Source organism: Callospermophilus lateralis, unplaced genomic scaffold (genome assembly GCF_048772815.1).
Source record: "Callospermophilus lateralis isolate mCalLat2 unplaced genomic scaffold, mCalLat2.hap1 Scaffold_64, whole genome shotgun sequence".
NCBI classification, from domain to species: domain Eukaryota; kingdom Metazoa; phylum Chordata; class Mammalia; order Rodentia; family Sciuridae; genus Callospermophilus; species Callospermophilus lateralis.
This window is the reverse complement of record NW_027514767.1, coordinates 1144490-1395919: the sequence shown is the minus strand read 5'-3', so window position 1 is coordinate 1395919 and position 251430 is coordinate 1144490. Positions and strand designations below refer to the sequence as shown.

At 43.7% G+C, this 251430-nt stretch overlaps 2 protein-coding genes and 1 pseudogene across 3 annotated transcripts; 2 read left to right on the top strand and 1 right to left on the bottom strand.

The window, feature by feature from the left end:
• The first annotated feature begins 7916 nt into the window (after window positions 1-7916).
• Window positions 7917-159302, top strand: LOC143388570 (pyridoxal kinase-like). Its single transcript, XM_076842251.1, has 11 exons — window positions 7917-8277; window positions 142779-142901; window positions 149041-149145; window positions 149648-149731; window positions 151370-151416; window positions 153461-153546; window positions 154275-154320; window positions 155853-155964; window positions 156687-156823; window positions 158853-158919; window positions 159181-159302. The coding sequence occupies exons 1-11, from the start codon at window positions 7917-7919 to the stop codon at window positions 159291-159293; spliced, it is 1281 nt and encodes a 426-aa protein (XP_076698366.1). The 3' UTR covers window positions 159294-159302.
• An 11959-nt stretch (window positions 159303-171261) lies between these two features.
• Window positions 171262-174817, bottom strand: LOC143388571 (cystatin-B-like). Its single transcript, XM_076842252.1, has 3 exons — window positions 174752-174817; window positions 171644-171745; window positions 171262-171413 (listed from the first exon to the last, which is right to left on the bottom strand). Exons 1-3 carry the CDS (start codon window positions 174815-174817, stop codon window positions 171285-171287), a joined length of 297 nt encoding a protein of 98 aa, XP_076698367.1. The 3' UTR covers window positions 171262-171284.
• Window positions 174818-186023: 11206 nt separating this feature from the next.
• LOC143388563 (ribosomal RNA processing protein 1 homolog A-like) lies at window positions 186024-199189 on the top strand (annotated as a pseudogene). Its single transcript, XR_013090024.1, has 13 exons — window positions 186024-186188; window positions 187097-187175; window positions 187967-188024; window positions 189560-189645; window positions 191160-191221; window positions 194146-194274; window positions 194355-194419; window positions 194614-194759; window positions 195939-196015; window positions 196657-196754; window positions 197016-197035; window positions 197825-197950; window positions 198879-199189. The product of XR_013090024.1 is annotated as a ribosomal RNA processing protein 1 homolog A-like (transcript).
• The last annotated feature ends 52241 nt before the right edge of the window (window positions 199190-251430 follow it).

The window sequence follows — 251430 nt, the reverse complement described above, 5'->3', positions numbered from 1 at the left end:
ATGTGTTAAATGTCATGGGAGGATAAACAATAGTCTGTTTGACCCAGAAAAGGTACCCATTTAGAACACTTAAACAAGGTGAAGAGAAAATGGGTTTATCACAAGAATGTGGTCTGTTTGAAATTGGTAATAAATAAATAAATAAATGGAAACAACTTGACTGATCCTGAATAGGGGAACTGGTAAATAAAATTTCATGTATTTAGATAATGACTAATTAAGATGAATAAATTAGATGTCTATACATGAACATGAAAGATCCAAAGAAATGTTAAATTAAAAATAGATAATACATAATTTTCTCACAAACAAGTCGGTATATTGTCTATGGATAAAAATTTAAATAAAAGTATGTAAAAGGGACTGGAACAAAAACATGTGCAAAGAAACGTATCAGTCTCATGGTTCTAGATGTCAGCAGGTCTAAAAGTGTCAGCAGGGTACATTACTTCTGTAGTCCTTAGAGAAAAATCCTTTCCTTGCCTTTTCCAGCTTCTAGAAGCTACCAACATTCCTTGACTCATGGCCTCACATCCCTTCACCTTCTGCTACCCTTGGTATATTTCCTTCTCTTCACTCTCTCTAAAAAAGACCCTTCTGATGACCTTGAAGTCACCTAGATGATCCAGGATAATTTCCCCATCCCCAAATCTTTCATCACATCTGAAAGAAAGTCTCTTTTTTTATTTAAGGTAACAAATTGACAAGTTTTCAGAATTAGAACCCAGACACCTTTGGAGGTCATTGTTTGGCTTACCTCATTGTCCCAGCACCTAGTGCATACCAGAAGTACAGTGACTCATTCATGAAAGAGTCTATGCTCCAAATGGTCTTAAACCCTTGAGAAGTAGGACTTTCTTGGCTGGTTTAGGAGAGACTCAAAGCTTGGACCCCATGTTTCAGTCAGAATCTCTCAAAGGGGGCCCTGAAAGTCATGTCTACAATCAAGGGCTCTGGATTTCTTCAGTTAACTTGGAAACAGCCTTCATCTTCACTTTCATACTGTTGCTCCAGGTAAATACCTACCAGTTGATTCTCTGAACTCTGACAGTACAGACAGATGACTCAGTTAAAAAATCATCCAGTAATTGCCCTTTAGAGAGATTGATAGGCACAGTCTACATCTTCCCTAGAGCTCTAAATCCACATGGTATCATTACAGTGTGAACAGAAGCCAAATGGCAGCAGGATAAGGGTTCTATCACTTAACAGCATGAGTCAGATTTGATAAATATCACACATTCTTTGAAATTCTATCAAAATCAAGCCTTAAATTAGCAGACTATGGTGGCAACCTAGCAACTCAGCCACATTCATTTCCACTTGAGCCTGATACCTGAAGAAGATGTCACATCCCAATAGGAGCCAGACCCCAGAGGTGGGAGGCATGCTGGGTCCCCAACTCATGAACCTTATGGTATACAACAGGTGTCTCTAAGGGGCAATGGAGGAAACCAAGTTGGGACCCAAACTCTGACTTGCCAATATCTTTTGGGGTTTAATTGACCTTTCGGAGCTTTCCCAATATATGCACAATGAGCCCACTGACACTGACTCACAGGCCAGATGCCTAGCAAGTAGTATAGTTCCTTTCTTCCTGCCCCTGAAATGAGAAAGCTGGCTGGGCAAGTAAAAGCTTTTATGGAGAGTGCAAATTGTTATAAATGCCCTGTTTGTGTTAAATACACATCACCCACACACTGTTTCCAAAATTTCTGCCACATCCCTGTCTAACCTGTACTTCTGCTTTTTTCTTTAAACAGACCATACAGATTCTAGCCACATCCTAAGCAATAACAGCTCCTGAATAAGTAATAGTCTAGCTGTATTTTATTTCAAAGACACATGAAAAAGCCCACTAATGTACAAAACTATTAAACTAAAAAACATTCTCCTCTGTATAATGTCATATCATTTCACACCTCAGGAAACTGGTGCTGACTCAACTCAAAACTATTCTCTATGCCTAGGTCACTTCCCTTCTGAAACTTAGTTTCCCTCAATAAGAAAATAAAGACAAAGGTCCAAACAAAACTTTTCATTCTCTTCCAGTTCCAATATTCTGAGACTATCAATCCCCCCGCCCCAAAAAAAGAATCCAAGCAGGAAAGTTTTTTTTTTTTTTAAATGTCAATAAATACCACTCAGTACAGTGTAGTTGTCTCTCAGTATCTTTGGTGACTTAGTTCCAGGACTCCCTCAAGTTTCAAAATCTATAGATGATCATGTCCCTTATATGAAATGACATTAGTGTTTGCATATAACATATGGACAGGCTCCATCTCCACATTACTTAAAATGCCTAATACAATGTAAATGCTCTGTAAATAGCTGTTATACTGTATTGTTTAGGGAATAATGACAAGGGAAAAAAAGTCTATACATGTTCAGTACAGATGAAACTTCCCCCCAAAATATTTTATATGTGTAGTTGGTAGAATCCATGGATGTGAAACCCATGGCTACAGAAGGTCAACTGTAATTAGATTTAATACCAGAGACAGGAAAAAGGATAAGAGAGAATGACAGAGAAGAGTGCCATATCTTCATTTTAAAAGACTGACTGTGCTTCCCTTTCCTGGGATGTTATATCTGCAGCTTTTCATAAGAGATGGCACTTGGTTTTGTAATAAGACAAGCTAGATTTGAACCTCAGCTTGGGTGGTTGTTAGTTTTATTCCCTTATCCGAGACTTTTTAAAATTCTTTTAAGATGTTGATAGACCTTTATTTTATTCATTTATTTATATGTGGTGCTGAGAATCAAACACAGTGCCTCACACATGCTAGGCAAGTGCTCTTCCACTGAGCCACAACCCCAGCCCTAGGCAAGATATTTAAACTTTTAGTTTCCACAGTTTTAAAATGGGCAATACCTCCTTCACAAGGTTGACTAGGAATTAAGTGTGAGTAATTTATATGAAGCCATTTGGGAACAGAGCTAGATACAGTAGATGTTTCCCATCACTATGAATGCCTACACTAATTAGTTGAATGCACTCTGAAAACAGGAAAGTCTTGCCCATCGTTCTCTCACAGTGCTTAGTATGGTACTTCACACAAAATAAAGAATTTGATCTGAATCTGCTGGGAAACAAATCTTACAGAACAAGTATCTGCTCCGAGGCACGAAACTAGATATGCCCCAAGTTGTACAGATAACAAGCAAATCTCCCCTGGCAAAAACAAATGTCCCCACTTCCTTGAAATTTAAATTAAAAAAAATCAGAAATCCACGCAAATGCAAACAATGGAACAATGGTTGTCTTTGGGGCTTGATCCACAATTCTCCCCTTCTATATTCCTTTTCTGATATTTAAAAATCTCAACAACGTATATCTAATAGGAAAAATTGTTAGAACTATTACAAGAATAAACAAGACTGCCTGAGTCTGAGTCAGAAAGTCAGAGATCTGGTGTCCAGTCTCTGCCATTAGTATCTGGCTACCTGACCTAAGGCAAGTCACTTTACTTTCTCATAAACTGACAGAAACTATAACCTCTCTGATGACATCATCAGGTGTCTGTGGGAGCAGGGGACCCAGGACCATGCTGTAGAAACTCTTTCTGTTATAAGCAGAGTTCTGGAATCTCATGAGCATGCCTGGAGCCCTACCAGTTGCTTTTACTTTTTATTCCAAACCAGACATTTATTTCTTTGTGTCACACCTTCATAAATGTTGCTCTCGTCATTAATAGAGGGATAACCCACAAGGCTGCAGCCTTTTTTTTTTCATCTTAAAAGCATGCCATAAAAGTAATGAGAATGAATTTGGGGCTGCAATCATAACTCTTACATAATGAGCACCACCCAGGTTCGAAACACCACCAGCTGTGAGCCCTTTTCCTCATAGGGCATTTCATTTCCTTTTTCCTTTAATTTTTTTCCCCCTAACACATGGGAAACTTCAGACCTCAGCACACACAAGAAGATCACTTGGAGCAGTGGGAAGGAGGCAACACAGCTAAGCAGAGTATCAGAGAGAAAGATGGGACCTTGAAAACTCTGAGCATAATGGTCTGATTGCTCTAGACAAAACATCTCCCCTGCCAAATGTCAAATCAAACTAGCAACCACGTTCTCAAAAGCAACCACTAGGGAGGGTGAGCATAGGCCCCACAGGGCCTATGGATGAGTGGGGCACAGAGGGACACCAAAGAACAAGCTGACCAATAAAGACCTCTATTACCCATCTTACAAAATCATATCCAAATTTAGCCTGGGGCATCAGAATAGGTCAACAGGAAAAAAAAATGGGAGGGTGAATAGGTCACACTCCCAATGGAAGAAAAGGAGGTTTCTATTTGTAGAAACTTCAGTTCATTTATACTACAGGAGACAAAGGCCTTCAGATGCATGATTTCCAACAGAGGGTCAGCTACCCAAAAACAACAATGATAATTCCTAACAGCTCAACTTCCTTATCAATAAACTGTGGATAGTAATTACTTGTATCATAAGTTGTTGTGAGAATTCAATGAGATAACACAAAAAGGCACTTAGAACAGTGTCTGGTACATGGTAAGCTATCAATAATACATAATGCCACATTCAGTTTTGCATGTATTATCCCATTTGACCAAAGGAATATCTGTGTGAAGCGGGTTTTATGATTCTCACAGGACATTAGCTCAAAGAGATAAAAAGACTTATCCAGAGTCACACAACTAAAAAGCAGTGTGTACCCAGTTACTTTTAGGACTGACACTGCACAATACTGGTATACCAGGAGTTTGGATATGCCACCTTTCCTAGGAGCCTGGCTGTAGTCTCTAGTGTCAACACAAAATGACATTTCTGACATTCTTATTTTCTATATAACAAGCCAATTCCCTCAATTGATGAGCCAGTGATTGTCTAGCTACCATCATTAAAACAAAACAAAACCAGCTGTGAATTCAGCAAGCATTGAGTTGAAACCTTTACAAACATTTCATATGACCCTCATGATTACACTGGGAGGAAGAGTCCTTATCCCATTGAACAGGCAAAGAAACTGACTGAGGGATGGTCACAGACACAAAGCTTATAAGCAGCACAGACTGTGTTTGAACTCAAGTCCTCAGAAAAAAATGCCATATATTGTTGCCTCAATTAACTCCTCATTCTCTCTCTACCCTCATCCCTACATATCCATAGGACAGAGGCCTGGAAAAATAATCTCTCTTTCCCTTCACAAGAAAGTACAAATCCCAGGAAGGAACTTTTTGGTTTTGCAAACCAAGGCAGCAAAGGCTGCCAGAGTCTTTATTCTATTTCTCCTCCCCATCTTGTCTGACTCAGAATAAACTTTCAGAGCACTCTTCTCTTACCCTAGAAAAAGGCTTCCCGCCACAGCTGCTGCTAAAGGAACACACTAAGCACCACCATCAACCCAGTACCTCCTTAAAGAGGAAGAGAAAAGGATACGCTGAGGAGTGGTACAAACAGGCTGTCCCTTTCCCCAGATCTGGGCCCCAGAACAGAGGCCTCAGCTGATGCCGAATTCAACCCAGCTTGCTCCCTGTGGGGTAGGCATTAGAAGCAAGGCGCGTGGGGGAAATCTCCAATCGTCCTTATTGCTGACCCCAAAACCTCTAGTGACCCCAACCCTCTCACCCCACAACCTCTCTAACTGACTCACACTTTCCTCACAACTCCACAATTCACAGGTGCCTGTTCAACTCACAGTGTACAAGAGACACTACTATTCACCTACTCCTTACAAAATCACCTTCAGTAGCTTCCTCAGGCAGTGGCTGAGCCATAATCAATGCATATTCAGCCATGACCAACAGGCCAAAAGGTAAGCAGACATCAGATGGCAGACTTCCCCTAATGGAAATAAAACTTATTCCACCTCCAAACCCATACAAGTTGCCAGCAGATCAAGCCTTTGTGGGAGAAGGCAGCACTCTAAGAAATCAGAGCCCTGTGTGCTGAGGGAAGGTGCCCTAAGTGTATATAACACAAACCCAGGTGGAGTAGCAGGTGGCATGATTTCCCCCAATTGTCCAGGTATCCAGGTCAACAGCCTCTCTGAAGGCAAGCCCTTCCTCTCTCATTTCCTCTCTAGAAGGCTGGGGTGAGATGGGAGACTCTGTGTTTTTGGAAAGCAATCAGAGCAGCCCAGCCCATGGACACCACAGCAGGGAGGCAGATGAACACACAAGTCAAGTCACAAGTGGGCAAAAAAAAAAAAAAAAAAAAAAAACTGGAGAGAGGGCAGTGGGAGAGCAGAGCAGTCTCTCAGATCACTGCCCAGTTATATGCCCAGTCTCCCTCAGGGTACTCCACCTCCCATAAGCCCACCACTCCCCACACTCCATCCTCCTTCCTTCATATAAGTCCAGCCTCCTCCTTTTTCCTTCCCAAGAGCACCAGCTTCCAAGATGCTCTTTCTTCTCATCACACTTACTCTACAAATCCTTGAGCCCTTCAGTTAACAGAACTGAGTACTCTATCCTAAACTGAGAAGAATTTAATAGCTTCCCAGGTCTCCAAGACAAAATGCTGTGAGGAAGGCTGAGTTTGGCAACTTTCCTCAGGCCTGCCTCCCACCAGCCAAGCCCAACCTCATTCATATCCTCCATTTAAGACCTGGGCCCTTCCACTTCCATTCCTTTGGTCCTACCCAGAAAATCCCCCAGCACAACAGCTCACTTTAAGTTTCAAGGTAAATTCACCCTCTCCCTGCCAAGAAGGGGAGGGAAACTGAAACTGCCTGAGGGAGGAGCTTCCCTCTGCCCTCGCAATTCCGAACCTGGATTTCTACTTCCTTTCCACTGAGGGCCCTGGGAAAGTCAGGTCAGGTGACCACCTGCCAGAGCTTTGCCTGGGCCCTTATTAGTGCTACAGATCTGGGGCCTGAAAATACTCCCCAGGCACTTGTGGAGTGTGTGCGGATGTGTTCAGGCTCTGGGGCCAGGACAGGGTAGCAGTTTTCAGAATGCTTCAAACTACCTGCACAGAGGACTTAGGTCTTACACATCTGGACTGGAAGTTCACTGGGAAGCTCAGGCAAGGGATGGGAGTGAGGATGGTTTCTGTAGGCAAAGGAGAACGGGTACAGACTGTTCCAAAGAAGATAAAAACTGAGGGATGCTTCCTTTCTGCCTTTCATGGAGAACCGGGGCCATCCCTTCACTGAGCGCGGGTTGGGGGCAATGCCCACTTCCTACTCAGGAAACAAACTGCTTAAACCTTAAACCCAAAAAGAGAAAGGGGGGGGGTACCTGCAGCCCACCAATCTCATTTTCAGATTCCCTCTCCCCAGCCTAGACACATTAATAATTAACTTGCCTACCCAGGAGCTCCCGGCATTGCCATAAAAGATGAGTAATGGAACCAGAGCTCCGGCCCCATGCCCGCGGGCTTCAAGGCTCAGGGCTGGTACTAGCTCCTGGAACAAAGCCTCTGCATTCCTCCAGAAAGGTGTGTCTGAAACAGAGCTGTCACTAGCTAGCTGACCCCTTACCTCCTCTTTAGCCGGCTCCTCGTAAGTGTGAGTGGAGAGGCTCCGGGAGAAGAAGAGGTGGGGCAGGCACCCAGTGCGCCTTGCAGAATGCGTGGAGAGGTGGCCTCTGCCCACCTCCCGACCCCCACCCCCACTCCACTGCTGGCCAGCCGCTGTCCCCGCAGCCGCACACCTCCGGGGCGTGGGGCCCCCAACCATAGCGGATTTCGGAAAGCCGCGCTGTCTGCTGAAAGATAATCCTGTTACCAGGAACGCAGGCTGTACTTGGAGACCTGATTCTTAAAACAACAAGGCATCTCCCTCGGCGCCCTTCCCGATTAGTAACCCAAAGCCGGCTCAACGAATTCTCTCACTGTAACTCCAGGGACGAGCTGGTTCCCATGCAGATGGCCGGCGGGGAACGAACCTGCTCCGGGTACGCCGCGCCCAGAGAGACACAAAGCACTGCAGAACGCAGCCCATGAATGCTGCTTGCTGCCGACCCTCCAGCCCGCAGACCACCGAAAGTTATGACGCGTGCATACACCTGCAGCCCCCCCTTGATGGATCCCGCCAGCCCCCCAGGGCGGCAAGGCACGTGTCCCGGGGCGGGCAGTGCCGCGGCTCCATGCGCCCCACTCTGGGAGCCCAGGCGGGCTACGGGTCAGCAGCGCTGGGCGACCAAGCGCTTTGGGGCCTCAACGCGCTGGCGGCGCATCCCGCGCCCTACTCGTCCTCGCCGGAGCCTTCCCGAAGAACCCACACCCACTTGATATCAGCACCAACCAAAGCAGTGGCGCAGTGCCAGATGGCGGACCCTGGCAATCCAGAGAATGCCCCAGGTGCTGCCGCTTGGCCAGGACGGCGCGTCCCAGCACGGCACATTCCTTTCCTTTGCAGAGGATGCTGCAAAAGCGAGGCAGTTGGGAGATGGAGGAGGGGGAGTGAAACCCGCGGAGGGGGCAGGACCTGCGGCCTCACAGCGGCGCCGCTCTGGCGCCCAGCCAACCACTGGCAGAACTGACAGCCCTTGCAGCAAGTACCCATCAACTGTGAAGACAAGGATGTAAATGACCCGGTGTGCTTTCCTGGTCCCGCTAAGGAGCCCTCCAAGAGCCCTGACCTTGAATTTTCTTCTTCAGAATGATTCAAGGAGCCCCCTGTTTAATAGTTCCTACTAAATTGAGGAGGCTGACTTTAATAAGACAGAAAAGAATGCCGGGTTGGATGTGGTTGCAGACTCCAGAGGACAGGAGGCTACTATCAAGCACCCAGAGAAGCAGACCATACCCTCTGCCTTGTCTCCACACTAACAACTTCAAATGTCTCCTTTCTTCTCTCAGTGCCCTTGGCAATAGGGACCGCTCTCTGGGTTCTGCAGACAATCAGAAACAGCAACGCCTGGCAACCCTTACACTACTAATTCATTCATTAGCATCCATCCAAATATTCAAATGTTGAAACATAAATAAAGCTCAGTATGTGCCAGGAGCAACAGAAGATAAAGTACCTGCATCCACACCCCTTACAATCAAGTCAGAGAGAGAAATACTAAATACTAAATACAAAGTAATCAAAATGATCATAAGGGTATTAAAGGTAAGAGGTGCTACAAGAATGCACAAGGGAATCAGGAAAGTATTCCCTGATACTTTTTCACTACTGAGGCATAAAGATGAAGAAAGTTCTGGCAAAGACACTGGCCATTAAGGTATAAGTGTCCATTCATTCACAGGGGGAGATGAAGCAAACTGCCCTGCAAAAGACAACTGAACTTTTGTCCAGGAGGGGCAGCTCATAAGCTCTCGAAGATAGCCTGGCTATCCATTCGGAGACCTTTATGTGTTTTATCATTGTCCCCCACCCACCCACCCTACACACACACACCATGGCTATCTCACTTTGAGGAAAGAGCACTAAACAGGAATCAGTAACCTTCACGTATGGCTCCAACTCCATCATCAATTTGCTGCGTGGCCTAAAAAAATTCCTCTGCTCTCTGGTTTCAGTGTTCTAAAATGAGGGATTGGATTAGGCAGTGCTTCTCCATACAATTTTCTCCATACAAATGTCATTACCATCCTGTAGCTTCTATGATGACAAGGTGCCAAATTATCTTCCAAATCAAAAGTTATAATGAATATGTTTTTAAAAACTGCATATACCCTTTAAGTATTAAGCAGTATGTCATCCTTCAAGGTCTGCTGAAGATAGCTTACAAGCAGAAGAAATGGCCTCCACGTTCACCCTTCTGTTATCTATCTCACTCTCCCACATGAATCAATCAGCAGCACTTATCATCTCTAGCCTTGTTTCTTTTTTTTTTCTTTCCAGGATAAATTGGACAGGCAATGAACAACAGTACTGGGTCATCCCCCCCCAGAAAAAAAAACCAAAAAAACGGCATGTTGTGGAGACTCTTTTGAGTGATAATTTCCAGTAACAGTGGGAAATAAATACTCTGAAGGAAGTATACAATGTTTCTGGGGACAATTTGGCAATATGAATTAAAAACCTTAATTCTTATATCCTATGAACCAGCAATACCACATCTAAGTATTATCCACAGACATAATTATGGATGGGCAAAGAGATTTATCCATAAGGATGCTCATTTCATCAAATTAACAGCAAATAATTGCAAATGACCTAAATATATAATAGGAGATTGGTCATTAAATTGTGGCATATCCTTACAATGGAACACATGCAACTTTAAAAATGGTATATATAACATATTTACCATAAAATAAAAGATTACAAAACAAAACAAATGATCCCAGTTGAGTGTGTGTTTGCTTTGCTTGGGGGGTGGGGGAAAGTTGTGGGGAGTAGTAAGGACTTTCTGGAGTTACACTGTGTCCATATTTTCTTACTATCTTAGAACCTATGCCCCCAAGCAAAACATGTTACCACTATGGCTTGTCATCCTCACAAGTAAATCTGTTAGCCTACATTAAAGCTACAAAACCCCAATATTAAAACAGAATGAAATAAACCTTACAGGCAAGAGGAACTCAGTTCAATTCTTCCCCACCATCCACTCACCATTAGGGATTTGACAGTAATCTTAAAGGGCAAATGGTTTTGCCCCTAGACTTTTCATTTCATATAGATTTTTCATTTGTTCTTTCCTTGTGTCTAGCTTAAAGGTTTTCAAACTTTAATGTGCATTAGGCATTAGAATTACTGTCCATGGTGGTTTAGGGTACATTTGACTTTATAAGATTTTTTTTTTTTACTGTATGCTGATTCCAGAATCTAATTACTGTAAGAAAGTTTGGTAAAACAGATAAATAGAAGGATATTTACCAATATGTTAACAATGGTGGAATTACAGCTGATTTTTAATTTTCTTCCTTGGGATTGTCTGTTTTTGCCAAATTACCTAACAATAAACATATATTACTTTGGTGATCGGAACATAAAATGTTGCTCAAATATAACTGGGTTAAAAACTCCCCAAAAGATAAACTAAAAATAAACTATGGCTTGAGTTTAAAAAGGGTGACTGATCATGCCCTTCATATCCCTTCACTCTGCAAGCTCTGACACTGCCCCAGTTGGTGCCCCAACACCCAAGGACAGGCAGTCCACCGTCGCTAGGATACCATGCAGGAAAAACTGGCAAGAAAATTATTTTTACATTTACCTCCTAGGCTGTGCTTGTAATAATGCTCAGAAGCTTAGAGTAAAGGTTCCAAAATGAAGCAGTCCTGACTCTCAGCTAACGGATCTGTTCCCTACTCCCAAAACTCTCTATCAAATATTCTGAGTTCTTAATAAGCTGAGAGCACATAATACACATATACTCTTAGTCCAAAAGATCAAAAACTGTTCAGCCTGTTTTCCTCAGACCTGGTAGGGTCACCAAGCACACAGGAAAGGATCAGCTGAATGAGAACAAGCCACAAATTAGACTGGGCTCTACCAACAGCTGGTTGGATGATCTATGTCTCAGTTTCCCCTTGGTAAATAGCCTAACAAGAAGAGGGTAGACAAAGCGAACAGTGCTGCTGCAGTGTTGGATATTATTATTTAATAAAAGCATATGCGAGCACTTGTGGAGGGAGAAAGGAGCAAGCTAGTTGTAAGTTCTTCAGAATGAGACTGTTAAACTATAATTTGCCTCACATTTTGAGCTCTCTAAGAACCTAGAGGATGCAGAGACCAGAGAAAGGAGCAGAGGCAGGAAAGATAACTGCTGACTTTCTCTTGCAGCATAACTCAGGAAGTCAAGGACAGAAAGAAGGTGGCTTAAGCTCCAAGCTGGAGGCCCAGATTTCTGAAATCACAATTGGCAAAAAAACATCAGGATAGAATCTATAGATGAGGGATGCTTGTATTATTTAGTCACTTTAATTCAATAATCATTTAATCCCCTACCAGGCACTGCAAATACATTCTGTGCTAAAAATAAAATGCATGACTTCCAATCCAGACAGGGCTGCCATTAGGTTACATTTTAAATCCACCTAGAGTCTAATTAAGCTAATTTTACTGTTATTGTGTCTATTAAAACATGGAGCTTTTGTTTAGAGTGTGAACAGAGGGGAGGAAAACACAGATATTAAGGGCTAGGGATTTTGATTATTCAAGAATTGTTTCTGGGAATGAAGTAGCAAAAAGAAATCTGATTTTTAAAAGTAACTTTAGTATGACCAAATGTATCAGAAGATATGACCCCTTTAGAGCTATCTCTGGGATCTAAATGAGGCCCCCTTGCCTCATCTATGCTGGAAACATTGAACACAATGACCAAGAAGCCAACATTGGCCTGGGACATGGGGCCTAAGGGCCATTACCATGGGAAAAAAGTACACTTGACCCATGATCAGAGATCAAAACCTACCCAAATTGAGTTTTGATAAAATGATTAATAATATAGCTCTACAGATTTTTTTTAATCAAAGAAAAAAATATCTAGTTAGAACACAGGTATAACCAATGATCTTCATCTTTTAATTGGAATAACATGATGTTAAATACTGCAAATTTGGGAGGCCCACCAGAGCATCTAATGCCAACAGTCTAGAATAAGCCTGGTGCAGTGGCACATGCCTATAATCCTAGTAATTTGAGAAGATGAGCAGGAGGATCCCAAGTTCAAGGTCAGCCTGGGCAACCTAGTGAGACTGTATATAAAAATAAAAAAGGCTAAGGATATAGCTTAATGGTAAAGCACCCCTGGGTTCAATCCCCAGTACCAAAAAAAAAAAAAAGTCTAGAGTGAATCCAGGAATCTTCACTTTATCAAGTACCTCAGATCAGAAGCTCAAATGATTTAGCTGCTTGTGGTCTTAGTCCACACTGAAAAATTTTAGTTTAAAGGCCAGAAAAGTCTAGAACACTGTTTATTCTAACTTTCTAGCAGACATCTCCCCAGTAGATTTGAACCAATTCATAATCGAAGCTAAATAGAATCCAACCAATGCTTCCTGTGAAATCTCTCCAAAATTACAACAAAACTAGAACATGATGAACAACACCCACCCTCAAAATGAAAATCCAAGTAAAAGCAGCACATAGCATACAGAAAGTTCTCTAAAACCATTAATTTTCAAAACGATGTCAATGGGGTACTTTTGACACTGAAGTCTCATTTTCTATTCATAAGTCCATTTCTATTCTGGCAGCCTTTTACCAGTGTTTATCACCTATAAAGTCCATGGACTTAAACAGACCCAAGTTAAAGTCTAGTCTCACCCACTTACCAGGTGGGTGGCCTTCAATAATTTTTCTTCCCAGAGTCACTATTGCTTCAATTCTAAAATGAGATTTAAACTATCTAATCCTGCAGTATTGTTACAAGGATTAAAGGGCAGATTTCTGTAAGCGCAGAGGACATAGTAAATACTAAATAAATAGTGGCCATGGCAGTCATTATTCTATTGCTTAATAAACATTTCTCAGGGCCTTCTCCAAGGCTGGCACTGAAGCCACAGGAGATATGGTGATGGTGAAGGACAGAGGGACAGAAATATAAATAATAAACAAGTAAACAAGTAATTTCAGACATTGGTGTGTGATATGAAGAACACAAGACAGTGATATGTGGGGGTCAGGACATGCACCAGGAAAGGCCTAACATGTAGTATTTAAATGAAAAGCATCCCAGGCATGAGAACAGGTGAGGATAAATGAAGCATGCTTCAGGGAAGGAAGAAGGGTCATGAGGCTAGAACTCTAGACCAATGGGAACAGCAGTAAAAGATCAAACTTGGAGATAGGTTAATGGAGGTTTTATCTAGAGTCTCATAACACCTCATAGAAATTCGGGTTCTCTTCCAAAGGCAATAGGAAGCCATGGATGACTCTGAAAGACAAAAGAGGCATGATATGGTTTGCTTCTTTAAAATATTTCAGTATCTGTCACATGGAGAATGGCCTGGGGATTGGGGAAAATAAATAAAAAGCTAATATTAATTCAGTGCTTAACAGTGTGCTCTGAACTACCCTAACACCTTAATATGTATGATCTCCTTTAATCCTCATGAAAACTTTCTGATATGAATACTATTTTTGTCCTCATTTTGCAGATGGCAAAATCCAGGCATAGCACAATCAGGTGACTTGCCATCTCAGTCAGTGAGTGGAGGGTCCAGTGTGTAAAGCCAGTCTGACTGCAGTGCCACTAACAATGCCTTTGAAAATAAGTGGGGAAAAGTAGGGAGACTGGGTAAAGAGACCCCTGTGGCAGTACAGGCAGGACAGGATGGGGCTGGCCAACAAGGCAGTGGTAAAAATGCTGAAAGGGATTCAGCTTGGCAAAATATCCCAGTGGTGGAGCCAACAGGACTTAATGATGTGATTTATAGTTGGAGTAAAGAAAAGAGAAAAACAAAGATGACTTCCAGGTTTTTTCTTTGAGCAACTGAATGGATGCCAGTGCTATTTCCTGAGATGATTAAGCCTGGGGAAGAAAAAAGTAAAATAAAATGGGAAGGTAGGAATTAAAATTAATCAAGATTTGTGTTTTGAACATATTAGCTAGACATGTCTATCAGACGGCTAAGTAGGGAAGTCACGAGGGGAATGAGCTGCAGGAGACTCCACTCAGCGAAGTGGTTGGGAGATGCAACCAGTGGTATCTCACTGTCTTGAGGCTCCTCCTTAATGGGTGCATGGGGAGGTAGGGTGGCTCTTCCATCTGTGGACCTCTGGGTGGCTGTATCAAGAAAGGACAGAGTGACATCTCAGCATAAAATTGTAACTCACTCTGAGACCAACAGCACCCTGCCCAGCCTGCTCTCTGGTTCCAGGAAAGCCTGCATCCCAGTGCCACACTCTGACACAGCTTCCTGGAAGCCTATTTCGGCAGCATTCTTTCAGGATGCTCCAGGCCAGGCCTCCAGAAGACAAGGCAAAACACTCTGGTCCTGGAGGAGAGGTTGGAACAAGAGGAGAGCTGTAGAAGGAAGACTATCGAGCATCCTGCCATCTTGTGAAAAGAGGACTTCTACACCCACCTGCCACTTCAACACTTCTTTTTTTGGTCCTCCTATCATTACAGCCCATCCGGGTGTGAGGCCCTGGAGCCACTTGCAAGAGTCTGAGTGTCATGATAATAAAAAGATTTCCAAAATAAGCTTTCCACAGTCTTCCCAAATGCCCAGCTGCCACCCAGGTTACAGCATTTCCAGAAAAATACCAACCTCGCTTGATAAAATACTTTCATATTGACATCTCCTTGGCTCAGAGGAAGTGGGAGTGTGCTGGAGGTCAGGTTAGAGGTTGAAAGGAAGGAAAAAAGGCAATTTTTTGAAGTTCAGCTGAAATGTCGGGAACATGAAGCAGCCCATGTTTACACAGAGCTTTTGAAAACTGAGAGTGGCTTCCAAATAGCTTTTTAAAAAATGGCTGCGTCAATTTGTCCAATGAACTGGTTTTTTAATTTAATAGAAATAGTACCAGGCTGTTCTCATTCTCCAAATCTCCTTAGGCTTAATCTCATAATATAATTTATACTTTTGCTGAACCTGAATGTTTTATTTTTTTAATTCATATTTTATCCCTTTCCCATAAGGTGCCTAGAATCCCCTATGGAACAGAACAGAGTGGTAAATGAATAAACAAATAATGCACAGTCTTGACATTGCTGGATATTAAACTTTCAGGGCTGTGTAATCAATAAAGGTTGTTTATATGGAGAATAACTGAAGGTTAAAGGGAGGAAATATCAGGCTGGGGTTGTGGCTCAATGGTAGAGTGCTTGCCTAGCATGCATGAGGCACTGGGTTCTAGGCTCAGCACCACACATAAATAAAAATTAAATAAAGGTTTTGTGTCCATCTACAACTAAAAATATTTTCTTAACCAAGGAGGTTTATCCTAAATATGTAAAATACCTTGAAAATCTGATCTCTTTATGCATACAAATTAATCTTAAAATAAGAATGATTTTCCAAACCCCTTGTATTCAACTAGTTCATACTTCTAGTGCACTATAGCACTTGATTCATGTTTTATACCATTTATCATATTATTTCCCAATATGTTAATTTACATGTTTTTGTTCAGACTCAAATGAAATGTTGAAATAAAAGAAAGTGAGTCTTGTTTATTTTCCATGGGACCAAAAACAGGGTCAGGTAAGCAGTGAGATTAAAACATGATGGTTTTAATTGTAAAATATCTTATTTATTTATTTTTATTTTTTTTTCCTTTTTTTATTGGTTGTTCAAAACATTACAAAGCTCTTGACATATCATATTTCATACATTAGATTCAAGTGGGTTATGAACTCCCATTTTTACTCCAAATACAGAGTTACTAATATGACATTATGTAAAAATGTGGATGTGTAACCGATGTGATTCTGCAATCTGTAAAATATCTTTTTTATTATGCCTTTTTCTAATTCAAACTTTCAACTCTCCTCATTGCTAATAGATAAAATTCAATGTTTAGCATACCATTAACATTATTCAAACACTTCAGGTGGACATCAAAAACCACTCCATCTGACCTAAGCAATCTGCAAAAATAACATAAAATAAAAATGCAATACTGAAATAACAGAAGTCATCCATCTCCAATTTTTAGTATAATAAACAGCACTTAATCAGAATATGAGTTTCTTGAACTGACTTTGCTTTGCTGCATCTACACTTTTGTAATTTTTGAATTGGAGAAAGATTGTTTGCATTAAAGGAGATTAAACAATGGCTGATTAAAGGAGAAGATGTAACCTTAGGAATAGAGTGTTGTCTGTGGCCATAACATAAGGCAGAATGTAGTTGTGGTTGAAATGATCAGATGTTTTGCGTTCAAGATCAAAGTCCATGCTCTGTGGCTTTGAGTTTAGCCATGATCCACAGCATAGCTTGAGATGTATTTTTTCCCTCTGAAATTGTCAAGTATTAATAGAGTAGAAGATAAAATGCTGGAAAATTTGTTACATTGAAAAGTCAAGTCCTTTATTTTAAAGGTGTTATAGAAAATGCAGACAACCTGAAATTTCTTGGGCAGATTGGTTAACAGGCAGCAAACAAAATTATATAAAGAGTTTGTATGCTATATTTTACTCTCAAAATGAGAAATTTAAACAAGGTAACTTCTAGAAATAGTTTACTATAGGGAAAATTACAATGAGAACAGAGTAGCAAACATAGTTCTCTTCTTTCAAAACATTAAGTTTCACAATGTTTCCATAAATTTTCTTAAAAATATATTAAAGTTTATAATCTAAACATCATTTCCTTCTCCTACTAAAAGTGCTTATAGGGTTAGGGTTGTGACCCAGTGGTAGAGCGCTTGCCTCATTACATGTGAGACACTGGGTTCGATTCTCAGCACCACATACAAATAAATGAATAAAAATGTCCATCAACAATTAAAAATAATACTTACAAAAGCGCTTACAGATTGGTACAGTGGAACAAGCAGATCAGAAGAGGGAAAGAGAAGGTGCTGGAAATGAGATGGATTATGTTCACAATGTTCTCATTGTGGTTTTTATGCATGTACAAATATGGAATAATGAATGCCACTAACAAGTATAATTATAGTGCACCAATAAAAAAGTGACTTTGATACCGCAGGTTACCAGTGAGGAGTCCTGCTTCCCCACGTGTTGAAGTTTGAACATTAGAGAAGCAAGCCAAGGCAAGAATATAAAGCAGAGTTTATTTAAAAAGGGATAACATAAATTTTTCCCTCAAGGGAGAAGGGGGTCATAGCTGGTATTCTGGTATACCCGTAAGCAAGGTGTTCTGCCCTTTTTACATGTCCTAGGCTTCCTTTGTTCTCCTGCCCTCTTCCCCTTATCTTTCTCTTTTCTGCATGCATGACTAGGCCCAGAACTGCTTGGTGGGATGGTCAAAACGTGGGAAACAGGTGGGCTGAAGGGGAAAGTGGAGGGTGGTGCAGCCCAGGACACATTAATTAGCAACTTTATAGCTACTTGTAGCAAAGGGCAATTCCTGGACAGATTACCTTAACAACAGGTTGGAGCAGGAGCAGGTTTTTGATAAGGGTGGAGGAAGGGCTCCAAACAAATTCACATTTCAATCCCTCAGGGGACAGTCTCCAGCTTCCCAGACTCACTCAAAATTGGTCTCCTTGATCCAACCTGATTTGATTAACCTATATGTACTGACTGTCTAATTCTGGCTTCAACTTTTCAGAAAAAAAAGTGATTATAATATTTCTATCGAGTTTATACAGAGTGAATACAAGAATTTAAAAGATGCTGACATTTGTATCATGAGAAACAAAATTCTATGTGATTTTGCTCACTTTGATTTATTTAAATATATCTTAGAATACTCGACACAGTTCAAATCAGTTGAATATCATTCCTTATTGATTGAAAAATTGCTGTACTCTTGGAAGGTTTAGACTCTTGGCAAAAATGGACTGAATATATGACAATTTTTTATTGGAAAATCTGGGTAAACTCATATTTTTTATTTAAATGACTCTATTTGTTTCCTAAGAATTTTTAAACCTAAAACAGGAAAAGCGTGTTCATATAGATCTCTTTACCATTATAAGTTTTTTCTATGACCAAATATGCTTACTTGTCATTCTTTAAACTTATATGTCTCTTATAAATGAAAAATAATAAAACAACATTACTAGGTAAACTTTTTTGAGGGTTACTAATTGCAGGTCCTATGTATACTACCTCAATGTCTATATCTTATTTAATATTTACATTTATAATGGGATAGATGCTATATTTGTGTTCATATTGAATAAAGAATAAAATGCCATGGTTATATTGTTAAGAAAAGGAGAGAGAGATGGGGGAGAAAAGCAAAGAGAAAGAAGAGAGGGAAGGAGGAAGGGAGGGAAGAAAGGGAAAAGAAAGACAAAAAGCACATAAAAACATTGTTGAACACTGGTTGCTCAACTGCTTAGCTTTTGGAATGTCTAAATGCCCTTTAGACATCTGTTCATTTTCTATCTTCAAGAGGGAGCATTTCCTGCCCATATCAGACCATGTTTCCTCATGTGCTTTCAAAATGTTTGCTTAGAAAAAGAATAACATCACCTATTTTAAAGTAATTCATTCCTGGCAGTTTTCTTTGCTGAAGATAAAATAAATATTCTGAATATATTGCACAACATAATGTGAAGGTAAAAACATGTTGTGTTTTATTCAAATAAAAAAGCCTTCCAGTTATTTAAATAAAATGTATTTAAGATCAAATGATGGGGCTGGGGTTTGGCTCAGCAGTAGAGCACTCGCCTTGCACGTGCAAGAACTTGGGTTCAATCCTCAGCACCACATTAAAACAAATAAGTGAAATAAAGGTGTTGTGTCCAACTACAACAAAAAAATAAAATATTTTTAAAAAGATCAAATGATAACTCAAAACAGAAAAATGAGATGTACGACTTGCTTCAATTTAAGTATTAGGTGGATAATAACAACTATTCATCTATTTTGTGTATCAATAATTGGATATCAAATTGAAAGTTATTATTTCTAATACTGTATTGAATAGAATCACTTTTGTAAACAAACCAATTTTCTGTATGTCCTCTGAAACACATACTGATTAACAGCTGCAAGACACCGAAACCTTAGGGCTAGCTGATTATCCTTAATATGCTTAAAAACTCATCTCGTTTGTTCACCAGTACCTCATAAATAAAATGTTTCCCCCTTTCAATCTTCAATGTTGTTTTTTCAATCTTTTTCTTGCAGTGACATTGGTTAAATATTCTAGATGTAGAGATTCAATACTTTTATATTAAAATATAAATTTTATTTAAATAAATATATAAATAAGAGTGCATAATTTATAAGTGTACAGCTTAATACATTTTATCAGCAACAACACTCCATATAGGCAGAAAACATACCAAAAAAAAGAATATTGCCAACACCCCGAAGATCCCCACAACTAAAATTCCTTGAGAATAGATAATTACTATCTACTATAGCTATGACTTATAACATCATATGTTAGGATTGCCTTTTTTAATATAATTTTTTTTCACTGGGATCATAGTACATTAAATTCATGGGAAACTTCTTTCTGTTGGTATTGTATTTATCATATTCATTCATACTATAACAGACAGTGGTCATTCATTTATTCATTCTCTTTTTTGTAGAGTATTAGGTCCTATGAATATGCCATATCCATTGAACTGTTGAAAGGTATTTTATTGATAATTTGCATAATGCTGTTATGAAAATGCACGTGTTTTGAGAAATATGCCTATGCCTTTTTGTTGGATATGTACCTAAAAGTAGAATTGCTGTGCTCTTCTCTGAAGTGTAAACTCAGTTTCAGTAGATGCTGCCATATAGTTCAACAAAGATCTTGTACTAATTTAAATTCCTGCAATCAATCTGGGAGAGGACAAATTGTTTTACATCATTGATAGTTCTTGGTGTTTTGTTTCTTTCTGGAGACAGTAAAGTAGCAAAATATTTTGATTTCTTTTGCATTTTTTGATGATCAGTGAGATGACACATTCAAATAATTTTTCATGCAATGTCATTTTGGATACTATTATCAGAATTATGTATGTACCTATTTTTCCTCATGAATAATTTCATTACTTCATATTTATTGATGGGGATTGGAAATTACTTCATTTGCTTTGTTTACTTACTAATTCAATCCATTCATGTATATGAAAAGCAAAAATACCCCAAAACAAAACACAAAAAAGCACACATCAAGGAACTTTACTGGTGTTTTTCTAAAATACCTACCTAGGTGGTCTTTTTCCTTGGCTTCTCAGAATCTAATCATTGATTCTTCATATTTCACATCTAGGGAAATTATTGTTTTTGTGGGAAGAAAAGAATAAAATAGTTATGTTTTATGCTTTAAGTGTAAATATTTGGCACATTTTTGTTAGATTTATTGATAGGTAAATGTCATCTCCAGGTCATAGTTTTTAATTTCTGGGTGTTCTGTACCTCACACTGCTCTCAAATTAATTAGTTCTGTGATTTAGCCACGTGATCCTGATATTTTTTGGCATGAATTCTGGTTTATCATCCTTTTTGATGCAAGTTTCAAATATACAAACACATACACACATATATATTATAATACTGATAAAATATTTCCTCATAATAAAAAATTTAAAAATCCTAAATATCATAGTAAGATGTGTTAAAATGAATACTGCTAAGGAGAACATCTAAATAAAATGCCAATATCACATTTCAATTGGTCATAATCTATTTAATTTTATCTCAGTGTGCAATTCTACAAAATGAATGCAACAATAAGATATATAAGCACTCATAATTATTGAGTGTGAAGTGAAAATAATTTGCATAAATATATGTATTTTCTGAATACAGACATAAAGTATGTTAACACATTTCCATTTTGATAGAATTCAAGAAGTTAATCTAACAGTTTATCTTCATGATAATGTAGGAAATATTTTAAATTAGTATGAAAATAGAAAGCTTGAAAATAGCCTCAGAAGTATGAACAATTTTAAAGTAAAAAATGATAACTCGGCACAAAAGGATTTGGTGTTACAAACCTTTATTATCTACTCAAATAAATCTTCTCTGTAGCATGAATTGTGCAGAATATATATTTTTGTAATTTGTACATGTAAATACCTAGAGAAAATAATTCAAAAATTATTTCAGAAGTGACCTTCATTTTGGGAAAATATTGTTGTTTTAAAGCAAGAGGCAGGACAGTTAATATTTTATGAGTTTTAGAAATATTTTCAAATAAATGGTGGAATGTAATATTTAGCATTTGAATATGAAGACTTTATGTGTGAAGCTGCAGTCCTTTTTCCTCATGGTAGGTGTGTACTTCTTTTCTTACTGAAGAAAAACAGTGGTTGGCTTTTTGTCTAAATGGTTGTTTTTTGTCTAAACAAGTAAGTACATATCTTGACAACTTAAGAAAATGTTATTTAGGAGATAGTCATATTTAAATAGGAAGAAGTACTATATACCATTTGTCCTCATCTCAGATGGGAAGTAGATTCAAGGTTTTCTTTACCACTCTGCAGATAGAACAACTACAGAGATGGTGCCGTTCTTCTCCCTGGCCAAGGGACATGACTGCAGTTGCTATAGAAAATGTTATGATTTTCTTTTGAGGAAAACAGGTTAAATGATGATAGGATGAATGAAGGGCAAATATAGCAGTAGTCTGTGATGTAATGGCTAAAATAAGGACATTTCAGTCAGACATAACAATATTTTTAGCTCTGGCAATGTGTAATTCTTGTGACTTTGGTGAATATGTCATATAGTCAGTCACATTCTTCAGTTCTATATTTTCATGTGTATTAAATGAAGATAAGTTCATACCATCCAGTAAGTTAGTAAAATCACATATGTGAACTGGCATCACAGTCTGATTCTCAGTGACAATTTGCTATCATACTTTCTATTATTACTTAAATTTCTTAGAATTGAAATCTAAAGAATAGGCAACAAAAGCAAAAATAAATAAATGAATTTGCACCAAACTAAAATGCATACAGAGAATAAAGAAATCAAGAAAAAGAAACAGCAAACTATAGAATGAGAGATTTGTAAATCATATACCTGTTAAGGTATAGAGATATATACAAACACATTTCAAAATATTTAAGATCTATATGGCTCAATAACAAAAGGAAAAACAAAAGGTGAAAAGAGACAAAGAACCTGAGTACAAATTTTTTCCAAAAAAAAAAAAAAAATCAAGAGGTATTTGAAATGATGCTCAGGGTTAATAATCATCAGAAAATTGTAAATCAAAACCATGATGAGATATTATCTCACAATGTTGACTGCTATCCAAAAAGTCAATGATAAGTGATGGTGATGAGCAGAAAAGGAAACCCTTGTGCACTGTTGGTGGAAATCTAAATAAGTGTAGCATAGCAAAACAGAATGGAATTCCCTTAAAATTTAAAAATAAGCGAGACATGGTGGCACATGCTTGTATTCCCAGCTATCTAGTAGGCTGAGGCAAGAAGATTACCTGAGACCTCACAAAACCTCACTGAACAGCATAGTGAGGACCTCCCCCAAAATGAAAAAAGATTAAAAATAGAATTTACATTAAATCACCCAGTAATGTCATCGCTGGGTAAATACACAAAGGAAATGAAATTTGTATGTTAATTGACATGAATGAGTAAAAATATGATATATATATATATAAAGCATAGACACAGTATCTGTATTTCCATATATATTGTGTGCACATGTATACGTCCATCACTCTGTTATTCTATGAGGACTGTCATAACAAAACACCATAGACAAGGAGAGTTACACAAAATAAATTAATTTTCTTATACTTCCATAGGCTGCAAGGTCAAGATGAGGGTGATACAGATAGGCACCTTTTATTTGTGTCTTCATAAGAATTTCTTCTCTGTGTGTGCAACCTGATGTCTCTGTTTTTACAAGGATTGTCATGTATAACTAATTAAAACAGTCCTATTGTATTAGGATCCCACCATTACAAAATCAATTAACTGTACCTTATTCTTGGCCCTATTACCAAATACAATTCATACTGGTATGGAAACATGAATGAATGAATTGGAGAGGAATACTATTCAGCCCACAGTTGTTCCTAAGAAATAGTACTTTCCATTCACTATTCTTCCATTCAAAGATAAATTTGTTTGCTCAGTATGTGTCAGACACTGGTCAGTGGTTATGCTGCTAATGATGAAAAGGAAGAAAGGCATTTTTCATAGTCTCAAATTGATTAATCAAAAATTCATCCTGAAAAACTAAAATTTATGAATCTAATATGTAATAAAGAGCAGAGCTTCAGAGTATGTAATTGATGAATTTTTGGTTTACTGAAATTAAGAAATTCCAACAGGGGCTGGGGATGTGGCTCAAGCGGTAGCGCGCTCTCCTGGCAGGCGTGCGGCCCAGGTTCGATCCTCAGCACCACATACAAACAAAGATGTTGTGTCCACTGAAAACTAAAATAAATAAATAAATATTTAAAAAAAAAAAAAAGAAATTCCAACACCCAGAGAATATGGATCATGCGGTTAAATTATAACTCTTCAAGGTTTATCTACAATTGCACTTCTCTTTTGAAGTTGTTTGCCAAAAGAATCATGGTGGGGAAAAGTTACCTTTTCTCCACATGCTCCTCAGTAGCACTTGCATTAAACTTGTTTTTGTTTGTTTGTTCATTTTTTATATTGGAGATGGAACTTAGGGCCTTGTGCATGCTAGGCAAGGCCTTTACCAGTGACTTACAACCACATCCTTTTTGACTTTTTGGTAATAGCCATTCTTACTGGAGTGATGCTACATTTCTTTGTGCTTTTTAATTCGTTTTAATTAGTTACACATGACAGTAGAATGCAATTTGATATATCATACAACTTCTCAGTCTTCTAGTTGTACAGGATGTAGAATCACACAGTTCTTGTAATCATATATGCACATAGGGTAATAATGTCTGATTCATTCTACTATCTTTGCTAACCACATGTTCCTTGCCCTCTCTTCATTCCCCTCTGTCCAACCCCAAATTCCTCTATTCTTCCCTAGCCTTCACTCCCTTATTGTGAACTACCCTCTGCATATAAGAGAAAACACTCAGACTTTGGTTTTGGGAGATTGGCTTATTTCACTGCTCCATTCATGTACCTGCAAATGTCATTTACCTGCAAAAGGCTGAGTAATATTCTATTGTGCATTTATACCACATTTTCTTTATCCGTTCATCTGTTGAAGGGCATTTTTGTGGTTTTAATTTGTATCACCCTGATGATTAGTAATGTTGAGGATATTATTTTTCATATTCTAGTTTATTATTGTGTGTCTTCTTTTGAGAAATATCTATTTATATCTACTTCCCACCTTCTGATCAGGTATTTCTTTCTTCCTTTTATTTCCTGTATATGCTAGATATTAAGCCTTTGTTTGTAAATGATAAGATTTTCTATGAGGGAAAGGCTAAGAATGTCTCTATAAGATAATTATAATTGGAGGATGAATTCAGTGAAGTTGCAGGATAAAAAATCAACATAGAAATATCAATGACATTCTTATAAATCAATAACAACATAACAGAAATAAATCATGAGAGGAATTTCATTTAAAACAGTTATCAAAAACAAAATAATAACACTAAAAACCCTAGTAATAAATTTAACCAAGAAAGTGAAAATTAAAATGAAAATTAGAAACCTATGATGTCAGGAACTGAAAAGGACACATACACAACACACACACACACACACACACAGAAACTCTCATGTTCTAGGATTGAAAAAGTTATTATTGTTAACATGTTCAGATATTGAAAAACAATTCAATGCAATCTCTGAAATCTCCATCAAAATACCAATGAAATTTTTCTTCAAAATAGAAACTTCCTAAAATTTATATGGAAGCAGAAACAAAATGCAATGGCCAGCTTCAACAAAAAGAGCAAAGCAAGAATATTTACACTACCAACTGTAAAACATGTGAAAAGCTGTTACAGTCACAATAGCATGGTATTGGTGTAAAAACAGACACACAAACCAGTGTAACAGAATAGAGAGCTTGAAATTAAACCCAAGCATCTCCAGCTAACTGATTTTCAGCAAAGGTGCCAAGAACAGGCATTGAAGAAAGATGTCTTCAACAAATGATGCTGGAAGAAATGTATATCCACATTGAAAAGAATCAAACTAGACTCCTCTCTTTCACCACCTACAAACATTAACTTCAAATGGATTAAAAATGCAGGTAGACCTGAAATAAACCAACCAACAAATTTTTAAAAAAGCTATAAAGTAAACCTTAGGGCAAATGCTTGGAGACATTAGAATGGGGAAGGAATTGCGGGGGGCGGGGGGGGGGCAAGAAAAGCACAGGAAACAAAAGAAAAATAGACAAAGATATTAAACTAAAAATTGTCAGCACAACAAAGGAAATAATCATTAGTGTGAAATGACAACCTACCAAATGAGAGAGAGTATTTTAAAACTGTGGATCTTTTCCTTCTTGTACTGCTTTGAGATTATTTGATTTTAATCATTGCTGATTAATTCATGAGCCATTATTTCTTTACACATTCTTTTCTTAGGGGACATTTTAATGTTCTAATTTGGGTTTTTTTTTTTTTAATCCACAAGAAAAGGACAGCCAACTTTATTTTTTTTTTCAACAAACAAAAGACTTAATAGACTCTTTACTTCCTGGTACCATGTCCTGAGCTTCTTTCTTCTGCCCATATTCTTCTACCAAAATGTCTTGCCTCACCTCAGACTCAGAGCAGTAAGTTCTGCCATCTATGGACAGAGACCTCTGGACCGCCTGCTTCCTTCTTCGTTCCTTCTGTCTTCCTACAGGAGAATTCTGTGTTGACAGTGACCATGGTGGGGGCAGGAGGCCAAGGATGATTTCTTTTTCCATAAGGACTGCTTTGCAATTGCCCAGTGCCAGCAATACATATGCAGCTCTGCTTTTTCTTGGCTCCCTTTTGTTGTCCCTCCAGGATTAGGGTGACCTGGCTCTTTGTAGGTCAGATATGTCCTCAGTACTCATTTGCAAGGTCATATTAGCCCCTAATTGTGCTTGCAGCTGTGGCTATAGGCTCCAGAAGGTCCCCTGTTCAGGAAAGCATCCCCGTCTGTCGCTGCCATCCGTATGTTTCCCATTTCCTGGACCCGCCTGAGCAGCTGTCTCCAATGAGCATGAGCAATGGCTATCCCTTCTCATCTCTGCCTCTTTAAGCACCTGCTGGATGATGGATTCCTCAACGTGCACCAAGGGGGTGGCGTGTGAAACAGCAGGCCTCTTGGGCTACCTTTAATGGGCTGCAGAGAAATGGGAGAATATAGAAGCCAAACCCTGGAGGGCCTCTGGCCCACACAGAGTTCCAGAGGAGTGTGCCAGCTTCCCAGCATTGGGCTCTGGAGTTAAATCCATAACACTCACAACCAGGTTGTAAATTTCAGGCCATAGTTCATTAACTAATTTGGTTTTTTTTTAAAAAAAAGACGGCTAGAAATATTTCTGTGTAACTTTTGGGGGCACTTTTCTTTCCCACTTTGACAACAATTAAATTGGACTTGCATAATCATAAGTTAGGTAGCTGATTGATTTGAAAAGAAATTTTAAATTTCCAAAGCAGTTTATACGTATCCAAAATCACTACATGAAAGTTCTAGTAGATCGGAGATGTTTGTCAATCAATATGTGATTTTGTCAGATTTTTAAACTTATGCCATTCTAGTGTAAATGAAACATCATCTCATAAGGGTTTCATTAGCATTTCTTACATCTGTCACTTCTGTCCTGGGGATTGAATCTTGGGACACTCTACTACTGAGCTAATTCCCCAGCACTTTTTATTTCTTTTTAATTTTTTATTTTGAGACAGGTCCTTTTTAAGTTGCCAGGACTGGCTTAGAACTTATGATCCTCCTGCCTCAGCCTCCCAAGTTGCTGGGAATACAGACATGTGCCAACGTGTCTGGCCACATAGAAACTTATAAACTCATTCTTAACAGAATTCAAACTGCTGCATTTATCATTCTAGAGATAAGTACTTTTGTATCCCAAGTAGAAACTGAGGCACATGTTCATTTGTTTGTCTTTAAACAGTTCAAATTTTCTTTAAGTAGATAAGTTTCAATAGAATCCATATAAAATGTTCCTGTTTCTGGATTTCTCATGTGCATTAAACTTAATGAGTAAATCTAAGAAAAATTCAATGAATAATTCACAGAATTTTATATTGTATAATTATTTTAATTAAATAAAGCCATATAAATCTTTAATTGAATTCCCATTTGCCCATTCTATAAATAAGCTGAATCATTTATTTGTGGGAGATAATTTCCTTTTATTAGAAATTCACTTGGACAATACAGAAACTTGAAGAAAATGGCTTACTTTGCTTGCAAAAGTAGCTCAGCTCTTTTTGTGAAAATCATATTAAAACTCTAGAAATTTTTTCAAAAGATAAGAAGCAGTTCAATTTTGTAGGGCTTTAATTAGCCAGTATTATCTTGTTTAAATTAAGAGCTTTCTAGTATTATTGCTACATGAGAAAACATTTTAAAATAGGTTCTGAATTTGAGGAATAAACCCATTTAAAACCACTTTCCTCACAGCCTTCAAACCCATAATATAGAGTTATAGTTCAATAAATGAAATTCTTCTTATTATTATTATAATTATTATTTTTATAGTATCAGTTGATGTGGTCTCTGTGGTTACTTGCTCTCTTCATCATATTGTTTCTCTACAAATCCTGAAAATATACCTGGGATAGGCCCTGGATTCATACTGACCTACTCAGTCAAAACTGCTGTACTTCTAACTTTTGCAGAAACAAACAAAAAATACTAAGAAACTATTATTCACAGATGCATTCTTAGAGACTAGCATTATATTGAGTGAAATCAAATTGTTGAAAAATAACAACAAATCCAAAGAACAGAAATAGAAATAAAATTATTAAAGTTGATGTTAATAACATATTTTATATTTTAGAATGTCTTCCACTTGTGTTTTTATTTGCTCAATTCAATTAAGCAAGGCATTTGAATCCCTACAAAGAATCATTTACTTTTACTCATATATTTTAAATTTTACAGACCATCCATTTTATTATCAATGAAATGAAGTAATTTTCAACATCATTTAACAAAATCATTTTTCTCTTTGTAGAACCAAAATATGGCAGAATATTTTGGTGTCTGAAGACTTAACTACTTTAAATTATAACAATATGTAAGACATTATTGAAATTCATCTTTAAGCCTGATGAAATTTTATTTGAATATATATTAGAATGTCTTACTAGCAATAGCAATTAAAAAGTGACATATTTAACTTTCTCAAGTTCTTTTGTCCTTTACATTCAAAAAGGCTATTGTATTCAGATCAGACTGTAAGACACATGTATAATTTCAAATGTGTGCTTGTATATATATATATATATATATATATATATATATATAGAGAGAGAGAGAGAGAGAGAGAGAGAGAGTATATATATATATATATATATATATAGAGAGAGAGAGAGAGAGAGAGAGAGTTCTATAGTGCTTATATCTCTCTATATATTATATAGAGAGACACATTCATTTCCATATATATATATATATAGATATTTTCCAAATAACCTATTTTAAAATATTATTCACAAAATAGTATGGAGGTGATGTACATAAGTACAAATTTTAATGTTTTCATTTGTTTAAAATAACTTTCTGATAGAAGTATTCCTTGAGTTTAGGGCATTCTTAACAGACCTCAAAATTTTTGGTTCATCATAAGGTTCATCAACTTATCTAGAAAATAACTTTTAAGATACAATTTCTTTGAGCAAAGTTTATTTGTTGTTTTCCTTTTCTTATGTGTAAATTAATATTCAACAACTGATTGTGAAATTTGGCTTCGTACATATAAGTGCCTGTGGGTTAGTATTTATCTGAAACAATTTCAACTATCTTCAGACTATAAAAAATAATGTCAATTAGCTTTTGAGGCTTATAAATATTTAGATGATTTTATGAGTCTTTGTTATGAAAGGCAACTATTTTTTAACAGTTTTCATACCCCAGAATATATACAACAGGGTATTATGGAGTGACAGGAAAAAAATATGAGAATGTGGCTGTGAAATTTGGTCTTACAGTTTCATTCATAGCTACAGGAACTTGTGGTTTCATGTTAACGGGAAGGTCCTTACATACCTTCTTGTTTTCTTAGGAATGCATTTAAAGCAAACAAACAAATAAAACCCAATAAACTGCAGGGCTCAAAAAACATAAATTTATTTTATTTGTTGTTTTTTAATGTTTTTTTATATACATGACATTAAAGTGTATTTTGACATATATATACATGAAGTATAACTTATTCTAATACAGATCCCATTCTTATGGTTGAACATATTTTCTTATATTTCTGGAGGCTAGAATCCAAAATCAAGATTTTTTCCCCTTGGGAGGATACCAGAGATTGAATTCAGGGTTCTCTACCACTGAGCCATATCCCCAGCCTTATTTTGTATTTTATTTGGAGACAGGGTCTCGCTGAGTTGCTTTAGTGCATCACCATTGCTGAAACTGGCTTTGAACTCGGGATCCTCCTGCCTCAGCTCCCTGTGCTGCTAGGATTACAAGATTGTTTTTGTTTTTGTTTTTGTTTCTGAAGCTTCTCTTGTGTTATTGATGGAAGTCTTCTTGCTCTATCTGCACATATTGTTTTGCTCTATAAATGTATATCCAAAATATCTCTATTTCTATAAGAACTATAGGTATTAATATAGAGCTCCACCATTTATGATGTTTTAGTCTTAATTACCTCTTTAAAGATTTTATTTCCAACTATATTTATATTGGATGTCAGAATTTTACCATGTGCTTCAGCTCATAAAAGGTACCAGTGGGAGAGTTACTGCACTGGAGGAGGAGTGTTTAAAGTTTAGGGTAAAGACAAATAATTCTGTAAAACAAAAAGAACCACTTTTTCTTTAGTATGGAATAAAGTCAGATGATATATGTACTTCTCCTAAACCAAGTCTCAGTGAAACATGATTCCAGGAATAGGTCCCTTGTATCTAAACTTTCAGACTCAGCAGAATTATCTTCTATCTCATTTTGGAAACTTTCTTTAAGAAAAATAATTGAAGTTTATGCACACTTAATTTTGACCAAAAAAAAAATATTTGTTTTGTTCCACTTTCTTTTGCTGTAATGGAATACTACAGACTAGGTAATTTGTAAAGAATAGGGATTTATTTGGCTCACAATTCTGATAAACTAGGGAGTACAAAAGCATGCCAAATTATCTGTCAAGAGCTTCATATCATGTTTGAAGGTGAAAGAGCAGGTGTGGAAAGGATAGACAAAGTGGGCTGGACTCACTTTATAACAAACAACTCTTAGGATAATTAATGTCTTCCCTTGAGAATTAACCCTCTCTTTGGAGAAAAGCATTAATCCCAATTAAAGATCTAATTTGCTGTTAAAGGTCCCATGTCCCAACACCATCAAAATGGTAAATAAGTTTCAAAATGCATTTCAGAAGAAACAAGTCATATTTGAACTACAGCAGTATGTCATGAAAAGGGAGCCTGAAGCAACTAGGAATGACTAGCCTGCAGAAAATATATTGAGGAGAAATTATGTTCATCTTCCAATATTGGAGATTTGCTCTATGGAAGAGGAATGAGACTTTTTTGTGTTGTCCCGAGGGTAGAGATTAGACAATTTGGTGAAAGCTACAGGGAAACTGTAAAGAAGACTGTTCTAATAATTATGGTTATCCATCAAGTTAATGCATGGCATTGTATGAATGAGAATCTCAATTCTACAGAGTTACAAGCAAGTTGGACAGCCACTTGGAAAATAAAGGCACATAGTGGGAAATCACACTCAAAGTATATATTTGAGCAATAATATTTTTAAAAAATCTTCCAGTACTAAAATGAAACATTCTAAAATAAAAGTCCTTTATAGTTTATATCTATAAAATAAATTGAAACAGATTTATTTAGACTCTACATAGGGACAGAGATTATATAATTCAATGATTTTCCGTCCATGATTGAGAATTAGAAACTTCCCATTTTATAATAAAATTAGTATAACCATAAAATATGAATCACATTTTATATTTTCTTAGTCTTGCAAAAGTGTTAATTTCATTATGCAAAATGTCTTTTATTCTTTCCTATAATTATAATCTAAACAAATAAATGCATATTTGTACTTCTCAGAAACAAGTATTAAGAATGCAAACCTTAAATAAAAGTATTTTATAGTTCCTTGTTTGACAATGTATATAAAATATGAATCATATAGATGAATATGAGAATATAATACGGATATAAGTATTTGCATATAAATATAATAGTGTAATCAAACTAAAATAATTCAATGAAAAGAAGTTACTTTAATAGGGCAATGAACATTTAAGTGAATTTGTAATAAATCAAGAGTTGCCATAAAGCAGTAAGGAGAAAATAACCACTGTTTCCTTCAGAATTTATTGGGGTGGGAGAGATAAAACATAAACGTAATGAGATGAAAAATTTTTTGCATATTATTGCATTTAATAGCCTAAGTTATAAACACTCCAAGTGAAGAGAGTGTTCCTCAAAGCAATGCACTTTGGGCATTAAAATCTATTTCAAGATGTTTAATAGGATTATGTTATTTCATGCTCTTTTAAAACTGTTCAATAGGAAAAGCAAAATCTATTTCCATCTCTTATCTCAACTACAAATTTCATTGATTCCTATTGATTAAACAAGTTTTGCATGGTGTAGTCTCTCTTACATATTATTCCCAGGTTTCCATGACTTTATTTTATATATGTTAAAATTGTAACATTTTACCTATGAAGAAAGAATCAGACATAATGTAAGTACCATCACCAAGGGCTTCAGGTTAGGATAGAAAGAATGTTAGTGTCATCCAGGGAATTGCAATAGTATATTCTTCTCAGATCTAGCACTGATGCATTGTAATTATTCACCACTAACTGACACTAGGAAAACACACACATAGGTGAACAAATGGAAGGACAGATAATTTGTTATAGTTTAAAATTTCATCTGGATAAGAAGATGGCAAAAGGGAGACAGCTTCTTGCTCCACTACTTTGATTCATAATAATGGAAATGATGATAATGATAATAGCAATTAGCACATTAAATTAAATATTGGAAACTTATTATTCAGTTGTGTTTGGTATAATCTCCATGCTTTGAGAAGCTAAGATAGGACGATCACAAGTTTGAGACCACCCTGGGCAATTTGGTGAGATCTGTCTTAAAATAAAAAGTCTGGGAATATAGCTAGATGACAGAGCACTTGCCTAGTATACATGAATGCCTGTGTCATTTCCAAATGTTGCAAACAAAAAAACAAATGCAACTCCCAAATAACCTTAAAATTCATAGAATACCTTCAAATATGTTTATATCAACCAAACCTTACAACATACTTCTATGATAGAAATGAAAAATATTATTTCACTATTTTATAGATGAAAAAGCTAATGCACCAAAGACTCATGTGGTCATAGTTACCCACCTAGCAATAAAATCGTATTTTCATTTTCACACATGACCCCAAACACATGGTGTGATATGTGCAATTGTTGGAGATTAACTACACACACAGTTATAAAGCAGTCATAAATGTCCTGAATACGTCAAAATATTTTTTACAAATAAATTATATGTATCATAACAAGCAGAGGGATGAGTTAATTTTTTATCACAAAATCATTGTCTTAAGGGAGTTGTCAACATTTTAGTTCATACAGCCATTTTTGTGACTAAATCATTTCTAAATTTCTCTCAATGTGCTTTCTTCTTAAGAGGGCCCGAGTGATCTTACAGATTGTTGTACTTGAATCATTTTATTCCCCTAGAGTTCTTTTGTCTACAGTACATCAAAGCTATTTCTATTGTTAGTTACATCAGTTTTTATATCCTTATTATCTTACCACTTTTACTGCAGATCTTAATTTGCTTACAATGTGTTCTGCTTTTTATAATACTTCATATCTCCTTCCTTAGTTTCAATTCTCTTACTGTGCTGACTTCTCTGAATTTTAGTTCTCTCTGCACTTCTCTACTTTCTAATAATCCTCATAAGTTTTTAAAGCCTCTATGTAGTTCATATGTTTTCATCTAAACTTTAACCACTATGTTTCATCTCCATGCTGTATTATTCCATCTTTGCAGATTCTCCCTAGCTACCATTCCCTGGCTTCCCCACTTCTGAGTCACTACTCAAAAGACACTTTGCCCTGCCTTATTTTTCACCAGTCATCAATGCAAAGTAACTTTGCTTCCTCTTCTGAAGTTCTCTGCGTAAGTTCAAGAAATTCCCAGTTGCCACATCAAATTGACAGTTTACAGACTTTGTTTTTCTGCAGCTCTCAGCTGAACATAGCACCATTCACTATTCCATCCTTACTACTCTTAGATCACCTCACTCCTCTCAGATCTCTGAGGGCTAGTCTTGTTTTCTGAGCCTTCTTTACATTCCTCGATGTCTTGATTCCATATGCAGTTAACTACTTTCATTAAATAGTCTCACTCTAAATGCTCTGAGTTTACCACTTCTCTAGATGGTAACTATTTAAATACAGATGATTCCCAAGCAGATATCTCAGGTTCAAAGATCTTCTCCAAGCATCACACTGTTTGCTTCTGTACATGCCATACACGTACATTTGAATGGCCTTGAGGCAGCTGCTCCGTTTTTCCAAAATGGATGTAATTATCTTCTTCCCTGAGGTGACTTTATCTTAGAAGGCATCATGGCTGTTCACACAGGCTTCTAACAAGGTAGACATCCTTGACCCCCTTGCTCTCTTTCACCAATTAATATTAGTGATTTTACCACCCAAACTGTCACATTTAGAGTTTCAGAATCTTATCTGAGCTACTGTATTGAGTTACAAACTGCATGTCTTTAGCCTTAAAAACTCTATAATGGTTAAGAGTAATAGCTTTTATGTTATTTAATGGTGCTCCACTCTAACACTTACTATGCTTATCCTGTGATCTAAAAAATGCACTGTCTTATTTGTTCCTAGATTAAGCATGTGGGTTTTAACACAATTAAATAGTCCATATGTAAGATTATTTTTGAAAAAAAATGCTTTGAAGCATATAATACATACAAAAAAATGTATGCAAAAGGTAAGTGTACAATAGGATGAATTCTCACAAAGAAATTACCAATCATTTACGCAGTCTCAAGATTAAGTGAAAGAATATTATCAACAACTAAAATTCTCCCTTTGGACTCTATGTCAAGGATCCACAGTGCCACTTTCAGAATTTTGCTGGTTCTGAGGAAGGACTCACAGTTCTCAGTAAAGTGTTCATACTCATGGTTATGGATTTTTTTTACAACCTGAAGAAAGCAAGAAAGACACACATTGGGGAAGCAGGCACAAGGTTCCTGGTGTCCTTTTCAGTGGAGTCACATAGGAATGTGCTCAGTATGCTCATGAATAACATTTGCAAACACAAAGTAAGTGTTGCCAGACAGGAAAGATTACCTGAGCTTTAATGTCTGGGTTGTTACTGGGGGTCATTCACATAGGCTTCATTGTTGCATGGCATAGGTACTCAGATTGTGGCTGCCTCTCCACTATCCTCCCCAGCAAAAATAAGTGTTCAACACAATCTTTTTGTTCAAATCAACTTATGTTTATTTAAACAAATAATAATATATATTAAGAAGTTGATCCACTTCATTAATCACAGAAACATGAAACCAAAGCTAGAATATGGAACCTAAGAATGCTACAACGTAAGACTAATGCTACTCAAAGTTCACAACATTTCAAAACAGCAGGAATTCTGAGACTACAGATTACTTTCTAGCACTGGAAATCATTTTATAGTACCAACTAAAGGTGCATAAGTCTATGACCCTGCAATTCCATGCATTCATCAAAATCACATTGATTATATATTTTCAGGAAAAGTCATGTTCATAGTCCAAGGTCTCAAACATATAAAACCAGTCATTAATGATAAATACAATCTGGCTAAAGTCACAAGCATGAATAAATACTCTTACGAGGCACAATTTTCTAAGGGCTCAGAGTACATATCTCAGAACCCAGCATCTCTCCCAAACCCAGTAGTGGAAGACAGATTTTATTTTGAGCATGCTGAGTCTGAGTAAGATAGGCTATTAGCATCTTCCTGATCAGGTCTTCTGCTAGTTACATGGAAACTAACATTTATTGAAAATTAAAGCATCAACATTAGTTTTGCTGAATTTGAACATCACATAGATACAATTATTCTGGTATTACAGATTCTTTTAATCGACCATCTATAAAGGATTCAGTTATGACAGTTATAGAATGTTTATTCTCCTTTCTTTATAACAATAATATTTGCTGAGATTTCATAACTCATACATATTTTATTGTCAATGGGCATTTGAGAGAGATACAGTTGAGTCTATTACAAAAACAAACAAACAAACAAAAAACCTTACTACCTCACTATACACACACAAACACACACATATATAATACACATATCCATGACCATGTATTATACTGAACATATACAACAAATAGAATGGTAATGAATGTATGGATATGACCTCATAACTACAAAATGTTTTTCATAGTCTTACAAAATGTTTATCAACAATATCTCAGAAATCCTGCTGTTTTGAAACCTTATAATCATTGATCTGTTTAGTCTTACTTTGTTTCATTCATAGGTGTTATCTTATAACTTTGATTTTATTTTTATGATATTTAATGATGTAGGTCAGCATTCTATTTTTATTGATATTTGAATATCTCTTTTGTGAAATATTCATTTACTAATTTAAAAAATATTTTTGGTATTTTCAAGAGATCTTTGGGTATTGATTTTATTTTTCATCATATATATCAAATATCACCTCTCCCTCTATACCTCTTCTCTCTTCAATTAGTAGCTGTTGATGGAGAGTAATTCTTGTCAGTATTACCTAATTTATCATTATCTTTCATGTTACAATCAGTCAGTACTTTCTTTGTCCTAAGAAATCATCTGTCCTCTGTTGTCTAAAACCTTTGACATTTGGGTGTATGATTCATCCGGAATTGATTTTGTGTATGCAGTAAAGCTTAAGGTTGATTTATTTGTTTGCATATGGATTTCCAAATGAAATAGCAACACTTATTTGAAAGACTAAATTTTCATCCATAATTGCAATGCCACTTTTCCACAAAGTAACAATTATATGTATGTAACCTTGAGTCTGTTTTATTATTCTCTTCCACTTGTTTGCTTGTTTAGTCATTGTGCCAATTTGAAATTTTTATTGGGATCATTTGATTATATATAGATCAATCATGAGGTATTTTTTGTAGTTGTAGATGGATAGCATGCCTTTATTTTATTTGTTTAAATTTTATGTGGTGCTAAGGATTGAACTCAGTGCCTCATACATGCTAGGGAAGTGCTCTGCCACTGAACTATAGCCCCAGCCTAATCATGAGTTAGATTTTATGTGATTTTTTTTCATTACTGTATAATCTGGAAGAAGCTTGTTACCAGGCACCAAGAATTCCTATTGCTTAGATTCACAAAGTTTAATAGTCATGTGAGAAATATAGATATTATTCTTAGATGTGGAATGCTGGGGTTTTATTTTCTAAAGGAAAATCTATTGTTACTTTTAAACATTTATAATATTTCTCAACAAGAAAAGTCTAGATATGTCTGGTTTTATATTTTATTGTTTTTGTTAATATTTTACAGTGCTGGAGATCAAATGCAGTATTTTGTGCATGTCAGGGAGGCACTCTACCACTGAGACACATTCCAGCTTCCATATGAACAATTTTAAAGATTTTTAATTCTTCTCACATGGTATTCCTGCTATCTACAAAATATGCACAAAGAATCACTAAGTAGCACTATCAGAAGAGCAGCACAAAGTCCAAAAACATTCCCCCAGTAACATTCAAAACTCCTAAATGGTCATAGCTGCTTTTAATTCCCTTGCCTTTTCAAAATTTTGAATAAAAATGTTATTTCTCCATATCTATTAAGTGTGAATGCACCACAGTTTGAGTAGAGCAAAGAGAGAAGATATTAGGTTAGGTGTTACTGCTTTAGTGAAATTATTATTATATAGAGATTGGTATTTTGATCAGAGCAAGTCATCAACAGCAAGCTTTATTAGCCACCAGTGAAGTGCAAATACAAACTAAAATGAGAAATATTATCTTAACCCCATTAGATTGTCTATAAGGAAAAAGAAAAATAGTGAGAATGTGTGCTAAAAGGAACTCTCACACACTGTTGGTGGGAGAGTAGATTAATTCAGTCAATGGTTCCTCAAAAAACTGAAATATTTCTACCATGTTGCCCAGCCAACCCACTTCTAGGTATATACATATAAAGTAAATGATTTCAACATACCAAATAATTACATGTGTACCTAAATTTAGGACAGAACTATTCACTAAGATATGGATTCTGCCTCGATTCCCACCAATGGATGAATGCATAAAATAATGTGTCATATATAACAATGAGATATAGTGTCATAATAAGAATAAATGTTTTCATTTTCAGAAAAAAATGATGCAACTGGAAGACATTATGTTAAGTAAAATAATTCAGACATAGAAAGGCAAATATAGCATTTTCTCTCTCATATGTAGAAGCTGAAATATTGTTTACATGAATGTTCAAAAGCAAGTATTAGGGATTAGAAAGACATGGGGGGCTGGATTTAATCTGTGTGATGTATACATGTTTTTAAATGTCAAGGTGAATACATTAACATACACAATTTATTCATGGAAATAAAAAATAAAATAAATTTTTTAAAGCCCCAAATTCCTCAGGCTAGATTTGTAATCCTTCAATGAGATTAGCTAGAGCATAGTCTTATCAGAGAGAGGAAGCTCATCTCATGTCCATTTTTTGTGCACCATTTACTGAAAAGACTAACATCTCACCCATATGCTTCCATTTTACCCTTTCCACAAATAATAATTATATGTATAGTTGTTTGTGTGGATATATGAACATGTATATACATTTATAAATATATATGGTATATATTTATATTTACATGAAATATGAATTAATTTCAATTTACATCAAATAAGAAGGCCTTTTAAATTCATAACTAGACATTCATTAAGTTCCTATTGAACTAATACTATTTTAGTAAATTGTTGTTAGGCTGCAATCAAAGAGTCTTATTGCTATTTGAGCAAACAAATCTTGCATGCATGGTCATTAAAATAAAAGTTTCCCATTTGCCAAAAGAACCTTCATTATATCTTTTAAGGTTCAAGAGCTCACATTTTTGTACTATATGGTGCAATTTGTTTTAAATTTTATAAGGTGCTTTCTTGTGCTATCTCATTTGATACTAGAAGATTTGAGAAGCTTCAAATTCTGTGTAGTTCATTTTCTTGCTGAATTTTTATTAAGGGAATAATGGGCAACATTCATGAGATCCCAATAGTAACATCAAAGCCTGCTCTTGCACTTTAATTTGCCAAATTTCCTACTAGCAATATTCAGCTTGAGAAAGTGCAATAAAGGCAAATCTGTGTACAGGGATCTCAGTTGGAAGCTTCAGATAAAAACTACAGCTATTTAATAAACTATATCTCAAGACCAACATTTTCAGATATCAAATTAACAGAAAACATAAAGCTTGATAATGCCTCGGATTGATAAATGCAGGGGAAAGCATGTGAAATCATACAACAGTGAGTCTTTCACAGTGCAAAATGAAAATATCTTTCAAAATTGAAAATGAACTTCCATTTTAACTCAGAAAGTCTACTTCTAGAAATTTATGTTATCAATAAAATCACAAAAGTTCACAAAATAATAGAAAAGAGTTGTGCAATATCACTTATACTAACAAATGTCTGAAAAGAACATAACTATCCATCAATGGAAAACCAATGAAATAAATCGTAATTGATTCATAGGATGAAGTACAATGAAACCATTAGAAAGAATGATATTGATCTCCATCCTCATATGAAATAGCAATCTGATGTGAGGAAAGAGAGTATCTATAAAACTAGGCAGTTTTCAGCTTTATAATTAATTAAGATAAAATTTAAAGTGAAAACGTGCACTTTTATTCCCTTCAGACACTTTGTTACAGGCATATTTTACAGTATCGGAAGAATCATATCAGGAATTAAATAAGACCTACTTTCTCTAAAAGGTACAAATTCAAATATTGTCACAATTTCTATCTAAATACCTACCCGTGCCCATTTATTTTATTGTATTGTATCGTATTTTATTTGTTGTAGCGATTGAAACCAGAGGCACTTAGCCTCTGAGTCACATATCCAGCCCTTTTTTTGTACTTTATTTAGAAATAGGGTCACTGAGTTGCTTAGGGTCTCAATAATTTGCTGAGGCTGGCTTTGAACTACTAATCCTTCTGACTTAGCCATCTGAGCCACTGGGATCACAGGCATGCAACATGATACTTGGCTCTACTTAATTTTAATGTACTATATTGTATTTAATCCAAACCAAACTACAGAATGACAGTAGTGGAAAGTGTCTTATACCCATATGCTGAGGCCATAGACCATAAAAGAATACTAAGGTTTCCCTCATTTAGAAGTTTTATTCTATATTATTTAGTTAATCATTAATGAATAAAAGATCAAAAAGTTTTTAAATTATCTTTGGAGCAATTATGTTAAGACTGATTCTTGTTTTGGAACTTTAAACTGCAATGGAAAAGATATGTCTATGATTCTTCTACCACTAAAATAGTCTATTTATAGCTATTAACTCCTTAAATTTTAGAGGAAAATAAAATGTAAATGACAATAGATTGAGAGATTGAGCGTAGATTTTTTTATTTGCAAAACAAAACAAAACAAAAACCCTAAACCAAAAAATTAATAAATTCTATATTTCTTTCCTACAAAGTTAAACTTATAAAGTGAAAGAAACAGTGTTTTCACTACTGTGCACAACTTTCGCTTCCCACATGCCTAGGCCATGAACAGTTTTCCAAAATCATTTGCTGATAGGGTAGGAGTCTCCTGCTGATATCACCATTTTTAATTCTCCACTATTTTAGGCCTTGTAAAGTGTCATATTAGACAATGTTTGGAGGGTGCAAATGAATATAGAATATTAGAGTATAATAGGAATTTTCAGTGTTTTATTTAAATATTCTTTAAATATTATCCATAACAATAGCAAAAAAAGTCAGTAACTATTCCTATAGATGCATCTACAATTTTGCATAGCTGTGGTATCCATTCTGTAACATTTTTCACTTTTTAAGAATATATCTTAACCTGAAATACTTGATTTTTTTTAGTTGTTTTGTTTTGAGCCACAGTCTCACTTACTTCCCCAGGATGGTCTCAAAGTTGCAATGCTCTTGTGTCAGCCCCGCCAACTTGCTGGGATTACAGGTAAGTGCCACCATATTAGCATAACATAACATCTCACATTCTAATATATTCCAATAGCACTTTTCAGTTTACAAAATGCTTTCAAGCCAGTGTCTCTTGCCATTCTCAAAGTAACCCCATGATGCTACCAAAAGTTTTAGTATCCCTTATACAAAGTGCTTGGAACCAGGATGGTTTCTGATTTTAGCATTTTGTTGTTATTGTTTTTTCAGATTTTTTTTAATGTTAGGCCAAAGTCTAAACACTCAAGTTTTACATATATATATATATATATATATATATATATATGAAACATACACACACACAGGCTATGTGTATTCATAAGAATTTAAAACAATATTTAAAAATTTTTGCACATGAAACAAAGTTTTATTTTGTATAATTTTCCCCTTATGACATTCAAGAAGTCGGGTTTGGCATGATTTTAGGTTTTATATCCTTTGGTTACTATTGTGCAACCTGTGTTGTTCTTTTTTTTTTTTTTTTTACAACTGAGGTAGGTCACTACAAATTACAGAAGAAAAGTGTTTTTTTTTAACATCTCTACAAACAGTACATAGCAGAATTAGTTTCAAACCATATTTCTTGATGATTTTGCCAGTGCTCTTTCCAATGTATCATGTTCCTTAGAAAAATAATGGGCCAACTTTGAGTTCAAAGAGCATATGGAGGTACAAATGAAAAGCATGGAGGTCACAGGACAATGAACAAGTAGGTATTTGGGGATTTTATATGACAATTTATATTTACCCGGTACCTAAATATCAAAAGAAAGCAAGTACTCCTTTCTGAAAGTATCTCCCTGTCATAAAAATATCCGCCTATTATCTTCTTTGAATTAGCTGTTTTTTTCTCTACTACAGTGAAAAGAATTTATGCAGCTGGTTTAAACCAGTGTATCATAATTACTTTGAAAAGAGACACAGAAAAGGATTAACAGAATGTACAAGAAACACAAAGAAAGAATGATTATTAGAAACAAAGAAATTAAAATATACACTGCTCCTTTACAAGATTATCAGGAATGTCAGCTCAGTTCCCTTGAGTGCAACCTGTGGTGAAAGCACTATCAGTACTGGCAGGAAATAGAACATCCCATCAAGAAAGTGCTCGAACTCTGTGGTTAAGTGAAACTGACCTCAAGCCCCTTAAATCTTCAAATTGCTAGATGTTTGACCTCAGGCAAAGAGCTTAATTTTCCTACATCTTAATAACATGTAAATACAGCTTGAGTTTTATCATAACATTTTTTAAAAAAAAAACTCTAAGAAAGCAGTGTTTGTCCCACAATAGTGCTAACAGTCATTATTTTTAATCTAATTTTTCCTTTGTTTCTTTGTGGTAATCTCTTCATACTTTTTTTAAGGATGCATAATGATGAAGGATATTTTCAAAGGCAAAAGTTTGGTCTCTCCTAGGACTAATTTTTATAAGGTAGATATGGTTTGTTTTAATGTTAATACAATGAAAATATATGCACCTGAAAATTTATTCTAAATTTATTGTCATTATATTCATGGCAAACCTTTAAGAAAATTAATACATGTTTCATACAAAAGTAATCAGATAAAACCAAGTGAAGCCAGAAAATATTTATTATTTGAAACATCATAGCCTCAAGCCTCCTTTTCTTTCTTTTCCCTCTGACTTTTTTCGCCCTCTTTCTTTTCACTCATGTGTGGGCAAGGGACTAAGACAGGACAGTAACTCCTTTCTTTGGCACAGGTAGAAACACTGGAACCACATAGACACTGGTCCTCTCATCTGGGATTCTTTCATCTAATACTTCATTGGAATAGGAAACAAAGCCAGCACCTACATTTTTTATTAAAGCTACTTAATACTAGGGGGCCTGATTTCTTTCCCCGGGAAACTACATCACGTAAGAAACTATTAAGAACCTCCAGGTACATATGTAATCTCATTAGTCTTCATGTCCACATCAATTTTGAGTGCTGGGATTGATTTTATCTTCTATGATGCAATTACAAAATGGTGTCATTTTCATGAGGCAAGTTATTTATATTCATGTTGATACAAGAACAAATAATTGGGAAAATGAGTACACATATTCATAACCGTGTGTGCACATACAGCATGCTCAAATGTAAAGAAAACAGGTTAACTTGGAATTCTGGAAGATAGTATGTCTGCTAGCACACTGGGTGAAGAAGAAAATGAGAAAGATGTTGCCATTCTATTTTTTGTATCATACTCCATGTTTAAATAGTGCATTTCAATCATGCAAAGTGATGGGTTTCGTTATGTCATATATGTACAAATAACATACTTAGAATATATTCATGCCATTATCACCTTCTGTTCCCCCATTCTTTCTGATTCCCTTTCTCTTCTCTGATTCTCTCCCTGTTCTTTAATTTTATCTCGCCCTCTATTCAAAACATATCACCCAATATAATCAAGTATAAAAATCACATAATCATCTGGAGAGATGCCAAAAATAAAAACTTTTGACAAAAGTCAACACTCTTTCATGATTAAAAAGAAATCTGGAAGTACACAAGGGCCGTGTCTTAAAATAAGAAGTATAGAAGAACCTTGTCTTATTATAAGAAAGCTATATTTGAAAACCCCATAGTCAACATCAGGCTCAGACTGAAAGGAAAAAAAAATGGAAAGTATTTCCTCTGAAATCACAAAAAAAAACCCAAGGATGTTCACTTACATCACTATTTTTCAATATAATATTTAACGTTTTTAGCCAGAGCGAATAGGCAAATGAAAGGTCTAGAAAGAAGAAAGGAAAAAGCCAAATTATCCCTCTTTGCAGATAGTAAATTTCTGTACCAATAAAACCCTAACTACTTCACCAGAAGATGTTAGATCTGAACACACATTCAGCAAAATAGCAGGAAATAAAATCAACATCATAAAATCTATCATGCTAATGCATGTATGAATATGCCATGATAAGACTCATTATTCTGTACAATTAACATGCAACAATAAGTCAATAGTTTTTCTATACACAAATAATAAATATGTAAAGAAGGAAAATGTGAAAACAATTTCATTTACAATGGTTTAAAAAAAAATACCAAGAAAAAAGCCTTACCAAGGAGATGAAAGACCTACACAATGAAGAACACTGAAGAAAGAAATTAAAGACAATAAAAAATGAATATACCTCCCATGGTCATGATTTGGCAGAACTAATATTTTTAAATGCCTATGTTAGAGAAAGAAATCTATAGATTCAATACAATCTCCATTAGAATGCCAAAGAGATTCTTCAAAGAACTGGAAAATACACTATAAAATTCAGGAAGCCAAAAGATCTCACATAGCCAAAACAATTGTGAGCAAAAAGAACAATAGTGGAGACATCACAATACCAGCATTCAAAACATACTACAGAACCAGCATAACAAAAAGAGCATGGTACAGGCATAAAAACAGACACCCAGATGAAAGCAAAAGAAGAGAAGACATAGAGACAAACCCACACAAATACACTATCTGTTTCTTGACAAAACTTTCAAAAACATGCTGGAGATACCAATATTTGTGATCGATTTTAGCCACTAACCTCTTTATTTGGGCTATATTTTGTGAATGACTTCATATAACCCCCAAAGAAATAATTTAAAGACAAAAAATAAACTCAATAGTTGGAAATCTAAGACTTTCTGCATTGGGTTTCAGTTCAGGGTTCCTTTGATCAACTCTGGTAAAATCCACGCTTCTATAGAAAATCACACTGGAATGCCCACAGAAGCACAATCACCTTCTTAATTTCGAGAGTTCTTGGAACGAAAGGTAAAACACCTCATGTCTCAACGAATCATGAGATAAATAATTCAATTTTTAAAGACAAGTGAACAAGCAACCTGCCTCAGACCAGAACACTCCATTTTAGTGTGGTTTAAGTAATGTTCAGATTGAATTTCTAGTAAAATTTGCCTTGTCCCATAATAGTGAATACATTACCCATTAAAACAGAAAGTCCAGAACTATCAGTGAACAAAAAAAAATGAATATGATGAAATTGTCATTTTAATTGAACAGGGAAATTATCAAATAATATTATGGACATTGCTGGAAAAATTAATTTCAGAGAGGAAATTCTTAAACTTCTGATTTATAATATATACAAAGTTGAATCCACATGAATTAAATTCCTAAATGTGAATTTTTTAAAGATTTCTAAATTTTCATTTAGAATTAAATATTAGTAACTTACAAAAGTTATAAACTTGGTGAGAATTTCCAAATGAACATTCAAAGACACATTCTACAACTCTATGCTTTTCATATTATTGTTATAATGCAGAAGGTACAATTTTGAGAGCATCATAGACATATAGGTGAAAATGTTCATATGCAAAATCTTTGATAGCATTTTCATGTCTAGTAATTTAATGGACATGAATACTAATATAATCAAGGCTGGTATTTGTTTCTTGTGTATAAGCATATTTATATTGCTTGCCTCATGGGTATTGCCATTATGGTTTTGGCATTGCTTCTTTGCATAGGTTGTGTACTCTGTCAGTGTGTGTGTTCTACTGATATTTGTGATATTTGTATATATGCAGGATGGACATGTCTGAGCTATACCAACATCTCTGTAATATAAATTTTATACTAATACAAGCTGTGTATTAATTAACTATTATGTTTAATGATAGTGGTTGCTGCTGAACAGTGCAGGAACTATTAAATGGGTAATTGAAAATCCTAAATAATAATCACCTGCTTCATTTTTGAAGCAAACGACAGAAAAAGAAGCTTCAAAAATAGTTTAAAATGGATTCTGCTATAATCCAAATATCCCTATTAAATTTCCAATATGAAAGTACTTTATGCCTTATCTTTCCCTTCTCTCATATTTTAAATTGATCATATTTTGAATATGCCAGGTAAAGTAAAGTATAACATTAAAATTTTTTAACATTTATTTTTTAGTTGTAGTTGGACATGGTGCCTTTATTTTATTTATTTATTTTTATGTGGTGCAGAGAATTAAACCCAGGGACTTGCATGTGCTAGGCAAATCCTCTACCACTGAGCCACAACCCCAGCCCTATAACATTACAACTTATTTCATATTTATTTTTACTTTTTAAATTAGGTTATGAAAAAAATTACATTATATCTGTGGCATGAATGCATGACTCATTATATCTTTGTTGCACTGTTTCAGAAACTCCTGTTTAATAGAAATATTTTTTTGAGATAATTATAGAACTTTCCTGTAAGTTGATATTTATTTAATAACTAAGTGAACCCCTCTTCCAATTGGCCACCATATAAGGCTTCTTGAAACACTAATCTTTCAGTGCTAAAATAGGAAATTCTCAGGAAAATCAGGACTGCTGAACATTTTATCTTACTAAAATGAAGTCAGACTATGATAAATCAAAATTTTTTTTCATAGTAAATAAAGTTTGATTGTCTTTATCTGGAGGTTTCACAGGTACTTAAATATTGACATATCCACAAACTGATCAATCATCATCCCCAATTCCCATTTCATGATTTCTAAACTCAATGAACGACTCCCATCTCACGATTTCTAAACTCAAAGAATGATCCCACTATCCACCTACCCCACAAATTACAAAAAGGAAAAGAAAACCTGTAGGGTTACCTCTAATCTATCAACATTCACACCTTTACATTCATAAAATTCTGCTAAATCTTCGTTCAATCTAGCTTATTCTCTTTGTTCCTTCAATTTTTATCTTTCTTCAAGTGCTCATTACTGATCAGCTACCCATAAGAGAAGATGAGTTGTGGATTTTGTGTAGGTTTGATTTGTGGTGTTTGTGTGGGAACTGAGAGAACATATGTGGTTTACTGTTGGGCATATAATTATTCAATTTGATAAACATCCTTTTGTAGCCTATGAAACAAAAACCACAACTGTTTGATTTTCTTTTGGTATTTTCAACAAAAAAAAAATTTCAGAAAATAGATTTTGAGCAATAGGTACTTAAATCCTACAAAAAAAGTCAAAAGAGGGGATTAAGGTATATTGAGAAAATATAGGCATAGTTTAACAGAAGATAAAATAAATTTCTAATTGACAATAATAGACTGAGCACAATGCAATACTTCTACTTATTTTAAAATACCCCTAAAATACAAAATAATAATACTAACAATAAAAAAGCAGAAATAGTTCAATAGATACATGATTCAATAAAGCTCTAGAAACTGGAAAATTGTGGTATTGATACATAATGAAGACTAGTCTGGAATACATGCAGACTAAACTTCAAACAAGAAGAAAACCAAACTTTTCAAAAGGACTCCTTGAGTCTGACCTATTCTGGTGGTCAATAGAGCAACTGCTGGTTGTAACAAGTTTTTAAATTTTATATTTTAGAATGTACTTTTGTTTCTTTGTTGTTTGTTTTACACTCTTTTGCAATATCCTTAGCTTTAATGAACTTTTTTCTTTCTAAAAGTATTGGTTCTTTTTATTTATACATGACAGAAGAATTTTTTTGACATAATTGTAAAAGCATGGAACTCTTTCATAATGTCCCTTTGACAAGCATCTTCCAAAGAGATGTTTAATGAATATTTAATAACCCAAATTGATTAACAAAGTTATCAAAGAATTTCAGTTACAAGAAACTTTTAAGTAAACAAAATATCCACTTTTTATTGAGCACTTAATAGATCTATAAGTTCAAGTATTATATATTTAAAATTAAGATCCATGATGAATAAAAAAGTTTAAAAGAATCAACATTGAAAAAAAAGTCAACATCGCAGATTTTAATAAAAAATGTGTTTCATTTACTACTTTAAAGCAGAACTCTTACAAATTTTTTCTGTGTGACCTTAAATCAAGGACTGTTGATTTACTGTGAAGAGATTTGAATTTACCATAACACCATCTGTTTATTATGAATATTTGCTATGATAGAATTCCACATTTCAACCATGTGCATGAATATAGAGTCCATATTGCAAACAAGACTCATCTCCCTTATCAATTTGGTGTAAGTTGGGGAAATCTTGAGAAAACAAACAAATGAGAGGAGATTAAATAAAGTGATAATACCTTTAAAGAATTGGACTCTTTTTTGATAAACTGTTTGTTCTCAAAGTCCCTCATTATTCTCTCACTTCATTTTCCTTCCCTATCAATATTCATCTAGGTGTTGATCCTTCTTTGGCTTCTTGCTAGAATAGAAATGGTTTAGTTTTTACTTTTCAAGTTTATACTGAAAGAGTATCAAATTAATGCCTTAGAAAGAGTTCCCTAAATAAATAAAAAGACAATTAAAAAGATCTTTCAACTGGAAATTTTTGGCATGGTCAAGGAAAAGCAGAGAGGACAGGTGCATAGAGATAGAAAAATCATGCACTGACTAAGTTAGAAGAACAAGCAAATTAGAAGAACAAGCTAATAGCAGAGGCACCCAGTCATGTACAGAGTACAGGCAGCAGTAGAAATGTTGGAGTTAAATTATAGTAATTGTGAGATGAGAAGTTATCAGAGGATTTTTAAAGCATGCCATAATTTGACATTACTTGAAAATAAATCACAGTTATTTCTGTTTGAATAATAGACTTATATGGGAGTTTGAGAGTACAGAACCTATTAAGCAGTTAATAATAATCCAGGTAACTGATGATGCAGTTTGCTTAGCATTGACTTGAGGGGTGCAGTGAGATTTTCCTACAAGATTTATTAATAAATTAGATGTGAAAAAGTGAAAAGAAAATGCAATTCCAAGGTTTGAACCTAAATACATATGGCCTTGTGAAGAATAACTTTAATGGAGGTGAATGAGTTCAAGGATGAATAGGAGCAGAAGAAGTAGAGACCCACAGAGACAACTGTTCTGAAGAATTTTGTTGGAAAGAGTGGTAGAGACAAAAGTTGGTAGGGAGAGATGTGGACAGAGTAGGGCTTTTTAAAAAGCCTTCTAGTGTGTTCGCATATAGTAATGGTAATGAATGTGTACAGAGATTATTTAAAAAAATAACTGAGAAGAGTGTAGAATAGCTTACGTTAGTGCAAAATCTTTGAGTAGACAGAGAAAATAAGAAATATTGCAGAGTGCAGAGCGGAAGTATTCTTTTACACACTGTTAAGTATATCAACTGAAATTCAAGAAAAATTAGAAATGTAACAAAAGCACCCTGGTAGATTTGGTATTGGAATTATGAGGAAATCCTTTCCTGATTTCTTTGTTTTCCTCAGGGAATATTGAAAATTCGAGAAGGCATAATTGCAGGAAAAAAATGTTCAGAGAATAAATTTACCAGATTAAATAGAGTAGAATTTATGGACTCCACTTAGGGCTCAAATGTACATAACTTTAAATTGAAACAAATTAATAAATTGAATATTTTTTTTCTAATCCTATTGGAAATGAGGAGAGAGATATAAGTATTGTGCTTAGTTTGCAGTTGTATTGGGTGAGTTTTCAGACACAGGGAGAGGCAATAGAGTTAAGAAAACAGGCAAATATTTCATCTTATTAGACCATAGAAAAAGAGTGAAATAAGAACATGAAAAAAAAGTAGTGGATACTTTAATGTACAATAAGTTCAAACCAGGAAGTTTTTCTGTTAGGTAGCTCCTTAGCCTTCTATCATATGACATGACAACACAATCAGCTATGAGCCAGGACATCAGCCTTTACCAGACACCTAGTTTTCTATTTGATCTTGGTGTGCTAAACATAAAAGAATTATAAGAAATAAATATCTGATGTTTGAAAGCCACTTCTTCTTTAGAATTAGGTTAGAAGCTGATTTAGTTAGAATTTGGCTAGGAACCTGAATGGAATAAGATAGTGAGTAAAAGGGAAACAGAATAGTTACTGGAAAATGAGATGCTTTAAGTTTTAGAAAGCATGACATTACAGGAAATAAAAAAGCATGAAGCAATGGTAACGTTGGGAGAGGGATGTGAGGGTCACAGCCGGTGAAAAGTCTGAAAACCTAAAAGTCCAGAGCATTGTCAAAAAGAGGGAGAAAATTATCTGGAAATGAAAGATGCCAAGCACTGTCCAGCAACAAGGCAGGATAGCAGGCGAGGGAATAAATTTCAAAGAAGATGTTAGAGAAGAAAGAATGAAACTGATATGCAAACATAAATAGGGAGAAATACGACACTTCCTTGCGAGGGTTGAATATAAAATAATACTATTTTGTGCTTCAGGGTCCTAACATTACAACATTACTGCCAGATTGTTATTACAGTGAGAAAGCTAAGAAAGGATTCAAACAAGACTTTATGATCGAGATAACTTTGCTGAAGCCTCATTATGGGTTCCAAGGGTCACAGAGGAAACGCTTGAATCACATGGAGGTGGGATAGGAAAAAGAATTATATACAGATAAATGAAACATAAACTATCAGCATTGATTTTTTTTTTTTGTATGTGTGTGTATGTGGTTACTGAAGTTAGAACCAATATAAGGCAGGATGAATTCACATGGAAATTCTCTAAGAGGAGGTCAATGATTCATTCTAATTATAGCCTCCTTCCTGAAACTGTTCTGGTAGACAGATTGTAATGGTCATTTGCATAGTATGCAGAGGGAGAAAAAGAAGTCCTGCCAAAATTTGCAGAGCTTTATGCATTCTCTTTTTAAACCTGCCAACAATAATGTCAATGCCAAGCAACTGAAGTATTTCTCAGACAGAAAGTTATAATCTTGTTGATCTATGTATGTTTTTGCATGTTTTAAAATATTTTGTCTAGTTTTAATATCCTTGTATTAGTTAACAGATTCTTCTCAAGCAAAATTTTATATAAGTATTTTTAAATCATGCTCTGAAGCATACAAATTTTCAGGTGCTTGCCTATCCTTTGAGATAATTCAGTTCACCGATTCTTAGCAAGGAAAATGTGAACCAGGTTTGTTCCTAATTTAATTCCTTCTATTTTGTCATTGTTTGAATTGGATTGTGATAAGTAACATTATATATCATCCCAAACTAGAAAAATAAACAAAGTAGTCCATAAAATAAAAAGTTAAAAGAGTTGTAGTATATTTAATATGTATATGCTAGGTCAGATGTTCTCAAAATGTAGTGAATGAGGCACTTTCATCAGAACCATGTCTATTTAACATAAAAATATATGTACAACTAAAAATACCTCCTGAATCATATTCCAAGTGTAAAGGATGCTAAATTTTGATAGTAATTAGTCATCATATGCCTTAGAGTAACTCCACTCTAGCAGAGAGTAAACTGAAATATTTATCCACCAACTTCTGTCAATCATTGGTTAAGATCTGCTGCCAAGAAGAATTCTACAGGTCTTCCAACCTTCCACATCTATGTGAAAAGCAGGCTCTAGGGGCCAGATAAAAGCATCCAGAAAAGAGGTATAACTGCTGGTAGATGCAAGTAAGTGATCAAACAGAAATGGTGGGGTCATGAGGATGTGTCGATTTGTTTCTGAGAAATTTATCAACAATGGCTCTTTTATTCTCACAGAAAATCTATAAGGTATTCAATATTATTTATAGTTGTTAATCAAGTTAAATAAAAAGAGAAAGATAGAAATAGGAAGATTAGGCAAATTTTTCAGTCATAAGAGGAAAATTAGACATTTTATCCTGGTTTAAATGATTTCAAATCTGTGCTTTTAGTCACTATGGCAGCTGCCAAATCTCTATTCAACTTTTAAAATTCTGTATAATTCCATAAATAGTTGTGATTCTACTGGCTTGTGGAGGAAAGTCAGTTTCACTCTTCAAACTATTATAAACTATTTGGGATTAATTGTTCAGACTCTCTTTACCTTATGGAGTCTCGTCATAAAATAGGTGAACTTACAATGAGAAATTAGCCTAAAAAAGTCTCAGGAAGAAAATGGGCCTAAACAACTAGTCAATTCAAAAAGTACAGAGAATGGAATTTGCCTGAAGATATTTTTTCATATTCATTTGTTTTTATCAATAGTCTCCAATTATACTTCAGGAACAAATAGAAAATGAAAGACTTTGATAAGAAGTTTATAAAAGTATAATTAAAGCAAATCTATACAATAGAACTAAAATATAAAACTACAGAGATTATAAAACCAGTAGTTTAGTAATTAAACAAAGGTATGTTCAGCAATTAAGGCAGGGCCTACAGATAGAAACAATCTGAAGAAGGAAATACAGAGAACTCTTGCTACACAGATGTTAAAGCAGTTCCATGGTGTCGAGCACCCCTGCTCCAGCCCCAACTCTCTCAAATCCCTGCTTTATATTCTCTGCTCTGATTTTATTGAACCATTTGAAAATTTACTAGCCTGTTCTATGATCTCTCACCTTTGGAACTCTCAACATGTTGATCCCTTTACCTATAAAATATTTCTCAGTACAACTAATAACATACCCAGTGGTAAAATACTGAATTATTCTCTATAAATATTAGCAACAAAGCAACAATGCCTGTTATTATTTCTATTTAATTATGAACTACAAGTTACAGTCATCAGTTAAAAAAATAGAGAAAATTTTGCAAAAGTGTTTAAAAGATCAGAATGAGTGAAGTAAAGCCAATTCTATTTGAATTATAAATTTCTATGTAAAACATAAACAAATGCATAATAAAATAATTTATATAAGTAATAAGTAAATTTATCAAGCTTGTAAAATGCATGGTCAACACTAAAAAAGCATTCATATCTATACTAATACCCAACAATCACAAGATGAAATTATATGAATAGCATTTTTAAATGAAAAAATATAAAATGTTTAAGAATAATTTGGAAAAAGGAATGTAAGATTTTTTACCAAAAAACTACATAATTCTGTTAAGGTAAATATAACATCCAAGTAAATATAACATACATGTGTGTGTGTGTATGTGTATACACACACATATATTTAAACAAATTCAAACACAATATATATAAGAAATATAACATTTAAGTAAAGGCAAAAGTAAAGTAAAGGCATAATAATTGGCTTAAATTTATCTATGATTATTGATAATTCTCAAATTAAGCTGTAGATTAAATTTAATACAAATGAAAATCACACTCAGCTTCTTCATAGAATTCGTTAAGCTGATTCTGAATTTTGTATAAGTATGGATATGCTAGAAGATTGAAAAACTGTGAAAAGATTAGCAAAACTTAAAATTTGCACCTGATTTCAGGAGTGAATGAAAAGATATTAAGACAGTATATTAATGGTATAAGGATAAACTTATATATCCACGAGGAAGCAAGTCCAAATGTAGACCCACATGTAGGTTTTCAAATAAGGTCTGATGAAGGAACCTGAGTAATGTAATGAGAAAAAGACAGCCTTGTTCACAATTGTGGTAAAACCACGAGAGGGTCATATGAAGGGAAAAGGCATCCATTAGTGCCTCAGTCTATACAAAATATACACTTAAATTTTATTTTAGTCCTAATTACAGAAACTAAACCTGTGTATTTTCTCAAGGAGAAAAAAATTCTTGTGAAATTTGTAAAAGCAAAGATTTCTTAAATTGAATGCAGACAGAAAAACCATAAATTTGAAGAAAAAAAGTATATATATATATATATATATATATATATATATATATATATATCTACTAAAATTAAAATGAAACAAATATTTTATATGACATTGTACAGAAACTAAACAGTCAATACTATCCCATGTCAAATATTCTCAAAACATGTATCTGACATAGGCTTTCTTTACAGAATATCTACATTCATGTATAACTTTAACCATAGAGTATATTGCATGAAACACAATAAATAAGTACAGTCAAAAATATGCAAAATATGTGAAAATTTTGCAAGTGAAGATATGTGAATTCACAATTACTACATGAAAGGTATGCCAGAAGAGTAGTTGCCTGGAAAATATAAACTAAAACTCTTGACTAAAAATATCAAATGTTTATCAAAATATGAGTAAATGAAATTATCAATTTGGCAGTAGGAGTGATAAATAATGTTTCTATTTCTTGAAATCTTTGATAGATCTATCCTACAATCTAGTCTTTCCACTCTCAACTATTTGCCAAGAGAATAAGAATACCATCTAAATAAAATAAATTTGTTTTCTTCATGGTAAGCTTTTTTTGTAATATCAACCAAAATGTCCACCTAAATGTCTTCCCAAAGATGAAGAGGTAAACTCAACATGGTATGTTCACACAACTAAATACTATCAGCAATTTAAATAGGAATAAAGTCTAATACACACAGTAACAGAAACAAACCTCAAAATCATGATGCTATCTAAAATACAGACTTAAGGAACACATACCATATGTTCCCCATTACAAAAACATTCTTAAACAAAACTTTTTGAGGAAACTCCACATGGTTTTCTATAATGACACATTAACTGTACTCACATCAACAGTGTGCGAAGGTTCCCTTTTCTTTATGACCTCACCAGTACTTGCTGTATTTTGTATTTTTGATGATAGCCATTCTAACTGGGGAGAAGTGATGGCTCATTGTAGTTTGACTTGAATTTATCTATGATTATTGATGGTTGGGCATTATTTTCATATACCTGCTGGGCATTTTTATGTCTATTTTTGAGAAACGTCTTCTTAGGATTATTGCACATTTTAAAAGTGGATTAATTGTGGATTTGTTGTTTTGTTTTTGATATACAGTTGTTTGAGTTCCTTATATATGCTGTATATCAACTCTTTATCAGATACATGGATTGTAAATATTTTCTTTCTGTAGGTTATCTCTTCTCTCTGCTGATTGTTTCCTTTGCACTAGAGAAGACTATGAATTCAACAATATCCCAATTGCTCACTGTTGAAACAAATTACTTTTATTTCCTGTGATTAAATATCTGTGCCCATTCCAATATCCTGAAGTACTTCCCCCATTTTCTTCTAGACATTTCATTGTTTCAGGTTTTCCATTTAAGACTTTTACCCATTTTTATTGACTTTTGTAAGTTGTTCAGAGATGAGGATCTTCTGAATATGGCTATCCAATTTTTCCCAGAACCATGTTTTGAGGATTCTCCTTTCTCTAATGTGTGTCCTTAGCACTTTATTATTTTTTAAATCACTTACTGTAGATGTGATTACTCCTAAGCTCTCTATTCTGTTTGGCCTGTGCATTTGACTATATGCCAATATCATGCTTTTGTACCATAGTTTTATACAATATTTTGTAATACAAAATAGGTATCATTATGTGTTTTGGTTTATTCTTTTTGATCAAGATCCTTTGGTTGATTGGATTTGTGTGTGTGAATGTGTGTGTGTGCACATACAAACATGAATTTTAGGATTGCTATTTCTATTTCTGTGAAGGTCATTTTTTAAATTCTAATTTGTTATGTGTGACAGCAGAATGCATTACAATTCATATTTCACATATATAACATATTTTTTCATATTTCTGGATGTACACAAAGTAGAGTCAAACCATTCATGTCTTCATAATCTTCTTAGTGTAATGATGTCTTTCTCATTCCACCTTATTTCCTACCACCATCCCCCGCTCCTCTTTCTTTCCCCTTTGCTCTATCTAGAGTTCCTGTAATCCACCCATGCTCCACACCCCCAACTCCATTATGAATCAGCATCCTTATATCAAATAAAACATTAGGAATTTGGTTATTATTTCTGAATTGGCTAACTTCACTTATCATTATATTCTCCAACTCCATCCATTTACCTGCAAATACCATGATTTTATTCTCTTTTAATGCTGAATAGTATTCCATTGTGTATATCAACCACATTTTTGTTATCCATTCATCAGCTGAATGGCATTTAGGTTGATTCCAGAGTTCAGATATTGTGAATTGTGCTGCTATAAACATTGATGTGGCTGTGTCCCTGAAGTATGCTATTTTTTTAGAAAAAGAGAGGGAGAGGGAGAGAGAGAGAGAGAGAGAGAGAGAGAGAGAGAGAAGTTTTTTAATATTTATTTTTCAGTTTTCGGTGGACACAACATCTTCATTTTTATTTTTATGTGGTGCTGAGGATCAAACCCAGTGCTCCACACATGTCAGGTGAGCATGATACCACTTGAGCTGCATCCCCAGTCTAAGTATGCTGTTTTTAAGTCTTTTGGGTATGGACTGAGGAGTGCAATACCTGGGTCAAATGGGGTTCCACTCCAAGTTTTCCAAGAAATCTCCATACTACTTTCTATATTGGCTGCAACAATTTGCAGTCCGACCAACAATATACAAGTGTGCCTTTTTCCCCACATTCTCACCAACATTTGTTGTTTGTATTCTTAATAGCTGCTATTTGGACTGGAGTGAGATGAAATCTTAGAGTAGTTTTGATTTGCATTTATCTAATTGCTAGGGATGTTGAACATTTTTACATGTATTTGTTGATTGATTGTATAGCATCTTTTGAGAAGTGTTTGTTCATTTCCTTGGCCCATTAATTGATTGAGTTATTTGTTTTTCTTTTTGATGTTTAGCTTTTTGAGTTCTTTATGTACCCTAGAGTTTGGAAGGGCTCATGTGTGAGGGGTAAAACTTTGCTCCCAAAATGTAGGCTTTCTATTCACCTCACTGATTGTTTCTTTTGCTGAGAAGAAGCTTTTTAATTTGAATCCATCCAATTTATTGATTCTTGATTTTAATGCTTGTGCTATAGGAGTCTCATTAAGGAAGTTGGGGCCTAATCTGACATGATGGAAATATGGGCCTACGTTTTCTTCTAATAGATACAGGGTCTCTGGTATAATTTGCAGGTATTTGATCCACTTTGAGTTGAGTTTTGTGCACGGTGAGAGATAGGGGTTTAATTTTATTTTGTTGCACATGAATTTCCAGTTTTCTCAGCACCATTTGTTGAAGAGACCATCTTTTCTAAATTGTACATTTTGGGTGCCTTTGTCTAGTATAAGATAACTGTAGTTATGTGGGTTTGTCTCTGTGTCCTTTATTCTGGGCCATTGGTCTACAAGTCTATTTTGGTGCCAATACCGTGTAGCTTTTGTTACTACTGCTCTGTAGACTAGTTTAAGTTCTGTTATACTGATGCCAACTACTTTACTCTTATTGCTAAGGATTGCTTTAGCTATTCTGGGTCTCTTATTTTTTGAGATAAATTTCATGATTGCTTTTTCTATTTCTATGAGGAATGTCATTGGGATTTTGATTGGAATTGTATTAAGTCTGTATAGTGCTTTTGGTAGTATGGTCATTTTGACAATATTAATTCTGCCTATCCAAGAACAAGAAAGAATTTTCCATCTTCTAAGGTCTTCTTTAATTTCTTTCTTTAGTGTTCTATTGTTTTCATTGTAGAGGTATTTCACCACTTTTGTTAGTATGTGTCCAAAGTATTTTTTTCTTGAGGCTATTGTTAATGGGGTAGTTTTTCTTGTTTTCCTTTCAGAGAATTTGTCACTGATATACAGAAATTTCTTTGATTTATGGGTGTTGATTTTATATCTGCTACTTTGCTGAATTCATTTATTAGTTGTATAAGTTTTCTGGTGATTTTTTGGGGTCTTTTAAGTGTTGAATCATATAATTGGAAAATATTGCTAATTTGAATTCTTCTTTTCCTACCTGTATCCCTTTAATTTCTTTCATCTGTCTAAATGTTCTGGCCAGTGTTTCAAGAAATATGTTAAGTAGAAGTGATAAAAGAGGGTATCCCTACCTTGTTCCAGTTTTTAGAGAGAATGCTTTTATTTTTTCTCCATTTATAATGATGTTGTCCTGAAGCTTAGCATAGATAGCTTTTAAGATGTTGAGATATGTTCCTGTCATCCCTCGTTATTCTAATGTTTTGAACATGAAGGGGTGCTGTATTTTGCTGAATGATTTCTCTGCATCTGTTGAGATGATCATATGATTTTTATTTTTAAGTCTATTGATGTGATGAATTACAATTTTTGATTTCAATATCTTGAAAAATCCTTGCATTCTTGGTATGAACACTACTTGATCATGTTACAGTATCTTTTTGATATGTTTTTGTATTCAAATAGGCAGAATTTTATTGAGAATTTTTGCATCTATATTCATTAGAAATACTGGTCTGAGATTTTCTTTCTTTGCTGTGTCTTTGCCTGGTTTTGGAATCAGTGTGGTCCTAGCCTTTTAGGATGAGTTTGGAATTGCTCCCTTTTTTTTCTATTCACTAGATAATTTGAGTAGTATTGGAATTAGTTCTTCATTAAGTGTCTTGTAGAACTCATCTGTGTGTCCATCCAGTCCTGGGCTTTTCTTGGTTGGTAGACTTCTTATGGCATCTTCTATTTCATTGCTTGGTATTGATCTGTTTAAATTGTATAGATCATCCTGATTCAATTTAGGCAAATCATATGACTCTAGAAATTTTTCGATGCCCTCAATATTTTTTTATTTTATTAGAGTACAAGGTTCCAAAATAATTTCTAATTATCTTCTCTATTTCTGTACTGTTTTTGTGATATTTCCTTTTTCATCACCTAGGTTAGTAATTTGAGTTTTCTCTCTATTTCTCTTTGTTAGCATGACTAAGGGTTTGTCAATTTTATTTTTCAAAGAACCAACTTTTTGTTTTGTCATTTTTTTCTATTGTTTCTTTGGTTTCAATGTCATTGATTACAGATCTGATTTTATTTATGACCTGTCTTCTACTGCTTTTGATGTTGATTTGTTCTTCTATTTGGGGGGCTTTGAGATGTAGTGGTAGGTCATTAATTTCTGCACTTTTTCTTCTTTTAAGGAAAGGACTCAATGCAATAAACTTCCTATTAGTACTGCCTTTATAGTGACCAGAAATTTTGATATATCAGTGTTCTCATTTACCTCTAGGATCTTTTTAATCTTCTCCTTGATTTCTTTTGCAACCCATTGTTCATTCAGTAGTATATTATTTAGTCTCAAAGTGTTAGAATAGATTTTATTTTATTTTTTTGTTTTATCATTGTTTTCTAGTTTTATTCCATTATGATCTGATACAATACAGGGTAGTATCTATACTTCTTTGTATTTGCTAAGGGTTGTTTTGTGCCATAATAACTGGTCAATTTTAGAGAAGAATCTATGTGCTACTGAGAAGAATGTGTATTCACTCATTGAAGTATGAAATATTCTACATATGTCAGTTAAGTCTAAGTTATTGATTATATTATTGAGTTCTATAGTTTTTTTGTTAAGCGTTTGTTTAGAAGATCTATCCAGTAGTAAAAGAGGTGTGTTAAATAACCCAGAATTATTGTGTTGTATTCTATTTGATTCTTGAACTTGAGAAGAGTTTGTTTGAGGAACATAGATGCTCCATTATTTGGGGCATTTATATTTAAAATTGTTATGTCTTGTTGGTGTATGGTTCCCTTGAGCAGTATGTAGTGTCTTTTTTATCCCTTTTGATTAGCTTAAAGTCTAATTTATTTGATATGAGAATGGAAATACCTGCTTGGTTTTGCAGTCCATGTGAATGGTATGATTTTTCCCAATCTTTTACCTTTAGTCTGTGGATGTCTTTTCCTATGAGATGAGTCTCTTGGAGAAGAATATTGCTGTTTTTTTTAATTCCAATATGCTAATCTATGTCTTTTGATTGGTGAGCTTAGGCCATTAATATTTATGGTTATCATTGAGATATGAGTTGTATTCCCAGACATTTTTGTTTGTTTTTGATATTTAATTTGACATGATTTCTCCTTTGGATAGTTTTTCCTTTGATGCAATATCTTCCTGTGCTTATTTTCATCATTGTTTTTCATTTCCTCTTTGTGGAATATTTTGCTGAGGACATTCTGCAGTGCAAGCTTTCTCTTTGTAAATTCTTTTAACTTTTGTTTATCATGTATTTTTTAATTTCATTATCAAATCTAAAGCTTAGTTTTGCTGGATATAAGATTCTTGGTTGGAAACCATTTTCTTTCAAAGCTTGGTGTATGTTATTCCAGGATCTCCTGGCTTTGAGCATCTGGATTAAAAATCTGCTGAGATACGAACTGGTCTTCCCCTATATGTGATCTGATTCCTCTCTTTTGAGGCCTTTATGATTCTCTCCTTGATCTGTATGCTAGGCATTTTCATTATAATGTGCCTTGGTGTAGATCTGTTATAATGTTGTACATTTGGTGTCCTGTAAGCCTCCTGTATTTGATTGTCCAATTCGTTCTTCAACTTGGGAAATTTTCTGATATTATCTCATTGAAGAGATTGTGCATTGCCGTGGTTTGAAATTCTGTGCCTTCGTGTATCCCAATAACTCTTAGACTTGAACTTTTGATGCTATTCCATAATTCTTGGATCTTCTGTTCACTTTATTTTATTTTATTTTATTTTTTTTACTATTTCCACTGTGTGGTCAACTTTATTTCCCAGATTGTGTACTTCATCTTCATTTTCTGATGTTCTGTCTTCCAAGTGACTAACAGACCCCAACAGCACAACTGGGGAGGAGAAAGAGTTTATTTGAGGGTTCATGGTTTCAGAAGTCTTATTTTATAGAAGCCAGCTCCATTTCTGAGGGCTCAAGGTGAGGCTGAACATCATGGTGGGATAGTGTGGTGTAGGGAAGCAGTTCACATCACAGTGATAAGTGGCAGAGAGAGGTTTCCATTTGCCAGATAGAAACATATATATCCCAAAGCCACACTCCAATTCCCACCTCCTCCAGCTGCACCCTACCACTTCAGTTACCAATTGTTTAATCCCTATCAGGGATTAAATCACTGACTGTGTTAAGACTCTTACAACCCAATCATTCCACTTGGAAACTTATTGCACTGCCTCACATGTGAGTTTTTTGGGGGACACCTCACATCCAAACCATGACATGTCTTCTCCCCAGCTGATCATATGAGCTACCATAAAGAAAGGGGAAAAAAAGCCTCTCTCCCCTTGAATTACTCAGCCTGGATCCCTCTGGGCATAATCCTCCCTGTGCCTTTTACAGTTAGAGTTGGGCTGTAAACTGCCCAGGGCAGTCATTTACTGTGAGAGTCTGTCAATATTTTTTTATAAACTCCCAAGCTATTGACATTGGAAACTCCTACAAGGCTACTTGCAAATGGTTCCTGCCTCAACACTCCACTCACCAGCCAAGAGTTTAAGAGCATTTTTCAATCATCAGATTTTCATACTGTCTCTGGTTCAATTAAGATCACCCTCTCTCTATGTTCACAGGTTCTCCTGAAAATAAATAGATAAATAAATAAATGATTTGCAAACTTTAAAAAAAGTGTAATGTTTTTATATCTTTCTGCTTTTTTTTGCTCCTCCTCTCTATGGTGAACTGGCAGTATGATTTTGGGAAAAATCATACCACTCACATGGACTGCAGAAACAATCAGGGATTTTCATTCTCATATCAAATAAATTTAAACTTTAAATTAGTTTCTATGAAAGCTAATTTAAAAACTAAAACTAAAACTACAGCAACAGGAAGGGGCAGAAAGCTGACCCATCTCTAATCTATTGTTTCTTTTTTTATTTTCAAAACTTCTGAATTTCTGTGTCTCTATAATTATTTTCCTGTTCAATGTTGAATTTCATTGAAATCCTTGCGTCACCTACCTTGTTGTAAAGAAATACTCCTGGTGCTTGAATCTCAAGTTGAGGGAGCAACTAATTGGAAAGTGCTCCCTTCTTCTCATCCACCTTCTTCTACTGCTGCATTGTTAATTGACATCTACTTTATTATAATAATGGATACTGATGTTTCCAAAGTTAATAAATACTTGTTAATTGTCAAAGACATTTTTTTCACAGTCTGCTTGACAGTAAACTGTAGCTGTGCCAGAACAATTTTTAAAGCACTAAAAGCTTACACATGTCATTTCACTAATAATTGATTTTCTTTTCATCACTCTCAAGATCCTTGAGGAAGAAGAAATACTAACTAATAAATCCAGATCACCACAGGGAGTAATTTTTTCCTATGATCTGTTTTGAGACTGCTTTTCTATTGAGCTTCATCTAAATAACTACATGTACAATGTCTTGTTTCTATGAAAACTAATTTAAAAATTGCTGTGATTATATAAGAAAGACAAAGATTAACTTCTATATTCTGCTTGTATACTGCTGATAAATTTTGAGCATATTCAGCACACTTAAATGTTATAATTTCTGAATTTTCTCTTAACTCATAAATGTCAAATGGCAGAAAATTTAGCAGATTGATTGCTTCATCTCTTGTTTTTCAAATCTCTTGCTATCTTGGATAAAATCACAAATTTCTGTTCTATATAGTCTTTTAAAAAGGAAATAAGTATCCATATTAAAATAATTTTATCACATATATATCCATGCATTTTATTTATATGTGCTCATTAGACTTTGTACTTGGTACACAGTTTAATTTAAAAACTTGGTGTCTCTTACAAGATATTGTTAGAGCATGTCAGTTCAAGTCCTTCAGTAAACAGAAGGAAGTCAGAATTATAAATGCAATGGCTTCATTCAGAAAAACAATTTTGAAGGACCAGTGGGAGAAAATTGTTAAAAGGCAAGAAGAACCTGCAGATCAATGTGTAGTTCTGATAATTTTAAAGAATAGGAGAAAGAAATATTGTATAATAAGAGTCTCAGCCTATTGCATTAGTCTAAAAAAATTCAACCAAGAAAGTGGAGAGTTATTGAGTCAGAATTGCTGTCAGTTACTCAACTTCTTTTTGTTTTTTAATATTTAATTTTTAGTTATAGGTAGACACAATATCTTTATTTTATGTTTTATGTAGTGCTGAGGATCAAACCCAGTCCTTTCACACATGTGAGGTAAGCACTCTTCATCTGAGCCACAATCCCAGCCCCAGTACTCAACTTCTTAGAGGAATGTTTCAGAGGTAGTATCTCCTCCATTATGAGTCCTTAAAGACTAGCCAAAGGAAAATGGCCTTGGTGTGAATACCATTGGTAACTCACATAGGAAACTTCTGGAGCCATCAGTCAATAATGCAGCTCAAAATTAATCAGAACAGAGCCTTTTATGACTACAATATGTTACCCTTTCAACCACACTGATTATGTTCTCCATGCATATTATTTTCTCCAATTGACTTTTTTTTAATTTCCCTAAATGGGAAACTCAGAAATAGGAAATAGAGTATAATGAAGCAAGTAGTTTTCAATATTGTGTTGTTCGTTGGCTGCATTAACTTTAGTCATGAATTGTAGATCTGAAAATTGAGGTTGATCACAATTTTGTATTGGGGCTATCACCCTCAAAGCCTTCTGTCTTATTCTCCCTTTTTTCTGGATACAGATGTTCAATGTGACCCTTACTATCTGTTCTTTTATTTTTCTTCTAGAGAGTACATACTCTAGGAACTATTTTTATACTACCTTGAAGATCAAGTTCTTTAGCTTCCTCTCTAGAAGTGATGACATTTGAAGCATCAGGGCCCTTGGCCATTATTACTTATCTCTCCCTTCTATTACATGAAGTCTCATAATCCTATTGGATATCACAGATCCTAGCTCCATGCCACATTTCCTTATGTCACTAATAACTTATGCTGAAGAGTTGCCATTGAACATTTTTGTGATGCAGATTCCTCTTTTACTAGAACCTTCTCGATGAAGGTTTAGTAAATGAAAGGTGTGTTATTTGGACCCTTCAGTGAAATATGGGTTCCACCAGGTTTCTGTTCTCACATTATGTACTCACTCCAGCATGACTTTCCTTAATTTTTATTTAGAGTTTGCCAGGGAAATTCAGTCATTACTTTACTCATTGTTGACTGATTCTCTGGGCCTCTGAAAGCCACCCAAAGAACAATTTTATTCCATTTTTTGGATTTTTGCCAGGGTGCTTAAATCCTATATACTGGAAAATGCACAAGAGCCAATGGATTCTAGCTATTTCTGAACCTCTTAAATATGCTCAAAATCCCATCCAAAGGCATGTTTCTTCCCAGATGTGCTAACTGATTATATCAGGGCCTTTGCTGGTAATACATTTTATCCCTTATTAGGCACAGCATGTCTCTGGCTAATTTATAAAGGAGTTTAACCATGGTTATCAGTTTGTTTGCCAGAAAAAAACAATTGGGCAGCGTTGATAAATAAGGTGTCACTTTGCTCTAGAGAGGCCTTTGGTGAATCAACCAGGATTTATGAAGAAAGGGAGGCCAGCTCATCCAAGCTCTGAGATTTAGGGTTAATCCACTGGGAAGAAAACGTCATGCATTTAATCCATGTTTCCATTTATGTTTCCTAGTCCCAGATTTGCCAAACAAGGTCCTGAACTTATAATAAAAGGTTTGTGTTGGATAAACATTTACATATTGCAAGAGCCCCATGACTCTATTGGATTCTCAATCTACTGATCATCCATTCCAATTTTACCACTTCAGGAAATGAAGTCCTCTTTTAAGCTATCAAGACCTCTTTGGCTTTCACATTTAGGCCTTAACTGTTTGCTAAAGACCTGATACTCATCCATAGCATTCAGAAAAAATCAGACAAATCTGTTGCCATTTTCTGTGCTCCTCTCGTGTATTTAAAGTGTTTTAATCCCACATGCAAGTGGTGTTTCCCCAGATCACCAGTTGCATCAGTAATTGGTCTTTCAAGTTGTTCTAGGAGCTGTGATTCAGGATGGGGCCTTCTTTGCCTGGGAGGTGGTATGTGGGCCAATCTCCAAGCATCGTATTTTTGCCTACATTCCTTTGACACCTTTGGCTCCATTTACTTTACTTCAAGTCCTCTGCAAAGCAAATGGCAAAATATAATTATACATGCAAGGTGCATATTGAAAGAGAGGCTCATTAAGAATAGAAGGAGTGGTTCCATCCCAAGTTTTCTGAGGAATCTCCATACTGTGTTCCATAGTGATGGCACTAACTTGCAGTCCCACCAGCAATGTAATGTTAGGTTATTTATTTGTTGACTTTCTAACATTTTAATGAATGAGATACATGCAATAAAGTTTTCTTTTAGAACTGCCTTCATAGTGTCCCAGATATTAAACATGTTGTATTTCTATTATCATTTACCTTTAAGTATTTTTTTTAATTTTATCCCTGATTTCTCCAACTATTCATTGGTCATTCAATCACATATTATTTAGTCGTCAGGTGTTAGAGTAGCTTCTATTTTTTATTGTTTATTTCTAATTTCTTTCCATTATGATCTAATTTAAATGCAAGATATCATCTATCGCTCTCTCTCTTTCTCTATTTGTTAAGAGTTGCTTTGTGACCTAAGATATGGTCAATTTTAGAGAACTTTCCCTGTGCTGCTAAGAAGAAAGTGTATTTAGTATTAATAGATGAAATATTCTGTATATTTCTGTTTATTCTAAATTATCAATTGTATTTTTTAGTTCTATAACTTCTTTATTTAATGTTTGTTTGAAGGATCTATCCAGATTTAGAGAGGTGTGTTAAAGTCACCCAGTATTGTTGTGTTGTGGTCAGTCTGATTCTTGAAATTGAGAATGGTTTGTTTGATGTACCTAGATGTTTCATCATTTGGGGATAAATATTTAATATTATTAAGTCATGCTGATGTATAATTCCTTTAAGCAGTATAAAATGTCCTTCTTTGTTCCTTGCAATTAACTTTAACTTGAAGTCTTCCTTATCTGACAGGAGGACAGTAACCTCTGCTTGCTTATGATATTCATGTAAATGATATTTTTTTTAACCATCCTTTTATTTTTAGTCTGTGGATGTCTTTGCCTATGAGATGAGTCTCATTGAGACATCATATTGCTGGGACATGCTTTTTAATCCAACCTATCACTCTATGCCTTTTGATTGATGAGTTTAGGTCAATTACATTCAATGTTATGGTTGAAAAATAATTTTTACTACCTTGTCATTTTGATTTATTTCTGTTTTTAAATTTATACTAGTGTTTCCTTTAATTGACTAGTTCCTATTTTTGCTTTTATTTTTCAATTCTTTTCATGAAATATTTTATTGAGTATCTTCTGTAGAGAAGCATTTCTAGTTGTGAGTTTTTTGGGTTTTTTTTTAACTTTGTTTATCACAGAAGGTTTTTATTTCTTTGTCCATTCTGAACCTTAATTTTTCTGGGTATATCTTCTTGGCTGGCACATGTTTTCTTTCTGAGCTTGATGTATACTATCCCAACACTTCCTAGCTTTGAGGGTCTAGGTTGAGAAATCATCTGAGATGTGGACTGATTTCCTTCTAAATATTATGTATAATTTTTCTCAAAGAACCTTTAAAATGCTATCTTTATTCTTTATGTTAGACATTTTCATAATAATGTGCTTTGGTATGGGTCTGCTGTGATTTTGTATATTTGGCACCAGTGGTATAAAACAGAAGACATAGAGACAAACCCACATAAAGGGGGTTATCTCATACTATACAAAGACAACATAAAAATACAATGGAGTAAAGATAATCTCTTAAACAAATGGTGCTGGAAAAACTTAAAATCCATACGTAACAAAATGAACTAGATCTATATCTCTCACTCTGCACAAATCTCAACTCAAACCAGATCAAAGACCTAGGCATTAAACCCGAGACACTGAATCTACTGGAAGAAAAAATAAGCCGAAGTCGGCATTATGTCAGCTCAAGAACCAAATGCCTCAACAAGACTGTTAAATGACAAGAAGCAAAATCAAAAATCAACAAATGGGTTGGAATCAAGCTAAAAAGCTTCTTCACAGAAAAGAAAACAATCAAGAACATAAAGAAAGTACCAACAGAATTTAGATACAGCATTAATCTCTAGCATATATAAAAAGCTTAAGAAACTTAACACCAAAAAAAATCAATAAATAAGCTAAGGAAATGAACAGACACTTCACAGAAAAAGAGATACAATCAATAATCAAAAACATGAGAAAACGTTCAACATATTTAGCAAATAAGGAAACTCAAATCAAAACTACTCTAAGATTCCATCTCACTCCAGTGCAAATGGCAATTATGAAGAATAAAAACAACAATAAATGTTGGGAGGATATTGGGAAAAAAGTACACTCATATATTGCTGGTGAGAATGCAAATTGTTGCAACTACTCTGGAAAGTAGTAAGGAGATTCCTCAGAAATCTAGGAATGGAACCACCATTTGACCTAGCTCTCCCACTTCTCAATTTATACCCAAAGGACTTAAAAGTCATCATATTATAGTGATGCAGCCACATCAGTATTTATAGCACCTCAATTAACAATAGGTAAACTATGAAACTAACCTAGGTGCTATTAAACAGATTAATGAATATAGAAAATGTGGTATATTGAAACCATAGAACACTATTCTGCTTTAAAGAAGAATAGAATTATGGCATTTGCCAGTAAATGAATTGAACTGTAGAACATCATACTAAGTGAAATATGCCAATCTCAAAAAAAAAAAAAAAAGGCCACATGTTTTCTCTGATATATGGGTACTAATTCACAATAAGGGGCAAGGTAGAGTGGTTAGGGAAGAATAAAAGTATTTTGGATTAGACAAAGGTGAATGTAAGGAAGGGAGGGAGAATGGGAATAGGAAAGATAGTAGAATGAATCAGATATTATTATTCTATGCGCATATATGATTATATCACCAATGTAATTCTATATCATGTACAAACAGAAGAATGAGAAGTTATACACCTTATATGTATAATATGCCAAAATAGATTCTACTCTCATATATAACTTTTAAGAACAAGTAAAAAGAATGCATAGAGTAAGCGTTTTCACCTGTGTTTTTATTCACTCTTCATTTGCTGAGCTCTGGAATAGCCCTGTAAGTGTCTACACAGTACTAAATACAAAGGTAAAACTGAAGCTCTTACAAATATTCACAGTATTTAGAAGTGTTTAGTTATTTCATCACACATAATACTTTTTACTAAAAGATCTATTTTCAGACATATTTTCCACTTAGAGGTCCTCAGTCACAGAAGTACATAGGCTCAGTTTTTAAAGAATTTATACAAAGCATCAAATCCTCTCTGCCCCTGTGTGGACTTTACCTGATCATTCACACTGAGTCCACAAATCCGCATTCATGCACTGTCATTTACATTGAGGAGTTCAAGAGGCTCTTGCCTTGTTTGCACTTGGTCCACTGAAATGAAACATAATTAATACAACACTGGAGTACAATTTTCTAAGTACCATCAAAAGAGAAAATGACATTTGGGTTTATGAAATCACTTCATTTCACATCAGTCAGAAAGCTGATAAAATTGTATCAGTAAGTGCAATGAAGAAAGTAAATATTTAAATTTTTTCAAAACTAAAAATTGGGAAAGAAAATTAGTGTGGAAAGTAGAAATGGCAAGAAACTTTCTAGGGATTTGACAAATTTAATTTAGTTCCCTCTGAAACTGAAATATAAATAAAATGATATTCTAATGCCAGGAAGTAATACTAGTGGATCACCTAGAATTTTGGTTCTTCATTTCCCAAATCAGTGTTTAATTTTACTGTATATATACATGATATAACTTATAAGAGCAAGTAAAGTCCTACCAAAATAGTTTATAAACTGCCTGCTTAAAACACTTAGGTGTAATGAGAGTAAAATTTCAATGATAGTATAAATTATTAAGCATCAAAAGAAAATTATTTCAAAAGGCAATTAAGGGATTTAATTTTAGGATTAATTTATAAATGACATAATTATGTTAAATGAAATATTCCAGTATTATGTTTTGATGTATCTATACAATAACGTTTCATAGCAAACCTGGGAAATATGTAAAATGACATCTAATTAATTTTCCAGTCTTAAATATAGGAATATACACATGCATTCTCTCTCTCTCTCTCTCTCTCTCTCTCTCTCTCACACACACACACACACATACAGAACACATACATGTGTAATTATTATTTTTTTTATCATTTGGGAAGAAAATGTGTCAAAGATAAATTCTTTTAACTGTTAAGCCATCATGATAAAAACTGGAAATCTTTCCCCACCCTATTGCCCTCAGCCCAGATATTTTGCATGTGAATAAGAATGTGGCAAATTTCAAAATAAAGATGAAAAAATATGAACTTTCTTCTACTTCCACTAAAAGGTGGTACCAAAACAGCAACAAAAGTATTTCCAAAGGACAAACAAAACTCATAAAAAGGAAATAACAGTAGCAAAATTTTGGTGACTAAAAGACAGATAATGATTGCTATGAGACTAGGAAATAAAACAAAATTCTAAGCAGTCAGTGGAAAGAGCCAGGAGATAGCTCTACATGCACAATAAAACCACCAAATATGAAGACATTAACAATAATCACTACCTCTAGAAACTGAATTGGCTATTGGACTTAAAATATCAGCATTTCAAATGAAGTGCAAATAAACTTAAATATCAAGTCGGGGGGCGGGGGAAGCCAACTTCAAAGATCACACACTGGATGTTTTAAAAAGGGATAGTTTTAAAAAGGCAACATCCTCACACAGTTTTTTATGCAGAAAATTCAGGGGAGAATGTTAGAAACAAATCACTGTGTTCTGCAATTTAACATAACTATGTGTATTGATACTGTTTCAGTTAGTGGTATCCTCTGAGAATGATTTTGTAAACCACTTATGCACACATTGAACTCTATGGTTTTTCAACCCTTACTTTTCCACTTTCCAAAACTATAATGAAAGAATTATTTGACTGCATTATTGAACCAAGACACTTCAGGCCTAAATTATTGCCTTATTCTACCACATAGAGAGAGGAAATGCTATACATTAATTAGCTGTGATGGTTCATTGATTTCTTTACCCAGAGATCTCAAACAGTATCCATATAAATCTTTTCCAGAATGTTTTATGGATTTTGAGATTAAATTTATGGGACAATAGATTCTGACATCCACTTTAATCTCCTTTAGAAAATTATGCAGTGTTTGGGCCTTTTCAGCTTCCAACATGTTCACATCCCCATGGTGTATCATGATGACACCCACTCTCAGAAACTGCATTTTTCCTTTCCTTCCACATGGAAGATAATGTTTCTTTTATTGTATCATGGAGATAATGTTTAGACACGAAAAACCCATATTTTTTAATATAATAATCTCCAATTAGTAATTTATAAGCAATCCAAAATTGGTAATTATTTTTTTTTTTCATTTAGACTTGTATTTTCTAACTTTACATACTGAAATCATTTTACTTTGGAAAATAAATAAAGTATATTTGGAGATTAGTATGACGTACTTTTCTGTCAACACTACAAAAATTAAACATTAGATATTTTAGTTTTTTATTTCATATTTCAAACAGCCACCTTATATTAGAGGGCTTATTGAATTTTAATTATAAATTTATGTAATATTTTTATTTTTTTTTATTTTGAAGTATATGTCTATAAAACATGATTCTCTTTTGTTCACCTAAGAATTCAATAACTTTTAAATTCATCATTGTAAGGGTCAGATTCATACTACAGGCTATTTTCAATAAACATTGTTATAACTTTTATATTGATGCATTTTAAAGCTGAAGATTAGAATAAACAAGCCTACTACCAAGAGTCTTTAATCAACCCCTTTGCTTCATTATTTGTGTTATTTCTCTTACTGTATTTATTGATAATAAATTACTTCAAAATTGATAATAAATTGACTTTAAAAACTATAATGTGTCTATGAAAATAAGATTTTAACATTGATCCATTAATTTTATCTAATACACCCTCCATATTAAAATGTTATCAATTATCTCAGTAATTTATTCTATTGTTATTTTTCTCCTAATCTAGGATCCACTTAATGATTTCACATTAACTTATGTCTTTGCAGTTTCCATAGCAAATAGCAATACCTAGCACTCAAATAACAATACCTAGCACTTCTCAGTATATCACATTAGGAAGTTCTTAATGTTGATTTGTCCCATTGTTAATTATGTTAATTTTAATCTCTCAGTTAACTGGTGTCCACAAAATTTCTGCATTCCAGTTATTTTTTTCTTCTTCTTAATTAGTGAGTAAATTATTCTGATCCTGTGAAAATAAATCTGCAAATCCTCATTAAATTTTCACCTACTAATTTTAAGAACTAATTATGATGTATATCTAATCCAATTATTGCTGTTAGTCACCAAATATATATTTTAAACTTATTAATTGATATTTTACTGAAGTTTTTTTTTCTTTTTTTTTTGTTATTGTTGTTTGGTCTTTTTTCTTAGTTTGAAATATAAGTCCATGTGTTCCTATTTTTGTGTGTGTGATATCAGAGATTGAGCCCAGGTGCCCTTAACCACTGAGCCATATCCTTGAAATAAGTCCTTTTTTTATTTAGAGACAGGCCCTCACTAAGTTGCTGAGGCAAGCTTTACATTCATGATCCTCCTGCCTCAGCCTCCTGAGATGCACTACCGTGCCCAGCAACCCATATGTTCTAAATTTATTCAGCAGATTAGTATATTTACCAATTTTTAAAAAGATTTTATTTATGTTTTTAGTTGAACACATATCTTTATTTATTTTCATGTGGTGCTGAGGATTGAACCAGGGCCTCTCACATACTAGGCAAGTGCTCTACCGCTGAGCCACACCCCCAGTCCTATTTATCAATTTTTAATGCAAAGTTCTCTGAGTTTTCAGAATTCTTTTTTGAATTTTTTCATTTTTTTAATTGTAGAAAGACACAATTCCTTTATTTTAATTATTTATTTTTTTGGTACAGTGCTGAGGATTGAACCCAGTGCCTCATACCTGCTGGGGAAATGCTTTACCCATGAGCTACAATCTCAAGCTCCCAGGTTTAGGAATCTTGTTTTTATAGCAATGTCTTTCTTTTATTTTCATATCTTTCTTTCTTTTAAAATTTGTAATACAAGATTATTTCAATTTCATCTTGTACTTTCTCTGTTTCTCGAAGTCATATTTTTTTAAATCTGTAATTTCTTTAAAAAAGCATATAGAAACTAAGAAAAAGAGATCAGACTTTTACACAAACACCAAAACAAAATTATGGTTAAGAAAGCAATTTAATACTACACTTTGAGCAAAGCTTACTTAAAAAATGTATTTTGTATACTTTCATATATGTTTTATATGGAATTAATATTTAATAGTTTAGATTAATTGTACAAAATAATGGGTTTTACTATAAAACTTCCATATATGCTTATAATGTGTTTTGATCATTTTTACCCTCCCTTGTCCCTCTTTTGTTTCTTTCCCCTTCTCAAGGTCCTCTCTTCCTCCCCCAATTTACCACTACTTTTATGTTAAAAAAAAAAAACAGAGAGAGAATTTTAGAGAACAAAAATGAAATTAAATTAAACACATTTTATTTATTTTTAAACACAGGAAAGCACTAAAGAATGGGCAAAGGACCTTGTGCGTCGCCACTTAGTCTGAACTTTGATGATAAATTTCGAAGAATGGAAAGGACACAGAGACAATATTAGCAACTTACAGGTCATAAGTTGTACTGAGATATGAATGAAACCGTAATGGAAGACTAAAAGAATGCAGTAGTAATTTGTAGGGTTGAGACTGTTTTCTTGCTTACCTTAAATTGTTTACTTTCATTTAAGTGAAGTTATGTATTGATATCTTTCTTAAATTTATGGAAAAATATGTAAAATGTGATAGAAAACCAGAAGTCATCTCTGACAGGGCATTTTTTGCTATCTGTCTTATAACAAAACAAATAATAAAGGCTATGATGTGTGCTTTGCTTGTTATATATCCCAGATCATTTTTCACAGAGCTTCCTTAGCCATTTCATAGACTAGTCTAATGAGGAAAACTTGCTTTCTGCACTGGATTTAAAAAGGCAAGGAGTAAAGTGTCATCATGTTAATCAATTTTTATTTAATTGTTACTTTGTTACTCTGATATTGTTTCCTATTATTTGAGATACTTTTCTAACTTCTCTCCTTGACCACACAAAAAAATCCATTTTATAATATCATCCATGGGGAAACTGAGAATGAGTATCATAATAAACATGCAGATCTACAAATAATGCAGATTCACTAATGCTCATTTAGGTTAAGTATCATTGTATCATTTTCAAATTCTCCCTGAGATAGTAAAGTCTTTAAAATGGATCTGTCTTGTCAATTTAATTCTTGGAAGAAAAAAAATTTTCTGTAATGATTATGAAGGAATGCATGGTCAATATTATTTTTATAAAAATCTTACCATAGAAAATAAAATGAAATTTCTACCATAAACTAGCACTATCTTATATATTTCCCCATAATATAATCAATAAGATGTTCTAAATATTTTTTCGTAGTAAAAATGTATATTATCTCTGTTTTATTTTATTATTTAAATACATTTTAACAGCTAATATAAAAGTTTCTCTTATAATAGGAGAAAATGCTCCATATCTGTATAGGTCATTTGAAAGAAACAGTGTGCTTCCAGTTTGTAATCAGGAAAGATGAATACAAATGTGGTTAACTTTTATGCATAAAGGTATTATAAGTTGGTGCTGACTTAGAGACTTGAGAAAAATATTGTCTTTTTACTTCTAAGGGTTATTCTCTAGAACCTGCCTACTTTTTCTAATAGAAGTCAAATAAAGATTCTATTCTTCCCTCCCAACCCTAAAGATGAGAGTCGGAAAGAACACTACATGACTTTTCTTTCAAGGCAGCATCCAAATCTTACTTGTCTCAGACAAAGTCAAGATCATCTGTGTTCCACCAGAAATTATCTTAGATGCTGAGAATACTGTATTTGTTCAGATCAGATGCTAGCATCCAGAGTGCACTTATTTTATGTCTTGAAAGTTCCTTATTCCTCCTACTGCAATTTGTTGCTCCTTATCTCTTCTATGACATGTCTAATTTCTTGCCTACTGAACATGAACTTCCATTTACACAGCTTGCTTTAATTGAATTATCTAGTTTTTATGGTTGAGATACTTTATTACCTCTATTAAATCAAGAATTTTTCCCACAATGGAATTACATCCAAGAAGTATATTCTGTCTATTATAGGGAAAGGATGATGTTGCTGATAAAGTAATTAGTACTCTATTTATCATGACTCCATCTGTGCTCATTTGACCTTTTATCCTGTTGATCCCTACATATGAAACCACATTTTTACATTAAATAAATTGTGGTCAATTCTCTTTAAGCTTAATCCTGACTTTCCATACCTCACTTACTTTTTGAGGCTGTTTTTATATACCAGATTATGACTCCAGATTAAAACACCAAGTAACTATGATTCATAAATGCTACTGGCAATAAATAACAGAATCCACTTGCTACATTTTCTAAATGTCCACTATGATCCAGATATTGTTAAAGAAACATTACATACAAAAAATATGCAATCCTTCTGTTGTTTCAATATGTTTTCTATCACAAATTTGAGGTGACAGTGGGTATTGTAAAACTCTTCTAAATGGGTGAAAACACAAATTTTTTTGTTCTCTTTTTAGGAATATTTGAGGTAATACTTTTCTTTGTCACAAAATCAGTAATGTATGCTCAAAAATGTTGCCAAGATTTATTCTTTTATTTAGGATATTCCAATTTATGACAAAATAACCAAAAGTAAAACCTTGGATCTCTAATAAAGGAAGTCTTTGTTTCATGTTTATACTATTAGTAAAACAAGGAATGGCAGATGGTTTGTGTGCATCACAGGCAATGGTGGACTCAGGTTATAAATAACTCAGGTTATAAATCATAACTCACCTTATAAATTACCAGGATAACAAAAGAGCCCACCTTGACAAATGCATTCAAACTCATTTCAACATGGGCAATGAACATAGTGAATAGCAATCTTAATCTTTTTCATCTAAAGTTTCCATCTAAAGAAGACATATGTCAATTCATCCACATTCCATTGGCCATTACAAATAATGTGGCCATGCTGTACTTCAAAGGAAGATGAGAACGGACAAAGCTACCATGACCCCAAGAAAGAGGCTTGGAAGTATTTGATGATTATGCATAAATCTTATTTTATTCATATCTGGGGTCCATTTTATCATCTCAAATTTTAGTCCATCTATAAATGGAAAATAGTACCTGTCAAATTACCCCAACCAAATGGTTAAGATTGATTGTTTCAAAAAGCAAAAGTGGTGGATGAAAGAGAAACACCATTGAAGGATCATCTGAGGCAGTAAAATCCAATGCTTCTCATTTTTAAATATGTTCACATAATATGTCATGGATTGGATTTATTATTCAAATTTAATTTTCGTAAACTTTTTATTTCTCATAATATCACCATATCTTAACTTATTCTATAATATATTTTATCAACTTAACCAACACAAAAAAAACAAAAATACCTCCCTTTCCAAACCTTATATTTATAACAGGAATTGTTACTTTTCTAATATATATCCTTCCATGTTTTCATCAATAGTGATAAATATATATTTTAAAGATGCCATGTGAGCAACAGTTCAACTTTCTGCTTGTTTATTTATTATACATATTACTTAATATATTGACATTATGTGCATTGATCAGAATTTCCCAGAAATACAGAACCAGAAGCTACAAGAGAGATTTAGCATGGAAATTTGCTGTTGCAATCATGAAGGCAAAAATTGCCATGTTATGCCAACCTCAAGCCACAGAACCAAGAAAGCCAGAAGTGCAGTCTCATCTGCTTTTGAAGGGCTCAGAACCAGAGTGTGGTGTAACTGTGGTGTAACTCTGGGTTCTAGGAAGTTCAAGAAGGATGGATCAGCAACTGGAGTAGATCCCAGCATTATAGTATTTGAAACCCAAGAAACAGGAACTCTAACAAATAATGGCTTAGGAAGAAGAGAAGTCACCATTTTCTAACCCTTCTTTTATAAAGTAGAGCTCTCAGAGCCTCCCATGTGATTTGTCTACTGTGTTGAGGGTAGATCTTCACTCACCTTACCAATTCAAAGGTTAAACTCTTTCAAGAATATCCTTGCAGACACATCCCGGAATATTTTACCATTACCTGGGCATTCCTTAGCCCAGTCAGGCTGAAGCATAAAATATACTGTCACACTATGCTTTTAAATGTAATGATTGCATGAACTTTCAACCTGGAGATATAACAACTTATATCTGCATTATCTAAAAGTTGATTACAATAATTTATTAGGTATTATGGCTAAAGTAAATATGATTTTATATGTGATTTTTGGCTTTTCTCTTATTATTTTTTTAAGCTACGCTCCTAGGATGGAATTGCTAGATAATTCAAGGGTGACATTCATATGGAAGCACAGATTATGATTTATCCAATTTTGTGCAGTTATATTCCCTAAAATGCTATTCATTAGAACAAATAAAAACAATTTCTCATAAGTAAGCATTATAATATCTTTCAAAACTTTCTGTTTTCCTTAAAATATTTCATGTATTATTTTAATAATATTTCAGACTATGGGTATTTTAATAAAAATTTCAGAATAATCTTTTAAAAGCATGTATGCAACAAAACGCTATTCTTTTTTTCTGAACAGACAATAAGATTTCTACAGCCTTAATATACAATCAATATTACTAATAAAACATTTTTATTAATTAATTTATTTTTACTAGTTATGCATTTTGATTCATTGCACAGAATTGCAGCACAACTTTTTATTTCTCTGGTTGTACACTATGTAGTGTCACACTATATGTGCAGCCATACATGCATCTAGGGTAATGATGTCCATCTCATTCCATCTCCATGTCCATTTTTCCTGCCCCCATGAACCCTCCCCAACCTCCTTCCCCTTTGCCCAAATTTCCTCCATTTTTTCCCAAGCCTCCTCACTCTCCATTATGGATCAGAATCCACTTATAAGAGAGAACATCCACCTTTGGTGTTTGGGGATTGGCTTACTTCACTTAGCACGATATTCTCCAATTCCATCCATTTACCAGCAAATGTCATGATTTTATTCTCTTTTAACACTGAGTAATATTCAATGATGTATATATACCACAGATTCTTTATACATTCATCTACTGAAGGGCATCTAGGTTGCTTTCACAGTTTACCTATTGTGAATTCAGCTGCTATGAACATTGATGTGGCTGTGTTACTATATCATGCTGATTTTAAGTCCATTGGGTATAGACTGAGGAGTGGCATAGCTGGGTCAAATGGTGGTTCTACTTCAAGTTTTCTAAGGAATCTCCATACTGCTTTCCATATTGGTTGCACCAATTTGCAGTCCCACCAGCAATGTATGAATGTGCCTTTCCCTCTACATCCTCACCAACATTTATTGTTGTCTGTATTCTTGATAACTACCATTCTGATGAAATCTTAGTTTCAATTTGCATTTCTCTAATTACTAGAGATGTTGAACATTTTTCATATATTTGTTGATCAAACATATATCTTCTTCTGAGAAGTGTCTGTTGAGCTCCTTAGCCCATTTATTGATTGGGTTGTTTGGTTTTTTTTTTTTTTTGATGTTAAGTTTTTTGGGTTCTTTATATGTCCTAGAGATTAGTGCTCTATCTAACGTGTGTGTGGCAAGAATTTGCTCCCAAAATGTAGGCTCTCTGTTTCCCTCTTTGGTTGTTTCTTTCGCTGAGAAGGAGCTTTTTAGTTTGAGTCCATCCCATTTATTAATTCTTGATTTTATTTCTTGTGCTTTAAGAGTCTTGTTAAAGAAGTTGGGAACTAATCTGGACATGATGAAGAATTGGGCCTACATTTTCTTCTATTAGCGCCAGGGTCCCTTGACTAATTTCTAGGTACTTAATCCACTTTGAGTTGAGTTTTGTGCATGGTGAGAGATAGGGTTTTATTTTCCTTTTGCTGCATATGGATTTCCACTTCTCCCAGCACCATTTGTTAAAGAGGCTATGTTTTCTCCAATGTATGTTTTTGATGCCTTTGTCAGTATGAGATAACTATATTTATGTGAGCTTATCTCTGTGTCTTCTACTCTGTATCATTGGTCTACATGTCTAATTTTGTGCCAATACCATGTTAGTTTTGTTACTATTGCTCTGTAGTATAGTTTAAGGTCTGGTACTTTGATGCATCCTGATTCACTTATCTTGATAAGGATTTCTTTGGCTATTTTGGGTCTCTTATTTTTCCAAATGAATTTTATGATAGATTTTTCTATTTCTATAAAGAATGGAATTGGTATTTTAATTGGAATCACATTAAACCTGTATAGTGCTTTGTATAGTATGGCCTTTTTGACAATATTTTGCCTATACAAGAGCATGGGAGATCTTTCTATCATCAAAGGTCTTCTTCAATTTATTTCTTTAGTGTTCTATAGTTTTCATTGTAGAGATCTTTCACCTCTTTTATTAAGTTGATTCCCAAGTATTTTATTTTATTTTTTGAGGCTATTGTGAACTGGATAATTTCTCTTTCAGAGAATTCATCATTAATGTATGAAAATGTATTTGATTAATGGGTATTGATTTTATATTCTACTACTTTGCTGAATTTATTTATTAGTTCTAGAAGTTTTGTGGTGGAGTTTTTATCCACCCACTAAGTATAGAATCATGTAGTCAGCAAATAATGATAGTTTGAGTTCTTCTTTTCCTATTCATATACCTTTAATTTCTTTTATCTATCTAATTGTTCTGGCTAGAGTTTCCTGGACAATGTTCAATAGAAGTGGTGAAAGAGGACACCCCTGTCTTATTCCAGGTTTTAGAGGGAATGCTTCCAATTTTTCTCCATTTAAAATGATGGTGGCCTTGGGTATAGCATAGACAGCTTTCACTACATTGAGGTATGTTCCCATGATTCCTAGTTTTTCTAGTGTCCTGAACATAAAAGGGTGCTGTATTTTATCAAATGATTTCTTTGTCTCAACTGATATAATTGATATAATCATATGATTCTTATCTTTATGTCTATTGATGTGATGAATTACATTTATTTATTTCTGTATGTTGAACCAATCTTGCATCCCTAGAGTGAACCCCATTTGATCACGGTGCACTAGTTTTTAAATAAATTTTTATATGTGATTTACCAGAATTTTATTGAGAATTTTTGCATTAATGTTACTCAGGGATAGTGGTCTGAAATTTTCTTTTCTTCATGTGTCTTTGCCTTGTTTTCATATCAGAATGATACCAGCTTCATAGAATCACTTTGGAAGGATTCCTTCCTTTTCTATTTTATGGAATAATTTGAGAAATACTGATATTAATTTTTCCTTGTAGGTCATGTAGAACTCAACTGTGCATCCATCAGGTCTTGGTTTGTAGGCTTTTGATGGCATCTTCTATTTCCTTGCTTGAAATTGATCAATTTAAATTGTGTATATCCTCTTGACTCAGTTTGGGTTTATCATGTGCCTTAGAACTTTCTCAATGTCTTCAAGATTTTCTGTTTTACTGGAATATATATTTTCAAAATAGTTCCTAATTGTCTTCTGTATTTCAATAATTTCTGTCATGATATTCCCTTTTTCATCACAAATTTTAGTAATTTGAGTTTTCTCCCTACTTCTTTTCATTAGAATGGCTAAGGATTTGTCAATTTCATTTATTTTTTCAAAGACCCAACTTTTTGTTTTGTCAATTTTTTTAATTGTTTCTTTTATTTCAATTTTATTGATTTCAGCTCTGATTTTATTTATTTACTGTCTTTTTACTACTTTTGGTGTTGGTTGTTTTTTCTTTTTCTAGGGCTTTGAAATGTAATGTTAGGTCATTTATTTGTTGACTTTTTCTTCTTTTAAGGAATGAACCCCATGCAATGAATTTTCATCTTAGTACTGCCTTCATAGTGTCCCAGAGATTTCAATATATTGTATCAGTGTTCCTATTTACTTCTAATTTTTTTAAAGAGAGAAAAGAGAGAGAGAGAGAGAGAGAGAGAGAGAGAGAGAGAGAGAGAGAGAGAGAATTTTTAAATATTTATTTTTCAGTTTTCAGTGGACACAACATCTTTATTTTATTTTTATGTGATGTTGAGGATTGAACCAGTGCCTTTGTGCATGCCAGGCGAGCACATTACAGCTTGAGCCACATCCCCAGCCCCTAATTTTTTTTAAATCTCCTCCTTGATGTCTTTTGCAGCCCATTGTTCACTCAGTAGCACATTTTTTAGTTTTCAGGTGTTAGAGTACCTTTATTTTTATATTTTCTAGTTTTATTTAAAATGCAGAGTAGTTTCTCTAGGTTTTGTATTTGCTGAGAGTTGTTTTGTGGCATAACATATGATCTATTCTGGATCATATGTTTGATTTCTCTATGTTGATGTGAAGAAAGCCTATTTGCTTATTGATGGATGGAATATTCTTAATGTATGTGGTAAATCCAAATTATTGATTGTATTGTTGAGTTCTATGTTTGTTTGGTTTTTTGTTTGTTTCTTTAGTTTTTATTTAGACTCTCTATCCAGTGGTGAGAGAGGTATATAAATGTCACTCAGTATTATTGTGTTGTGGTCCATTTGGTTCTTGTATTTGAGAAGGGTTTGTTTGACATACATAGATGCCCCATTGTTTGGGGCATAGATAGTCATAATTGTTATGTCTTGTTGATGTATGAATCCCTTAAGCAGTAAGAAATGTCCTTCTTTATCCTTTTTCATTAGCTTTGGCTTGACGTCCCCTTTACCTGATATGAGGATGATATCCCCTGCTTATTTACATAGTCCTTGTTAGTGGTACCTTTTTTCCCACAGTTCACCTTTAGCCTGAGAATGTCTTTTCCTGTGAGATGAGTCCCTTGAAGGCAATATATTTTTTTTTTAAATCCAATCTCTCAGTCTATGTCTTTTAATTGATGCATTTAGGCCATTCGCACTCAGGGTTATTATTGAAATATTATTTGTATTCCTGGGCATTTTGGTTTATTTTGGTTTTTAACTTGACTTGATTTCTCCTCCGACTGGCCTTTCCTTTAGTGTACTTCCTCCCTTTGCTGATTTTCATTGCTGTTTTTCATTTCCTCCCCCTGGAATATTTTGCTCAGGCAGCTCTGTAGTAAGGGCTTTCTCACTGTTAATTCTTTTAACTTTTGTTTGTCATAAAAGGTCTTTATTTCTTCACTAAATCTGAAGCTTAAGTTTTCTGCATATAAGATTCTTGGTTGGAAACCATTTTCTTTCAGAGCTTGGTATATGTTGTTCACAATCTCCTGGTTTTGAGGGTCTAGATTAAAAAATGTGCTGATACAAATTGATCTCCCTTTATATGTGACCTGATTCCTCTCTCTTGCAGCCTTTAGAATTTTTAGGATTCTCTCCTTATCCTGTATGCTAGACATTTTCATTATAATATGACTTGGTGTAGATCTGTTTTAATTTTGTACATTTGGTGCCCTGTAAGCCTCTTGTATTTGATTTTCCAATTTATGCTTGGAAAATTTTCTGATATCATCTTCTTGAAGAGATTGTATATTCCTATGATTTGAAACTCTGTGCCTTCCTCTATCCCAATAACTCTTATATTTGGTCTTTTGATGCTATCCCATAATTCTTGGATGTTCTGTTTATGCTTTTGTAACATCTTCACTGTATGCTTAACTTTAATTTCCAGATTGTATACTTTATCTTCATTATCTGACTTTCTGTCTACCAAGGGATCTAGTCTGTTGGTCATGCTTTCTATTGTGTTTTCATGTGGTTTATTCTTTCCTTCATTTCAAGGATTTCTGATTTTTTTTTCAGAATCTCTATTTCTTAAAGTAGCCTTTTGTTGCATGTATTTTCTCCCTTTTCTCTTTGTTGGTGTCATCAATTTTTGTTGAAGTGATCAATTTTTGCCTGTATTTGCTCACTTAGGTCATTCTTTAATTCAAAGATCATTTTAATTATGTACATTCTGAACTCCTTCTCTGATATTTCATCAACTGCTCTGTCCATGGGTTCAGTTATTGTAGTATCCTAAATTGCCTGGGGCACTTTTTTTTTTTATGTTTTCTATGTGGCTTCCTTTCTTGCAGTGTGGATCTGAAGTATTATAGTTTCTACCCTATAATCTCACAGTATCTTGCAGATTATCTGTACCTCAGCTTGTGCTTTCAGACCCTGCAACTACAGGTGGTGGCAATAATGGAGGTAACTCAAAATAGCAGTTAGGTGTCCCAAGATGGATGCAATAATGGAGGCAATAATGATGGTAACTTTTGATAGCAGTGGGGTGTTCCAAGATGGATGCAACTTCTTTCGGAGATGGGGCTAAAAGGGTGGGCCCTATATTGGCTTCGGAATGCCTTTTCTGAAATGGAGCTGCTTCTATGCCCTGTTTGTCGCTAGGTAGAGGCTACTGCATGGTGAATGCTATGGCAATGTCTGCTGTGTCCAAGATGGAGGTGGCTTCGTCCTGGGCTCCCAGTGCAGGGGGATCTGGGTCTGCACTCCCACATGGGTGGGAGTGGCAGTCCTGAGCTGTGACCTGAATTCCAGCATGGGTCTGCCAGTCAGTAGGGTGGACCAGTGCCTACCCTGGGCCTGGGCTCCCCACAGGTCAGCGGACATGGTCTATTAATTAAACTTTGAGCAAATAAATACATGTTTAAGAATTGGAGAAATAAGTCTGGGAATGTTTACTAGTGGTAGAGCACTTGCCTAGAGTATGCAAGCCTACTGAAACACACACACACACACACACACACACACACAATGATTGGAGAAGTAGTAATATTTACTTTCTGTACTCAAACATTTATTGGATATACAGTTTTGAGAATTTAATATGTCCCATAAATATGATAAATATTGGAAAACATTTAAGAAAATTACATAAAGTTCATGATGTAGAAAAGAAATAATAAAAGGGTCAAGTTCAAGATTGACAACCGAGAGCAGTAAGCATTAAAACCTAAAATATAAAAACCATTTACCAACTATGCTGTCCAAAATGACAAAAGTAGCTATATATATTAAAATTCAAATAAATTGAAGTTAAATAAAATTTAAAATTCAATTTTCCAATCATATCGGACAATTTTCAAATGTTGAATAAATGTGCTCAACTAAACTCTATTATATCACAGAGCACAGAACATTTTCAGCAACACAGAAATATCTACCCTTCATCTGGTAGAATATGTAGTATGTGTGAGAACAGGAGAAGTTCCACAGAATGACATAAAGCTAAATTGATAAATCCTCCTGCTTAAGTGTTCCCTATTAAATTACTGGGAGCCTTTTCTAAATTTAGCCATAATTTCCTCCTCCTCCTCCTCCTCCTCCTTCTTCTTCTTCTTCTTCTTCTTCTTCTTCTTCTTCTTCTTCTTCTTCTTCTTTCTTCTTCTTCTTTTCTTTTTCTTTTCTTCTTTTTTTGACTTCTGTCTTCTCCTTTGTTTTTATATATTTGAAATCTTTGATGAATAAAACTGTGCAAACTTTTGTTTGGAATTCTCATAGTCACTGGATGCAATGTCGCACATCTGGAATCTCAGTAGCTTCTGAACCTGAGGCAGAAGGATCACAAGTTAGGAGTCAGCCTCAGAAATTTAGCAAGGCCTTAAGCAATTAGCAAAGCCCTGTCTCAAAATAAAAATAAGAAAGGGCTGTAGATATGGCTAATTGGTTAAGAGCTCCCATGTTCAATCTTAGTAATTAAAACAATTCTCATAGTTTATCTCACTAATATGAAGACATATTTGAAACAGCATCCTATGAAATAGGTAATCCCTTGGATGGACTGTTTTAATATTTTACATATAAAAAAAGCAAGTGTCAACTCATGGCTTTGTAGAAAGTCAATATTGCTTCTGATAAAGTGAATCTATTTCTTCCATTTTACTGGAGCTTGTCTTCCTCATAGATTCATTGGCTTTACGTTATTTAAGCACACATCAGATATAAAGTAGCATTTTGTCACATTAGAACACAGTGAAGAAAACAAACAGGCTGATCTCAGAGGAGACAAAACATTGGTTTGCATAGGTATTTAGACACCCTGCTTTGAAAAGCTCCAACTCAAACCATGACAAAAATGGTGGACTTGAGAATTTCTTTCTAGATTTCTCTGAATATGTTTGCAAAATTATCTGTAGTGTAATATTAACATTGTGCAACAACACAGTAATTGAAATGTTCCAGAATGTAACAATGATAAGTGTATTTTGAAATTAAAATAATTTTAAAAAATGGATCTGAAAATAATTGAAAAGGAAAGGGAATTAATTTGTTGACTTTAATGCAACATGAATTATTGAAGCTCATATAGTCTATGATTTGTCTACAAGGACAATGAATCAGTCTGATGATAAGAAACATTGTGATATTGAAAAATATAAAATCAGTTGAAAAATCCTCAGCAGGGAGAAATGGATAAAGGAGCTTTGTAGGTGACCACAACAAAAGGGAGTGAGCTCAACAGCAATGAAATAAGGAATCAGGACTTCAGAGAAGAAGGATTTTGTGTGTTATGCTCCGTTTGTTTTAAGCAAGTGGAAAAGTAATATTGGAAACAACTGGTAAGGACTCTGAAGATGGCAGGTTATATTTCTAAATTCTTAAATCTGTGGAATTTAGGAAACTAAATGGCTTTTGTTTAAAAAGAACACATGGAAAGTAGGGCCCTCTGATAACATCCAATTGTCACTGAGGCAAGCAGATAGAAACTACATTGTGAAAACAAGAGAAAAGAGAGATAAGACCAGTGAAAATAATAAAGTGTTCTGAGGGCTGCAGTGCATGTGTTAAGGGTATCTTGAAAGAAAGAGTGTGGAATAACTATACTGGACATGAGGAAACATGAAACTTGTCTATAGAGAACTGAATTTGCTAAGGTAAACAAAGATGACAGAGATGAGACATAGGGCAGAAGTGACTCTCTTTAGGCACAGGTGGAAGAAGTGACCTAGAGAATTCAGCAGACTGAAACCTTTGCTCAACATTCAAGATGGATGCTGTTGAATCTTTGAGTATCTTCTAAAATAAATAAAGCAATCACATCTTACATGTTGTTATCAGGAAACTTGTTTGACTTTCTGCCTGTTCAGTTTTGGTTGATATAGCCATCCACAGTGTCTAGAAGTTTCAAGTCTTGACAATGTGAACTATCAAATTTTACCCCAGATATTATGGGGCTCAAATTTGGGCCTACTTTAGAGAGCTCCTGCTTGTTTAATAATTAATAAAAATTTAATGCATACATGTCATGTGAAAATTATTATTCTATTTGCTAATTTGAATGATAAAACGTTTTCAAGCATGGAACTAACAGTTCAGTGATAAAACAATTAAGACCATAAACAATAAATTAAAAATTAATTACTTCATCTAATTACAGTCATGGTAGATATCAGAGAAAGATTTATGAAATACTAAGAAATGTTAATACAGGAGAAGCTGTCCTGATGGGTGGTAATTTTAGGGAACGAGAAGTGAAAGGAGACAGAGGGGAGTTTTATTAAAAGATGAAATTTTGCCTGAGAACTTAAAGGAAATTGGTGGTGCAATAAGAAGATGGAAGGGAAGAAAAACATTCTAGGCAAAGAAGAATAACAATTCTCAGGTAAGAAAAAAGATGTGGTTCATTTGAGTAACTTGAAAAAAGGAGTGAGCCTGGGGCATACTGAACTAGAAACAGTGTGGCACTAAGGTAACCAGTCCTGATGCCATGCCCTTCCTCAGCTTCCTCAGCACATGCATGTACTCTCTCAAGCCGAGACATATCATCTCCTTTCCCATCAAGAGTCCTTGTCTTTCCTAGCCAAAATGTGTTCAGTCTATCTTTGAATTTCTATTCTGATTTTTCCCTGTGTTCCTCAACCACATTCTGGGTGTGTTCACATACAGAGCCTTCTAGACTCACTTATCTGATTGTTTTATCCATTTAGATAAGATTCATTCTGTTTTCAAAGTGTTGAACATTTCTTACATGTTAATATATATTGCCTTTGGTACCTAGCACACATATTTCTTTGCAAATACTGAGTTGCAACTATTGGTAGCCAAATTTGTGAATTTCCTTGGGTAATATATCGTAGGTGTACATTGTATACATTTGACTTTCATCTCAGTATTTGTGAGCACCATCTCTGTATTAGGCTCTGTGGTAAGTATTTGGGCTGCAATGATAGCTTGTACCCTAAGCAGGTCAGTGTTCAACCACATAATTTATAAGTTATCAAGGAGATCAACTGCTAATTTTTTTTTTCTTCTAAGAACAGGAGAATAAATACAGAGATAGATGAGCAATGACATGGAAGAGGAACTGCAGGATAGAAAGACTGAAGAAAGAACAAGCCCACTGCTTTTTCACTGAGGGTGGATATAAGTAAAGCTTGTCTACCTACTCTCCTCCTTTCAACAAGCACCTCTTGGTGTAGAGTGTGTAGTATGCACTGTTGTTCTAGGAGTAAGGAATACCTAGGGAATGGGCAAGCAAGCCCTGCTCTTAAATAATTCACATTATGAATGAAGAAACTCCCAGCCCAAGTTATGAGCACTGACATTCTACTTCTTACTGTGTCACTACATCTACATTGGACCTGGCTAGCATCTCAGCAGAGGACTAAGAAGAATGCAAAAACAACCTCAGAGGTTTTAAAGTGCTGAACCCTGACATTCTGCTTCCTGCCCAACTGCTGTGAACACTGATGTGATTCAACAGTGATCTACAAGAAAGCAGAGCACAGAGGGGAGAAAAAAGAAGGGTCACTGAGTTACACCCTCTTTAGCAAAGAAAATCTCAAACGTTATCCCCAGATGTGACAGTCACTGAAGTTTGGCTTTCAAGTTTGCCCTCTGGGTTTCATTCTTTGTAACCTGAGAGTAAGAATACTTCTGTGTTCCAGACAATAGTTTTCTGTCCCCTTGAGTAGACTATGATGTGCAGACTTTTGTAATCTTTCTATAACAGAAAAGAGTTCTTAACTCAAAGATGTTAAGATGGCAAGTGGTTGGTTCTATGTTTGCAAGACCTACTCACCTCTAGAAATGCCACAGGAAATGTGTAAGTTCTCCAGAAAATCTTTTGAAGTTGTCACTGCATGGGGGATGCCTCAGACCTAATATTTCATTGGGTTAAACATAGTGAATGATTTTTATTTCCCTGGGACCACAAATGGAGATAGTCAACCTGGGTCGTTATATTTAATTCTTGAATGCAAATATTTTTCAATGTGTCTAATCTTTCCCTTATCCAGACTGTGCCAACAAAACTATTTTGTGAATTGCAGATAAACTAAAATTGATTTGATTTGGAATAACTAGGAATAACTAGGAATTAATGTGACATGGGAAAAAAGTATGTCATTAAATATGTGAAATAATCCAATAATGAAAGTCCACACAGCCTACTTTTATTCAGGCCAACTTCAGTATCTTTGATTCATTATTACCTAGGTTCACCTTTGGCTCTAAATTTTGTATGTCCTTTGTTCTGCTAAGTTTTATCTCATTATTTGCATCAGACAAGCTCTGACAGTGTTCCTTATTCTTTCACTCCCCCATTCATTCAATGAACATGTTTTTCCCATGTGCTCTGCCTTTGGCTAGTGCAGAAATAAAACATAGGTGCCCGCCTCTGTGAAGTTCGCAGTGTTGCTATTTGTATGATTTTTCACTTTTATCACATTTAATTTTCCTGCTATTGTATCCAAATGAGCCTATATTTTTTCCTGATTTTTTTCTATTCCTGCTACCTATCAGTAGAATATAAAAACTACTAACCCAAATATGTGGTTGTGATATGTGATTTTTGTCTTTATTTTCACATTACATTATTAGGTCCTCTGAATAATGGATTATCTGTTTAATAGGAAAAAAATTGAAAAAAAAACTTTCAAAAAAAAAACACTATTAATGAAGGAAAATAATACATTTGCATTTTTTATGTTGCTAATAAAAAAGTTTCACTAATATCTTGTTTCTTTTTGAATGCTGTAGTGATTCTATTTCTTAGAATAATTTCAGTATCATTTCAATGCATCCTCTTTAGTAAATTTTTTTAACAAAAATATATTGTTTATCCTCAGAAATTTTATTCCATTTGATTTCAAAACAAAATGATCATAGGATCCTTATGAAAACCCTGTATTCTAGATAAGGTAAAGATAAAAATCTGAGAAAAAAAAATTAAAAAGTTATTAATGTTGATTTATGCAATGTCTTCCTATTTCATTTTGTTTACTCATTCTGGATTTTTATTTTTCATTTATTTTTATTATTTACCCTAGTAAAACATTTTCAGGGGCTGGGGATATGGCTCAAGCGATAACTGTGCTTGCCTGGCATGCGTGGGGTGCTGAGTTCAATCCTCAGCACCACATAAAAATGAGATAAAGATGCTGTGTCCACCGAAAACTGAAAAATAAATATTAAAAAAGCTCTCCTCTCTCTCTCTCTCTCTCTCTCTCTCTCTCTCTCTCTCTCTCTCCTCCCTCTCTCTCTTTAAATTTTTTTCATTGTAGTTTAGCACAACCCATAAAATGTTTCATGAACAATTTATTTTTAAAAAACACAGGCATTATGAGTTTACAACTTCTGAGTTCTTTAATTTTACACATGGAGACATGCAACTCTACCACTGAACTACATGCCCAGCCCCACAAAAATCTTTTAACTAATCTAAGGGTATTTCTTGTTTTATAATATAATCACCTATTTCACAAGAATTTTCTAGACCTAACATGCATTAATTTCCATATAGAAATTTTCTATATAGAACAATCTAGTAAAGTCAAAGCAATATATAAATATACTTATAGCATTATAATTGATGTACTTCTACATTTTTTTGTGTAATCTTCCTATTAAGTGTTAAAAAATATCCATTTACAACAAACATTTATTTCTGAAACTTCAGTCAAAATCCTGGTGAGGCACTGGGGATGTAACTCAGTGGTAAGGTCCTTGCCTGTCCTGTGTGAGGCCCTAGGTTTGATCTCCAGTACCATAAAATAGATGAATTAGTAAATAATTAAATAATAATAGGGAATTGTTCACTCAAAATAATTGTGTATACTCAGAATGCCTACATGATATTTATAATACCTTTTGAAAGAATTTATCAGTTATCTGTGTTAAGCTACTTTATATATAAATACATACATAATACAGAGTTTCCAAACTGAGCATAATATAACCTTCAGACAAGCCATAATTTTGAAATACTAATGTTTATAAATTTTGATAGTTATAAAATATTCAAAATTATTTTTAAATCATTTAAAATTGTGTGACCTTTGTGATAATATTTTGGGCAATGTTTGTATATTTATATAGTTCCCTCTCTAAAATATATACATCAAGTAATATTTTATTTGGGCACAACATATTTTATTCACAGCACCTGCAGACAAAAAAGCATTCTTCTGGGGTCTCACAGAATCTCACCTTTTTCTTTGAAATATCCAGAAAATGTAATTATTCCTTTAGATAAAATTTAGATAGCAAAGTTCTTCATTTTTCTTGCATGTAAAATTTCTTGTTTCCTTTAGGATAAACCAGTTCTAATTTTTGAAAGCATCTTTGTAAAGAATGTATGTATGATTCATAGTTTTAATAATAATATTAGCAGTAGTATTTGGTATTGGATATTTCCCTGTAGAATATAATTGTACATACATTGGGTATTAAAAGTTTTATCAAATTCTTGCCCATGATTCCATTAGGAGTAGCTACTTATTTTCTGTAACTGCCAATTAGTGCCTCTTGATAAAAATAAACATTTTCAAATGATTTGATCTGATAATTTATAAGAACTTTATACACTTTTTTCAAAATTTTAAATGTTACATAGCATAAAATTTGTTATTTAGCAAAATTTGTTATTGAATTCAATGAAAATTGATACAAAATATTTTTATCCTTCTAATCTCTTATATTAACACCTCTTGTTTGTAATGATAATATCACATTTATTTCACATTCAGTATATTTCTCTTTCTCAGCTAAGGGCCTTCTGTAGATCATAAAGTAATAAAATGAAGCATCCATACTAAACCAAATCCCACACCAAAACAAAGAAAAGTAAATAAGTTAAACTAACTTCATTTTTTTAAGTACAAATTAAGAAATGCTATGCTATTATCAGATCAATTATGTTTTAATATCAAGCTCAAGAAGTTGTTTTAAAAATATTATAATCAAGAACTCAATGTAAGGGCTGGGGATGTGGCTCAAGTGGTAGCGTGCTCACCTGAATGCGTGGGACACTGGGTTCGATCCTCAGCACGACATACAAATAAAATTAAAATGTTGTGTCCACTGAAAACTAAAAAATAAATATTAAAAAATTCTCTCTCTCTCTCTCTTAAAAAAAGAAAGAAATGTAAAATGTCACACACAGTGACAAAATTGCTTATTTTCCTAACCTATTGAAATTTGCAATGCTGTTACATATCAAATTAACCACAAAATAAAACATTTATTATCCAAATGAACTCTTATGACAACAAGTGACAACATATGAGGTGACACAAAGACAGCACAAACCTAGATGATCACTGAATGTTTTTCATTAATTTTTTAAAATTTGATTTAATTATATGTGACAGTAGAATGCACTTTGATACATAATATATAATGGAGTATAATATCTCATTCTAGTTATACATGATGTAGAATCCCACCCATTATATAGGTATATATGTACAAAGGGTAATGATGTCTGTTTCATTCTACTATCTTTCCTACAACCATATCCCCTTCCCTTCCTTCATTCTCCTCTATCTAAAGTAACTCTATTCTTCCCAAGACCCCCAAAACTTATTGTGACTTAGAATCTGTATAGTAGAGAAAATATTTGGCTTTTGGTTTTTCAGATTGGCATATTTTACTTAGTATGATATTCTCCAGCTCCATTTATTTACTGGCAAATGCCATAATTTTATTCTTTAGGCTGAGTAATATTTCATCATAATATATGCATATATGTCTGTATGTGTATTTATATGTGTGTATATATGTATATATATATATATATTTTTTTTTCATTTATTCATCTTTTGAATGGCACCTAGTTGCTTTCATAGTTTAGCTATTGCTAGTTGAGCTACTATAAACATTGATGTGGCTGCATCATTGTAATATGCTGATTTTAAGTCCTTTGGGTATAAATCAAGAAGTGGGAGAGCTAGGTAAAATGGCAGTTCCATTCCGAATTTTCTGAGGAATCTCCATAGTGTTTCCATAATGGTTGCAACAATTTGCATTCCCTCCAACAATGTATGAGTTTATCTTTTTCCCCACATCCTCACCAACATTTATTTTTGTTTGAATTCTTGATAATTGCCATTCTTATTGGAGTGAGATAGAATCTTAGTTTTGATTTGCATTTCTCTAATTGCTAAAGATGTTGAACATTTTTTCATATATTTGATGATTGATTGTATTTCTTCTTCTGTGAAGTGTCTGCTCATTTATTGAATTGGGTTGGTTTTTGTTGTTGTTGTTGTTGTTGTTATGTTTTTTGAGCTCTTTATATGTGCTAGAGATTAATACTCTATCTGAGGTGCATGTGGTAAATATTTTCTCTCATTCTGTATTCAACATTATTGATTGTTTCCTTTGCTGACATGTAACAAAATAAAATTAAAACCTATTTTCTCATTCTGCATGAAACTCAACTCAAAGTAAATCAAAGGCTTAAACACTAGACCAGAAACCCTGCACCTAATAGAAAAAAAAGTAGGCCCAAATCTTCGCCATATCAGCTTAGGATCTGACTTCCTTAACAAGACTCCTTAAAAACAGGAAGTAAGATCAAGAATCAATAAATGGGATGAATTCAAACTAAAAAGCTGCTAATCATTGAATTTTTAAATCTTCTCTTGAGAGTGGTGGATCTACAGCTATTTGTACCTGTGTGCAGTTAATAAACTGGATAGAATTCCTGAAATAAAATGTAGGCGTACTTCAAAAATTTGCCAAAACAAACTTTAAAGCATTGAATAAGTACTTTTAAAAATAAGATACAAAGGAAACCTACGTGTATGCAAATATGGGGCTGTAATGAAAGAAGAGAGATGGGTTTTTATATTGTCACTGGAAAAATACTGAGATGCATATGAAGAATGAGTTTAGTAATAAACAAGCTTTCCAATATTCTTTGAGGTGATGGATATATATATTATCTTTTGAGATGTGACAATAGTTTTTGCCCAAACTTATAAAATCGTATGCATTAAGTAGTTGCCAATTTTTGGTGTATCAACTATAACTCAAGGAATTTGTCTTAAAAATTAAAAACTAAAGAAAAAAATAGTTTGTGCACTCAGGAATTTGAAAAAGACTTGCACTTTGCAGTTTGTTGAATGATAATTGCTTTTCTTAAAATAAGTTAGTTCCATGACCTTGTTGAATTCTTGAATGAACTTAATAGAACTTGCTATAATTTGGATCATAAGCATCCCCCAAAGATCTATGTGGAAAGGCTTGGTTCTCATTGTGGAGCTGTTGGGAGGTCATGAATCCTTTAAGAGTCTGTCCTATTGCAAGGACTTCTGATCACACAGGATATGACCTTCAAGAAAATATTGAGACTTAGACTGCTTCCTCTCTCTTTTTCACTTCTCAACATAAAGTGAGCAGCACACACTTTCCATCCTGATGTGCTGGCTTACCACAGGCCCAAAGTAATGGGACCAAATAGTTTAGGGGAGAAATCTCCAAATCTAAGTTGATGGATGGAGAACTGGCAAACACAGAAATTCAAATGTCCATGTACAACTGATATATACTGAAGAAGCACAGGGAGAGCTGGAGATCTAACTTTGAAGAACACACTTTCAAATTAAAAATAAACAAATATACAGACTAGGAGAGCAAATGCAAATACTTTAGGGAAACCTAATTATTAAATTATTAAGATGGAGAATTCTACTTGATTTTTTTAAGAGAGAGAGAGAGAATTTTTTTAATATATATTTTTTAGTTTTCAGCGGACACAACATCTTTGTTTGTATGTGGTGCTGAGGATCGAACCCGGGCCGCACACATGCCAGGCGAGCACGCTACCGCTTGAGCCGCATCCCCAGCTCTCTAATTGATTTTTAGATACATTTCTACAAGTCATTTTAATAGAACACATATTTCTTAAAAATAGAAATGTCATTTATAAAAAGTAATTATAACTTGACATAAGTTTTAAAGAAATAAACAAAAGAACAATTAAGATTAATTGTCAAAGATTTTTTTGAGTGATCCACATATATGTCTGTATTATGCGTTTGTGTAATTTATCACTGATGATAAGTGGAAATACAATGTTAAGATTATATTAAAATAATTATATTTAAATGTTTATGAAACAAAATTGATTTAAAAATTTTTTATAGAAGCAGGTTAAAATTTTTCCTTTAGAAGTTAGAAAGTTTTATTTTAAAGTTTTATATAAATTTAATATTTCACATCTTTCTATAACATACAGTTTTCTTATGATTGTATAATTTTAAGATAATATAAAGACTTATGTTATCAGGCATCTTGTTTTTCTATTTTTTTCTATTTCTGTTAAATCTTCCAAGCTTATATTATTACTCATAGGTGGAATGATGTGAAAATATTGAAAAATGCTGAGATAGTATATAATATAAGCATATATATATGGCTGATTACTTCTGATGAAATTGGGTCAAAATTCTTATTTAGAATCTAATAAAATAAGAATATGTGTCATTTTGGAAGATTAAAAAAGGGAACAAAAATAACAACAAAACCATTGGACTTTCTCCAAAGAAAGTAATCTTTATGGAAAACTCATGTAAATAGGTCAGGTAGATTTGATACAGGCTGAATACAAAGATATTGAAATTCAGATGCATGTGAACTGTATTTAAGTTCTAAACAGCAGCTAGAAGATTACTTGTAAATAAACTTACATCAGTGGATTCTGAGAATGGAAATAATTCTTAACAATTTTATCAGGAAGCCAGAAGAAAACTGAAGTGTCCTGAGCAAACCAAGAAGTAAGGTCACTACAGCACAAAGCAAAATAATAACTGCTTATTTCCATTATGCTTTGTAAGACTATTGTGTAGTACAATGTCAAAGAACATAAGTCACATACTATCTTGTGCTTCTGAAGGCACAGGTCTGAAAGAAACCCACATGAATGGTAAACCATCGTGCAAAGTGGTGGTCGTGTCCATAGTTTAAATCAGAATACTTATGAGGGGGTTTATATTATACTAAATACTGTGTTCCTACTTAAGGACTTTTATACATAAGGAAAGGATAGACTTTAAATATTCTGCTAGAGACATAGAAGTAGATACTAATGGAGTTGAGACTTGAATGCAGGCAATGTAATATCCTATAACTACATTATATTAATACTATAGTATTGTCATCTACCATAGCTGGTGACCTAATGCTGGGTTCACAAAACCTGACTATTCCAATAACTTAAGGAAGCAGCAAAGAAAACACTAAAACACACAGAAGTACATTTTCAAAATTCAAGGATGTCTCTGTACTCAGGAGTCTGTAGAAAAAGAGAGAGTGACTAAAATTCTTTATTCTTATGTAGGGGACACACAAGGGGAGTTTCCATAGAACATTCTATCTCCAAAAGGGCAAATGGGTAAGATTACAAAAGAACAGGTGTGTGTAACTCAATTTGAACAGGTGACACCTACTCCTGGAGCCATGCCTCGTTATCCAAGGTAGGGTAACACTGAAGTTACTATGACCTGGCACTACCGTGACAGAGTGAATGCAATAATTGTTCAGAAACCTGTGCATCAGGATGTAAAGACTTCTGTATCCAGGGCAGCTACCGACAATCTAGTAATATTTTTCTGATGGCTGGGGTTTAGTTCAGTGACAGAGTACCTACCTAGCATGCATGAGACACTGGGTTTGACACCTGGTGCCATAAAAAATTAAGTATTTTTCTACAGTATATTTTTTCAGCAAATTATTCATTAACTTTAGGTAATGAAGTTTGGTGACATACACATGCATCTCAAACTTATTCTTTTCAAATAATGTCTACTGTATTAATAGGAAATATAAATACAAAATATACATAAGTGATTTGGGAACATTTCATAGACTCACAAAGTAATCTATTTCTTCATCTACCTATGATAATTTTAGTTTGAAATATAAACCAATGAACAGATTGTATAATGTTTATTTTCCTAGAATTATACTTTTTATATCTCTTCTTCACAATTACAAGCTCAATGAAGATGGAAAGAATCATTTCTCTGAAAAGATTTACAACCTCCCTTCCCTGACACAGTCACTTGAGCAGACCACACTTTGAACTAGTTTATCTCCCCATTTGGTCTAAATGTCTGCTGTAAAATACTTCCCTGAAGGAGGGATTCTAAATCAACTTTGATTTAAATCTCAGGTCTTGAGCTAAGCAAGAATATTTCTTATTTTTCTTGATATATATATAAAGTTTAAAACTCATGCTCCATATTATGTGTTTATTATGTTTATTCTCAACCCAGGATGTAAATATGCAGATCACTCCAAGAGAAGAGCAGATGCATAACAGAATAAATAAATAGATAAATGGCAGGTAAAGTCCTTCTTCTATACAAATAACAGCAAATTTTGGAAGAAAAGTGAAGTAAGAGCAAGTAATTGAAAATAGCAGTCCAGTGTATGTAAAAAAAATATGTAATGGCTAATGCTCTTAATTTTGTTTTTAAATTAAAATACCAATTATGCAACTTTCATGCCAAAATTGTGAATATTGAGAATCTAATTTGGGATGCACTGTGAACATTGAGAATGCTCATAAATTGGTACATTATTATGGAAAATGTTGACTTCACAAACCAATGTTGTCTTACTAGGATTTCAAATGTCCAAAGAAACTAAACTTTTATCTACTGGACATATTTTATTAAGAAATTTTATTCATTTAAAGAAATGCCTGTGATCTTTCACTCTAAGTAAATACATAATTGTTGTCTGTATATAAATTCTTGTGTTTGTAAATCAAATCAGATAATAAACCAATAAGTGTTTCATCCTGTGAAAATACCTAAGTGAATATTTTATTTACTTTTGCTTAGGTTGTAAAGCAGTTGGAATATAAGAAAAACACTAGGAGTCCCTCCGGGAAGTATCCACTAGGACTTGAGAGAGATTAGCAGCCATATTGATGAGCATGTGAGCAAATCCATATCCTTGAGTATAAACATGTCAATTGAATAGACAATCATTAATCCGAGCAACTGTAAGGCAGAAAACAATAAAGAAAACCCATGAGATTCTTACTACAGGAGACCTTATATAACATCAATATGTCATAAATCAATATGTCATAAATCAAAAGAAAGTGGTTCCAAATATGAATGCTAAGTGGATGTCAAATGATTTTCAGAATTAATGCTTACGTTTTCAGGGGTCAAATTTGAAGTCAATTTGCTTGTCATTAGCAACACTATGTAGTGGGTTCCAGGAAGATTGACATAATCATGGTTTAAAGTCTCCCCAGCAAAACAAAAGAGTCAGAATCCTGTCTGTACATTTACCATGTAAGACAAACACCAAAGCTCTTCTAGAAAACCTTCAGAAAACACATGTCTCAATGATCAAGTGAGTGTTGAAGAACCTGTCAGACATACCTGTTTATGAAAATTATATTTCTTCAAAATGCATTAGATTTGAATCCTAAAATGCATGTTGCAAAAATATAGGTAATTTATGCAAAAATGATGAAAGTATATTCTCCTAAAAAGAAAATAAAGAAAAGAAAAAGGAAGAAATTCAATACAAAGTCTTTCTTCCCAAGACAAACTGAGTAACAAACAGGACTCAAATTATATTTTATCAATATTTTAATGAAGTATTCATTTTCTATTCAAAGATTTCTCTGGATTTTGAAAACTTGTCTGTGGTTACCACAACAAGAAAATCTAAACAATAAATGTTATATGAAATGCATTTTTCATATGTCTCTACTAAATAAGCCACCTAATCTTCTGATAATTTTTTAAAAAGAAGATATAGATAGATACTTAGGCCTGATAGACACCTTCTTAATTCACATTGGCACAAAACTAAATAAAAGCTCTATTTAAGAAACAAAAACTCATAGCAAATCTGATATAGAAGTAAACTGTTGAAAAAAATTAAAGGAAAAACAAAGTCCTTGTAGTCCTAGTCCCACCAGGATGTATACAGGTTCAGAATCTTACAATTCTTTCCAGATAACTATTATTCAAAAGGAAATACGAGTATCAGTAATACCATTTCAATCCTTTTTAAGCTTACTTTTTGTTAGTAAAAATTATATTGTAACTAATATTAATATTTTGAGAGTATTGGTATACATAAGTACTAGTGAATTTTTCCACGTGACATTTCAAAATTAAGTAGCTTGATATACATGTCTGAAAATTTATTGTGGTTCCTGAACACTTATTATAAAGACATCAGGTTTTATAAATATTCCTGTATAGCCAACTGTTTCTTTTTGACAAATTTGTACATTGAACTTTTGAGTATACTATCATATCTCAGAGTCGTTATATATCTATCTTCATGAATTTTCAGGTTTGAAGATTAATAGCTCATGTGACAGCTAACAAATAGGACCCTACTTCCAGATCAATCATTTTACCCAAACTCTTCACAGCCTGTGTTGTGATGAGGAATCAAAGACATGTTCAAGCTTACTGTAATATTTTCAGGAGAAGAAGCAAAAAGGAAATATGTTTTCTAGCTGAGTTTTACTAATAAATGAAAGAAAGATCCAAGCATACTTATTGCAATAACAGTGCAGAAGGGTTGAGGTTAAGTTTGTGCTCACAATAAAGACTCATTAAGTATTTTCTTAATCTAGAGGAAGAAAGTTTCCTTAACCTACATGGTTTAGGTACAGAATGGGAGGAGAAAATAAATATAGCTGCATTTAGAAAACTGGGATATTTGAGAGTGCCAGTATCTATCCAAATATTAATTAGTTGATGTGATTGACTTCTTTTACTTTAGATAAAAATAAATATAAATAGAATATTCTATCATGCTTCCAAAAGTATCACCATTTATGCCCCCAGTTTGAAAGTCACTTAATTACATAAAGAAAATGTTTTTCAAACAATAGCAGATTCTTATATCCAGCTATCAAGTAGATATATTTTTTTCCAACTTGGCTGTGTAAACTAGATTGGCAAGACACTATTAATGAATATCTTTTTATGTGTCACAACAAGTTTAAAGAGTATAAGTGTCAGGGTAATCCCTTGGAATTTAATTTGTCTTCTAAAGGCACACTTGCATTCCTTATTCAGATTACCTACACTTAAATCTGCATGTCAGTCAACAGGAAGTGAAAACTTTGATATACTGGAGCTAGGCTTAGGTTCTAGTACTGGATTTGCAATTCACTTACCATTCACTCATTCATTCTACAAAAACTTCATCCTATGCCCTGGGATACAGTACTGAACAAAACACAAATGTTCTGGTATCACAAGGCATTGAGGGATTCACAACACTTAGTTTTATTTTCTTCATTTTTTTTTCTATTAAATTCTATAGGATTGCAGTGACTTGTTCTTGGAATTTAAATATCTGACATCTCATGAATATAAATTTTTAATAACCAAAATAACACAATGGAGAAGTTAGATGGTGATTAGGACCACCATCTCTTTCATCTAAGCTTCTATCACAAAATACCTTAGGTTGAGAAATTAATAAACAAAAAGAATACACTGATTAGAGTTCCGGATACTGAAGTCTAAGATAAAGATGCTGGCAGATTAGACACATGTTGAGGTCTTATTCCTCACAGACAGCATTCTCTATGCACATTTTCATTGGGTGAATTGTACTACGAACAAGTTCTTTTAAGCTTCTTTTAAAAGGGCACTGTTGTAGTCAGCTTTTTCACAGCTATAAGTAAAAGATCTGACCAAAACAATTGTAGAGGAGGAAAACTTTATTTCGAGGCTTATGGTTTCAGAGGTCTTAGTCAGATAGCCAGTTCCATTCCTCAGGGCTCACCGGGAGGCAGGACATCATGGTGGAAGAGTGTGGCAAAGGGAATCAGTTCAGGGGATGATCAGAGAGCAGAGAGAGAGATTCCCCTCCTAGATACAAATATAAACCCAAGAGCCACACCCCCAATTTCCAAATCCTTCAGCCATACCCTACCTGCCTTCATTTACCACTCAATTAATCCCATGAGGGAATAAATTCACTGATTTCTGGAAGACTCTCACAATCCAATCATTCCTTCTCTGAACCTTTCATTGTCTCACACATGATCTTTTGGGGGTCTCCTCACATACAAACCATAACAGGCACAGATTTAGGAGGGCTTTGACCTCATGACATACTTACCAGTGGCCCCCTTTCTTCATACCAGCACATCATTCATTAGATACTTTTTATTCACTTATTGATTTTGTCTTCAGTGCTTAGGTTTGGAGCCATGAATTTGCACATGCTGGGCAAGTGTTCTACCACTCAGCTACATCCCTAGCATAGCAGATTACATTTTAACATGAGAATTTTGGAGAGACACAAACATCCAGACCATAGCAATCACTTTTAGCACAAATTTCCCATAATGCAAAGTACATTTTCACAAGTAGAAATTAACTCAAAGTATATTAGTACGTCTTCTTACTAATGCTAAAGAAGTAGCATCAGCCATATATATATATATATATATATATATATATATATATATATATATACACATACATATACATATGCACATATATGTGTGTGTGCACTCATATATATATATGTATATCACAATATAAAATATAAATTATAAGGTTTATATATCTTCATCTAGAAATATTTATAAAAATTAAATTAATTGAAAGCCAAAAATTGGTAAAGCTTTTTAACTTAATAGAGAATCATTAAAACTATGCTTCTTCTTAATATACTATCAAAAATATATAAAGTTAAAGTAAAAAAAATCTGGATATAATATTTAAAACATTCATCACAATGTGAAGAAATTTGTAGTACACTTCCCTCAGGATTTTTATCCAGATTGAGTAAACCTCTTTGTGAATATCTAAATTGCTAATAAAATTAAATTTTTCACATTTAGATCTCAGCTAATAAATAACAACCTTATTTTCAAACTATACATGTTTGTTCATTTGAAAAATGATTTTACAAGCAGAGTTATGAATTAAAAGGAAAGATAAGCATAAATTTGTGGATGAGTGTCATTCCATAATTAGACATATTAAAAGTGTATAGGCTATTTAAAATTGTCCAATATCCATGCATTTCTTTGTAGTGGGTTACATAGACCATATAACTATCCAGCAGTGATCACCATTCCCTAGTGATGTTCCATGGAAATCAGAATAGTCACCTGAGTACAATTTTATGCAAGCAGTATGGTCAATTTTCTCTCAACATAGAAAATCATAGATACAGATATAGACCTTATTTGTGTATAGTTGGTAATTTCTTTTCAATTTTACATAACTATTTTCTTTTTTCTCTCTCTCCTTTTATATATAAGTATAACTTTATTTATAAATATATTCATAGTGTTTTAGGGACAAAAGAGGCAAGGCATGGAAGACAGCAAGAAATAGTTTTATTTGGCTGCAGCCAGGTTGAGAGGGCACAGCTTTTGCTGTAATCAATTAATCCCCTGAACTCAGAGTTCAGGTACTTTCAGAGTTATACACCCAGCATGTAAGGGGTGGGGCTCAGATGTTCACAGTCTGCAGAAGTTCACATAAAAGCAGCTTTTTCTTTCACTGCTTTGGGCAAGTTAACCCTTCAAGGACAATACCTGAGAAGGGGAGAGCTTCTTCTCCCCTTTTTTTCTTCCCATGCCAGCTGTTACCACGGAGCCCAATTGGTAACTTATCTTAAAAATGTAGACATCTCTGTGAATCCCCAGATCAAGGCCAGAGGCCTTGTTTGCACATTTCTACAAAGTACTATACTGGATATGTTTGTGAAAAACTAGTAAGGGGGTGTCCAGCACCTGGAGTACTGGTATCTTCTCAGCCAGTGTCCAAGTAAAATAGGGTGAAACGAAAATAGGAAGTTTATCTACACTGAGCTCTTTTGCAGGGACTCTTTTGCTGACAGTCCTAAAATCAGCCATGGTGAAGATTTCTGGAGAAGCCCAGTTAAGACTTGTCTGTGGAGAAAGGGGGTACCACTTCACTAGGCGGCTCCCTTTTTCATCCTATTCTCTGAGATTTCCAAGTGAAAATCACTGGAATGGAATTTTGAAATGCCAAGCACCATAACTATAATATATTAATTTGGAAGTAAAATATTAAAATAGTTCAATGTTGAGCAAAATCCATACTAAGTTTACCTTACCTCTCTTTTTCTAACTTATTCATTTCCATTTTTTTTGTCATGTTCATAATTCTTGCCCAATCTATGGAATTCAAAAGTTTTAAATTTAAAAAAGTATGCTTGGTTTTCTTTATTTTAACTACAGTAATGACTCTCAAACCTCCTGGAAAAATAGAGTCAACTTACCCCTAGCAAGAAACCTCACACATATTCTTTGGGAGCAACTCAGATATGGTGATTATATATATGGTTATTGCTGTGGCTCCAGAGTCCATATGAAATGACTATGCAGAAAAATATTAGTAGATTATTTTTCTTACCTAAAGGAAGATGCATGTTTTTAAAAAGTTATATAGCTTATCAAGTTACAGCCATACATATTTTAAAGAAATATTTCCATGCAGCTTTAGATATATTCTAATTTAAATAATTAGGATTTATAAATTTAGGTTTAAAATAACAGTGACACATATCTATATTTAAAACAAACTGTTTTCAAAAAAGTAAATTAAATATCTTCCATTACATATCCTCTCTAAGATAAAATAAATAAATAAAAATCATGGTTAGATATATCTAAACAATATTGTGAACACCTGATTTATCTTTCAATATATAAAAACTTATTTTTTATTTAAATTATTTTTTATTTAAATCCTAGTTTGAAATTCTCAATATATACTAGTTATCAGACTTGTCACATTTAACACTATCATTCTATCTTAGATGATTTCCTTTGTAAAGGAAAAAAAAGATATATTCAATTCAAATAAATCAGAATAAAGAATCACCAACTTCTTTTTGGCAAAAAAAAAGAAAGAAAAAAGAAAAAGAAGGGATGTAAAGTGTTACATACATTAAAAATTGTATGGAATGCAAATGAAACAGACTTAGGGTAAATGCTTTTGATAACCTCCTTGTAATAAAACATTGAAATTTTTGAAAATAATTTTAAAGAAAAATTACCTTTTAAAGTTTAAATCTGAAATAAAAATTCTAGATCATTAAAACAGATTCTGTAATGGAGAATGAGTATGTAAAAATATGCTAAATGAAAGTGATACAAGAGAAATTATTTTAAATGGTTTATTTAGCTGTAACATTGAACATTGATAAAATAAAATATAAATATAAAGAGAAATTTATAAAGGAACACAAAAATTGAACCACAAATAGTACATAATAAAAGAAAAATAAAAAAAACATAACTACATTACACAAATTAAGATGATAGGATTCATGTCAGATACATGTGTTCAGAATAAATGCCTTTTTAAAAATGTCAAAGATACATGACCAAAGACCTGAAAGTCATCCTTTATAACTCCCTCTGTCTCTCATCACCTATCTAATGTATCCTTAATCCTAAAATATTTTCTACATCTAAATATTCCACCAACTCGTGTATTTCTTTCCATTCCCATACCTAAATCATGACTCCAAGATCTTTTACCTGTGAAACATCAATAGCCTTCTGTTTTGCAGAGTGGTAGTTGGGCATTTATGGGCTCAGCTTCCCATTAATCAATGACCCTCTATTCTGTGTACTAGCACAAATGCCTTAATATTGAAAGCCAAAAGCTCAATATTGAAACTAACCTAGAATAATGGAATTCTAAAATGTTATATCATCTGATTTATAATTTAAATTTTGTTAGATTAGGTAAGATAAAATCTTAACATATCTAGAGAACAATAAGGTAATGAAAGTCCTGTCAATTGTTCACATTTGTTTGAATAATAAGGTTGCATGGAAAGGAGGATTTCCTGATTACTCTAATTAAGACCCACATGAAAGATAATGAAATAATAAGGGCAAAAGTACAGAGCCATAGTTTTCTAACTCAAAATAAACATCTCCCTCATGATAGGTCATCACTAGTAATAGGAGCTAAGCAGAACTGATCCTTTGATAGAGCCTCACTTTACTTCTTTAGAGAATGATGCCAAGATTTATAATAGGAAGATTATTATGTACATTTCTTACAATGAATAAAAGTACCTTGCATTATATTTCAAAAATAGGTTGGTAAAAATATTTCTACTCTACTGATTTCATTTCATGCCCATCTCATATTTTAAAAGAGCTTTTAAATATATATTAAACAAGCAAGCAACTCATTTATTGTGAATGAAAATATAAAACAATTTAAAAAAAGAAAAAAAATGCTTCATCACACTTTAGAGTACACTCTAATTGATTATATTTAAATAAATCACGATTCCCACAATTACCATTGGCCTATTTCAGAAGGTTTATATAAGGAGGTGATAGATGATAACAGTTCTAAAAAAAAAAGGCTGATGTTGCCTGGGTAGTACATTCTTTGCTCATCACATTTGCTTTGGATATTCAAACAGATTCACTGATAATGTAAAAAAAAAAGTTCTTTAAAATAGAGAATTAAAACATTTTTCCCTAATTTGTTATTGTTACCATGACAAATTTTCCTACTAAGCCATCATATTACAGTTTCATTACAAACAAATGAACTAGATTTTGAGGCTATTCATGAATACCTATGTAATAAAAATGACACACAACTTAGTTTAGCTGAGGATGAAAACACACTTGAATGTACAAGAATCCATCCTATATAATGATCAAAACTATTTCTCATATATGAAAATGCACCCAGGGAAGACTCTGGAAGAGTCTTGCCATAAAAGTTTATTTATTGTCTCCCTGACGTCTAGGGAAATAAGCAATCCCATGTGCAAATTGCTCTTACATTGTGGATTACATTTAAATAGTTGCTTTGTATTTGTGAGCCAACCAACCCTCCCATCTTGTGCTAAGGAACAGGAGTTTCATATTGGCAGAAAATTGTGCCCTTGTGTCCCCTCAGAGAAATCAGCTCTTATTTAAAAATCTGGAGGTACAAAACTTCTTATGTGATGTAAAAATTTGCTTCCCCATAAACCAAAACTCAGCATTCCTCTCGGCTATAACTGGATTATAATTAATTCTCACTTGGTAGACATGGACATAAAATTGCATCATCAAGAACTACAACTGTTATGAGCCAGGCTATGTGGACAATAAACAGACTCCATCTTACCCTAAGACTCCATATCATGTAAGAAATGCTTCTACCATGGGAAAGCCCCACCTCTGTATCCATTAATAGTTGCCTAGCATAACATACTTGGCAACACAAAATAGCAATTCTTATACAGTGTAAACTTGTTTTCTTTGGTTTTCATTTTTCTTGGGCAAAATACCTTGCCAGAGATTGATTGTCTAACATAAGTAACCATTCTCTAACTTGTATTGAACTAGGGTCATTTTGAACCACTTCCCTTCTGCTTGCTGCTATGCCAACATGGAAAGTCTCGTGGGAAATAGCAATGTACCCATTGCATTGTCTTGTTAACTGCCCAATTCAGCTTCTATACCTGATGGCTTGCAGCTACTTCAACCCAGTTGTGTTTGCCTTTAAATATCCTAAAATGCTCAGGCTTGGGGTTGTTCCCTGCAGAGACAGTTATGTGCCCTGTGGAGAGTAGTCACCAGCCGGCCAGCTAAATGAGGACTCTTTAATTTGGACAAAACTGGGACTGGGTGTGCTTTCTGACAGATCTGCCCCACAACAGTCCTGTCATATTTCTCAAATTTTCATTTGTAGCTGTTTCCCCCCCGAAATGAGTATCTCATAAGAACATCTTGTTTCAAATCTAATAAGCATATCCTTAATATTATTTAACTATATAACACTGAAGTCGCTGTGAAGTTGGCATTTAAATAAATAGGTCAGAAAGAAGAATCAAGAAATGAAAGAAACAAGTGTGCTACACTCTTAATTTATATTTTAAGAATTGATAAAACATTGCTCTAATATTTAAAATTTGCCAAGGGAGTTTTTATGATATCACCTAAAGTCTAAGAATAAAGCATTAATATGCTGAGTTTTTCTATTTCATGATAGTCCATGGTAAACACCTTAAGTATTCATCACACATCTCCAAGCTTTTGAGGCCCCCAAACAGAAGAGATAGACGTAGGTTTTGCCTTAGAGTCTCCAAAAACAACACCCTCAGAGGTAAGAGGCCCAGCAGTGTTCCTCTTAAAGGTAAAGTTGCCTAGCAACCAGCCTCCATATACCACAGTGGAGCCCTCTGAACACTTCAGTGCCAAGAACAACTAGCCTACAGATCAATTATGAAGGAAAAAAACATGAAGATAAAAATGAAAATGTTGGTAAAGTAGTCCATGGAGTAAAATAATATTTAGCTATTGCAAGTCAAACCTGCCATAAAATAACTCTCTTTATTTTTTTTTCTTGCAGAAACACACATGCAAAGACCTTGACAGATAAGACTTTATCATTTCAAAAATCACAAGCCTTGGGCCAAAAGCAAGAAATCGTGATCTGTAGTTCTTTAAATATTACTTCTAAGTTACCTATGAGGTGATGAACAAAATGTTTGTGTTTTTACTTGTTTGATTCCTTCAAAATGCAATTTTTGGATATATGAGAGCCATGAGTGAAAGATTTATGCAATATTTAAGGTACATTTTTAACTGATACTTACAGATTTATTTAACTATTTAGGTGATGGATTAAGCAGTCACTTTACAGTTTGCTTCTTAAATTTCTTAATCTGTCATTGGAGTTACTAATGAAAAGACAGTGCAGACTACGGGGGAGTTATAATGTGAAAGCCAATCTCAGCCTGAGTCTGAATGTTCAATCCATCTATTAAGTAAGACATTTCAGAGACATGTTCTTCAGGTTCTTTCTAGCCACCTTTCACTCTTCCAGACTACTATAATTTGTCTCATACTGCACATTGCTAGTCTGAGAAAAAAATCATACAAAAAAAAATTAAAGTGCCACTGACACAAATTCAAAAATACAGAGGTCTAAGAATTTGGAGTCTTGCATTTGAAGGACAGAAGAGTGTAGCAGCTCCAAGAATAGCTTCCTCTTTGCCTTTCTGCTTTAGCCGGGCCCATAGTTGCATTCTCATTTGGAAGGTGTCCAGTCAAATTGGGTGAGGTATGTCTTTGCACTGATTCAAATTATAATCTCTTCTGGAAACACTCTCATAGATATATCCAGATTAGTTATATACAAGCCATTTAGGTAACCCCTAATCCAATTCATTGTAGAATGACACCTAAAGTTAGCCGTAATATTAATCACAATATATCATGGAATGGATATGAAACAAAATGCTCATATTTTCCTTGACTAGAAAGTTCTGGAATATCCTATATAACAATTTTAGGATTCATTATAAAAATTAAATTGTAGATTAGAAAATGCTTTTTCATGATGTGATGGCCCATGCCTCTAATCCCAGCACACAGGAGATTGAAGCAGGAAGATTACAAATTCAAGGCCAACTTCAGAAAATTAGTGAGACTCTGTCTCAAAATAATGTCATAAAATACCTGGGGATGTAGCTCAATGGTAAAGGGCCTCTGGGTTTAATTCCCAGCATATGTGCACGCTTACACTTGCGCGCACGCGCGCGCGCGCACACACACACACACACACACAATTAAAATGCTTTTCATAGTGAAGTAAAATATAACCAAAATTCATCTTTGGATCTCATCAAGGACAACTGGTTTATTGTGGTGACTCCTGGATACAATTTATGGGTCAATGAAGGATCCAAGATTTTCCCCCAATCTTTAGCAAAATAAAATTTAAGAATATAATGTTGCTCACATTTTGTTGTTTCATAGAAGAAAAAAGTTTCCTGCTTAACTTGTTATATTAATTAGTAAATCAGTGGAAGTTTATGAATACAAAATGGAATCTTGGGATATAATATAAAGATCTAACATTTGTTGCACTCATTTTGATGTAATACACATTTTATATATTATAACTCATGAAATCTTCATGTGTACTTTATAGATCACTGCTACTATAATCTGTTTTCACATTTGATAAAATGAAAGCACAAGATTTTTGTATTTTGCAGAGGATCAAGCAGCAGGTAAGTGAAAGACCCAGGTTACAAATTCAGGTAATCTAATTTTAAAGGTATTCTTAACTAACATATCGCCCAACATTGTAACCATTAAAATACAGCCACCTAGAAGGAGAATTATATTTCTAAGAATCTTCATATCTTTCTTTTTTTGAATTTTTTTAGTTGTTTAGGAACAGAATATCTTTATTTTATTCATTTATTTTTATATGATGCTGAGGATCAAATTCAGCACCTTGTACTTACTAGGTGAGCACTCTATCAGTGAGCCACAACCCCAGCCTTAATCTTCATATCTTTCTACTTACATAGCTGACTGAGTTCTACTTACATAGTTTATGTGTAAGTCTTTACTTCATCTTTTTTTCCTACTTGCTGTCTATAATATGAAAGTCAACATTTTGAACTATGAGAATTGGAGCCACACATCAAAAATGAAAGATCAGAGCACATATAATCTCTGGGCTGCAAACCTCTACATATTTATAAAAGAGATAAATAAATTTCTATTTTCCTAAGCCCTGTGAATTTGACTGTGTTTCCTGAGTCTAAACTCATCTCCCCACAGAAGGTGGTACTCAGAAATTTGAAATGGATAAAGTCACATGTTCAACACTATCAAGAATGGAAAGATAAAGCAAGAAGAAATACATGTTTTTACTAGGGAAGGGACAATGTTTTATATTTTAATATTTATTTTCCCCCTTTATTCTGGTTAATGTGTCACTTTATTGAAAAAAATGTATTTAATATAAATTATATTTTACAAATACCTTAATTTGAACAAATTTCAGTTCTCCAGTTTAAAGCAGAAGTGTTTATTTGGTCAATGAAAATATTTAACATTGTTCATGTAAGCAAAATATTTCATTTTTCAGTTAAAATTAACATCGAATTAATTCTTAAATGTGTTTTATTCATTGTTCAAGATTTCAAAGACTTTAATTCTAAAGAAATAGAATTTTCAAAATGATGATCTTAACTTTAATATTTTTCACATGAAGATAAAAATACAAAATATTTTTGCACATCATATGAAATATATTTTTTTAATTTTTTGCTGTCAACATGGCTATAAATTATTAAAAATCTACTCACTTATACATACTCATAAGGCTCTTAACTACTAAGTCACATCCTTTTTATTTTTTATTTAGAGATAGGGTCTCACTAAGTTGCTTAGAGCCTTTCTAAGTTGTGAGACTGGCATGGAACTTACGATGCTCTTGCATCCGCCCTGGTTTTGCTAGAATTATAGATGTGCACCAATGCATCTGGCTTCATTCATATTCTTTTTGCATTTTATTTAAAGAAAAGGTCTCACTGAGTTGCTTACAGCCTCACTTTTGCTTCGAACTGGTGCTCACCTACCTCAGTCTCCCCAGCCACCTGATTACATGCATGTGTAACCTCACCTGGATACATTCATATTCTTAAAGGCATCCTGTAATAGTTGTTTTAGAAAAAAACTAAAACTAATTCATTGATCCGTTTAAATCTAGTCCACAGATTCTTTCTACCTGAACTACCCTTTGACATAAATCACAAATGGTGGGTGGTGGGAAGAATAGAAGTCCACTGGATTAAACAAAGGGGAATGAAGGGAAGGGAGAAGAGATGGAAATAGGAAAGACAATAGAATAAATTGAACAGAACTTCTTATGTTCATATATGAATACATGACTAATGAAATTTCACATCATGTGTAGCTACAAGAATGGGATCCTAATTAGAATGTTATGTTCCATTTATATATAATTTGTCAAAATGCACTCTACTGTCACATATATCTAAAAAGAACAAATAAAAATAAAGTTTCAGTTATGATGTAAGTCTTAAAAATTAAGAAAACCAATATTCCTAGAGACTTTTTGATGCTCTTGACACCTTTATAATCAACTGATTCAGATCACTGACTTGCAGTCAAATTGATCTGGGTTTAAGTCCAAGCTTACTTACTCTGTGGCCTTGGGGGAAGTATTAATGTTCCCTAAGCCTTTCTTCATCTGTAAAACAGTGATAACAACAATTCATAGTATGGAATTCCACTCTGTGGATTAAATGAGAAAAAAATGTACCCAAAGTTCTTAGTGCACTTTCTGGAAGTTAATGAGCTCTAGGAATGTGCCTATTGCCAAAGAATTTAAATCAAGAAGAGGAAATACACTGACACAAACTCAAAAGCCCAAGGAATACAAAGCCCCAATTTAAGTGTAATTCAGGAAAAATTCCATGATAATGTAGTAAGAAAAATCCTGAGACATCAGCTTTGCAGTCAGTATCACTACTACCCATGCAGGTGCGAAAAGGCCTGCAGACTGGGATAAATGTCACGAAAATGAGATCAATAATTGGACTGGTAGAATAACTGATGATTGTGAAGGTGTTTGTTTAAAGTTCTGAGGGAGAGGTTAGGGAGACCATATTGTCCATGCACATATTCCCTAAGGCAGAGGAGGTGAAACTGATAGTCTTTTTCTCTTCTTGGGTAGGGATAAGAAAGGGAAGAAGAATTTTTTGATGCAGAGCTCAAAAGAAGAACGTAAAAGCACTTCACAATAAGTCTGCCTGAGGGAAGCTTTATAAAACACCAAGAAACTTCCCTCTTACTAGTAGAGCCATCGAGATAATGCTTATCATGATTTTTTTAAACTTATTAATTAATGTTTTATTCTAATTTGTTATATATGACAACAGAATGCATTACAATATGTATTACACATAGAGAGCACAATTTTTCATATCTCTGGTTGTGTACAATATATATTCACACCATTCTTGTCTTCATGTACTTACGGTCCATCTGATTCCACCATCTTTTCTACCCCCATGCCCCCTTCCTTCCCCTCCCACTCCTTTTCCCTATCTAGAGTTTGTCTAATCCTTCCCATGATCCCCCTCCCAACCCCGCTACGAATCAGCCTCCTTATATCAGAGAAAACATTTGCAGTTGGGATTGGCTAAATTCACTTAGCCTTATATTCTCCAACTCCATCCATTTACCTACAAATGCCTTTTTATTGCTGAGTAATATTCCATTGTGTGTATATACCACATTTTCTTTATCCATTAATCAACTGAAGGGAATCTAGGTTGGTTGCACAGTTTAACTATTGTGAATTGTGCTGCTATAAACATTTATGTGGCTGTGTCCTTTAGTATGCTGTTTTTAAGTCCTTTTGGTATAGGCTGAGGAGTGGAATAGTTAGGTCAGATGGTGGTTCCATTTCCAGTTTTCGAAAGAATCTCTGTACTGCTTTTCATATAAGAGAGTATGAGTATGTGTCTTGAATTACAACACAAAGATGGTCAGTGTTCTTTAACTGCAGTAGGTACCAAAGTCTACTAGACCATGATGATAAAAAGTATATTGGCTAATAAATAACTAATCCACAGTATTTTAGCTCTGAAATATATGAACCCTATATATATATATACTATGATTTTCTTTGTATATACTTCTCTATGGGAAAATTTAACATATAAATTAGGCACATCATGAAATTAACAATAACTGATAATAAAATAGAAACCTCATGCAGTGGCACACACCTACATACTTGGGACACTGAGGAGGAGGATACAAAGTTGGAGGCCAAACTCAAATTTTGAGTGAGACCGTATCTCAAAATTTAAACATAAAAGGTCTGAGGGTTTCATTCAGTGGTAGAGCAGTCCTCAATTCAATTCCCAGTGCTACAAATAGCAACAACAATAATAACAGAAAAGATACAATATAATTCTCTGATAAAAATGCTAGTATAGCTATTCTTGCACTATGAAGTCATTTTTAAGCAAAATAAAGTTTTTTTGAACATAATCACGAGCTTTAGTGACAGGGAGTCTAACAGCTGAGACAGCTTCAATATGATTAATGGAAAGATAACATATGTAGCATGGAGCTCATGAACTGAGAATTCACTTTCCAGTGAGATTTTATTATCCTACAGCATGGTGTTCACTTTCGCACTTATACATTATTTATTTCCATTCAATTCCATTTAAAAATTTGAACCATGATTGACCTCAGGCAGTTGAAACCACAGAAAGAAAAATGGCAGATATGTGGGGACTACAGGACTCCAATCTTTGCCTGGATAGTCACAAGTCTTTATCACCTTGTCTTTTCTTAGAAGAACACTGGTCCCATTCAATTCATCCAATATGACTTGTTCTTAGCTTGATTATAAATTTAAGACTTTGGGTACACAAAATGTTTTTACATAGGAGAGTAATCTACAACCCACTGTAATTCACCTTTTCTTTTCAATACACATTCATCATTTGTGTAAAATGCACTCTCACTTTCCCAGCATCGCCAAATATTTTGGCTAATTCCAGCATTAATCCTTATTCTAAAGTATATTATAAATATAATTGACAAAAAAGTTCCCAATATTTTATGTAAATAATCTAAATAAAGTATGCTTATCAGATTTAATCTACATTTAGTGAGAGACATTTTTTACTAGTAGTGATTGCCATTGTAATTATATAATTTAAAAATTTAAAAAACTAATAAAAAGCATGAAAATTTAGCTTTTTGGGTTAAAAAATGTTTTATGTTTTAAAAAATCTAATCACAAAACAGTATATATATATATTACATAAGTCCATTAATATAAAGATCAGAACTGGAAACACTAATCTGTGATGATAGTATTCAAAGAGCAGATATGATATTTGGGGGGAAAGTTATCAAATGGCAGGAATAAGACACATAAGTGAAACATTAAAAGTGAAGAACAAAATTTACATTTTGGCTTCAGTAATGTTTGCAGAGGTATATATACATATGTAAATATATAACAAGCAATATATTTAAGCTATGTACAGTATGTGAAATTTACTAGGTTGTAAAATAAGTCACAATAAAAATAAATTTCCAAAGAGTTATATTTTCTCATGTAAAATCTTTTCTAAACGTATTTTTTTCAGATTCAAGAAAAATAACATATGACTTGTCAAGCAAGCAAAGATAGAAAATTCAAATGTAAAATTTTGAAAGAAGACCTAATAATCTAGGGATATTACCTTATCATATTGTCTCATAAGGAATTTATTTCCTATAGACAATTCCATTTTGCCTATGGTTTATTTAAAGATAATATCAGAACATCATTCAACAAAACCTCATTTTTGGCACTTGAACATACATTTCAAATTAATATATTTTATTTAAGATGTGTATTTTTTAAAAGTTATTTCCTACTTATCTGATATTTTTATTAAACAGAAACTTAATTCAGAAGTAGCATTAAAATTGGGTGATTTTAGTGTATATACAAGCAATATCCTGTTATATAGATGAGAAATTTTAGTGTTAAAAAAAGTCTAAGAGCATTGTAATTAATTAATAATCAGGGCATAAATGCAGAGTCAGAGCCTAACTTTCTAATTGTTGTGCTTTATTCCTTTTCAAAAGTAATATGTTAATCAAATGGTTCACATAAAATCTGATTTTACATGATCTGGGAATGGCAGGATTAAGATATAGGATAGAATATATTTATCAAATTTTCTTAAGTAATTGAAAGAGTAAAACTAAACATTTCCTCATATATATTTAAGGTGATCAGACTAAATTTATAAAAAACATTGCTTTTAAAATGAGTTATTCAAATATTTTAATTTAAATAATTTATTTTATATTTTTAAAAATGAAACTAAGATAAACAAGTAAAACATTTTGTTTTCCAGGATAATGGAATAAATGCTTGCATTTTGGTTTTTGTTTTGTTTTGTTTTGTTCTCTCCTCGTGGTGGTGGGGATCAATTCCAGGGTTTTTTGCACACTAGGCAAGTGCTCTACCACAGAGCTTTATCATCAGCCCAGCTGGAATAAATTCTAATTTAGAAAATGCCTGGATTCCAGAGTAGGCATTTTTCAGTTTCTCTTGAGTACAGAGTATGAGACAATTTCCAGAAAACAGTGTATCATACCATCTTTTACCATCCTTTACCACAAAATATAGAACAAAGTTTGTGTAATTGAAAAAAAAATTAAACCATATTATTTTTAAAATATATCTTTCTTTAATAAGTAATATCTGAAACAGTATGTGTAAAAATGAGAAAATATTGTAATAATTTTCCTTTGCTTTTTCACAGCATATTTATTTTGGAAACCAGGAATAGTTTCTCTGAATATTTGCAGTCATTTCTCTAAAATTATCCATCATGTCTCAGAAGATTGATAACATGAAAAGGGTGGAAGTCTAAATCTGTGCATGGTCTCACTCTTTTTTCAACTCAAGAGGATGTGTTCCCATTGAGAATGTTGCATAATATTGGCTATCACCTTGATCATTGTGAATGAAATGACCTAAGTGACATAATAAGAATTCAGAAAAATCTGTTTCAGAGAGTCATGTCGAAGGGTAGTTTAATGCTGTTAAGCTAAAAAACAGACAAAAATTAACTTATATTTTTATCATTTCATATACTTTACTCTTCTCAAAGAACTTTTTTCAATCCTGATTTACTCTACTTCACTTCTGTAAGATTTCTGTAACAGCATGTCTTCTTGCTAGATAATCGTTTCAGTCTGTTTTTATCTGCAGTAGGACTCAAAATTTAATAGACATGGTTAAATTGTGCTTTTGCCAATTTTCCTTATAATTCAGGAAGAGACTTAGTACCAATATATTAAAATACAAAACACTTGGTAATTCCCTTAACATAACAACTCTGTTCCACAAGTATTGATAACTATAATAAAAAGATGAAAAAATCTATAGCATTTTGTCAAATTTTAATGGGCATCAGAACACCTGAATACATTGTTAGTTTAGGGTTTCCAAAACATATTCAATATTCCATTTCCTTGAACCATTCCTGGCATCAGTTGGGGGTTAAGAAGGATCCTCTCTTATACTGATGAAGATATTAGGAAGATATGCAATTTTGGAGTAAATACTTGGTAAAGATGGAGGGGAAGAGGATAAAAAGGATGGTAAAATCATTCACATGAAGATGTGCATGTGGGACATGGGTGTAACTCAGTAGTTTGCTTGCCTACAATCCATAGAGCTGAGTTTGATCCCCAGAACTTGGGAATGGGAGAGGGGTAAGTGTGAAAGAAGAAAAAAAAAGTATATTTAATATAAGAGGTCTCAGACTGTAGTACAGTTTTAAGAATGTTTTGACAAGTCTAGTACAATGGGTCAAAGTGGACTGTGAAAAGAGTCCTGCATCTTGCAGAATGACTTGCAGAATACCTCATTTCATATACTTGGGCTAATTAGTCATTGGCTTGGAGCAGTCTTCAAACAAAGTGGGGATAGATTCAAAAGGGCAGAAGTTAGGGTCAATGATTAATATTGCTCCCTTCAGCAAGAGATCTGAGCAGCACATTGACATGGTCAATACAGCTTGTCAAAACACAATTTTCGGAGCTCTACTCTAAAGAGTTTCTGATTCATTAAATGTAGAAGTGGATCTCAGAAACTGCATGTCTAACAAGCTGACTATGTTACTGTATTATTATGCAGTTTTCCATTAACATAAAAAATCCTGAAATAATTAAATTCCAAAGAGAAAAGGCTTATTTTGTATCACAGTTTGAGAGATTCTAGTCCATCGTTGATTTTGGTCCTTGCTTCACTGGGCCTGGGGTGAAATAGCACATAATCACATTTAGGAATGGTGGAAAACAACTGCTTACTTTATGACCCAGAATGCAGAAAAGAAGGAGAAGAGAACAAAGTCCCATGATTCCCTTCAGGGTCACCCCCTAATGACCTAGGGACTTCTTACTATCCCTGCCTCCAATAACACCTCTCTAGAGACCAGGCTTCTGATTCATTGGCTTTTTGTGGCATTCAAAACCCAAACTACAGTTGCTACTGATTTATGGATTATATTATGAAATATTATTAGCTATAAATAAACAGGATTTATTTATTCACTTTCCCCTTTAGATATCTCAGGATGGGAACTTAAATACGTAGGCTAGAGTTAACTCTTTGGATATAAAAGTTTCTGCAGAAGTTTACATTACTAAAATATTGAATAGCTCAAAGAGGGTGAGGGATAGTTCAGAAAACTGCATAAATGCTATTAGGAAAAAAACTGCTTTTAAAGCACTTTACCAGCGTGAGAAGAAACATGTGATATTTTTGCTTTGTACTCAGCAAAGAAAACCCAACTTTTCTTTATTACATTTTAATAGCCTGCATATTGAAAGAACACATTGAAAATTCATAGTGTCCACAGAAATAAATTTGTGGGGTGAGAGTATATTCAAAGAAAGGAGATTTACTTAATTCATAAAATCTACTAATGATAAGAACAACAGAACAAGAATCCTCACCCAATGTACCATAGAAAGTACAAAAAACAAAACAAAACAAAAAAACCCTCACTCGAAAATTCTCTAGAATGAGTAACACTCAAATTTCTCCTCAAATTTTGGTATATAAACGTTTGGCAAGAATTGTAGGAAATAATTTTGGCAAACAGATATTCTATCTAGGACTTTGTCAATAGAAAATATAGTTCTTTATTTCAATATGGGCAAAGAAAAAAAATGAGATTTAGCACCCTCAGGTGCTAAGGAGGATGTGAAGAACCACATGAAACTAAAAAATAAGGTACTCAGTGCTTAACAACAGAAGATAAGGACTCTTTTAGTGTGAAAACTAAAAGAATAGTAAAGAAATAGTTCAGTCTATCCCCAGAAACAATGGGGCACCAAGTGCAAGGTCAAGTGGAGTGATTAAAACTAAGGTCTCTGATCTGAGATCTAGAATTAGGGAAGAGAGGGCAATGTACTAGCAACATTCATTCAATTTTGCTTATGAATAAGCAAAGCAGAAGTACACAATTAGTCTAGGTAAAGCAGAGAAGGAAAATTGTTTATTGTCATGGAATAAGCTCTCAAAAGAAGTCTTCACTGAAAGTAAATATATAGAGAAAGTATGAGACTCCTGGGTTATAACATACTCTCCATAAATGCAAAGATATCCTTTTTGCAGATTTTTAGTTTCATATTTCAACTCTTAACATCTCTAACAATTAGAACAAAACATGGGATTTAAAAGGACTTGATAAATTCACTTCATAAATTTATAATGAATTTTGAAAATAAAAATGAAAAATTATAAATGAGAATTAAAATATTATAACTATAAGAAATTAAATTAATATTTGAAAATATTTAGAAGAAATTAAAGAAAGATGATTCCTTTCAACATTCTACACATTTTCATGCTCTAAATTGAACTTTGAAATTTCTTAATAAAGCAAAAACAGAAATATGGAAAAAACATGCTAGTTCTTTGTACTAGCAAAGAAGAAATTTCTTTCACAATTCTTAGATCTAAAAAGAATAATTTCATTCTTTCTCTCTGATACCAGGGACTGAACCCAGAGGTGCTTAATACTGAGCTACAGCCTCATCTCTTTTTATATTTTTTTATTATTTTTTATTTGACACAGGGTACCACTATATTGCTCAGACTGGTCAGCAACTTGTGATCCTCCTGCCTCAGCCTCTTGAGTCACTGGGATTATAATATGCATCACCACACATGCCTAAAAAAATGAGACTTAACAGAAATTAATAATTTTTGAGCAAATTTTTTAATCTCATCCCTCTTCTAAAACTAACATTCTTTGGGAATTATAAATGCTAATCAGAATTACATTGCTTATGTACTTTACTATAAGCCTGATACTTTTCTCATTCCTTTTACAGACATCATTTTACAAGCTCTGTAAATCCCTGAATCACAAATCTCTTTTTATTTTCACTTAAATGAGAGTAATATTAAGGTCCATAGAAATCAAGTAACCTGTTCAAATTCTTAGAGCTAGTGAGTGAAGAAGGCAGTGTTTTACTTTCCAGTAAATAATTTATTTAAAAAAATATCAATAATGATGAACCAATATCATAGATAAAATTCAATGATTCCCCAGTGTTTTGAGTTTTGTTTCTAATCTCATCTCTTATATTTAGTTTTTATTCTAAGCACTTGAAGACACTACTTCAATTGACTAGCATTAAGTAATAGACATTCCAAAACCAAATGTCATAAAATAGCTTTATCAATTTCTCAGGGTGCTATATAGAGTGAATGTGGCTTCTGAGCAGCTTTTTGCTCCAGGTGACATCAGCTGGGGTTACTAGTTCCAATGTATTCAGCTGGTAGCAGGACTGAAAAGTCCTGGGAATTTGCACCTACAGAGCTGTTTATGAATCCTCTCCATATAGGCCTTGGCTTCTTAACAGCATGTGTCCTCAGGGTGGTAGACTCAGTAAGGGGCAGGTCATTTCAAAGGGAAAAAATGTAAAAGTTGTCACTCTGAATAAAATATGAGCATGAACCAAAAGTTACCCATTGTTTTATCTGTTAGACAAAATATGTCACTAGGCTGGTTCATATTCAAGCGAAACAGACTTAACCACATGCTGAGGGTTCCAGCAATCACATGTGGGGATGAAAAGAATTGTCTATGACCATCTTTAAGGATTGTAGCACAGATATTATATTTTTACACTATATTTTCTTTTTACTTGTCAAATATTTATTTCCCTACTCTTTGGTGGCAGTGCTTGAATCCTAAAGTATGTGAGAGAGAAAGAGGGAAGAATAGAAGGACATGAGAGGTGAGATAGAAGCAAACATTAATATTTTAGTGTGCAATTTGAAGTGGCTCTCAGTCCTTGATTTTTCTTTATGCCTATGCAGGGCAGACTGAATGATCCACGTGAGTGGTGGGCCAGGAACAAAGCAAGAGTGTCAAATTGAAGCAATTCTTGAGATCCAATAAGAGAACAGAAATCACAAATACAAATAAAAAGCAGGAAAAAAAAACAAGTGTTTGGTGGTTTCATGCAGGATCAGATCAGAAAAGAAAGAAAAGGATAAGATGTATTGATTTTGAATGACAAGCTCAGGATTTAAACTTGACCTTTTTGCTCAGAGACAGCCCCAAGCTTACTCTTTGAAATGGCAGTGGAGACAACATAACTAAGGGAGAATCAAGAAATTATTTTTACTTACTCAATGATGTCTAAATCTTGTCAACTATCTGATCTGTTTCTGAGTACACTTTTTTATGGTCTTAAAATATTATGACACATGTTTTGGAAAGATATATTCTTGACAGTGCAAAACAAATTATTACAGTGTTAAATGTTTTAGAAAAGTGTCAAGCTCAGAGAGTAGATTATATAACTTAGAATTTCAAGGTGAAATGGAATTCTGAAAATTATTAGTCTTCCAGTTAACATAATACACATTCTTAATATTGAATAAATGTAATTATTATCACAATTTAATACAAATACTCAGAGTTTGATTTCTACTCTACGAATCCAGGATGACTGATATTTCCATCCCTCATCAGCATACCCAGCCAACCCAAGCCTGAACCACAACAACAAGAAACATGTCACCAAAAGCAGATAATTCAAAAGAAGACACATTGATAAAATTATCTGACTGAATTTGAAAGTTGCTTTTAATAGAAAGGTCTTGTTAGGGAATAGGAAATATCAGAAAAGGGAGAAGATAACTTGGAGATTTTCAAATAATATCTCAGTTGTCTTTCAATAAATCTTTAGGGCACTTCATGCACCAGGCTATCTTCTAAATACTGTATAAATGTTTTTTCACATAATCTTCATAAAGATGTCCTTTGGAAGGTGCTACTATTATCTTTATTTCACAAATATGACACAAGAAATTATACTCTTGTCAAAAGTCATCTTTATACCTAATGTCAACCCCAGCTGACAGTTTCTTTCCCAATGCTAAATAATGGGAAGGAACTAGCCATTTGAAGAGCAAAGACAAAGGATTGCAGGAAGAGAAGCAAACAGTGCAAAAGCCCAAAGGTGAGAAGGAGCTTGGTTTGTTCAAGGAAGAGAGAGAAGGTGAATGTAGTTATAATGTAAGGAGTGAGGGAGAGAGCCCATGAATGAAAGGGTAGGGCACAGACATGGGCAGACAACATGCTGTGGGGAGGCATGTAGGCTACAGTCAGGAAGTCAATATTTGATTACTGAATGAAGCTTTATGGTAGCTTTAAAAGCAGGGAAGCAGCATTTCCAGAGGGAAGACTCACTGAAGTTTATTTTACTGGCTTGGTGATGAAAGTGACAGATTCAAGTCATCAAAATTAAAAGCACTACTTTCAACTCTTCTTGCTCTTTTATTTATAATAATAGCTTATTATAATGTGAATGAGTAATTCTACATTTAATAGAAGCCTATGAATTTAGTGTACTTGAAATATGGCTGACAATGAATTCATTTGGCAAATTTCTCTTTGTGATGGTTTAAAGCCTCTGCTCTGGAGGACATTTAGGTTCATTCCATTATGTGTTTTAGAATGAAGAAAATACACACTTTGATGCTTAATATGACAGTCTATTTCTGTAGTTTCTGTTGCAATACAGTTTATACAACAGAATAGATATATCCCTTGTCTTTAAATTCTCCGAATTTAATTTAAACTAGTGCACAGCAAGAAAATAAAGAAAACAAAACAACAACAAAAAAAAAACAAAAACAAACAAACAAAAAAAAAAACTACAACAAAAGTCTTTGCAGGGAAAGAATGTAGAATGGACAAAGTCATTGGTATAATCCAGACCACCCATTCTCATACTCCTATGACAAAAGTTAACTTTTACAAAGCCTAGACAATTGAGTCATATCTGATAAACCAAAAGTAAAAAACTCAGTACATGCAGTAGGATTCAAATCTTACGTAACAACATCCATTTGTCACAATTGCCATTTCGTTGAGTATTATGAAATCTTAAAGCAACACACACATGTGTGTGCGTGCACACACACACACACACAGTCACAAACACACAAGTGTACTTTAATATTTTCTGGAACACAGAAAGCAGCCACTAATATTTGAGAACTGTTTTACTAATAAGATGATGTTTTACTCATCATCTCATAAACAGATAATGTTATTTACCTCTAAAAGTTTAAGGTAGCCTCACTTCTTTTTCATGATGCATTTGATTCTTTTATACAATTTTACATATTACATATTCAGCTGAAATTAAATATTCATAACTTTTATAACAGCCACCAAGATTACTCTTTTAGAAACATTTGCTTCTTAAGGTATTCTCATTTGTTAAGTTCTATATATTTAGCATAAATAAATTTTAATGAGTGTATCATCTTTATTTTTACCCTCAATATTTTTCTTATTAATATTACTTAATATTATTAACCACATTCTGTAATTAAGAATTGAAAAACCCTCATATTTTTCTGTGTATCCGTATCCCACATTATTCTCAAGTGGAATAACTGATTACATGTGGCAATTGATTTTGAGAAAAGCTGATTCTGTGTGTAGTCCCTTTGCCTTTGCTTTAACTAAGCAAAATGAAAAGTGTCTTATATTTTATTTGACTTATTAAACATATGCAACTTGCATTTCTACTTACCATTCCATAAATTATAAGGATATACAGACTATTTAAAAATTACTATTAATTTACTATTTATTACTTTTTTTATTATTTTTTATTATTTACTTTTTTATTATTTACTATTTATTACTAAAATTACTATTAATAGAGAAATTGCCTTGAATTTTAAACATCTCTAAGGACATTATATTAAGATTTTATTATTACTTTGGGTTTTAAAAATCATACACATGGCAAGCAGTATTTTTATATTTCCCAGGTGTCCCATACAGATGCTGATATATAGGTGCAATTCTGAAATGCCTAGAAATTGTTATCCAATTTTTTGAGCTAGAATTAAACAAACAAACAAAAGAAAAAAAAAAGAAACCCTAGTGGTTATTTGCTAGCTTCAAAACATGAATCAGAGGCTGGAGTTGTGGCTCAGCAGTGGAGTGCTTGCCTAGCATATGTGAGTCACTGGATTCCATCCTCAGCACCACATATAAATAAAAAAAGATATTGTGCCCACCTACAACTAAGCAATATTAAAAAAACAAAACAAAACATGAATTGGTCATTTTAATGATGCATGTCTTCATCTAAGCATAAGAAGTGTCATAAATGTTTTTAAAACGCTAAAATTACTTATCAATTGTTGAAAAATCAGAGCTATATTTTAAAGGAACACAACATAATCAAAACATTGTATAGCCACACCTTGGTGATAAATTGAAAATTAAATTAGCTTTGCAAAGAATTGCTCAGAATTGTCAAATCATCAAATCAAGAAATCACTTTCTACCATAGATTTGTACTAAACTGCCTCATGATGGATTCTATCATTGACTCTTTCTCCTAATCCCTTATCAAAAATAGTATCTTCTTAGATAAGACGTATGGGAAACCAATAATGCAACCAGCAAGGACACAGTGAAAGGGGTCTCAAAGCAATTTAAATGTACTTTGATTTCTTGATTTCTCTACTGTGCATTTTCTTTTACATATAAACGAAGATTATCTAGTCACATTAAAAAAAACTTGTTAAGAATTTTAAGAGCCTGCAGTGACAAATCCGAGAAAAGTATAAATTAATAATAGATATAAATAAAAATGTCATTTTCCATTTATAGAAGGAAAAGAGAACATCTCATCTTTTTCCATTTTCTCATGGGTTCCTTTGGAAGCATAGTGAATCTCAGCCAATAATTTAATATTTAAAATAAAATTAATTCTTTTAGACATTGATCCCATCATCAATTTTTATAATGTAGAGAAATCCTCAATGTCTGTGTAAAATAATCCCTAAATGATACATATTTAACATGGGATCTTCATGAGACATAGAGGAGAATATCACAAAGTATAGCCCTTTATCTCTTAAGAAGATGAAAAGAAATTTGTTTTTATGAATTTCCTGTGTATCTTAAATTTTGTTCAAAACTCATAATCACTTTCATGCTAATTTATGTGCATATAAATCTGTTAATGCTTATTTGGCCACAGTTTGTGTTCTCTCTCTTCTGCACTGGTACCCATGGTGTTCTTTTTGTTCATGAGGAAACTTTTTTATTTCTCCAGCACAGGAAAGGATAATATGACCCACAGAATTCACATTAGTAAATTAAAAGAAAAAAATTACACTGGAATTCAGTAAAGAATTCTCAGTGAAGCTTCAAAAGTAGAAAATTCCAATCACGGGAAAGGAAATATTTTAAAATATTTTAGTGAGGAGACTATACAAAGAATTGGTTTTTCAACTGGAGATCATAACACTGTATTTTACCAGGTAGATCCATAATCTACCTTCTTAGAGCTCCTTACCATATATAACATATTTTAGAAAGTTTTCTTCTGTACTACATAGCACTAATCAGTGTGTTATTGAAATTTTTAATCCAGGTGTCTGCCCCTTCTACACAATCCTAAGATTGTAAAAGCCAAAACCTGTTTTCTTCAATAATCTGTCTGGATTCTAAGAACTAAAATCACACCATACCATCTATATTAATATGACTGTGGTATTTCACTGTCTTCCCTAATATTTCTTTGCTCCATCCAGCTAAAGTAAATAGTTTTGAGTGTTTCATGTGGGAACTTACTTAAGGTCTGTTTTCATCTTGAGAGAAAACACCAAAAGACATTTTTATTACCCACATTTCTTTTAATTTCCTTAAGAACTCTTATCTTATGTGTTCCATCAATCCTGGGCCATTGTATTATGATCCCAACTCAATCTGAGTCAAGACTTCATCTTGAAAGACCCACTTCAAATCAAGTTTCAAAACAGTTGAATTCTTGGTTAACATCTAGTCTTGCAATTTCCCCCCTCCCCATGAGAAGGATTGTCAAAGCTTTGTGAGTTAAGCTACTCATTTACTACACTAATAGACTCAGCTTTGCCTTCTCAATCAGTTTTGTTGATAATATACTGGGAAACCAACTTTGATAATCCTTGAGAACAGTAATTGTTTTCATAGTTACAAAATCATTAATTCCAACTTATTGCCTAGGAACTAATTATGAATTATGTAAATATGTGGTTTGAGATAACAAACAGATTTATGTAGTCTTTATGTTTACAACTCTCTATATGTAGATATTTGCTGTTTTTGCATTCATTTGTAATGCATATCACAATGCCTAGAATATCATGTTATGAAATATATGCTTTAAGAAATTACATAGTTGTACAATTATCATAGTTATTACTACCATAATGAGACCTTTATTAATGATGATCACAGGCAGTAAAGAAACAGAAAAAATAAGATATTCTGTTTATTTTATTGTAACCTGATAACTTAGAGCTGAGCTCTCTCCCCAAAAGTATTCCTTGGATTCATATTTAAATGAATCATACAAATTATTACCAATGTAGAGGAGGAGTAGATCACAATCTGACCATCTCAGAATTCCAGAAATTGAAGTAGCATATTAATTTTCTAATATCATAGGCTTTATGAATTTTTCCTTATACATTTTTTGTTTTGTATAATGAGAGTATCTTGCAGGACTGTTGAGAAAATTAAATGAATGAACATATGTAAGTAACTTAGAATGAATGAATAGGACCATTCACAGTATAAATATCCTCTAAGTGCTACCTATGTCATATGACAAACTGATTTCACCAGGGTTTATTTTCAACATATGTTGCACTCATGTCTTTGTCTCTATTAAAAGGCTTGAATGTGGCAGAAATCCAATTGTATTAACACTGAGGAATAGATGAGAGGACATTTGTGTGTGTGCTTTTCTTGTTTCTAATGCAAATACTCCCCAACACACAATTTTTTTTCTCTTCTCATGGAGTCTACCAATTCCATCATTTTATTCCATCAACCTTAACAAATAAATACAACACTATACAGAGACTGGTTAAACAGCATTGGATTATTTGCATTTTCATGTATATTATTTTTTCTTAGTTGTTTTCAATTTTTTTGAAAACTACATTAAAAAGTTCACTGTAGAATAAACAAAAGATTAACAAACATCCTTTTTTCTGAAATGCTAAGAGCTATTGGAGATTTTTCAAAAATATAGGAGTATACATGTGCATTTCTATCTTTTATTAAGTTGTTTCACAACTCTCTAAAAACTATAACATATTCAATTAAATGTTAAGCAAATTGATTTTTACATATAGGCATACACTCTTGTCTGATTTGTTAATTTAATTTTAATTGACATTATTTTAAGTTTAAGTTTGAATTGCCCTAGGAAACCAAGGTTTACATCCATTTGCAAATTCATTTCAATAAATGAATCTATAAATATGTCTGTTAAATTATCTATAAATATGTCAGTACATAGTTCTTTCTAATAGCATATCACATAGTTTCTTTTCATTATTACATTTCCTTTTGAATTCTTTCTAAACAGTTTATCAATTATCTCATTTAACTAAAGAGATAAAATCTTTATGATTTTGTATCTGCATGAGTGATGTTTGTGTGGGTGCTTGTGTGCATATGCATAAATTATTCTGTAGCAGTATTTTTTAAACAACTGTCATATTTAACTGGAGAAATTATTTGATTTTTCTTTTTCCTTTTTTTCTGATAATTTCACAAAGAAAAAAACAATTAGCTTATATTAGACATGATAGTCTTAAAAATTATATTGTGAACAGGTAATTTCAAAAAAGATAAGATTTCTAGTCTCAGGATAATTAAACTTTTAGATAATATATGATTCTTGAATTAATACAATCCAACTTTGTACTTAAAAACAACAAACATAAACATGCTTGGTTTAGTTGGTCAATATTGCTAATGAAGATAAAACTTGAAAACAAACCGTAAATCATGCCAAGGGATTTAGTTTGCCATTGGTTTTGTTTTGGTGAAGTTTCAAAGGTATTATTAAGGAGAGTAAAATTTTGTGTGCAGCAGAAAAGAGAAAGACTGAGCTATTGCAATCTCATTCTTGTTGAAAAGCTCCTCTATTAATATGGGATGTTTGGAACTAGGATACTATTATGATTTGGTGTGAGGTCTTCCCCAAAAAGCTCATGTGTGAGACAATGCAAAAAAAATCAGAGATGAACAGATTGAATTATAAGAGCCTTAAACTAATAAAATGTATTAATCCACTTGATTGGATGAACTGAATGGTAACTGTAGGCAGGGTTTGGCTGGAGGAGCTAAGTCTCTGGCAGCATGCCTTTGAGGTGCATATTTTGTCCCTGCTGAGCCAATGAGTAGAACAGTGTCTCTCCTTTCTGTCTCTCTCTCTCTCTCTCTCTCTCTCTCTCTCTCTCTCACAGACACACACACACACACACACACACACACACACACACACACACACACCTTTACTCCGGCCATGTCCCAGGTCCTGAACTGTTTTCCTCTGCCACACTGTTACGCCATTATGTTTTGCCTCACCTGAGGCCCAAGGAATGGGCTGGCTATCTATGGACTGAGATATCTGAAACTGTAAGCCCCCAAGTAAACATTTTCTCTTAAAATTGTTCTTGTCAGATCTTTTGGTCATTGCTTCAAAAAAGTTGACTAAAACATAAATTTTCTACTTGGGATTTGGGTTCATGAGATGTACTTAGTAGGTCGCAAGGGGGAAAGTGAGTGGATTGGGAGCATTTTACAAAAGGAAACATGTTCATTTTTAAGGGCAGAGGATTCTCTTGGCTCACCGTATGCTAATAAAATTTGACCATTGGGAAGCTTTTGGAAAACAAACAGTTTTTCTTAATGGTCCTTTGGAGATTGGGTGGGGCTTCCATGGCAAGCAGGCTTTTGTTTCCCATAGGGATGTCTCCTCCTTCTAAATTAATGTTTCTTATTTCTCATGCAGTTAACTATTAAGTTATGTTGTGTCTTTGCTTTGAACAATAGTATTTAAATTTTAATACAATTATATCATTTTTCCTCAAACAGATATGCTCTTAAAATGTATCTCCAGTCTTCTGTGTTTTGTATTATTAATAAAATACAAACTTTCTGCTAATGAAGTTTAACAAGTTACTTTGTTTGTGTTTAGAAGACTGTAGCTCAGTACATAGTTCTTTCAAATAGCATAACACATAGTTTCTTTCCATTATTACATTTCTTTTGTATTTTTTATTCCAGAATTTCAAATGTACCTTCTCTTTTACCAATATTGATGTGGCTAATTAAAAGGCAATGATTGCATTTATATAGTTGTAAATATGGATTAATCAATTTGCAAAGCAGAATTTTATGTTCTATGTTTTTGTGAGTCCCTAGGACTGATTCTTCAAATAATGCCAGGATCTTTGCATAAAGACCTTACACTGCAAAAAAAAAAAAAATCTAACACCTTAATTTTCTATATTCTGATATAATAATGCACAAAAGGTGGTAATTATATGTTCAGGCTTATAATACACCTCATAATTTTTTATCATGTTAGAAGCAAAGAGAAATGTCTCGTTATATAAAGAGTGGTTACAAAATTTTGAAGAAATATGTACATATAAAAGTGAAAATAATCTTGCTGGAAGTCATCCTTGGAGTAAAGATACATGCGAAAACATAATAATTCACATTTAAAATATATATGTGGAAATGCAATAACACACACTTAAAATGTACATTTAAAATCCACACTCAAGGAAAAGAGAAAATGAAGTTAAATCACTAAGACAAAACATAGAAAGCAGGTCACATTTACCAGAACACAAAGTTAAAAGACACAAGAGGTTGCATGATCCAAACGCTTATTACCTCATCATAAACACATATTAAGGTTCTTCATCTGGAATCCTGTACTCAATTTTCATATGTCTTTAAAAAAGCCATAAGCATCAACAGGAGAACATGATTCAAAGAATGGTGTCTTGCTCATTTCAAGGTCTGAATTGAAAATAACAGTAGACTTGTAAATATTGATTTAATGCATACTCATCATTAAGCAATAAGCCTGTAGGCTTGCAATTATTGGTTTACAGAGAGAGACTGTGATAAATAAAAATCTTTGTCCTAGAAATCTGAGTATTGGAATTAACATTTGCCTCAAAAACCTAGTATCTGTAGATTGTCAATATAAAAAGATATTATTCATAGTTTCTTCCCCAGTGCACTTTTAGAAAGAAGCTGGATGGTGTGTTTAAAACCAAGGAACTTAGTGTTCCAAAACAGACACACAAGAACAGAAAGACATGGAGAGGTCTGATGTTCTGAGAGCTCATGTGGGTCATTTGCTTTTTAGAAAATGTTTGCTTACCAGAAATCTGACTAGCAATAGATTTTTCTATTCTGTATATAGAACCATGTAGGCATCAGGGATACAGTAGGTAAGTAGAAGCATTTCCTGATTATGTAATTCTAATCAATATATTGTACTTAAATACACCAATATATTAAAAACTTTTCTCCAGAACTTCCACGTTATACATACTTATGTACAGATGCAATTTCTCTGTCAGTCTATCTGTCCCGCACCTCTCTCTCTCTCTCACACTCCCCTACACACATGAGGAGAGAGAGAGAGAGAGAAAGAAAGAAAGAATGAGGTGAAAGGGCAAGATTGGTACAGGAAAAAAATATATTAAAAGTGTATTTGGTGTTGGTTGCTGGTGGTAGAGACCGTTAGAGACAAGGAAGCCATGGTTTGAAAATATATGTGTGAAATATTGTGTATTAAACATACTATCGGAATTTCCCTACACAATCAAATAAAGAGGAACTTCGCTGATGTCACAGTGTCATCACAATTAATTTTGAATGGATTATGGAGGAAACAATCCTTTAAGAAGTTAATATGCCAAGATCCACGATTAAACTAAAAGTAAAATATTTAGATCTTTTGCATTTTTGATATTACTGTATTAGTTGGTTTTATTTCTATTATACTTCTCCCATTTTTTAATTACACAGTTTATCATTTTTTTGCAAGTATGTATACATTTTCTAGATCTATCCAAGACAGAAATGATTAATAAATATCCACTTTTATTATCTTCATAAGTCTGTTCTGTTTCTTGACTCACTTGATGTTTAAACTTTAAATAAACATAGTTAATTTTAAGCACATAAATTAAATTAAATTTTCCTAATTAATAATCACAGGTTTTAAGTGCTCATTATCTTCTATTACTATCATCAATATTTTTCACTAATATACCCATTATTTTGAGAATTGCATTATTGATCTATCCCTAAGAAAGATTACTGTGACACATTATTAAGCTTGAAAGATCTTTTATTAAAAAAAATAGGCTTTACACTTCAAAATGCAATTCAGTAGATCATTTTCTCTTTTTAAGGTATTATGCTTAATTCTTTTTAATATAATAGAGCTTTGTACTTTTTTATTCTTCTTACCTTCTGGAACTAGGGGAAAATGTAGACATCTAATTAATTCTATCTACCTCAAAGGAATAAGTCCCTTTGCTTCTAAGGGTGCTGATGAAACTTGTTCCCTGGAACTAAATAAGCTATGACAGTTAATGGAACTAATTTACAAGTGAACAGATGAGGGAAATGAATTGTTTCATGGATATAAGGACTTTGAAATATTGATGTCATGGAGGTGATCATCCAAAATTATTCTATCTTCATATTAGAAAATAGAAATTTAAAAAATATTATTCCCTTCTGGCTTAAAAAAATATCCTCTCCCCAGCACAGGATAAATGGTATGGCAAGAGCATAAACAGTTAGAATCCCCTTGGTATATATATGTATCTACACATTGAGAATTCACATAGTCATATGAACCTAAAACAGAGATACCTCCCTCAGTGTGGGGAAATCATTGAATATGTCTGACTTGGGACATCGTTTGTTGACCATATTTATTTACTTATTTTTCTTGAAATACCTTTGTTAATTGGTTTATAAGAATTAAAAATTTTGAAATATTCTAAATATTCTAAATTTTGAAATGGGCTAAAATTTCTAGAAACACATGAGCCACATATTCAAAATGGCAACCCAAGAAAGGTATGAGCTGAAATTCAATATCTTTCTCTTTCCTTCATTTGCCAATATCCATGAGGATTGAGGTTTCCAGTTATTAAAACTGAGATGATGATGATTCTGAGAAATATGCATTGGATAGTTACTTGGGAAAAGTATAATAAAATGCAATAGAGAAATGGAATCTTGCTCGAAGGACTTTTAGATCTCATTCTATTTCTAGGATACTAAAAAACTTAAAAAATTTCTGTGTATAAGCTAAGTAAAAGTGGATTTAAAAAAAAGAAGTGTAATTTCCTTTTTAGATTCTTTAGTTTGCTTATAGGAAACTATGAGTGTTAATCTGAATTGTCAACAGGATTGGATCAAAAAATGTCTATGGTTAGGACATTTCTGGGTGTTTCAATGAGGTTCTTTCTTTCTTTTTTATATTTATTTTTTAGTTGAACACAATAGTTTTATTTTGTTTATTTTAATGTGATGCTGAGGATCAAACCCAGAGCCTTAAACATGCTAGACAAGTGTACTACTGCTGAGCCACAATCCCAGCCCTCAAGGAGGTTATTTCTAAGAATGATTGGCACATGGGTCAGCAAATGGAGGCAGAGATCTACCCTAAATATGAGCAACAGAAGTCAATTGGTTGGGATCCCTGGATGGAATAAAAAAGTGGAAGAACAAGAAAGCAGAGGAAGACACAAAGTTCAATTCTGAAATATTTCAATTGCTGCTGCAACCACTTAGGAAATCAGACTTTAGCTTCTTCACTCATCTAAAGCAAACTCTGAGCAGTGACTCTGTATATAGTTTCCAGGCATTTGATCCCAGATAGGGGCTGCACAATTGGTTCCCTTGTTCTGAGGCTCCATCTTCTTGAAGTGAGCAGCTACTGGTTCCTCTAGCTCTCCAGTTTGCACCCAGTCATTGTAGGACCATTCAGCTTCTGGTGGTAAAGCCAATCTAATCAATCCTCTTTATGTAATGATATATATACATGCATACGTGTGTGTGTGTGTGTGTGTGTGTGTGTGTCTGTGTGTGTGTGTGTGTGTGTGTGTGTATACATATATTCTGTTGGTTCTGTTCTTCCAGAGAACTCTAATACAGATTCTTTCCTGTATTTTACTTGATAACTTTCCAAAGGAAAACCTGTCTACCCAGAGTAGGATAGACTTATCTGAAGTTAATTAAATCAGAGATCTGAGATTGTGATTATACATATTAGGAACATAAAGAACATAAAATTTGAATTTATAAAATAATTTTTGAGAAGTAAAAAAAAAATTCTTTTAAAAATATAAACATATTTATAAATGTTCATAGTTTACACTCCTGAATTTCTGTTATTTGATTTCAGAATAATCAAATAAACAAAGCTCTACCCTTTTTCTAAATCATTAACACATTTCCATTTAAAGGCTTTTAATAGGTTTTTTAATTTTAGGGGTTTTCTGGTTTTGCTTTTTTTTTTTTTATTTGTGGTGCTGGGACCAAATCCAGTGCTTTGCACATCTTAGGCTAGTGTCCTAGTGCTGAAATACACCCCTATTCCCATCAACACATTTTATGTTTCACACCAAGTATAATACTGCTCAACACAGATAAATTTTATACTCTGAAAATTTATATACAAAATAATTTTCCAAAACTAATAAAACATTTTGAAGAACTAATAAAACATTTGGAGAACTGCGAATTCCCATTAAAAGAATTCAGTCAAATTAAAGTACCTTGGAGATGCAATAATATGAATGGGTTAATTAATTAGCTTACTGAGATGGTTCCTAATCCTGGAAGCACTTCAGAGTGAACATTAAAAATAAATATAAGTGTTTCAACTCAGGTTTAATGAACTGTGTTAGCCTTTTATTGCTCTGACCAAAATACTTGATAAGAAAAAGTTAGACAAAGAAAACTTTACCTTGGGTTCATAATTTCAGAGTTCTGAGTCCATGATCAGCCAACTCCATTGCTCTGGCCTTGAGGTGAGGTAAAATATCATGACTGCAAGATATGGTAGAAAAAAGCAAATGGAAGCCAGGAAACATAAAGACAAAAAAGAACAGTTAGAGGCCAGGGATGCATACAATCTGAGGCCATGCACCCAGTGATCTACCATCACAGAAAGCCAGAGAATACCTGTTACTGGAAGGACTCCACTTGCCTTCATTTTTTTTCTTCCTTTTTGATAATTTATTCATTCATCAAACATCTACTGAATGTCTATTATAAATAGAGAATTAGGAAATATGTAAATAAGTTTATATTATGCTCTATGGGCCTAAGAAACTTGTATTTTATTTGAAGGAAAAGAAATTCTACCAAGAAAAAAAGTAAAATAACTGTTATTTAATAGGTGGCGCCACCCATTACCCTGGACATCATTCTTGCCATCTCTATCTTATCTCCCACACAGTTTTCACTCATCAATCATCAAACCCAAATATCACCATATATTTTCCAATCTTTTTTTTCTATTTCTAGCATCATCAATCATATCCAATCTAACACTATCTCTGGTAACTTCTTTAAGAGTCTTCTATTTCCTGGCTTCTGGTTCTTCCAATTCACATTTCCCATGCAAGTGAAGTTCCTATTATCATCTTGTCATCTTGCTGGAAATCCTAAAGAATATTTTGAAAAACTGCGTGCGGATCCGCGGCGGGGTGGCCGGTCGCCCCCAGCTGTGACCTTGGCGGGGTCCCGCAGTGAGCCCCCGCTTGGGGTCTGAATTTCGGGGCACTGTGGCCAGAGCCTGGCGCGCCCATGAGCCTACTCCGTGGGCTAGTGGGCGGGGGCGGGGAGCCCTGCTGGCGGGTTGGCCGGGGCTTGGAGTGAGGGGTGCTCAGGTGGGATCAAGCCCCGGTGCACCAGCTGTGGCATCCGGCGAGTGCCTCTGGCCAGGCCAGCCGTGGGCGGGGGCTCCCTGGAGGCGACAAAAATGCAGCAGGGTTGGAGGAGTCACACCTGGTAGGACCCGGCCCTCGCGGGCAATGTCCAGGCAGGATGGTGAGACAGGCAGGAGTTTGCACTGGCCTCCAGGTTCTGCCCCTTGTCCCTTGTGGGCCTCATGAAGGAGAGGATAGTAAGGTTGCAGACAGGCCGGTGGTCAGGAGGCTGGGCCAGCTCTTGGGCTGTCCATTCCTGGAGCCCACTGTGTCTTCACGTGTTACTGTAGGCCAGGCACCTACTGCTTCCTGGTTATGGTTGGATGGTCAGGAGGGGACCTGGATACAGTGGGTATTAGGCTGGGCCTGAGGCAGAACTAGGGTATTGTGCTGGGTGGGCCTGGCCAGGTGATAGCCCCCTTGCCTGCCCACCTTTGGCATGGTCTGTGACAAGGGCAGATATGGCAGGTCCTTGGGCTCCTGCTGTGCACACCCAGTCCCTGTGCTGAGCATTGCAGGACATGAAGAAGGGCCACCTGCTGGGTGTTCTGGTTCACATCTGTAATCCCAGCTACTTGGGAGGCTGAGGCAGGAGGATCTAAAGTTTGAGGTCAGCCTGGGCAATTTGGCTAGATCCTGTATCAAAATAAAAATTTAAAAAGGGTCTTGGGATGAAGCTCAGTGGTAGAGCACTTGCCTAGCATTCTTGAGGCTCTGGGTTCAATTATGCAAGAAATAAGAAAAAGAAAAGGCCACCTGTTTGCAGCAGGCCTGCAGGTTGGGCTAGTGTGGAAGGAAGACAGGAAGGGCCAACCTGGGGGTAGCATGCTCAGCTGTGGAGCAGGAGTTCAAGACCAAAGGGATTGGGTGGCCACTGAGTCTTGAGCCTCTGTTGGGAGGTGCACGGTGCCTCCCCACCTCAGTCTCAGGCTTGCCCCTCATTCCAGTGGGCAGACCTTGATTGGGGCAGTCAGTGTGCAGCCCCTGGCTCATGGGGGAGGAGGACATAGCCTCAAGAATGCTAGGCAAGTGCTCTACCACTGAGCTACATCCCAAGACCCTTTTTTATTTTGATACAGGATCTAGCTAAATTGCCCAGGCTGACCTCAAACTTTAGATCCTAGGACGGCAAAAGACAGGGTCACTGAATGGGATGTGCTTGGAGCAGGGGTGCAGGGGTAGCCAGGCAGGGTGGAGCCAGGCTGGGCTCTGCACAGCCCTACCCACCCGGGCAGTTGTGCATGCCGCTGTGGCTCTCTGTCCCGTCCCTCCTCCCCTCCTCCCCACCTGCCTGCTGCTTCTCTTCTTCCCTTCACTGGGTAAACTGCTCTTCTTCCTCTTGTCCTGGTCCTTCAGCAGGGTTCCTGGCTCCTGAATTCCCAGGCATGTGCCTCGGCTTCTGCACCAAGGAGGAGGACATAGTGTGCCTATTGCCAAGGGAGCGGCTCTTCCGGACAACCCATTCGGGGAAGAGCTGTGCTTCTTACCTGGGGTCCCAGTGCCCAGCATCCTTATCTGTGGCTCCACAGGTGCCCATGCTGGCATTGTGCTCTTCCACCCCTGTGTTTGAGCACCACTGGGCAGAGAGAGGCAGTGGGCTGAGTGGGGTGGGCTGGGATGGCTGGCTGACCTGCCCATCCAGCTTGCACAGCCTCAGGAAGCACAGGAGGGGCCTTCAGAGGCAGGTCCATGGGGAGCATTCCCTGAGGTCCAGAGTCACCGTAGTGGGGGTTTTGGTCAACACTACACAAGTTGGAACGCCAGAGTATTGTCTACATGGCCAAAAGTGGGGAAAGAAAAGCTAGAAAAGGAGAAGGTCTAGGCTGGGGCCAGGCCTAATGCCCTAATACTGCATCAGAGAGACCACAGAATGCCCCAGGGGCCTGGCATGGGGCTGGAGAGGCCACTGTGGAGACTGACCCTAGTGTCCAGGGCTCTGTGCCACAAAGCAGGTGTCCCATCTTTCTGTAATATGCTCTGGGGGACCTGGGCCTGGTTTCTGATCCTCCCTGTACAGGGCACCATCTCTGTTGGGGTCTGGTGCCAGGGCTCCTGAAGCCCTTCATGCCAGGTGTGACACGTGCCCTTGGCCTTCGTATTCCTGCTGATGGCTGACGGCTGTGGCTTGGTGCAGACTCTCACCTTAGGACCATCAGGGTCCTGCCTCCTGCACACTCCTGAGTCCTCGGGCCCACTTCTGGGTCTCATTCAGGCAGCAGAGCAGCCCCTGCCCTGGGCCAGGGAAAACATGCTGACGAGAAGGGAGTAGAACCTTGACCCTGATTTGGGTTTTATTTCTGGGCCTGAATCCAAGGTGCATTTTTGTGCCCAAGGGGAACGTGTTTGTGGGACCAGTGCCAGCAGGGCTGCGAGCCAGGCAGGGTGATCTGGGGTTTACAGAGTACAAGGAGGATGAGGCAGTCTCCTGGTTCTCATGCCCCCACCCACCTTAACCACCTCTGCAGCGAGGAGAGGCAAGGGGCTTGTGGAGTCCTGCACACAGGCCTGCGAAGCGTCTGGGCCGGGGAGCCCTGCTGCTCTGGCCCTGGGCTGTGGGTCAGGGGAAGGAAAGGTGTCCTGCTGCACACTGCCTGTCCACACACTGCCAGGATCATTTCCTCTTCCCCCGCCTTTTTTTTTTTTTTAATGGAGCTGGAGATTGAGCCCAGAGCCTTTCTTGCGTGTGCCTGCAAACCCTCTGCCGCTGCCCCAGCCTATTCCTCTTCAGGGGAAAACCCCCAAGTCTTTCAGGCCCAGAGCTCTGGGTTGTCTGAGCCTGTGGGTGTTGGTGCAGAGCCTTCCTGGCATGCTGGTTGGGAAGTGGAGATCCCAGGATGCTCAGAGCAGCCTCCCAACCCTGCTCCTGCCCTCTTGCCTCCCAAGGTGGGGTCACGGTCAAGTTTACCATTACAAAGCCCCTCAGATGGGGTGAGCTAAAAACAAATTTATTCTCTCCTCTGCAGGGCAGGGGTGCACTTGCTGGCAGCGGGGCCCTGCATGTTCCCAGAGGGTTCTTCCTGCCTCTCCCAGGTTCTGGTGGGCCCAGGTGTTCTTGGCTTGTAGATGCATCATGTCTGATCTTCTCCCTTGTTCTCCTCTTCCAAGGACACTTGTCACAGAGCTCAGGGCAACCAGCTAATCCAGGACATTCTTATCTTGAGATCTTGAACTTATATTTGCAAAGAACCTTTTTCCAAAGTGATCATGCTCAGAGGTTTCAGTGGACACACCCTTGGGGCCACCATGTGGTCTGCCTGGGGTTGGAGGGGCCTGCAGAGAGACCCAAAGGGGCAATTAGGGTTTTCTAAAAGGCTCAGAGGTTGGTGACATCCTTTTTGGGATATAACATGAACGGCCTGAGGGTGGCAGCAAGCACTGCCAAACTTGCCCTGCTGGGGGGCACTGGAGCCTGTCATGGCCACTGGGCCTGCAGGTGGCTCGGAGCAACTTTATGTCCTTGTGTCAACCTCTGGAGGAGTGGGCCTGAGCATTGTGGCTGTTTGGCCTCTGTGCTGGGGTAGCCTCAAGGATTGTCGGGGAATCATGAACACTGGACACCAACTTACTGAATCCATTGGCTTTGAAAATCCAACCTGGGGCCTTAGCTCAAAACCCACTTAAATACTTTGTCCCTGGAACAGGAAGGCAAGGCCATAATCTCCTGCCCCTGAGGACATGGTAAGGTGGACAGCTTGGTTTGGGGCCTGCAGAGAGCAGCCTTATTCTTTGACTGTCCTGGCCCCTTGTGCAGGGGCAGACCCTGAGGGGCAAAGCCATGCCTGTTGACCAATGGCCTGGGCCTGGACATCCTGCAGGAAGAAGCAGGGCGTGGGCATCAGGTTGTGTTGGAATCCTAGATTTCAACATGGCTCTACTCCTCTCTGACAGGTGACACTGGCAAAGTAGCCATGGCTGTGGTCCGGGGTCCCTGGAGCCACAGGACAGTGGCAGATGCATGATATACATGCACATGTGGGCAGGTCACTCTTGCTCGCCCCCTTGGAGATGGGTCGGAGTTGGAAACAGTCCCGTGTCTTCCATCCCTCGTTCCCACCAGGCCGTGCTGACCTGCCTGCTTGCTCTTCTCTGGCTGAGTTCTCCATTCTCCCTTTGGCCGCTGCTGAACCCAGGTCTCAGCCAGATGGGTCCCAGTCCTGGAAACATGGTGGTGTTTTTAGTATTTTTTCTGCACGAAAGAACAGTATCCGTTGTTCTTGCTCTTGTGACTCTGAATTTGGGGCTGAGGGTTCTGCTGTTCTCTGCTGTCACAGAGAAAAGTGAGAACAAACTGGTTTCATTTTCTGATTGCTCTTTCCCTGCTTGGACCACGTCTGCGTGCGTGGGTGAGGTGGGTGAGGTGGGTGAGGTGGGTGCCTGTGCGTTACAGGTGCGTTACTTGGTGCTGCTCTGCCCTCTGCAGGACACTGACCTCATTTCAGTAAGGCTTGGGGTGATGCTTCCCTCTATGGAAAGCGGGGACACTGGCTGTGACGTCTGTGGCTGCACGCCCACACAGAGCTCCTGAAGTAGTCATGGCCGGTCCTCCTTGGTGACCTGGAGCCGTGACATGGGGAACAATGGAAGAAAGGAGAGAGGAGGGGGAGTGCTGGGGACGGGCTCAGGGATGCAGCCTGGTAACGCCGCCCTCCCTCCCTGCCCGGCCGAGCACCCAGCTCCACGTGGGGCCTCTGTTCTCAGGGGTTCCGCTGCTGGCACAAGCCTGCAAGCCCCTCCTCGGCGGCCCCAGGAAGCTGACCTTGTGGCCTCCTGTGAGAGCCACCAAGCACCTGGCAAAAGCAGTCCCCTTTGGGTGGCTTGAGGAGCGTGGTGGCAGACAGGGCCTGGCCCTCCCAGGGACCAGTCTGTGTGTGAGTGAGGCGCAGGAGGGGGCCAGCACTGGGCAGAGATCCTGCTGAGCAGGTCAGGAAGAGCAGGACTGGAGCTCTGCTGCCTTCGGGTGGACAGCCCGAGGCCTCACTGAGTGGTCATACTGGGCCGGGAATACCTTTTTGGCAGCCTCTGGACAGCTCAGCAGCCTCCAGGTGTCTGGTCATCTGATCTCTTCTAAGCCAGGGGAGTGGCAGACAGGCTGGTATGTGGCAGAAGGAGGGGGACTTCCTACCAGCCTGGTTCTCTGTGACCCCCTGTTGCGTAGAAGAACTGTGGCTAGGCTACCAAGTCTCTTGAGTGACCCAACGGCAAGATGGGCTGACCATGGTCAGCCCCTAGGTGTTGCCAGGAGCTTGGGGTGAGACCCTTGCCTTGGGGCTTTGCAGGGCAGCCCAGTACCCGGGAGACCATGGATTCCACTGCCCATGGTGGGGCCTGCCTGGCATCATGGTCCCAGCCGTGAGGGCTGTGGGCACAGAAGTGGGTGCTGGGGGCTTGCGGGGGCAGAGCTGTGACTGCAGAAGCAGGGCACACACGTGGGCAGAGGCAACTGGGGGGCTGGGGGTGAGCTGGGGAGGTAGGAGACCCCTGGGGAACCCAGGCTGTCTCCTGAAGTTCCCGTGGAGATCAGGATGAGGATGTGGCTTGGCTGGATTGTAGGCAGCCTCGAGGACCCTGGGCCCTGGGCCCTGAGGTTTCTCAGGTGACTGACCTCCTCTCCACCCCTAGAAGGCATTGAGTGAGGGTGGGCTGGCCCCTGGAGGAACCATGCTGGAATATTCCGGAGCTTTCCCCGCTCTGCATTCTGAGTCACTCTGCCTCTCCCGGGAGGAGGGATCCGAGCGGCTGCTTCAAGGCAGCGACTCTCTGTGTCTGCCTGGCTGCTGGGGGAGGGTTGAAGACATAGGGGGGAAGGCGTCACGGGCCACTGGGAGTGGGGGCCACCTGTCCACAGCAGCCGCTAGCCTGCGTCACTGCCAAGTGGGGGATGCTTGGTGGCCATGGGGCCGGGGTACTGGGGCTGCTGTGGCAGGAGGAGGAGCTTGTATCCTGCAGCTGTGGGTGGAAGGAGGGGGAGGAACAGAGAGCCTCTGGCTTCCCTGTTTGGGCTTGAGGGCCGGGAGTGCCCCTCCTCCTGGGTGCACCTGAGCCGGGTTGCTATGGAGTTCAGGCAGTGGAGGGTTGAGAGCCTTTCCAGGTCCTGCCTGGGCCCTGCCTGGGCTGCTTTGGGCACTGGGGCAGGAAGTCCGAGCAGCTTCCTCTCCCTGCAAGACAGCCTGTGTCCGACATGCACACGACATGCACACAGCTACAGATCTCGCCCAGGCCACAGGCAGGGACCCCCTGCTGCAGTTCGGGCACCATCCATGTTGAGGGGCAGAGGCTGCCCACTGCAGGTCTCCCAGGGAGCGCCCACTATGGTGGCAGTGAATCTCTGCCTCCTGGGGCGCTGAGCCTCCCAGTGCTCAGCCAGGCCTTCCTCAGCTGGACCCGTGCTGCGGCTGACTCTGGGCACTGGAGCTTCATCTGTTAAGCTTCTTGGCTGAGACACCCCATCTCAGAGGCCGGGGGAGGGACGAGCCTGAGTCCCTGAGCATCCTGGCAGGTCCGGGGTGCTGCAAAGAGCCCAGGGTGCTGCAGAGAGCCCAGGAGGCAAGACATTGATGGGGCCCTGAGGGCTGGAAGGAGCACACTGTTCCCCTTACTGGCCTGGGTGGAGGTAGGCCCAGGACTGTTCGTGCTGGTTTTTCCTGCACACACACCTGTGACGGGGACGGTCAGACCAGTGTGAGATGGGCAGCAGTGAGGAATACAAGAGAACAGCTGGGGTCTGTCTGCCCCCCACTCGCTGTGTCCCTGTGTCTGTCTCACATGCCCTGGCTGTGGGAGAGGTGGGGGACTGCCCTCCGTCAGGACTGTACTGCTGACCCTGGAAGCAGAACTGTAGGTGGAGGGTGCTGCCCTCGGCGAGGGAGTGGAACTGATGGCACAGTGGCTCTAGGGCCTTGGGGTCCAGAAAGTGGCCAGTAGCTCTGCAGCAGGGGCTCATGGAATGGCGGGGACCCTGGCTGCTGCTTGGGGTGTGAGGCTGTGGTGGTGGACACTAGTCTGGGCTTCATACCTGGGCAGCAGTGGACCCTCAGGGGTAGGTTTGGAGGGGTGCAAGGGGTACGACTTGAGGGAGCTGGGGCAACATCAAGTCCAGAGGCCAGTGAGGACCATTGCAGGGAGTGCGTGAGGCAGTGTGAACAGGCTGTGGTGGGCCGTGCCAGCAGACGTGGACCCGTGGGTAGGTGGGCCGAGGGGCGGCTGAGCTGGAGCGGTTCCCGGTCCTCTCTCCCTGGGTGGCACCAGCCAGTTCTTCCTTGTCTTGAAGCAGGTTGTCCACCTCCTGGCTGTGTGCCAGCTGTGTGCAGGTGAAATCTGAAGCGGGTGCCTGGCAGGGGCTGGCTCACAGGCACGTGCTGGTTTCCCAGGTGTGGACCCTTCCTGCCAGCCCAGTGGAGCTGTGGCGGGAGATGGGGGGAGATGCAGGCGGCACAGGGCGCAGGGCCGCTGTGCAGAGCAGAGGCTTCCATGCTGCAGGGCGTAAGTGATGGTGAGGTGCGGTGAGCTAGCTGGGAAGAGGCGAGGTCTGCTGGCCTTGGGGTGCTCCGGGCCACGGGAGCGGTGCAGTCGTGCAGGCCGGTTCCACGCAGCCATTCAGAGTCCGCAGTTTTCACATCTCGGGCCTCCCCTTCCGCCCAGCAGCCACTGGAGTTGGGTGGGACCAGCCTGGCTAGTATCAGTCCTGGGAAAGAGGCCACCTCAGGTTTCACCCATATGCAGAAGCCACACAGGGCAGGTGAAGGCCACTGGGGTCACTTTTGAACCAGGGGGCCCCAAGGCCATTTGGGGCACCAGGCTTTCTGTGACACAAGGTGATTTCTCCCTTAGGAGGCACAGACCAGCAGTGCTGTCCCCAAAATGGCCTGAGGTGGCTGTGTGAGTCAGGGGTCTGGGGCACCCTGGCAGGGGCCTGTGTCTGCCTGCTGCCCACCGTCTCCTGACCCTCAGCTGAAGGAGCAGCCTGCGGCTCCCTGGAGGGGTGGTGGGGAGCAGATGGCCTAATGAGGCAGCTGCTAGGCCAGAAAAGGCAAAAAGGGAACCCAGTGGTGACCCAGGGGCCAGCAGCTGGCCTGGGGTGAAGGAAGAGGCTGGGGCCATTAGAACTTGAAAGCAGGGAGGGGCCGTGCTGGGAACCTGTGCTGGGGGCCATGGGGCCTCCCTGGCGAGGGCTTCTGTGAGTGAGGGCAGAGCATCAGTGCCCTCCCAGCTCGAGGCAGGGGCCTTCGGGAAGGGCCTGGTCAGGGCCCCGGCCTCGCGGAGCCCAGTGCCCACATGGGTCTGAGCCCAGGAGCCCGCCTGGCTTTGCCTCCTCCCGAGTGTGGCTGAAGTGCAGCACTGACAGGTGACTTGGGGTGCTGCCACAGGCATGTGGCGCTGAAGAAGCTGATGGGGCGGCGTTTGGAACGGAGAGGCCAAGCGCATCTCAGCCCCTTAGCTGTCATTGAAAGCAGAGGACAGCAGCTTCCTTCTCTACACGAGGGTTGAGTGTCCACACCCAGAATTGTCAGGATCTCCAGGACTGTGTCACGTGGCTTTAATCTGCTTCCTCAGTCTTCAGGGACTGAGATGCTGCAGGCCGCGTGGCGTAGAGGGGCCCCGGCCAGGCAAGCGAACTCTGTGATGGGACTGCTGATTTTTGTTGATTGTTCTAGTGATGGACCGGCTTAGTCCTTGGAATGACCTTGGTGAACACAGATCGTCAGTGTACAGTCCAGTGGCTCAGCTCCAAGTGAACGCCACCCACGGAGCAGACAGAATGTGCAGAATGCCAGGGCACCCGGCCGGCTGCTCTCACGTGGCTGGGACACAGCTGCCATCTCTGCTGCCCGCCTCCTGCCCCACGTCTCTGCCTGGCTCTCAGTTTCTCACATGCTCCACGGGTCCCTCTGTCTCTGCGTGTCTCTGGCCCTCTCGCACGCTTTGTCTTTGCATATCTCTGTCTCTCCCACATGTTCTGTCTCTGTCTCTCTGTCTCTCACACACGCTGCCTTCCTCTGTCTGTCTGTCTGTCTCTCCCACACTCTGTCTCTCACAAACCCTGTCTGCCTCTGCCTCTCCCACCTGCTCTGCCTCTGTCTCTGTCTCTCACACGCTCTGTCTCTTGTCTGTCCCCACATGCTCTGTGTCTCTCTGTCTTTCACTTGCTCTGTCTCTCTCTGTCTCCCACACGCTGCCCGCCTCTGTCTGTGTCTGCCACGTGTGCTCTTGCCCTCTGTCCAGCACCTTCGGCCGGGGAGGTGACCCGTTTCTCTCTGCCCGCCGCAGGTCCTAAGGTTTTTCTGGAACGTTCTATGGAAATAGGCACCAGAAAAGCAGCTTGGTGACCTGCTGTCTCCTGCTGCCTCGTCCCCTTGACCTGCCAATTGTTTCCCAGAGCTCCTTGTTCTCATTTCCTGGGACTTTGGCCCAGGGGAGGGTCTGATTCTGAGCCATGTTTACCTGGAAGTCCTCACACTTGGTTGGTGGGACTTTCATGCTCCCAGCTCTGTCCCCTCCCTCCTCCCTGGCGGGCTACCTCTAAGTCACCAGTGGATGGAGTGGGCGGCCTTCGACTCAGCTCTCCCTGAGGCCTAGGCCCCGGCTCCCATGCCCACCAGGCCCTCTCCCTGGGTTGGTGGCACCTGCCAGTGTGGAACATATTTGGTTAGTGGATTCTTCAGTGGTGACTTAAGCCTTTGGTGACTTAAGCATGGAAGGAGCCACCGTAGACCTGGCTGGGAGTGGGGACGGGGGCAGAGGGAGACTCAGCGCCCTCTGGAGAGGCTGGCAGGGGTACTCCCTGGTAAAGGGGGTGTGATGTGGCTGTGTGTGGGAGTCAGAGGCCCCTCGGGGGTGGACAGCCAGCCACAGGGAGCCGAGAGCAGGTCGAGGCAGCCAGCAGGTGAGCTCTCAGGAAGGTGGTAGAAATGGAGGGGTGCACGCAGGAGGAGGGATGACCTGGAGATGGTGGTGGGGTGTCTTCCAGCAGAGGAGGCACGGGAGGTGGGAGGATTGGCCAGCATGAGCCTCAAGCTCCTTGGGCATGGCCAGTTGTCCTGATTGCAGGTGGCCAACCCTCCCCAAGTACAGCGCCCGGGGACAGCCCTGAGCCTCCCAGTCCAGTTGAACACCTGCCTGTGGCATGACTGAGTCCGTGGCCCCCAAGTCAGGGCTGATGGCATGTCTGGCCTTGACACGGGGACAGGATGGCCCGAGCCTGGTGTGGGCAGGCAGGTGGGGTGCGGGAGGCCCCAGGCTATCCCTGGGCGCTCGCAGGGCCAGCAGGAGAGCCAGGGCCCACGGGTGGCTGACCCTTGCACACTGCCCTGCTGTGTATGCTGCGCCCTGCGCTCCTGCAGCGAATGGCCCTGCCTGGTGGGGTGGGGAGGGCCTGCTGCCCCAACACTGGGCACAGGGCCACGGACAGGAGACTGGCTCCGGGCTGAGTAGTTCCCTAGGCAGTTGGAATGGCTGGCTCTGTTCAGGGGCGCAGTGGGCAGTGTGCGACCAGGGAGGGGACTCTCTGGCAGGGCCACTGTTGTGGGTTCACTGTGATGGTGCCCGCAGGACCAGCCTGGCAGAGGCAGGTGGGCAAGGTGGGTAGGCCTGGCAGTGATCCAGGTAATGGGCTGAAGAGTGTCCTCTCTCCTGTGTCTGGTGTCTACCTCCTCCAGCAGCCGAGGGGCACCGAGGGAGTCCTACCTACTGAATGTGAGAGGCCAGGGAAGTGGGAGGAGCCAGGGAGGACTCCCACAGCATGGCCTGCCGCCGGCCCTGCAGACGTGGCTCCCCTTCCTCCCTCCATCAGAAAAGTGCTCTTACTTTTAGAAAAACGTAAGCTTTTAAACTCACAGGTTTTAATTTTCTTTAATAAACTGCTTCCTGCCCTGAGAGTGAATCTGCTTCCCCTGACTACAGAGACCCCCCACATGACCCCGCAGACCAGGGTGTCTCAAGGGCCCAGCTGCCCTGGCTGAGTGACCCCATCAGGGCCAGTAGGGGACTCCCTGCCAGGGAGCAGTGAGGGTTAGGTGGCCGTGGTGGTTCGGGGAACCTCGGGCCAGCTGGCGCATGAGGACCAGGGATGGCCAACCAGGTGGCTTGGCCGGCCCGGGCCTCACTTCCTCAGAAGGGTGGAGGCTGGGAACTGAAAATCTGGCACCAAAGATGGCCTCACAGCTGGTCCCCGTACTATATTGGTTTCCTTGAATGATTTCATTTGGTGGAATTTTCAGAATCATCCATGACCCCTTCAGTGAGTTCAGCTGGACAGGGGCTCTGCCTCAGCCTCTGGGCTGCTGAGCCCCATGAGTTTCCTAAACAAAGGACGGGAAGCCCCTGGCTGGGCTCCTGGGGCCCGAGAGTGCCAGGGGTCATCAGGTCAGGGAGAGCCGCACCCACCGTCCCCGTTACTCCCCTCCTCCTCCTCCAGGCAGGTGCTCGGGCTGTCATCAGGGCCCCCCGACCCTGGGCTCGCACACCCGTCCTGCTGTCTGTCTTGCAGGTGTTGGGATTTGAGATCGACGCGGTGAACTCTGTCCAGTTTTCAAATCACACAGGTAAGGCCTCGAGCAGCAGTTGAGGTAGAGCTGAGCACAGGTAGGTGGCATGGGCCCCTGGGAGCCAGAGTGCCATCCTCCTATGGACGAGGGCCTCAAAATGTCACCCTATACTGAGTCTGGGGGCAGGAGCTAGGGTTTCCTCATCCTTGATGTCTATTGGGTTTGGATCTCAGCTCTGCTGCTCTGGAGCTGTGTGACCTAGAAGAGGTGACAGGGCCTCTCTGTGCCTCAGTGTCCTCCTCTGAAAACCAGGGTGGTGATCCAAGGCCCAGCTGGGGGAGAGAGTTCCATGGGTGAGCCCCAGGGCTGGTACCTGGCTAGGAGCACTGTCCTCCCGCGAGGTCAGCCCTGCGGGAGGCCTGTTCACACCCTGTCCACCAGGGGGCGCTGTGGGTGTGAGGAGGTCCCTTATGTTCCAAGGTGAGCCTCTAGGCAGTCTGGATTTTTAACACCAGTGCCACAGAGCGGGGCGTGTGTGCTCATGGGGACTCCGAGGACTTGGTTGCTCTGAGCACTGAGGGGTTGTCTGGAGGGAGGGTGTGCACCCCACAGCCCCGACCTGTCCTGTGTGCCCTCAGGGGCTGTGTGTGGAGTCCACCCCACTCGCCAGGGTGACATGCCCCTGACATTGTTCTGAGCCCAGCAGGACGCGCAGGGTGGGCTGCAGCCCTGTGTGCAGGAGGGCTCCGGGGTGCTCCCAGGAGGGGTGCGGGAAGGCTCCAGGGTGCTCCAGGAAGGGGTGCTGGAGGGCTCCAGGGAGGTTAATACCTGGATGGGGTATTAACCTTATAACCTGGGGTGGGTGCCAGGGTCAGATGGAGCCTCTACTTGTCAGTAAGGGCTCTAAGTCCAGAGACGTCCAGAAACTGATGGGCTCTGACTGCTGTTTTTACCATTCCCATGGTTTAAGTAAGAGAGCAAAACCGGCTTGCACACTGAGTGGCTACATTTGCGCTTGAGGACTGCAAGGAGCCCCTCAGCACCATTGGAGATGGGCACGTCTGCCCATGAGCCCCTGCTGCCCCCTGCCGATTCCAGCAGGGCAGGGCCTCAGGCTGCAGATGTGGCCAGCTGCCCTCCAGGTCCTGCAGCTTCCTCCGTTTGTGGTTGGGTGGCACCCTGGGAATCTGAGACAGAAAGGCCTTGGGCTTGACCCAGAGGAGGTAAGATGAAAACCAGACCCCTCGGTGCTGGGCAGCCCTCCGGGTGCTGGGTGAGGGCAAGGGCGCTGGGGCTTCTTTTCACTGGGGCCCACCCCATGGCTTGGGGGATCCCCTGAGTGGACGAGTGCCTGTGCCCCAGCTCCCACCTCCAGACACCACGGGGGCTGGGCTGGTCCCGGGGGCCCCAGGTGGCCCACTTGGGGCTGGCTGCCAGCACCCTACATGTGGTCTTTGGGCTTGGCTGGCTGTGCAGCCTCACTGGGGCTTCATGGTGCCTCTGTCTCAGGGCCACCGACTGAGGGGTGAGCCTGTAGGGGAGGCCTCACTTCACCCCTGCCTCATGGGCTCTTTACCTGTTCCCATCCTTCGCCCCACCACACCGTTGCTCAGAAGCAAGGCTGGCGCCTCTCACCTGCCCCCAAGGTGTACGGCCCCTGGGCAGCCATGGAGCTGGTGGATGAGTGACAGCCCCTACCTTGCAGCCCTGGGGCCGGTGGAGCACCTCATGCCGCCATCTCTGTCCTCGCGTCACAAGCTGCGCAGGCTGTGTCCTGGGTGGCGGACCTGCAGGTCCTTGACTGAATGACCTTCATTCCTGGAGTGCGGGGCTTCTCACCTGCTCCCTACCTCCCAGAAGCAGCCGCCAAGGCCCCTCGTGCAGGAGAGGCGTACCGCCATGTCAGTGACGGCCAGCATCGTGGCCAGCACTGTGCTGCCTCAGCCCAGCGAGGATCTGTCATGTGGTCCCACGTGGGACTGGCCACGCAGGCTCAGCCACGTGCTGTCTCTGCCCTGGGCCACAAAGCCCCATGGCCCTGAGCCAGGACACTTGAGCCAGCCAGGGTCCACTGAGGCTCCCCTGCTCTGCTGCCTGCTGTGCACTTCCTGGGTGGGCAGTGCCCGAGCAGCTCTGAGCCCTACTCCAGGGTCTGCCCTCTCCTCCAGGCTAGAAGCCCCCTCCGCCTTGTTATTTTTATTTATTTATTTTTGAAAATCAATTGTTACATTAAATCAATGTAATCAAAAACACACTTCTAAATGCTAATTATTAATTTTTGTATAATCTTCCTTTAATTGGACCAGAAGAAACTTTTTTTTGGGGGGGGGGTGATGGTGGTGCTGGGGATTGAACCCAGGGCCTTGTGCATGCGAGGCGAGCACTCTACCAGCTGAGCTATGTCCCCAGCCCCCAGAAGAAACTTCTTGACTTAAACATATTTATTGCCCTCCCCTTTTTAAAACAATTCTATTATGATATTCATGTATCATGTGATTAATTCACCCATCAAAGTGTACAGTCATTGGGGTTTTTGGAGGGTGGGGGTACCAGGGATTAAACTCAGGCACTCAACTACTGAGCCCCATTTCCAGCCCTATTTTGTATTTTATTTAGAGACAGGGTCTCACTGAGTTGCTTAGTGCCTCACTTTTGCTGAGGCTGGCTTTGAACTCACCATCCTCCTGCCTAGCCTCCTGAGCCGCTGGGATTACAGGTGTGTGCCACTGTGCCCAGCAGTCTATGGGTTTGGTGTATCCACAGAATTGTGCAGCCATCTTCACAGTCGGTGTTCTAGAATGTTGCTATCATCAGAGCAGCACACAGTGGTGCACAGCTGTGGTCTCAGCAGCTCAGGAGACTGAGGCAGGAGGATCCCAAGTTCAAAGCTGGCCTCAGCAAGTTTGCAAGACCCTGTCTTGAAATACAAATAAACAGGACTGGGGTGTTACTCAGTGGTTAAGCACCCCTAGGTTCAACTCTGGTAGCTAAAAAGTAAATACAGGAATGAAGGAAGATTGTCAGCTGCTTCTCCCAGCCTCCACAGGCCTACTTTCCATCTGAATGGCTACTGGACGTTGCTGTGAATGGGGTCAGGGACACAAGGTCTCCACATGTGGCGTTTCTCACTGAAGCAGCTGTCCGCGTCCCAGCCTGGGGTGCTCCCTGTCCTTCCCGGGTGAGCGGGGTCCCCCGGGGTGGCCACATTTTGTTGTCCAGCCATCAGTGGCACCTTCTGGTTGCGTCCAGCTTTGGGCTGTTTTGAATCGGGCCGTGGGACACTTCCATGCTCTGCAGTGTACACATCAACCAGGGGTGAAAGGTGATGGGGCTCAGGCTGCACCTGACCCCCAGCAAGGAGCCGTGACAACATGTGATGTGTTATCTGCTGGGAGCTCAGTGGAGACTGAGCGCTTGGGTTTTATCACTCCTCTGCCTGGCCGAGGGGAGCCCTGGGGAGTCGGGGCCTGATGCCACAGGGACAGCCCTGTGAAAGGACCTCTCTGGGCCTGGTGGCCTCAGCCTCCCTGTGTCCTGCTGTCCCCAGCTGCAGAGTGGCTGAGCTGGAAGAGCCCTGTACCCCGCGTTCCTGCTGCTCCTTAACAGGCCTTGCCAGAGCTTCCTGTTCCCAAGGTCCCCATCTCCAGCGGACAGCATGGAGCTGGCGGGGCTGAGGCTTGGTGGTTGGGACTGGGACACTGTCTTGTCACCTGGAGTTTGGAGAGTGAGGCAGCTGGCCAGGGGCTGCCAGAGTGGACTCAGGGAGCCTGAGGACTGGAGAGGGCTGGCGGCAGGAGTCTTGGGACTACCCGGGGGCGGGACTGCAGTGGGAAACCTGCCCCCCACTTCTCTGCTGCTGTGGGTTGACTAAAGGATCCGAGTGTCCCTTCTAGAAGGTTCTCGCAGGCTCTGGACCCATCTGAGTCACAAGAGAGGTGCAGGAGGCCCCCGGGACCAGCCTTTCGTGTTTGTCTGGTCTCTCTCTCAGACTCATTGGCTAGAGGAAGGTTTGCTTTGGCTCTGCTCAGACCCCAGGCTGGTTGGCTCTGGCGCTTTGGGGCCTGTGGTGGGGCGGCACATCACAGGGGAGCCCGGGGGGAGCGAAACCGTTCACCTTCTGTCCAGGAAGCATAAAAGGAGGAGACTGGTGGCCCACCGTTCTTCTGAGGGCATGCACCAGCGACCTAAAAACCTCACTAGCCCCCCTGCCCCCCGACAGCACCATGCTGCACATGGACCTTTGGGGACATTGCAGATCCAAAATCTATCAGCCCAGAAGCCACCTCTCTAGGAATCCTGTGCTCTGCCGTGGGGCCTGTGCTTGGGACCTGGCTGGGTGCTGGCGGCTCACCTTCCTCCTAGTGAGCCAGGGGCTGAACTGTGTCCGCACTCTAGATTCCTGGGTTGCAGCCCTAATCCCCGGGACCTTAGAATGCGACTTTATGTGGATGAGGCCTTTAGAGGCACTAATTAAAGTTCATGAGGTCATGGGGTGGCCCTGACACAACTGTCCTCATAAGAAGAACACATCAGAGTTGGGCCTGGTGGTACGCACCTGAAACCCCAGTGGCTCAGGAGGCTGAGACAGGAGGGCTGCCAGTTCAAGGCCAGCCTCAGCAGTAACTTAGCAAGGCCTTAAGCAACTCAGCAAGACTCTCAACAACTAAAAAGGGCTGGGGTGTGGCTCAGTGGTTAAGCAACCCTTGACTCAGTCCCTGATACCAAAACGTATCCCTGGGTTAAATTCCTACTGCCAAAAACAAAAGAAGAAGAAGCCGTAGGACCCAGATGCACAGGGGAAGATGGCATCTGAACTAAGGAGAGGGCTTGGGAGAGACCAGCTCTGAGACACCTTGATCCCAGACTTCCAGCTTCCAGAATGTGAGAGGTCTCAGCGGGGTCTGTGTACCTGTCACAGGTGCCTGAGCACACCAGGACACAGGTGTGCAGTTGGAAGGATGTTTGAGACCAAGGGTTAGGAAGGACCTTTTTGTCTTGCACCCCGCACCACTAGGCCTGTGAGATTTTGGTGGCAGCCTCAGGTCTCCTTAGGAAAGCTAGCCCAGGGCCCAGGGGCATCCCAGATAGTGGGCAGCTGGAGCCTGGAGGGGCAGGCTCCTGACCAGCTGAGCTGGTAGCCGGGGGTCAGTCTGTTTCTGTCTGGCCGGTCCACCGCGTACCTGGGGTCCTGCACTTCCTTCTTCAGTCAGAACCTGAGGGTGCCTCTGCCAGGTGGGGCAGCCGAACCCTCGCGTGTCCCTGGGGCTGTTCTGGAGAATGGCATTTGTTCCAGACACCTTAGGATGGTGCCTGGGAAAGCCAGGGTCCTTTGCCATGGGAACAGCTGTCACCACACAGGCCAGACACTCGGGGAGGTGTGTCACAGGGCCCTCATGCAGGGAGTCGGATGGTCTGACGCCTCCCACCCCTGGACTCTGCTGTTCCAAGAATCAGAACCGAAAGGCTGTGTGATCGTGTGTTCGGGGGAGTGAGTCGGGGACGCCAGGCCCCTGGGTGGGGGGAGTGGTGAGAGGTGGGGTTTCCACACTTGGCTTCCCCTGGCATGCACAGGTGCCCCCCAGCAGTGCTGCAGCGTCCTGCACCTCAGGTGTACCCCAGGTTGCGGGCAGTCCTGGAGTGGACACCTTGCTTGGACTCCTGTTGGTCAAGGGCAGGCTGGGCACTTGGGTCTGTTTCTTGTCCGGCTTGGTCTAAGGCTTTCCTTGTCACTCAGTAACCTTGTGGTGGAGGTGTCGGGACAGGGTGCCCAGTGCTGGGTGAAGCAGCCCCGCTTGATGCCCAGGAACACAGTGGGGACCGGATCCGGAGATGGGGGGAGGGCACTGAGCCACTCCTGCAGAACCTGGGGAGAGGTCAGGCAGCCTGGCTGCCCTTCCCACTCAGGACCCCAGTTCTACCGGACACAATTGCAGCAGGAACTGGCCAGCAGAGTGTGCAGACAAGGGTGCAGGACCTGGGGCTCTCAGGGGCGCTGGACACGTGTTGGGGGCCTGCTGGGGCACTGTGCCTGGGCTGCCTCACTAGGCCTTGTGCAGCTCCAGGGGAGGGCTGCCCACTGGGCATCCCCAGGGAGGGTGGGCTGTTGTCCCTGGGCTAAGATGGCCACCAGAGAGGCCTGTGCCACTACGCCCTTGGCCCCCGTGCCTCAGGCCTGTGTGATCTGCCGCCCCTGCAGGCTACGCCCACTGGAAGGGTCAGGTGCTGAATGCCCATGAACTGCAGGAGCTGTATGAAGGCCTGAAGCTGAACAGCGTGAACAAGTATGACTATGTGCTCACGGGTGCGTGCCCAGGGCGAGTGGCCGCCGAGGGCCAGAGCCCCCTCCCCAGGCTTGCACCTGGTCCCTGCTTTCTTCAGGGAGATTCTCAGTGCCCTAGGCATGTCACATCCTTGGTGGCCTTGGGCCTGCCACTCTGGGCCTGGCTTGGGTCCTGGGTGTCCTGGGGCCATGGCGGGCAGCACAGGTGGGTGTTGGGGGTGCTGCTGGGCTGGAAGGGGGCCAGAAGGGACTTTTAAAAAATACCTGGTTAAAAGTGATACGTGCTCACTATCGAAGGTAGAAAATAAAAGAAAGGAAGAACAGTCGTCTTCAGGTCACCCAGGGGTCCATTCATTTCAAATGTTGCATTTCTTTTGGGAAAAAGAAAAAGGCCTGGTCTCCCTCCATGACCCTGGACTGGTCCCCCCACGCTGCCTGGCCACAGGCCTTGCTGTGCTGCCCAGGCCCCCGTGGTTGCCGAGCAGCTGTACTAAGAGGGTAATCTGGCTTCTTCCCCCTGAAGGTTACACCCGGGACAAGTCCTTCCTGGCCATGGTGGTGGACATCGTGCGGGAGCTGAAGCAGCAGAACTCCAGGCTCGTGTACGGTGGGTGCTGGACCAGCCTGCTCTTGGCCCGAGTGGCCAGGGTGCACCTGTCACGCTGAGTGGGGTTGGCCTGGAGCACAGGAAGGGAGGCCCAGCTTCCTCCTCCTGGCCACCCCTCCCGCTCTGCTCCTGGCCAGTCAGCTTTGTCCACTGGTGTCCAGGAGAACCTTGTGGCTGTGCAAAGGAGCGGGAAACGTTTTCTGGGTCTTTCGGGCATGTGAGAGAGAAGAGTTAATTGCTAAAAGTTGGGGTCCCCAAGATGTGCCTGCACATGACCCTAAGGGCATGGGCGTGGGGTATCACGCAGGCAGGGCCAGGCTGCAAGGGGGTGAGGGGACTGGCCACGTCTGGGTGTGTCTGCATAGAGCAGCCCTCCTTCGTGGCCAGGCAGCCCTGGGCCCATCCTGCCACCTGGAATAGGGCCAGTGTCGTCAGACTTGCAGACTGAGGACCTTTTTCAGGGGCATGGTGACCCTGTCCCCCCGGTCAGTGGCGGGTCTGCCTCAGCTTGTTGCTTTGTCCATGCTGCTGTGCAGGCCAGTGCCGGGAGACCTGGGTTGGCCTGTCCATGGCCAGGGAGGGGAGGGACTGCTGTGCTGGCTCAGGAGCCCCTCAATGCTCTTCCATGTCACTTGAGAAATGGTGCAGATGCTCCTCAGTTAGGTCAGAGTTAACCAGTCATCTTAGACAAGGAAACACAGGAGCCAGGTAGCCGGGGACAGCAGGGAGCTGGTGGGGGTGCCTGGACTGGCCCACCCCGCTTCACACCCACGCATGGTCGTAACAGCAAGCACTGGCCGCTGCTGGTGGAATATGCAATGGCACAGCCACCACGGAGAACAGTCTGCCAGTCGCTCATAAAGTCACGTGCAGTCACCTCACGACCCAGCTCCCTCCCTGCCGTGGGTCCAGAATAACGGAGGCAGACCCTCCACCAATTGTGCACTGTGTTAACAAAGGTGGAAACCACCAGGGTCCACTGATGGTAAAGTGGACAGGCACAGGGTGGTGTGAAAGACAGAGCCCGAGTCAGCCTTAAAAGGAAGGAAATGGCTGTTGGGGTGGTCATGCCCATGATCCCCGCAGCTTGGGAGCTGAGACACGAGGATCACAAGTTCAAGGCCAGCCTCAGCAACTTACTGGGACCCTGCCTCAAGAACTAGGGCTGGGGATGTGGCTCAGTGATGAAGCACCCCTGGGTTCAATCCCTGGTACCAAAAAGAGAGAGAAAGAAAGAAGAAGAAAGGAAACTCTATGACCCAGTAAGCAGCCAGTCTCCAGAGGGCAGATTGGATTCCACATAGATGAGCTGTGGGGATTGGGAAAGTCAGGGCCTGAGGGTGGCCTGGGAGTGGGGAGTCCGTGTGTGATGGAGGCAGTGTTAGTCGGGAGGAAGGGGAAGGTGGCGGTTCCCCTCGTGGATGCCCTTACGGCCCTCCTCCGTCCGCCCAGTCACCGCCTTACTGACGTTTTACCACCATGAATCGTGGGGCTGGGGGCTGAAGCTGGGCCTCACTCACACGGCCAGCACTCTGCTGCTGAGCCCACCGGCCCTTACAGACATCTGGCAGGGGAGTGGCATGAAGGGGTCGGGGGTGCCGGCACCGCCAGGCTGACCGGCGGCCTGTGTCTCCGCAGTGTGCGATCCCGTGATGGGTGACAAATGGAACAGCGAAGGCTTCATGGTAAGTCTTGGTGCTGCCGTGAGGTCCTGGCCTGGCCCCGTGACACCCAGAGACAGGCCCACACCTCAGGGCCTGTGGGGGAGGCTCGGGGGCCAGTCAGGCTGTGGATAAGCCCTTGGGCTCTGCGGCACCCTGTTCCTGTAGCCCCAGGGCAGCCGCAGAGCCAGCGAGCAAGCAGGGCACCACCTCCCGGAGGAGGTCACACGCAGATACTGAAGTTGATTTCCTGTGTTGAAAAGTGGGTTTTGCTTACCTTTGTCCCTAAACATTTAAAAATTAAAAATCATTCTTAGCTCACGAGCTGTTCAAAAGTAGGCGGCGAGACATGCATGGTGCAATGCCCCTGCACAGGACAAACTGGACCAGGTGAAGTCCATCCTGTGGCCCTCACAGAGGTGGGGACACAGAGGAACTCGGGCCGTCCTGCCCGTGGGTTTCAAGGTCGGCAGTTTAGCACCTGCACCGTCTTGCCTTCTGCCCGCCTGTGGACCTGGTCTCTCTTGTGTGCTGGGAGATCACCGGGCGCAGAAGCTGAGCATGGTGTCCACTGGCACAGGGCACGCCTGGCAGCTGCCCTCCCTGCCCCACTTGGTCGGTGGCTCATGGGCTTCTGGTTTGCTCAGTGTTCTCTCGGGCACCTTCCCCGGGGCCTGTTTTCTGGAACCCGGCTCCAGGCCTTGCCTGTTCCTGGTGCTGCTCCCTGTGCTGGGCTCAGGATGCTGGAGTTTGGGCCCTAAAGAGCCGAGGCCCGTCCAGTTCGTTGACTAGGACCTGTCCTTGTTTTGATCAGGTTGATTTTTCCTTGTAATCTGAGTGCAGCCTAAGCGTGAGGTTCAGAGGTGGAAAGAACCCACAATCTCAGGTTCCTACACGGATTTAAAGGAGGAATCCGACGGGGTCAGACCCGGTTCCCCACTCATGCTAGGCAAACACACTACCTCTGAGTGACCTCCCAACCCTTTTTACTTTTTGAGATAAGATCTTGCTAAGTTTCCCAGGCTGGCCTTGGCCTACTTTGAGATCCTCCTGCCTCTGCTTCTGAGTAGCTGGGATTACAAGCATGTGTCATTGTGCCTGGCTGAATAAATCAGGTTTTTTGTTTGTGTGTGTGTGTTGGTACTAAGGATTGAACCATTAACTGCATTTTGCAGTCCTTTTTATTTTATTTTGGGAGAGGGTCCTGCTAAGTTGCTAAGGGCCTTGATGAGTTGCTGAGGCTGGCCTCAAACTTGCCATCCTCCTGCCTCAGCCTCCCACATCGTGGGAGCTCATAGGTGTGCACTGTGGCACCAGCTGAAAACCAGGTTTTGAAGAACCTTCCGTTGGTATCATGGTCCAACTTGAGGCAAGAGCTAGGGCCTGGGTGGGCTGGCTGCGCCCCACCCATTCTCAGCACCTTCCAGCTTGTGGCTGGAGCAGTGGCATCTGGGAGCTCTCTGATCACCAAGGCACAGGTACATCTGTAGGGGCGTTGGCTCTCCAGGGAGGTCCCCAAGCTACATGAAGGGGAAGGATTAGAAACCAGCTGTTCCGCGGCAGCTGGGAAGTACCCATAAAGCAGCAGAGTCATTTCACACGCTCATGTTGGACTTTGGCTTTGGGGTCCTTCTTAAAGAAATGTGGAAGCTAAAGAATGCTGTTAGGTCAAACTGTTTGTTGGACAATTTAAGACAAAAATGAGTTGATCGTGGGTGTGGCTCACGGCCGTGGCTTCCGTAGATACCAGAAGATGTGCGGGTCAGCTCCCAGACCCAGATGCACCCTGGGCCACCCTGGCCAACCCTGGCCTCAGGACCCCTCTCCCCATCCTCTGGGTTCTCCTGTTTCTCCGCGGCCTCTCTCCTCCTCTGTGCTCTGGCCCACTGTCCCCTGGCTGAGACCTTCGCCCACCTCCCATCCCAGACCCCTGACCCTGGAATTTCTCTTCCTCTGCCCACCCCAGCCTCCTGCAGGACCCCTTGCCCTTGTGTCGGCCTTGCCCGCTGCCCAGTGGCGCGAGCCTCTGCAGCGTGAGTGAGTCCCCCTTGTCTCTTGTGCTGCTCAGTACGTTCCCGAGGACCTCCTCCCGGTGTACAGAGAGAAGGTGGTGCCCGTGGCGGACATCATAACCCCCAACCAGTTTGAGGCCGAGTAAGTAACCCACAGGGCGGGCCTCAGGATCCTGTGCCTGCCCCTGAAGTGTCCCCAGAAGTTTCCCACTGGGGTCAGGTCACCCCGAGGTTGCCACCTCCACCTGAGTCACAGTGGCAGACTCGCTCAGGCCCCACCTGCTGGCCTGTGTCTACCCGAATAGCCAGGTATAGGAGAGGGGCACTCTGGCCAGCGCAGGGCGCTGGAGGCTGGACATGCCTCCAGGTGGGGAGCCACGGTGGTGCCACAGGCAGGCAGGCCACGGGGTCTCTCTGTGGAGTTCAGAGGGGCGGTGGGCCTCCTGCCTGACTAATTGAAGGAGCAGACACCTGGGAAAGCCAGTCACCAGGCTGCGGAGCTGAGGCTGCTCCTTCTTGGCCAGGAGCTGGTCCCTCCATCCCTGAGGCCTGTCATCCACAGGTGTGGCCCCTGGACTCTTGGTGGCCAGGGATCCCTGACCTAGCCCTGTCTAATCTGGGGGGTGATATCTCACCTTGACCCTGAGCTGTTGGTACAGCGATGACCGTGTGAGTCCATGGAGGGTCTGGACACTGGGCCCTTCACAGGGGCTGTGTACTGTGGCGTGGGTCACTGGGGCCCTGTGGGGCTGTTCCTCTCCACTGTGAACCGTCGACGCTCAGCACAGCTGGAACCTCACAGCAGTGCAGTGGACAAGAGTCCCCTTAGGACCAGACACCACCCCTGACCCCAGCCCACCTGTCTTCCAGGTTGCTGAGCGGCAGGAAGATCCACAGCCAGGAAGAAGCGCTAGCGGTGAGGAGACCTGGGGGGCCATGCGTGTGGCCGGTCACACTGTTCACGGCCGGAGGGTGCAGCACACATCTGGGGATGGGAGATGGGCACCCAGCTGGGCTGGCTCTGGCCTCGGATGTGGCTGCACCCAGCCCTCTGATCAGCCAGCTGGCCCTTGTCCCCTCCTCCTCAGCCGGCGCTGGCAGGGCAGCGGGTGGCAGGGCCCAGGCTGATCTGCCCTGCCCGTCACAGCAGTCCTGCGAGCCCTGTGGCTGCTGGGACAAAGTGCCAACGCACAGTGGGCCAAAAGCAGCACACCCCCGGCACCCTGGGGCTCAGGTGCTGCAGGGCTCCCTCTGAGGGTGCCGGAGGGCCTGCTGGGCTGGGAGGCAGCAGGCCTCACCACGGCCTGTGCAGCCTGTGTCCACTCCTTAGAGGGCCACAGCCTGTCCTTGAGATGTCCCACCCTGCTGTGACCTTTTTATGAGGCATTGGGGTCAGGACCACAGCATACACATTCAGAGCACAGCCCAGATGGCCGCCTGCCCCCAGTGGTGCTGCAGGCTAGGGTCCTATGAGCTCGGCAGTCACCCCCGAGCCCTGCAGCCCCCCAGCAGTGACCTCAGACCCACACCTTCCTCCACACCGAGAGGAGTGGTCAGGAAGCCGGTGGCAGCGGCGCCTGGGCTGTGAGCTGTGCCCCCTGGGGTCCTTTCACAAGGCCACCTGCCCTGGGCTCCAGAGACCAGCAGGGTGCATGTGTGGACAGGGGGTTCCAGGACAGGCTGTTCCCAGGTCAGCCCACTGGCAGGCTGCCTGGTGCAGCGGGGCTCAGGCAGGAGCGGGTGCGGCCCAGGGCAGACTGCTGTTCCTGTGGGCGCCCCTCTGGGACTTGCCACTTGCCCTCAGGCCAGCACAGCCCTGGAGGATGGTCTCCACCCTCGAGCTGCCACTGTAGTCACCTCCATCCTTTGCTTTCAAAGCAAAAGACAGACCCTAGGTGGCGGGTAAACAGCAGGCAGCTCAAGCTCTGGAGCCACAAGTCCCAGGTCAAGGCACCTGGGGAGGGCTCTGTGCAGGGGCGGTGTCCTCCCGGCAGAGTGGCAGAGCAGGGGACCTGAGCTGGCCCCGGTTGCCCTGTCACTAGGCCCTCACTCCCAAAGGCCCCACCTCACGGCCCCAGGGGACACATTCAAACCCAGGCCTCAGCTCTGAGCTCTGTTACAGTCCAGTAAACATGGGTGGGGTCCAGATGCAGGTCCCCCTGACCCTCACAGCTGCCATCTGTCCCTGTCACGCAGGGCCACTACAGTCAGGGTCTGACCCAGGGCAGACCCCTCCCACTCAGGCCTGGCTCCAAGCCAGAACTGCCCAGGGCCTCAGCTGCTGACCTGGGCCTCAGCTGCTGACCTGGGCAGGCTCCTGGCTCTGCCCTGGCTGGGCCAAGGGGGTGGGTGTGCACACCCAGGAGCCTTCTCTGTGACTGGGACGTGCTGGTTGGAGTGGGCATGTGGCGTGTCCACTGGGCTGACGTGCTCCCTGTGCCACCGCAGGTGATGGACGTGCTGCATGCCATGGGCCCCGACACAGTGGTCATCACCAGCTCCGACCTGCCTTCCTCGTGGGGCAGTGACTACCTGATCGCACTGGGCAGCCAGAGGATGAGTAAGTGATCTGGCCTGAGTGCGTCTTCTGTCCTCACGGCTCAGGGGACATTTGGCCATCAGGGAGTGTCGTGTGCTCAGTAGAAGGAACACTGTCCTCAGCTGGTGGTAGATTTCCTGAGCACTTCTCATTGCTGAGGAGGGTCAGCTGCAGGAGGCTCAGGGCAGGTGAGCAGCCCTGGACAGCACAGCTTTTATCAAGTGGCCACCTGGAGCTGGGCCGGGCCTCGATCCCTGCAGGAGCGCCTTCTGCTGGGCTGTGTTGAGTGGCGATGTGAATACCACCTGGGCCAATTTTCTCTGAACAACATTAGGGTGACAGAAGGCCGGGTCCCCTGCTGGGACAGTGAGGGGAGGGGTCACACCCACAGCCCCAGGGAGCGTTCCCAGGTGGCCGCCTCCTTGGCACCTCTGCCTCTGGGTACGGTGTGTGGGCACACAGCTGAGGACATCCGGCAGTTCCTGTGCTTGGTCAGCTGCACCTTGTCCCTGAGGCCATCCTCACTGTGGCTTCTGTCTTCCACTTTCTCTTTAGGGACGGGGGTGGCACTGGGGACGGGAGGCAGCACAACATGCTCTTAGAGCCCCAGGGCACCAGGAGGCCACCTGCGCTCTGTGTGAACACCCCAAGGACGGGCAGCGCTGGCTGCCCCCTGTTGCAGGGTTGATCCTCCTCTGGCCAGGGAGTCTCGGGTCAGCTATTTGGCTTGTCTTCTCCTGCAGAGAGGCCTGATGGCACCACAGTGACCGAGCGCATCCGGATGGAGATGCGCAGGGTGGATGCTGTCTTCGTTGGCACCAGGGACCTCTTTGCTGCCATGCTCCTGGCGTGGACACACAAGCATCTTAACAACCTCAAGGTCAGCCGTGTGCCCTGTGCAGGGCCTTTCAGCAGGCCCAGGGGTGGGAGGGGCCTGGCCTGAGCAGCAGCCCGAGTAGGGGGAGGGGCTGCTGGGCTGTGGGCTCAGGACCTCCCTCCCACAGTGGATCTGCCCTCTCCCCCGCTTGGGAAGTCGGGGTCACGGTGCTGTGGGGCAGGAGGAGAGCACTCAGGACCCCGGCTGGGCTGGCATGGGGCTCCGTGGTATGGCCCTTGCAGGGCGTGTGCCAGGCTCTGGGCTCCGTCCCCAGCATGGCAAAAACAAGAAGGCTGGGTCCCTCCTGGGTCAGCCAGGTCTGCCAGGGGAAGCCCTGAGTCCAAGCAGCCTGCTAGGTGCACCCTGGGGCCACTGTGTGGGGCCCTGCTGTGACTTGAAGGTCTGAGAGGCTGCAGCCAGCCCCCCACCCCAGGGACCGAGCCAGAGCTGAGGACAGAGGCCCTGGCAGTAGGTCACTGCAGGCCTTGGCATGGAGGTCTGCTCCCTGGGGACCCTTGGGAGTCTGTCCCACCTGCTCTGTGCATTGAGATGGGCGGCCTTGCTCAGGCACTGCTGGGTACAGTGGGTCAGTTGCCACTGACCTAGTGCACAGGGTGACGTGTCAGGGCCTTTTTCATGGAAAACTCGATTGAGCGCGGAGCTCAGTCGGGGCTCCTCCTGCGCTGTGTGCAAGAAATTGCATCATGGGTGCTTATTGGGTCACTCCTGTCTGACACCCTGTCCACTGACACCAGTGTCCTTTGTGCTCTTGGGAGCAGAGTTGGAGGGACTGTGGGGAGGAGAGGGCAGGGGAAGGATAGCAGAATTGGAAAACTCCCTGCAGACCCGCCCAGATCCCTTTGGGGTGGGGCCCGCCATCCTGTAGAACACCGTGAGGGCCAGAAGGGACAGCCCTGCCACCGTGGTGGTGTTCTCTGGGAAAGGCTCCTGGAGTCAGCTCTGGTTGTGGCTCCCTGATGCCCTCTGCTGGGCACCCAAGGGCTGCAGGTCCCCTGGGGCTGGGCGCACTTCTCCAGTAGGTCAGTACCGCCAGGTGTCTGGCTCCGTGTTTATAAAATGAAGTCCACTGTGGCCTTCGAGTGGCAAACCACTGCGAACCCTGAGCTCAGGCTGGAACGTGCGGTGCCCTCACTGTTTGGCCTCCTCCTGCCTCCTTCAAGGGTAGAGTGTAAGCAGGACCTGCCACCAGTACCTGGCTGTGGCACCTGCATCCTATGGTGCAGGGTAGCAGAGACACCCAGCTGGCACCTGGAGGAGGCCTCATTTCCGGGGCTCGGGGCTCTGGGGGCCAGGCCCTGGGTTCACCTGCCCAGATACACTCAGGGAATGAGTCTCACGCCCCCACACCCGCTGGATCCCCCTAGCCTTTGACCCCCAGGCAGCAGTGATGATGACTTTGGCTGCCTTGGGGACAAGCGTCCTCACCGATGGCCTTCAGGGATTCTAGCTAAGCACCTGCTGCGCACCAGGCAGCACTGACTGAGTTCCTGAGACAGCCCCTTCCCACCGCTGTCTGGTTATTTAATATGCAAGATTCACTTGCCACCTCCCGGGTGCTACCTTCTGTCACTGTGACAAGATGTCTGAGAGGACAAAGAGAAAAGGTTTATTTGAGGTCAGTTTCAGTCCATGGTGGGTTGGCCCCGTGCTCTCGGGTCTTGGTGGCCAATCACGGTGGGAGTGTGGGGGAAGAAGCCACCCACTGGCAGGAAGCACAGGAGAGGAAGAGGTGGGCATTCCACCCGCCTTCAAAGGACACACGCCGTGATCTCAGGCCCCCGCTGGGCCCGCCTCCCAGGCTTCCACCATCCCCAGTTGCCCCCCAGGTTGGGCCTGAGCCCTAACACATGGCCTCCTGGGACAGTCCTGTGGTCAGCCCTGGGGGCTCCCATGTCTGGGGCCTGTGTGGTGGTGCTGCAGCAGGAGTGCATGTGAACACCCCTCCAGGAGGCAGTGGTCAGCTCCGGGACGCAGCCAGGGGCTGGGCCACAGTGTCTCTCCCTCCCTGCAGGTGGCTTGCGAGAAGACCGTGTCGGCCATGCACCACGTTCTGCAGAGGACCATCCAATGTGCACGAGGTAGCTGCCCACAGAGGGAGGCCCTGTTGGGAGGGCACAGTCCCCCTGCAGCTGCAGGTAGCAGCCGGGGGCGGGGGCCCTGGTGGGTAGCCCTGTCCTGAACCTGGAGCTCGGAGGCTTGGGGCTTAGACAGAGATGGGGGAAGCTCCCAAGAAACCCACAGGGCACCTTTCTCAATTCCACTGGCTTAGACATGGGCGGGCGCGGGGACCAGGGCAGGCAGCTCCCGGGCCACCCTCACTGGCCCTTGTTGGTCTGCAGCCCAGGCTGGGGAGGGACAGAAGCCCAGCCCAGCACAGCTGGAGTTGAGGATGGTGCAGAGCAAGAAGGACATCGAGGACCCAGAGATCGTCGTCCAGGCCACGGTGCTCTGAGGTCACCCACTCGCCCCAGCGCACAGCATGTCCCTGTTTTTATCCTTGTGACAGTGTGACATCTGCCTTAGTGCCATGACTGACTTGCCTTCCATCTGTGAGTGTCGGGCCTCGTGGGTCCCTATGGAGAAACCTGCCAGTGTGCTTTTCAAAAGTAACAAGATCACGGGAATTTGTGATCTGGAAACCCGGCCCTCCCCCAAGGCTTCGGGACTCCTGACTGCCCTCGGTGGGCCGCTGGCTGCCACTGCCCCACGGAACCCCTGTCCAGCGTGGGCTGAGCCCATGAAGGCCCCTGTCCGTGTCTTGGATTGCGTCGGGTCTCAACCGTGAGCATCTGGGAGAATCACGCCAAATTCCTGTATTGTCCTGGTTGTCCCCTCTCGGTTCCTGCGCTGGAACTGTCCTAGTCTGCTGCGTGCCGGGTCCCTGGGGTCTGGCCTCACGCAGCTGTACAGCTGCTCATGTCCGCACGCTCAGACACACTGGCGTGTGGTCACCGCACAGGGACCTCTCCAGGGCCCAGTGAATTCCAGTCAGTCTGCAGTCCTCACGGGTATCAGTGGGACCTCCTGTGACTTGGGAACAACTTCTGGGGATCTGCCATGTGTTGGGAGGGACGTGCTGGTGCAGCAGGGCCGCCCCTGGCCAAGGCAGCTGGTGGAGTTGGAGAAAGGTGCCCTGTGGGTTCCTTGGGAGCGTCCTCCATCTCCGTGGGTCTGCTGCCCACCGTGGTGACGCTGCATGGGGCCACGTGTGTGGGGTGCAGGACGAGGTGGTGTCTGCTGTCCCCTCTTGCCGTTTCATTCCCCTTCTCTGTCTATGCCGGCTGCTTGCTGGAGACAGGCGCTGGAGCACGATGCGGGAGGTCGGCTCAGACCCGGCGGGCTGCAGTGGTGGAGGCCAGCGGCCCAGCAACAGGCCAGCTGTCTGCTGCTCAAGGCAACCTCCCTGGTTCCACCTTGTCCTCCCACCCTTCCTTCCTGCACCCCAGTTCTTGGGGGTGCCAAGGTTTGCCTTTCCTGGCACTTGCACCCTGGGGAGTGGGGTAGCTCCTCCAGGGCACCCTGCTCCATGCCCATGGTGGCCCCTTTCCCAGAGCCCACCCCCCTCAGTGCGGTCCAGTGTCTTCCGGGAAGACCCTCCTCCAGGTCTGCATTCTTCACCTTGTTGGAAAATGCCCCAGAACCAAGGGCGCCAGGCCCCATGGGACTTCAGCCCCCTCACACCTCTCTGACCCCATGCAGCTCCCATTCTGAGGTCAGCACTCCCTGGCCACGGTTGACTGGCTCTCTGCCAGGCCACCAAGCCGGATGTGTTTGCTGCCATGATTCCTGGTCCCAATGGCAGACTTCTCCCAGCACAAGACCCACTGGACCCGCAGGAGAAGGAAGGCTGTGGCCAGAGCCAGGCAGGGAAGACCAGCCAAAGTGACCAGGGGCCTTTGCATGGCCTCTCAGGAAAGCTGTCACTGCCAGGTGGAACCAGGGACCCAGTGCCGGCAATGAGGACAGCTGATTAGTGTCCCTTTCTTTCTCCTGTCCCCATCTTTTTTTTCCCTTTATTTTCTTTCTTAACACGAGAGCAAGTGTCCAGCTAGAGGAGGGACCTACCTGTGTGTCCCGTCCACACCATGGGGAGACTCAGGCTGCTGGGAGCCTGGGGCATAGACCCAGCTGTGTATGCAGAGGACCCGAGGGGCCGCACTCTGCAGGCACGTGGACGCTCTGCTCCTGAGCGACACCTTGGGGCTTAGTCCAGGTGAGGGTGAGCCCCTCTCCTTCCCCCAGTGCCCTGTGGAGCTGCCTGTAGCATCATGAACCTGGCCCTGGGGACAGGAGGGGCCCTGGCTGGAGCCATGTTCCAAGTGGGGCTCTAGGTGTGGGACCCATGCTGAAAAAACGTTAAGAAGGCCGGGTGTGGCTCCTTGGCAGACCTGGCCTAGCCTGTGCGAGGCCCTAGGTGGGATCCCCAGCCACGCACCACCCCCGGTAAAAGAAGAGAAAACGTTAGCTTCCTCGCAAGGAAGGGTCTGGCCAGCCCACCTGTGAGTGCAGGTCTTCAAAGTGGCGCTGCCACCGTCCCGGTGCTCCTGGCCTCGTTTCCACACCACAGGTGCTGCCTCGGGTCCAGATCCACAGCCTATTGTCCAAAGTGACCATGGGCTTTGGTAGTGATTGTTGATACAGCTCAGGTCCAAGTTAGAATCCAGGCTTATTTTTACTTTCCATAGTTTTAATGACATCAGAATCATAATCATAACAATCCAAGGTGAACGCTGTGTTAGCCCAGTGTTGCTCGCTCGATCCTAGGGGATAGGATTTTAAAACTTTCTTAATCCAGCTTTTCAAGCCTTCTGGAGACTGCAAGAAGGAATTACAAAATGTGATCCTTTTTTAATCAATTTTCAATCATCGCCTAGTCCTGCCAAGGTAATTGTGTGCCTCTGTGTTGATTTTGCAATATATACCAGTAATTGTAAAAACGATGCTTTGTTTCACGTCCTGTCCTTAAACTTGTCAGAGACTATTTTGGGACGTCTACCTTTACGACGGGCTGAGCCGGGCTTGGCTGAGCTGCTCCCGGGGTCACCTCAAAGCAGGAACACTGCCTTCCAGGGAGGGGCTGCCCCCACCCCCAGTGGTGGGTCACCTCCACCATCACCCACAGTAAGGAGACGCCCCCTGAGTGGGCCTCGGGCCGTCAGGCCCTGGGAGGAGGCAGGTCACTCAGGGCCAGCAGGCGGTGTCCTTGGTCACTGGCTTCCAGAAAACTCCTGACCACAGTGTCCATGTCCTGTTGCTTCAAGCCTCATATCTCTCTTAAGTTGAAAACTAAAGAAAAAAGCAGGTGAGAGTGTTCTGGGCTCTGAACTCTTGGTCCTTGCAGCCCTTTAGGGGCCCACTTCTTGGAGGCCCTGGGTCCATGTTCATGCTGCCCAGAGAGCCCCTCGTCTCTCCTGCTGCCCAGCAGCTCCCAAGCACCTCCTTCATGCACCTCCTCCTTATGGGGCAGGGTCCCTCAGGATCCTTCCCAAGCTCCTGGCTTTGCCCAGGGAGAGGGCACTGGGGTTTGTGTGGACAGAGGGGGACAACTCTGGTGGTGGCCCTCACGTGGCCCAGACCACTCTGCCCTCAAAGTGTGGCTCCTGGGTGTTTCTACCCCTCGCCCCTCCCTGCGGGCCCAAGGGGGCTTCCCACATGGCCTCTTGCACCGGATCTCCAGGAAGCTGGGTACTTTAGAGGAGCATGCCACACAGAAAGTGACCCCAGAGCCAACTAAGTGGGCACTCAGAAGAACCCCTGGCCTGGAGAGCATGGTTCTGGGGGGCCAGATTCACTGCCCAAAGGTCCTTCATGAGTCCTGAGCCAGGGCAGCCTTGAGCTGGGTCCTGGGGTCTGAGTGAATGCTACCCACAGGGCCCCAGCACAATGGAGGGCCTGGGTTTCAGCAGAGCTGGGCCAGGCGCTCATATGTCACAGGCAGGCAGGCGCCTTGGCTGCAGCTGCAGCAGTGGAGGAACAGCTGGCCACCTGCAGGTGGGAGGGTGTGGGCTCCTGCCTGCCCACCATGCACTTCCAGCCTCAGCCAGCAGGGGGCACAGAAGGGCTGGGTGGGCAGAGGCAGAGGTGGAGGTGGGTACCTGGCCCAGCCCCCGGTAGATCAGACATCAGCCGCTTTTCTGGGGAATTTGTTTCCTTCCCATGTAAATCTTCCTTGTTGGAGATGGGAGCCAGGCTGCAGCCCTGCCGCACAGCAGGAGGGCTGGGGCGGCTAAACACGTGCCTTCGTAGGGTGTGTGTCTCCTGTTCTGCAGTGTGTTCTGGGTGCAGACTGATTAAAAACATTCCGCCTGGCAACTCAACCCAGTGTGCTTATTTGCTTGGAAGATATGAATCAGCGATTTCAGAGCTGACTGCATTTTAAGACTTCATATTAATAGAAAGTTATTTCTGGAGGTTTTCTTGCTTTCATGGTGGCAGAATAAACATGGGTTTAAAAAGCATCCCCAGCTAGGCATGGTAGTGCACACTTGTGATCCCGGCTACTCAGGAGACTGAGGCAGGGGGATCCCAAGTTCAAGGCCAGCCTTAGGAACTTAGCAAGATCCTGTCTCAAAAGATAAAAAGGACTGGGGTGTGGCTCAGTGGTTAAGCACTCCTGGGCCCTTTATTTAAGAATAAAAAGTGTCTGCACTTGGGAGCCAGGTAGCAGGAAGCTGTGGTCACCATCTCTGATCTGCTGCCTGAGGATGACCCCTGATGGTGAACAGTGCTCCTGAGCCCGAGTCTCTCCTCTTCCCTTCCCCCAGACCACTGCAGGGAAGACTCTGATCCTTCTGCAAATGACACCTTTTGGGGCAAGGAGATGCCTTCATGAGGCCATGGGGTGCTCACCCTGGCCAGGAGCCACCGCCATCCTAGAAGTCAGTTTGGAACAGCTGGCCAAGGGGCGCCCCCTGGTGGCAGAATTGGGTAGGTGGGGTCAGAGCTCACCACCCTGAGGTCCTGTGCTGGGGAAGTTCTCCCAACAGCCTCTGGCTGATCGGGGAGCTCCTGGGGAGAGCCTGCCCTAGCATCCCTCCCACCCTGTCACCAGGAAGGCCACTGGTGTTGCTCTCACCCAGGACCCAGCTCATGGTGCAAGGAGGATGGGTGCTGGGGCTGGTGGGCCTGGCAGACTCTTCCAGTGTGCTCCAAAGAGTGGCGGGGAGGAGGGAGCCAAGCTGGGCTCTGAGCTCAGGCCAGGGGTCCCCTCCAGGTACTTGGGTTGTCTCTGGATGAGGAGGTGGAGAACAAAGGGAACTCCTCATTTACTGCACGTGGCTTCTAAGGGTGAGAAGCCACAGTGGCCCTGTGAGCGCTGTTAACTTGACAGCTGTCCTGAAGCAGACCCATAGTTGGGGTCCCCCCAGTTATTGCAATTACTGCAAAACCGGACCAACGGAAGACTGAGGTGCTGCTTGGGGCCACCTGCCCCTGCCGGAGGCTCCTCTGCCCTTGGAACAAGGCACCTCTCGCCCCACAGTCCCCGCTGCAGCAGGAGGGACAGTCGGGGGCTCAGTGGTCTTGGTAGCCATGTCCCCAGCCCTGCTTGCTGTCTGTGTGGGTGTCAGTGACACTAGCCTGCAGTGCCGTGCGGGCCATGCTCCTGTTGACTTCGCTGATCATCCACAAATAAGTATTTTCACGGCCAACGTGTAGAAGGGTGATGAGCTCCCTGGGGCACCTTGATTTCATTACTGTGCTGTGCTCAAAGCCACGTGGCCTGGCTGGCCAAGCAGTCACTGCCTGCTGTCACCCAGCCACTGGGCCTGGTCACTGCCGCTGATGGTGGCACCTGGTTCCTTGAAGATCTGCCTCATGAGGGAAGAGCCAGGTCCTGTTCAACCCGAGGACCCGGCTCCCCTCTCATTCTGTGCCCTGTTCTCTTGGGGCCCTGGGCCCTGGGGCTCCCTGCAGGATCCTGAGGGCCAGCCTTGGGCCTTGGCCCTGCTCCTGGGCTCCTTTACTCCTAGATGGTGACTTGCCGGCTGCTGGCCTGGTGGGCACTGTGATCTCATGGCACCTTGCCTGTGTGTGACACTTCAGCAAGGGGCAGGCTGACTCAGGGGACCCAGACACCTGCCACACATCCAGCCTACTTCCAAGTTACTGCCGCTGGGCACCTGGCAGGGCCCTCTGGCCTGGAGCCATGGTCTGGGGTCAGTGTGTCGAGGCCCTGCTGCTGTGTCTCCACAGACACGGCTCTGTTCTCCTACAGTTCCACAGGCCAGAAGTCTAAAAATGGGGCACAGGGTTAGTGCCTGCTGGGGGCTCAGGGGAGGGTCGTCTCCTACCTTTCCCAGCCTCTGGAAGTGCTGCGCTCCCAGGCCCCCCCTGTGTCTTCCATCTCAGGGACTCAGACCCTCCTGCCTCTCTCTTGTAAGGTAGTGACACTGGACCTCCCAGATAACCCAGGGCCACCTTCTATCTCAAGACCCTCGACGCCATTCTCATGGGTTCCTGCATGAGGATGTTGACACCTTGGGGCCATTATCTGGCAGACCACGTCCACCACGGGTTGGGGTGGGTCCTGACTTGGTCACCCACCCCCCAAGCACCTGAGCAGCGGATCACACTTCAGCCTCAAATCTCAACCATTGCAAAGACTCCACCGGGCCCTCGCTGGTATGGTGGGGAAGGCTGGCGTCCACCCAGGTCCACCCCGGAGCCACGTGGCTGGGGACTTTCAAGCCTGGGTCACAGCCAAAGTGACATGAAGGGCCTCCCCACTGTGCCAGAGCAAGGACAGGAAGGGGAGAGAGGCAGAGGGTGCCAGGGAGCGATGAGCAGGCTGCAGAAGGTCGCCTCTGGTGACTGCAGGCAGGGCTGGCCTCAGCACCTTTCCGGGGTCAGAGCCCTTTGTGCCTGTTCATGCCCATGAGCACCCTGCTCTTGCCGTGCGCCCGTCACCCACCCTCCACACCAGAAGGACCTCCTTCGAGACCCTCTTGTTCCCTCAGTGTGCCACGGGTGGGGCTCCGAGGTTGTGTCCTCTCGGCCCCACCCTACCTAGAGTTCCACCTGCACACCTAGAGCTGCCGACTGAGGCTGGCCCAGGCCTCACCCCTCCTGTGTGGTGGCCCTCAGCCCAGCCTGGAGGTGGCTCCCAGCCAGGGGTCCAGGAGAGGACGGGACTGGCCTGCCCCTCTGCCCTCTCTCTTCGTAATGTGCTCTTGAGCTGTGATTCTCGTGCTTGCGGTTGACCCATTCCAAGTGCAGAGTCAGGGTCTGCTTCTAAGGTAGCTCTGCTGAAAGGGACTCAACTTAGACCTGGACAGAGGCTCCCCAAATCCGGGGATGTCCCTGAGCCTCAAGATCTGACATTTTTGGAAATATGTTTTTTGTGATCTAACTAGATGAGTAGGATGTGGCTGTACAGAGTCAGGACCCGAGACATCTGGTGCCTCCCAAGAAGGTGGCCGTGTGACTGCGATCCTGGGCCTGGCAGCTCTGGACAGCTAAGACAACAGGTGACTTCCAAATGAGAGTCCCTGTGGGACACGGTGAGCCCCTGGGACCAGGACTGGACCCTGGACAAGGCTGTGGGTCCCACTCCCGACCTCCTGTGCTCCAGCAGCAGGGCTCCCCTGCCCACTGCTAGCGGGGAACCCAGGCAGGGCCCGCAGAATGGCACTTTCCCTGTCTGCCTCCAGGCCCTGGTGCTCTAGAGCCACCACCCCCGGGTGCCAGCAGGCAGGCAGCGCCTGGTGGGGGCGGGCGCTGTGCATTAGCTGGAAGGGGGTGCTTATGGGTATAGATGCTGCCCTGTGGCTTAGTGACCTAGTGTCCCGCAAAGGTAGTGTCCCCACGAACACAAATTCTTTGGAAAGGAGGGTGGTTGCGGATGGCTTAGTCGAGTCTCTGGGGTACCGTGGCCCCTCCTCCAATGGCTGTGTCCTTAAAGAGGGGAACCTGGACACACGGAGGCCTCAGGAAGACAGGCAGGAGTACGGCAGGCAGCACCAGGAACCGAGGTGCCGCCCAGGTCCTGGGAGGGAGCCCAGCCCTGCATTTTGGGTCCCTGGCCTCTGGCACTGGGGAGAGCAAGGTCCGTTGTTCCGTCCTCTCTATGGTGCTGGTTCCTGGCCCCAGGAGGGCGGTTTGCTCAGCGTCGGATGTCCAGGCCAGGACCTCCTTCCCAGGGTCTGTTCTTGGGCTCTTGGAGGGCCAGATGTGCCCACAGCCAAAGCAGATGAGGCAGCCACACCCTGCCCACCCCCATCAGCGCCCACCTGTGTGGCCAGGTGGCCTCCCTCTGCTCTCGGTCTTCATGGCTCCCGCGGTTCACCCTCTGGCCACACATAGAATCACCCGTCTGCTGCACAGCAGCTCCTGACCCCAGACTGACCCCCTCCTGACCCCCGTCCTCAGACTGGCAGAACTGAGGTTCCCAAAGCTTTTGATTCTGACATCAGCCAGGGCAGGACAGAAGCCACCCCACAACTCCATGTCCCAGCAAAGGGAGGTGATCAGGCTGCAAGCCCGTGGACTCCCACTGGTCCTGTGAGCACCAGGGTCCCTGGAGCAAAGCCTCTCGACTTGGGAATCCCCAGGACTCCACGGCTGGCTGCAGGCAAAGCCATATCCACAGGCATGACCCTGGCTGGATGCGCCTGGGCTCCTGAGGGTGTCACCTGGCCAAGCCCCTAGCCTGCCTCCCTGGAAGGGCCAGTCCTGCCAGTATCCAAAAACCTCAGGGACATCTCCGTCCCTGGAGTGCATACCCAGAGGCCACCACACACCCCAACTGGCTGTGGTCCTTTCTTCTGGGAGATCCTGAAGCTCAGGCCCACCCCAGAGGAGTGACAGCATGCTCGTCTAGCAACCTGGTGACCCTGACAACGCTGCTCTTGGATTACTTGACCCTGTGGGCACACAGGTGAGCACTCCATGGGGAAGAGGGGGGAGGAGGAAGGGGACAGGCCCCCGCTGCTCGGCCAGCCCAGGCCAGGCAGCAGCCTCCTGAGGAGAGGCGGGGCTCACCTGCCCCATTCCAGCTGCCCTGGGGGCTTCTCCTTGTCCTAGCAGGTCAGCCTTCCCCAGAGCAGTTCTGGCACATGTAAGCCTCTCCACCCAGCATGCTGCGCAGGGCGCCAGGTGCCTGGGTTCTGACCTTGCTGCTCAGCTCAGCACCAGCCCCTCGGCAGGCCTTGTCTGAGCTCTACCTTGTCATGGGGCCGCACCTGCTCCCACAGCACCTGCAGTGTCCTTTAAGCGACCCGTGAAGGAGCTGGAGAAGGTCTGGGCAGGAAGGCCGAGTCTGGTCATCTGTGAGGACAGCCCACACATCTTGCTCTGCCTGCTGTCCTCACATGGTCTGGGAGAGGGCACAGCTGTGGGAGGGGGCAAGGGAAGGACCTGGAGAAAAGGGTGTCCGCAGGACTGCTGTGCTGTGGCTGTGGAGCAGCGTCCAGCTGGGTGCGGGCCGTACCCTACCTGCACCCTCTGCTGCCGCTGCCAGGAGCCCTAAGGGAACTGTGGACGTGCGCCTGTCCTGGAGAATCAGAGCCCAGGTCTGCGGTCGTCTTCTTGCACAACTTGCGTCTGGTGATGTTCTTGCTCTTGTCTAAGGAGAGTCTAATGTCACCTGGACGGCTCACCCTGCCCCGTGACAACACTGTCTCTGATGGCAGTGAGGGCGTGGCAGAGGCACCTGCTTCACTCCCCCCAGGCAAGGACACCGTAGCCTTCCTGGCTGCCCACCAGACCCCTCTCCTATAGACAGAACTCAGCACAGCGTGTGGGCAGCCTGCTTGGCCAGAACAGGGACCTGGGGCCTGCAACACTGCAGGCTCAGGGTAAAGTGACATGACTGTGAACCTGTAGGGTGGCTGAGAGGGTGACGGGGGCTGGGGACCAGCACTGCGCTCAGCTAGGGGCTTGGGTGAGGTCTTGGTGCTCAGGGTGGGGTAGCTCCTGGCCAGCATACGTCTGGCGCGTCGCACTGTCCAGGTCTGGGTGGAGACGGTGCCCACACGGGGTGCCTGAGGGGTGCCCCCACAGGGGAGTTCTGTGTGGAAGCAGAGTGCACCCCTCACAGGGGGCCACGCTCCGACCAATCCTCACACCTGCTGGAGCTGCCCGCACCTCCTCCCCAGCCCACCACCCAGACTGGAGCTCTGTACTAAGCTGGAGAGGCCTAGTCCCTGGGGGGGGGCCGCCTGTGTGCCTGCTGCCCTGGCTTCTGGTGCCTTTTGTCCCAAGTGCAGGACACTTTGTGGGAGGCATGAGCAGGACCCCGCGTTGTCCTCAAGGCTCTCCAGGACTGTGAAGGCGGGAAGTGGTCCACTCTGGTGTCCTGCCCATGGGTGGGACTCCCCACCCGGGCTTCAGGGCCCATCATCCTGAGGCCTGGACAGGACTGGCACTATCCTTACTGGTCCAGGAGCTCGACCAGTGTGACCACCAGGCTGCTGGGCACCTGGACCTGCTCTGGCTGTGACAGGACTGCTGGCTTATCCAGGGGAGTCCACTGCAGGGTATCCACAAGGCCCCTGCCATGAGCAGGCCCCTTGACAGTGCTCACCCAGCCTGGAGCCCTCACTCTGCCACTGCTGGGTGGTCTCAGCAGGACGGTCCCCCAACCCCTTCATCCTGAGTGTCCCTCCACACAGCCATCTGCCACCCCAGAGGGCGGTCATCGGAACAGCCCACAGTACACACGGCAACACGACCTCGGTCCCCAGCAGGGGAAGCCAGCTCGCCTCGTGATGCCGGCACCACTGGGGCAGGTGACAGCTGCGGGGCCGCTCTGCCCCCGTCACCTGGACTAGACCAGTGCCAGTCTCCCCTCTCCAGAGGCACTGACACGTCCTGCTCCCACGGCCTTCTAACTCCGAGCCGGGCTGCTGCTCTGGGCTCCCCAGTTCCTCTTCCTGTGCCTCCTGCTCCCTTTCTGGCAAAGATGGGCACTTGGCCCTCCCCAGACCTGAATGGCATTCGTCCACTCACCTTCCCCTGATGTGTCCAGGCAGTGGGAGGTGTGGCCTGGGGTGGCATGTTACCAGTGTTTCTTTCTTTCCTTACTTTACAGCACTGGATAGAACCGGGCCATGCACATGCTATCAGCAAGGGCTCTGCCAGTGAGCCGCTCCTCAGCCCTCAAAGCGTTGAGTTCCCGTGGAGGGTGAGACACCTGCCCATTACTGACCCAAGGTCTCACTGGGCTTCGTCACCTGTGACCTGGACAGCCTGGGTCCTGCAGCCACAGCCCTGACACACATGCCCTAAGTCCCAGGGGCAGCTGCAGGTCAGCGGCCCTCAGGAGCACGTCTCAGCATGACCCTAAAGCAGAGAAATGTAGCCCAGTCTTTTTTTTTTTTTGGTAGGGGTGCTGGGGAATGAATCCGGGGTGCTTCACCATGGAGCACACACCCAGCCTTTTTGTTTTTAACTTGAGATAGGGTCTGTAAGTTGCCCAGGCTGGTCTTGACCTTGCTGTCCTCCTGCCTCAGCCTCAGTCACTGGAGTCACAGGCATGCCACCATCAATACCCTAACACTGTGGGGGCAGACATGGCTTCCCAGCAGGAGGTGGCCTCCACAGGAACCACACAGCATTTTAGAAACAGGCTCCCAGACACCTCCCTTCAGGGCAGCGTGGCCCCGCAGAGCTCCAGGGGTTTCCCTCCCTGCCCACTCTGCCAGGCTCGCTGCACTGAGTCTGTCACACTGGGTGCTGCTGCTTCTTGTGCACATCTCTGTACCCGTGCCAAGTGTGCGAGCATGTACCAGTAGACCCAGAGCTAAGCTCAGGAAAGGGCTTACGGAAGCCGGTGCAGCGGAGCACGTGGGTAATCCCAGTGGCTCAGGAGGCTGAGACGCGAGGATTGGGAGTTCAAAGCCAGCCCCAGGATTGGCAAGGTGCTTAGCAACTCAGTGAGACCCTGTGTCTAAAATGAAAAATGGGGCTGGGGAGGTGGCTCAGTGGTCCAGGGTCCCTTAGTTCAATCCCTGGTTTAAAAAAAAAAAGAACTGGGCTTACTGAAACCTTCTATTTCCTGGAGGAGGCTGAGGCGTATGGGGCCACGGCCAGAGCGTGGGAGAACCTGGCCTTCCTGGCCACCAGCCCGATGGCTGAGCACGCTGGCCTGCTCCACAGCCCTGTCACGTCAGTGCTGAGAACTTCAACCCAGCACCCCCTGGCCTATCTCTAGATGGACTAGGGTTCAGACAAACAGCGTCCAAACAAAGGAGCAACTAGTAAAGACATGAAAATATATTTAAGGAGAGTCAGGGTGGGGCTCTTTGAAAGTAATTAAGATCATAAATCGGGCAGGAAAATACCATCTCAAGGACACTGGAACCGCCACGTGACAGCAGCTGCCTCCCAGAACCCTCCAGGCCATAAGGGGCTCGGCACAGAGGTGACGTTCTTCGCTCGTGGTCCCAAACCCATGCTGCACTCAGCAGAATACTGCAAGGGTCCGTGATGGGGACGCAGGGGACTAGAAGTAGGTCAGCTCGTCGTGCTTGGCCTTGTTGGTCTGGTAGGCGTGCAGGGTCAGGGGCTTGTTCTCGTTCGGCAGGCTCCGGAACACCCGCAGGTGCACGCACTTCTCATCGCCGACGTCCACCTGTGGGAGAGTTCTGTGAGGGCCGGGCGAACCCCGGCTCCTCCTTCACGGGCAGGACCCCACGCCACCCCCTGCCTCCCCCAGAGCCCCTGGCTGGCCTGGTGCACATGCCCATCCCCACACGCACAGCACCATGCTTATCTAAGCACCCGTGGTCCCCCAAAGTGGGGGCAGCCCGGACCTCCGTAGCACTGTGCCCTGGCGCCAGGGACCCCGGCCCCAGCACCCACCTTGATGAAGAAGTTTGTTCCCGCCACCACCTGGCTCTTGTAGGACACAGCCTGGAAAACGGGGAACTTCTGATTTTCTTTCTCTTCAAGCTGGGACTTCACCTGGCAGGGGGACAACACAGAAGGAGTCTAGCACCAGCCCCCAGCACAACTGTGCCTCACAACCCAGACACCGCAACTGTCCGCCCCATGACAGTGCAGAAACCAACTCCTGCCAGTTCCACCAGTCTAATGACACTATTCAGAATGGCATTCGCCCTTTCCCGTGTGGGCGTAGGACATTTAATATTTTCATTACAACACTGTAGACAAGTTCATACCGCTTTTTTTCCCACTCAATATGCAAATACTTCATTTGAAAGAGTATAATTTTTTAAACCAGGGACTGAACCCAGAGGTGCTTTACCATTAAGCAGCATTCCCAGCCCCTTTATTTTTTAATTTTGAGAGAGGGTTTCACTATGTTGCTTAGGGGCTCACTAGATTATTGAGGCTGACCTTGAACTTGTGATCCTCCTGCCTCAGACTCCCCAGTCACTAGGATTACAAGCATGCACCACCATGCCCAGCTAATATATCATTTTTTATTTTTATTATTTATTTATTTATCTTTATGTGGTGCTGAGGATCGAACCCAGTGCCTCAAGCACGCTAGGCAAGCTCTCTGCCACTGAGCTACAGCCCCAGCCCTGTGTACCATTTTTATCTAATCCCTTATTTGTCTTTTATTTATTTGGTGCTGGGGATGGAACCCAGGCCTTGAGAATACTAAGCACACAGGAAACCACTGAGCTATACCCCAGCCCCAATCTTTTAAAACTTTTCGATTAACTGAGATCTTTGATGTTTTAATTTAAGCTTCCATTTCACAAACACATCTCAGTTCCTTTAGCATCCTTCTGTGGGCACAGAGGCCAAGCCTAACCTTGCCACAGGCAGCAGGTGACCAGCACTTCGCCTGTATCTTGAGGTGGTTGCTTTAGGACATGCAGCTATGCCAATGAGTGAACAGTAAACATGCTTTTGAGTTGAGGCTGTATCCTGGGGACTTGACCTATCAGAGGCCAGGAGTGTGGCTCGTGCAGACTCTTGCCAACCTCGAGGCCCTGGCCTCCATTCCTAGCACCCCAAAAACCAACAACATCCCTGAAGCTGATAATCCCAGAAGCTGATAAAGAGCAAGTTTGTTTTTAAAAAACACTTTAAGGGAGCTGAGGGTGCAGCGCAGTGATTAAGCACTTGCGTAGCCTGTACAGGCGCCCCGGGCTCCATCTCTAGCACTGCAAAGTAAAGCAAGAATTATTTTAAAACAACTAACATGTTTATGTGTAATGTAGTTTCAGTGTTGTGGTCAGGTGTGGTGGGGCACACCTTGGTTCCAGCTACTCAGGAGACTGAGGCAGGGGGACTGCTTTAGCCAAGGAGTTTGAGCCCAGCTCTGGCAACAATGAGACCCTCTCTCAAGGGAAAACAACAGAAAGCAAAATGTGTGTGGGGCATGTAGGAAGTGTTCTAGCCCCAGTACCCCAAAACTAAAACACCAACGGCCGAAGCTCTGTGGATGCATCCATGCTGGCTGGGGCGCTGGGGCACTGGGTCCCTCGACTCTGCAGAGACTGGGCTGGTTCTAGTTTAGCAAAGCAAAGCAAGTGGGCGGAGGCCCCAGCCGGGACATGAGGGGACTGTGCAGTCTGACTCAGGCTCTGTCACCGAGCAGCACCTCCAGGGAGGGTCCCTGATGGAAAGACAGATCTCTGATGGAAGCACTGTGCTGCACCTGGGGGACACACAGTGACAAGTCCAGCTGTCACTTGTCCAACAAATCATCCAGGAGCTGAGAAGATAAAGCTGCTCTCTGCCCACCTCAGGAGCAGCAGCATGAACAGTGAGCAGACCCAATGCAGGTGGTGGAGGACTGCGGGGGCCTGGGCCAGGCAGGTCCCTGCCTGCTGAGGAAAACTTCCTGGTCCTGTTGGCAGGCTTTCTGAAAGGCAACAGTCGGCTGGGAAGCTGCAAGCTACCAGCCCTCAGGGGACCAGGTGGGGCCCAGGGACAGGGGAGCCACAGGCAGGGTCCCTCTGGGCTGGGGGAGACTCGGCCGTGCATCTGCTATCGCATGCAGGACTCCATCTCCCTCTAACTAGTACTAGTCTCTGATGTCCTTTCTCATCTGCAAAGGGGAGAAACCGCCATCACCAGAGTGCTGTGGTGACAGGAGGTGCTGGGCAGGTGTCCCTGTCCCCTCCTCACCTCAGAACCCATCCTGAAAATTCCCCCACAGCAAAGCTACTGCTAACTTGTGCCTCCCCTGAGACAGCCACTCCTTGTCCTGGCTGAGTAAGAAATGACAAATCACGCAGCCCAGGAAACTGGTAGGGACGGCTGGCTATGAGCAGCTCAGAGGGGACCTTCTCCAGTGTGGCTCACAGGGGCCCTGGCAAGTGCATTCTGGGCAAATTCCTCATTTGCAAGGTCTCAGTGGACTGACTCACTACCCTTACTACAGTCAGATGACCCAAACCACCAAGGCAGTGACATGGTGAGCCAGTCACATGCCAGTGGGCTCAGGAAGCAGCAGCCAGGATTTTAAATGAAAAAGTTCCACTTTTCCTCTTACTCAAAACCCTGAGCCTGTCCTGCTTGTGAAGGATCCTGGCTTTGCTGATGAACAGCGAGGGGGAACCCTGCCAGGGCAGGTGCAGAAGGGGAAGACACCGCGTTTCAGATGGGAAGAGGCCCGGGAGGGGGACCTCTGCCAGCGGCTGTGGGCAACCCGGCCTGGGTTTTATTTTGGTTTTGTACTTTTTACTTGGAGAAAAGTATAAACTCAGTTTTAAAAACGAAGGTAGAATAAGCGCAGCCACAAAACACGCACAGGCCTTTCGGCCCCCACTGCAGCGCGCCTGCCCCGCGTGGACGGCCGACTGCCCAGGGGCAGCGTGCGCTTCCAGCGCCCAGCGCCCGCCCCCTGCCCGCCCGCAGCCCGACGCTCGGATGCCGACTCCGGCCTAGGGGCGACCCAGCACGGTCCTGGGCCTCGGGTCCCCGCTCTGAAGCCCGCAGCTGCCCCGGCTTCCGCGCCCAGGACTCGGGGACCCGCCATCTCACCTGGTCAGCGATGTCCTGCATCTCGGCCGTGGCCGGCCGCGTGGCGCTGGGCCCCCCGCACATCATGCTGGGGCGGAGTCGGGACGGAGCAGACCGCTAAGTGACAGCGCAGGACCTGGCGGAGTGGACCCTGCGTCCGCCCAGCTCCAGAGTAGGCGAGACGCCCTCGTGACCGGGCGAAACCAAAGCGCGGGGGTGTCCAGCAATATCGGCTAGGAACGGGGCGCGGGTGGGGTGTCCCAGACGCGCGCGCCAGCGCCCGCGCCCAAGAACGCCCACGAACGCCCACGCACGTCCACGCACGAGCGCATGTTCCGGCTGCGGACCCAGGGCCCGGCGAAGGAGCTTCCCCCGTCCGAGTTGGTGTAGTCCTCCAGGTGGTCAAGTCACGAGGACCTGGCGGGGGCGCGGCCGGGTGCGCGGGAAGTGGGAGCGGGCGCCGCCCTGCGAGACGGGTCCTGAGGTGTGCCCCTTGTGGGGTGGACACGAAGTAGGGTCAGACACTCACGAGGGATCTGGGGGTCCCGGCCCCTGCGCAGTGAGCGGAGGTGTGCATGCGTAGTACCACAGGGTACGGTGGTGGGCACGAAGTGCAGTGGGACTGCCACACCCTATTGTCCTGCGGGGCTAGGGGCCCTGGCAGCCCAACTCTGCTGCCAGGTGTGAGCCAGTACTGCGGGGGCCCAGTAGGACTTGAGAGCTGCAGAAGGCAAGGGGAGAAGCGGGGGCCCAGAACAGCCTGGATGCCTGGGTCGCTCCTCTGCAACGCTCTTGCCCCACTGGTGCCAGCTAGTTATGTGGACTGCAGTGGACATCAGGATTGTGTCACCTGGGGACACAGGGAATGTGGAACAAGGGAGGACGCCGGGGCCCAAGAAGGAGAAGGAAATCACTCACTTGGCCTCAGCCTGGAATGGGGCAGGGACGTATCCAAGGAATTAGGAAAGGGCTTGTTTCTGGTGGGATCTGGGTATAGGAGTTGGTTAGACTTACCATGGGGGAAGGGAAGGGCTGCCTGCTATATTTGGGACAGATACGTGCTAGGTGCTGCCTGGGCTAGTCTCAGAAAGATCCAGCCTCCCCCTCACCCTCTAGGGCTGCTTTTCGGTGGACACTGGTCTGGTCCACTCCAAGGTGCTGTCTCACTGTCCCAGCAGAAGCTCTGAGGGGAGGTGGAGGGGGTCATCGGATGCTGCAACTTTCAGAAGGTGGGGAGTCAGTGCAGTTGGCCTGAGGCCAGGGAGGGACAGACTCCCTTGATTATTGAGTGAGGATTCTATCCCAGTAAAAATGGAGATCTCTGTGTAGAAGAAAAAGCATCAAAAAATAGGTAGCCAAGGACAGAGGCAGGGAGGTTTGTCCCATGGAGATTTCCTTGTGTCTGATCTCCCTCTCTGCTGGACCCAGGTTATCAGTGCCCTCCTTTTACAATGGGGACTAAATTATGGAAACAAAGGCCACCCCATGAGAACCAACACTTAGAAAGCGGGTTTATTAAAGGCTTGCTGGGCAAGGGGCTGATGGCCCTCAGTAGAGACTGAAGGTAGGCAGGGAAAGGGCCTCACTGTGGACAAAGTGAGGCCCAGCTGTGTCCTGATGGTGCTCACTAGAACAGGGCTCTATGCACTTGACTTAAGGGGCATATTTGAGGCTTGGTGTTTGGTCCTAAGTTGGAAGTGGAGACAGACATTAAGAAGCAGCTGTCCTGGCCTATCTGGGCCAAGAGCAGCACATAACTGACCCAGGGTCTGGCCTGCTGGCAACTCAAAAGCCACTCCTGGAGAAGCAAGAGTTGGTAGGAAGGAGTTAGGTTTATTTAAGGGTGGGCACCTTGGGAGATGGAGGGGCTATCATTCTAAGGCTCAGTCTTGGGGGCTCAGGGGTGCACAGGGCTTTTATAGGGAGAGTATGGGGTATGGGTCTCCTCCTTAATTGGTTACAATGGCTTGATGGATCTTGATCTCCTGGGGCTAGTTTCTGTAGTTTGATTTATTTATTTTTGGTGCTTGTGATTGAACCCAGGATGCTTTACCACTGAGCTACATCCTCAGGCCTTGGTATTTATTTATTTATTTTGGTACAAGGGATTAAGCTCAGAGGTGCTTAACCACTGAGCCACATCCCCAGCACTTAATTTTTTTTTTTAGTTATAGGTGGACACAATACCTTTATTTGTTTTCATGTCGTGCTAGGGATTGAACCCAGTGCCTCACACAGCGAGGCAAGCACTTTATCACTAAGTCACCACCCCAGCTTTATCCTCAGCACTTTTTATTTTGAGACAGGGTCTTGTTAAGTTGCTTAGGGCCGAAGTTGCTGGGGCTGGCCTCAAACTTGTGATCTTCCTGCCTCAACCTCCTGAGCTGCTGGGATTTCAAGGGTGCACCACCACACCTGGCTTGTTTTGTTTGTTCCTGTGATGCTGGGGACTGAACCCATGGCCTCACATATGCTAGGCATGTGCTGTACTCCTTTGAGGCGGGTCTAATTGCCTCCTCCTGCCTGGCCTGCTGGGTAGCTGGGATCACAGGCCTGCACAGCTGGCTGTGGAGTTCTTCAGACAGATTGCTTTCTTGCAGGTTACACCTCAGAGCAGTTGACACAAAGCTAAAAACTTAGGAAGGACGCTAGGAAAGTTACTGGAGACTCTGGTCTCCATAAGTCTAGAAGTTATGGAACAGTTAACATCATAACCATTTAGGTGGGGCTGCTTTTTGGAGCTTGGAACTCAGGGCAGAGGGGAGGGGGCAGAACACCTGCATGAGGCTTGCTAGGGCGGGGAGGGGGTAGCCTTGCTGAAGGCAAAGGGGTGGGGGGCTCTGTAGGGACAGCAGGGCTTGTCGTCTGGATTGTACCTGGTTGTGTGAGTGGGTTTTCTGGCCATTTGTGGTCTGGCTGCTCTGGGTCGTATTGCTGCAGGTGTGGGCGCACCCAGATGTACGTGAGCCAGAGGGCTGGCTCTGAGCCCACCTGCCAGGGTGTGGATGCAGCCCTGGTCCCTGCTCTGTGGTGTGGGACTGCTTGCTGGACCTTTCTGTGGGGATGACACATAACCAGTCCCAAAGGCTCTCTAAAGGACCAAGTGAGTGAATTAGCACCCGGACACACAGAGCTCCAGAGGAGCTGTGAGCCTTGTCATCATCACTGTTGCTTGTGTATGCACTGAGTTTTGCTGGGTTTTCTGTGGGTTGCTCTGGAAATACTTATATTTTGGAAATATTTGTACCTCTTTCCTTGGTGCCACTGTTTTTCATCTACAGGAGCCGGGGAAAGAAAGAATCTCCTGTCTCCCCACCAGAGTCACCCTGGCCCCACCACAAGAGCCTGAGCATCACTTACATTTGAAATCTGTATTTGGAAAGATCAAGATCTTGAAGTCAAACTATTTTGAAGTCTCGCCTGTGAAACCCCTGCTTTCCCAGGGTGGATCCCCTGCTTTCCCAGGGTGGATCCCAGCCGTATTTATTCATTCGTTTCTCTGAGAGTCTCACAATCCGCCCTGCCCCAGGCGAATCCGCCTTTTGTTAGCACTCCTGTGCTAGTGACTCATCTACCTGTTCCCAGTTCCCATCAAAAACATGGTCATCAGAATTCGTACCAGTTGAATCCCAGTCTGAAACTGGTTGGGAGAGAAAGAAACGTTGACAGTTTAAACAGCTGGGCCTTTATTAATGTACAACTCGCCCATTTCAAGGGAAACAGCAGAACAGAGGTCAGGTGCCGGTGAGGGGGGCAACCAAAGCATGGGGAGTCCACCCCGAGCCTGATGCTCTGGGACACCCATGTGGGGCAGGTGGTGGCTTTGCCTCTGAGATGGGCCCTTCTAAGCCGGCCATCTCTGAAAGGACGGGGAGCTCACAAAGATGAGGGTAAGTCAAGGGCAACACAGACGCCACTCCTACTTCCTAGTGGTAGCAGAGTTTGCTGAGCTTAGAAGCGTTCGCTGGGACCCCACTTTGGGGGCATGCCTGCTGTTCTTGTCCTGACCACCTCTGTCTCCGTGTCTCCCTGGGTGCTTTTGGGGATTCCCCTGTGGACAGACAGTTTTACAAGTGGGAAGTAACAGCTGTGGAAACAAGGCAGGAACAAGGCAGGGCTGTAGGTTGCTGCCCTGTGTTGGCAGGAGGGAGTGATGTCTGCTCCCACCTCCACGTCTGCCACAGAGCAGGGGTTGGAAAGTACTTGGCACCTACACGCTTAGGAAATAAGAAAACAAGACTTCAAAATTAAAGTTGTCAAGTCAAACAATTATCACAGGAAAATTAATGGCTGCTAGAAGATTTATCAATAAACATGGCCCTCACAGAAAGTGGAAGCAACTGCAGTACCCGGGCTCCTCCCACAGCAAGGAGCACTGTAGTTACCAGGGAGTACTCACAGGACAGCGTGCGGGTGCAAGTGCCATGTGGGTTCCTGGGCCCTTCCCCTGGAGACTCCAGGGGTTCGGATAGATGCCTGTAAAACTGAAGGGCATAGACTTCACATAAGCCATCCTGGTGGGTGGAACAGGTATTTTAAAACTCACTTCTGCAATTTTCTGAATCTTTCTGAATGTATTCTTGGAGTTCTGGGGATTGAACCCAGGGGCACTCTACCACGGAGCCTCATCCCCAGCCCTTTTTACTTTTTATTTTGAGACAGAGTTTTCTAAGTTGCTTAGGGTCTCACTAGTTGCTGAAGCTGGCCTCAAACTTGTGATCCTCCTTCCTGAGGCTCCTGAGGATTACAGGAGTGTGCCATCATGCCCAGCAAGGAAAACAAAACAAAACAAAAAGACCTTTAAAAAAAAAAAAAACTTTTGAGACAGGTGCATTGGTGCACGCCTGTAATCCCAGCACCTTGGGAGACTGAGGCAGGAGGATTTCAATTCAATGTCAGCCTCATCAATTTAGTGAGACCTTGTCTCAAAATAAAAAATAAAAAGGCCTTGAGATGTGGCTCAGTGGTTAAGCACCCCTGGGGTGCTTCCCCCGTACCCCCCCAAAAAAAAATTTCTTTTAGAAAAAAAAAGTCGTTTTATTTTAGAATGTTATGCATTTTGAGAAGTCAGTGATGTTGTGGGAACATGCTTGGTGTTAGTGAAAGAAGTTCACAAAATTAGCACTATGGTGTGATTAAACTATTTTTTAATTCTATACATAGAAAATAATGAATGAACACCTAGGCTTTGTTCTTTCAGGCCCTGGGAAGCTCCTTCCCCATGTCCTGTAATAAGGGGTGGAGGGAGATCCCGCAGGGGCACCACATCCCAGCTCGGGAAGTGTCCTGGTTGGAGCCTAGGGCACCACACCCACAGGTACTGGGACCTGCTGGACTCGTGCTCTGCCTTCTCATTCATGCCCTGGACCCAGCACTTGACCTGGAAGCTTCTGTGTCCATCTGCCAGAGGGTCAGCACGGCACCTCCCTCACAGAGGGTTTCTAGGATCCGTGAAGGCGCGCCTGAAGTTCTGGGCACACGGTGGGCCTTCCCGAGTGCAGTGGGCGTTGTCCGTCTTCCTTTCCTGCACCTAGAGTGGACTAGATGGTGTTCGACAAAATGTCACATCCATGCAGGACCCGCGGGTGTGACCTCACTTTGGAAATGAAGTTGGTGAGAGGTTGACTGGTGCTGGCACTAGAAGTCAACTTGCACTGTTCGTCCTCAAGGACCTGACTGAAGAGAAGCGGGAGGGAGGGCACCGCTGAGCGGCAGCCACCCGCCTGCCTCAGTGGTCATCTTCCCTTTGTGTTTAGAGGAACAGGAACGCCCAGAATGCCAGGTGACCTGGAGAGAGCATTGCAGCCACAGTGAGAGAATTGATTCCTGCAAGGATCAGTGACCATGCTGGTGCCACCAGCTGTGGTAAAAATGGGTCCCCAGGAGCCCCATTCCAGCCTCTGCACCTGCGGTCTGGGAGAGACGGAGTCTGGGGACAGCCCTCCACCCCCACCTGTGGCTTGCTGCCAGTCAGGCTCTTTCTTCTCCGTCCATCTCCTGAGCTGTTAGCTGTATTCGGTGGCAGTGGCAGACTTTTCATGGCACAGAAATAAGATCTTTGCAGATGTAATTAGTTAAGAGGAGATCCTGCTGGTCCAGGGTGGGCCCTGAGTCCAATGGTGGTGTCCTGATAAGAGGAGAGGACACAAAGAATGGCTGGTGAGGTTGGACAGAGGGAGAGGGCCGAGTGCAGACAGGCGGAGACTGGAGCTTGAGTGCAGCAGCCAAAGCCAAGGAGCCTGGAGCCCTCAGGGGGCACGCCCCAGGCAGCCTGTCAGCTTGACCCTGGACTTCAGGCTTCCAGAACGTGAGAAGGAGTTCCTGCTGTGTTGAGCCAGCAGGTCTGTGGTGGTTGTCACAGCACCCCCAGAAATGGTACTTCCTCCCTGTTTGTCACATATATGTTCCTAAGCATGGGAGTTAAGCTGTGCTTTTAGGGATGTCATATGCACACCTGGACTGGCATGTTTTCATCAAGTTGAGCCTGGAGTTGAAAGACCAAGGCTTAGGAAACCTCAGGGCACCTGATCATGGAGTGTTGACACTAGAGGACAACAGGACAACCTCAGGGCAGGAAGTGGGTCACCGTGATGTTGCAGGGAGATCAGACGTTCGAGTTTATTATTTGTGGGACAGTGTGCACCCTTCTGTGCTTGCTAAGACCCAGCAGGCAGCTTTTTTACACACTCATCAGTGAGGCAGTGTTCTGGTTGCAGGAAACAAACAAAAATCCCTGCCTATGGGAGCTGATAGCAAAATATAGTGTCTATGAATTTGTAAAATTATTGACTTAATCAAATTCTTGTCAGATTATCTCCTTTTTACAATCTTCAAATCTTTTATTCTGAAACAATTTTTAAAAATATGTGCAGAAGCCAGGTGCAGTGGTTCAACCTGGAATCCGAGTGACTCAGGAAGCTGGGGGCAGGAGGATTCCAAGTTCCAAGCCAGTCTGGGCAACACAGAGATGAAACTGGAGTTTGAGGTGAAACTAGATTCTCTGCTTCTGCTGGTGGGTGGGGTGTGCATCACCTGCAGGCCTCTGCAATGGAGAAAGCCCGTTTTAGTGTTAGCAGTGAATCACAGTCAGCTCAGAGGGTGCAGCTGGATTCCTCCCACCACTATCCAGTAGTGTGTGGCAGCTCTTAGTGATGGGCTATGCCTTGGTGTCACAGTAGATCCCAGCAGCTCACTGACAGTTTCTTTACGGGTCTTGCAAATTCAAAGAATGAAATCCACAGACAGTAATGGAAGGCAGGAGTAAAAGGACTAGGATTTATTCACATGAAAATAAAAGAGGGTGAGAAGGGACCCTATTACAAATTGTCTTCCGAGTGTGCTAGTCTAGGGACTTATATAGCTCTTGGGTCAATGCTGGTGGTCTAAATTATGCCCATCAGTGCTTGGAAAAGTACCAATGCTATTGGTTAACCCTTGATTCTGAGCTTCCTGATAACCTTCTTTCAGATCTGGCCCCAATTCTGTTTTCCCACCACTTCAGGACAAGGGCTTAGACTCAACAAGAACCTGACTCAAAATAAAATAAAAAGGATCAGGGATGTAGTTTGGTAGTAGAGGTCTTGGGTTTCATCCTAAGTACTGGGAAAAAACACAGAGCTCCTGCCAGCTCTTCCTGTGTCCCCAAAGGCTTACATCTTACACAATGGTACAGTAACCCAAAGCAGGAAGCCAGCACAGTGGTACTGTGCCAGTGACTGGTCTGTGACCCCTCGCCTTCTCCCAGCACCCCACCGGAGGCCCTTTTTCTGGTCCAGGCTTCTCCCACACAGCACTCTGTTTGAGAGGAACTGGGAAAGTTTCAGTCATTTTGAGGAATATTTCTTAGGGCATCCTAAGAACATTGATGTCTTAGCTCTGGCCATGCCTTGGTCACTTCATGAGGAGGGTGTCTTCTGATCTCTTTATTGGAAAGATATTGCTTTCCCTTTGTTGTAAGTCCTTGGAAACCTGGCACACGTTTTCATACTTTTACCCACTAATTTCATGTATTTATTTTTTGCGGTGCTGAGGATGGAACCCAGGGCTGCATGCATGCTAGGCAAGCACTCCACCCCACTAATTTCAATACCCATACTGGATGGTTCTGTCACAGTCAAGTGGCAAGCTGATGCCCCAAGCCTCAGTTCTTTTGTTCCCACAAAAGGAAATTTAACGGCACACACAAAAGGCCGAGCAAGAAGTGAAAGTAAAATAGGGCTCAAACAAAGAACACCCTCAAGAGAGAGAAAGTGGGTCATCTCCGAGCAGAGAACAATTCATTACAGTTCTGTTTGCCCTAGGAACTGACATCACCTTCTAGTCTTTACCCAGCATATGCTTACCTCCCCCTCCACACGGTGGGGGTGGGTTATTGCCTAGTTGGTTCTTTCAGGAACTGCCATGGTGATTATGGTGGGGATTCATCTACAAGTCAATCCTGTTAATGTAGTTGCTGTGGTCGGTGACCAGACCGACTTTATCTTAGCTCACTGGTGTTACTGAAGAACCGTCTCCTCTGATGTACACCAAGGAACCTAAGGCCATCAATCCTAACTATGCAGTGATCCCAGTTAGCCCAGCAGGAGTCAGCCCCACTGATCTTTCCTTCTTTCCTTTCCACATTTCTCAATTGGCTCCTTTGTGTCCACCTGTTTACTCTCAGTTTTAGAACACCTGTTGTTTTTCTGTAAGTAACTCAATTATTCATTAGTCTTAAAAGCAATTTGAAGAACACTGGTGACCCTACTTATGTTATTAATTTGCATTTCACTGCTCATTAATACTACCCAACAGTTTCCTGAAGAGGAATCATTGTGCATTCATTATACCTTTTTTTTTTTAATTGGTACCAGGGATTGAACCCAGGGGCGCTCAGCCACTGAGCCACATCCCCAGCCCTATTTTGTATTTCATTTAGAGACAAGGTCTCACTGAGTTGCTTAGCACCTCACTTTTGCCGAGTTTGGCTTTGAACTTGCAATCCTCCTGCCTCAGCTTCCTGAGCCACTGGGATTACAGGTGTGTGCCACAGCACTGGCCCAAGCCCTTTTTATATTCTGCTGTGAGACAGGGTTTCACTAAGTTGCCAAGGCTGACCTGGAACTTGCAATACTCCTGCTTCAGCCTCCTGAGTTGCTGGGATTATAGGCATGTGCCTCAGGAGGCTGAAGCAGAAGGATCACAAGTTGGAGGCCAGCCTTGGGATCCTGTCTCAAAAAGGGCTGGGAATATGGTTCCATAGTTAAGTGCTCCTGGGTTCAATCCCCAGTACTAAAAATTAAATAAGTAAAACTGTAATTGAACACAAGCTATATTCATTTGCACAGAATTTATGGCTTTTTTTTTGCTATAATACAAAATTATTCAGCATACAAAACTGAAAATATTTTATCTGACTGCTGCTCTTTGAAAGGCCTGCTTTTGGGGAGCCTGGAATTCAGGAGAGTTCTCACATTCTGAGAAGAGGGTATCATTGCCTAATCCATACAAACAATATGGTTTATGATGAACACCTACTTTCCTGTTGGGAGTCTGACATTTTGGTATGTGCCAAGAAGTTGCTACATGACTAAATTTTTTTTTTTTAAGAGAGAGAGTGGGGGCGGAAGAAAGAGAGAAATTTTTTAATATTTATTTTTTAGTTCTCGGCGGACACAACATCTTTGTTTGTATATGGTGCTGAGGATTGAACCCGGGCTGCACGCTTGCCAGGTGAGCGCGTTACCGCTTGAGTCACATCCCCAGCCCGTGACTAAATCTTAATAAAACCCTAGGCACTGATCTCGAACAAGATTCCCTAGTTGGCAACATTTCACACAAGTTGTCACAACTCACTTCTGGGAGATCAGGAGCATCTCATGTGATTCCACCCAGAGGTCTCAAGTGGGCTCCCACCTGGCCGCCCCCTACCCCAAGCACCTTTTTTTCCCTTTGCAGATTTTGCTTTTCATCCTTCTGTGATAAATCACATGAACTTGAGCACTTGTCCACTTCCCTACCTGACCTGGCTTGGCCCTCCTCTTCTACAATAGTCAGGCAAGCTGTTTGACTTCTTTATTTTGGTGGTGGGGGGCATACAAGGGATTAAACCCAAAGGCACTCTATCACTGAGCCACATCCCCAGCCCTTATTTTTTTATTTTGAGAGAGGGTCTCCCTAAGTTATGAGGACCTTGCTAAATTGCTGAGGCTGGTCTCAAACTTGTGATTCTCCTGCCTTAGCCCTCCCACCTCGCTGGGACTACAGGTGAGAACCACCATGCCTGGCAGTTTTCTTGCATTCTGGTGAATTTAGTGATCAGCTCCCCAGCCTGTCCATAGTGTAATGTCAGGAACTGAAAACTACTCAATGAGCGAGTAACAAGATGGCCCCAGGAAATGCTGATCTTTGATCTTGAGATCTGCAGAAGTGAAGAGCATCTTGTGACTAGGTGATTAGGATATGACGGGCCCTGAGCCTCAAAGCTCCGTTACTCACCTCCCACATAAACCACCCCTAAACAGGCCTCCTGGCAAGAGGGACTTCGAGCAGTCAGCTTCTCAAACCCAACCTTCCTGTCTGTTGACTGACCTGTGATGTGCTGAGCGGCCAGATTTAGGTCCCTAACCTAAGTCCAAGTGTCCGCTGGTCTTGTGAGTCCTCCTAGCAAATCGTGGAGCCCGGCGTGGTCCTTGGCTCTGGACACTCGGGGTCCCCTGACACAGGGCACTTTCGAGGTCAGCTGGGTCCCCTTTTACAAACACAGTGTCACACCCAAGAGGTCCCACAGCCTTTCTGCGTCCACCAGCATCGCCTCTGCACGCACGTCTTCCCAACCTCCCCAGACGGCGCTCACAGCCCGTTCAGTGGCCCGGCTCCGCTCAAGCTTCGTAGGCACGTCCAGCCCAGTTCAGGGCCCGCCACTCAGGCGCCAGGTTGAGGAGCTGAAGAGCCCGACCCGTGGCCTAGAGCGGCGACGGCCCTTCCCGCTCTCCGCTCAGCGCTGAGGCGCCGGGCCTGGCAGAGCACGCGATAGCCTCCGAGGGCTCCTCCGAGGGCGCCCTCCTGGGCCGCGGGGAGGGCAGCGGGGAGGGCGGCGCGCCACCTGCTCCCTGACCGCGCTGGTCGCCCACTTTCCCAGCCCTTCGGGGCGACGGAGTACATCCTAGGAGGCTGACGCAGGCGCGCGGCGTCGCGGGAGGATGACGAAGACGTCGCGGGAGGATGACGCAGGACGCGCGCCGTCGCGGGAGGGTGACGTAGCATACGTCACGGGAGCGCCGCAACTACGGTGTGGATTCGGATCTGGGCTCGGTCCCTCCTGCATGTCCGCCGCAGTCGCCATGGTCTCGCAGACGCAGCTCCCGCCTGAGATCCAGCTGGCTCAGCGCCTGGCGGGGAACGAGCAGGTGACCCGAGACCGGGCGGTGCGGAAACTCCGGAAGTACATCGTCGCCAGGACCCAGCGGGCCACAGGTGGGCGGGGGTGCCGGCGGGACACCGAGGGGCGGCGGCGACTAGAGCTGGGACCGCGTGGGGCCTTCGCGGGCCGGAGGCGCGTCCCCACCGCGTCGGGCTCCCGCCCCGCCCCGGCCGCCGGGTGTAGTGGGACGGTGACACGAGGCTCCACGGCCACACTCTCCAGGCCCCGTCGGGCCTTCTCCTGTGGGTAACCCCCAGCAGAACGTGCGCTCCTGCTGCTCCCTCCTGCTGTGTGCCACGCGGCTCATCCCCGTCGGTTTGTGTAGCTGGTGGCGTGTCCACCTTTCCCTTGCCAGCCTCCACGAGGGCCAGCACACGCTTCTTGCTGAACCCTTCATCGTACCGCAGTTCTCCAGGCCTGCCCCACCCCTGTCACAACTTCAGCACCACGCCTCTGCATCCTTAGAAATGCAAATTCTAGGGTCTCAGCGCAGATTCAGCGACCTGGCTTTAGAAAGCTCCACAGGGGACCCTGGTCCACACACTGCAGCCTTTGTCAACCTCGTTTGCCCTCCCTAGTGACCGAGTGAATTCTCTTTGAACGTTTGAGGCATCACACAGAGAAGCACAAAACTCCATGTAACACTGGGTGAATGACCACCAGTAAACTCACTTTAGGGCCACCATCCACTCAGGAAGGGGTTAAATTCTGAATTTTGAATCTCAGGAATTCCAGGGTACCTGGTTTCTGCCTGTTGTGCCTCAATGTTTAGTGAGTACAGGAAGTTACCTGAGGAGGGTCCCACAGGGACTGAACTGGAAGGATTGCTTGGGGAGGGGACAGACTACTCCAGTTACGTTTATAGCAGATAGGACTTTGGACTAATCCAAACACTGGGTGACTGGCACTAAGAGGTTGGGGTGGAGGTTCGTTTAGTCTGAATGTCACCGTTCTGGCACAGGTAGTTTCACACATGAGGAGCTGCTGAAGGTATGGAAAGGGCTGTTTTACTGCATGTGGATGCAAGACAAACCACTCCTGCAGGTGAGTGCATGGGCAGGAAGCCACAGAGTGTGGGAGGACAGGCGGGCATTGAGCATGGCCAGGGATGCTGGATGAAGTTGTGTGCCCTCAGTGCTGTGTTCTATCTGGCAGGAGGACAGGGTCTTTGATTAGAGTGGCTCTGGCTTGTACTAAGGACAGGCATGGTTTGCTGAGTCAAGTCCCACTGTGCCACTGACAGTGGCAGTGATGGCCAGGACATGGGTGAAATGTCCCATTGGGTTAAAAACTGAGTGCTGAAATAATGAAGTTCAGGGAATAGAACTAGGTCTTCTGAGATAAGGATTTCTCTTACTGACCTTTTAGAACAGTGGTTTTCAAAGTGTTCTTTGCTCTTTAAAGTAACTTGGGTGTGAAGGAGCTTATTTAAACGCTGAGTCTTAGCTCATATTCTGTACTTACTAAAGCCTTCTCTCAGGCTGTGGGCTCTGCTGTCTTAGCGTGGACACTGGGTGATGCCTGACACAGAGGCAGGCAGATAGTGACTTCTAGGTCTTGACCTCATCTCCTGCTGATAAGAGGTTCCCTGCTCTCTCTTTTTCCTTTTAACCATCCCCTTCTTGTGCTTAGCCTTGGGCAGGAGGGTAGTGACTGCCACTGTCTGTGGTGGGGGTTCTTATTTAGCTGGGGGAAATTACACAACTCAAGTCTGCTACGCTGAGACCCACTGCTCCTGGCTGTCTATAATGAGTCAGTGGATCTTTGTGTTTACTTGTTATTGTAAGAACACAGTGCTTCAGGGACTGAGGGTGTGTTTCTTATTTTTTGCACAGGAAGAACTAGGAAGGACAATCTCCCAGCTCGTCCATGCTTTTCAGACCACAGAGACACGTGAGTACACTGCTGTAGTTAAGCCCACATGTAGATGCCAGAGTCACTGAGATTTAAGCCATCAGACATTGAAGTGTGTGGTCTGAAGTCTAGAGTGAGAATAAGCCAGCATCTAGGTGCTTGTCATGTGTGAAACATGGCTCTGAGTACTAAGGCTGCACCATCCACTTACCCAAATAGACTCAAGAGCAAATGAGGCTTGAGGTCCTGCATTTTAAAATTAAAATGAATTGACTGAGTTCTACCTGTTGTTTTGATATTCCTGCAGTGTATTTCTCTAGCTCTTCATTCTGTCCATGATGAGTAGTTTTCATCTTGCCTGCCCATCAGAACCATTTGGGCAGCCTGTGAAAATCCTGACCTCCAGTCCTTGTTCACCCCAGCTCCCGGGGCACAGCCTGGGCATTAGCATCTTAGGCCTCCCCACACTGCACTGAGGGCAGCCAGCTTTGAGAGTGTCCCTGACGGCAGCTGGAGTGGTACTCCTGGTGCTAGTTGCATGCACAGTGGGTTTTAGTTCCCTTGAGTTGAAGCCACCTACACTAGGGGTGCCCACCTGGCATCTAGGTTTGGGAGACACTTTCATTGTGTTGAGTAACTGGTGGAGTAGATCATGCTCCCTGATTGTTTCTTCCTAAGCTCTTGCAGAACAGTTGCTGTGTTCAGCATAGCCCAAGTTGTCCGCCTGGCCTACCTCCCATGATTTAGTAAACCTAGGCCTGCCTGTGCGTGGGTGGTATCACCAGCCCTTTGCTCTTGCAGGGATTTTGTGGTGGGAGATAGTTGCCCTCCTTGTGTGTTAAGTCTTTGGACTGCATGGGCAGGAATGGTCCCTGGGGACCCTCTCCTTGGCTTACATACAGTGTCTTCTCCCTGTGTCTTCATGGTGTTGTTTGTGCGTGCGCACATATAGGCACCAGTCAGATTAGAATAGGATCCACACTAGTGACCCTATTTCACCTTAATTTTAGTCTGTGAAGAAGACTCTGTGTCTTTGCCTTCACAATCACATTCTGAAGTACTGGGGGTTAGGACTTCTGCATGTTAGTTTAGGAGAACGTAGTTCAACCCATAGTGTCCTGTGTCCGACACACTGTTATCATGTATAATGTAGGGTCATGCATTTTTTTGGGTTCATGGATTGAATACTGAGAAACCTGTGTGCAGTTGACACTGCCTTGGTGACACTGTCTTTGGGTGTCAGAAGGTGTGCAGCCTGAGCCAATGTGGCAGCAGAGGAGCTGGGAGGACAAGGTCCGAGGGTTGCTTCTCTTGCCAGCCGCCTTGCTCCCTCCATATGCCTTTCTTGGAGGATGTGGCTGTGGTTTGGGCTGACCTCTGGTCTCTGTGCCCGAGTTCCCTGTCTGTTCAGCCAACTTATCTAGTGTTACTTTTCTACTCAACCGGCTGGGACTGAGAAACCCCAGAGGCTGCCCATGGGTGGCTTTCTGAGTGGGAGCTTTCTGTTCTCCCCTGCCCCTCCCAGAGTGTCTGTGTCCCTCTGTGACTCAGTGTTGACATGGCTCTTCCCCCAGAGCACCTGTTCCTGCAGACGTTCTGGCAGACCATGAACCGCGAGTGGGCCGGCATCGACAGACTGCACCTGGACAAGTTCTACATGGTGAGGAGGGAGCAGTCACCCTTCCTGTCCCTGGCTGTGTGCTAAGGACCTTAGGCAGGGTGGCCCTGAGCCCCATGGGCTGGGAGTATACTGGCTTAGAATTTTGCAGTGTTTGTCCCCATTTGGGAGGTTATTAAGTGGGTGAAGAACTGGATTCTAAAAACCCTGCACAGACTCAGGGTTCCGAGAAGGAGAGGCCGTGCGGTGGTTTCTGGCAGGGTGACACCGATGGCACAGTCCCCTCCCCCTTTCCCTTCATGTTACGCTCCCATCGGGGTCACCAAGGAGCTGGGTGTTGTTGACACACGTGTTGCTCTGGCCTCCCTCCCCCATGGAACCACAGCTTTGCACTGTGACGTGGGAGTAGTCCCCAGATGAAGGGACCTTGTCATTGTGTTGAAGCCAGTGAACCTAATGGGGATGCCCAGCAGGGCAGTGTCTGGGCCTCGCCAAAGGTAGCTCAGTGGCCAGCTGCAGCCTGGGCTGGCCTTCTATCGACAGCACACGCATTGGTTCCTCACAGTGAGACACATGCAGAGCTCAGGAGGGCAGGAGGGTGGGCTCTGTGGCGCAGGTGGGCCTGGACCAGCACTGCCTCTGCAGGACACAGCTGGGTGCCAGGTCACCCTGTGTGAAGCTTCCACACTGAAATGCAGTTCTTTCACATGATGAATGCTGTTGTTTTCAAGGCCCATTTCCTGGGTCCTCATGTGACCAAGTTAGCAGCTCAGGGCTGACTCGGAGGCACTGTAGGGAGGCACCTGCCATAGTGTCCCAGGAATAGCATTCCAGCTGCTGGGGTGTGCTGTGCACAAAGGCAGTCTTAGCGTCCTTAGTTACTTTTTACTGGCACCTTATGGGCATTCTAAGGTGGGAGAATGACAAAAATATTGAGCTGTGGGAGGCAGATGCTGAGCCTGGGCTTCTCTCAGAGCAGACAGGATGTACCTGTGTCCCTGCTCTCTGTGGGGTTTAGAGCCTTGGAGGGCTTGGGGAAGAGTGCTTGCTTCAGACCTGGCTTTGCCTCCCTAGTGAAGGAGCTCCACTTCTCACTCCATTCTCGCTTCTGAAGTAGCCATTAGGTCAGCCCTAGTCTGGGGACCCGACTTAGCTCTGTCTTAGCGTGACATCTCAGCTGTATGCAGAGCTGCGTTCTCTCAGGGTGTGGTGGTGCATGCCTGTAACCCCAGCAGCTGGGGAGGCAGAGGCAGGAGGATCACCAGTTCAAAGCCAGCCTCAGTGACAGCGAGGTGCTAAGCAACTCAGTGAGACCCTGTCTAAATAAAATACAAAATAGGGCTGGGGATGTGGCTTAGTGGTTGGGTGCCCCTGAATTCAGTCCCCGGTACCCTAAAAAAAAAAGATAAGGTGTCCCCCGCACTCATCCCATCAGCTGCTCTCCAGCTGGCCACTTGCTGCAGCCCTCCCCTTGGGAGCGCCTGGTGCATGGAGGGGAGGCCTGCAGTGAAGTCTGGCTTGTGTTCCCCTAACACGAGTTTCCTTTTGTACCAAAGCTCATGCGGATGGTTCTAAATGAGTTCTTGAAGGCCGTGAGAACACAAGAATGGGAAGAAAAGTGAGTCCTCACGCCGATCCTGAGTCCTGGGGCCACTAAGGCTGGGGGAGGGAGTCCCGAGTTCCTCGTGTAATTCTTTGTCATAAAGAGGTTCTGGAGTTCGTGTTGAAGGAGGCCCCCAGAGCTGGAAGTTACAAGTAGTCCTAGTGCCCATGGAAGTGCCATTGCTCTGAGCCAGGGCGGTCAGTCCTGAGAGTTAGAATGGAGTCTACTGGGCACACTGGACCAGCAGCTAAAGACGCCCTTTTTGATAAAAAGAGACATGTTCAGCTCTGTTAGTGGTCACTGCTCCCTGTTCTAAATGTGTCCTACCCCTCCCTGCGTCTTACCTTCAGCAGCAGTACCTGGGGTCAGTTAGCCTTTCCTTCCCCACTGTGAGCTGTCTACTCTAGTCTCTGGCTTCCTTGGGTAGCAGTGGGCTTCCGGCCAGGAGTCCTGTGCTCTGCCTGGGTTCAGCTCCACCTGCTGTTTGAGAGACCCCAGGCTTAGAGATCTGATGCCAGGTGCCATTTGGGGCTACCCAGGGCTCTGCCTCCAAGCTGGGGAGTTGGGTTTTCAAGCCTTCATTGGCAGCCGGTGTAAAGTGAGTTTCTGAATATTTAACAGTTTAAAGTTTTTTTGTTTTGTTTTGTTTTTTAATATTTATTTTTTAGTTATAGTTGGACATAATATCTTCATTTTACTTATTTACTTACTTTTATGTGGTGCTGAGGATCGAATCCTGGGTTTCACACATGCTAAGCAAGCGCTCTACCACTGAGCCACAACACCAGCCCAAGTTTTATAAATTAATAAAAATTACCTGGGCCGGGGATGTGGCTCAAGTGGTAGCGCGCTCGCCTGGCATGCGTGCGGCCCAGGTTCGATCCTCAGCACCACATACAAAAAAAAGATGTCAGGCTGGGGATGTGGCTCAAGTGGTAGCGCGCTTGCCTGGCATGCGTGCGGCCCGGGTTCGATCCTCAGCACCACATACAAACAAAGATGTTGTGTCTGCCAATAACTAAAAAATAAATATTAAAAGATTTAAAAAAAAAAGATGTCATGTCCGCTGATAACTAAAAAGTAAATATTAAAAATTCTCTCCGCCCCCCTCTCTCACTCTCTCTTTTAAAAAAAATTACCTACAATTTTTTTGTAAGTATAAATGACACATGCACAATTTAAAGAACTCAGAGAACTACTATGAAATATTAAAAAATATTTTTTAGGTTTTTTTAGGTACTTGGGATTAGACCTAGGGCCTTATACATGCAAAGTATATGCTCTACTGCTGAACTACTTCCCATCCCTGAAAAGTCACTTTCACTTGTTATGGTTGCTTATAAATGCAACTGGAGTGATGGGGTCTGCCTGTGGTCTGTGACTTGGGAAGCTGAGGCTACCCTCAGCAATTTAGCAAGACCCTGTCTCAAAAAGGCCTGGGGCGGGAGCCCAGTGGTAGAGCATCCCTGAGCTCTGTCTCCAGTATCCAACAAAACACAGTGCTGCAGGCATCTCTCTGCGGAGCACTCCATGTCTTACTGAGTGTTGGCCTCTGTCTGCCTTCTGCTGCTGCAAGGTTTTGTCTTTTTTCTCCTTTTTAAATTTTTTTGGGTGAATGGGGAGAGTGGATTGGAAGTGTATTTGGAGTTGACTTGTAATTAGAAAGTGTGCCCAAAGGAGCTGCTCTGAATCCACGAACCTGCCATTGCCCAGCTGTCAGAGGGCTGTTGGGACAGATGCAGTTGGAGGCCCAGGCTGCCCTAGCTCCTTGTCTTTAGAGTCACACAGTGAACAGGCCCTGGCCCCAGCCCACTTTCTCTCTTCATGAAGGAGATTCAGCAGGAGTTGGACTAGTTCACTGAGTGCCTCGAGGTGTGAATTTCTGAGGGTGATTTTCATCCTTGAATTCCCAGTGAGGACTCTGAGAGCTGGTGACTCCAGCTCATTTTAGGACTCAGTAGTGTGGGTCATCCTGAAGGGGCCCAGGGCCTCAGGGTGACTTTGTTGTGATCACCTTTTTTGGGTTCACAAGTTAGAAAAGTAGCTCCATCCTTGTGGTAACAGCCACTGGTTGCAGAGGGTATCCTGGGGAGCACTGGTAACCTCTTCCCTGGGCAGGCAGAGTGATGGCTTGGGCCTCACCACATCCCGTCCCAGTCCCCACAGGCAGACAGGTCTTTGTTTCTAGTGCATGAGGTGTCAGCAGGAGCTCAGCAATAGCCTCCTGCCATGGTGTCTTTCTCTTGGTTAGCACAGGTCTCACCTCCTTTCCTGTGAGCCTGGTAGAGTGTCACTTTTCCTTCCTTAGCCAGTTGTTCTGTGTTGGAATTGTCTAGGGGCTCTGGGCTTGGGGCTCTGCACTGTTAGCGCCCCTGGGGTTTTGGGTGTGTCTAGACTGCTAAACACTGTTTGCTCCCTGGGGATCTCTGATCTGAGGGTCCAGGACCTCCCTGAGATCATCGGGCTCACATTTCAGGAAGAGCTACTACTTGCATGTGTTCTCAGCCTGCACTCCATGTGGCAAGGCTGGGAGGCCAGCAGGTGGCTTGCAGCCCACAGCCCTTCCTGGCCTCTGCCTTTCTCTCCACCTCTGCTCTGTCTTGATGCATATTCCTGAGCTGTACCCTGCAGGGACAACAGAGAGGACCATCTGGCCAAGGTGGCATAGTGTCCTGCCTCAGCCTGGCCTTTCCCACTTGCATCTTGATTGTTGCAGAGGTTGCCGGGGCCCACATGCACACTGTTCCGGTGCTGGCCATGGCCACAACACCCTTGATTGCCACCCTCCTTGCTGCACAGACCACCTGTGGGTGCAGAGAGTGATGTGTTTCCGGTGGAGGTGCCCACCTGTGTGCATTCTTGCTGGAGCTTTTAGAGGGGACGGGGCACCAGTGGCGTGTGGCCCTTATGGCTGCTGCTGTATTTGCCCTCTTATTCAGGCAGGTTGAGCAGCTTCTGGAGCTGCTGATCACTGAGATCCTGCACCCCAGCAGCCAGGCCCCCAACGAGTGAAGAGCCACTTCATCGAGATCTTCCTGGAGGAGCTGACCAAAGTGGGAGCTAAAGAGGTGAGGTCAGTGTCGGTTGGGTGATGGAGCTCAGTGTGGCGCGTGCCGGGGACTGACCAGCTCCCCTTGCTTTCCCGCAGCTCACCACAGATCAGAACCTGCAGTTCATTGACCCCTTCTGCAAGATCACTGCCTGCACTAAGGAGTAAGTGGCAGGTGGCTGGGGCCTGATCCTTCCTCACTTGCTTCTGCGTGAGACTGCCTTGGGGATTGCTGCCCCTTTTGACTATGTTTGGGCTCTGGAAGCTTTTGGCCATGGGGTGAGGTGGGAGGATGCTCGGCCCTGCTTGTGGAGAGCCGAGTCCAGCAGGCTTTCTGGCTTCCATTTCACCCTTTCAGCTCCCTGGTTTTGCATAACATTGCTCGGGGCATCTTTGAGACCATCGTGGAGCAGGCCCCATTTGCCGTTGAGGACCTGATGCATGAAATGGATGCGCAGGACGGGGAGGATGAGGCGTCAGATGGTGACAGTGAATCTCTGGAAGGTGAGTGTGAATAGGACCTGCTATCCCATAGACTCTGCAGGTGAGGGTCACAGTATACTAAGGTGGGCTTCTGCCCTCCGGTTGCTTGTCCTGGACTGAGCCTGCGTGGCCTACTGGTCCCTTGCTTCTGCTTCACCCGGAGCTTCCTGGCAGCACAGTACCAGTGACCTTGGAGAGCACCAGGCACGTGTCTCTGCTCTCCTTGCTTGCTGTGGCCTCCAGTGCAATCAGCACTGTCCAGCTGCCCAGCTCCTCCTGTGCTCCCCACTAACCCCCAACCTAGCTCCCTGGAGGCCCTGCTGTGCCAGGCTGCAGTGCTCCCTGGGGCCTGCCTGCACCCTGTCCACCTGTCACTCAGGCTGCCTGACTTCCCCATTTACAGTGCAGCCTCTGCTCTGCCTTATGCTGGGTTACTCCATGTTGGGTCACTCACGATGACAGCCATCAGCTGCTCTGTTGAGCTCCTTATTCCAGGTCCACTAGGACCTGGCACTCTGTCTGTGTCCCTTGCATCTGGGTACCATGCTGGGTGTAGTCCCTGACTTCCTTAGGTGACTTGGGGTGCTCTGGCAGCAGCAGATCTAGCCTGCCTGCTTCCAGTCTTGCTGTAGAGGCTCTGTGTACCATGTGACATGTCCTGTTGGAAGGGCAGGTCACCCATGGCTTAGGACTCAGTGCCCATGCTGGTGAGCCCTTGGCCTTCCTGGGGTCAGCCCACACCCCTCTGTCCCCAGCGCATCATCTGGGGACATCTGTGTGCGCCTTCCCTGGCCCCCCTTGCCCTCTTCTATCATCCTGGAGTCTCCAGGCAGGTCCCTGGATCCTGCTTGTGGTGCACCAGAGCAGCCCACGGCCCTGCCGCTGTCACTCTCCACGTGTGCTGCCCCCGCAGCTCTGTTGTCCTGTGCCTGCCTTCTGAAGTCAGCACCAGCAAACCACTGAGCACCCAGCCTGGCACGGGGGCCTTGACTGAAGTGGTCTCCCACTTCCCCTGGTCCAGCCCTCTGGTTGGGTTGGCTGCCCTTTGACCTTGCTGTGGGATTTCACCACCAACTTTGCTGCCTGAGGTCAGCCAAGGCCCATCTAGGAGACCGCCCAACAGCCACCTGCTGTCCTTCCCATCCTGTGCCTGCTCTATTCCCAGGGGCTTTGGAGATCACGAGGTCCTTTTCATTTTAGGCTCCATACGCAGGACTGACCTTGAGAAGGGCAAGGGGACAGGAGACGATGAGGACAGTGCTGGCCCCGTCCTCCAGGTAGGTATCTGGGCCTGTAGATGGTGAGCTTAGCCTTTGCTCTTCTGCTCTGCTGCTGACTCCAGAATGGAGGGTGATAGCCATGGACTTGGAGACTGACCTTCGTGGAGGTCAGCTTTGGAGGAAGGACAGACGGCAGGCCTGGTTGCCTGCAAGGGGCAGGGCCAGTGAGTGGGATTGGGGTCACGTGCTGGGAGGGTGGGTGCAGAGGCTGGCTCCATAGCAGTCCTTTTGCCATGGACAAGTAGGTGGCCTTCCCAGACCTCCCCTGCTGGGGGGCATTGCTGGCTTCATGAGGGGACACATGCTGAGTGGTTGGCGTTGGATTGCACTGGGAGCCAAAGCAGCGACCCAAGTTGGAATACAGTGCTTACTGCTGTAAGGTGAAGGAAAATTGGGCACTTTGGGCTAAGAGTAAGATTACTGTCACCTGCTACTTCTGCATCTGGTTGTGGCTGCTGGGAATTTAAGGTTGCGAGTGGGGCTAGCTTTGTAGCCCTCTAAATGTGCCGGGCAGTGCCACTCTGGAGGTACGGAGACCCTGAGCCTGTGCTGGTGTGGGCCAGTGGATTGCAGGGTCCACGTGCTGGACTGAGGTCTGCTTGGCAAGGTGACTGACCTGGCCTCCCTTTTTGAAACAGTTTGACTACGAGGCCGTTGCTAACAGGCTGTTTGAAGTGGCCAGTCGGCAGAGCACTCCTTCTCAGAACAGGAAGCGCCTCTACAAAGTGATCCAGAAGTGAGTGTCTTTCGGGGCACCTGGCCTGTCCTTCTCCAGCCCTAGAGCTGCCTGTCTTAGCCCCACTGCCTCTGCTGACATTGTGCCCCCTGCACTGTCCCTGACGCCACTCAGCCAGGCAGAGGACTTCAGAGCTCCCGTAACAGGTGTCTCACCAAGGGCAGGGTGTCTTGGGCCCCTCAGCAGCTCTGGGTGTGTCCCCAGGACACAGCTTTGGCAGAACCAAGGCTGTGTGTGACAGAGTCTGTCTTGCTCTTGCAGGCTGCAGGACCTGGCTGGAGGTGAGGATTGGATTGGCTCCATGTGACCCCATCTTGGAGGCGTTCATTCCTAGGGCCCTGTGGTGGTTCCCCGTGCTCCCTCAGGGGCTTGCAGGGCAGGGCGGCAGGCTGAGGGTTTTGCAGCCCTTGTTCTCTAGTGCTTAGTGATCCTCAGCCCCTGGTGGCTGTGAGACACGGTGCTGGTCCAGGGCTTTGGAGTGGCTGATGGTGGTGTTGCCACTTGGGCAGGGAGCTTCTCCACTCTGCAGCGTGTGGTGTAGGTGACCCAACAGGCCGCTCCTTGGGAGGGTTATGCAGGATTTCAAAATGCAGCCAGGTGAAGTATTTTACCTGGGTGCTTGCGTGCCCGCCCCTGGGTTCCTGTTCATCACTTATTTGCCTGTCAGTCCATCCTCTGTCCACATGGTGGCCTTTCCCTGATGGCATCAGGAGCTGAAGGCCAGCAGTTTTAGTGAAGTTCATGCAGTGAAGGGCATGAGTCACACACACTGGGTGGGCATGTGCAGGGCGCAACACCCACAGTGGTACAGAAAGGACCTTTGTGCCCCTGCACAGTACTGCTTGTTTGAGAAGTAGACCAGCCTCGATGTGATCTGAGAAGGGCTTCCCAGGTGCTGCTGTTCTGGGCGGGGACGGGTCAGGCTTCACACTGTCCATCTCAGCTGTGGGGTTGTTGCTCAGTACCTCATGCCTGGCAGTAGAACAGGCCCTGTCTTAAGTGCAGCACGGGCAGGTGTGTGCGGCACATTTCAAGCCACTCTCAGCCTCCTGACTCACCCGGATTCTCAGGCACCTTCCCCGAGGACGACATCCCGGAAAAAACCTACAGGCATCTGCTTGAAGGGAGGTGGGAGCGCAAGATGAGGAGGCACTCACTGAAGTCAAGGCCAAAGAACAAGAGGAGGAGGACTGGAGGTGACTATTGACATCCAGGTGGTTCACCTGCTGCCCTGTCCCTTGCCCCTGGTCACCTCTGATGTCTTTTCCTAAGTCTCCTCTTCAGACACAAGTGCCCGCTGGCTTCGAGTTCTGGGGCGCCCTGCATGGTCGTGGTCTTGGGGTTGATCCTAGGACTACTCTCCACCATCCCGCTTCCTTGCCTGAAGCACACTGGCTGTGGGAACTGCCCTGTCCACACCATGGTGCCTTTCTCTGGGCTGCCTACCTCTTTTTTTCCCATGTGCCTCTCCTCTTCCATGTCCTCCGGCAGTCCTTGAGCTTCACAGCTCTTGACCTTGTCAGGGTCATTTTTCCTCCCTGTCCCTCCCTGATGGCCACAGGATTGTGCTGGACAAGGCACCTATGCTAAGGACCGACCTGCATCTGTGCCCTGTGGTAGGCTTGAGTGCCTGCTTGCCCTGGGGTGGGCAGTGCCCTGTGCTAGATATGGCGCTGCAGGGAACTGAAGAACCCTCCCCGCCATCTGGATTGACCTGGCCTGGGCCGCCCACTACTGTTGAGCCCCTTCTGTGTTGTCCCCACCTGGGCAGTGACTTCCCAGCAGCCTGCCCTCAGCTGGGCCCCAGGACCTGAGCCAAATGCACAGGTGTGCAACTTGAATCAAACTCAGGGCTTGGCAGCTCGGCCCTGAGCCAGGGTCATCCCTCCTCTCCCTGCACTGAGCCAGTCCCACCCCTCCACGCCTTGCTTCAGGACTGGGCCTCCTGATCCGTCCTCTTGACAACTGGTTTTTCTGGAGGTGTGTCTCCAGGCTTGGCCCTCCCTGTCACGAGCACAGGTGACTGTGGAACACGCCATCTGTGCTGATGTGGGTCCCCTGGTGGGCTGTGGCTGCTGTGCCTGCAGGGGACTTGTTTTGGAAGAAGTGTGCTTCCTGTTTCAGCAGGGGAAGGCGAGGAGGAGGCCTCTAGTCCAGACCTGGGCTCAGGGACTGAGAGGAAGAGGAGCCAGAAGAGGGTCAGCCCCAGCGTTGCACGTGCAGAGTCTGGTGGCCAGAGCAGGGTCCACAAGAAGAGGAAGCCGAGGCAGGGAGGAAGAAGAGGCCGTCGCTGAAGAGCAGGAAATGACGTGGCCAGGCCAGGATGGGTGGCCGCTGAGCTTGCTGTGGCTTTCCTTGTCTGCAGCTGAGGTGGCTGAGGGGCAGGAGCCTGGCCCGTTGCCATGGCCTCTGAGTGCCCACGGCTCCTGAACTTCTGTAAGGGGAGAAGCAGGGGGTGGGGAGAGTGGGGGCCCTTCATTTTGTGCCAGCCTCAGAAAATGCACCTGAGTGTGATGTCCTTGCGCCAAAGTTCAGACTTTGGGGACTCGGAGCGCCTTTCTCAGCCTGGCCTGCACCACTGGGTCCATGAAATAAAACACTGTACATTCCTTTCCATAGCTCTGCTCCTTCTGGGGCATCAGGGTAGACACTGAAGCAGCAGGTGGGGCTCCTGAGCACTGTTTGCATTTTATATCCATTTTTGTGGGGAAACAATGTCTACCAGTTTTCAGAACCTGATGAGAGCTTCCAGAGTATTGGCAGTGCCCAGCTGGACAGGGCTCTGAGACTCCGCCCCGGCACTCAACAGCCTCACCAGGACCTGGGGTTTCATGCAGCTCTTGTTGATTGGCATATCCACGGCAGGAAAATCTGGCTCCTGGCATTCTGGTGGGCCTGGAGACCACAGCTGTGGCAGGAGGCCTGGGCATGCCACACGTGTCCCCACCTGGGCACTCAGCCCCCTTCTGTCCTGCCCCGTGGGTTCCCGGGGCTGGGGTCGGCTGGGAAGCAAGTTGGAGGCCATGGGGAGGGCAAAGCCATCTGTCACCTCCTACCCCATGGGTGGAGGGGTGCCTTGATGTAGAGGAGAGGTGTTTAAGACTTGGCCTGCTTGGTTGTGTACTACAGGATGAACTCTGCAAGGCAGATGTCGGGGGAGCCAACTGCTGGGGCTAGAGGCAGTGTGCCCACTTGCTCAGGGACAGGGTTTTTTGTTATTTTTAAACTAAAGGCCATCAAGTGATTGCCGGAGAGCCCCACAGCATTGTGGGTCATCTGCCAAGAATCTGCTCAATTCAATGTTTACCTCATCCAGAAGCCCTTCCACAGGCAAGACTGGGCGTCTGAGCAGATCCTGGGTGCCAGGGCCTGGCGGCATGTGAAGTAAACCATTGCATCTGCACCTGGCACCTGCCCATCTCCCTGCTCAGGGAGGGTGCCTGGCTAACACCCAGGGTTTCTGTGTTCTGTGCTCTCCCGCTAACTCCCTTGTAGGTGTTCTTGGAGCCAAGGTTGCCCTGCCCCTGGCTTTACAGTTCCCTTCCTGCTGGGTGCCCTCACCCCACTTGCCCCTTTTGACTCCTATGTGTGTTGCCCCACTGCATGAACCCAGTAATACCCGTGGGCTCTGGTGTCCATGTGAAGACCCTCCTCACCCAGGCTGGTGGCTGAGAACCCCCCAGCACCACCTGCTCCCCTTGGCCCTGTCTACGGACCTGTACACAAGTATGTGGGCAGGGTGGGGGTACCTGGCCGTCAGGTCTCCTGGGTACTCTCTTGCCCTGTGCCTCTGCTGGGTCAGGGCTCCCCACAGCATTTGAAGCCCATAAGAACATGTAAGAAACAGCTCGTGGTGAACCCCCTAATCAGAAACCAGGTGCCTCTAGTCTCGGTGACCTTGCCCATTAGGGAAACAGCATTTCCCACAGTTCCTTTGTCCTGGGCAGCTTGCACACCTGTCTGCACAAGTGGCAGGGGCCCAGCTACAGGGTGCACACACCAGAGGGTCACTGTGGGGACTGTGCTACAAGTGCAGCTGGTGGACAGAGGTGCTGCGTGGTGGGTGTGGTGAGGCCTGCCAGGGCCCCCTAGCCTCTCATTTATTTTTTACCATTCTCATTCCCATGTGGGGATAGAGCCCAGGAGTGCTCAACCACTGAGTCACATCCCAGCCCTGTCTATGCTTTATTTAGAGACGTGGATCCTCCTGCCTCAGCCTCCCAAGCCGCTATGGTTATCTGTGGTCCTTTTAAGACTGGTTCCCCATCTTAAAAAATGTTGAGCTGTAATTCAGCCCAGCACTAGGCCTCTGCAGTCTGTCTTGGAGCAATTTATCACCTCAAAAAGAACCTCCAGTGCCATGCCCACTTGTCCTCCAGCAGACGGGGCAGAAAGCCTGGGTGGGCCCTGCTGCAGAAGGCCCTGCCAAGGCAGAGACAGGTTGTAGGTCACAGGGCTGGGACGTTCACGTAGGCTTCCTTGAGCAACTAAATGGTGAGGACTTTCTGTGGCTCAGGGACTTGTGGACTTCAAGGAGCAAGCACGCCGTTGTGCTGCCACACTGTTCGGATGTGACATTCTGGGAAGCTGAGCAGTAGCTCCAGGGCTACAAGGCTAGCAGGCCATCTCAGGGACACCGAGTCCCTCCAGTACATGTCGGTGCAGATAGACAAGGAGCCCAGCTGCAGCCTGATGACTGGAAGCTGCAAAGGGCGGCTCAGGGCAGTCCAGGCCACCAGAGTGACTCTATTCCACGGCTGGTTCTGGTGGAGAATGACAGTTTTGGCTCACAAGCCATTGCCTTGGCTAGGACAGTCTCTGCACCGTTCTTCCACAGTGGCAGTTGTGACGGCAACTCCCCCATTTTAGCCTCCTGTTGGGAGGCTGAGGCTTCTGATTCCCGGTGAGGTTAGGCACTGGTGAGATGGGCATGGGGCAGTGGGCAGGAACTGAAGAGCCCTGGGTGCTGGGGCACATCCTGGAGAGTGGCCCAGCCAGGGTGGACTTGAGCCCACCCCCGCTGTAAGATGGTGAGTGGAGTTAGGACAGTCCTGCAGGTAGTGGGACTGGAACACTGACCAGTTCTTGGGAGCCCCCACCTTTGCTTATACTGCTTCATAGATACAGTCTGGCAAGAGGGGACTGTCCCTCCCTGCTGGCTTAGAAGATCCCAAGATGAGAACCAGACAACAGTTGGGACCCACAGTCCAGACCCATGCCATGGCCCTGGCAGGTTGGATGGAAAGGAGGTCCTGCCACTGTTATGTGGCCCCACAAGAGAAAGGGCCCAGAGTGGGGTCCATGTGCACCGGCCCCCACTGCAGGGTGAAGACCCCCGGTGGAGGTCCCATGGGCATGCTTCCCCCGTGGGCTTTTCCACTGGGGAGAGAGAGGACACCAGAGAACCCAGGGGCACTGGCTTGGAATTGATTCTGAAAGGCGTTGCTGAAGACGGGCTGATTGCCTTCTGAACTGGACCTGGCGGGAAGAAACAGTGACAGTCCCGCCCATCTCTCCCCACAGCTGCTGCCATTAGGGGTTTTGGGATGTCCCTCAAGTGCCATATGGTGGCCACCGAGCTGTTAGCTGGCATCTCTCTTTGTCGGGCACCCTGCATCCCCTGGAGTTCACTGTGGGACAGCTCTGCACCCATGTGGGTGTTTGCGCACACCTACCCATTGACACCTGTCACCCGCACACTCACCACTCATCCACCTGCCCTCCTGCCTCCTGGTGTCTCTTCCATGCACCCACCCACCTGCCTGCCACTTGTCTATCCAGGCGTTGCCCTGCTGCCCACACCTACCTGCCATCTCTCTCTCTAGCGTCTTCTAACCTGTGACCTTAGGGAACACAAGTGAAGAACCAGGGTTCATTCTGTCTGAGTAGCCCATCCCCCGTGGGTGTCGTGACTCTGTGGTGGCATCCCCCACAGGGGCACCTCTCTCTCCAAGCCATCTCCCAATGGTGTCACCTCACCCCTGGTGACATCCCCACATGGACATGCCCGCAGAGCCCCTGTGTTGACATGGAGTCTGCCTCACCGGGGGCGAGGAGAGCAGGCACCTGGCTGGGCTCTGGGGAAGTAGGCCAAGTTTCTCTGGCCCTGCCCCAGGATGTTGCCACGCCCCTGCTCACGTGGGCTGTGTCCCCTCCTGCCTGGGACCTGCACAGGCACGGTGCCAGCATCTGCCTCTGGGGGTGCCCCTGGCCCTGGAGTGGGTTCTGGAGAATAGGCTGCTGGGGCGTCTCCAGCCCCTCTGGGGGCTGCTTGTGGTCTCCAGGGAACGTCTGCCAGTGCTCCTGGCTCCCACCAGCCGGAGTCCTGCCTTGCTGAACATGACCTCCGCTCTGCTCTGCCAGGGGCTGCGTTTCTGCTCATCTCCCTGCCTGGGGCTGGAAGTCACAGGTCAAGGGGATGGTTCCTGCGGTGCTTGTGTGTCTCCTGCCTCCAGGTCTAGTCAGGGCTGGACACAGGCATTGGCTTTTTTAATTCTTATAATTATTAAATTCTGTCTTGATACAAGTTAAACATGTGCCTGGATTTGGGGAGTCAGGCATTATCATAATTTAGCGTAAAAGCCCCGACTCCGGCTGCTTCAACAGGAAAGGCTGCTGGCCCCATGTGAGGTCACAGCACCGCAGGCCTGCGCCCCTTCCAAGCCCACAGCTGCCGGGCTCACCTTGGGGAGTGACTGCACTCCAGCCACCGTCCCACCACTGACTGGTGTGCTTGGGCCACATGTGGCACTGGTCCCACAGGGGCTGGTCACAGGAGGAGGCCACACCCAAGGGCCAGCTGCACTCTGATGCCAGGCACCTCAGGAGCAGGACATGGGGGCCTTGGGGAGGTGGTGGTGGCCTGTCTTCTCCAGGCTCCACCAGGTGGTAGCGAGGCAGGGGCCTGCACCTTTTCCTAGGGCCAGACTCCTGCTGCAGGTGGATGCCATCCTGGCCTGGCTGTCTTCCTCTGTGCGAACGACTTCCTGGGTTGACCCGCCCCTTCCTCCCCGGGACAGCAAGAGCTGGGGAGGACAGCAGGCGGGCACTCGGAGGTGGCTAGCAGCTGAGCGGATACTGCTGGGTTTCCTCTTGAGAGAATTCCCCTGGGGGAAGTTCTGCTCAGACCAGGGCATTTCTCTGGACGAAGGTGCGGAACAAGCTGCTCCTGGGCCTTGTGCCGGCACATATGTCCCCAGGGACAGCTCCCCCGCAGCAGCTGGGCACTCTGGGACTGCTCAGAGCTCCTCTGGGAAGGAGGAAGCCTGAACCGGTGGGGGGTGGGGAGCAGGAGCGGTGTTTCCGCGGGGGCCTGGGTTTGGTGGCTGTGGCTGGGTGTCCCAGAGGTGTCTGTGCTGGTACTAGCTCAGTGGTGGAGCACTTGGCACAAAGCAGAAGGCCAGTCACCTTCCTGACCTTGAGGTGGTTGAGAGGCAGGAGAAGTGTGAAGGACCCACGTGTTCCCAAGTTGAAGTTGGTGGTGGTACCTGGTGGGTTACTGTATGATTCTTTTTTTTCTTCTTCTGATTTTTTTTTTCCAGTTGTAGATGGACACATCTTTATTTATTTATTTATTTATTTTTATATGATGCTGGACTGGATACTTTATGCATGTGAGGCAAGGGCTCTACCACTGAGCTACAGCCCAAGCCCTGTGTGATTCTTTTTTATCTATGTTTGGAATGTTACATATTTTTCTACAAAAAAGCTGGGTGTGGTGAAGCAGGCCTATAATCCCAGTGACTCAGGAGGCAGGAGGGTCAAGTTCAAGGCCAGCCTGGGAAATTTAGGGAAAACATCTCAAAAAATAAAAAGCACTGGGGATGTGGCTCAGTGACAGAGCACCCCTGGGTTCAGTCTTCTGTACTGGGGGGGGGGAATGCAAAAGAAAAGCAAAAGCAGAAGTATTAGGCCGGTCACAGTGGCACATGCCTGTAATCCCAGTGGCTTGGGAGGCTGAGGTGGGAGGATCACGAATTCAAAGCGAGCCTCAGCAACTTAGTGGGTGCTTAGCAACTCTCGGACACTGTCTCTAAATCAAAAAGTGCTGGGGGTGTGGCTCAGTGGTTAAGCACCCCTGGGTTCAATCCCCAGTACCAAAAAAAAGTCGTTTTAGGAAACACAGTTTTCACAGTTTCCCCTCTGTTGTTGGTGTTTAGGATTTCAGAAATGGGCTGTTTGAAAAGCCAAGCATTCCTGGGAGGAGGGAGTCCATTAGTGGCCTGTTCCTGTTTATCTAGAAGCAGCGCTTTCCTTCCACTTCTTGTTTGGGTCCCTGCTCTGCGCTCTTCAGGTCTGTGCCCAGGATGGGTGGCTGTGTCCCATGGGGACGCTGTAGGCTGTCTGGGAACCACCAACTTGCTTGTGTGGTTTTACATCATCTGCATCTTAGAAAACTCTCCCAGCCAACTGGCCCCAGGAGATGCCCTGCCTGTGTTTTCCCAGCAGGCTCTTTAAGGGAAATGCACCTTCTCGGAGAACACGCCTGCTCCAGACACACCACCTCATCAGAGACCACTACAGCGGGCAGGCGTCCACCTGGCCAGCAGTGGTCACCCACACAGGGCCACTTCACAAAGGTCAAAGGTGGGAGGACACGGGCAAGTTCCCCAGCACTGGCTCACACCATCCTAGGCACCCTGAAGTTGGTACTATGGCCTGTGACACTGCCCCTCGCTGGTGGTATAGTCCTCCCTCCCACGGGCATCCTGAGCCAGGAAGCAGGCATTCCAGGAGAAAGGGGGGTCTGCCATCTTCAGCTCCCGGCTGCTGCAGTCTGAGAATCCGGAAGGAACCAGCATCTTTGCCACCATCCAGGTCCGGTGGGTGTTGTGGGAAATGGGCTCCGCTGGATCAGGCAGAGGGGCCATGGCTGTCTTCGCAGACAGGCCCTCTCCCTTGGTATGCAGCTCTCCCCAGAGCTGTCCTCCTGACAGGCCCCTGGGGCAGGTGGGAGATTCCTCTGACTGTGGGTGAGGGTCGGCTTTCTGGAATGGCCAGGGCCCTCCATCTTCCTACTATGTAAATTGGGATGCTACAGCCCCTAGGGTGTGGCATGTGTCCTTGTGGGCCCCAGTGGGTCCACCCGCCATCGTGATGCACTCAGCTTGCTCCACTATGCTCCTTCATGTTTCCCACTGTGGTGCTTGGGGACCTTCAGAAAAGTGCAAATACCGCATGGTTGTCCAGGGCTCCCTTGTACCCAGAGCCCCCGTTCTCCAGGACCTGAGAGCTAGCAGGCTGTGTGTTGGAGGCTGTGGGCAGGAGGCCCTGGGGCTTCTCGTGACTCTGCTGGATTGCCCAGGAGATGCCCTGAGTGGCGGGGTGGGGGCTGCAGTCCCCAGAACAGCAGCCTGCACCAGATGCTTGCTCTGCTGTGCCGCCTGAGGGTCCCAGGCGAGCCGAGTTAGGAGAAGTACCCCCCCTCGGCCTCAAGAACTATGGCTTCCACGTGAAAATGCAGGTGGGGCAGAGGGGGCCTTTCCCCAGAAGCCAGGGCAAGGGAAGGACAGGATGGGCTGGCAGGGCTGGCTGTGGGCCTGGGGGTGGCAGGGCAGGCTGTGGGCCTGGGGCACCACCCGCTTGCAGGCTCTCCCCACCCTGCTCCAACCATCACCTGCCCCCTTCCTCCCTCGTTCACCTACCGCCTCTGGGATGAGCCCCAGCCACAGAGCTCATGGGATCCCGCCATGGCTCTATCCATGGGCCGGGACCCCAGAGCTCTGCCCAGCCTGACTGAGCCTCTCTGGGCTCCAGCATCCTCAGAGGTAGTGAAGGCACTCAAACCCATGGGTACAGGCCTGTGTCCCCACCCATTTCCTCAGATACGGCAGCACGGGGGCCAGACCACAGTCTGAGATGGTGTTCACTCTTAAATAACCACCCAGACCTGACCACCACTGAAGATAGTGTCAAAACCGTGTCCCCTGCCCAGGTAAGCCCCAGGATGGCCACCCAGAGCAGCTCACGGTGCGGGGCTCAGGACCTGGTGGGCAGCACAGGAAGCCACGGGCTGTGTTGGTCTCTGCATCTCTGTGGAGAGTGGCAGGCCTACCTCCTGGCTGAGGGTTTAATAAGTGGACACGGTGAAGCAGGCAGTGTGCCTGGCCCCGAGCGGCTGCGGGCAGGCTGCGGCTGGGGTCCTACCTTTTCTCCCTCTGCTTCCTGGAGTGGAAGCCACCCTGCCACCTAGAGAGCTGGACATGGAGCCGGAGGACCTGGTGGGTCCTGAGCCTGTGGGAGCCCGCAGGGGAGAGGGCCCTTCTTTCTCTGGGGACAGTGGGTGCGGGGAGTAGGAAAGCCAGCTTCCTGGGGGAGCAGTTTGTCTAGGGGGAGGCCTGCTTTTGGAGAACACATCGTCACCTAAGGAAGGCGGCAGAGCTTCCTCCAGCCCCGGGAGAAGGAGCCATCAGCAAACCCTTCAGCTAATTGTCTTCAGCAGTCTCTTGAAATCCATCAGCTGTTACAACAGTGATTTGTGCCTCTTAAGTAGTCAACTATAAATAGTGGGACAAACGGAGCGGGAAGCAGAAAGAACAGGGAAGGTGCTCAGAATAGCAGTTAACCTAGAAAGCAAGTCAAGTTGACGTGGAGCGGTTGCTGCTGAAAGAAGAAGGAAAGGGCGAGACCCCCTGGGTGCCTCTGCTCCTGCCCCTGCAGGACCCTCCGTGTCCCCTGGTGGGCACAGAGCGCCTTGAGCCCTCAAGACTTTCCACCTGGCTGGCCACGGGGGCCCTGCCTGACAGTGGGGAGCGTGGTCCTGGCCCTGGAGCCCTGTGGTCACCATGTGGCCTTGTGCCCAACACCAGAACAGTAGCAGCTCAGAGAGCCACGCAGGAGAAGGACACCCCGATGCAAGCCAAGGCGCCGTCCCCAGCCTCCACCTGTGCTGCTCACTGTGCTGCTCATGCTTCATTCCCGAGGTACCCACCTGCCCCTGCGAGCGAGGCCCTGTCCTGGGAGGCCACACCTCAGGGAGGTGACTGTCCGCTTGGGGATGGTGCTGTGGTTCGTGGGCAGGGGGCTCTGCAGGTGTGGCCAGAGCAGTGCTGCCAGCAGCAGGTCATCAGGCGCTGGGTTCCCAGAGGCCATCAGCGCAGCCCGCCCCGGGGGAGCCCGATCCTATGTGCCGCTGGTGTGCAGGAGGGTGGCTCCCAGCCCCTCCCGGCACCCTGCTACCTGGGAGGAGCACCCACTCCACCTCCTGCCCCCAGCAGGATAGAGGGAGGGCTGGAGAACTGGAGGTTGGCCCCAGGCATCTTCCCGAGCCTCCAGAACACTCCAGGACTGAGCCAGGGCCAGATCAGTGGGCTCGCCGGCTGCTGGGGCTCCCACTTCCCACCTGCGTCCTCGCTCCTTCCCTGTGGCTCCCTCTGGGCCTGTCTCCTGCGCACACCCCGTGTCCTCTGTCCTGCCAGCCTCTTCCTCCTGGGGCCTCCCAGCGTTTGAGTCTCACACACCCATCCCTGGATCCCTGACCTTGCACCTCCAGCAACCTGCCCCAATCTCTGGCCTCCTCCGGGGCTGGGCTGGGGGCCAGGGCCTTGCATCTGGGTCCTGCCTCGCTGGCGGCCCCCACCTCTACCTGAGGTCCCAGCAGTCTCTGGACAGCATTTGGGCAGTGCTGCCCTGGGGGCTGCCTCGCTCCCCTGCTCAGAGGAGAGGCAAAGGCTGTCATGAGGGGCCGGCTCTGGGGTATCCTGCCCCAGGACCCCCAGCCATCCCCAGGGGACAGATTGGGGTGGCAGAGCAGCGCATGGGACCCTTGCAGGGGCACAGGACACTTGTGCTTGGGGCTGTGTCCAAAGGTGGCAGGTGCTGAGCCTTCAGTGCTGCCGTGCTGCCCTCTCTGCCCAGGAGGTCACCTCTGCCACTTGACCCTCTCCTGTGAGAGCTGCAGCTGCTGCTGGTGGACCCCTCCCTGCTGCCGACCTGCACCCTCCTTGGACCCTGAGCAGCCTCTGTCCATGTGGAGAGTCCAGGGCCTGGGGCACTTGCAGTGCAGCGAGCTCATCCCAGGGACTGTTACAGAGACCTTGGTGGGTGGTCAGCAGGGGCCCAGCCAGGGGACAGGCCACATGGGTGGGGGAGGGGGTGCGAGGGAGCCCCATCTGCTATGGGCAGAGTGGCCCAGGAGACAGTCTGTGCACGCTGGCCCCGGCAGGTGCTGCCCTGGAGGTGAGGGGTGCTGCTGGCCTGGGCTTGGCTCCCTCGGGGTCCACTGGAGATGCAGCCCACTGCTGCCTTCTGGTTGCAGGTGGCTGTGGGTTCGACACTGGATGCCACTCTGCTTGCCACCTGGGATGGAGAGGCTGGTGTGGCAGGGTTTCAAGGAAGAACCACAAGGAAAAAGTTGGCAGTGCCACGCTACTCAGCCTCCCATGGGTCATGTGCGGGACTCTAGGCCTCCTCGTCTGCCATTGCTCCAGATGACCCGTAACACACCTGGGCATTCGAGGCCACCTTGGGTGTGCAGGGCCAGCAGGCCCTCTAGGAGTGGGGCTGTCCCTTGCCTTGTCCCTGGAGGGCCCAGGAAACTGGACCACTGTGTGTCTGGGGCAGCAGTGATCCCACCCAGGGAGCTCCAGGGCTTCTCTGCTGGCCTGGACTCAGGCCTGGACTCACGCCCCCAGCATGTCACAGACTGACTCCACGGGGGCTGGGGGAGGCACCAGGCAGGGGCCCAGGGCCAAGGCAGATTTCTGAGGAGTGGGCAAGAGTGCAGTGTGGCAGGCCCCTGCCTCGCAGCACAGTGCTCTACCCCTGAGCCCCAGCCCCAGCCCCCTGGGGTTTCTTTCAAGGGAGGAGCAAGGCTGCCCTCTCTGATCAGCTCAGCTGCCCTGGCCAGGGTCGGGAGAGTGGAGGAAGGGACGGAGCCCGGAGGAAGGTGTCCCCACTGAGGTCCCTCCCTCAGCTGGCTTGGGATGCCCAGAAGGAGCCTGGGGCCCATGGCTGGTGCAGGGCAAACCCTGTGTCCAGTGCTCTCCCTGTCCCCGTGCCTCCCGGCAGGTTCTTGCAGTCACATGTGCCTGAGCGTCAGGCTGGCAGGGCTATGATGTCCTCTGAGAAGGGAGGGGCCAGTCCGGGTCCTTGGTTACCAACTTCAGCTGGAAAAGGAGTTTGAAGGGATGGCAAGGAGTGTGCAGCCTTATTAGGAACCAGAGAAACAGATGGAAGCTTCCAAGAGCCAGCCATGCCTGAGAGTTTGCCAAGAACTGCCCCCTGCACCCCCTGCTGCTGGGCCACCCTGTGCCCTGGCACCAGGAAGGCTCTCCTTGTGAGAATGGCCCCTCTCCTCCCTGGAGACGGCCACTTGCTCCACGTCACCCTCCAATACACCTGCCTGCTGAGCCAAGCTGCCACCTGTGGGCATTCTCAGACACTGACAGGCCATTCAGGAGACACAGGAATATGAAAAGGAGCAAATTATGGAGGCACACATCAGCCGAGGGGTCTCCAGAAACCGAAGGAAAGGCAGAAGCCCCCAGGCCACACAGGTAGGATTCCTTTTGTGCATCACCCTGATGAAGCCATGAATCAGAGGCCAGAACTGCAGCCACCAGGGGCTGAGTGGGAGGCAGGAGGTGTGGCTGGAAGGGTGGGGGACCCGGGAGGCCTGGGTGCTACCTGTATGGTTGTCGCAGCTGGCCGCCACGAGGTTCCCCACACGTGTGCTACCCCACCCAGAGCCGAGCGTCGGGCGCCGTCTGCACTGCTTCTCACAGCTCTGGGATCCACTGTCACAGCCCATAATTCCCCCCCTTTTTTCTGCAGTTCTGGGACCAAACCCAGAGCCTGGTGGCTGCTTCCCATGCAGAGGGCCCCAGAGCCCACTAGGGACAGAGCCGCTGTTCAACTCCCAAGTCACCCCGAATGGGGAAATGCCTCTGGGCTTTGTCTTCACAGTGCAGGGACTGAGAGTGGTGCTAGTCCTTGGGAGGTGCGGGCCACTTCACACATGACGAAGAGGCTCTCTCACATCCTACAGAGATGACGCCCGATTGGCTGAGTGTTTTCAGGACACTATTTTGCCGTATGAATTTAGAACCTTAAAAAATAATCCTATTCTGGGATTTTTTTTCCTTAGTGCTAGGAACGGAACCCAGGGTGTGCCACCACTGAGCTGCCCTCTAGCCTTTCTTATTTTATTTTAAGATAGGGTCTTGCTGAGGCTGACCTCCAGCTTGTGATCCTTCTACCTCAGCCTCCCTAGTCACTGGGATCCCCAGCAAGCGCCACTGCGTTCAACTGGGAAATGATTTCAAAGAACTCCTCTAGCTGCTGAGAACCACCTTGTGGGTAGAGACCTGGGACAGGGCTGGGCTGTGGCCCTGAGAGTCCTGGCCCAGCTTCCCCAGCTCGGGTCCATCCCCAGCCCGACACAGGAGAGGAGCAGAGGCAGAGATGTGTAGTGTAGACCTTAATGTCCCCCAAAGCTGGTGTCACCCTTGAAGGCTTGGACCCCAGCCTGTGGCACCATTGGGAGGTAGTGGGCCCTTCAGGGGCCTGGGGAGGATGTTGGGTCACAGGGGACAGGGACTCTCCCTCCCGCCTTTTCTTTGCAGCTGCCATAAGGTGAGCGGCTCCCATGCCGTAATGTACGGGAAGGACCCGGTGCCTGTGGACTGCGGAGCCAAACCAAGCCTTTCCTCTGGACCTTGCTGTGTCAGGTGTTCTGTCTCCGTGGTGACCCACACAAGCTGACCCAGAAGAAGGACATGTGGAATACCACGCTGCCACTGAGACCCCTGCTGCCGCGGACTGAGACCCGGGGTTCCCCACTGAGTTCTGCTGAGGACTGAGAGCCATCCCAGTGACCTGGTGGGACAGAGGGAGGACAGTGCCCAGTGAGTGGACCGTGTGCCACCGGGAGCACAGCACCAGGGACCTGGAGGGAGGCCGCCCCACGAGGCTGAGGCCCTGGGCCTCCCTTGTCTGAGGATGGCTACCCCGAGTTCTAGGTGTCTCCGGCTGTGGCCTGTGTGGGGCAGGCTGCTCTGGCCATTGAGGTCTCCAGGAGGAATGCAGGAGATGGGTGTGGAAGCATCAGGAGAAGGCCGAGGGGCCAAGCCAGAGCCACAGTGCCGGCCACAGCAACACCGGCTCCCTGTGAACTCGGGCCTGGGTTGGCAAGGGGCGCACTGGAGAGTCGGCAGAAGACAGCTGGAGTGAGCTCCCCCATGGGCTACTATAGCTACTTCTCTGGATTTTCCCATTTTTACAATGAACTCGTATTATTATTTGCTTATTTGTTTATTTTGGCATCGAGGATTGAACCCAGGGCCCTTAACCACTGAGCCACACCCCAGCCCTTTTAAAATATCTTACTTAGAGACAGGGTCTTGCTGAGTTGCCTAGGGCCTGGCTAAGTAGCTGAGGCTTTGAACTTGTGATCCTCCCACCTCAGCCTCCATCCGAGCTGCTGGGTTTACAGATGTGCGTTGCCATGCCTGGCCTGAAATCGTATCATTTTGATAATAAACGAGCCGCTCAGACAAAGTGTAGGCAGAAATCAGACGAATGGAGAGCCCCGCCATGTCCAGCCCTGACCCACCCTGCAGCTGTGGGGAGCTGGAGACGGGTTTCATTGTGTGGAGAGGCAGGACCCAGAGCACCCAGGTGTCTTGAGAGAAAGCAGTTGGAGGACTCAGGTGCCCGTGTCCAGCTCTGTGGCAGCGTGGTGGCCGACAGGGCACGTTGGCAAGAGGGGACAGGGAGACCCTGGGAGCCGCGGCCCGTTTCTGTGGTCCTTGGTTCTCAGCAGAGGAGCTGATGCAGTGCCCAGAGCAGGACTTTCTCTCCAACAAATGGCCTGAAGCTGCTAGGTTCCCACGTGGAGACCAAGGGGCCTGGGCCCCCACCAGACTCAGCCTGAGGTGGGGCCCGCTGCCAAGGCAGAAGCTGGAACTACAAACCCCCGGGGAGACGAAATCAGGGGAATGGGCCTTTGACTTGGGGTAGGCACAGCTGTTCAGAAAGGACACAGAACCATACAAGGAAATCGGACTCATTGGATCACATCAAAATTAAAAACTCTGCTCATTAAGAAATAAATAGGGGGGCTGGGGCTGGGGTCCACAGTGGAGCGCTCGCCTAGCACGTGTGAGGTCCTGGGTTCGATCCTCAGCACCACATAAAAATAGATAGATAAATAATAATAATAATAAAATAATAATAATAAAAAAGAAAGAAAGAAATAGAGCAGGACTGAGAGGAGATACACACAAAAACAGTACAACTCAGCATTAGGAGACAAAATGCAATTCAGAAATGGGGGATCTGAACAGACGTGTCACCGAAGGAGACTGGAGAGGGCCAATGCACACCGAACACGGCAACCCCAACAGGCATCAGGGAGACCAAGGCTAAAGCCGCACGGAGTTCTCCACAGCACTCACCAGAATGGCCCACCAAAAGTGAGGGTGTGTTCAGCAAAGGCACAGAGCCCCTGGGACCCCCGGGGGGAGGGCCTGCAAAGGGCACATCCCTGGGTGAAGAGCTGGTGGCTCCCTTCCCTCTCTGTCCTTCTGTGGCACTGCACACTGAGCCACCGTGCTCTACCTCTGAGCTACACCCCCAGCCCATTTAAAAAATTTTTGAGGGCTAGGGTTGTGACTCAGCAGTAGAGCTCTTGCCTAGTGTGTGCACAGCCCTGGGTTTGATCCTTAACATCACATAAAAATAAAATAGTTATTGTGTCCAACTATAATTTAAAAATAAATATTAAATTTTTTTTTTGAGACAGGGTCTCACTAAGTTGCTCAGAATGGCCTGGAAGTTGTGATCCTCCTGCCTCAGCCTCCCCAGTTGCTGGGATTACAGGTGTGGGCTACCAGACCTGGCTATAGACCTGGTAGCTTCTAAAACCAAACAGACAACTGCCCTACAAACTCGCAATTGCACTACGAGGTTTTTACTAAGAGAAATGAAAAGAGAGAGCCCCAAATTGGCAGCGGCCCAGAGGTCCATCAAGAGGAGAAGAGACAAGCCTGGACCGTGGCTGACACAGGGCGTTCAGCTCAGCAGCATGAAGGACTCCATCATCTCATTCCAATATCCATGAGTCCAGGAGCTCTGTGGTGAGGAAAGACCCCCATAGCAGGCACCTACGGTGGTCCACTTCTGAAGTTCTAGAGAGGCAAGCCGACAGCGAATCCATAGTGCAGAAGACCTGACGGTGGTGGCCGCAGGTCAGGTGGGGACGGGGACCTGTGGGAGGGAGCAAGCCTGCTGGAGCTCGGAGCCCTTGCAGGTCGGGGTCTGGCGCATGGTAACTGTTGTGCTCCGGCTGTGGCGCTGTCCTGTGGGGACAGGAGGGGAGTTCTGTGTCCACGGCTGACTTCGCAGCCTGCGCACTGTGGTGCAGAGACGGTGCGCCAGGCAGGCGCGTGGTCAGCCGGGATGTGTGGACCACCTGGCGCCCACGGCAAATGCCTGCCTCCCGACAGGGTCACGGGCTCTGGCCCTAAGTGCTCACAGCCCAGTGTCATAGGAGCAGGAGGTGGGGACAAATGAAGGACACTCACAACCTGGTCCCCCACCAAAGGGGTGGATGTGACGTGATGTATCACAGAGACCTCGGGGTGTGGTAAGAGGCCAGGCCAGAAGCCCCTCGGGTAGGATCCATGGAGTCCGGGGGGACGATCCAGGGATGGGAAGCAGAGGGCCTTGCCTGGAACCAGGGAGGACCGAGGGGAGGACTGTAAAGGGCCAGGGTTCCCTTGGAGGGTGGGGAGGGATTCAGAGCAGGCACTGGTAGGGGCTGCACAGCCCTGTGACTGCTCCGTGTGACAAATGCTGCGGGACAGGTCACCCCAGCACCGTTAGTGTGAGGCTGTGTGAGTTCCCCTGAATAAAGTGTGTGTGTGTGTGTGTGTGTGAGTGTGTGTATGTGTGTGAGTGTGTGTATGTGTGAGTGTGAGTGTGTGTGAGTGTGTGTGAGTGTGTGTGAGTGTGTGTGTATGTGTGTATATGTGTGTGAGTGTGTGTGTCTGTATGTGTGAGTGTATGTGTATGTGTGTGTGAGTGTGTGTATGTGTGAGTGTGAGTGAGTGTGTGTGTGAGTGTGTGTGAGTGTGTGTATGTGTGTATGTGTGTGTGAGTGTGTGTGTCTGTATGTGTGAGTGTATGTGTATGTGTGTGTGAGTGTGTGTATGTGTGTGTGAGTGTGTATGTGAGTGTGAGAGTGTGTGTGTGTGTGAGTGTGTGTCTGTATGTGTGTGAGAGGGAGAGAGAGGGAGAAAGGGAGGGAGGGAGGGAGGAGGGGATGGGACAGGAAGCTGCCTGGGTGTTCCCTCAGCTGGTGGCTCCTGGGACCACAGTCCAGGGGGTGCAGAGCCAGTGCTGGCCCTGGGACATGGCCCCCTTGATGGCCTGGCATTGGGCCACCTGCCATCCCTGTCACTTGCCAGGTGCTGCAGGGGCTTCCTGCAGTGGGGACTGCCTGGTGCCCCCTGGACAGGGGGGGCAGAGTAGGTCCTGAGAACCCCAGGCCACACGGTGACCAGACCAGGTCCAGATGCGTGCTGCAGGGCAGTTGAGAGACAAAGTACTGAGGCAAGAAAGGCGACCTTATCTGGAAACCCAGCTAGTTGGGAGGACGGCAGCCACCGGGTCCCTCCTGCTCCGCAGCCTGGCGAGGGGCTCTTGAAGAGGAGCCCGAGGACACGGGGACACCAGGGTGGTGCCAACAGAATCCAGAAGCTGTTTCTGACTGCAGGCCACAGGTGCTATGAGGGTCAGTGGTGTCCCCTGGGTGCCAGTGGCTCCAAGGTTTCGGACACTAGGTGTGTCGTCAGTTAGATGGCCACAGGCCTCTGCTGAGTGCGTGCAAGACTGTGGTGGCCAGAGATCCGTGACATGATGGTGCACTAGTACGTCTCACCAAGCCGCCATCTTCCAGGACCATCACACTCTGAATGTGGTGCTGATGCTGCTGCCACACCACACTTGCCGACGGGCAGCTGGGAGATGGCTGACCTGGCCTCTTGCAGGATCTCCGTGGGGGCCCAGGCCCTCCACCCCCAGGCCCGCCTCCTTGCAGACAGTGGCTCCACAGCCGGCACCTGCCAGCAGAGACCTTCTTCCTTCTGTGGCAAACGGGCTGACCCCACGAGCAGCCAGGGGGAGAGGCCAGAGGCTTGCAGACACCTCCAGCCCTCTCAGGGACCGGCTGCCATTCTGAACCTCTGCCTTCTCTTTTGAGCCTGGAACCCTAATGCCCTGCACAGCCAGTGTAAAGGAGACTGGAGGTGCCCCCAGGGTGCCACGGCCCTCCAGCTGAGGCCCGGGGACTTCCAGGCTGGTGGAGCCAGGCCCACACCCACCTCTCTGCAGGGACATTGGATGCAGGTCACCTCATATCCAGTGTGACTTCCAGAAAAGCACCTTGTATTCTGCAGAAGCAGCTTCATGTGACCAGCCCAGCAAACCCTGGTGACCCTGTGGGTGATCCCCACTGTCTCCTGCTGAGCCCGCAGGGTCACATCGCTGTGCCATGGGTGGGTGAGCCTGGTTTCCTCTGCATGGCTGAGGGACAGTCTCCTTACTTCTGTCCCTCCACCTGCAGGTGGTGGCCTGGGTTGTTTCCAACATCTTGCTGTAATGACAGAACATGTTTTTGTTTCGTTTGTGTCCCTACAAGTGGCGAGGTGGTGACCCTGTGTCCACACTGTTTTCCAAAGCTCCTCATCTTTCACATCCCCCACCCCAAGGCCTGTTCTCCTCTATTCCAGCACGTGACCCTAGTGTGCGAAGCAGCTCCTCACCTTGGCCGCCCTCGGGCTTTGAAGTGGTGTGTCACTGCAGCTTCCGTGTGCCCTTCCCCGATGATGAGTTGTCCCACCCCTGACGGGCCTTCTGTCCCTTGCAGGAACATGGGTCCACCCCCTCTGCTCGCCTTATGTGGAAGGCTTGTCTCCCTTCTCACTGAGTGGTGCTCTGCACACCAGACCTCATCAAGGGGTGACTGCAGCCTCTTCCCACCCCGTGAATCGTCTTTCCACAGTTTGGATGATGTCGTTTGTAGCACAAAAGTTTTTAAAAATATTTAGGAGCCAAAAATCATTCAATGTAATACACCATATGAATACAAAACCCCAACCCCACCGCACCATCTCAAAATATGCGGAAAAAAAATTTGACAATGTCAAACACCCTTTCCTTTTATTAAGAAGTACACAGTGACACCCTCAAATTGACAAAAGGTGCATAAAAACCTGCCATTAATGTCATAATTAATGATAAAATCTGTATTAAAGTTTGCATTACTGGTGATTGAACCCAGGGCCTCATGAAACTTGGGATACTCTATACCACTGTGCTACAATCCTGGTCCTGAAACCTATATTTTATTTCCTAAGATTAGAAAGAAGAGAGATATTCCCACCCTCACCATATCTATTCACCATCACCTGGTGGCGTTAGCCATGTCATTTGGAATAAAAAATAAATAAAATGCATGTATAATTAAAAAGAACAAATAAAGAATGCATCTAGATTGGAAGAGCAGAACTACCATCTACATTCACATCTATATTCATCTCTACATTATAGTATTTCAAAAATCTTAAGGAATTCAGCAAAAACCATTACAACCTACAAATGAGCTCAGAAAAGTTAAGATTCAAGATCAATACACAAAAATCAATTGTGCTTACGTGTACAAGAAGAGAACAGTAGAAACATGGAATTATGACCTCGATTCTAGTAAGAGCAATATAACAAGCAAACTAATTAGAAATAGATTTTAGAAAGATGTGAAACTTGAACACTGGCTTGTTTAGGTAGGCCCTAGTGTCTCCCCACATCCCTTCTTGTCTCTAAGGACCCTCACTTCATGGAAATAGGAGAGGGATTGCGCACATTTTGTGTGGTCCTGGGGATTGAACCCAGGTATTCAGCCCCTGAGCTACATCCCCAGCTCCTTTTATTTCATTTTGAGACAAGATATCAACAAGTTGTCCAGGTTGGCCTTGATCTAGTGATCTGCCTCAGTCTCCCTAGTATGCTGAGAGCCATTGCCAAGTAGGAATGACGCATGGCGATTTCTTTGTCAGCCTACCCAACGTTGCTTAGAGGAAGGACTCTCCATATTGGACCCAGGTCATTTGCAGTGACATTGCATGTAAGGTGACCTTGCTCAAGGACCAGGGCGGATCCAGGTTTAGGGTGTATCCTGCTGGGATTAGGGAGTATCCTGCTCCTTGAGTTTAGGGAGGTTCCAGGTTTAAGGTTATTCCTGCTGGGAATAGGGCGTATCCTGCTGCCACAGGCGCCTTGAGTTCCCGTTGAGTTCTTGTGGGATTCAGAGAGTATTTGGGATTCAGAGCCCAGTGGAGAGTGTGGATTTTGCCCAGAACGTGATTGTAGAGTGCTGGTGTGAGTTCGGGAATAAAGAATTGCTGTTTGAATCTACAAGGCTGTGAGTGGCTCGTGATTTTTTGCCCAGCCAGACTGCGGCACTAGTAGTTGGGAAAAGTTTTAAATTTTAACAAAGTCCAACCTATCTATTGTTGTTATTTATTTATTTATTCATTTGTTGCCTTGAGTTTTTTGTGTCATATCTAAAAAGTTACTGTCTGGTCCAAGATCATGAACACTAAAGGTTTTCTGATTTCAGACTTAACTTAGGTCTTTGATTTATACTAAGTTTTTTTATATGGTGTGATATAAGAGTCTCACTTCAGTTTTTTGTATGTGGATAGTTAAGTTGTCCCAGAACAATTTGTTGGAAGACTGTTCTTTCTGAATTGAGTGGTCTTGGAACACCTTCTGAAAACCAATTGACCCTAAGTATAAGGGCTTATTTTTGGTCTCTTAATCTGTCTCATTGATCTGAATGTCTGTCCTTACGCCTGCACAAGACTATTTTGACTGCTACAGCCTTGTGGTGAGTTTCGACTCAAGAAATGTGAGTCCTCCTGCTCATTCTTCAAGATTACATGGTTAATCAGATTCCTCTGGATCCTTTGTGTTTCTATATAAATTTCAGGATCAGCTCTTCAATTTCTGCAAAAAAAAAGGCATCTGGGATTTTGATAGGAATTTAGCTGGAGCTGCAGATCTACTTGAGGAGTAGTAAGTCTCCAATCCACGGATGTGGGGTGTCTTTCCACTGAATTAGGTGTTCCCAATGTCTTTCAACAGTATTTTCTAGTTTTCAGTGTATAAATCTTGCACATATTTTAATTTACTCCTACGTATTTTATTCACTTTGATGCCATTATAAAAGGAATTGCCTTAATTTCACTTTCTGCTTGTTCATTATTAGTGTGTAGAAACACAATAAATGTTTGTATATTGATCTTGCATCCTGCAACCTTGCTGGATTGGTTTGTTAATCCTAATGTTTGCTGGGTGTGATCCTTAGGATTTTCCGTATATAAGATCATGTCACATGTGACTAGAGATCATTCCATGTATGTATGTATATATACACGTGTGTGTGTGTGTGTGTGTGTGTGTGTGTGTAGGTTCTGGGGATTGAACCCAGGGCCTTGTGAATGTTAGGCAAGCTCTCTACCAACTGATTATATCCCCAGCCCCGACTTTTTAAGAAAATATATATTTCTTTTTTAGTTGAAATTGGGCACAATACCTTTATTCTATGCATTTTTATGTGGTGCTGAGGATCAAACCCAGGGCCCCGCGTGTGCTGGGCGAGAGCTCTACCGCTGGGCCCCAGCCCCAGACCCACTCAACTTACTTTTTCAGCTAGTGGCCTCTTCTCTGTTCTCATGCCTGTTGTTGTGACTAACATGCCCAACAGAAGAGGTCTTGTGGACATCTCCGTCGTATCCCTGGCCTCAGGGGAAGCATTCAGTCTTTTACCAGTAAGTGGATGGTAAGCTGGGCGGTGGCCACGTCTGTAGTGCCCAGCAACTTGGGAGGCCGAGGCAGGAGGCCTCAGCAGAGTACTTAGACACTTAGCAAGTCAGGGAGACCCTGTCTCTAAATAGAATATTAAAAAACAAAACCCAACCAATCAAACAAAAATCGGCCGGGATGGGGCTCAGTGGTAAGCATCCTGGGTTCAGTCCCCAGTACCAAGAAACACCCAGTGTGATGGCAGCTGTGGGTTTTGTAATTGTGCATTATCAGGCTGAGGAAGCTCCTTTCCCTTTCTACTTTGTTAGTTTTTCTAATCATGAGAGGGCATTAGACTTTGTCAAACGCTTTCTCTGCATCTGTTGAGATGAACATGTTGCTCTTGCCCTTTATTCCACTGATTAGGGCATCACATGGACTGATCTTCACACTCTGGGCCAACCCCGTGTCCTTGGCACGAATCCCGCTCACTCAGGGGTGTGACTCTTTCCTTATGCCACTGAACCTGGTGTGCTGGAATTTTACTGAGAACTTTTATATCTGAATTCATGAGGAATGTTGGTTGGTGGTTTTCTCGCGGGTTTGGACGTCAGGTAGACCTGGCCTTACGGAGCAGTTGGAAGTGTCCCTTCTGTTTTTGGAAACACTCATTAAGGATCGGTATTGATTCTTCCCCGGCTGTGTAGCCACCACAGCCTGGGTTTTTCTTTGTGAATAATTGAAAAAAAAAATTACTAATTTGATATCGTTACTGGTTATTAGTCTATTAAAACTTTCTCTTACTTCTTGAGTCAGTGTTGGTAATTGGTGTCTTTTAAAGAATTTGCTATAGTTTGAATCTAGAGTGTTCTCGAAGGCCCATGTGCTCAGTAAAGACTTGGTCCCCAGCTCTGCACTATTGGAAGGTGGTGGGAACCATCCAAGGCCTAGTGGGAGGTTTTAGGTCAGTGGAGGTGTGCTCTCGAAGGGGACAGAGGGACACCAGTCTCTTCCTTTCTTTTTGCTTCTGAGTTGCCATGAGGTAAACGGGCCCCCTCCATCACCCTTTCCTGGGATGATGTACTGTGCTGCCACAGGCCCAAAGCAACAGGATTGATTGGTCATAGACTGAAACCTCTGAAACCATAGACCAAACAAACCTTTCTTCTTTTTAAGTTAATTTATCTCAAGCATTTGTTATAGTAACAGAAAGTTGACTAGCACAGGATTTTTTCATTTCATCTAGGTTATGTGATTATTCAGAATATTACCTTATAATTCCTTTTATTTCTGTAAAGTCAGTAGTAATGGCCCCTCTTTAAGTCCTTATTCTAGTAATTTGAGCCTACTTTCTTTTGTCCTTGGTAGTGTAGCTAGAGATTTATTAGTTGTGTTGATCTTTGAAATGACTTTTAATGATTTTCCCTTTTGATTTTCTATTCTCTATTTCATTTATCTATACTCTAATCTTTGTAATTTTTAAATTTCTACCTTCTTTTGGGTTTGCTCATTTTTTTTCTAGCTTCTTAAGATGGAAATTTAGGTTATTGATTCAAAATCTTTCTTTTAAAATACACACTTGATGAGCCTGGCACCGCGGCACCCCTGGGGTCCTAGTGACTCAGGAGGCCGGGGCAGAATTGCAGTGTGAGGCCGGCAAGCTGGGCAACTTCGCGAGACCCTGTCTCAGAATGTAAAACAGAACAAGTGGCTGGGGATGCAGCTCAGTGGGAGAGCACCCTCCTTCAATCTCCAGTATGGAAAAAAAGAGTGTTTTTTAGAGCAGCTTAGGATTCACAGAAAAGCAGAGTTTTCATGCGTCTCGGCAGATACACACGAGTCTCCCGCCATGCACACCCCGCCCCAGAGTGAACCCCACAAAGCCATATCAGCTGGAGTCAGTGACACTTGGTTCCCAGGCCCAGTCAGAGACCCCAAGAGTGTGGAAGTGAAGCTCTTCCTCCCACACGGAACCACGTGGGGCTTTCAGACCAGCTTCTTTCACTTAATAATGTGCAGCTAAACCCCTCCCTGTGTTCTCACAGTTCCAAGCCAGCCCCAGCAGATCAGTGAGGCATTAGCACTCAGTGAGACCCTGTCTCTAAATAGAATATTAAAAAAAACCCAATCCAAATAACGAATGGTTGGGGATATGGTTCAGTGGTTAAGCACCCCTGGGTTCACCTCTTTTTACTGCTGAGTAGTATTCCGTTGTCCGAATGGGCCACCCTTCTTCATCCCCTCACCTCCTGGGAGTGCTTGGTGGCTTCCAGGAGTTGACAGTTATGAACAAAGCTGCTACACACAGGTTTTCAGTCCATCTGGGCAAACCCTGAGGATCGTGACTCCTGGAGTATATGGAAAGAGTTCACTTGCCAGGCTGTCTTCCAGAGAGTTGGTGCCATTCTGCATCCCACCAGTGATACATGTGCGCCTGCTTTTGCATGTCCCCCAGCATCTGGAGCTGCCCAGGGGCAGGTCTTCACCTGGGGGTCGGGGGTCGGAATCGGCTGTTGACGTGCCATTGCCGTCCCACCTCCTTCCCTCCCTCCCTCCCTCCCTCCCCCTCTCTTTTCTCTGTCTTTGTGGTGCTGGGCCTGGAACCCAGGGCCTTGGGCACACTGGGCAAGGGCTTCCTGGTGGGCATTCGTGGCCTTGGCTCTCCTCCGAGCACCCCTGGGGTGCCTCCCATGAATGCAGATATGCTCCTTTTCAGGCCTCTCAAAGAACCGGCTACTACTCCTTCTCATTTCTTCGGGGACCCACTGGCCGTCCAGGGGTTGGCTGCCTGAGAATTCCCCACGCTCCCTTCTGCTGGTGACGCCAGGTCTGGTTTCCCAGCTCCCCACAGAGGCCACTCTGCCCCTGCCTCCATGGCCTGGTCTCCTGGTCACACACCCAGGAGCCTGTGCCGCAGTGACACTGAACAGCCAGCTCTGAGAGTCCTCAGCAGCTGCCCAGGGAAAAGCTGCCCACGGCAAGTGGCGTCCGAGTCCAGGCCAGGGAGGACAGGCTAGTGGTGGGCATTTCAGAGTGCCAGCCAGATTGACCGTGGACGCTGTCAGCAGATGGGGCCTCTGGGGTCTGGCCCCTCCTGCCCCTCCATAGGGTCATAGGCTACCTCCAGGGCCTCTGGGGAGGCTGCAGAAATAGGGCTGAAAAGCCACGAGGCTCTCATCCCTCCAGCTCCTCTGCTCCTCCTGCTCAAATGCTCCACGGCCGGCGGAAGCCCTGGGCTTATTTCCAGAATTCTGGAAAAGTTGATCTTCATGCTTTTTTCCAGTGCTGGGGATTGAATCCAGGGTGCCCTGCCCTGGGCCACATCGTCACCCTTCCGTTTTTCATTTTGACTTCTGACCTCTGGCCTCTAGAACACGCTCCCACCTGAGGCCACCTGGACTGTGACAATTCCTTAGAGCAGCTCTGGGACACTTACCAGTTTTCAGGGACCGTGCTCTTGAGACCGTGGTCAGTTGTCACAGCAGAGGGAGCAGAGCACTTGAGGGCCACGTCACTTTTGTGTGAATCTCAGACCCCTATGTAGGCCCACAGCCCTAGCCACCCCAGGAAGCACACTGCCACCATGTGTCCCGCAGGGAGCACTGGGCGTGTGGCAGACCACCAGGACTCCTGGGGGGGAGCCTCTCTGGTGACCAGGCCGTGTGAAGGTCCAGGACATACTCGGGCCAGCGGCTCAGCCATCTGTCTGACCTTTACTCAAGCCTCCTATCCACCTAGTTTGTTTGATTTTAAATTTTAGATTGATGAGCTTTTCAAGTGTTAGTTTTTCCCTAAAGAATAGCATCCAAAAAACAATGGCAGCTGTTTATCCTTGTTCTGCTCAGCACAGAAGTGAGCCCATGGCCTCTGGGGGCACTGGCCGCCCTGCGAGTTCCTGTTTGTCTGTGGCAGGCTCATGGGAGACGGTGCCGCGGAGGAGCAGAGGCAGCTGAGCCGCAGGGCTCCTTGGGCTCCGTGGGCTCCTTGACTCAGAGGCGTCTGCCCTCAGCAGCCTGCGATGATGATGATGATGATGATGATGATGATGATGGCAACGCCTGCTGCTAGGCAGCCGCACTCCCAGGCCGCGGCTCCTGGCCCCACACTCCAGGCTGCGGCGCTCCTGCCCCAGCTCCGTCTGCTCGCTGCTCGAGAGCCAGTACTCCAGAGACCAGAGTAGGTAGGAGTCAGGTTTGTTCAAAGAACTGATGTCCAAGAAGTTGGAAGAGGAGGAGAAATTGTCCCCAAACAAAGGCCATCTCAGGGAACTGACACTACAGGGCTTTTGCGAATGCGGAGGGGCAGGCGCAGCAGGCGGAGGGCTGCGCTGAGGGGTCTTCCCTCTGAGGCTCACGTTTTCTTTTATGCTGGAATATTCTTGAGATAAGAACTGACTCTTTCCTCCTGGGCTAGTCCCTGCAGTTATTGAGATGAACATATTATTTCCCTGCAAGTTAAACATTATTTCACTTTTAATGAAAGAACAAGAGGCCTTGGTCCCCCTTTGATGTTACCTGAAGACCGTCAGATGCCTTGGGCTCCGGGAACCTGAAGAAGATCCCTGAAGAGGACTGATGGTCAGGGTTATCTGGCTCCTCTCCTGCGGTAGCCAACTGTGGCAGTGTCCCAGGGACTCAAAGTGTGGGCAGAGGCCCTTGGCCATGGGAGGCCCCAGGGAGGCACACATGCGGGACGGAGGTGGGCAGGAAGACCCCACAGAAGGTGTCAGAGCCCTGGTAGGGGAGGGCCAGCAGGGGAAGGGGAGCCAGAGCCCCCATGGAAAGCTCACTTTTAGGAAAGCACATTGGAGAGGGTCCTGCAAGACAGCTACCTGGGGCTGGTCAGCAGGGTAGATGGGGGCCAGGTGTTTGTTGTGTCCCATGCAGCTCCCCCCCAGGGGAGAACTGCTTCAGGACTGCGAAAGCTGAATGTGTACTCCACGAGTTCACTACCGGAGACCTAATCCACAAAGCCATATGCGCCTGGTGCACGGAGGGGCCTTCGGGAGGCCATCAGGGTCAGATGAGGGTAGCCCAATGGCATCAGTGGCTCTACAGGAAGAGGAAGGGACCCAAGCTGCACGCCTGCTGTCTCCCACGTGACGCCCTCTGCCACGTCGTGATGCAGCACACAGCCCCCGCCAGGTGCCGAGCAGGGCCGGTGCCACTCGGGACTTCCCAGCTTCCAGAACTGTGACAGACTCACCAACCCCAGATCCCAGACCCTGCATTCATGGTGAAGCGCTCTGTCCCAGGAGCTCTGTTAGCAACGCACGGCTGGCACTTGGCAGGAGCTACCCCTGTCTCCTGGGCCACATGTCACAGTGTGTCTGCCATCCCACAGGAGCCCCTAGGCTGCACCTGAGTAAGGAAGCCCCAGCTTGAGGGGGGGCCAGGGTCGCGCCCTGTCCATCAGGTGTCATGTGTTGCAAGTGCTCCCACAAAGCCCAGCACCTGTAGTGGGGACCTTGTTTGTAAACAGGTCTTGTGGGTGGGGTGGAGAGGCGAGGGTGGCCTCCGTCAGGACCGGTGCCCAGCCAAGAGGGTGCCCTTCAGGCAAAGTCTTCCTTAGCCCTTTCCTCTGACCCTGAGGGCCAGCACCCACTGGCTTCTTCCTCCTGAAACTGACCCCAGGGAGACACAACTGGCTTCTTGCAGGGCTTGACCAGGACCAGAGGACCAGAGCCGTCCTGCCCTGAGTGGGGGTCGGAGCAGCCAGCGTAGCCAGCCTGCCCTGCCCTCACCTCTGTAGGTGAGCACTCACACTGGGGTCGGGCAAGCCCTCTGCACACCTTCACTCCAAAAAGGCCTTTAACCTCCAGCCTGGGCCAAGCGGGATCCGAGGGACCTGGGTACCGGTTCCTTCCATGCTCCATGCCTCCCGACCCCAGCCTTGACACTGTGAAATCCATGACCTTGAGGGCAGCAAACCTTAAGCAGATGACCAGTTTTATTTAGCTGCAGGTAGTTTGTTTGCATCCGAGGCCTGGAAGTCAAATCCCGTTTTCATATTGATCTCTCTTATGAAGCCAGCCTCCTCGTGGACGCTCCTGCTGGGAATGCAAGCAGGAGGGCTGTCACCTGTGATGGGACAGCGCAGGGCACGGGGACTCTCCAGGCCACAAGCCTGCAGCATGATGGGCTGGCTGTGTGGAGAGGGCTCTCCCCACGGGCCCAGATGCACAGTCTGCATGGCCGCCTTCTGCTCAGGAGGACTAGTCAGACCTGGAAACACAGGATGGGGTGCCTGCTTGTCTCCACCAGACGTGAGCTGCGGTTGGGTTTGCTGTGTGTCTTGGTCTATGTGTGTGGCTGTAATGAAGTGGCACCCCCTTCCTCCACAGAAAAGCCCTCTTCACCATGGCTGATTTTAGGACTGTCAGCAAAAGAGTCCAATGTAGATCAACTTCCTATTTTCATGTCGCCCTGTTTACTTGGCCACTGGCTGGGGAGATACCTGCACTCCAGGTGCTGGACACCCCTTACTAGCTTTCACAAACATGTATCCAGTATAGTAGTTTGTAGAACTGTGCAAACAAGGCTCTGGCCTTGAGCTGGGCTTCACAGGGATGTCTACATTTCTAAGATAAGTTACAACTGGGCTCCATGGTAACTGCTGGCAGGGGAGGGAAGAGAGGGTAGAAGAAGCTCCCCCTTCTCAGGTGTGGTCCTTGAAGGGTTAACATGCCCAGAACAGTGAGAGGAAAAAGCTGCTTTATGTGAACTTCTGCAGACTGTGAACTTCTGAGCCCCTCCCCTTACACGCTGGGCATAAAACTCTGAAACTCCCTGAACTTGGGGTTCAGGGGATTAATTGATTACAGCAAAAGCTGTGCTCCCTGGACCTGGCTGCAGCCAAATAAAACTGTGTCCTGCTGTCTTGGGTGCCCTGCCTGTCTGTCCCTACAACAGTAACAGAGTAGCTGAGCCTGGCAACTCATAAAGAGCAGAAATGTACAGCTAGGTACTGGACTCGGGAAGTCCCAGATCAAGGTGCTAGGGGCTGCTGCTGGGGAGGCCTGCTCCCCGGAGGGTGTCTCCCTGCAGTGGCAACTTCTCGTGGCAGAGGAGCAGAGGGTGAAGGGGCTTTATAGAGGCCTGAATCCCACCCCTGGGCTGCGCTCACCACCTGATGGCCCTGCCTCTCCGCTCTGAAGCTGGGGGTAAGTTGCCACATGAATGTTGGGAGAGACCCCGCCATTCAAGCCATAGCCCTGGGGTTAGGATTCAATGGTGCTCCCATCACTAGGTTGAAGCCCTGACCCCAGGGTCAGAAGGCGACCTTATTAAAGACAAGGGTTGTCGGGGGCTGCCCTGGAGCACCCTTTAGTCCTGAAGCAAGAAGTTCTGAACAATTCTTCATTCTGCAGTGACTTGGGCATTACCTCTGCTCAGATAATAAAGGGGTGGCTCCAGGAGTAGGCTCACCCGCGGGGTTAACTCACCTGTTCCTCTGTGATCCTACCCCTTTGCCCTTTTTGGGGATAGTATCTTCCATGGAAACTCCCCTTGTGTGTCCCCTATATAAGATTAAGGAATTCCCATAGAAAAGATGGAGGAAGAGATGGACATCATTTCCCTAAGTACATGAATGAAGACACAGATGGTGTGGATATACTTTATACACAACCAGAGATAGGAAAAGTGTGCTCTCTATGTGTGATATGAATTGTGATGCATTCTGCTGACAGACATAACAAATCAGAATAAAAAATAAAATTAAAAAAAAGAATAAAGGATTCCAGTGGCGCTCTCTCTTTCTGTGAACCCTTAAGTTTGGAGAGACGCCCCTGGATTTTGAAAAGGTACTTCTGTGAGTTTGTGTGCTTTCTCTGCCATTTTCTTAAGTTATTGGAATAGTCAGATTTTGTGAACCCAGCATAGGTGGCCAGCTAGGATAGATGGCGATAAATGGAGGCCCCACCGGGGCTGTTTTAAGGTAGCTGATAAAATGTATATGGTTAGAGTGTAGCCCCCTCCCATAAGCAGGCTCTTTATGACTTATTGTGGAACTAATGTGGATTTGTGTTTTGTTATGTTCTAGATGACAAGTTTTGAATTCATGAACTGGAAAGTGATGTGCGAGAATGAAGGGAGAGTGGAAAGACTGCCTTATTTGTGGGCCATTAAAATTCCAGAAGTTCTCTGCTTCTAAAAAAGTAAAGTATCTTTAAATTTTAAAAATTTGATTCTTACTTTCTAGAATTACTTGGACAATCTGAATTGGGCAAATAAATCGGCTAAGCCTCTTTCTGCATCTTACCAAGAATTGAAATCCAGTGAGCTGTAACTCTGCTGCTCTCTCTCTCTCTCTCACACACACACGCACACACACACACACACACACACACACACACACACAGGGCTCTACCCTGCCACTGGCAATGCTTTTAACCTGTAGATAGCCTGGCCTGGGTGCCCACACTCGCCCACTGGCACCAGCATCTGCCACTGGAACCCACTTCTGAGCTGGGGGGCCTTGGGGGCGCCTAAGCTGTGAAGGGAGAGTGCAGAGAGGGAGGCCCAGCTGCGGCAGTGCAAGCAGGACTTAGGGACCAGGGTCCTAGGGGCCATCCCTGGAAGCACCCAGTGGCACTGCCCCGGAGGGATTCCAAGCGGGAACAGATCAGGCAAGATCTGGACATCCCGTGGCCACAGGAAACCCGGCAAAACACCTGCCTGCCATAGTTCTGCAGAGGGACCTCGCGCGGGAAGAGGGACAAATCGGACAGAATGGGACCAACTGGAAAGCCCTGGGGACGCTTGACTTTCCAGGGTGCAGGGCAAGGACGCAGGCGCAGGGTGAGCCCAAGCGGCAGCAGCCAAGCCCACCTCACACCCCCTGGCCAGAAGGCTGGGAAACACCTGGCCCATGACCCCAGGGGACATGGACACAAGTCGCTAGGCAAAAGCCCTGCTCCAGCCCAGGCACAGACGATGGCCGAATGTGGAGCTGGCCTTGGCTGAACCGTGTGTTCACTGGGTGCAGGCCCCAGCCCAGGGACAGGTGCGGGTATGGGTGCGGGCAGGGGGCCTGGCATGGGTGGTGACCAAACACTGGGTCAGTGTGGTGCTGGGGACTTTCGCTGCAGGAATCAGGTAAGGCCATGGGACAGGCAAATGCGACACCCAGGGTTACCACGACAACCACAGCTTGCCTGGGAGGCGGCCTGTGGGCAACAGCTGCGCAGAGACCCCCGAGCTTCACAGGATGCGGTTGAGTCAGACCTGCGGGTAGCAGGACCCACACTCAGACCTCGGCACCACTTTGGACTCTGGAGAACCAGAAGAGCTCTCAGCCCCGGTGGGGACAAAATGGCCAGGGAGCCCCACCTCCCACACTGTCCCGGCTTCCCATTGTCCTTCCACTGCGCTCACAGGGCTTTGGTCCCGCCTCCCAGCCAGAACCTGCACTTGCTGCTTCACAGGGTCCACTCCCCAGGGCCTGCCTTACTTGAGGTGCCCACCCGTAAACACTGAGGAAAGGTATTTTTCTCAGGCAAAATCTGATTTCACAGGCTCCTACATTGCTGCCCTGATCCTAACGTGTTCTCAAAGCTAAATAATCTGATTTTTATCCCTCAACAGTTTCCCTTAGAATTTCTTTAGGGCTGTATGATTAAGGAAAATGGCAGAGACAATGCCACATTATGAGTGATGCATATGTTTGCTTGTGTTTTATTTTTGAGGATTATAAGAGTACATTTGATCATCACAGGATAATAAAAGGCAGGCAATCTGAGAAACTTTTTCACAACCTTTCATGACAATCAAATGACCTTATTCTTCTTGGTTTCTAACCATGTAAATACAGAATATAGACAGATATGTGTGCAGAAATTTTGTGATGTCACATAGAGGGGTAAGGGTGCACCCCTAGTTAGAAGTAAGTTAAAAGGGATCCAATTATTATAAGAACCATATGGTTTCATAAGATAATTGTAAGGTATGTCTTGATTCTTTTTTTTTCAGTGTGTCAAGTTTATTTATTTATTTATTTTTTATTGGTTGTTCAAAACCTTACAAAGCTCTTGACATATCATATTTCATACATTAGATTCAAGTGGGTTATGAACTCCCATTTTTATGTCTTGATTCTTAATGCATTTTTTTCCAGGTATTTTGATGATCTATTGACATTAATTCATAAATAATTAACATATATGTCTAATTGTTTAATTTATATGTATCTGTTTGCTTCTAATCATTTTCCTTCAACAGAAAACACATAATTTATATTTCTTACACATGCATTTATCTGACGCTTTGCCTTTTTTTTTTTTTTTAGTTTTCGGTGGACACAATATCTTTATTTTATTTTTATGTGGTGCTGAGGATTGAACCCAGCGCCCTGCATATACCAGGCGAGCGCGCTATTGCTTGAGCCACATCCCCAGCCCTCTGCCTTTTATAGTTAAAAATATTTAAGATAAATTTATTTTGCTATAAAAATTTGCTTTCAGAGATAATACAACTTCAAGTAATCTCTAATTCTCAAATTATTGTCCAAATTTTTGTAAGATGATAAATATATGATTTTGTCAACAGAAATGTCCACAGGCTTTAACTATATTTTCATTGAGATATTTCTTCTTATCAAGGTTCAATCATTTGATTTATAAGATTCTAAGATTTATAGAAATTGTTCCAAAGTGTAACCAAAAGAAAAAATTCTAGAAAAGAAAAAGAAGATACTTCCACAGAGAGGAAGCACACAGTGGAGCACCTAAGGAGATCATCTTTGGGTAAACAGGTTCTTTATAGTCTAGATTTTAATGATAAAAGAATTTTCCTAAATAGGCAAATACTTATATCATTATCTAGACTAATGATAGAGAAAGCTAAAACAATTGAAAAACAGATTTATGTATAAGTGGACTGACTATAATAATTTGAACTGATTAATTCTAGGATATTTCAGACTTTTCCCCCTAATTTTATTATATTAATATGAACCAAGATTTTGTCCATATTTTGACTGATAATGACCTATTATTAAAATGTTAAGTTTCCATTAAGTAAGGTCTTTATTTGCATAGTGATTCTTAATGTCTAAGTCAAGGATTAATTTTAGTGTAGAAATTCAATCCTTGATTATGCAATAAATATTTTTAAATGCTGGCTTAAATTCCAATTTTGATTCTCAGATATTACTTCTGTTTGTTGGATGTTTGTGGGATCTGGGAGAGCATTTTATTAGAACTGAAGCTCTCCAAATTAAAGTAATACATTAGTTTTGAGCAATAAAAGTTACAAACTTTGTGGGAAATTCATTATATAAACTCTCTGACTGGACCTATAATTCACGAAACAGTGTAAGACTTGTATATTACTCCCTACACTGGGAAATGACCTTAATCATATTTTCTAAAAGACAATTAAGAGGTACCTATTTAAAGGATAATATTATGAGGTATGGGAATATTTCTGAGACCTTCTCTCAGGAGAAGATTGAGGGTTCTTTTTAAATTTATCCATTTACACATAATATCAAAATAAATCACTAGTCTATATACTTAAAATTGCAATGATTAATAAAAGATGTCTCATTTTCTTATCCAGCTTCAATTACTGTTACAGAAAAAACCTTAAAAAATGGCCCACTGGGAACTTAGATCAGAGGGGACGTCTCAAAACTAATATGAACCAGAACAAATTTGGGGAGATTTTTGAGAGATCCAAATTCATGTATTGTAATATTTCAAAATTTATGCCAATGTCTAACCTTATCTAGAGAAATACTTAGTTAAACTTTAAAATAGAAGGCTATCTTTAAACAGTTTTAAAGGAGATTTCTTAACCGTGTCCCAGTGACACAGAATAGGGACAATTCTGACAGTTTGTCTGGAGCACAGACAGTTCCCCAGGACAAATTGGTGTCCAACAGATAAAGAACAATCTTAGTAAGCCTTTAGAAAAATCCTACTATTTTCATAGAGAGACGTAAAAGACAATACAGCACCTTAAACTTACAGGGGCCACCCATTTTCTGAAGATGAGTTTATCATCCAGTTTGCCCTAGATATTCCAAGAGATTTACAAAGGTCAGCATGATTCTAGCGAAGTTCAGATGTTACTTCAGAGTTAAATGGAGCCCAAATGAAGAAAAAGAGAGTTAAAGATACAGACAGAAAGAGGTTAAAGTGCTGATCTTACCACAAGAAAAATGAGCTTCCTAGTTAAAGATTTTACTCCTCTTCTAAGTTATAAACAGATTTTTGGAAGCCTTTAAACATTAAAACAGAGCCTTACTTGGAGCCCCTGTCAACAGTTTACCACTGAAAAAAATAACTCTGGAAATAGTTATCCTTAAAATATTAGACAGTTCCATAAATAAATCAGCTCAGCAGCCCATAACCTACTTCAATAAAAACATATAACATGATAGACCTTTTCTCAACCTCAATAGTATGAGACAATGCCTACATACATTGATATTTTTGAAATTGAGAAAACCATAAATCATACATAATTATTAGAGTTAATTTTACTGCATTAAATAAAGTTATTAAGGACTCTCATGGAACTTTTTCTTTTTACACAAAGATTATTTTGACATAAACCCCTCAAAATATCACTGCTAGCTCAATGTCATAAAAAATCTTAAATCAGATCACTGTCTTAAGCCACACTGTTAACTTCTTTTTACCTGTAATATTCGAGATGCTAACTCCCCCTACTTAGGTCAACACTAAGTTTGATAACAATGACAGTTTTTCTGTTCATTTTCCTATTCCATTTTCGTTAGTGGTAAAAAAGAGAATATCTTTCCTATGCTTATGCAGGAGCCTGCAAGCTGCTTGGTAGAGGAAGAGACAGGACAGAAATCTTCCCGTCATTCTCTCACAGGACCCTGCAGCCCAGTTGGGAGGGTTATTTTTATTTGTTTTTAAGGTATAGCATTTATTGCAGAGTTTCTCAAACCTGAGCTGCCAGAACTCCTGCAGGGCCTGCTGGAAGGCAGGCCGCCTCGTCCTCCCCAGGTTTCAGCTCTGGCAGGCCTGGGGTGGCAGGTCATATGCATAGATCCTGCCCAGGTCTTGCTCTTGGGCCTAGCTGGAGCGACCTTCAGAACCAATGCTTTGTAGAGTCAAACAGGCTAATTCTTTAAATCACGGAAATAGCCCCTGACCTTCCATGTTGAAGCAGGAGGAACAGGAGCCGGAGGCCCTCCCCACCACAGCGTCACCAGCCTCTGGGTCCCATGGAGTGCTTCCTCCACCCAGGAAGACCCTAGATCCTCACAGAAAAGCTCAAGCTCAGCAGTGTTCTTAGCCCCATTTAAAATGAGAAAACCCAGACACACAACGTGTAAGACATCTACTCAAAGACCCAGCCAAGCCGCGGCTGTCAATCACAACCCAGATGCAGACCTGGGCCTGGGCCAGGCATAGTGGCCACGGACTGCAGAAGGTCTTGGGCATCCTCATGCTCTGGCTGGAGGGAGAAGACATTGCAGAGGGGCAGGCAAAGAGCCTGCGTGGGCTCCTGAGAAGGGCCACTGTCGCCCTGGGTATCAGCAGGGAGACTGAAGCTAGATGTCCCAGGTCTGAGAAGGCAGTTTACTCATTTCGGACACCAACAGAAATTCAGTCTGGCATAATAGTGTTAATTATCTTAATAGATGATTATTTACAATTAGTATTTTAATCTGTTTAAGTCGATTGCTTTTGAATGGCCTGACAACAATTCTCAAGGGTTTCAAACATCCTGACAGTTTTACACACTCTGCTAATTTGTAGAAAGTGTAACCACACCCCCCAAAAAAGTGTGCAAGAGGCCCACTAGCAAAGACTACAGCATTGCAAACACGGTAACTTGATTATTGGCATTTGGCTGTAATTTTGAACACACAAAGGCCAAGGTGAGTTGGGGAGAGCACTGTGGGGTCAGTTCCTAGTCCTAAGTCAGAGTCAGGATCACAAAGGCCGGGTGTGGGAGCACAGGCCCTAGCCTAGCTGGAGTCTGACATCCAGAACAGGCCTGGGGACACAGGTGGGCTGGGCCAGGAGAGCAGACAGCTTTGCCTAGAGGGCTGTGCCTCAGTTTGCTCTCACAGGTGCCCAGGGAGGAAAGCACCTGCCACTCAAGCCCACGTAGGGAGCTAGCAAGCGCAGGCCGCCTGTGGTGACAGTGGGCAGGCCTCCCCCAGAGAGGAAAGGCAGGCTGCTGAGCTGGGAGGGCTGGAGTCTGCATCTGACCAAGACCCTCAGTGGGGCTGAAAGCACAGTCACTGTCTCGCTGCGGGAGGCTGGAAGACAGAGCTCAGGGTGTGGCGGGGCAGGTTCCTCCAGAGCCCTCTAGGCTTGCAGCCGAGGATTCTCCCTGGGTCCTCACATGCTCTCTCCAGGTCCAGCTCCACCAAGGCCAGCTGATGGGCAGCCTCACCCTGAGGATGGGACCTCTGCAGCCTCACAGGCCCCAGGGGGCTGTGGTTGGGGAATGGAGCGGTCCCTGCAGAACTTCACGTTGGAAGGCACAGCGTGGATGGGAAGGAGCAGGAGGCCAAGTCCCCGAGGCGGTCAGGAAGCGAGGGGCAGCCCAGGAAGGGGCAGCAGGCCTGGGAGAGGACACTTCCCGAGGACACTGTCTGAAGCAGAGTCCAGGGGCACCTCAGCCCCTGCTGGCTCCACACGGGCTGCTTCCTGGTGGTCACAGGAAGTGAAGTTGCCCTGGCCTAGGGCCTGTCGGCATGGGGGGCCCTTCTGAAGTCCCAGGGGTTCAGTGCTCAGCTGGCCTCTTCTCAGGGCCACACGCAGAGGTCTGAGCTGGAGCCTGGGGTGGTGCCTGGCCATCAGCTGTTGTCCTTGTTGACCGAGAGGCAGGGTGGCCTGCGTCTGAGGGCTCTCCCACTGGGACACAGCTTGGCCATGAGGACCTGCTCGGAAGCCCGTCCTGCCCTGGCCTCACGGCTGGTCCCACCTTTGCTGTCCTTTCCAGCCCAGCACAGCCATCTGGTAGGTCCCTGGCCACCCTCCAAGGCTCCGTTATATCTCTTCCACAGGGAGAGACGGTGCCTGTGGGTGGGTCTCCATCTTTCCCTGCTCTCACTGCCTTGGGCCCCCCTTGTGACACTGTCTCTCGTTGCCCATGGTGCATGTGCCTGACAGGACTGGCCCTGTGAGGGCCAGGTGCCATGCTGAACCCCTACCCAGGTTCCAGCTTGGAGCAGGACGGTCGGCCCTGGTCCTTAACTTGGCCTCTGTCCCCCGCAGGGTACTGTCTCCAATGGCAGGAAAGCAGGGTGGCAGGGGTGGGGCACTATGGGGCTGAAGGAGCCTCCGGCCCAGCTGCGCACAAAGCCGACAAAGCCCACCCGGGGCCTGCGATTTATCCTCTCTGATGCAAAACTGCAAAGGCGCCATGGCTCAGCGAGGTCTGAGATCCCACAGTCGTGTCCTCGCTGTCCTCTGCCAATGAGGCGCTCCCTGAGAGCCAGCTCCCCGCACACCTGGGCCTTGCCTCCTGTTGGATCAGGACCAGGCAGAGCGAGCGCTCACCTCTGCTGCAAAGTGACAAAGGGGATACAGTTCAGGGTGACACAGTGGGCTCTCAGGGACAGATGAGACCCACACTAGAGGGAGAACGGTCTATGAGCCCAACCAGCCAAGCTTGTCCCCTCTTCGTCCCCCAGGCTAGCCCAGGCTTCCTCACAGGGCGGCCACAGTGTTCCCAGGAGCACAGGCCCCAGCGCACACTCTAAGGTCACTACTGTGGTTCTCAGTGTGATCATCCCTGAACACACCCAGCGCAGCGCTGCCCTGTCCACCCTCCTCCTCCTCCTCCTCCTCCTCCTCCCTCCTCCTCCTCCTCCTTCCTCCTCCTCCCTCCTCCTCCTCCTCCCTCCTCCTCCTCCCTCCTCCTCCTCCTCCCTCCTCCTCCTCCTCCTCCCTCCTCCCTCCCTCGTCCCTCCCTCCTCCTCCTCCTCCCTCCTCCTCCTCCTCCCTCCTCCTACTCCCTCCTCCTCCTCCTCCTCCCTCCTCCCTCCCTCCTCCCTCCCTCCTCCTCCTCCCTCCCTTCTCCTCCTCCTCCCTCCCTTCTCCTCCTCCCTCCCTTCTCCTCCTCCTCCTCCCTCCCTCCTCCTCCTCCTCCCTCCTCCTCCCCCTCCTCCTCCCTCCTCCTCCCTCCCTTCCTTCTCCCTTCCCTCCTTCCTCCCTCCCTCCCTTCCCTCCTTCCCTCCTATCTCCCTCCCTCCCTTTCCTCCTTTCTTCCTTCCTCCTTCCCTCCTATCTCCCTCCCTCCCTTTCCTCCTTTCTTCCTTCCTCCCTCCCTTCCCTCCTTCCTTCCTTCTCTCCTTCCTTCCTCCTTCCTCCCTCCCTTCCTTTTCTCTTCCCCTCCTTCCTTCCTCCCCTTCTTCCTTCTCTCCTTTCCTTCCTCCTTCCATTTTTCCTGTGTTGGGCATTGAACCCAGGGGCATTGACCATGGAACTACCTCCTTACCTTGTTATTTTTTTTTTTAAATTTTGAGGCAGGATCTGGCCAAGTTGCTGAGGCTGGCCTTGAACTTGGGATCCTCCTGCCTCAGCCTCCTGAGTTGCTGACATCACAGGTGTGCACCACCAAGCCTGGCTCTTTTTCACCATTTTGAATGGTTATCATTGGCTAAAGCAAATCCTGCATCACAGGAGCAGCCCAGGCCTCAGGTAGAGGAGAGGATTTCCCCACGCCCACCCTGTGGAAGGAGCTGAATCTTCCAGGGTGATGGCCACGGTGGGAAGGAGTTCCCCAGGAGCTGATGCCGTGGGATGCAGACTCCTGCATGGCCGCTGTGGACATGTGCACGGGTGCCTCTACCTCATGGCTGCGGGATGGAGGGCCACAGGCCCTGGGAACGGCAGGCATAGGAAAGCTTTGGTGCAAGGGTTTCAGCCAGAGAGGGGACAGGCCCCCAGCCAGGTCCAGTGTCCAGGAAGGTGGCGGCAGGATGTGGGGCACAGCAGCGGGAAGGGCACACCAGCCTGCAGGGAAGCAGACCCCCACAGGCACTCGGCGCTCACTGGCCAGGCTTCAAGAGGGGAAAGCCCTGCAGCTGCCCAGCTGTGCTCTGGGCAGGAGGTGGAAGCAGGCGCTCGCTGTGCGGATCCAGCAAGGTCATGGGCAGCATCAGCTAGGAGCTGCGGGACGCATGGCAACTGGCCTCTGCAGCAGGGCCACTCTTGTAAATCCAAACCTAGTCTCCTTTGGTGCAGACATTTAGAAACTTTACAGCCTCTCAGTCACACAGGCTGGGAACTAGTGTTTGTTGACTGCACTGAGGAACGGCTGCTCTCAGCAGGCCACTGCCAGGTGACCAAGCAGAGTTCAAGCCCAGATCCCAGCTCCTGGGGGTCCAGCTGTGCTCCACACTCAGTGGGCCCGTGCTGGACCGGGAGGGGCTTCCTCTGCAGCACCAGCCACTCTCGGGCCCACAGTGCCCATGGTGCGCTGCCCTGGGGGGGACAGCTGCTGCCCATTCAGACTCCCTTCCTGTCTCACTCAGCCTCCGACCCTGAGAGCAGGGGGTCCAGTGCCTGTCCTTGGAGGCCAAGCCACTTGCCAGGGAGGCAGACTGTGAGGTTGAGACTGGCCACTGAGGGAGCGGGCTGCACAGGAGCCAGAGGGTGCAGTCCCCTGAAGAGGGACCAGACAGGACGGGCACACACTTGCCCAGGTGTCCCTCTTGCCCACAGACTCAGCCTCCCCTGAACTTTGAGACGGTCCAGTCCAACCTCTCTGCGGCAGGGGCTTCTGCCTCTGATCACTCCCCAGCAGTGGCCTCTCTGCTCAAACTGGGAGCCAGTGTCCCTGGCCAGCCTTTAACTGGGCACAGCAGGAGGTGGGCATTCCCTTCTGTTTTTACTCAAATTATTTACTAGGGACTGAGTAAAGACACTTTGTGGCTGAAGGGACATTTCCCAGCTGTGTGACCTCAGGCAGGTTACCTAGCTTCTCTGTGTATCCTCAGTTGAAAACCAGGAAGAACAACCATCCCTCCCTGAGCGCTGGAAGGTCATGTGAAAAGCACTTAGAAGGGTGCTGTGCATGCAGCACATGCATCAAAGGCCAACCGCTGTCACGCCATCATCACTGCCTGTGCTGATGTGGTCGCTCAGGTTCACAGGGCAGGGGACAGAGGCAGAGCCGGCCTGACCCTCGGCTTCTCTCCCTTCAGATCCGAGGTTCCTTTAGGTTCTGTTCCCAAGAGGTGGCAGGAGCTGTAAGTCCCAGCTGCAGGGGAGGCAGGGACAGTGGTAACCAGGTGAGCCTCTGGCTGACCTGGCCCACTGGCGTCTCCCTTGTCCCCGGGAGCTTACAGCCAGCCCCGGCTCCTGCTCCGCATGGCTGTATTTACCTTAAGAAGCCTTTGGCATTACATGACCCCCGAGGTCCCTGCAGAGACAGGACGTGCACCACAGTGAGCCTCTGGGGCCGTGGGGCTCTGCCAAGCTGGTGTGTCCTGACCTCAGGACCTCGGCATGTGGCTGGACACGGAGGCAGGGCCTTTGCAGGGTGATTAAGTTAAAATGAGGTCATCAGGGTGGCCCTAATCTAGCAGACTGGTGTCCTTATAAGAAGATTAGGCGTGGGGCTGGGGATGTGGCTCAAGCGGCAGCGCGCTCACATGGCATGCGTGCAGCCCGGGTTCGATCCTCAGCACCACGTACAAACAAAGATGTTGTGTCTGCCGAAAACTAAAAAATAAATATTAAAATTCTCTCCCTCTCTCTCTCTCTCTCTCTCTCTCTCTTTAAAAAAAAAAAAAGAAAGAAGATTAGGCGGGTACAGTAGCACACTCCTGTGTCCCAGCTGCTTGGGAGGCTGCGGCAGGAGGGTCACGAGTTCAAAGCCAGCCTCAGCAACCTAGTGAGGCCCGAAGCAATTTAGGGGGACCCTGTTTCAAAATAGAAAATAAGTGCTGGGATGTGGCTCACACATGGAGAGACTTCCCCGTGGGGACAGAGGAAGACACCTCTATGAGCCCAGGAAAGATCCCCGCAGGGATCCGCCCTGAGTTACCTTGATCTCAGACTGCCAGCCTCTGGGACAGAGAGGACAACAGCGTCTTGTGAAAGCCGGGCCTGTGTCCCTTCTCAGAGCAGCCCTTAAAAACTCACACAGCACATAAACAAATTAAGAATCACCTGTCCCCAGGGGGTGGGGGGCCCTCCTGAGGTCTCCGCAGAAGCGGGAGTTTGTTTTGTGCCTGCTTAGGCAGCGCGCATGAAGAATGGGCCTCTGGGAGCCAGACTCTGCCTAGGGGCTGGGCACAGCAGGGCCAGGCCAGGCCAGGATGTTTCCTCCCTGGAGGTGGGCTGCTACACAGAGGGGAGTATGGGTGAGGGCCCCGCAGACTGGTGGGTGGCTCCCTAGGAGGTGGCTTTGTGGATGAGAGACCTCCACGGTGGACCTCCCAGGGTGAGTTCACCGCACACTCCCAGAGGCCTGGTGACCCTTGCCAGGCCCACGTGTCGACCCCCTCTGATCAGACAGAAAGCCTTGACTGAGGCCGGTCCACTTGGCTGGCCGGTGAGTGCCCTGTCCTGAGGGGCAGTGAAGGTACGTACTCTTCCCAGAGTCTCTCCGAGAGGGCCCTGACGCTGCTTGGCCGCCTGGCCGTGTGCGTGAACGTGCAGAGCCAGCGCAGCCCTGGCTTTCCCGGGAGCTTGCTTCTATCCCAAAGGCGCAAAGTGCCTCTGTCTCCCATTTCCTGGGAGTTGGATGGTGCAGGGTCTGTGAATGGGTTAGGCTTCTCCTACGGGCATCAAAAACATCAAGTCTGACCAGTGAATTTTCAGAAACAGCTTGTCTATATTTTTGACCCCCAGAGAATACCTCAGAGAATATTTGTGCCAAAAATAGTAATAAAGTTTTTCTTTTTAAACTTTTACTTTATTTTTGGTAATGGGGATTGGATCTAGAAGCACGCTATCACTGAGCTCCGTCCCTGGCCTCGCCACGTTGCCCAGGCTGGCCTTGAACTCGGCTCAGCCTCCTGAGTAGCAGGGATCACAGGTGAGTGCCGCCACACCTGGCTACAACTGTGCTTGCTCACCCACGTCCAGGGGGGTGGGGGTGGGAGGGAAGAGCCCTCCTTTGAGACGGGTGTTTCCCTAGAGGGGAGGATAGCTGGGGCGGAGGCTGCCCAGGGAAGCCCCCGGGGTTCCTGCCTCATGGGGAGCTGGGGCTCCCTGGCTGCCTCTCAGGGGTGGTTGTGGATCTTGGGTTCAGAAGGATGCAGCACATGGAAGCGCCCCTCCGCGGGCCCTGCCAGAGCAGCGTTCCCAGGGAGAAGGCTAGGGATGCTGTGGCAGGGGGCGTGGGGCTCGGAGCGGGTTTCGGGGGCACAGGGCTTGGGGTCTGGTGAGGCCTGTGAGAGACAAGGAGGGGAGGAGGGTCAGTCAGGCAGGTGGCGTCTCAGACCCACGGTCCCCGGGAAGACCTCCCTGGGTCCTGCCAAGGAAGCTCACCTGTCCCTGACGGGCTGGGGCAGCTCGGGGCAGTGCTATGAGCCCTGCAGTGTCATCCTGGCTTCTGGGCCTGCCCCTTGGCCTGGCCTCTGCCCACTGGCCCCCTCTCTCCAGTCACACTGGGCCCTGCAGTGTGACTCCTGAGAGGACGCTGGCGGGAGCTTCAGCGCTCACCTGCCCCGGCCTGTGCCCGTGGAGGCCGAGGCCCACAGCCTGGCAGTACCGCGGCGCTTTTCTGTTCTCCCCGCTTCACCCTGGGAGGTGGAGCCAGGATTCGAACCTGGGGCTTTTCTGTTTGTCTGGGTCTGCTCTGGGTTGGAGTCTGGCTTCGTGCACAAGATGGTGGCCCTGGCCTCGGTGCTGGGAAGGCCAGGCTTCTCCCAGTCCTGCCCACGTGGGTCACTCCTGTGTTCTCAAGTGGCCGCTGGGTGTGTGCTGACCAAGGCCGTCTTATCCCGCTGGGGGGTCCACACTGCACAGACGTTCTCAGAATCACTCGGTGGGCGAGGGCTTAGCTCCGGGTCTCCAAACTCTTTGCTGCAAACAAACTCCCACCTACAGTCTTTGCCTCTGTACAGGTCTATGTTTAAAACAGTCTGTCTCCTGAAGGACCCATGTGGTCACTTTCCAGACCCGAATTAATCGGAGAACTGATGTCTCTCCACTTGTGATGGTGTCCCCATGCTGGGGTTGCCCTGGGGCCATTGACCTGAGGCTTTCTCAACGCTGGGCTTACCAGACGGTCAAGGGCTTTCTGGGCCCTTCTGAGCTGGGAGCCTCCTCATTTTACAGAAAAAGAGACTCGACCCTTGTGGGTCACTCCCTTGTATGAGGTCACAGGCCAGCTCAGTTCCCCAGCGGCAGCAGCTCCTGGGGGTCCTTACTGCAACTGGAGGACTTAGCCTGTCCTTCCTATGGACTCTCCAGGAGCCAGACCGTGACACAAGCCCTTGGACAGGGCTTGATGGGAAACCTCTCCAGAGAGGCCACCTAAGAACTAGAAGACCACCCCAATTTGGCCTTGGGGTGTGTGTGTGGGGTTCCTCGCAGACTCGGTTTACTTGTCCATGAAATGAAACACCAGAAAATCACCTTCTGAGAACTAGAGCCAAACTGAACAGGGGGGACTCAGGTGCTGTCCTCCTTCTCGCACCTTGAGAAATTCCCTAGCTCACCTCCTGCCCCCCACCCCCATTTTAAACATGAGAATCTGGGGACCTGTCACCAGCCTGCTCTGTCATTAACAGAGATGAAACACATTTGTCAGAACTTACGAAATAACAATAAACTTCCAGGGTCACCACCTTCCCTCCAGGTCACCTGTGGGACAGGCAATCACAGGTGCTCTCATTCTAACATCTGTAACGCTGCAGTCACACGTGACATTTCATACAGTTACATATAGAGGTTTCAGAAAGGCTAGGACAGGGTTATGGCAGCCACAGGGGTCAGATGGCTGCCCTGAGAGCCCAGGTTACTGACCAGTCGGGAACCAGTTCAGGGGCAGATCTGGGCAAGCATAGAACTTATTCTAGACCCAAATCCTGTCGGACGGCAGTTTCACAGTGTCAGCTTGGAGTGGGACTTACGGGCAGGAGAAATGGCACTCTGCTAAAGCCTGAGGACAGACTTTTGGAAGGTCATCACGGTGGTGGTTTTCCTGGGCAAGGCTCATGGTAGACACCAGGTGAAGGGGTCAGGATGACACCATGTCGAGTCTTAGGGGTCTCGAGTGGCCCATCATTTGGTGGTCTGCTGTGCCCTGTTGGCTCGTGGGCCTGCTCTGTGTAGAACCTGAGTTTCTCCCCTAACAGGAAGGCAGCAGCATCAGTGTCCACGAGCAGTGGGTGCACTGTGGACAGCCAGGCTGGGCCAGGGCGGTGGGCCCTGCTGCTGGGTGCTGGGGGACACCAAGGGGCAGCGGGCATTTCCTTACATGCACAGCAGGATTTCAGAAGCCTCCACCTTGCGTCCTTGCTGTGCCAAGTGGAATGCCCCATGCAGACACGTGCACACTCCCAGGGTGGGTGCATGACTGAGCCGAAGTCATGAGCTGAAGCACAGGCACCTGGCAGAGCCCAGGGAGGTGTCCTCCAAGCCCCCTTCCAAGGTGTATGTGTCCCACTGCAGCTTCCCAGGGGGAAAGTCTGCGCAGGTCTGAAGGACCACACCTCCTAACCGAGCAGAGATCCGATTACATCCAGGAGGCGTTATGCCATCAACGCAAAGTGAAGGGGGCATCAAATGTCAAAGTAATGAAATGCATTTTAATTAGTTTGAAAAAGTGACTGTAACATGTTTACTTAATACGTCTAACATCACTCTCTGGCATATAATAAGTTTACACCTGCCCATCAATAAGCCTCATGTTCATCCTTTGAGAAGCTTCCTGAACAGCGGCACAGACTGTTTTTTAATATAGTGGATCATTGTGTATCTGTTCCTCTTTTTATTTTTAATTTAGCAAACTTTGGAGATTATGTTGTATCAGTGTACACAGCATTACATTAAAAAGTTTTAAGTTAAAGTATGAAGTGAACATTCTGGGGTTATTTAACCAGATGCCCTTGGTTATTTTCAGGTGTTTTGTAATTACAGGTAACACTCCCAAGTCAGCACATCCTCCTACATCAGCCTGAAGGTGCCTGTGGGAATTTATCCCAGGGCTGGATTACTTACAATGGCAAGGCAGGGATCAGGGTTTTGAAATATTGAATTTCCATGAACCCTGCAAACCACAGCTGCTTTTCCAGGAGGAGGGGAATTTTGAGTAGGACAGGTGACTCACTTTTTTCTACTCAGGTATTTTCTGAAAAAATTTGAAGAGGCTTAAAAGGAGGCTCAGCCGAACAGTACAAGCTCTAGGTGTCTTAAATCAGTTTTCTTTTGAAGCTCAGAAAATCCAGTGAGGACCTGGGCACTGAAGCAGGTGCCCAGTCCACTCAGTATGAAGCAGAGCAAGGGGAGGGCAGATGGCCCTGCTCCTTGGATGAGCCCGGCAGGCAGGTCCTGTCCTGGGCCCTGTGTCCCCGCAGGCTTGAAGGTTTCCCTGGTCTGCTGGTAGGATCCTCCTGCCAGCCAGGTATCAGAGAAGGCAGGTGGCCGCTCCCTGGGCGCAGATGACAGTCTTGGGCCAGGAGGGGACAGTGGTCATGACTGCGGGCTTGGGGAGGGGGTGCTGTTCCGGATGCCAGCTCTGGGGCGCCCGCCTTGGGAGTCAGGTATCGATACAATGTTGCCAGCTCGGGCCACAATAAATAAGTCCGGGAGCGGCACGTGGGTCTGGAAGGCGATCCCAGCCAGAGCCCCGCTCGCAGGACAGTCCCCGCCGCTCTCGGAGGCGACCCCGAGCGGGCGGGGCGCGGCCAACGCCCCCAGGCTCCGGCGCGGGGAGCCAGAAGGCCGGAGGCCAGGGTCTGCGCGGCCTCGCCCGCCGCCTCGCGCCGCCCGCCCGTTGGCCCCGCCGCGGCCGGGTCGCGCCGGGCCGCCCGCGTCCCCCCGTGTCCCCCGCCGGCCGCGCGCCGGCGGAACTGTGGCTGGTCGCGCACAGGAAGTGGCGGCGCGGCGAGGGCGGAGGGCGGCGGGCGGGGCCGCGATGGGGGCCGGGGGCGGCGGGCGCCGCACTCGCTGAGGCCTGATGCAGGGCCGGCCGGGCCCAGGCCGAGAGCTCAGGGGCCAGCGCGGCCGTGAGCGACCCGGACCACGACGAGCAGGCGGCGGCTGCAGGTGAGCGGCGGCCCCCGCCCGGGGTCGACCCCGCCGCCCGAGGTCGGGCGTCCCGGGCCTGCGCCGCTGCGGCCCGAGAGAATGGGGCGGCGGGGGCCGCGGGCCGGGCGGGTCCCCGCGGTCCCGGGCCTCCGGGCCTCCCGGGCAGCCTGTCCCGCTCGAGGCCCGGCCTCCTCCTGGCCGGCCGCCAGCCCCTCTCGGGGCGCCCCTTCCCGGGCCGAGGCTCTGGTTTCATTTTTCTGCATATTTATACAGTTTTTTCACTACTGTTTTATTGATGAGCTTTTACTTTCTCCAATGTGTGTTCCTGGTGCCTCTCTAAAAAAACAAATTTGCTGAATGCATGTGGCTTAGCTTCTGGGTTCTAGTTCTGTTCTCTTGATCAATGAATCAGATTTTATGAAAGTACATGCTGCTTTGTTTAGTAAAGTCTAATAGTATATTTAGAAGTCAGGTAATACAAGATTTCTGCCTTGTTCTTTTGGATCAGGATTGCTTTGGATAGTCGGGTCTTTTGTGGTTCCCTGTGTATTTTGTGTTTTCTTTTCTATTTTTTTTTTTTTTTGAAATAAAGAATGTCATTGGTATTTGGATGAGAATTGCATAGATTCTGTAGATAGCACTACATAGTATTTTCATTTCAACAATATTATCTCTTCCAGTTATGTACATAGGATGTGTTTCCATTTTTGTGTTCTATAATTTTTGTCATTACTGTGAATAGGATTATTTTCTTGATTTATATTTCTAGCAAATTTGTTATGATGTGTATAAAGATGATATCTTTTTATATTTTGGTGTTGTATCCTACTATTTTACTGAATTATTTCACTAGTTCTAAGAGGGCTTTTTTTGTAGGATCTTTATGTTTTGCTATATAAACTATCATGTTGTCTTCAAAAAGGAAGAATTTTACTTCTTCTTTTCCTATTTGAATGCTACCTATTTCTTTTTCTTGTCATTCACTCTGGCTAACACTTCTACTGCATTGTTGAATAAGAGTAGGAAAAATAGACATCCTCGTTTTGTTCCATATCCTAGAGAAAATACTTTTTTCCCCTCATTTAGTTTAGTCTTGGCTACAGGTTTGTTTTGTATATATATATGTCTTTTATTATGTTGTGGTACATGCCTTTTATACCTAATTTGTTGAGAGTTTTTATCATGAAGTGATTTTCAATTTTATTGAATATTTTTTTTACACCTATTGAGTTGATTCTGTGGTTTTTGTCCTTCAACATTTTAATAGGTTGATGAGATGTATTGCTAGTATTGACCTACATATATTAAACCACCTATGGATGCCTTAGATAAATCTCAATCATGATGTATAATCTTCTTTATGTGTTGCAAGACCGATCATGCTAGTGTTTTATTGAGAACCTCTGCCTCTATGTTTATTATTTTAGTCAGGTTTGTGTTACTTTGACCAAAATACATGACAAGAACAACTTAGAGGAGAAACTGTTCACTTGAGACTTTCAGAGTTCTTACTCCATACATTACTGATCTTGTTGTTCTGGGCTCAAAGTGAGGCAGAACATGATGGAGGAAGGAATGGTGGAGGAAAGCTGCTCCCCTCGTGATAGTATGAAATCATGGGGTGGGGCAGAAGGGATCATGGAGAAGAAGTATCCTTCCAAGGAAATCCCTCAGTGACCCACTTCCTTCAGTCATGCCCCAAGTGTCTAAAATTACCACCAGTCATTCCATTCAAGCTAGAAACCGCTAATTTATTTACAACTCTCATAATCTGATCATTTGCTCTCTGTGTGTTCTGGCATTGACACAGGAGCTTTTGGGGAATACCTCACATCAAAACCATGACATTCATTAAGTTATTTATCTTTAAGTTCCTACTTTCTTTTTCTTATATATGTTTCTGGGTTTGTATCAGAATAATTTCAAACTCATAGAATGAGATTTTTCTTTTTTCCTTTTTTTTTTGTAATTTTTGGAATAGTTTGAGAAGAATTAGTTTTGGTTTTTCATTAAATATTTCATAGAATTTAGCATTAGTGCCATAAAGGCCCTGGTATCTTTTTGCTGGGAGTCCTCTGGTTCAATATCATTAATTTTCTGTATTTTTATGTCCCCATGATTTAAACTTTTTTAGGTATATTTGTCCAGAACTGTATCCATTTTTTCTAGGTTTTTAATTTTTTTGCTCATAATAGTTCCTACATCTTCCAGTATATCAGTTTTAATGTCGCCTTTCTGATGTTATTTATTTGAAACTTTTTCCTCTTTTTTACTCTTAAACTAGCTAAAGTATTGTTTTTATGATCTTTGCTATATCTTTCCTTCTACCAAAATTTGCTTTTATTTGTTCTTGCTCTTCTAATTCCTTAAATTTAATTATTAGGTGACTTATTTTAAAACCAGTCTCTTTTATTAGGTGGTTATTGCTATAAAATACCTTCTTTGTGGTGCTCTGGCTGTATCCCATTTCTTTTGGTAGCATGTGTTTTCATTTAATTTGTTTAAAATTTTAAAATTTTCCTTTGTGACTTCTTCTCATTGTCCGTTCACTACTATTTTGTTATTGTTCATGTATTAATGACAATTTCTAAAGTTTTTGTTGCTTTATTCTAGTTTTGTTAGATTTTGGCCAGATGAGATACTTAATGTGACTCTGATATAAAAAAAAATGGTTGGCAAATGTTTTGTTGTTAAAAATATGGTCTATCTTAGAGAACATTCTATGTACTTACAAGAGATATGGAGATGTGTGTATTCTTCAGCTGCTGGATAAAATGTTCTATAAGTATCTGTTATGTTTATTTTGTTCTATATCATAATTCAACTCCCATATTTCTGTGTTAATTTTTGGCTTGACTGTTATGTATGCTTTTTCTTATTTTTTTTAAGATGATTTGTTTGTTGATTAAAGTGATTTAGCCATTTGACCATTCCATAGCTTTTGAATGAAGAATTTAGTCTATTTTCTTTCTTCATTGATAGGTAAGAATTCCCTAAATGTTTTTATATTCTTTATTCCTTGTCTTTTATTTATTTATGTGTATGTGTGTTATTTGGTATTTTTCTGTAGTGTTAAGATTTGATACATCTATCCTTTTGAGTTGTGTATCTGCGCCACCAATGAGTTTTGCTCTTTTTTGTGTTTTTCCTAAGGTTGTTGTAGTCTTTTTGCTTTCTGACATAGGATTCCCTTAAATGTTTCACTTAATTTCAGCCTACTGATGCTGAATACCTTCAGTTCCTCCTTTACTGAGAAATATTTTATCTACTTAGTTTCTGAAGTCTAAATTTTGAGGCAGTAGTATTCTTAGATTGGATATAGTCATCTTGGATTGGATCTTTCAAATATCACCTTAAGTATTAGTTTTTAAGTGGTAAACATTAATGAACTAATGTTTTTAAAAAAGGATATCAGGTAGTATTGAGAACAAAATGCATGGTTCCTAAATCATCAAAGTGAAAGTAGCAAAAGTAGGTTTTCTTTTTTATTTCCTGTAATTAGATCTTTCTTACAGCTTTAACCAGGACATCTAAAATTTGAGCTACAGATTGGACATGTGTTTCTTCATGTGTGTTGTGTTTATAACTGAGCATAAAAATAACAGGTTTAAATTATATATAGATGGATATTTTTACACAAATAGTAATGCCTGTTACAAATAGTGAGCCTGTTAATATATCAATTTTATGCATATGAATGCTTAACCATACCCTATAGAAAAACCATTAGTTTAAAAAAATATATTAATAAGTAGTAGTTCTACTGGTATTTTGTAAAGTGAAAACTGTAAGAGAACATGAGGATGGTAAAATTGTGAAAACATCAGATCAGGCTAGCCTAGTTTTTTCTGGGAGTCACCTTAGTACAACAGAGTCACCAGTGTATCATCAAGTCAAAAAGACCCGATTATGTAGATCTACAGAGGATCCATAGAAGGATGTTACAGAGACATGAAATTGAAGATAGCATCTAACTAATCATAGAACAAATTCAACAGGCAAACCATAAACTGGAAAATTGCACATGGGAAACAGAAGAAAATTGAAGCAGTACTTTTCTCTGCAAAACCCTCTGCTTCCTCCTGTTGCATTTTGATGGATTAGTACCTCTATAGAAATGGCTACTTTCCCATTTTAGACCAAGCATTGTGCTGTTTGACTTAAATGCAGTGTCTTGTTTGGCTAGGACTGGAGTCAGGAAATATTTCCATAATACCTGAGAGCAGGTCTGTTCTGGGAGGTGGAGTGGGAATTCTCCTTTCCTTTCACTGCATCCCCAAGCCCAAGAGAGACAAAAGGCATGCTTTCAAGGATACTGAAACTTTACATGTTGTAGCTACTTCAAGCAAATTGCCAGATTGTCCTGCACATTTTCAAATATGGGTGCAGTTCCACATATTTCACTTTTCTCATCGTTCATTTCATGTCTCTAAGAACTTTAGTAATTGGAAAATGCAATTTATTATCAATGATATGAATTTTGAAAAAGTGGCTTCCTTCCAAAATTTTATATCTTCAATTCTAATGTAAATATTTTATATGTTTTCTATATACACACATCCTCCTATGAGTTTGTGTGATATCCAGAATGAAATACACATTTTATTCCAGACACAAAGACTATGTAGTTGGGTACACTGAAAACATATTTAAATTAAATAGAGTAATCCTCTTGACTAAGTTCCAGTTAATTGTTATACAGATCCATACATCATACATAGCCCAGATTGATATGCTGAAATGTATTACCCTTAACCTGTGCTGAAAGAAAAAGATTTTAAAAGGACAAAGAAAAATACATGTTCCTCTGAAAGTCTAGACCAAAAATTTAGCTCAGTGGTTCTTAATCCAAACTCCCTTGTACCAATGAGGGACATTTGTAAATCTCTGGAGGTGTTTTGGTGATTGGAACTAGGCAGATGGGAGGTGCCATCAAGATCCAATGGATGGAGGCCAAGACTCCGGCTAGCATCCTGCAAGACAGCAGGTTGAAGAACTATCTGACAAGATGTAGGTATTATAAAGGGAGACAAACCCATCTTTAGAAGCAAATTGTGTTTTTGTTCATTTAATTCAGTGTCTTTTCCTTGTGCTTTCTTGTTCTAAGCATATTGTGATTCTGTCAAGTTGTTTTTTTTTTTTGCTATTATCCTATTTTTTATGTTTTCTAAATTTGTTCTAATTAGTTATACATGATAGAAGACTGCATTTCCATGCATTGTACAACACAAGTAGAGCACAAATTTTCTTTTCTCTGGTTGTACGTGATGTGGAGTCACACCGTATATGCAGTCATACATGTGCCTAAAGTAATGTTGCCCATCTCATTCCACCATCTTTCCTGCCCCTATGACCTTTTCCCTTCTCTCCCTCCCCTTTGTCCAATCAAAGTTCCTCCATTTCCCCACACCCCTCCCATTATGGATCAGCATCCACTTGTCAGGGAGAACATTTGATCTTTGTTTTGGGGGGGAAATTGACTTACATCCATTTGCCAGATTGTCCTGCACATTTTCAAATACAGGTAAAGTTCCATATATTTCACTTTTCTCATCATTCATTTGATAACACCAATAACTTCAGTAATTGGAAAATGCAATTTACTATCAATAATATGAGTCTTGAAAAAATAGCTTCCTTTTCTAAAATTTTCTTCAAATGCCATAATTTTATACTCTTTTAATCCTGAGTTATATTCCATTGTTTATATATACCAGAGTTTCTTTATCCATTCATCTGTTGAAGGACATCTAGGTTGGTTCTAGAGCTTAGCTATGGTGAATTGAGCTGCTATGAAAATTAAGTATTTTTTAATCAATTCATCTGATGCTATCTTTGCAAAGCCAAACATTCTAGAAATAAATTAGCTTAGTCTTCCATTTTTGTTTTGTAATTTATATTGTTTTAAATCTAGTTGGCTTACAACTACATTCATTACCATGGGTCTAAAGTCCAACTCAAAACAATGCCAAACTTAGTGCAATTTTCTTATCGACACACAATTCCTTTGTTGCATGCAAAAACATGCATTTTCAAATGGCATGTTTGCATTTTTAATGTGTTTATACACATATATGTGAGTATATGTGTTTACCAGGTATTTTCTGCTTAAAATTTTGAATCTGTCTCCACCATTTTTTGCTTTGTTTGTTGTCCTAGTGTCCCAATTTATGTTAATTTTGTTCAGATCCTCCTGGATTTTGGTCAATGGCTATCCCAATAAATATTAAAAGAAGAAAATAGAATAAGGTTAGTACTTTTCTATTTCTTCTGTGTTAAGAAAAGAATTAATTAATGAGGAATATTACAGTTTATTGTTGTTTTTTGTTTTCTGTTTTCTTTTTTGTTACTGGTGATTGAATCCAGGGACACCATTTTATATATGAGTTACATCTCCAGCCCTCTTTTTTTATTTCTCTCTCTCTTTTCTTAATTCTATTTTAAGATATCGTTTCACTGTGTTCCTGAAGGTGAAATCAAACTTGCAATGAGCTTCTCAAATTGCTGGGATTATAAGCTTGTGCCATAGTGCCTGGTTTCAGTTTTCTTTATAATTACTGCAGATTGAAATAATGGGATGAAATTTATATTGAGGGCTTAGTATGTTTCAAGCATGGCCCAAAGTATTTAGATTACATTTTGTTTAATCTCTACACAAATATTTTACATTCATATATTATTAAAACTGTCCTGCCATCTATATTTGGTAGAAAAAGAAATTGATGATTAGAAGATACAATGACTTTTTCCCCTGCCACCACACAGTAATCACTGGAGCCAATATTCAATAACAAAACTGAGACTGAGTGTCATGACTGCACATAGAAAGACAACAGCTTGCTTCTGGGGAATGCTAAGGACTTCACTTTTTTTTGTCTAATGACAACATTATCTATGCATATTGATCTGAGAATATCTGTCATACTTGGAGATGCTCTCCCATCTGGTCCCTAAATTCTAGGAGGCACAATATAATTTCCATGATATTTCTATCACTGTGACTTGTTTTCTTGTATTTTTTTATTGAAATAAGTGTCTTTAACACTCTTCTTCTGACAACTGATCATCTTTTCCTGAAAAGCACTTCTATCATGTCAACTCTCTTGTAGTATTTACCTCAGGTACTATTGCAGGCTCATAGTTAATGACCGAGGCAAGTAAGGGAAAATTTTCACTTTACAAGCAGAATCTTGGCAGACTGAGTGGAAATAAGACCTGTGTGAGAGTCCCCCACACAGAGATAATATGTTCTCATACTCCACATGTAATTTCCTCCTGGTTGTAGTTTTCTCCAAACCAAACACAGATTAGAGAGAAAAATAAGTCAGAATTTCACTTGTTGTTATTTGCAATGGGTAAATACTCCTTTTTAGTAATTAAGATATCTAAGACCCAGATGCAAGAAAATGCTTATCTACTCTTGGTTATGATTATCAATGTGCAGGGAGATTAAAGAAAAAGTACTATTCTTTATCTCAAGAAAATAAAATAGGAAGCAAGTTCTAAAATGTTGTAATACATCAGAATCACCAGGAAGTACTATTTGAAACTGATTACTGGTCTCTACCACCAGGGTTGATTTGAGTGTATCCCTTGAGCAACTCAAAAATTTGCATATTAAACCAGTTCATAGATGTTGCTAAACACTGTTGGTTCTGAAAACGCACTTTTACAATTACCAGTGTAGGGGAAAATATTGGATATCCTCCCCCCTAC

What these genes read in the sequence shown, in the direction of transcription:
- LOC143388571 (XM_076842252.1), bottom strand. Translation starts at nt 174,817, where the DNA reads ATGATGTGCGGGGGGCCCAGCGCCACGCGGCCGGCCACGGCCGAGATG. An exon ending in TGCAGGACATCGCTGACCAG is followed by an intron (nt 171,746 to 174,751) that starts GTGAGATGGCGG and finishes TCCCCCTGCCAG; the next exon opens with GTGAAGTCCCAGCTTGAAGA. An exon ending in GAACAAACTTCTTCATCAAG is followed by an intron (nt 171,414 to 171,643) that starts GTGGGTGCTGGG and finishes ACTCTCCCACAG; the next exon opens with GTGGACGTCGGCGATGAGAA.
- LOC143388570 (XM_076842251.1), top strand. Translation starts at nt 7,917, where the DNA reads ATGAATGCTGCTTGCTGCCGACCCTCCAGCCCGCAGACCACCGAAAGT. An exon ending in CAATCCAGAGAATGCCCCAG is followed by an intron (nt 8,278 to 142,778) that starts GTGCTGCCGCTT and finishes TCCTCCAGGCAG; the next exon opens with GTGCTCGGGCTGTCATCAGG. An exon ending in GGAACAGCGAAGGCTTCATG is followed by an intron (nt 151,417 to 153,460) that starts GTAAGTCTTGGT and finishes TGTGCTGCTCAG; the next exon opens with TACGTTCCCGAGGACCTCCT.